This window comes from Myotis daubentonii, chromosome 5 (assembly GCF_963259705.1).
Source record: "Myotis daubentonii chromosome 5, mMyoDau2.1, whole genome shotgun sequence".
NCBI classification, from domain to species: Eukaryota; Metazoa; Chordata; class Mammalia; order Chiroptera; family Vespertilionidae; genus Myotis; species Myotis daubentonii.
The window spans coordinates 25606279-25889485 of record NC_081844.1 but is presented as its reverse complement, the minus strand read 5'-3'; the positions used below and the strand labels follow the sequence as shown (position 1 = coordinate 25889485).

At 42.6% G+C, this 283207-nt stretch overlaps 7 protein-coding genes, 1 long non-coding RNA gene and 3 pseudogenes across 13 annotated transcripts; 3 read left to right on the top strand and 8 right to left on the bottom strand.

The window, feature by feature from the left end:
* Nucleotides 1-9932: 9932 nt before the first annotated feature.
* LOC132235008 (zinc finger protein 709-like) lies at nt 9933-32539 on the bottom strand. Its single transcript, XM_059696702.1, has 4 exons — nt 32441-32539; nt 17354-17480; nt 16879-16951; nt 9933-16040 (listed from the first exon to the last, which is right to left on the bottom strand). The coding sequence occupies exons 1-4, from the start codon at nt 32441-32443 to the stop codon at nt 13835-13837; spliced, it is 2409 nt and encodes an 802-aa protein (XP_059552685.1). The 5' UTR covers nt 32444-32539; the 3' UTR covers nt 9933-13834.
* Nucleotides 32540-50520: 17981 nt separating this feature from the next.
* On the bottom strand, nt 50521-76048 carry LOC132234999 (zinc finger protein 709-like). The gene is given in 4 exon segments (XM_059696679.1): nt 50521-55140; nt 56137-56209; nt 56611-56737; nt 75938-76048. Coding segments are annotated over 4 exon segments (2451 nt in total). The 5' UTR covers nt 75941-76048; the 3' UTR covers nt 50521-52892.
* Nucleotides 76049-78901: 2853 nt separating this feature from the next.
* Nucleotides 78902-79717, top strand: LOC132234524 (guanylate kinase-like; annotated as a pseudogene).
* A 9370-nt stretch (nt 79718-89087) lies between these two features.
* LOC132235002 (zinc finger protein 791-like) lies at nt 89088-204817 on the bottom strand. 2 transcript variants are annotated; one of them, XR_009452964.1, is made up of 5 exons: nt 204689-204817; nt 181510-181636; nt 180708-180780; nt 177810-179892; nt 89088-89148 (listed from the first exon to the last, which is right to left on the bottom strand). XR_009452964.1 is itself a non-coding variant. In XM_059696688.1 (4 exons), exons 1-4 carry the CDS (start codon nt 204689-204691, stop codon nt 178254-178256), a joined length of 1842 nt encoding a protein of 613 aa, XP_059552671.1. In that variant the 5' UTR covers nt 204692-204817; the 3' UTR covers nt 177484-178253. The 2 variants fall into 2 exon arrangements, 1 of the variants encoding a protein (XP_059552671.1); XM_059696688.1 differs by lacking the exon at nt 89088-89148 and having other exon boundaries at nt 177484-179892.
* LOC132235004 (zinc finger protein 14-like) lies at nt 90499-156719 on the bottom strand. Of its 5 annotated transcripts, none has more exons than XM_059696694.1 (4): nt 156625-156688; nt 139253-139379; nt 93571-93643; nt 90500-92333 (listed from the first exon to the last, which is right to left on the bottom strand). In XM_059696694.1, exons 1-4 carry the CDS (start codon nt 156625-156627, stop codon nt 90866-90868), a joined length of 1671 nt encoding a protein of 556 aa, XP_059552677.1. In that variant the 5' UTR covers nt 156628-156688; the 3' UTR covers nt 90500-90865. The 5 variants fall into 5 exon arrangements, with proteins under 5 accessions (XP_059552678.1, XP_059552677.1, XP_059552676.1 ...); XM_059696693.1 differs by lacking the exon at nt 139253-139379 and adding an exon at nt 94063-94189 and having other exon boundaries at nt 90501-92333; nt 156625-156719; XM_059696692.1 differs by lacking the exons at nt 139253-139379; nt 156625-156688 and adding exons at nt 94063-94189; nt 117481-117538 and having other exon boundaries at nt 90501-92333.
* On the bottom strand, nt 136045-139363 carry LOC132234408 (zinc finger protein 709-like). The gene is given in 2 exon segments (XM_059695397.1): nt 136045-137926; nt 139253-139363. A coding segment is annotated over 1 exon segment (1875 nt). The 5' UTR covers nt 137920-137926; nt 139253-139363.
* On the bottom strand, nt 164953-170184 carry LOC132234523 (ubiquitin-conjugating enzyme E2 R2-like; annotated as a pseudogene).
* Nucleotides 177484-218950, bottom strand: LOC132235012 (uncharacterized). The gene is made up of 2 exons (XR_009452965.1): nt 218881-218950; nt 177484-178185 (listed from the first exon to the last, which is right to left on the bottom strand). It is a non-coding gene; the product is annotated as an uncharacterized LOC132235012 (long non-coding RNA).
* Nucleotides 199174-200328, top strand: LOC132234991 (large ribosomal subunit protein eL6-like; annotated as a pseudogene).
* A 4561-nt stretch (nt 218951-223511) lies between the features above and the next one.
* LOC132234180 (zinc finger protein 14-like) lies at nt 223512-235157 on the bottom strand. Its single transcript, XM_059695221.1, has 4 exons — nt 235019-235157; nt 226316-226442; nt 226061-226121; nt 223512-225490 (listed from the first exon to the last, which is right to left on the bottom strand). Exons 1-4 carry the CDS (start codon nt 235019-235021, stop codon nt 224704-224706), a joined length of 978 nt encoding a protein of 325 aa, XP_059551204.1. The 5' UTR covers nt 235022-235157; the 3' UTR covers nt 223512-224703.
* Nucleotides 235158-253847: 18690 nt separating this feature from the next.
* LOC132234990 (zinc finger protein 709-like) lies at nt 253848-272068 on the top strand. Its single transcript, XM_059696668.1, has 5 exons — nt 253848-253990; nt 254471-254566; nt 267415-267541; nt 267746-267806; nt 268411-272068. Exons 1-5 carry the CDS (start codon nt 253988-253990, stop codon nt 270161-270163), a joined length of 2040 nt encoding a protein of 679 aa, XP_059552651.1. The 5' UTR covers nt 253848-253987; the 3' UTR covers nt 270164-272068.
* Nucleotides 272069-283207: the final 11139 nt, after the last annotated feature.

The following is a 283207-nucleotide window of genomic DNA, read 5'->3' as shown; positions in this document are numbered from 1 at the left end:
GCACACTGGCACGGGGGGGGGGAGTTGGGGGTGATCAGGCTGGCAGGGGGGAGTTGGGGGCAAGCAGGCCGGTAGGCAGAGTGGTTAGGGGCAATCAGGCAGGCAGGCAGGTGAGTGGTTAGGAGCCAGCAGTCCCAGATTGTGAGAGGGATGTTTGACTGGCGGTTTAGGCCCAATCCCTGCCAGGGAGTGGCAGCTGAAAGTTCAGACACCCGCTTAAAGGGCCAATGCACAAAAATTCCCTGTGGAGCCATCCATCTTGTGCTCCAGAAGAGGGAGGGTGAAGTGCACTGGAGCTCTGAGAGCAGAACCAGGACTGGGGACTCAGGGGATAGAGCTCAGAAGGCAGACACCCTAAGTTTCCTGGGCTGAGTCATTTCCTCACACAGGGGAGGACATTTTTCCCACATAGACATCTGCCTTGTCTGGGGGGAAGACAGGCAACGCACCCTATTGGAAAACACCTTGCCCTGAGTCCGCTTAAGAGATTAAAAGTAACAATTAGTCTCCAGGCAGAAGCAACTGCCCCACCCTGTTGAAAAAACTCTTGCCACACCTCAGAACAATTGCAGGGCGGGGTTTAGGGGGGAGGAATTCAAGGCAGAAAGGGGGAAGGGAATAGAGAAGGTGTTTGAAGAAATAATGGTAGAAAACTTCCCTAATCTGGTAAAGGAAACAGTCACACAAGTTCAGGAGGCACAGAAAACCCTAAGCAAGAAATACCTAAACAGGTCTATACCCAGACATGTGATAATTAAAATGCCAAAAATTAAAGACAAAGAGAAAATCTTAAAGGCAGCAAGAGAAAAGCAAACTGTTACCTACAAATGAGTTCCCACAAGGCTGGCACCTGATTTCTCATCAGAAACTCTACAGGCCAGAAGGGAATGGCATGAAGTACTCAAGGTAATGGAAGCCAGGATCTGAGACCAAGACCAAGATTACTATATCCAACAAGGCTATCATTCAAAATAGACGGTCAAATAAAGAGCTTCCCAGACAAAAAAAAAAAAGCTAAAGGTGTACATCACCGCCAAGCCAGCATTACAAGAAATGCTAAAGGGACTGCTGTAAGAGATTGCTGAGAAGAGAAACCTAGGCATACAAAATTAAAATGGCTATAAGTAAGTACCTCTCAATAATAACTCTAAATGTAAATGGATTAAATGCTCTAATCAAAAGGTGTAGGGTAGCTGAATGGATACAAAAACATGACCCAACTATATGTTGTCTACAAGAGACCCAGCTCAAAACAAAAGACACACACAGGATGAAAGTGAAGGGATGGAAGAAGTTTCCATGCAAGTGGAAAAGAAAAAAGAAGCTGGGGTAGCAATACTCATATCTGACAAAATAGACTTTAAAATGAAGGCCATCACAAGAGACAACAAAGGTCACTAAATAATCCTAAAGGGATTGATCCAACAAGAGGATATAACCCTGGTAAACAGTTATGCACCCAATATAGCTGCACATAAATATATAAAAGACACTTTTAGAGGACTGTAATGGAGAGATTGACAAAAACACAGCCATAATAGCGGACTTTAATACATCTCTGATAACCCTGTACAGATCTGCAAGACAAAGTCTTAAAAAGGAAACAGAGACTCTGAAGGACACACTGGATCGGATGGACTTGATAGACATTTATGGAACATTTCATCCCAACGCAGCAGAATATACATTCTTCTCAAGTGCATATGGATCATTCACAAAAGTATGGAATTTCCTCAGAAAATTAAAAATGGAACTCCCATTTGATCTAATAATCCCACTTCTAGGAATACTAGTATATTCCAAGAAATCAGGAACACCCTATGGTCATAGCAGCACAATTTACAATAGCTAAGAGTTGGAAACAGCCTAAGTGCCCATTAGCAGGTGAGTGGATTAGAAAACTGTGGTACACCTACACAATGGAATACTATGCTGCTGTAAAAAAGAAGGAACTCTTACCATTTGCAACAGCATGGATGGACCTGAAGAGCATCATGCTAAGCGAAATAAGCCAGTCAGAGAATGATAAATACCACATGATCTCACTCATTTGTGGAATATAATGAGCAACATAAACTGATCAACAAAAATAGAGCCAGAGAAAGTAAATATTTTAGAATAGAAGTAATCCTGTTATTTGCAGATTTTTAATATTTCCTACAACTCTTGTAATATCATACCATGTTAGTACAGTTTTGGTAATATTATTATACTTAAAATCTTTTTATTCATGAAATATCAATGTTTATTGCATGTAATATTATTATATGTAAGATCATTTTTCTTAAATAATTGGTGTTTGTTGCATGTAAAAGTTTAAAAGTTTTCCTTGAGATATATGTTTATTGCATGTAACAGTATTATATTGAAAATCATTTTTCTTAAAGTGGAAAAAACTGGAAAAATAAAATAGAGGGGAAAAAACTTAACATTACAGACTGGCATGGCTCAGTAGTTAGAGATTTGTCCCATGACCCAAAGGGGCTCGGGTTTGATTTCCAGTCAAGGGAGTATACATGGGTTGCAGGTTGGATCCCTGTGCAGGAGGCAACCAATCAATGTGTCTCTCTCACTCACATTGATGTTCCTCTCTCTCCTTCCCTCTCTTCCAAACTCTAAAAAACAATGGAAAAAACTGGATTAACAAAACAAAAAAAATCAATAAACTTATTCTCAGGTGAGTATTAAAATAGCAGTAAGATATTTTTGGAAGAAAAGAAAAAAGTTTGAGGCAAATTGAAAACTTGCCTAGAAATAAGTTCCCAATGGAGAAAATGGTCCAGAGATTGGCAGTTTTGCAGTTGTTTCTTTTTATGCATTTTGAATCAAAGGGAACATAAAGATTAAATAAAATCCATTGCTGGTAGGAGGTTAAGGTGGTGGGGAGAGCAAGGTAGGGATATCTCTGATTGAATCAAATGTTAACATTTTTAGAGACTAGGGATGGTATACAAGCAACAAAATCACGTGCTCATTCTGAGGGGTCTGGAACCTCAAAGGTGAATTAAAGCGTTTTCATGCCTAGCTTATCTGGCTCGGTGAATAGAGCACCGGGCTGTGAACTGAAGGGTCCTCAGTTTGATTCTGATCAAGGGCACATGCCAGGGTGAGGGCTCAATGCCCAGTGGGGGGCTTGCAAGAGGCAGACAATCAATGATTCTACCGTATCATTGCTGTTTGTCTCTTCCTCTCTGAAATCAATGAATATCTATCTATCCATACACATATCACATATATACACATATATGTTAATGTGTTAACCTGGAGGCATAATATGGAACAGGGCATGCTTGAGGCAAAGATAAACCTTTTACTAAGGAAGATATAGGCCTGAGGTGTGACCATGCACTATGACATGCTCAGTTAGGAATTTATGATCAGATCATGTGAGCTTATATCCAGTCACTGAGCTTCTCAGATTTGCTACATAGCCCGTTTGAATTTACACGTCACCTGTTAATTTAAGTAGGGGTCCTAAAGAGAGTTTTGTCAATTACTGTATTTCCCCCAGAATATGGTTTTTACTTTCCTGTATTGTTTCATGGCTTATATTTTTGTTACAAATTGGACATTTTAGGTAATATAAAATGCAGTGGTCCTGAGTACTGGTCACCTATATCCTGGAGATTTTTATGATTTGCTTAATCATTTGTTTGGTGGCTGCCTGGATTACTTTAGTAAGTCTATTTCCTCCACACACGCCAAAACTTCAAGGGACAGTGGTATTTGCAGGGCTCTTTTCCTCTTTCCTGGACCATACCCAGTAGTTAAACTCCACTAATGGAACCGAGGACCCTTCCTGCTCCAGGCCAGCACTCTATCCACTGAGCTACACCGGCGAGGAATGAAAACACTTTTGTTGTTTTATATTGTTTTTAGTATTTATACATTCTGTTTCAAGAGTGGTTATGAGTTTCCACAAATGCAGTTACACCACCATCAAGACAGAAGACACGCCATCAACCCAAAGGAATACAATCATGGTGCCTCTTTATACTGAATCTACCTTTAAACACAGGTCTGCTCTTCTACCTTTACCTTTTCCAGAATGTCATCAAAGTGGATTACCATTTTGAATTTGTACTCCTGGTTAGAAATTGTGACACCACATTTGTAACAGTACATAATTATACAAGCCTAGCAGGTTCTTCTGAGGTTAAAGTTTTTAACATTCCACAGTAGAGGGGCAAACATTCTGCCTTTAAAATGGAGAGATTCCTTTATTATGAGTTATGTAACTTTGAGTAAGATTTCTGCTTAAGGTTCTTCATTTACATGATGAGAGCAATGACATAACATGTATAAAATCACATCAGCTCTACACACTAAGAAAATATAAATTAGCGTTGAAAAAAGCAAAGGGGCCAAGTCTGGATGTCCATGGCTCTTGAATGAAACAGAAGCCATCACTTTGCACCCCATGTTTCATCTCCTGGGAGTGCAAACACATGGAAATGATCCCTGCAAACAGCAAAAAACGAGCATGGAAGCCTTGGTGCCTTCCCCGGATACAAAAAAATTCCAGCTACTCCTCTTATCAAAGGCAGAGAGAAGGTCCCAGTTTCATGATATCAAATCTACCTGCTTTGACAGTACTGTCCGCAGTTGAACTCAATTATTTCTTAGATCATCGTCCTCTAAACGGCGATAGCTTTCTGCCATGTTAACTAGGAACCCCCCTTGCACTTGCACAGGAGTCACTCCACTCACAGAAAACCCATGATGGGCTACAACTGTGCAGATGACCAGAACTTTCTTCAACATAAAGAAACTCAAAGGATTTGTAAGGTACACAAATTGCTCACTCAGTGTGAATAGCAGCAAAACGATATGCCATTTCAAAGAAAATTTCAATTATTTTACATTGCCATTAAATAGAAAATCAGTACCAAAAAGTATTATGTCCTAAAGCAGTGAGAAGTCCCTCATGTCACATACCCATGTCCATATTCTTAATCAAAGAGCACATGCTCAGAAACTTACCACCATATCCATACCTTTCTGGAAAACCATTGGTGCCAGTCCCAGGAAGACAGAACTTTGGGTAATGTTGTCCATTGTTTGAGTCCACATTCAAGCAGATCCACAACTATTTAAGATGTTTCAGGTGGAAGAAAATGACCTAAGATGACTTCCCCATTCACTGAGGCCCGTACCGCCCATAATGAAGATATATAATCCACCCCAGTTCCCAATTATGTCACTTGTCCGTGTTTCCTTACCTTCAACGCCTTTATTTTGTTAGAAACCAAAGCTTTCTCATTGAACCACCACACTTTTCCCACCAAAACATAATCCCCAGGAGTGCAAGAACTTTTTTATTTCATGCCTATATACCACAGTCTAGAGCAGGGGTGGGCAAACTTTTTGACTCGAGGGCCACAGTGGGTTCTTAAACTGGACCGGAGGGCCGGAACAAAAGCATGGATGGAGTGTTTGTGTGAACTAATATAAATTCAAAGTAAACATCATTACGTAAAAGGGTACGGTCTTTTTTTTTTTTTAGTTTTAGTTTTATTCATTTCAAACGGGCCGGATCCAGCCCGCGGGCCGTAGTTTGCCCACGGCTGGCCTAGATTGTCTTAGATAGGGATCAAGTCTGGATTTCTTTGGATCTTCAATGAAATAAAAGACATCACCTCTTACCCCATATTTCATAACATCTCTTGTGCCAAATTGGGTATGTTTTCCATTTAAACTGCATGGCCTGAGCAGGATGTTGAAAATTAACATCAAGATCATACTATTGCCCTGGTCAGGTGGGTCAGTTGGTTAGAGTGTCATCCCCAAAAGCCAAGGTTGCAGGTTCAGTCCTGGGCCAGGGCACACACAAGAGTCAACCAATGGATGCATAAATACGTGGAATAACTCACTGGTTTTTCTCTCTTCCTCTCTCATTTTTTTATTTTGGTTTTTCGTCCCCTGAGGATATTTTTATCTCTGATTTTCAGACAAATTGGAAGGAGTGGAGGTTAAAGTGTGTGAGAGAAACATCAATATGAGGAAAATATCAATTAGTAGCCTCTTGCACTCACCCCAGCGGGGGTCAGGGATGTAACATGTAACCGAGGTATGTGCCCTTTGCCAGGAATTTACTGCAAACATTCACTCCTCAGGCCAACACTCTAACCGTTGACGCAAACCAACCAGGGCTCTCTCTCTAAATAAATGTTTTTTAAAAACATTTTTATTGATTTCAGAGAAGGGAGAGAGAGATAGAAACATCAGTGATGAGAGAGAATCATGGATGGACTGCCTCCCGCACACCCCCTACTAGGAATTGAGCCAGCAACCTGGGTATGTACCATTGACCGGAATTGAAACTGGGACCCTCCAGTCTGTAGGACAACAGTCTATCAATGAGCCAAACCAGCTAGGGCAATACATATCGTTTTAAAAGAAAAAAACAAAAACGATCATACTCTCTCAGCAGGAATAGCTTTACAAGAGAGATGCTAACTTTTTTCTTGCTACGTTTGTGTTCTTTGACAATACTCCTAAGTTTATAAACCTCGGGTGACTCATAAAGGAGATAACAAGTGTCATATATCTTGTTAAGGAGTACATGATTTTATACATAGTTCACCGAGGTACTTTTTGGAAATGCGTCTAATACACTATAGGAAATATTTCAGTATTTAGATAATAAGAAAGGCAAAAGCTGTTTCAGACACCTGGTCGCTAGCCTTGCACTCCCTGCCAGCCCTACATATATGTGGTTGAAAAGAAAAGGTCACACATGTCCATCATCACACAAAGCCATGCCATGACCACGATGAATCAAGACAAAAGCAAAGGCATTCATGTCTGTATACCTGATGAAAGAGAACAGGTTTCCAAAGAATAAAAATAACAAAAACTCCCCTTTTGTCACTAGTATGATTTGTGCTTCTTACAAGTTAGGTTCGGCAAGTCATATATTCTGTGCTCTATATAAAAATGGTAATCATTACCCAAGGTAGAATTAAGTTCATTTCCTCACAGTATACAATGCAGAAAAATGTCTTGTTTTCCTAAATGGAAATCAAATTGCCTATCACAAAGGAAATGAAAGAAATCCTTTTAAGTGTGCTGTTACTGCTACATCCCAGTCATTTATGGCTTGTGGTCATTCTTTCTTTTAAAATTCTCACAGATGTTTGATTTTATTTTTTACTAGAGGTCTGGTGCATGTTTATGCACTGAAGGGGGACCCTCAGCTCGGCCTGCACCCTCTCGCAGTCCAGGACCCTTCAGGGGATGTCTGCCTGGCCATGGGGAATGGCCCTAAGCCAATAGTTGGAAATTCGTCTCATTGTCCGGGACCCCTTGCTCCTTACCACCCACCTGCTCGCTGCTCTTTACCACTTGCCTCACTGCTCCTTAGTGTTACCATGGAGGCAGGGGAGGCTCCTGCCACCGCCCCTGCCCGCCAGCCATGAGCCATATCTTTCTGTGTAGTTGCCTGTGGGCCAACTGCTCTTTTCCTTGTCATTTAGGGCGAGCAGCATGTGAGGGCAGAGCGTGCTGTCATGGAACACAGAGGGCGGTCTGGAGCTGAGGGGAGTGGCTGTGCCCATGGGTGAGAGGTGGACACAGAGGATGCTATCACCCAGTTTTGGGGCAGGCTGACCGGCCTTCATCTGCATGACCCCACTCAGGGAGGGACCGAGCAAGGTGTCCACCTCTCCATTCTCCATCTGTGACACCTGTCACCCTTGCCAGGCCTCCCCCAAAGTGAGTTCAGCTCAATCCCTGAATGTGAAAGGGCACGCGGGGCCTGCAGTCCAGTACCCCAATTCCAAGCAACAGGACCTGGTGAACAGGACCTGATCTCAGGGCGGTGCCCACAGCTGCAGAACACAGATCTATTTCAAGAAGAGTTGGAAATGCAGATCTTCGTATGAGCCCCTACTCCAAAAGGTGGCAGTTTATTCACATTGTGGCAGACACCTTCAAGAGTAACATAAGTGGGTAAAGTCAGGGCCAAGCCGGGCCATTTCTTCATCCAATCTCTCTGAAGCGCGTGGAAAGAACCGAGTCTCAGCTCTTCTCAGGACACTTCTGTCTATTTTTTAAGCCTAAAGGAGAGTAGTCTGTCTCCATTCTTGTTCTTTCGGGTTTTTTCACCACTGGATAAAAGTATACGTACATGGGGCAATCCTCTCGAGATACAATATTCCACTTGCACCCATGTGAGGACGACAGCACCCTCAGAGGGAGGGAGCTGACAGATGGGGAGCAGGGAATTCTGAAAACCAGAGCGATGACAGAGATGCTAAGCCTTTCCTTCACACTTGTGACACTCCTCCTCAGGGGCCTGCAGGCCAGGTGTCTGCTGGGCCTTTACCACTTGATGTCCTGCCCGGTGTGCCCCGCCCCAGCCCCGGAGTGCGGCGGGTGTCCGGGCGCGCCCCTCCCCCAGCTGGAAGAGTCCCCGCTGCACTTCCACCTCCTTGGGAAACTTTGCTTTTCCAGCTCTGTCCCTGCGGGAGAGCCATAGGGGTGCCCGATTCCTTTCCTTCCTTCAAAAGTGCCCTGAGAAGCGTGCAGACAGCTATGCCAGAGAGGGGTCGCTCAAGTTCAGCAAGAGTTTGATTTGCTGAAGGCACGATGTACAGTTTTCTCTTACCCCATTTGTGGGAGTGCAATCTGATTTAAAACCAATGTACTAAACAAACAGAAGCACTTTCTGGAAAAACCAATTTGGAAATGTGGGTCAAAATTCAAGTGAATTAGCTTTAGGCCAGGAGTTCCATGTCTTACTGTGTCCTAAGTAAACAGTCAAATAAGCAATTTTGTTTACTGTAGTGGTTGATGCCAGGGGAAACCTGAAACAACCTGCCCCACAATAAAGGGTTAGTGAAGTAAACCATAGTAATGTCTAACAGTCAGGGATAACACTGTAGCCATTAAAAATTATGTCTGTACATCCAATTCGATGACATGAAAAGAAGGCCATAGCCAAATATTAAGTGGAGGGCAGGGGAAGCTCAGAGGACTGCATGTATATTTATATGTATGTATATTTTATATGTACAGGGAGCTCTGGGCCCCGGGTTTGAAGGCCAGCCATGCCCCCAATTGCGGGAGACCCAGAGTTCTGCCGCATCCCGGCCAGGGCCCAGAGCGCCTTTCCACCGCCACGGCCAGGCCAGGGCCATTGTTTGGTTGTCCGTCACTGCCCCCACTGCCGGCCTGGTCACCCCACGCAACCTCAGGTTCGGTCGTTTAGGTCATGATGGCCCCTGGCTTTTTATATATTAAGATAGGATACAATAGAACCAAGGTTCACAAACAAAATTTGTTCAGGAAGGCTGTTTGAGAAATGAATTCTGGAAAAACCGAATCATTTCCCCCCCTTTAGAAATCATGTAAATTGAATTAATTTGTTCCAGACGCCAAAATAATTCTGTTAAAACTTTTCTTATATATTGCACGTGTCTAATCTATAAACAAACACTTCTCTCCTTCAATTTACGAACCACCCCCTAGTACCTGTAAAGGAATCCCTTTTATCATTCAGGTGGGGGTGTCTTTCAGGTCACTATCTTTACTTGTTCCATTGTCTCCAAAATGGCTGTGACTGGCTAACTGCCTTCCCTTTATCCAAATGAACAAGTTTTTTGCCCCTTCAGTGGCCTGTGATTAGCACTCCTGTGCTAATCATTGATTTCACTCCCAACAAAAGCACTCTCTCTTTGTTGCCTGAAAGAAGCTTTTAGGCATGCTGAGGTGTCAGCTTGAAAAGACTGTCAGTTACAGAACTAAGGTTTGGTTCCACCATGGACACATTTTTTTTTTCTGTGTACAACTTGGTCAAGAACAGAACTGTTCGAGATGGGAGATATTTGAGAAATGAGGTTTGACTGTACATATTTTAAAATTTATTTTCATTGTTGAAAATATTACTGATGTCCCACCGCTGTTTATTGATTTCTTTCAGAGAGAAAAAACATCTATATGAGAGAGAAACATTAATGGTCATCTTTGCTATGTACCTAAACCAGGGACCAAACCGAACACCTGGGGATATGCCCTGACCCCGAATGGGAACCATGACATTTCAGTGTATGGGAGGATGCTCAACTGAACAATACTGACCAGGGTAGTTTGCAGTTATTCATACTAATTTAATACATTTTATTACATCACTTTTACAAATACAGATATGATTTGGTTGATGTTTGGCTGAAGGGAACTATGTAAATGAAAGCATGATTGAAGTTTCTAATATTATGCATAACAAAGGCGTCTAATGCCAAAGGTGATAAAGAAATTAAAAATGTAACTTGAGGAAAACATCTGAATTTGTACACATATCATTTTGATTCAGAATGTATTAAAAGAAAACAATTACAAAATGACCCGAAATTACATAATTCCAATGAATACTTAAATATAGCCTCAGGAAATAAAAACAGAATAATTCTTCACAGAAGAGTGCTTAGGAAACAGTTAATACTTCCTTAAAAATTACAGATGCAATTATTACAGAAAAATGCACATAACTTTAATCAATACAACCAAAGACAAATGAAAAGATTGATCTTACACTCAGCTCTGAGTAACAACAGCACACATCCAGAGTCTGCCTGCAATGGGGAAAGTGCCGATTCTCACATGGAAGGACTGGCTCAGAGCCCTCACTGCAGAGGGTGGTACAAGAGCCAACTGTCACGGGGCTCCGTGGCACTGCACCACTGCAGCTGTCACAGTGGGATCTGAATCACAGTCAGTAGTAATAACAACAGGACGAGATGATTACTAGTCAAATTAGACCTCATGTAAATGCAATCTAGAGAACAGAGCGCACCCTTCAGAAAACTGCCATGACAGTCCACATTTGTTGCCTGGTGGACACCTATGGGCTTGCAGGAAAAGCCAACCTATGCTGGGTCTTTACTGTTGAATTCTGCACAACTGTAAAGCCTATACCCAACATCAAAAGAAGTAAAGCAGTGGCTTGCAGTTTTGACGATCTTCTTGGCTGTCAAGGCCAAGATTGAGAAAAACAAACTAAAATATTTTCTTAATGTAAACTTTATAGCATAGTTCCCAGCTAAAAGCACCACAAAAATCAAACATGAAAATAATTCACATGGGACTCTACAGTGAACTATAAATAAATACAAATATATAACACATACTTATTAACTAAAACTACAGGCCCAGTGTACAAAAATTTGTGCACTCAGGGTGTGGGGGGGTCCCTCATCCCGGCCTGAGCCCTCTCGCAGTCTGGGACCCCTTGGGGGATGACCACCTGCTGGTTTAGATTCGCTCCCCGGGGGATTGGGCCTAAGCTGGTAATCAGACATCCCTCTGGCAGCCCAGGAGCCCTCAGGGGATGTCCACTTGCCAGCAGGGAGCAGGCCTAAGCTGCAGTCAGACATCCTTAGCACTGCTGAGGAGGCAGGAGAGGCTCCCACCACCGCCACTGTACTGGCAGCCATCAGCCTGGCTTGTGGCTGAGCAGAGCTCCCCCTGTGGGGCGCACTGACCACCAGGGGGCAGCTCCTGCATTGAGCATCTGGCCCCTGGTGGTCAGTGTGTCATAGTGACCAATCATTCCCAGTTGTTCTGCTGTTAGGGTCAGTTTGCATATTACCCTTTTATTATATAGGATAGAGAACTCGTGCATGGGTGGGGGCTGGCTGGTTTGCCCTGAAAGGTGTCCCGGATTAGAGTGGGGGTGCCCACTAGGGTGCCTGGTCAGCCTGGGTGAGGGGCTGATGGCTGTTTGTAAGCTGGTCACACCCCCTTCAGAGTGGGGATCCCCACTGGGGTGCCTGGCCAGCCTGAGTGAAGGGCTGATGGCTCTCTGCAGGCGGGTCAAGCCCCCACCCCAAGTGGGGACCCTCACCCCATGGAGGTTTGGCCAGCCTGGGTGAAGGGCTGATGGCTGTTTTCAGGCTGGCCACATCCCTTTTAGAATGGAGGGTCCCCACTGGGTTCCTTGGCCAGTCTGGGTGAGGGGGTGAGGGCCGTTTTCAGGCTGGCCAAGCCCCCTTGCGACGGAAGCTCCCAGGCTCTCCTTTTGATCTTTTTTTATTCTGGGATTTATTTAACTTCTATAATTGAAACTTTGTTGCCTTCAGTGGAGCTCAGAGCCGGCTGCAGCAGGGGGGAAGCTTGGCTTCCTCCATCACTGGAGCACGCAAGCCTCCTGCTCACTACAGCTCCGTGGCTGCCGGCCGCCATCTTGGTTGGGTAAATTTGCATATATTTGCTCTGATTGGCTGGTGGGCGTGGCTTAAGGCATAGTAAAGGTATAGTAAATTTGCATGTTTGGTATTAGATTAGATAATTGTGAATTTCAAGTGCTGTTAAAAAATTGAAAAAGAATTTAATTAAAAAATTAAAAAAGAATTCAAGTGTAGGGCTTATTCATTCAATACCTGTCAGGGCACATTACGGAGTATTAACAGGGTCGATCCCTGGAAAGGCACATGAAAAGACAACTATTTATGTTTCTTGCTCACATCAACGTTTCTCTCCACTACTCTCTCTCTTCCTCATTCCAAAAAAGAAATTTAAAAAACTAACAAAGAATGAGTACTGATAATGAGCAAATATGTCAAAAGTTTATAGAACTTTAATGCTGTGAGTGTTGTGAAGTATGTGACTTAATCTGCAACTTATATGTACCAATTAGTTACACTAATAGGATTTTTTTTTCAGTGCAGTCTTCAAACTAGTTTGCAAGTATGTGTTAAAGTTTTAAAGTTTTCATTGTCAATTATACAGTGTCCATTATCACATGGTATTGTGGGGATATGAAGCAACATGAAAGTTTCCTACATTTTTACATTCAATACAATTCTCCACTTTTTTTTCGTGACCTTTCCAAGGAAGAGGGACAGCTGAAGGCCTCCGCACCTTCTCTATATGTATACACTATTTCTCCAGGTGCATTTTCACATGACTAAAAAAGGCTCTCCCACATTCCTTATGTTCATACTTACTCTTGGGTGTGAGTCCCTTCATGATTTTGTAAAGAACTAGGGTGGCCAAAGGCTCTTCTACCATGTTCACATGACAGGGCTTCTCTTCAGTGAGTTCTTTCATCCTTTACAATAAACTGGAAGAAATGAATGCTTTCTAACCCTCTTACATTTCTAGGGTCCATCCCCAAGAAGGATAATCATACAAGATGGCACAGCTGGAGATAAATGAAGGCTCTTTGCTATTCTTTACATTAACAGTGTTTATCAATACATTTTTGTTTGTAAAAACTAGTTAGAACCTGAAGGCTTTACCACATTCCTTACATTGCTATGGTTTCTCTCCACTATGAGAATTTTTGTGAATTTCAAAGGATCTGGGATGACTATAGGCTTTCCCACATTACTTGCATTCATAGGGTTTCTCCCCAATATACATTTCATGATACCTACGAGAAAAGGGGATAACAACAAGGTTTACCTCATTCCTTATTCATGAGGCTTCTTTCCATCATGAGTTCATTTATACCTTGGAAGATGTGAAGTACAACAGAAAGTTTTCCCACATTGCTTACATTCATAAGGTTTTCCCCCATCATGTTTTTTCATGTCTTTGAAGATGTGTGAGCAAACTGAAGGTTTTATCCACATTGCTTACATTGATAGGGTTTTCCCTTATTATGAATTCTTTCTTGACTTTAGAGGGAATGTGCATAAAAGAAAGCTTTACATTGCTTACATTCATAGGGTGTTTCCCCAGTATGAGTTCTTTCATGTTAGAGAGAAAACAGATAATAGAAACCTTTATCACAATGCTTATATTCATAGCATTTTATCCCAGTATGAGCTCTTTCATGACAATGGAGGTAAGTTAGTTGAGAGAAATCTTTACCACAATGCTTACATTCTTAGGGTTTTTCCCGAGTATGCATTCTTTCATGAATTCTAAGCAAAGAAGGATAAAGGAAAGTTTTACCACATTCCTTACATTCATGAGGCTTCTTTCCGTCATGATTTCTTTTATGTGTTGCAAGAGAATTGGGAGAACTGAAGGCTTTCCCACATTGCTTACATTCATAGGGTTTCTCCTCAGTATGCATCCTTTCATGATTTCTAAGTAGAATGGGATGTTGGAAAGCTTTTCCACATTGCTTACATTCATAGGGTTTTTCCTTACTATGAGTTCTTTCATGACATTGGAGGGAAGTTAGATAAGAGAAAGCTTTGCCACAATGGTTACATTCATAGGGTTTTTCCCCAGTATGCCTTCTTTCGTGAATTCTAAGCAAAGAAGGATAAAGGAAAGTTTTACCACATTCCTTACATTCACAAGGCTTCTTTCCGTCATGATTTCTTTTATGTGTTGCAAGAGAATTGGGAGAACTGAAGGCTTTCTCACATTGCTTATATTCATAGGGTTTCTCCCCAGTATGCATTCTTTCATGATTTCTAAGAAAAGTGGAATGTCTGAAAACTTTCCCACATTGCTTACATTCATAGGATTTGTCCCTAGTATGCATTCTTTCATGATTTCTAAGAGATATGGAATATCTGAAAGCTTTCCCACACTGCTTACACTCATAGGTTTTCTCCATAATATGCGTTCTTTCATGATTGCCAAGAGATTTGGAAAAACTAAAAGTCTTACTACATTGCTTACATTCATAGGGTTTTTCCCCAGTATGAGTTCTTTCATGACGTCGTAGGGAACTTTGATGAAAGAAATCTTTACCACAATGCTTACATTCATAGGGTTTTTCCCCAGTATGCATTCTTTCATGAATTCTAAGGGAATACTGATAAAGGAAAGTTTTACCGCATTCCTTACATTCATAAGGCTTCCTTCCATCATGATTTCTTTTATGCGTTGCAAGAGAATTGGGAGAACTGAAGGCTTTCCCACATTGCTTACATTCATAGGGTTTCTCCCCAGTATGCATCCCTTCATGATTTCTAAGAAGAATGGGATGTCGGAAAGCTTTCCCACATTGCTTACATTCATAGGGTTTTTCCTTATTATGAGTTCTTTCATGACATTGGAGGGAAGTTAGATAAGAGAAAGCTTTACCACAATGGTTACATTCATAAGGTTTTTCCCCAGTATGCATTCTTTCGTGAATTCTAAGCAAAGAAGGATAAAGAAAAGTTTTATCACATTCCTTACATTCATAAGGCTTCTTTCCATGATGATTTCTTTTATGTTTTCCAAGAGAGCCGAGAGAACTGAAGGCTTTCCCACATTGCTTACACTCATAGAATTTTTCCTTATTATGAGCTCTTACATGACTTCGGAAGGAAGTTGGATGAAAGAAAGCTTTACCACAATGGTTACATTCATAGGGTTTTTCCCCAGTATGCCTCCTTTCATGAATTTTAAGTAAAAAGGGATAAAGGAAAGTTTTACCACATTCTTTACATTCATGAGGCTGCTTTCTGGCCTGACTTCTTTTATGTTCTCCAAGAGAGCTGAGCCAACTGAAGACATTCCCACATTCATAATGTTTCTCACCAGTGTGTGTTCTTTCCTGATTTCTAAGAGAAGTGGAACTGAAAGCTTTTCCAGATTTCTGACATTGATAGGGCTTTTCTGCAGTGTGTGTTCTTTCATTTTCTCCAGAGTACTTGGGAGAATTGAAAGCTTTGCCACATTGCTTACTTTGATATGGTTTCTCTCCGCTATGAGTATTTTTGTGAACTTTAAAGAAAATGAGACGACTAAAACCTTCCCCATATTGCTTACACTCATTAGGTTTCCCAGCAATATGCATTCTTTCATGATTTTTAAGGGAAGCTGAATAGTGGAAAGTTTTCCCACTGGGGCTGCCTTCATGTCTTTGAATATGTTGGTGATGCTTGAAAGCTTTCTCAGGTTCCTTACATTTATAAGGGTTTTCTTCATATTCCTGACACAGGTGTAGTTTGAGTCCAATGTGAGAGCTAAGGTGGTTATTCAAGGATAAGTAACGCATGAAGATTTGCCTACACGACCTGGATTTAGGTTGTTTTATTTCCGTAGGAGTTTCCTTCTTTTCATTATGATTTGGAATCTGACTGAAGTTTTCTCTGCATTGACTACCATCCTTCTTTGTACAGAGTCTCTCTACCATATGACTGCTGTAAAAATCAGAAGCATATTATTAATACTCTGTTAACCATTTAATATTTATTAATAGCATGACATGTTTAGTATTTTCAAAGAAAGGGTGGAGTTTCTGAACATTCTATTTTTGAAAGTGGTATCTTAAAACTTCTGATATAGGCTGGATCATAGCTATTATGAAAACACGTATATTCATTAATGGTACTTCTGTATATTGCTTCCAAGTGGCATTATCTTTTATACACTAAACATCTACGACATAGTTCAGGAAAAACATTTTGATGAGATTACTCTAAAAATCAATACATTTAAAACTGGGCTGATACAACTGGTTTATCTGTTTTTAAGATTCTTTTGTAGACTGGGCCTATATTGCTCAGTGGTTCAGAATGGTACCAGACACCAGGGGCTTACTGATTCAATTGTCTGAAAGGGAACATGGCCAGACTGCAGACTTATATCAAAGTACAGGGCATGCAGGAAAAGGTCTATTGATTTCCCTATCTCTCCCTCTCACCTCCACATACTAAAATCAATAAAAACATATTTTTGTACCACCAGCGAGGCTCAGTGCTTGAGCACGGACCTCTGAACCAGGTGGTCATCTTCAGTTTCTGGTCAGGGCATATTCCCAGGTTCTGGACATGATTCCAAATGTGGGGCATGCAGGAGGCAGTCATCAATAATTCTCTCTCATCATTGATGTTTCTTTCTCATTATCCTTCTTCCTACCTCTTTGAAATAAATTTTAAAAAATATTAAATATAGAATTAAGTAAATAAAAAATATAAAAACCTATTTTAAAAACACACAAAGATGCTCTTAATGCTTTGTCATAGCAGTGCAACTCACCTAAGAATCATCCCATGATTTTCATTCTGATCTTCATTGTCATGGTCGTCACATTCTTCTTCTAAAATACATGCTAGAAACAGCATTATAAACTATTAAAGAATTTAAAAAATGGTTAGATTATAGGTATACAATGAGCTGTGATCATTCCTGGTTTAATTACCAATGTATTCCCTTTCCATATTTCAGTTCTTGAAACGGTATTAATGAGCAAGCAACACTAGTTTTCTAATTGCCTAAGTAACAAGTTGTTGCAAGCCAGAGTTGCTCTGTGGTTGACGATCAATCTATGAACCGGTAGGTCACAGGTGAATTTCCAATAGGACTGATTTGTCGGCTAGATCCCCAGTATGAGGTGTGCAGGTGGTACCCAATCAGTGATTCTGTCTCATCATTGATTTTGCTCTCATTCTCTCCCTCCCCTTCCTCCCTAAAATTAATAAAAATATATTTTTTAAAAATTTGTGATACCTACCAACTGATGCCAGGTTCCAGAAGGTTTCCAGCATCACATCTGTGTAGAGTTTCTTCTGGGTGGGATCCAGGAAAGCCCACTCCTCTGTGGTGAACTCCACATTAACATCCACAAAGGCCACTGAGTCCTAAAACATCCCACATATGCATATAGGAATATGGGTAAGATAGACAGAACTGGGAACTTATACATTAATTCATAAGAAGTTCACATAGGACACATGGTCCCCAACATTTAGTATATGACTTGATTGTAGTAAGACTATTATTAATTTGCCAATCTCACTTCCTCAAGAACACATGGAACTTATTGGTATGATTTTACTGTGATCGCTTCAAGTCTTCATTGCTCTCAAATGTCAGGGTAAAGAGCACCTTGAACAACTTCTATGTTAACACATTAAAATACTTCTATTTTAAGCCCATCGATTCCTTGTGAGAAAACTCATCTCCATTATAACCACCTTTTGATGCAGCTGTCCATGAAACATACTGTCATATCTGCATAAAGTTTTAGTGACTGTGAATACAATAAAGGCCTGGTAGCTTGCGCTTCTATTCTCATCACCAAACAGGAGAGACCAGGCGGTGAGTGAAAATTCAAATGAGAGCAAAATTTGCCATATTGACTGGAAGTACTCCAGATTATTAGAAGTAGTCAGATACATTTGAATGAATGAAAATATTCTTGTGGAGGAGTATGAATGATGATTTGTTTTCATATTATTTGTTAGTAACTCAGTTTGACCTTCTTTTGCCTCTCTCATTTCATGGAGATAGGATGTTAGAGTTAGAGCTCGGGCATGAGCAAGATGGGGCAACTTACCCCACCACAAAATCCTCTACTCATGAGCCTGACAGTTACTTCATACTGATTTTTAAGACACATAGACACGTATATTGAAATCATAAGTTCACATTCAAGAGAAGTCTTTCTGGCAGTATTGTGACACTCTAACTGGGGTCTGGACCTTGAGGAACAATTAAGTACTTGGCATTACTTGAAGTCTGCAATATTTTCATGTTTTAATTAATATCACTTGAAACATATACAAAAGAAAACTAAATGTAAAATCAAATTGGATTGTAAAATAAAAATGGAAGCATATATGGGGTTTATGGAGAGGAAAAATTAATGTAATTAAAATGTCCATACTACCCAAAGCAATCTAGCGCTTCAATGCAATTCCTATCAATATATCCAGGATATGGAATTAGCTACAACAATCAAGATTTATCTATAAGACTGCGAACAAAGACCACTAGGGGGTGCACCAAAGAAGCATAACAAAATGCGGAGACAAAGAAACAGGACAAAATTGTCAATGGAAGAAATAGAGTTCAGAACCACACTTTTAAGGTCTCTCAAGAACTGTTTAGAAGCTGCCGATAAACTTAATGAGATCTACACGAAAACTAATAAGACCCTCGATCTTATATTGGGGAACCAACTAGAAATTAAGCACACACGGTCTGAAATAACGAATATTAAACAGATGCCCGACAGCAGACCAGAGGAGCGCAAGAATCAAGTCAATGATTTGAAATGCGAGGAAGCAAAAAACATCCAACGGGAAAAGCAAAATGAAAAAAGAATCCAAAAATGCGAGGATAGTGTAAGGAGCCTCTGGGACAGCTTCAAGAGTACCAACATCAGAATTATAGGGGTGCCAGAAGATGAGAGAGAGCAAGATATTGAAAACCTATTTGAAGAAATAATGACAGAAAACTTCCCCCACCTGGTGAAAGAAATGGACTTACAGGTCCAAGAAGCGCGGAGAACCCCAAACAAAAGGAATCCAAAGAGGACCACACCAAGACACATCATAATTAAAATGCCAAGAGCAAAAGATAAAGAGAGAATCTTAAAAACAGCAAGAGAAAGTAACTCAGTTACCTACAAGGGAATACCCATACGACTGTAAGCTGATTTCTCAACAGAAACTTTGCAGGCCAGAAGGGAGTGGCAAGAAATATTCAAAGTGATGAATACCAAGAACCTACAACCAAGATTACTTTATCCAGCAAAGCTATCATTCATAATTGAAGGTCAGATAAAGAGCTTCACAGATAAGGAAAAGCTAAAGGAGTTCATCACCACCAAACCAGGATTATATGAAATGCTGAAAGGTATCCTTTAAGAAGAGGAAGAAAAAGGTAAAGATACAAATTATGAACAACAAATATGCATCTATCAACAAGTGAATCTAAGAATCAAGTGAATAAATAATCTGATGAACAGAATGAACTGTTGATTATAATAGAATCAGGGACATAGAAAGGGAATGGACTGACTATTCTTGGGGGGGAAAGGGGTGTGGGAGATGTGGGAAGAGACTGGACAAAAATCGTGCACCTATGGATGAGGACAGTGGGTGGGGAGTGAGGGCGGAGGGTGGGGCGGGAACTGGGAGGAGGGGAGTTATGGGGGGGAAAAAAAAGGAACAAATGTAATAATCTGAACAATAAAGATTTAATTAAAAAAATATATATATCCAGGATAGATCTCACATAACTAGAACAAATATTCAAAAGTTTTTTTTTTAAATATATTTTATTGATTTTTTACAGAGAGGAAGGGAGAGAGATAGAGAGTTAGAAACATCGATGAGAGAGAAACATCCATCAGCTGCCTCCTGCACATCTCTTACTGGGGATGTGCCCGCAACCCAGGCACATGCCCCCGACCGGAATCGAACCTGGGACCCTTCAGTCCGCAGGCCGACGCTCCATCCACTGAGCCAAACCGGTTTCGGCTCAAAAGTTTTATAGAGACCACAAAACACCTATAATAGCAACAGCAATCTTGAGAAAGAAGAACAAATGTGGATGAATCACACTACCTAATATCCAACCGTACTACAAGGCTATAGTAATCAAATCAGCATGGTCCTGGCCTAAAAACAGCATATAAATCAGTGGAACGGAACAAAGAACCCAGATATAAACTCATGCCTATATGGTCATGGAATACTTGACAAAGGAGGCAAGAATACACATTAAACTAAAGATAGTATCCTGTATTATAACAGGCTAATATGGAAATTGTCCCCGGGAGTTTGACCAAGCAGGAGTTCCACAGCTTGCTATGACTTGAGCTGACCACCAGGAGTTGGCACAAAAGAAGGTGGATGTAGGCGACGTGGCAGTAGTAGCAGGCGGCAGTGGAGGCAATGCTGGCCCAATGGGCCCCAATGAGAGTGGGACTGCTACAGGATGGTGCAGTAGGTGACCGGGCAGTGCCAGGCCAAGGTGGATGCAAGTGGGAGTCCTGAAAACCCTGCAGGTCGCTCCATAGATGGGGACGGGCAGTAAAGGTAGTGGGTGGTGTCGGCGATCCAGGCCAATGCTGATGGCCCCACTGGTTGTACCACCGATGGCAACAATATATAATGGTGTTTAAAAAGTTGTGAAAAGCAAATGGTGCCTCGGTTATAAGAAAACAATTAAAGGGGCCTTTTGCAGACTATTATAACTTACTAGAGGCCCGGTGCATGAAAATTCATGCACTGGAAGGGGGTCCCTCAGCCCGGCCTGACTCTTATCACAGTCTGGGAGCCCTCAGGGGCAGGAGGCAACTTGGTGATCAGGGAAGTCAATGCCCCCATCAGACCTCTGCTGCTTCCACTTCTGGCAGCGCAAGGTTCAGCCAGCCCTGGTTACCTGAGCCTCTGGTGGCCCTGGGCTTCTGGGAAACCACCATCCCACACTTGCCTGAGCCTTGGGCCAGCCCAGGGTGGCTGGGGTGCTGAGAGGACTGGGGGACTCTGGAGGCAAGTGCGCGAAGTGGCCAGACCCGCCTGGGGGTGGTACCAGCCATTCCCTGTAACTGCCCCTCCAGGGGGTTGATGGGACTTGGCACCACCATCTTTGAGGGTGCAACAATTAATTACCATATTCTGTCCTTATTGGCTGTGGGCACTGCCATCTTCTAATGGTCAATTAGCATATTCCCTCTTTTATTAGATAGGATAACCCAGGGGTGGGCAAACTTTTGACCCGAGGGCCACAATGGGTTCTTAAACTGGACCGGAGGGCCGGAACAAAAGCATGGATGGAGTGTTTGTGTGAACTAATATAAATTCAAAGTAAACATCATTACATAAAAGGGTACGGTCTTTTTTTTCAATAGTTTTATTCATTTCAAACAGGCCGGATCCGGCCCACAGGCCGTAGTTTGCCCACAGCTGGGATAACCCTTGGATCCCTGATAATGGAACATTAGACCTCTTCCCTAGGAATAAATAGGTAGATATTTAAAGAGAAATCAGGCCCTGGGAAAACAAGTGCTTTTGTCATCTTTAATTATGTGGGTGCTTCAAGCTGCACTTTGCCCACTTCATACTGAGGGTCAAAAGCCTACAGAACACCAGGAAGATTTATTACCACCCCTCCTCCTGAAGTAGAGCCTGTAGAGCTGGTAACACTGAAGGCCCCTGATCCTCTGCCTCCAGGGTGGGAAGGCTCATTAACTAAATCCTCAGTTATGGGATCATGTGTCAGGCAAGCTATGTTAGGAGAGGTTTTGACTTGCCCATTTATGCAAGATGCAAGGTAACTGGAAACATGAACCATTCTCCTTTAATACCTTTAATGAAATAAGGAAAAGTGCCCTAACCAGTTTGGCTCAGTGGATAGAGTGTCGGCCTACGGACTGAAAGGTCCCGGGTTCAATTCTGATCAAGGGCATGTACCTGGGTTGTGGGCACATCCCCAGTAGGGAGTGTGCAGGAGGCAGCTGATCGATGTTTCTCTCTCATTGATGTTTCTAACTCTCTATCCCTCTCCCTTCCTCTCTGTAAAAGTCAATAAAATATATTTTTTTAAAAAAAGAAATAAGGAAAAGTATGAGAGAAAATGGGACGTTTACAAAAGGACTCCTTCATGCCTTGTCTGAAAATTACCATAAGATGCCTTGGGACTGGCAGATTTGGGGCAAAAGAACACTGGACTCCAGTCAATATATAATTCTGAGAGCAGAATATGATATCTGTGAACAACAGGCTGTTTGTGGGTGTTTACTGGCAACCCCGCCTGGGAGTCCTTTGGGCCACATTCCGGCTGTAAGCCCCGGGCACTGTAACACATCGAAAAGATCCAAGAAAAGGACTCTGATTCATTAAGTCTTGGCTGTGGGTTATACGCGCCTGTAAAAATTGTCCAGAGTGTCTCTGTTGACCATTGTTTTTTGTCTTTGTTGTTTGGTTTGATTTGTTTAAGGATAGGGCATATTTTACTTTGCTAGAGGCCCCAGCTACCTGTGGTAGGCTGAACATGTGGCAGGGATTACAGGAACTTCCCAGCAGCTGCCAGGAATTCTTACCTTGGGGACCCCTTTCCTGCTCTCCCTCTCAAGTCATCAGCCATTATCTAGTGAAAGTCATTATCTAGTGAAAGTTCTTGTCTGTCTGTAATGTAACTTGGTTACTGATGTTCTTTGCTTGTTTTTTTATCTTTGGGGGACTTTACTTTGCTGTTTTTTTTAACACAACCCAGGCCTGTGCCCTTGACCAGAATAATTCTGTTAAAACTTTTCTTATAGCCCTAACCAGTTTGGCTCAGTGGATAGAGCGTCGGCCTGGGGACTGAAAGGTCCCAGGTTCGATTCCGGTCAAGGGCATGTACCTTGGTTGTGGGCACATCCCCAGTAGGGAGTGTGCAGGAGGCAGCTGGTCGATGTTTCTCTCTCGTCGATGTTTCTAACTCTCTATCCCTCTCCCTTCCTCTCTGTAAAAAACCAATAAAATATATATTTAAAAAAACACACACACAAAAAAACAAAAAACTTTTCTTATATATTGCACATGTCTAATCTATAAACACTTCTTTCCTTCAATTTATCCAACCACCATGGCACAGAGAGTCCCATACAAGATGAACCTGAAAATACCCACACCAAGACACAACATAATTATGATGGCAAATGTTCAAGACAAAGAGAGAATCTTAAAGGCTGCAATAGAGAGACAGGAAGTTACGTACAAGGGATCTGTCATATTATCAAATAATTTCTCAACAGAAACACATCAGGCCAGAAAAGAATGGAAGGAAATTTACGTGATGCAAAGCAGGGGACTGAATCCAAGAATACTCTACCCCAGCAAGGCTATCATTGAAAATTGAAGAGGAAATAAGGATTTTCACAGACAAAAAAAAAGGCTAAGGGAGTTTATCACTACCAAGCCAGCAATGCAAGAAATGCTAAAGGGACTGTTGTAAAAAAATAAAAAGAAAAAAGAAATAAAAAGATAAGAAAGAACACAGGCACAAAAAATAAAAATAGCTACAAATAAGTACCTATCCTAATATATAACAACCCAGGGTCATAACAACCAAAGGCTAACCAACCCGGAAGTCCTGACTGCCCCCCTGCAGCCTGGCAACCCAGCACTGACTGCCAGAGAGAAAGGCAGGATCTGATCCACAGCCTTACTGGCAGCTGTTGATCAGTACTTGTCTCTCTCTTTCTTTCCCTTTCTTTCCGGGCTTCCCAGCAGTTGGGCCTTTCTGTTTCTCCAGGCCCCTGCTGAGGCTGCTGTTCAGCTCCATCTCTCTGATCAGACCTGGAGATAGGCCCGGAGGCACTGACTGGCATAGACACTGGCCAATCAGAACCAAATGTGGGTGAAGAACCACTGGCTGCCTAGGAGGTGGAACTTTTGACACTGACTGGCATTGAAACCAACCAATCAGAACCAATTTGGGCAGCAGAGGTAGGCAGTTGGGGCGAGATCAGGCCTTCAGGGGAGAGCGGTTGGGGGCAACTGAGCTGGGAGGAGAGAGCAGTTGGGGGTGAGATCAGGCCAGCAGGGGAGGGCCATTGCGGGTGAGATCAGGCCAGCAGGGAAGGGCAGTTGGGTGCAACCAAGCCGGCAGGGGAGGGCAGTTAGGGGTGATTAGGCAGGTCGGCAGGTGAGCAGCTAGGAGACAGCAGTCCCAGATTGTGAGAGGGATGTCCGTCTGTCCCTGTGGGATCGAGCCTAAACCAGCAGTTGGACATCCCTCAAGGGGTCCCCAATTGGAGAGGGTGCAGACTGGGCTGAGGGTAACCCCCTCTTCCACGCACGAATTTCATGCACCAGGTCTCTAGTCAATAATAACTTTAAATGTAAACGGACTAAATGCTCCAATCAAAAAACATTGAGTGGCTAGATGGACAAAAAAACATGACCCATATATATGCTGACTACAAGAGATCCACCTTAGAACAAGGGACTCAAACAGACTAAAAGTGAAGGGATGGAAAATATCTTTTGGCAAATGGAAATGTAAAAAAAGGTGGGGTAGCAATACTCATATCTGACAAAATTGACCTCAAAGTGAAGGCCATAACAATAGATAAGGAAGGCCACTTCATAATACTAAAGGGATTGATTCAACAAGAGGACATAACCCTGATAAACATATATGCACCCAATGCAGGAGCACCCAAATACATTAAAAAAAAACCCAAAACACACAACTCCTGGAAGATATCAAGGGAGAGATAGACAACAATACAATCATAGTAGGGGACTTTAATACACCACTGACATCCCTGGATAAATCCTCTAGACAAAAAAACCAGCAAAGAAACATCAATCCTAAATGACTCACTAGATCAGATGGATTAATTGAAATCTTCAGAACATTTCACCCCCAAGACACAGAATCTACATAATTCTCAAGTGCACATGGGACATTTTCAAAAATAGACCACATATTGGGTCATTAGCAAAGTCTCCCCAAATTGAAGAAGATTGAAATCATATCAAGCATCTTCTCAGATCACAATCGCATAATATTAGAAATAAACTACAATAAAAACAATCCAAAAAATTCAAACACTTGGAAGCTGAATAGCATGCTATTAAACAATGATTGGGTTACCAAAGAGATCAAAGGAGAAATTAAAAACATCCTGGTAACTAATGACAATAAAAACACAACAATCCAAAATCTATGGGACACAATGAAAGCAGTCCTGAGGGGGAAGTTTATAGCTCTACAGACCTACCTCAAAAAACAAGAAAAAATGGTAGTAAATCATCTAACTCTACAACTTAAAGAATTAGAGAGCAACAAGAAAGCCCACAGTGAGCAGAAGGAAGGAGATAATAAAAATCAGAGCAGAAATAAATGACATAGAGACCAAAAAACAATTCAGAAGATCAATGAAACTAAGCTGGTTCTTTGAAACGATAAACAAGATTGATGAACCTCTAACCAGGCTCACCAAGAAGCAAAGAGAGAATACCCAAATAAACAAAATCAGAAATGAAAGAGGTGAAATAACAACAGAGCCCACAGAAATACAAAGGATTGTTAAAAAATACTATGAACAACTCTATTCCAACAAACTAGACAACATGGAGCAAATGAACATATTCCTAGAAAAATACAACCTTCCAAAACTCAATCAGGAAGAATCTAAAATTCTCAATAAGCCGATAACTATGGAAGAAATTGAAGCAGTCATATCAAAAAGCTTCCAGCAATCAAAAGTCCAGAGCTACACAGCTTCACAAGGGAGTTCTACCAAACATTCAAGGAAGAACTAAACCCTACCCTCTTCAGAATATTCCAAAAAATTCAAGAGGAAGGAACACTTCCAAGCTCATTCTATGAAGCCAGCATCACCCTAATACCAAAACCAGATAAAGACAACACAATGAAAGAGAATTACAAGTCAATATCCTTCCTGAACATAGATGCCAAAATCCTCAACAAAATTCTAGCAAATCGGGTCCAGCAGTACATCAGAAAGATCATACACCATGACCAAGTAGGATTTATCCCAGGGATGCAAGGATGCTACAATATCTGCAAATCAATAAACATGATACATCACATAAACAAATTGATAGATAAAAATCACTCAGTCATATCAATTGATGTGGAAAAGCATTTGACAAAATCCAACACCCTTTCTTGATAAAAACTGTCAGCAAAGTGGGAATAGAAGACTCATACCTCAACATAATAAGATATGACAAACCCACAACCAACATCATACCCAATGGGCAAAAACTAAAACCATTTCCCTTAAGAACAGGAATAAGACAGGAATGCCCACTCTCACCACTCCTGTTTGACATAGTACTGGAAGTACTAGCCATTGCAATTAGACAAGAAGAAGAAATAAAAGGCATCCAAACTGGAAGAGGAGAATCAAAACTGTCCTTATTCACAGATAACATGATACTGTACATAGAAAACCCTAAAGATTCCATCAAAAAATTATTAGACTTAATAAATGAATTTGGCAATGTAGGACACAAAATTAACGCCAAGAAATCTATGGCATTTCTATACACCAACAGTGAACTTACAGAAAGAGACACTAAAAAAGCAATCTTATTTACCATCGCTCCAAAAAAAATAAGATAGCTAGAAATAAACTTAACTAAGGAGGTAAAAGACGTATATGCAGAAACCTACAGGACACTGAAAAAAGAGATAGAGGAAGACATAAACAGGTGGAAGAACATATCATGTTCATGGATTGGTAGAATCAACATCATTAAAATGCCCATAATAACCAAAGCAATCTATAGATTCAATGCACTCCCCATTAAAATACCAATGGCATATTTCACAGACCTAGAATGAACTTTCCAAAAATTCATCTGGAATAAAAAAAGACCCCGAATAGCTGCAGCAATCCTGAGAAAGAAGAACAAAGTAGGTGGGAGCTCAATACTAGATATCAAGCTGTATTACAAAGCCACTGTTCTCAAAACAGCCTGGGACTGGCACAAGAACAGACATATAGATCAATGGAATAGAATAGAGAACCCAGTAATCAACCCAAACCACTATGCTCAATTAATATTTGACAAAGGAGGAATGAACATACAATGGAGTCAAGACTGCTTCTTCAATAAATGGTGTTGGGAAAATTGGACAGATACATAAAAAAAATGAAACAAGACCACCAACTTACACCATACACAAAAATAAACTCAAAATGGATAAAGGACTTAAACATAAGATGGGAAACCATAAAATACTGGAGGAATCCACAGGCAGCAAAATCTCAGACATATGCTGAAGCAATTTCTTTACCGGTACCACTCCTAGGGCAATGGAAACTAAAGAGAAAATAAACAAATGGGACTACATTAAAATAAAAACTTCTGCACAGTAAAAGAAACCATCAACAAAACAACAAGAAAGCCCACTGCATGGGAGGACATATTTGCCAATGTTATCACTGATAAGGGTTTAATCTCAAACATTTACAGGGAACTCATACAACTTAACAAAAGGAAGATAAACAACCCAATCAACAAATGGACAAAGGACCTAAATAGACACTTTTCAAAAGAGGACATTCAGAAAGCCAAGAGACATGTGAAAACATGCTCAAAGTCACTAATCATCTGAGAGATGCAAATCAAAACAACAATGAGGTATCATCTCACACCTGTCAGAATGGCTATCATCAACAAATCAACAAAAGACAAGTGCTGGAGAGGATTCGGAGGAAAAAAACAACAATCTCTTACCATTTCAGACAATATGAAGGAACCTGGACAATATCATGCTAAGTGAAATAACTCAGTCAGAAAAAGACAAGTATCACATGATCTCTCTCATATGTGGAATCTAAGTAACAAAGAATCTCTCTATATAAAAGCCAAGCAACTGGAACACCAGAACCAGTCGCTATGACGTGCACTGTGGCTAACCAACTGGCGTGATCGGGGGGGCTTGGGGGGCCTCCCCCTGGCTGGCCTCACCCCCATCAGGGCAGGCTGGCTGGACACCATCTGTGCATGAATTCATGCACCAGGCCTCTAGTAAACTGATAAAAGGAGTGGATCCAGAGACATGAGATCCTGGAAGAGAGTGTGGAATCTCAGGGGGATGGTGAGGGGAGGATGGGAGGGAGGGAGCTAATCAAATAAAGGCCTTGCATGCATATATGCATAACCCATGGACACAGACAAAAAGATGCTGAATACCTAGGATAGGGAGCAGGACGGAGGAGACCAATTGGAGAAAAAAGGCAATGTATGTAATACTTTCAACAATAAGGAATTACTTTTTTTTTTAAAGGAAGCACACGCCTTAGCTGGTTTGGCTCAGTGGATAGAGCATCAGCATGCAGACCAAAAGGTCCCAGGTTCAATTCCAGTCAAGGGCATGTACCTTGGTTGTGTAGGACCCCCAAATGGAGACCCTTACTCTGTCCCTCGGATCGACGGCAACCCCAATCAACCGCAAGAGGCGTCACTTGATGCAAACAGCAAGAGGCTTTATTCCAGCGCGCTGGGGCTCAACTCGTAACTCACGCAGGAGCAGAGGAGTAGAGCCCCGAGCAGAAAGTCTTACAAGCACATATAGGCAAAAAACCACACATTGGGAGGGGGGTTACGGGGGAAAGGGGAAATTCCAAAGGGGTCTGGGTTGTGTCCTGGCATGGCTGGAGATTTAGTCATCAGTTCCTTCTGGTAATCTTACATCCTGTTTATCTCAACGGTCGATCATAGTATTGCTTGCTCAACCTGCTCTTTGTGTCTAGGGCTATTTCCTGGAACAGCCTTAAGGGCTTTGTTCCCATCACTGGCGGGGGAAGCCTGGGGAGTTGAGATAAAACAGGCAGCTTTTAAAACATGCAGTTTTTTGCCGAAACCGGTTTGGCTCAGTGGATAGAGCGTCAGCCTGCGGACTGAGAGGTCCCGGGTTCGATTCCGGTCAAGGGCATGTACCTGGGTTGTGGGCACATTCCCGGTGGGGGATGTGCAAGAGGCAGCTGATCGATGTTTCTCTCTCTCATCGATGTTTCTAACGCTCTCTATCTCTCTCCCTTCCTCTCTGTGAAAAATCAATAAAATATATAAAAAAAAATAAAAAATAAAATAAAATAAAACGGGCAGTTTTTAACGTTTTTTATTCTTTCATTTGCAGGCTCCTCCTCGGCCCAGCTCTGTTCAGAGCTCATGCAGGAGGCAACCAATTGATGTGTTTCTCTCTCACATCAATGTTTCTCTCTTGTCTTTCCCTCTCTCTTCCAGTCCCCGTAAGAAATCAATGGAAAAATATCCTCAAGTGAGGATTAACAAACAATAACAAAAAGGAAGTACAAATTAGTAGCTACAAAATAGTCAGGGGAATGTAAAATACAGCATAAGAAATATAGTCAATAATATTCTATTAACCATGTGTGGTATCTGATGGGTGTTAGACTTTGTAAGTTATGTCATGTCTAATCACTAAGTTGACACCTAAAACTAATATATTGTGTCAACTTATTGAAAAAAAAGTTTAAGCCCTAGTCAATATCACTCAGTGAATAGAGCATCGGCATATGTATTGAAGGGTCCCAGGTTTGATTCTGGCCAAGGGCACACCTTGGATGCAAGCACCCTTCCTGGCCTGGGACCTGGTCAGGGTGCATGCAGGAGGCAACTAGCGATGTATTTCTTTCACATCAATATTTCTGTCTTTCCCCTTCTCTTCCCCTCTCCAAAAATCAATGGAAAAATATCCTCCAGTGAGAGTTTAAAAAAATTTTTTTTAAAGAAAATGGTGCATGATTTGGAAACATCCTAAGTGCCATCACTAGATAAGTGGATTCAAAAACTCTGGTACATCTACACAATGGAATACTAATCTGCTATAAAAACGGAACTTTTACCATTCGCAACAGCATGGATGAACCTGGAGAGCATTATGCTAAGCTAAATAAGACAGTCAGAGAAAGATAAATATCACATGATCTCACTCATATGTGGGATATAATGAACATCAACTGATGAACAAAAATAGATACAGAGACTAAGAAACTCTGGACAGCCCAACCTCAGAAAGAAACCAAAGGACTTGTATGCATGCATATTAGCATAAACAATGGACATGGACACTGGGGCGATCGAAGCTTGTCCTGGGGGTAGCAGGGGAGGGGCTGTCAATAGGGAAAAAAGAGATATATGTAGTACTTGAAACAATTAAAAAAGAAAAGAAAATGGTGCACACACACACACATACACACACACACAGAGGACTATTACTGTACTATTCAGCCATTAGAAAAAGAAATCCTGCCACTTCTAACAACACATTCATGGACCTTGAGGGCAGGATGCTTTGTGAAATAAGTCAGAAAAAGAGAAATGCCATGTGTCACTTATCTGTGGAACCTTTAAAAAAGCAACTCCATAGATACAGAGCACAGACTGATGGTTGCTAGAGGTTGCAGGCGTGGTGTTCGGAGGTGAGGTGGGGGTCAAATGGATGAAAGCTGTCAAAAGGTACAAACTTACAGTTATAAGTTGCTGAGAGTAAATCATAAAAGTTCTCTTTACAAGAAAAAAATATTCTGTATGTATGATGACAGGTGCTAACTAGACTTATTGTGATGGTCACTTCACAATACATACACATATCAACTCATTAGTTTGTACACCTTAAACTAATATAATGTTGTATGTCAATTGTAACTTAAAGAAGAATAAAATCCCTTCTATAACAAAAAATTACAGTGGATTTGAAAAACTGCAGTCACCTAGTGATGTCACACCCATCACAATGTCATAGGGAAATGCATTATTCAGATGTTTATGACGCTGGTGTAAACAAGCTTCCTGTGCTGCCAGTCCTATGAAAGTCCAGCACACACAGTTACGGTCACTACATAGAATACTTGATGGTGATAAACTGGTTTATGCATTTGCTATACTATCCTCTCTATCTTTGTGAGCTTTCTACTTAGTGAAAGAAAACTTTGCTGTGAAGCAGTATGCTGTTTTATGCGGGCAGCAGCCTCACAGGTCTGGTGTTGACTGTGCCTTTTGATTGCATCATCGCCTCCTGGGCTTGATAGAATCTGTTGTTTTGTAAATTTCCTGGCCTAAGTGTACAGTGTGATACAGTCTACAGTCTTGCACAGTAACGTCCTAGACCTTCATATTCACTCACCAATCACTGACTCCTGCAGAGCAGCCTCCAGTGCTGTAGCCCATTCAGGGTCAGTGCCCCACACGGATGTACCATTTTCTACCTTGCACACCACATTTTTACTGCACCTTTTCATAAATGCTTCCTACCATTGCATTACAATTGTCTACAGTATTCAGTACAGAAGCATGTTGCACAGGTTTGTTGCCTAGAACCCACAGGCTACACCATATGGCCTCGGTGTGTAGCAGGCTACACCATGCAGGTGTGTAAGAGAACTGAAAACAACAAAACTGCCCCAGGATGTCCTCCCCAGGTTCAGGGGTGCAGGACTGTAGGTAACTGCAGTTTCACCTCTCCCAGGAGTAAAATTTTAACCCAGTCACTCTGCAATTTGCTGTTCCACACTCATCTGTCTAAAGACTCCTGCTGTTCCTTCCCCTAAGGAAGGGTGACCCTGCCTGAAGCAATCCCCTCTTTTCTTTCACTAATAACCTCTCAAAGCCACTTCCTTTCTGCCTGTTGTAAACGCCTTCCATTGTGAACAGCTGCTCTGAGATTCTATTTTCTAGATGGGATGCTGCCCATTCAGATTCGTGAATGGGAATCAAGCCAGTTAGACCTTCCACTTACGCAGCTGAAGTTTGTTTTTAACAGTTTGAAAAGCACCACAAAACAAATAGCTGATAAAGACGCTGTGACTCAGAGAAGGAAGATGGCGGTTAGGATTCCGGGGAGAGACTGGAAATGCAGGCATTTGTTGCAGAGCTAGGCCTGGGGGACAGGGGGTGGACTTGAGAGCCTGCTCCACAAGCATCTAACTCAGGAGAAAACGGGGTCCTTCTGGGGAGAAGGAGGGACGGGGGGCCCCACAGACCACAGCTCCTCCCATGCACGAACCGCGGGGACCGAGTCACCATTGTCCCCATGACCCTCCCGTGGTCCCCGCACCGACTGCGGAGCCGCGGGGATGCGGGTGCAGAGCTGCCCAGACGCGCTCCGCAGCCCAAGGCCCTGCCGCGGGGACACACTGGACGCCCGGGTCCCGGCTGGGCCCCGCCCTGCGAGCCCGAGGGGCCTGCAGTTTCAGCGGAGCCCCCGGCGCCTCGGGTCCGCAGGCTCCGGACCTGACCGTGGGGAGACGGTCCCGCCACGGCGGCTCCACCCGCCCCTCCTCCCGTCCCCGCGCCGGCCGCACACTCACCATTTCTGGTTCCTGGGCCTCCCGATTCCGCCTGCAGCTCCCACCACCTTACAGATCGCAGCTCCACGGATGAGGACAGAACAAGGGAGATGCGATCCCGTGTGCAGCTGAAGGGAGCGGAAGAACAGGGTGGAAAGAGCTTAGCCCCGCCCGCCCCCACCGCTACTCATAGGACGCACACATTGCACGACATCGCCCCCTAGCGCCTGAGGTGCACAGGCCTGAGCCCGTTGGGGCCACAACTCCTGTCCAGGGACGTTTGCACTGAGAGGCAGCGCTGAGAGTCCCCAGGGAACAGTGGTCCTTCCTTGCAAACACACACACTGAAAAGGCACCTAATGACTCTGGCTCCATTTTCATCTTTGTTGACACCGGGAGTCTGATGTGCGGATTTGCAAAAAGGCGCACAGGCTGAGGGGCCAGGGATGCCTTAGGGCAGGGGTGGGCAACCTTTTTGTGAGTGCCTGCCAAAACCAGCAAAATCTCTGACTCAAAATTCTTCTGCGTGCGAACCCTAATTTTTTGAGAACATGTTACGCCTACTTGATATCTCTTAAGGTGTGCGTATGTGAAGAACCTTGAAGAAATAAAATTCATTCTAGCGACAAAAACACAGTATATGATGATGAAAAATACATTTATTTTTTAATGTTTACATGTATGCTGATATTCTGACAGAAAACTTTATGACTCCGTTTGATATTATCAGTGGGACTTTTGCTGCTGCATCACTGATGACAGAGATTTTACATCAGGTTTATATTTCGTGAGCTTCAGAGATATGCACGAGCTACTACTTTCATCCGTCAGGCTACTCCTATTATGAGACGTAACAAAATTCATCACTGAGAACAAAGATTCACAAGCGTTTATGGATGAAAACATGGAGAGTAACACTGTTGCAAAGTTTTTTAAACAGAAAAAATTTTTCTGGAATGGCATTCCAAGTCCTCAATATTTCGTTTTTGACTCTTCTCTCTGGTACTCCTGTCTCTAATCACTTTTTTTTCCAATGTTTTCCAAGTCAACTCTAAGGTCAATAAATTTCTGCTTTGAAATTGAACTATTCTGAAATTCAATCAACTGCATTTCAAAGTCAGCCATGTCTATCCATGAAAACATTTCTAAGTTTAGTTCCTCCAGTTTCATGCTGTCTGGAAACCTCATGAATTTTGCTGTCTCTTCCAGTTCTCTGAATTTCGCAAATCTTGAGAAGAACTGCTCAATAGTTGACTCGATGATGTTTAAAAACAGCTTTTGAAGGTTTTGACAGTCTGTTCTGTGATCTTTTGGGAGGTCTTTGATGTGCCTCTTGAGGTTTGGAAAATATCTAAATCTCTCACCATCCACATCCCTCTTAAAGACTTCCAGTTTCTTTTCAAAAGCCTTTATGTAACCAAACATAACATCAAGTGTCTTGCCAGTTCCTTGTAATTTAATATTTAAGTCATTCAAATGTTCACAAAAATTGTAAATGGAAGATTATAAAAGAGGGTTTCGCGTGCCAGCAAAAGTTACTGGCGTGCCATGTTTGGCACGTGTGTCAGGGGTTGCCCACCCCTGCCTTAGGGTATTATCATTCCAGAACCACAGTCAGATTTCCAAAAAGAGCATTGAATCCAGAAACAAGCCATCATTTCCAGCGTGAAAAGTGACTTCTGTGCATTTAGAATGGTTAACTTTAGAAAATGTTTTTCACATGAAAACATGTGTTGTCACTGGTGATTCATTCACACTCCTCTGAGGCCATGAGCCACCCGTTCCTTGTGGTTATCTTGTGGGCAGTTCCACAGACCTACCCAGACCAAGGAGATGGGCCAGGCACAGAGGTCGCCAGGGTGGGAAGCCCAGGTGTCCAGCAAGGGGCAACCAATTGTAGGGTGGGGCCTGGTCCCCAGGGTGACTTTTCCTCCTCTGGCTCCAGGCCCAGATAAGCAGCAAAATGCCAGGGTTGACATCAGGACCCGCTGCATTGAATAATGACCCCTGTCCTGGTGCCGGCCAATCCATCAGTGGAGGCCACATCCCTGAATGGACACACCTGGAAAGCTACAGAATATTCCATTCAGCTCTTCCCCTGGGACCTCCCCTGAACTCTCCACCCTTAAAACCTTTAGGAAGGAGGACTCAGTGCGCTCTCCCTCCCTGGAGCACACCTGTACCTTTCCCTCCCCCAATTCTCCTCCTCCCCCAGGCAGGTTACCATTAGCTTGTGCTCCCAAGCTCCAAGGGCCCTTCCCTTACCTCCTTAACTCCTTTCCTAAGCCCATTTCTTCTAAGAATTACTTCTACCTCTGTAATTTACCCAGTAAATGTTCTCTTACTCTTTGGGTCTTGCTCTGAATTCTTTTCTAGCCAGAACCCAAGTACCTAGGTTGCTGAACCCACCTTTGTTCTGAGCCCAGTCAGATACCTGGTGTCATTCCTGCTGCCACCACAGTTACACTGTTAAATCCAGCAATAATGAGATTTAACTGAAAACTGGATCCCATCCACGTAAGAATCATTCAAACCTATACAGATTTTTATAAGTTCATGTCAGGAAGCAAAATGTCAATGAATGGAGATAATGTCCGGAATATGGCAGGTTGGTACCTTATTTTATACATTACAATCAAAAGAGAATACCCAAGTGGGTTACATGAAATTCATTGGGGATAGATTAGGGAGCTGGGAGGAAGCAAAGCAGGGAATCCTCTGGGATAAGATGAAAAGTAAAGTGAAAGACATACATACACATTTTACATAGCTGGGGACAGGGTAGTTAATAGTTAATGATTAATATGATGACAATAACAATGAGAGGAGCTATGGTCTCAGCCCTGCTGCATTGGTTATGCACTGAGTGGTCTGAAAAAGGGGAATTCGCCCTGACAATGCCAAGATACACAATCTTATATGCAAAAGACAATGGACAGGCTTAGGTAACGGAAAGATTGAGTTTTGTCAGGGGAGATTCTAGCCTGGGACATGACTATCTACCATAAACTGCTCCTAGTTAAAACGTTCTCATTTTAGACCATCCCTTGTGGTTATTTTAGCTCTTTGAATTTGCAAAGCCATCACACACAGGCCTTCCCTGAACTTGGCAGGTTAGCATGTGGACTCTTTTCATCCCCACATCTCAATAATAATCCCCCCGATTGCTGAGTCTGTGATACTAGCATAACACTCATTCTAACCATGATGGAAGCACTCCCTGACAGGCAGCCTCTCCATAGAGAATGCACAGCTTCCTGGCTCTGACCATTGCCTCTCACCAGCCCCTGAGGAAATGCTCAAACAGCCCCACCCAAACTGCAGCAATAACCCCATCAAGCCTGGGACACAGAAGAACCTGGAGGCCATCTGACACAGGCAGCCTGAGGGCAGAGCCACAGAACCACAGTGACCTCAGTGGAGAGAGGAAAGGAGGGCACACGTTTCACCCAGGACTCAGCTTACCAGGAGGCCCACACGGGGAGGAGCGGCATCAGTCACCACACACAGCAGGAAGAAAGGTCTGTGGGCATTCACCATGCAGAACTGGGATGGAGAATATATTTGCATTTCATCATCTTTATACACCTTCCTTTTCACAACTATCTCAAAAACAATAGTCTCCAATCACTATTTCTAGAAATCATTCTGATTTCCTAAAGTCTGGAATACCTCTGATTTCTTGTTTTGTTTCCTCTCTCACCTCACCCTCAAATAAATGACCTCCTACTAAAAATGCATGTTCACTGGGGAAGATGCCAATGTTTGGTCTCTTCTCTCACACCATTGAACTTCAGGAACCTGCTGCTGCAGAAATTACATCCCATCCCTGCCCTTCCACACCCTGTTGGTACTTGCTCCTGTGGGAATTGTATAGTTCCAGCTGTGGCCCCATCTGGGCAGAAACCCTCCATTTCTCACAGGTAACAAAGCTGGTTGCTTTGCTGAGGCCACTTCATGCCGCTCTCTAAGGTGCTTGAATTACTGGGTTGAGTTTAATAAGAGGAGGTGGTTCCTGTGATCTCCATCATGGCTAACGCAAGGGCCAGAATAGACTACTGTTGCTGCATCCACCTGCACCATGGAAACCATGAGGTCTCAAGACTCACCCTACAAGATGGTCTTTTCAGTCAAAGAGCCCCACTGAAAAGGCACAAGGAGTTCCTTGTACGTACAGAGAGATTTCCCCCGTAGCCTTGGCATATGGCTCTAATGGAAAGAGTTACACAAGGGTCAAGCAGCTGCTCTGTGGGAGGGTCACTGAGATAACGTGACTGCTGGTCAACCCATGAGCTGGGCAATGAGATTCCTTCCTCCCACCCCTGTCCTTGGGATATATGTTCTGCCCACGGATGGAGAACTAAGAGCCATTTCAAGGTCACAGCTTTGAGAGAACAATGTGTTGCTGACCCCACCTCAACTATGTACATGACCCAGTGAAGGCTTCTAGGTAAACTTTGAAGATTCTCCTGGGCAGTGTGGAGATCTACTCCTCTTCTGTCCACCCAAGGCCACCCTCGTATGGGAGTTCTTTGCTTTTTTTTTTTTTTAAATTAAATCTTTATTGTTAAGATTATTACAGTTGTTCCTCTTCCCCCCCCCCATAGATCTCCTTCACCCACTTCCCACCCCACTCTCTGCCCTTACCCCTCCCACTGTCCTCATCCATAGGTGTACGATTTTTGTCCAGTCTCTTCCTGCACCCCCACACCCTTTCCCCCCAAGAATTGTCAGTCCACTCCCTTTCCATGCCCCTGGTTCTATTATATTCACCAGTTTACTCTGTTCATCAGATTATTTATTCACTTGATTTTTAGATTTACTTGTTGATAGATGTGTATTTGTTGTTCATAATTTGCATCTTTACCTTTTTCTTCTTCTTCCTCTTCTTAAAGGATACCTTTCAGCATTTCATATAATACTGGTTTGGTGGTGATGAACTCCTTTAGCTTTTCCTTATCTGTGAAGCTCTTTATCTGACCTTCAATTCTGAATGATAGCTTTGCTGGATAAAATAATCTTGGTTGTAGGCTCTTGGCATTCATCACTTTGAATATTTCTTGCCACTCCCTTCTGGCCTGCAAAGTTTCTGTTGAGAAATCAGCTGACAGTCATATGGGTACTCCCTTGTAGGTAACTGACTGTCTTTCTCTTGCTGCTTTTAAGATTCTCTCTTTGTCTTTTGCTCTTGGCATTTTAATTATGATGTGTCTTGGTGTGTTTGTCTTTGGATTCCTTTTGTTTGGGGTTCTCTGCGCTTCCTGGACTTGTAAGTCTATTTCTTTCACCAGGTAGGGGAAGTTTTCTGTCACTATTTCTTCAAATAGGTTTTCAATATCTTGCCCTCTCTCTTCTTCTGGCACCCCTATAATTCGGATGTTGGTACGCTTGAAGTTGTCCCAGAGGCTCCTTACACTATCTTCATATTTTTGGATTCTTCTTTCTTTTTGCTTTTCTGGTTGGGTATTTTTTGTTTCTTCGTATTTCAAATCTTTGACTTGATTCTTGGGATCCTCTTGTCTGCTGTTGGATCTCTGTATATTATTCTTTATTTCAGTCACTGTATGCTTAATTTCTAGTTGGTCTTTTTTTCATATCCTCTAGGGTCTCACTAAATTTATTGGCGGTTTCTAGAAAATTCTTGAAAAACCTTATAACCATGGTTTTGAAGTCTATATCCAGTCGTTTGCTTTCCTCCATTTCTGTCATTTGTGACCTGTTTCTTTGTCTCCGCATTTTTTTATGCTTCCCTGTGTTGGTAGAGTGGCTTTGTGTGCTAGGTGTCCTATGGGGCCCAGTGGCTCAGCCTCCCCAATTACCTGAGGTGGACACTCTTGGTGCACCCCTTTGTGAGCTTTGTGCACAGTCTTGTTGTAGTTAAGCCTTGATTGTTGTAGGATCACTGGGAGGAATTGACCTCCAGGCCAATTGGCTGTGAGAATCAGCTGTGTTTGCAGTGGGAGAACTTCTGTGCTGAAGACACCCTTCTGGGGCAAGACTTGCTTCAATGGAGCTTTGGTGCTCACTGAGTCTGCCCCCTGAGTGTGTCCCTTATGGATCTGAGGAGTTGTAATCTGGATGGTCCCACTCTGACCACTGGGTACACTGTCTCATGGAACTAAGGAAGTGCTAATTTAGCCTCTTCCTGAGGCTACCCAGCAGGAGCTATGAAGAGATCTACAGATTCCCCTTCCTTTTCTGTGGGTTTGGAGGTGCCCAGATGAGGCCCAGCTGTGAAGCAATGCAAGCTACTGTGGGGCCTTGGGCCTTCTCTTGGAAGTTCTGGGTCTATCTGGCCCAGCTGCAGTTTGTTAGGTAATTTTCAGGTTGCAAAGGGCCAGGGCATTCATATGCAAAAGCCTCTGCCGTAGCCTGGGTGGGGTGGGGTCTCAGGGAATCAACAGAGCGGAGCAAGCAGCTATGGCTGATCCTCAGCCCTGCCCTAAGGGGCCCCACGTCTCAGTGTCCCGGTAATTGCTGCAAGCACCTCTGAGGGAAAGCTGCCCTTGAGTTCCTATTTCTGCCTGCTGCCAGACAGTCCAGTTTCTCCCCATATGAATCCTGGGTCCCCAGAGACTTCCCAGAACTGGAGTTCAGAGCAGTCGGGAGCTTGTGACTCCCTCCCGATTCAAATAGACAGCCGTGTCCTCAGGTGCCAGCATCTTTCCGCGAGTGCTCAAGCCTCTGTACCTCTGCACTTTACTTCTGCAGCTCCTCTGAGTCTCAGTGTGCTTTTGTCTTTCCTTCTAGTTGTAGAATTTCCACTCAGCCAGCCTTTCTTTAGTTCTGGATGATGTCCGTTTTGTCTTTTCATTGTATTTTTGAAGTTGTTGTGGGAGGCAGCACTTTCCGGTGTTTACCTATGCCGCCATCTTGGTTTCTGCAGTTCTTTGCTTTTTAAAACTTACACTAACACTCAGGAGTGGCCTGGCTCTGTGGTTGAGTGGCAAACCATGAATCAGACGTAAAGTATGAGTAATACAAAAATTTTTTATCATAAATTGTTTATTTGAAGATCAATTGTGAAAACCTAAAGCTGAGATGGAGAAGTGTGCCTGAGGAAATACTTCTAGCTCATCCTTGAACAAAGGGGGCTAGTTTCCCTATAGAGACCAATGTAGTTTGTTTCTTTTCAATCTTTTCAGTATTCATGCAAAAGGACACCATTAAAGTATACTGTTCTCTCTCCTCTTTGACAAGCACAGGCTATGTTTTGAAATATGCTTTTCCTCTCTTGTTCATTTAAAAATATATCCTGCTCTAATTTTCATGTCCATGGTGCAGTGCCACCAGCACACGTGATGGAGAAGAGATCCCTGTAGAGCTGCTGCGACTGACCCTAACCCGGCCATCCCCGCTCTGAAATGGGACCCAATGAACAGCAAGATTAGTCACCTCCAGGCAATCATGCCACAGGATGCCCTGGCTAATAGTTGACCCCATCTGTACATTTTTACAACTTTTAGGCCATTGCCAATGGTCTGGTTCTCTGGTACCAAGAGCAACAACTCCTAACTGAAGATCACCCTTTGGGGTAAAGTGCTCTGGAATAACCCTGCTCATTAATTACTCAAAAAGAAAAGAATGTCACACGTCTCTGCACGTTTGACAAATGACACCACGGGGCTTCATGTCAATCACAACCAGATAAATTAGTGCAAGTTTCTGAAACATATTGGCACTTCAGGTGCACTCAGAAGCAGAAAGAAAAACAGGGTGTGATGGAACCCCAGGTTTTAGTATCAAGACAGCGAGGTGTCCCTGTGCTTTATGGGAGGATGTAATAGGCTTTTTAACACTTCTGTGCACAGACATGGAAATGCCCCTGCTACCCTGTAGGCTGAGAAGACTGCAATACTATTCTGCAAAATTATGCTATATGACACCCTGTAAAATAAATTATATGTTAATCATATAATATATTCTAAGTATACAAAATATATGCTAAGATATACTACTGTACTATATATTACCGATACTATACAAATATACTACATACAATATATATATTAAATTCTACATTATATATACATACATAGGTAAACATCCTATGTAATAAAAGAGAAACATGCAAATTGGTTGTCACTCCACTACGTCCACCAGCCAATCAGGAGCAAGTATGCAAATTAACCCAATCAAGATGGTGGCGGCCATGGGTCTGGAGTAAGCAGGAGGCTTGGGTTGACCCTGGCGATGGAGGAAGCCAAGCTTCCCGCCCACCCTCGCCAGACCTAGCCTCTGCTCAAGTCTACAAAGTTTCAATTATAGAAGATAAATAAATCCCAGATACCTGCTTCCAGCCACCCTGGCCTCTGCTCAAGGAGGCGCTGGAAATAAAAAAGAAAAAAAGAAAGGGTGGGAGCTTGGGTCGCCAGGGGCCATGGCCAGCCTGCAAACAGCCATCAGCCCTCACCCAGGCTAACCAGGCACTCCAGTGGGGACCTCCACCCTGAAGGGGGTGTGGCCAGCCTGCAAACAGCCCTCAACCCCTCACCCAGGCTGGCCACACCCCCATGGGGTGAGGGTCCCCGCTGGGGGCTTGGCCAGCCTGAAAACAGCCCTCAGCCCCTCACCCAGGCTAACCAGGCACTCCAGTGGGGCCCTCCACCCTGAAGGGGCTTGGCCAGTCTGAAAGCAGCCATCAGCCCCTCACCCAGGCTGGCCACGCCCCCATGGAGTAAGAGTCCCCACTGGGGGGCTTGGCCAACCTGCAAACAGCCCTCAGCCCCTTATACAGGCTGGCCACGCCCCCCCAAGAAGGGACCCTCACCCCATGGGGACGTGGCTGGCCTGCAAACCACTACAGGCCCCTCGCCCAGGCCGCTTCATGCCCCAAGGGAACCCCCACCCTGATCCAGGACACCCTTCAGGGCAAACCAGCTGGCCCCCACCCATGCACCAGGCCTCTATCTATACTAATAAAAGGGTAATATGCTAGTTAGACTGGGAGACCTTCTGGATGTTCTTCTGGACAAAGTCATGGTGGTGGGGCCGAGGTAGAGGCGGTTAGAGGCCAAGAGGGGAGGGCAGTTGTGGGTGATCAGTCTGGTGGGGGGCGGGGTCGTTGGGGATAAGCAGACCAGCAGGGGGCCAGTTGGGTGCAAGCAGGCTGTCAGTGGGTGTCAGTTGGAGGTGATCAGGACAGTGGGGGGTTGGTTTGGAGTGAACAAGCCAGCAGGGGGGCAGTTGGGGGCAAGCAGGCCAGGGGGGAGGAAAGGTGGGGGTGAGCAGGCCAGCAGGGGGGCGCAGTTGAGGGTGAGCAGGTTGGCAGGGGAGGCAGTTGGGGGCGAGCACACTGGCACGGGGGGGGGGAGTTGGGGGTGATCAGGCTGGCAGGGGGGAGTTGGGGGCAAGCAGGCCGGTAGGCAGAGTGGTTAGGGGCAATCAGGCAGGCAGGCAGGTGAGTGGTTAGGAGCCAGCAGTCCCAGATTGTGAGAGGGATGTTTGACTGGCGGTTTAGGCCCAATCCCTGCCAGGGAGTGGCAGCTGAAAGTTCAGACACCCGCTTAAAGGGCCAATGCACAAAAATTCCCTGTGGAGCCATCCATCTTGTGCTCCAGAAGAGGGAGGGTGAAGTGCACTGGAGCTCTGAGAGCAGAACCAGGACTGGGGACTCAGGGGATAGAGCTCAGAAGGCAGACACCCTAAGTTTCCTGGGCTGAGTCATTTCCTCACACAGGGGAGGACATTTTTCCCACATAGACATCTGCCTTGTCTGGGGGGAAGACAGGCAACGCACCCTATTGGAAAACACCTTGCCCTGAGTCCGCTTAAGAGATTAAAAGTAACAATTAGTCTCCAGGCAGAAGCAACTGCCCCACCCTGTTGAAAAAACTCTTGCCACACCTCAGAACAATTGCAGGGCGGGGTTTAGGGGGGAGGAATTCAAGGCAGAAAGGGGGAAGGGAATAGAGAAGGTGTTTGAAGAAATAATGGTAGAAAACTTCCCTAATCTGGTAAAGGAAACAGTCACACAAGTTCAGGAGGCACAGAAAACCCTAAGCAAGAAATACCTAAACAGGTCTATACCCAGACATGTGATAATTAAAATGCCAAAAATTAAAGACAAAGAGAAAATCTTAAAGGCAGCAAGAGAAAAGCAAACTGTTACCTACAAATGAGTTCCCACAAGGCTGGCACCTGATTTCTCATCAGAAACTCTACAGGCCAGAAGGGAATGGCATGAAGTACTCAAGGTAATGGAAGCCAGGATCTGAGACCAAGACCAAGATTACTATATCCAACAAGGCTATCATTCAAAATAGACGGTCAAATAAAGAGCTTCCCAGACAAAAAAAAAAAAGCTAAAGGTGTACATCACCGCCAAGCCAGCATTACAAGAAATGCTAAAGGGACTGCTGTAAGAGATTGCTGAGAAGAGAAACCTAGGCATACAAAATTAAAATGGCTATAAGTAAGTACCTCTCAATAATAACTCTAAATGTAAATGGATTAAATGCTCTAATCAAAAGGTGTAGGGTAGCTGAATGGATACAAAAACATGACCCAACTATATGTTGTCTACAAGAGACCCAGCTCAAAACAAAAGACACACACAGGATGAAAGTGAAGGGATGGAAGAAGTTTCCATGCAAGTGGAAAAGAAAAAAGAAGCTGGGGTAGCAATACTCATATCTGACAAAATAGACTTTAAAATGAAGGCCATCACAAGAGACAACAAAGGTCACTAAATAATCCTAAAGGGATTGATCCAACAAGAGGATATAACCCTGGTAAACAGTTATGCACCCAATATAGCTGCACATAAATATATAAAAGACACTTTTAGAGGACTGTAATGGAGAGATTGACAAAAACACAGCCATAATAGCGGACTTTAATACATCTCTGATAACCCTGTACAGATCTGCAAGACAAAGTCTTAAAAAGGAAACAGAGACTCTGAAGGACACACTGGATCGGATGGACTTGATAGACATTTATGGAACATTTCATCCCAACGCAGCAGAATATACATTCTTCTCAAGTGCATATGGATCATTCACAAAAGTATGGAATTTCCTCAGAAAATTAAAAATGGAACTCCCATTTGATCTAATAATCCCACTTCTAGGAATACTAGTATATTCCAAGAAATCAGGAATACCCTATGGTCATAGCAGCACAATTTACAATAGCTAAGAGTTGGAAACAGCCTAAGTGCCCATTAGCAGGTGAGTGGATTAGAAAACTGTGGTACACCTACACAATGGAATACTATGCTGCTGTAAAAAAGAAGGAACTCTTACCATTTGCAACAGCATGGATGGACCTGAAGAGCATCATGCTAAGCGAAATAAGCCAGTCAGAGAATGATAAATACCACATGATCTCACTCATTTGTGGAATATAATGAGCAACATAAACTGATCAACAAAAATAGAGCCAGAGAAAGTAAATATTTTAGAATAGAAGTAATCCTGTTATTTGCAGATTTTTAATATTTCCTACAACTCTTGTAATATCATACCATGTTAGTACAGTTTTGGTAATATTATTATACTTAAAATCTTTTTATTCATGAAATATCAATGTTTATTGCATGTAATATTATTATATGTAAGATCATTTTTCTTAAATAATTGGTGTTTGTTGCATGTAAAAGTTTAAAAGTTTTCCTTGAGATATATGTTTATTGCATGTAACAGTATTATATTGAAAATCATTTTTCTTAAAGTGGAAAAAACTGGAAAAATAAAATAGAGGGGAAAAAACTTAACATTACAGACTGGCATGGCTCAGTAGTTAGAGATTTGTCCCATGACCCAAAGGGGCTCGGGTTTGATTTCCAGTCAAGGGAGTATACATGGGTTGCAGGTTGGATCCCTGTGCAGGAGGCAACCAATCAATGTGTCTCTCTCACTCACATTGATGTTCCTCTCTCTCCTTCCCTCTCTTCCAAACTCTAAAAAACAATGGAAAAAACTGGATTAACAAAACAAAAAAAATCAATAAACTTATTCTCAGGTGAGTATTAAAATAGCAGTAAGATATTTTTGGAAGAAAAGAAAAAAGTTTGAGGCAAATTGAAAACTTGCCTAGAAATAAGTTCCCAATGGAGAAAATGGTCCAGAGATTGGCAGTTTTGCAGTTGTTTCTTTTTATGCATTTTGAATCAAAGGGAACATAAAGATTAAATAAAATCCATTGCTGGTAGGAGGTTAAGGTGGTGGGGAGAGCAAGGTAGGGATATCTCTGATTGAATCAAATGTTAACATTTTTAGAGACTAGGGATGGTATACAAGCAACAAAATCACGTGCTCATTCTGAGGGGTCTGGAACCTCAAAGGTGAATTAAAGCGTTTTCATGCCTAGCTTATCTGGCTCGGTGAATAGAGCACCGGGCTGTGAACTGAAGGGTCCTCAGTTTGATTCTGATCAAGGGCACATGCCAGGGTGAGGGCTCAATGCCCAGTGGGGGGCTTGCAAGAGGCAGACAATCAATGATTCTACCTTATCATTGCTGTTTGTCTCTTCCTCTCTGAAATCAATGAATATCTATCTATCCATACACATATCACATATATACACATATATGTTAATGTGTTAACCTGGAGGCATAATATGGAACAGGGCATGCTTGAGGCAAAGATAAACCTTTTACTAAGGAAGATATAGGCCTGAGGTGTGACCATGCACTATGACATGCTCAGTTAGGAATTTATGATCAGATCATGTGAGCTTATATCCAGTCACTGAGCTTCTCAGATTTGCTACATAGCCCGTTTGAATTTACACGTCACCTGTTAATTTAAGTAGGGGTCCTAAAGAGAGTTTTGTCAATTACTGTATTTCCCCCAGAATATGGTTTTTACTTTCCTGTATTGTTTCATGGCTTATATTTTTGTTACAAATTGGACATTTTAGGTAATATAAAATGCAGTGGTCCTGAGTACTGGTCACCTATATCCTGGAGATTTTTATGATTTGCTTAATCATTTGTTTGGTGGCTGCCTGGATTACTTTAGTAAGTCTATTTCCTCCACACACGCCAAAACTTCAAGGGACAGTGGTATTTGCAGGGCTCTTTTCCTCTTTCCTGGACCATACCCAGTAGTTAAACTCCACTAATGGAACCGAGGACCCTTCCTGCTCCAGGCCAGCACTCTATCCACTGAGCTACACCGGCGAGGAATGAAAACACTTTTGTTGTTTTATATTGTTTTTAGTATTTATACATTCTGTTTCAAGAGTGGTTATGAGTTTCCACAAATGCAGTTACACCACCATCAAGACAGAAGACACGCCATCAACCCAAAGGAATACAATCATGGTGCCTCTTTATACTGAATCTACCTTTAAACACAGGTCTGCTCTTCTACCTTTACCTTTTCCAGAATGTCATCAAAGTGGATTACCATTTTGAATTTGTACTCCTGGTTAGAAATTGTGACACCACATTTGTAACAGTACATAATTATACAAGCCTAGCAGGTTCTTCTGAGGTTAAAGTTTTTAACATTCCACAGTAGAGGGGCAAACATTCTGCCTTTAAAATGGAGAGATTCCTTTATTATGAGTTATGTAACTTTGAGTAAGATTTCTGCTTAAGGTTCTTCATTTACATGATGAGAGCAATGACATAACATGTATAAAATCACATCAGCTCTACACACTAAGAAAATATAAAGTAGCGTTGAAAAAAGCAAAGGGGCCAAGTCTGGATGTCCATGGCTCTTGAATGAAACAGAAGCCATCACTTTGCACCCCATGTTTCATCTCCTGGGAGTGCAAACACATGGAAATGATCCCTGCAAACAGCAAAAAACGAGCATGGAAGCCTTGGTGCCTTCCCCGGATACAAAAAAATTCCAGCTACTCCTCTTATCAAAGGCAGAGAGAAGGTCCCAGTTTCATGATATCAAATCTACCTGCTTTGACAGTACTGTCCGCAGTTGAACTCAATTATTTCTTAGATCATCGTCCTCTAAACGGCGATAGCTTTCTGCCATGTTAACTAGGAACCCCCCTTGCACTTGCACAGGAGTCACTCCACTCACAGAAAACCCATGATGGGCTACAACTGTGCAGATGACCAGAACTTTCTTCAACATAAAGAAACTCAAAGGATTTGTAAGGTACACAAATTGCTCACTCAGTTTGAATAGCAGCAAAACGATATGCCATTTCAAAGAAAATTTCAATTATTTTACATTGCCATTAAATAGAAAATCAGTACCAAAAAGTATTATGTCCTAAAGCAGTGAGAAGTCCCTCATGTCACATACCCATGTCCATATTCTTAATCAAAGAGCACATGCTCAGAAACTTACAACCATATCCATACCTTTCTGGAAAACCATTGGTGCCAGTCCCAGGAAGACAGAACTTTGGGTAATGTTGTCCATTGTTTGAGTCCACATTCAAGCAGATCCACAACTATTTAAGATGTTTCAGGTGGAAGAAAATGACCTAAGATGACTTCCCCATTCACTGAGGCCCGTACCGCCCATAATGAAGATATATAATCCACCCCAGTTCCCAATTATGTCACTTGTCCGTGTTTCCTTACCTTCAACGCCTTTATTTTGTTAGAAACCAAAGCTTTCTCATTGAACCACCACACTTTTCCCACCAAAACATAATCCCCAGGAGTGCAAGAACTTTTTTATTTCATGCCTATATACCACAGCCTAGAGCAGGGGTGGGCAAACTTTTTGACTCGAGGGCCACAGTGGGTTCTTAAACTGGACCGGAGGGCCGGAACAAAAGCATGGATGGAGTGTTTGTGTGAACTAATATAAATTCAAAGTAAACATCATTACATAAAAGGGTACGGTCTTTTTTTTTTTTAGTTTTAGTTTTATTCATTTCAAACGGGCCGGATCCAGCCCGCGGGCCGTAGTTTGCCCACGGCTGGCCTAGATTGTCTTAGATAGGGATAAAGTCTGGATTTCTTTGGATCTTCAATGAAATAAAAGACATCACCTCTTACCCCATATTTCATAACATCTCTTGTGCCAAATTGGGTATGTTTTCCATTTAAACTGCATGGCCTGAGCAGGATGTTGAAAATTAACATCAAGATCATACTATTGCCCTGGTCAGGTGGGTCAGTTGGTTAGAGTGTCATCCCCAAAAGCCAAGGTTGCAGGTTCAGTCCTGGGCCAGGGCACACACAAGAGTCAACCAATGGATGCATAAATACGTGGAATAACTCACTGGTTTTTCTCTCTTCCTCTCTCATTTTTTTATTTTGGTTTTTCGTCACCTGAGGATATTTTTATCTCTGATTTTCAGACAAATTGGAAGGAGTGGAGGTTAAAGTGTGTGAGAGAAACATCAATGTGAGGAAAATATCAATTAGTAGCCTCTTGCACTCGCCCCAGCGGGGGTCAGGGATGTAACATGTAACTGAGGTATGTGCCCTTTGCCAGGAATTTACTGCAAACATTCACTCCTCAGGCCAACACTCTAACCATTGACGCAAACCAACCAGGGCTCTCTCTCTAAATAAATGTTTTTTAAAAACATTTTTATTGATTTCAGAGAAGGGAGAGAGAGATAGAAACATCAGTGATGAGAGAGAATCATGGATGGACTGCCTCCCGCACACCCCCTACTAGGAATTGAGCCAGCAACCTGGGTATGTACCATTGACCGGAATTGAAACTGGGACCCTCCAGTCTGTAGGACAACAGTCTATCAATGAGCCAAACCAGCTAGGGCAATACATATTGTTTTAAAAGAAAAAAACAAAAACGATCATACTCTCTCAGCAGGAATAGCTTTACAAGAGAGATGCTAACTTTTTTCTTGCTAGGTTTGTGTTCTTTGACAATACTCCTAAATTTATAAACCTCGGGTGACTCATAAAGGAGATAACAAGTGTCATATATCTTGTTAAGGAGTACATGATTTTATACATAGTTCACCGAGGTACTTTTTGGAAATGCGTCTAATACACTATAGGAAATATTTCAGTATTTAGATAATAAGAAAGGCAAAAGCTGTTTCAGACACCTGGTCACTAGCCTTGCACTCCCTGCCAGCCCTACATATATGTGGTTGAAAAGAAAAGGTCACACATGTCCATCATCACACAAAGTCACGCCATGACCACGATGAATCAAGACAAAAAGCAAAGGCATTCATGTCTGTATACCTGATGAAAGAGAACAGGTTTCCAAAGAATAAAAATAACAAAAACTCCCCTTTTGTCACTAGTATGATTTGTGCTTCTTACAAGTTAGGTTCGGCAAGTCATATATTCTGTGCTCTATATAAAAATGGTAGCCCTAGCTGGTTTGGCTCAGTGGATAGAGCGTCGGCCTGCGGACTCAAGGGTCCCGGGTTCGATTCCGGTCAAGGGCACGTACCTGGGTTTCGGGCACATCCCCAGTGGGAAGCGTGCAAGAGGCAGCTGAATTGATGTTTCTCTCTCATTGATGTTTCTAACTCGCTATCCCTCTCCTTCTCCCTTCCTCTCTGTAAAAAAATCAATAAAATATATATTTTTTAAAAAAATGGTAATCATGCCGAACCGGTTTGGTTCAGTGGATAGAGCGTCGGCCTGTGGACTGAAGGATCCCAGGTTCGATTCCGGTCAGGGGCATGTGCCTTGGTTGCGGGCACGTCCCCACTGGGGGGCGTGCAGGAGGCAGCCGATCGATCTCTTTCATCGATGTTTCTAACTCTCTGTCCCTCTCCCTTCTTCTCTGTAAAAAATCAATAAAATATATTAAAAAAATAAAATAAAATAAAATTAACTGGTTAATTTCACTGTTAGCCAGAATTAAGTGCACCACATAATTCTAAAAAAAAAAAAATGGTAATTGTTACCCGAGGTAGAATTAAGTTCATTTCCTCACAGTATACAATGCAGAAAAATGTCTTGTTTTCCTAAATGGAAATCAAATTGCCTATCACAAAGGAAATGAAAGAAATCCTTTTAAATGTGCTGTTACTGCTACATCCCAGTCATTTATGGTTTGTGGTCATTCTTTCTTTTAAAATTCTCACAGAGGATGTTTGATTTTATTTTTTACTAGAGGTCTGGTGCATGAAAATTTATGCATTCAAGGGGGACCCTCAGCCTGGCCTGTGCCCTGGCAGTCCAGGACCCCTCAGGAGATGTCCACCTGCTGGGTTAGGCCTGCTCCCTGGGGGATCATGCCTAAGCTGGCTGTCAGACATCCCTCAGGCAGGCCGCGAGCCTGGGGAGTGAGCCTAAGATGTCAGTCAGATATCCTTAACGCTGCCAAGGCAGGAGGCTCTAGCAGCTGCCACTGCACTTAGTGCCATCAGCCTGGCTTGCGGCTGAGCAGAGATCTCCCTACGGAAGCACACTAACCACCAGGGGGCAGCTCCTGCATTGAGCATCTGCCCCCTGGTGGTGAGTGCACATCATAGTAACCAGTCATTCCCGGTGTTAGTTAGGGGCAATTTGCATATTACCTTTTATAGTGGGGCCTTGACTTACAAGTTTAATTCGTTCCATGACGGAGCTCGTAACTCAAATTACTCGTATGTCAAATCAATTGTGAACGAGTGAGACACGTGATGCTGGGCTGATGTTGTGGCATTCACTGTGACGTTCGCTGCGCCAACTAGTGGTGGGGTATCTGAAGCTGGCTCATAATCCGAATTTTAGCTCGAAACTCAAAGCAAAAAATCGTCCGAGAGACGGCTCATATCTCGAAAAACTCGTTAGTCGGGACACTCGTAAGTCAAGGCCCCACTGTATTATACTAGAGGCCCGGTGCACAAAATTTGTACACTGAAGCAGGGAGGGCCCCTCAGCCCAGCCTGCACCCTCTTACAGTCCAGGACCCCTCAGGGGATGTCTGCCTGGCCACGGGGAACGGCCCTAAGCCAATAGTTGGAAATCCATCTCATTGTCCAGCACCACTTGCTCCTTACCACCCACCTGATCGCTGCTCCTTACCACTTGGCTTGCTGCTCCTTAGTGCTGCCACAGAGGCAGGAGAGGCTCCTGCCACCACCACTGTGCTTGCCAGCCGTGAGCCCTATCTTTCTGTATAGAAAGATACAGAAATATTATGTACCTGGGGATATGGCCTGACCCCGAATGGAAACCATGACATTTCAGTGTATGGGAGGATGCTCAACTGAACAATATTGACCAGGGTAGTTTGCAGTTATTGATATTAATTGAATACATTTTATTACATCACTTTTACAAATACAGATGTGATTTGGTTGAAGGGAACTTTGTAAAAAAAGAAAGCATAATTGAAATTTTTAATATTATGCATAACAAAGAAGTCTAATGCTAAAAGTGATAAATATAAAGAAATTAAAAATGTAACTTGAGGAAAACATCTGAATTTGTACACATATCATTTTGATTCAGAATGTATTAAAAGAAAACAATTACAAAATGAGCTGAAATTACATAATTCCAACGAATACTTAAATATAACCTCAGGAAATAAAAACAAAATAGTTCTTCACAGAAGAATGCTTATGAAACAGTTAATACTTCCTTAAAAATTACAGATGCAATTATTACAGAAAAATGCACATAACGTTATTCAATACAACCAAAGACAAATGAAAACATTGAGCTAACACTCATCTCTGAGTGACAGCACACATCCAGAGTCCGCCTGCAATGAGGAAAGTGCCGATTCTCACATGGAAGGACTGGCTCAGAGCCCTCACTGCAGAGGGTGGTACAAGAACAAACTGTCACGGGGCTCCGTGGCACTGCACCACTGCAGCTGTCACAGTGGGATCTGAATCACAGTCAGTAGTAGAACCAACAGGACGAGATGATTTCTAGTCAAAGTAGACCTCATGCACATGCAATCTAGAGAACAGTGCGTACCTTTCAGAAAACAGCCTCAACCATGACAGTCTGCATTTGTTACCTGGTGGACACCTATAGGCTTGCAGGAAAAGCCAACCTATGCTGGATCTTTACTGTTGAATTCTGAACAACTGTAAAGCTTCCACCCGACATCAAGGGAATTAAAGCAGTGGCTTGCAGTTTTGACAATCTTCTTGGCTGTCAAGGCCATGATTGAGAAAAATAAACTAAAATATTTTCTTAATGTAAACTTTATAGCACAGTTCCCAGCTAAAAAGCAACACAAAAACCAAATATGAAAATAATTCACATGGGACTCTACAGTGAACTGTCAGTAAATACAAATATATAACAAATATTTATTAACTAAAATAATTGTGAATTTCAAGTGCTGTTACAAAAGTAAAAAAGAATTCATATGTGTGCAAGGCCTATTCATTCAATACCTGGCAGGGCACATTACTGGGTATAACGGGGTCGATCCCTGGAAAGGCACACAGGAAGACGACTATCTATGTTTCTGGCTCACATTGATGTTTCTCTCCACTACTCTCTCTCTCTTCCTCATTCCAAAAAAGCAATTTAAAAAACTAACAAAGAATGAGTACTGATAATGAGAAAATATGTCAAAAGTTTATAGAACTTTAATGCTGTGAGTTTCCTGAAGTATATGACTTAATTTGCAACTTATATGTACCAATTACTTACACTAATAGGATTTTTCTTCAGTGTAGTCTTCAAACTAGTTTGGAAGTATGTGTTAAAATTTTAAAGTTTTCATTGTACACATTATACAGTGTACATTATCACATGGTATTGTAGGGATATAAGGCAACATGAAGGTTTTCCTACATTTTTACATTCAAGACAATTCTTCACTTTGAGTTTATTTCATGACCTTTCCAAGAAAGAGGGACAGCTGAAGGCTTCCCCGCCTTCTCTATATGTATACACTATTTCTCCAGGTGCATTTTCACATGTCTAAAAAAGGCTCTCCCACATTCCTTACGTTCATACTTATTCTTGGGTGGGAGTCCCTTCATGATTTTGTAAAGAAATAGGATGGCCAAAGGCTCTTCTACAATCTTTACATGACAGCCTTCTCTTCAGTGAGTTCATTCATCCTTTACAATAAACTGGAAGAAATGAATGCTTTCTAACCCTCTTACATTTCTAGGGTCCATCCCCAATCTGGATAATCATACATGGCACAGCTGAGAGGATAAATAAAGGCTCTTTACTATTCTCTATATTAACAGTTTATCAATAGGATCTGTTTTCACATGTCTATTAAAACTAGTTCAGAAGCTTAAGGTTTTACTACATGCTTTGCATTGATATGGTTTCTCTCCACTATGAGAGCTTTTGTGAATTTGAAAGGATCTGGGATGACTATAGGCTTCCTTGCATTCGTAGGGTTTCTCCCCAGTATACATTTCATGATATCTACGAGAAAAGGGGATAACAACAAGGTTTACCTCATTCCTTATTCATGAGGCTTCTTTCCATGATGAGTTCTTTTATATCTTTGAAGATGTGAAGTTCAACGGAAAGTTTTCCCACATTGCTTACATTCATAAGGTTTTCCCCCATCATGAGTTTTTTCATGTCTTTGAAGATGTGTGAGCAGACTGAAGGTTTTATCCACATTGCTTACATTTATAAGGGTTTTTCCTTATTATGAACTCTTTCTTGACTTTAGAGGGAATGTGTATAAGAGAAAGCTTTACATTTCTTACATTCATAGGGTTTTTCCCCAGTATGAGTTCTTTCATGTTAGAGAGAGAACAGATAATAGAAACCTTTATCACAATGCTTATATTCATAGCATTTTATGCCAGTATGAGTTCTTTCATGACGACGAAGGTAAGTGCGTTGAGAGAAATCTTTACCACAATGCTTACATTCATAGGGTTTTTCCCCAGTATGCATTCTTTCATGACTTCTAAGCAAAGAAGGATAAAGGAAAGTTTTACCACAATCCTTACATTCATGAGGCTTCTTTCCGTCATGATTTCTTTTATGCGTTGCAAGAGAATTGGGAGAACTGAAGGCTTTCCCACATTGCTTACATTCATAGGGTTTCTCCCCAGTATGCATCCTTTCATGATTTCTAAGAAGAATGGGATGTCGGAAAGCTTTTCCACATTCCTTACATTCATAGGGTTTTTCCTTATTATGAGTTCTTTCATGACATTGGAGGGAAGTTAGATAAGAGAAAGCTTTACCACAATGGTTACATTCATAGGGCTTTTCCCCAGTATGCATTCTTTCATGAATTCTAAGCAAAGAGGGATAAAGGAAAGTTTTACCGCATTCCTTACATTCATGAGGCTTCTTTCTGTCATGATTACTTTTATGTGCTGCCAGAGAACTGGGAGAACTGAAGGCTTTCTCACATTGCTTATATTCATAGGGTTTCTCCCCAGTATGCATTCTTTCATGATTACTAAGAAAAGTGGAATGTCTGAAAACTTTCCCACATTGCTTACATTCATAGGATTTGTCCCTAGTATGCATTCTTTCATGATTTCTAAGATATGTAGAATATCTGAAAGTTTTCCCACACTGCTTACATTCATACGGTTTCTCCACAGTATGAATTTTTTCATGATTCCTAAGAGATATGGAATATCTGAAAGCTTTCCCACATTGCTTACACTCATAAGTTTTCTCCACAATATGCATTCTTTCATGATTGCTAAGAGATTTGGAAAAGCTAAAAGTCTTGCCACATTGCTTACATTCATAGGGTTTTTCTTTATTATGAGTTCTTTCATGACTTTGGAGGGAACCTGTATAAAAAAAAGCTTTCCCACACTGCTTACATTCATAGGGTTTTTCCCCAGTATGAGTTCTTTCATGACGACGGAGGGAAGTTCGATGAAAGAAATCTTTATTACAATGTTTACATTCATAGGGTTTTTCTCCAGTATGAGTTTTTTCATGAATTCTAAGGGAATACTGATAAAGGAAAGTTTTACCGCATTCCTTACATTCATAAGGCTTCTTTCCATCATGATTTCTTTTATGTTTTCCAAGAGCGCCAACAGAACTGAAGGCTTTCCCACATTGCTTACATTCATAGAATTTTTCCTTATTATGAGCTCTTACATGACTTCGGAAGGAAGTTGGATGAAAGAAAGCTTTACCACAATGGTTACATTCATAGGGTTTTTCCCCAGTATGCCTCCTTTCATGAATTTTAAGTAGAAAGGGATAAAGGAAAGTTTTACCACATTCCTTACATTCATGAGGCTGCTTTCTGGCCTGACTTCTTTTATGTTCTCCAAGAGAGCTGAGCCAACTGAAGACATTCCCACATTCATAATGTTTCTCACCAGTGTGTGTTCTTTCCTGATTTCTAAGAGAAGTGGAACTGAAAGCTTTTCCAGATTTTTGACATTGATAGGGCTTTTCTGCAGTGTGTGTTCTTTCATTTTTTCCTGAGTACTTGGGAGAATTGAAAGCTTTGCCACATTGCTTACTTTGATATGGTTTCTCTCCACTATGAGAATTTTTGTGGAGTTTAAAGAAAATGAGACGACTAAAACTTTTCCCACATTGCTTACACTGATACGGTTTCCCAGCGATATGCATTCTTTCATGATTTTTAAGGGAAGCTGAATAGTGGAAAGCTTTCCCACTGGGACTGCTTTCATGTCTTTGAATATGTTGGTGATGCTTGAAAGCTTTCTCAGGTTCCTTACATTTATAAGAATTTTCTTCATATTCCTGACACAGGTATAGTTTGGGTCCAATGTGAGAGCTCAGGTGGTTATTCAAAGATAAATAACGCATGAAGATTTGCCTACACAACCTGGATTTAGGTTGTTTTATTTCAGTAGGAGTTTCCTTCTTTTCATTATGATTTGGAATCTGGCTGAAGTTTTCTCTGCATTGACTACCATCCTTCTTTGTACAGAGTCTCTCTACCATATGACTGCTGTAAAAATCAGAAGCATATTATTAATATTCTGTTAACCATTTAATATTTATAATAGCATGACAATGACATTTTTAACATTTTCAAAGAAAGGGTGGAGTTTCTGAACATTCCATTTTTTAAAGTGGGTATCTTATAACTTCTGATATAGGCTGGATCAGAACTGCGGCCCCTTGAGTGTGGCTCTTCCACAAAATACCATGTGTGGGCGTGCACATGCAGTGCAATTGAAACTTCGTGTCCACACTCAATGGGCCAAAGAGCCGCATGTGGCTCGCGAGCCGCAGTTTACTGACCACTGGGCTGGATCATAGCTATTATGAAAACACTTATATTCATTAATGGTACTTCTGTATATTGTTTCCAAGTGGGATTATTTTTTAAACACTAAAAATCTAGGTCATATTTCAGAAAAAAAACGTTTTGATGAGATTACTCTAAAAATCAATAAGTTTAAAACTGAGCTGATACAATTGGATTATCTGCTTTTTAAGATTCTTTTGTGGACTGGGCCCATATCGCTCAGTGGTTCAGGATGGACCCAGACACCAGGGGCTTACTGATTCAATTGTCTGAAAGGGAACATGCCCAGACTTCAGACTTATATCAAAGTACAGGGCATGCAGGAAAAGGTCTATTGATTTCTCTATCTCTCCCTCTCACCTCCACATACTAAAATCAATAAAAACATATTTTTGTACCACTAGCGAGGCTCAGTGCTTGAGCACGGACCTCTGAACCAGGTGGTCATAGTTCAATTTCTGGTCAGGGCATATTCCCAGGTTCTAGACATGATTCCGAATGTGGAGCATGAAGGCGGCTGTCATCAATAATTCTCTCTCATCATTGATGTTTCTTTCTTTCTCCTTCTTCCTACCTCTTTGAAATAAATTTTAAAAAATATTAAATATATAAATAAGTAAATAAGAAATATAAAAACCTATTTTAAAAAACAGAAAGATGCTCTTAATGCTTTGTCATGGGAATGCGACTCACCTAAGATTCATCCCATGATTTTCATACTGCTCTTCATTATCATGGTCGTCACATTCTTCTTCTAAAATACATGCTAGAAAAATCATTATAAACTATTAAAGAATTTAAAAATGGTTAGATTATAGGTATACAATGAGCAGTGATCATTCCTGGTTTAATTACCAATCTACTCCCTTTCCATATTTCAGTTCTTGAAATGGCATTAATGAGCAAGCAACACTAGTTTTCTAATTGCCTAAGTAACAAGTTGTTGCAAGCCAGAGTTGCTCTGTGGTTGACGATCAATCTATGAACCGGTAGGTCACAGGCGAATTTCCAATAGGACTGATTTGTCGGCTAGATCCCCAGTGTGAAGTGTGCAGGTGGTACCCAATCAGTGATTCTGTCTCATCATTGATTTTGCTCTCATTCTCTCCCTCCCCTTCCTCCCTAAAATTAATAAAAATATATTTTTTAAAAATTTGTGATACCTACCAACTGATGCCAGGTTCCAGAAGGTTTCCAGCATCACATCTGTGAAGAGTTTCTTCTGGGTGGGATCCAGGAAAGCCCACTCCTCTGTGGTGAACTCCACATTAACATCCACAAAGGCCACTGAGTCCTAAAACATCCCACATGTGCATATAGGAATATGGGTAAGATAGACAGAACTGGGAACTTATACATAATTCATAAGAAGTTCACATAGGACACATGGTCCCCAACATTTAGCATATGACTTGATTGTAGTAAGACTATTATTAATTTGCCAATCTCACTTCCTTAAGAACACATGGAACTTATTGGTATGATTTTACTGTGATCGCTTCAAGTCTTCATTGCTCTCAAATGTCAGGGTAAAGAGCACCTTGAACAACTTCTATGTTAACACATTAAAATACTTCTATTTTAAGCCCATCGATTCCTTGTGAGAAAACTCATCTCCATTATAACCACCTTTTGATGCAGCTGTCCATGAAACATACTGCCATATCTGCATAAAATTTTAGTGACTGTGAATACAATAAAGGCCTGGTAGCTTGCACTTCTATTCTCATCACCAAACAGGAGAGACCAGGTGGTGAGTGAAAATTCAAATGAGAGCAAAATTTGCCATATTGACTGGAAGTACTCCAGATTATTAGAAGTAGTCAGATACATCTGAATGAATGAAAATATTCTTGTGGAGGAGTATGAATGATGATTTGTTTTCATATTATTTGTTAGTAACTCAGTTTGACCTTCTTTTGCCTCTCTCATTTCATGGAGATAGGATGTTAGAGTTAGAGCTCGGGCATGAGCAAGATAGGGCAACTTACCCCACCACAAAAGTCCTCTAGTCATGAGCCTGACAGTTGCTTCATACTGATTTTTAGGACACATAGACACGTATATTGAAATCATAAGTTCACATTCAAGAGAAGTCTTTCTGGCAGAATTGTGACACTCTAACTGGGGCCTAGACCTTGAGGAACAATTTAATACTTGGCATTACAAGGGCCTTAATTGAAATCTGCAATATTTTCATGTTGAAATTAATTTCACCTGAAACTTATACAAAAGAAAATTAAATGTAAAATCAAATTGGATTGTAAAATAAAAATGGAAGCATATATGGGGTTTATGGAGAGGAAAAATTAATATAATTAAAATGCCCATACTACCCAAAGCAATCTAGCGCTTCAATGCAATTCCTATCAATATACCCAGGATAGATCTCACATAACTAGAACAAATATTCAAAAGTTTTATAGAGACCACAAAACACCTATAATAGCAACAGCAATCTTGAGAAAGAAGAACAAATGTGGATGAATCACACTACCTAATATCCAACCGTACTACAAGGCTATAGTACTCAAAACAGCATGGTCCTGGCCTACAACAGGATATAAATCAGTGGAATGGAACAGAGAACCCAGATATAAACCCATGCCATTACGGTCACGGAATACTTGACAAAGGAGGCAAGAATACACATTAAACTAAAGATAGTATCCTGTATAATAAAAGGCTAATATGGATATTGTCCCCGGGAGTTTGACCAAGCAGGAGTTCCACAGCTTGCTATGACTTGAGCTGATCACCAGGGGTTGGCACAAAAGAAGGCGGGTGTAGGCGACGTGGCAGTAGCAGCAGGCGGCAGTGGAGGCAATGCTGGCCCGATGGGCCCCGATGAGAGCCGGACTGCTACAGGATGGTGCAGTAGGTGATCGGGCAGCACCAGGCCAAGGTGGATGCAAGTGGGAGTCCTGAAAACCCTGCAGGTCGCCCCATAGATGGGGACGGGCAGTAAAGATGGGGGATAGTGTCGGCGACCAGATGGCGCCAGGCCAATGCAGGTGGAAGCAGGACCCCTGATGGCCCCGCTGGTTGTACCACAGATGGCAACAATATATAACGGTGCCTGGGGGCAGGACCGGCCATTCCGCGTGACTGCCCCTCTGGCGGAGCTGAGGGGACTTGGTGCCACATCTTGTGGCTGTGGGTTCTGCCATCTTTGAGGGTGTGACAGTCAATTAGCATATTCCATCCTTATTGGCTGTGGTGCTGCTATCTTGTGATGGTCAATTAACTTATTCTCTCTTTATTAGTTAGGATAAGCCTTGGTTCCATGATGCTGGAACATTAGACCTTTTCTCTAGGAATAAGTAGGTAGAAATTTAAAGAGAAACTGGGCCCAGGGTAAACAAGCGCATTTGTCATCTTTAATTATGTGGGTGCTTCTTCAGGCTGCACTGTGCCCACTTCATATTGAGGATCAAAAGCCTACAGAACACCAGGAGGATTTTATCACCATCCCCTCCTCCTGCAGTAGAGCCTGTAAAGCCTGAAATACTGAAGGCCCCTGATCCTCCGCCTCCAGTGTGGGAAGGCTCATCAACTAAATCCTCAGTAATGGCATCATGTGTTCGGCAAGCTATGTTAGGAGAGCTTTTTTATTTTGTTTTTATAAATATATTTTTATTGATTTCAGAGAAGAAGGTAGAGGAAGAGAGAGATAGAAACATCAATGATGAGAGGGAATCATTGATCAGCTTCCTCCTGTACGTTGGACCGAGTCCACAACCCAGGCATGTGCCCTTGACCGGAATCGAACCTGGGACCTTTCAGTTCACAGTCCGATGCTCTATCCGCTGAGCCAAACCGGCTAGGGCAGGAGAGCTTTTGGCTTGCCCATTATGCAAGATGCAAGGTATCTGGATACATGAACCATTCTCCTTTAATGCCTTTAATGAAATAAGGAAAAGTATGAGAGTAAATGGGCCATTTACATAAAGACTCCTTCATGCCTTGTCTGAAAATTGCCATAAGATGCCTTGGGACCGGCAGATTTGGGGCAAAAGAACACTGGACTCCAGCCAATATATAATTCTGAGAGCAGAATATGATGAGATCTGTGAACAACAGGCTGTTTGTAGGTGTTTACTGGCAATCCTACCTGGGAGTCCTCTGGGCTGCATTCCGGCTACAAGCCCTGGGCACTGTAACACATAGGAAAGATCCCAGAAAAGGATCCTGATTCATTAAGTCTTGCCTGTGGGTTATATGCACCTGTAAAAATTGTCCATAGAGTGTCTCTGTTGATTATTGTTTTTTGTCTTTGTTGTTTGGTTTGATTTGTTTAAGGATAGGGCATATTTTACTTTGCTAGAGGCCCCAGCTACCTGTGGTAGGCTGAACATGTGGCAGGGATTACAGGAACTTCCCAGCAGCTGCCAAGAATTCTTACCTTGGGGACTCTTCCTGCTCTCCTTCTCAAGTCATCGGCCATTATCTAGTGAATGTCATTATCTAGTGAAAGTTCTTGTCTGTCTCTAATGTAACTTGGTTATTGATGTTCTTTGCTTGCTTTCTTATCTTTGGGGGACTTGATTTTGCTGTTTTATGAACACCAGGAATCCTCTGTCTCTACTGTTTGGCCTTTGTGCCACTCAGAACCCATTTGCTGTGATGGTTGAGTGTGAGATAAGATTCTAACGCTAATCTGCCAGTCCACACTTTTATGAGTACCCATTTATTTACTGTAGGATTTTTTCTGTTTCTGTTTTTAACATCACTTCTATTTTTTTGTTGTTGTTAATACCTTTTTGTTTATTTCAGAGAAGAAAGGAGAGGAAGAGAGATAGAAACATCAATGACAAGAGGGAATCATTCATTGGCTGCCTCCTGCACATTCACCGAGCCCGCAACCCAGGCCTGTGCCCTTGACCGGAATCAAACCTGGGACTCTTCGGTCCATAGGCTGACACTCCATCCACTAAGCCAAACTGGCTAGGGCAATATCTCTTCTTATAGGTAAGATTTCATGTTGTAAGACTACTCAGAAAGAAAAAATATGGGAAATAATTATTTAAACCCCTCAAGTCTTTTTCCTAGGAGGATTAGACCTGCCCAAGTGCCTTCAGCAGGGTACAGAAATAGCAGTAGGGGGCCACTCCCATTTTTGTAAAAAGAAAAACAAAACATTAAAGCTACTAAAGGCCAGTGAGTTGTCCCTATTACAAAATTTGCCAAGAAAATGCCTTGGGTAATAATAATTGGCTTTAAAATCTCACTACATTGTTAAGGCAAAATAAATAAAATGAAGGGTATATGATAAAGCTTTATCAGGGGTAATTATATATGCCTGAACAGTTTTCCAAAGTCTTTGGTAACTTGAAACTTCGGAGTTTGCTAGATTAAATAGTAAAAATTATTAAATATCTAGGTATTTTGAAATAACAGGATACTGAAATATTAATCTCAATTTGCCTCATATGGAGAATCTAGAGGATAAATTTGAATCTGTTAATGAAAAGTCTTGTATTTTATTTGAAGCAGCTCTTAAAATGTGAATGTATTGCTCATCTGCAGAATGTTAATTATTTATATGTACAGTAAAAACACCAAAAAACATTCAAACACATGGAGGCTAAAGAGCATAATATTAAACAATGAATGGGTTACCAACAAGATCAAGAAAGAAATCAAAAACTTCCTGAAATAAATGAAAATGAACACACAACATCGCTTCTCGGCCTTTTGGCTAAGATCAAGTGAAAATGAACACACAACAACCCCAAATCTCTGGGACACAGCAAAAGAATTCCTAAGAGAGAAGTTGATAGAACTACAGGCATACCTCAAATAACAAGAAAAATAAACAATAAACTATTGAACCCTACTGGTTATAGAACTAGAAAGAGTTAAATAAGAAAAGTCCAGAGTAAGTAGAAGGAAGGAAATAATAAAGATTGCAGCAGAAACAAACTACATAGAGATCAAACAGACAAACCAACAAAAACAATACAAAAAAAATCTAATAAAACCAAGAGATTGTTCTTTGAAAGGGTAAACAAAATTGATAAACTGTTAGCCAGACTTATCAAGAAACAAAGAGAGAGGACCTAAATAACTAAAACCAGAAACGAAAGTGGAGAAGTAACCAACTACACCACAGAAATACAAAGGATTGTAAGAAAATAATATGAACAACTATATGCCAACAAGCTGGAAAATGTGGATGAAATGGACAAATTCCTAAAAAAATACAGTCTCCTAAAACTGAGTCAGAAGGAATCAGAAAACCTGAATAGGCCAATAACAACTGATAAAATAGAAGCAGTAATTAAAAACTCCCAGCTAACAAAAGCCTAGGTCCAGACGGCTTCACAGGGGAGTTCTTATTTATTCAAAGAGGAACTAACACCTTTACTCTTCAAACTATTTCAGAAAATCCAAGAGGAAGGAACACTTCCAAACTCTCTTTATGAGGCCAGTATTATCCTAATTCTAAAACCAGATAAAGACACTACAAAGAAAGAGAATTACAGCCCAATATCCCTCATGAACATATATGATAAATCCTCAACAAAATATCAGCAAATTGCACCCAGCAATATTTTTAAAAGATCATAAACCATGACCAAGTGGGATTTATTCCAGACTGGTACAATATTTGCAAATCAATAAACGTGATACAACACATAAACAAACTGAAGAACAAAACTCACATGATCATATCAATAGATGCAGAAAAAGCATTGGCAAAATCCAACACCCAGTTTTGATAAAAACTCTCAGCAAAGTGGGAATATAGAGAGCATATCTCAATATGATAAAGGCCATATAGGACAAACATACAGGCAACATCATATTCAATGGGCAAAAATAAATTGTTTTACAATTAAAGCATGGCTCCAATTGACCTGGAACAAGACAGGGATGTCCGCTTCCACTACTCTTATTCAATATTAGTGGCCCAGTGCACAAAATTCATGCACATTAAAAGGGAATTAGAGGAAAAGCTTTTAATGTTGCTATTTGCCCTTTCTCTATAATAGAAGTGTCAGAGATGAAAGAAAATTAGTAAAATGTATATGAAAATCTTCCTCCTGTCAGAGTCTGGGGCGCATCCAGGACCCAGAGCCAAGTCCCCACCTACACGTGTGCACTTCAAAATCACATAAGACCCAGACCCGGCCGGCTCCACCTCCATTGGGCAAGATCCAGACCTGGCCGGCCCCACCCCCGTCAAGCACTTCTAGGCCTCAGGTCCCCCGTCCCAGTGCCAGGCAGGGGGCACAGCCTCAGGTCCCCCATCAAGCCCCACTGGGTTGGGGGGGGCACAGCCTCAGGTCCACTGTCCAGCCCCACCAGGTGGGAGGTACAACCTCAGGTCCCCCGGCACAAGCCAGGCAGGGGGTACAGCCTCAGGAACCCTGGCACATGACGATGGGCAGGGGGCACGTCCTCATGTGCCCTGGCCCGGGGCGAAGGGCGCGGCCTGAGGTACCCTGTCAAGCCCCGCCAGATGGGGGGGTGCATCTTGAGGCCCCCCATCAAGCCATGCCAGGCGGGGGGTGCAGCCTGAGGTCTCCAGGCCTGGCGCCGGGGTGGGGGACATGGTCTCAGATCCCCTGCCCTAGCGCCAGGGCAGGGGGCATGGCCTGAGGTCCCCTGTCAAGCTCCACCAGGCGGGGGGTGCAGCTTCAGGTCCGCTGCCCTGGCCCAAAGCCATGCGGTCTCAGGTACCTGCTTTATTGCTCGCTAAGGCTCGTTACAGGAACTCGGCCTCCGCTATGGGTGCGGCCATCTTGTGTTACGTGATCTCCGCCTCTGCTGTGGGCATAGCCATCTTGTGTTACAGAATCTCTGTCTCTGCTGTGGGGCAGCCATCTTGTTATGGCATGATGGTCAATTTGCATATTCCCTCTTTATTAAATAGGATAGTAGTGGAAATCCTAGTCACAGTGTTCAGACAAGAAGAAATAAAAAGCATCCATATTGGAAACACAGAAGTAAAACTCTCATTATTCACAGAAGACATAATATTATACACAGAAAACCCTAAAGACTCCACCAAAACACTACTAGATTTAATCAATGAATTTAGCAATGTAGCAGGATACAAAACTAATACCCCCAAATCAATGGTTTATACACCAACAATGAATTCTCAGAAAGAGAAACTAAACAAACAATCCCATTTACGTTGGGAACAAAACAAATTAAGATACTTAGGAATAAACTTAACCAAGCAGGAAAAAGACCTATACTCGGAAAACTACAGGACATGGAATAAAAAGGTAGAAGAAAATATAACCAACTGGAAGAATATACTCTGTTCATGGACTGGTAAAATCAACATCATTAAAATGTCCATACTATCCAAGGCAATCTACAGAGTCAATGAAATCCCATTAAAATACCAATGTCATCTTTCACAGAGATAGAACAAATACTCCAAAAATGTATATGGAATCAAAAAAGACCCCAAATAGCTGCAGCAATTTTGAGAAAGAAAAACAAAGTCGGAGGAATCACAACACGGAATTTGAAGTTATACTACAAAGCTACCAAAATGAAAACAGCCTGGTACTGGCACAAGAACGGGCATATAGATCAATGGAACAGAACAGAGAATCCAGAAATTGAACCAATCCATTATGCTCCATTAATATTTGACAAAGGAGGCAAGAGCATACAATGGAGTCAAGGGAGTCTCTTCAATAAATGTTGTTGGGAAGATTGGACAGACACATGCAAAAGAAATGAAACTAGACCACCAACTTACACCATACGCAAGAATAAACTCAAAATGGATAAAAGACTTAAATTCAATGTAAGTCGTGAAACCATAAAAATCCTAGAAGAAACCATAGGCAGCAAAATCTGAGACATCTCTTGTAGCAGTATGTGTATAGACACATCTCCTAAAACAAAGGAAACTAAGGAAAAAAATAACAAATGGGACTTCCTCAAAATATAAATCTTCTGCACAGCAAAAGAAACCATCAATAAAACAAAAAGGGAGAGCACTGTATGGGAGAACATATTTAGCAATAATAGATCTAATAAAGGGTTAGTATCCAAAATATATAAGGAACCCACACAACTTAACAGAAGGAGGACAAACAATCCTATAAAGAGGTAATATGCAAATTGACCATCACTCTAACACACAAGATGGCTCCCCATGTGGTCAAAGATGTCCACTACAAGATGGCCAGTAGGGGAGGGCAGTTGTGAAGTATCAGGCCAGCAAGGGAGGGCAGTTGGGAGGGACCAGGCCTGCAGGGGAGGACATTTAGGGGAGACCAGGCTGGCAAGGGAGGCAGTTGGGAACAATCAGGCCTGCAGGGGAGGGCAGTTAAGGGGTGACTGGGCCAGGAGGGGAGGGCAGTTAGGGGTGACCAGGCTGGCAGGTGAGGGCAGTTAGGGGCAATCGGGCCAGCAGGGAAGGGCAGTTAGGGGTGACCAAGCCAGCAGGGGAGGGCAGTTGGGGCAACCAGGCCTGCGGGGGAGGACAGTTACGGGCAACCAGGCCATTAGGGGAGGGCAGTTAGGGGCAACTGGGCCGGCAGGGGAGGGCAGTTAAAGGCAACCAGGGTGGCAGAGGAGGGCAGTTAGGGGCAACTAGGCCTGCAGGGGAGGGCAGTTGGGGGGGAACGAGGCCAGCAAGAGAGGGCAGTTGGGAGGAACAAGACCTGCAGGGGAGTGCAGTTGGGGACTAAGTCTGCAGGGTAGGGCAGTTGGGAGGGACCAGGCCTGCAGGGGAGGGCAGTTGGGGGCAACCAGGCCGGCAGGGGAGGGCAATTAGGGGTGACCAGGCTGACAAGGGAGCACAGTTAGGGGCAATCGGGCCGGCAGGGGAGCAGTTAGGCATTGACCAGGCTGGCAGGGAAGTGGTTAGTGGGTGATTCAGCTGGCTGGCAGAAGCAGTTAGTGGCAATCACACAGGTAAGCAGGAGAGTTTGGGACCAGCAGCCTTGGATTATGAGAGCAATAAGACATCCATCCTAGGAGCAGCAGCCATGCATGCAGCCCAACCCCGTCCGAGGAGCAGCAGCCACGGGAGCAGCCAACCCCTGTCCGAGCAGCAGCAGCCACCCAAGCAGCCCACCCCAGACCTAGGAGGAGCAGCCACACGAGCAGACCATCCAAGTCCGAGGAGAGGCAGCTCTGTGCAGCCCACACCAGCCCGAGGAGCACCAGCTACACACAGCCCACTCTGATGAGCAGGAGCCAAGTGAGTGGCCCGCCTCCATCCAAGAAATAGCAGCTGCACATGCAGCTCACTTCTGTCTGTGGAGCAGCAGCTGCGCAAGCAGCCTGTCCCCCGTCCAAGGAGCAGCAGCGATATGAGTAGCCTATCCCCATCCGAGGAGCACCAGCTGCGCGAGTAGCCTGCCACGGTATGAGGAGCAGCAGACCTGCCAGCAACCTGCCCATGCCCAAGGAGCAGCAACCTCATGAGCAGCCTGCCCCATCCAAGAAGCAGCAGCCGTGTACAGCCAAACCCCAACCAAGGAGCAGCAGCCACACGAGCAGCCTGCCCCCTTCTGAGGAGCAGCAGCTGCATGCAGCCCGCCCCCATTGAAGAAGCAGCAGCCTCGTGAGCAGTCCATCCCCATCCAAGGAGCAGCAGCTGTGCAAGCAGCCTCCCCCACCAGACAGAGGAGCCACCACTGCTGCTAACAGCACCCACCAGAGGAGCCACTGTCTACTAAGAAGCAGCTGCTGCTGAAACTGCCCAAGGAGCAACCGCAGCCCGAGGAGCCAGTGCCACCCAAGGAGCACCCTCTGAATGACTCGACATCTAGATCCATCGGTGAGATCAAAAATGGGTAGACAAAAAAAAAACTCCAGAGGAAAGAAAAGGTTTGTCAGAAAAGCAGCTAATTGAAACAGAGGCATGCAATATGTCAGAAAAAGAATTCAGAATAAGGGTCATACAATTCATAAACCAGATGGATGAAAAAAATCAACAACTTATGTAAGAATCAAGAATAAATGAAGAGTGATATGGCTGAAATAAAAAACACCATGGAAAGTTTCAACAGTAGACTAGGAGAAGTGGAGGACTGAATAGGTGAATTAGAAGACAGGGAAGCAAAACACACAAAATGAACTGCAAAAAACTTAAAAGACAGAAGGAGAGCCTAAGGGAGCTATGGGACAACATGAAACGAAGCAACATATGAATAATAGGGGTTCCAGAACAACAGGAATAGGAACAAGGGTTAGAAAACCTATTTGAAGAAATAATGTCAGAAAACTTCCCTGACATGAGGAAGAGAAAGGTCACATAAACACAGAGAGTCCCAAAAAGGATGAACCCAAAAAGACCCACACCAAAACACAACATAATTATGATGGCAAATGTTTAGGACAAAGAGAGAATTTTAAAGGCTGCAGGAGAGAGACAGAAAGTTATGTACAAGGGATTTCCCATTAAATTATCAAGTGATTTCTCAATAGAAACACATTGGGCCAGAAAAGAATGGAAGGAAATTTACAAAGTGATGTAAAGCAAGGGACTGAATCCAAGAATACTCTACCCAGCAAAGTTATCATTCAAAATTGAAGAGGAAATAAGGAGTTTCACAGACAAAATAAAAGGCTAGGGGAGTTTATCACTACCAAGCCAGCAATGCAAGAAATGCTAAAAGGACTGGTATAAAAAAAAAAAAGAAATAAAAAGGTAAGAAAGAACATAGGCACAAAAAATAAAAATAGCTACAAACAAGTACCTATTAATAATTACTTTAAATGTAAATAGACTAAATGCTCCAATCAAAAGACATCGAGTGGCTGAATGGATAAAAAAACATGACCCATAATTTGCTGTCTACAAGAGATCCACCTTAGAACAAGGGACTCACACAGGCTAAAAGTGAAGGGATGGAAAAATATCTTTCAGGCAAATGGAAATGTAAAAAAAGCTGGGGTAGCAATACTTATATCTGACAAAATTGACCTCAAAGTGAAGGCCATAACAGGAGATAAGGAAGGCCACTTCATAATACTAAAGGGATTGATTCAACAAGAGTATATAACCCTGATAAACATATATGCATCCAATGCAGGAGCACCCAAATACATTAAAAAAACAACAACAAAAAACTCCGGGAAGATATCAAGGGAGAGACAGACAACAATGCAATCATAGTAGGAGACTTTAATACACCACTAACATCCCTGGATAAATCCTCTAGACAAAAAATCAGCAAAGAAATATCAATCCTATATGACTCACTAGATCAGATGAACTTAATTGAAATCTTCAGAACATTTCACCCCCAAGACACAGAATATACGTTCTTCTCAAGTGCACATGGGACATTTTCAAAAACAGACCACAGCCGAAACCGGTTTGGCTCAGTGGATAGAGCGTCGGCTTGCGGACTGAAGGGTCCCAGGTTCGATTCCGGTCAAGGGCATGTACCTGGGTTGCGGACACATCCCCAGTAGGAGATGTGCAGGAGGCAGCTGATCGATGTTTCTCTCTCATCGATGTTTCTAACTCTCTATCTCTCTCCCTTCCTCTCTGTAAAAAATCAATAAAATATATTTAAAAAAAAACAAAAAAAAAACAGACCACATATTGGGTCATTAGCAAAGTCTCTCCAAATCCAAGAAAATTGAAATCATATCAAGCATCTTCTCAGATCACAATGGCATATTAGATATAAACTACAATAAAAACAATCCAAAAAATTCAAACACTTGGAAGCTGAATAGCATGCTATTAAACAATGATTGGGTTACCAAAGAGATCAAAGGAGAAATTAAAAACATCCAGGAAACTAATGACAATAAAAACACAACAATCCAAAATCTATGGGACACAATGAAAGCAGTCCTGAGGGGGAAGTTTATAGCTCTACAGACCTACCTCAAAAAAAAAAAAAAAGAAAGAAAAAATGGTTGTAAATCATCTAACTCTACAACTTAAAGAATTAGAAAGAGAGTAACAAGAAAGCCCAGAGCGAGCAGAAGGAAGGAGATAATAAAAATCAGAGCAGAAATAAATGACATAGAGACCAAAAAACAATTCAGAAGATCAATGAAACCAAGAGCTGGTTCTTTGAAAGGATAAACAAGATTGATGAACCACTAGCCAGGCTCACCAAGAAGCAAAGAGAGAGGACCCAAATAAACAAAATCAGAAATGAAAGAGTTGAAATAACAATAGAGCCCACAGAAATACAAAGGATTGTTAAAAATTACTAAGAACAACTCTAAACCAACAAACTAGACAACATGGAGCAAATGAACATATTCTTAGAAAAATACAACCTTCCAAAACTCAATCAGGAAGAATCTAAAATTCTCAATAAGCTGATAACTATGGAAGAAATTGAAGCAGTCATATCAAAAAGCTTCCAGCAATCAAAAGCCTGGAGCTAGACAGCTTCACAAGGGAGTTCTACCAAACATTCAAGGAAGAACTAAAACCTATCCTCTTCAGACTATTCCAAAAAATTCAAGAGGAAGGAACACTTCCAAGCTCATTCTATGAAGCCAGCATCACCCTAATACCAAAACCAGATAAAGGCAACACAATGAAAGAGAATTACAAGTCAATATCCCTCCTGAACATAGATGCCAAAATCCTCAACAAAATTCTAGCAAATCGGGTCCAGCAGTACATCAGAAAGATCATACGCCATGACCAAGTAGGATTTATCCCGGGGATGCAAGGATGCTACAAATCTGCAAATCAATAAACATGATACATCACATAAACAAATGAGAGATAAAAATCACTCAGTCATATCAATTGATGCGGAAAAGCATTTGACAAAATACAACACCCTTTCTTGATAAAAACTCTCAGCAAGGCGGGAACAGAAGGATCATACCTCAACATAATAAGATATGACAAACCCACAGCCAACATCATACCCAATGGGCAAAAACTAAAACCATTTCCCCTAAGAATAGGAAGAAGACAGGGATGCCCACTCTCATCACTCCTGTTGGACACAGTATTGGAAGTACTAGCCATTGTGATTAGACAAGAAGAAATAAAAGGCATCCAAATTGGAAAAGAAGAATCAAAACTGTCCTTATTTGCAGATAACATGATACTGTACATAGAAAACCCTAAAGACTCCATCAAAAAATTATTAGACTTGCCAAAACCAGTTTGGCTCAGTGGATAGAGCATCGGCTTGCGGACTGAAAGGTCCCAGGTTCGATTCCGGTCAAGGGCATGTACCTGGGTTGCGGGCACATCCCCAGTGGGAGATGTGCAGGAGGCAGCTGATCGATGTTTCTCTCTCATTGATGTTTCTAACTCTCTATCTCTCACCCTTCCTCTCTGTAAAAAATCAATAAAATATATTTTTAAAAAAATTATTAGACTTAATAAATGAATTTGGCAATGTAGGACACAAAATTAATGCTAAGAAATCTATGGCATTTCTATACACCAATAGTGAACTTACAGAAAGAGAGACTAAAAAAACAATCCCATTTACCATCGCACCAAAAAAATTAAGCTACCTAGGAATAAACTTAACTAAGGAGGTAAAAGACCTATATGAAGAAAACTACAGGACACTGAAAAAAAGAGAGAGTAAGACATAAACAGATGGAAGAACATACCATGTTCATGGATTCGGAGAATCAACATCATTAAAATGTCCATACTGTCCAAAGCAATCTATAGATTCAATGCACTCACCATTAAAAAACCAACGGCACATTTCACAGACCTAGAATAAACTTTCCAAAAATTCATCTGGAATAAAAAAAGACCCTGAGCCCTAACTGGTTTGGCTCAGTGGATGGAGCGTCGGCCTGTGGACTGAAGGGTCTTGGGTTCGATTCTGGTCAAGGGCATGTACCTTGGTTGCGGGCACATCCCCAGTGGGGTGTGCAGGAGGCAGCTGATTGATGTTTCTCTCTCATCAATGTTTCTAACTCTCTATCCCTCTCCCTTCCTCTCTGTAAAAAAATCAATAAAATATATTTAAAAAAAAAAAAGACCCCGAATAGCTTCAGTGATCCTGAAAAAGAAGAATAAAGTAGGTGGGATCTCAATACTAGATATCAAGTTGTTATTACAAACCTACTGTTCTCAAATCAGCCTGGTACTGGCACAAGACCAGACATATAGATCAATAGAATAGAATAGAATAGAATAGAATAGAATAGAATAGAATAGAATAGAATAGAAAACCCAGAAATCGACCCAAACCACTATGCTCAATTAATATTTGACAAAGGAGGCATGAACATACAATGGAGTTAAGACCGCCTCTTCAATAAATGGTGTTGGGAAAATTGGACAGATACATGCAAAAAAATGAAACTAGACCACCAACTTACATCATATATGAAAATAAACTCAAAATGGATAAAGGACTTAAATATAAGATGGGAAACCATAAAAATACTAGAGGAATTCACAGGCAGCAAATTCTCAGACATATGCTGAAGCAATTTCTTCACTGATACCACTCTTAGGGCAATGGAAACTAAAGAGAAAATAAACAAATGGGACTAAATCAAAATAAAAACCTTTGCACATCAAAAGAAACCATCAACAAAAGAACAACAAAGCTCACTGCATGGGAGAACATATTTGCCAATGTTATCACTGATAAGGGTTTAATCTCAAACATTTACAAGGAACTCATACAACTTAACAAAAGGAAGATAAACAATCCAATCAAAAAATGGACAAAGGACCTAAATAGACTCTTTTCAAAAGAGGACATTCCGAAAGCCAAGAGACATGTGAAAACATGTTCAAAGTCACTAATCATCTGAGAGATGCAAATCAAAACAACAATGAGGTATCATCTCACACCTGTCAGAATGGCTATCATCAACAAATCAACAAAAGACAAGTGCTGGAGAGGATTTGGAGAAAAAAAAACCCTCCTTCACTGCTGGTGGGAATGGCGACTGGTGCAGCCACTATGGACAAAAGTACGGAGTATCCTCAAAGAACTAAAAATGGAACTCCCATTTGACCCTGTGATCCCACTTCTAGGAATATATCCCAAGAAACTAGAAACACCAATCAGAAAGGATATATGCACCCCTATGTTCATAGCGACACAATTCACCATAACTAAGATTTGGAAATAGCCTAAATGCCCATCAGTAGATGAATGGATTAAAAAACTGTGGTACATATACACAACGATAAAAAAGAAGGAATCTACTGTGGTAAAAAAGAAGGAATTCTTTTTAAAAAATTGTTTTTTAATTTCTTTATTGATGATCCCACTTCTGGGAATATATAAGAAAACCTGAAACACCAATTAGAAACAATGTATGTACCCCTATGTTCACAGCAGCATAATTTACAATAGCTAAGATCTGCAAACAGCCCAAGTGCCCATAAGTAGATGAGTGGATAAAAAAAGCTGTGGTACATTTATACCTCAGAATTCTAAGCAACGGTAAAAAAAAAAAAAAATCTCTTACCATTTGAGACAATATGAAGGAACCTGGACAATATCATGCTAAGTGAAATAACTCAGTCAGAAAAAGACAAGTATCACATGATCTCTCTCATATGTGGAATCTAAGTAACAAAAAATCTCTATATTTAAAAAGCAACTGGAACACCAGAACCAGTCGCTATGACGTGCACTGTGGCTAGCCAACTGGCGTGATCAGGGGCGAGGGCCCCCCCCCCCCCTGGCTGGCCTCACCCCCATCGGGGCAGGCTGGCTAGACACCATCTGTGCATGAATTCGTGCACCAGGCCTCTAGTAAACTGATAAAAAGAGTGGATCCAGAGACATGAGATCCTGGAAGAGAGTGTGGAATCTCAGGCGGTTGGTGGGGGGAGGATGGATGAGTGGGAGCTAATCAACTAACAGTCTTACATGCATATATGCATAACCCATGGACACAGACAAAAAGGTGTTAAATACCTAGGATAGGGGGCAAGACGGGCGGGGTGGGGGGGAGACCAATTGAAGAAAAAAGGCGATGTATGTAATACTTTCAACAATTAGGAATTACTTTTTTTTTTTTTTTAAAGGAAGAACACACCCTAGCTCATTTGGCTCAGTGGACAGAGCATCAGCATGCAGACCAAAAGGTCCCAGGTTCACTTCCAGTCAAGGGCATGTACCCTGATTGCAGGCTCCTCCTCGGCCCAGCTCTGTTCAGAGCTCATGCAGGAGGCAACCAATTGATGTGTTGCTCTCTTACATCAATGTTTTTCTCTATCTTTCCCTCTCTCTTCCATTCTCCCTAAAAAATCAATGGAAAAAATATCCTCAAGTGAGGACTAACAAACAAAAACAAGAACAACAAAAAGGAAGTACAAATTGGTAGTTACAAAATAGTCAGGGGGATATAAAGTAGAGCATAAGAAATATAGTCAATATTCTATTAACTATGTGTGGTATCTGATGGCTGTAAGACTTTGTAAGTTATGTCATGTCTAATCACTATGTTGACACCTAAAGCTAATATATTGTGTCAACTTATTGAAAAAAAAGTTTAAGCCCTAGGCAATATCACTCAGTGAATAGAGCATCCGCCTGTGTACTGAAGGGTCCCGGTTTGATTCTGGCCAAGGGCACACCTTGGATGCAAGCACCCTTCCCAGCCTGGGCCCTGGTTGGGGTGCATGCAGGAGGCAACTAGCGATGCATTTCTTTCACATCAATATTTCTCTCTGTCTCTCCCTTCCTCTTCCCCTCTCTCCAAAAATCAATGGAAAAATATCCTCCAGTGAGAGTTTTAAAAAAATATTTTTTAAAGAAAATGGTGCATGATTTGGAAACATCCTAAGTGCCCATCAGTAGATGAGTGGATTCAAAAACTCATTGTGTGCAAAAACCGGTTTGGCTCAGTGGATAGAGCGTCGGCCTGCGGACCGAAGGGTCCCAGGTTCGATTCCGGTCAGGGGCATGTACCTTGCTTGCGGGCATATCCCCAGTGGGAGATGTGCAGGAGGCAGCTGATCGATGTTTCTCTCTCATCGATGTTTCTGGCTCTCTATCTCTCTCCCTTCCTCTCTGTAAAAAATCAATAAAATATATTTTTTAAAAAAATTCATTGTGTCGTGGTACATCTACACAATGGAATACAAAGCTGCTATAAAAAAGGAACTTTTACCATTTGCAACAGCATGGATGGACCTGGAGAGCATAATGTTAAGTGAAATAAGCCTTTCTGAGAAAGATAAACATCACATGATCACACTCATATGTGGGATATAATGAACATAAACTGATGAACAAAAATAGATCCAGAGACTAAGAAACTCTGAACAGACAGTCCAACCTCAGAAAGAAACCAAAGGACTTGTAGGCATGCATATTAGCATAACCAATGGACATGGACACTGGGGCAATGGGGGCTTGTCCTGGGGGTAGCAGGGGGAGGTGTCAATAGGGAAGAAAGAGATATATGTAGTAATTTAAACAATATAAAAAAAAGAAAATGTCGCACGCACACACACACAGAGGACTATTACGGTATTATTCAGCCATTAGAAATAGAAATTCTGCCACTTGTAACAACACATTCATGGACCTTGAGGACAGGATGCTTTGTGAAATAAGTCAGAAAAAGAGAAATACCACGTGTTCGCACTTATCTGTGGAACCTTTAAAAAAGCAACTCCATAGATACAGAGCACAGACTGATGGTTGCTAGAGGTTGCAGGCGTGGTGTTCGGAGGTGAGGTGGGGGTCAAATGGATGAAAGCTGTCAAAAGGTACAAACTTACAGTTATAAGTTGCTAAGAGTAAATCATAAAAGTTCTCTTTTCAAGAAAAAAATATTCTGTAATTATGTATGATGACAGATGCTAACTAGACTTATTGTGATGGTCATTTCACAATACATACACATATCAAGTTATTATGCTGTACACCTTAAACTAATATAATCTTGTATGTCAATTGTAACTTAATGAAGAATAAAATCCCTTCTATAAAAAAAATTACAGTGGATTTGAAAAACTGCAGTCACCTAGTGATGTCATACCCATTACGATGTCACAGGGAAATGCATTACTCAGATGTTTATAATGATGCTGGTGTAAACAAGCTCCCTGTGCTGCCAGTCCTATGAAAGTCCAGCACACACAGTTACGGTCACTACATAGAATACTTGATGAGAAACTGGTTTATGCATTTGCTATACTATCCTCTTTACCTGTGTGTGCTTACTACTTAATGAAAGAAAACTTTGCTGTGAAGCAGTATGCTGTTTATGCAGGCAGCAGCCTCACAGGTCTGGTGTTGACTGTGCCTTTTGATTGCATCATTGCCTCCTGGGCTTGAGGAATCTGTTGTTTTGTAAATTTCCTGGCCTAAGTGTACAGTGTGATACAGTCTACAGTCTTGCACAGGAATGTCCTAGACCTTCATATTCACTCACCAATCACTGACTCCTGCAGAGCAGCCTCCAGTCCTGAAGCCCATTCAGGGTCAGTGCCCCACACGGATGTACCATTTTCTACCTTGCACACCACATTTTTACTGCACCTTTTCATAAATGCTTCCTACCATTGCATTACAATTGTCTACAGTATTCAGTACAGAAGCATGTTGTACAGGTTTGTTGTCTAGAACCCACAGGCTACACCATATGGCCTAGGTGTGTAGCAGGCTACACCATGCAGGTTTGTAAGAGAACTGAAAACAACAAAACTGCCTCAGGATGTCCTCCCCAGGTTCAGGGGTGCAGGACTGTAGGTAACTGCAGTTTCACCTCTCCCAGGAGTAAAGTTTTAGCCCAGTCACTCTGCAACTTGCTGTTCCACACTCATCTGTCTAAAGACTCCTGCTGTTCCTTCCCCTAAGGAAGGGTGACCCTGCCTGAAGCAATCCCCTCTTTTCTCTCACTAATAACCTCTCAAAGCCACTTCCATTCTGCCTATTGTAAACGCCTTCCATTGTGAACAGCTGCTCTGAGATTCTATTTCCTAGATGGGATGCAGCCCTATTCCGGAATGGGAATCAAGCCAATTAGACCTTCCACTTACGCAGGTGAAGTTTGTAACAGTTTGAAAAGCACCGCAAAACAAATAGCTGATAAAGACGCTGTTACTCTGAGAAGGGAAGATGGCGGTTAGGATTCGGGGGAGAGACTGGAAGTGCAGGCACTTGTTGCAGAGCTAGGCCTGGGGGACAGGGGGTGGACTTGAGAGCCTGCTCCACAAACATCAAAACTCAGGAAAAAACGGGGTCCTTCTGGGGAGAAAGGAGGGACGGGGGGCCCCACTGACCACAGCTCCTCCCATGCACGAACCGCGGGGACCGAGTCACCATTGTCCCCAATGGCCCTCCCCGTGGTCCCCGCACCGACTGCGGAGCCGCGGGGATGAGGGTGCAGAGCTGCCCAGACGCGCTCCGCAGCCCAAGGCCCTGCCGCGGGGACACACTGGACGCCCGGGTCCCGGCTGGGCCCCGCCCTGCGAGCCCGAGGGGCCTGCAGTTTCAGCGGAGCCCCCGGCGCCTCGGGTCCGCAGGCTCCGGACCTGACCGTGGGGAGACGGTCCCGCCACGGCGGCTCCACCCGCCCCTCCCCCCGTCCCCGCGCCCGGCCGCACACTCACCATTTCTGGTTCCTGGGCCCCCCGAGTCCGCCTGCAGCTCCCACCACCTTACTGATCGCAGATGGACAAATGACGGAAGAACAAGGGATATTAGATCTGAGTGAACTTCCGGGTGGTGGCAGAGCGTAGCCCCACCCACCTGCCCCCCAATAGCCCCAACCACCCGCCCCCGCTGCAGCTCCACCCACCCGGCTCCCAGCTCTGTTGACACACACTATGCACCACCTGCCCCTAGCGCCTGAGGTGCACAGGCCTGAGCCCAAAGCGGCCAGATCTCCTTTCCAGGGACGTTTGCACTGAGAGGCAGCGCTGAGAGGCCCCAGGGAACAGTGGTCCTTCCTTGCAAACACTGAAAAGGCACCTAATGACTCTGGCTCCATTTTCATCTTTGTTGACAGCTGGAGTCTGACGTGTGCATTTGCCAAAAAGGTGCACAGGCTCAGGGACCAGGGATGCCTTAGGGTGGTATCCTTCCAGAACTACAGCCAGATTCCCAAAAAGAGCATTGAAACCAGTAACAAGCCATCATTTCCAGCGTGAAAAGTATCTTCTGTGTATTTTCAATGGTTAACTTTAGAAAATGTGTTTCACATGAAAACATGTGTTCCCACAGGTGATTCAACCATGCTCCTCTGAGGACATAAGCCACCCCTTACTTGTGGTTGTCTTGTGGGCAGTTCCACAGACCTACCCAGAGCAAGGAGACGGGCCAGGCACAGAGGTCACCAGGGTGGGAAGCCCAGGTGTCCAGCAATGGGCAACCAATTGTAGGGTGGGGCCTTGTCCCCAGGGTGATGTTTCCTCCTCTAGCTCCAGGCCCAGATAAGCAACAAAATGCCAGGGCTGACATCAGGACCCGCTGCATTGAATAATGACCCCTGTCCTGGTGCCGGCCAATCCATCAGTGGAGGCCACATCCCTGAATGGACACACCTGGAAAGCTACAGAATATTCCATTCAGCTCTTCCCCTGGGACTTCCCCTGAAATCTCCACCCTTAAAACCTTTAGGAAGCAGGACCCAGTGCGCTCTCTCTCCCTGGAGCACACCTGTATCTTCCCCTTCCCCTCCTTCTCCTCCTGCCCCAGGCAGGTTACCATTAGCTTCTGCTCCCAAGACCCAAGGGCGCCTCTGTCACCTCCTTAACTCCTTTTCTAAGCCCATTTCCTCTAAGACTTACTTCTCACACCTCTGTAATTTAACCAGTAAATGTTCTCTTACTCTTTGGGTCTTGCTCTGAATTATTTTCTAGCCAGAACCCAAGTACCCAGGTTACTGAACCCACATTTAGTCTGAGCCCAGTCAGACACCTGGTGCCATTCCTGTTGCCACCACAGTTACAGTTTAATCCAGCAATAATGAGATTTATCTGAAACTGGGTTCCATCAATGTAAGAATCATTCCAACCTCACGAGAATTTTTATGAGTTTATTGTCAGGAAGCAAAATGTCAATGGATTGAGATATTGTTCTGGGAGAATGGCAGTTTTGTACCTTATCTACTTATATAAAAACCCTGGGTGTAACATCACAGCCAGAAGTGCAACCAACCTGAAGGAAGTCAGTCCTGCAGGGGTTGTCTTGGAAATGGCTGCACCCTCCCCCAGCTGTTTCCTGGAGGGCAAGGTTTCAGGCAGGAACCTGCCCTTGGAGCAAAGCGTGGAAGTGAAATGATCTGTAATGGATCTATTATTGAAGCTACCTTTGGAAATACTATATCTATAGATCAGTGGTTCTCAACCTTGGTTGCACATTAGAATCACGTGGGAATCTTTTTAAAATCCTGATTTAAAATCCTGATTTAGTGCAGTGGTTGTGCTCTAGTCTCTGGAAGCAAAAGACCTGTCTGAATTCCAGCTCTTCCCCTTGCTAGGTGATGAGGTGGCTCTGAGAATGCACCTCACAAACCTGCACAACAAGGAGCTTAATTGACCAAGGAGCCCAACTGCTGTGTTCTGAAGTGCAGCCCTGCATCTGTGCCAAGGCCTTGCTGCTTTCACAGATCAGCGACCAAATATGACAGATGCTAAGGTAGGCCTGTTTCTGGGAAACACAATGTTAGGGTTGCCGAAGGAGGAACACACGAGGCCAAGCTGGTACGGGATTATAACTTTATAAGGTCATCTGGAGACCAGATGGGCTGAGCCCCCAAATGGCACTAGCACCCAAAGATGGGGAGGCAGAGGTTTTTAAAGGACTCTAGGTGGGCTTTTTCTGGGTGGAGAATTCTCTGTGCAGGTGTGGATTCTAGGAAACTCTGGAGGGGAGAGATAATGGTCTTAGCAAGTGGAATGTGGCCTACGTAAGTGGAATGTCCATTGTGAAGTGGCCTAAAGTTCAGTAACCAGGGGAGAGGGTATGGATTCAATTGTTTGATCAGACCTAACATTCCAGCCTTTTTGTTTTATGGAATAGGGAGGAAGGTCCTATCTTCTGTACGGACTTCCTGCTGAGGAGGGACGTCGAGCGCACAGGGGAATGGACTTTGATAGTGGTGGGCTGGACGAGGGATAGAGCAGCGTGGTTTCCCTGAGAGACTGGTTGGTGAAGGCTCTAAAAAGAAGGACATCTCATCGCATGGTACTCGAAGTCCCCTGTTGAGTGGCTTGGGAGGTAAATGCTGGTCCTGAGGTTGCCGCAGCGTCACTTGTCTGGTTTGGCTGCTTTTCTGGGCCTGGAGCTGAAATACACCTGAGGCCTAAAGGTTATCTTTATGGAGGGAAAGCTCAGGGTCTAAGTTGCCTGACTAGTGATATGAAAGGGGAGGATAGGTTACTCTGGTGGGGAGGTTTTTGTTTTCCCAGTTTTGCCCCTTGCTATGCATCCACAGCTTTCTGGTAGGTCCTGAGACAGGATTTCAAAATAGGCAGAGCAGTGGTTAAGCTCCCTATGGCAGTTCCAGCCCCTGCTGTGATGCCGAGGGTTAGGAGGAGAGGGGTTATCTGGGCTGCCCTCTTGTGTCGGATATGATGGGCTACCGGGACAGGTAAAGACTGATTGTTGGGGGCCCCATCTACACTGGGGGAGAGATAGATGAGGGAACAGGTTCCTGTCCAATTGGATCAGGAGGCAGATGTATGTGTGTGTTTTCCCCACAGAGGAAGAAAAATCCCTGATCATGGATTCAGCGTGTCCCACACCACGAGGGACCCGAGGCCTGGAGAGGAGAATGGCAAAGATTACTACTTTGTGACCAGGGAGGTGATGCAGCGGGACATTGCTGCCGGGGACTTCATCGAGCACGCTGAGTTCTCGGGGAACCTGTATGGGACTAGCAAAGCGGCTGTACGAGTGGTGCAGGCCATGAACCGGATCTGCGTGCTGGATGTGGACCTCCAGGGTGTGCGGAACTTAAAGAAGACTGACCTAAGGCCCATCTACATCTTTGTGCAGCCACCCACGCTGGAAGTCCTGGAACAGAGGTTGCGGCAGCAGAACACGGAGACAGGGGAGAGCCTGGCCAAACGGTTGGCCGCTGCGCAGGCAGACATGGAAAGAAGCAAGGAACCCGGTCTGTTTGACCTGATCATTGTCAACGACAACCTGGACAAGGCCTACTGGAGCCTGAAGGAGGCACTTTTCGGAGGAAATCAAGAAGGCCCAAGGGACTGGCTGCTCCTGAGGATGCCAACGGCTGTGTCCTCCCTGGACAGGACCCTGCACCCACCCTCGTGGCCAGGGTGCCCCTTACAAGGTTGGCTCTGCCAGCCTCTTTCTGGGTGCCCCTGATCAGTTCCACTCTCCTGTGGGATCTGGGCCCACATCCTAATAAAGAGCTGCTGTGATGAGGGGTTTTAGGAGTTGTAAATGTATCCTATATGTAGGGAGTTGTGAATAGCCCGTAAGATACCATAGGCCTGTTACTGGGGAAGGATATATTTTCCCTGAAATTTTAACCCTGAATCTTCCTAAGAAGCCCAAGATGTAGTAGGGATTGAATTTGCTCTGGAGGGTATTAGGGTGTTAGATGGGTGGTCTGCTTTGTTATTTCCCTGTATTATGGGATCATTCCCGACTTGGTGTCCTTTGCAGTGTATGACTTTTAAGAAGGCTAGAAAAGGGGAGAGAAGTGCCTGAATACCAGCAGGAAGACCTGTGGAGCTTTCAATGACAGTGTCAAGGACTGTGAAGAGCAGTGGAAATAAAGAAAGTCTAGGCTCAGATATAAGGACTTCCCCAACAGGAGAGAGCCTGGGTGGGGCTGCTTTAGTTTCCTAGGAGAGCAGGGGCCCCTTTGGACATCAGGGGTGATCAAGTCCTGGCTCACTGGACACCATAAAACTTCTACCCATTCACAAATAACCAGCTGTAGCCAAAAAGTAAACAACCAGCATTTACATTTATGAACACACTTTAAACACACTCATACTGTCAAGAAAATATATATTCAGCAAAATACGAGACCTTCTGTAATAAAAACTAAGAGCAGGTGAATTAAAGCTTGTCTAGCAATCAATGTTTCAGTATTTTATGCTATTTCAAAATATTTAGATCATTTAGCCCAGCAATGCTCCCAAGTCTTTAAGTTACCAAAGACTTTGGAAAATTATGTATAGGCATATGAGGCTGGAGAAAAGGTGTGTGTGGGGAGGTGGGGAGGGGGGACAGAGCAGGCTCAGAAGCCTGTTTCCAGGCCTCTAGCTGCTTGCATTTAAAACTGCCACATTTTTCCTGAGAGATAACATGCTCAGGTTTGGGTGATAATGAGTTCAGCTTCTGATAGGAGCAGGACTGTTAAGTGCAGTTTTGTAGTAAAGAAAGTTACTCTTTGGGAAGGGGGTGGTGTTGTGAGAAGGTGCTGAGGTGAGAGTAGCTTTCAGAGCATTTAAGGGGGTGAGAATGCCAGGCTCAGGATCTAAAGGCTCAGTGAGGAATCCCTTTGCTACATCATAGAGGGGCATTGTGAGACGACTAAAGCTGGGAACCAGAGGCGAGAGTACCCAGCCAGCCCAAGAAAGGAGAATATTTCTTGTCTGGAGGAGGGGACAGTCATGGAGGAGATAAGGCATTGAGGGTCCACGGAAATGACTCGGCTTTGTGGGGTGAGAGTGAAACTGAGGTAGGTGACTGTTGTTAGGGACACTGGGCTTTATGGGGGGATTCCTGGTAGCCCCAGTTGGGCACTGAGCTACAAGGAGAAAAGAGTCAATAAAGGGGTTCTCTACTAAGATGCAATAGAGTAAGGAGGTTAATGGTTGTGAGACTAGTCTATCAACCCCGATAATATAGACTGAGGCAGGGATCAGTTACCCCAGTGTCAATTAAAAGGTGATTGGCTTTCCTGCTACCACAATCGTTCCTGAGGCTCTGTACTGGTGCTGTAAGTCTGTGGGGCCTGGTCAGGGCCTGGGCAGCTTCAGTGTTGGGCGGCCAGTCCCGGAAGGTATGGGATCGCCATACTGGATCCAGATGGAGGCTTTGCTGAGGTCCAACCTGGAGGGGCCAGACTACAGTCTCATTTCCAGTGGCCTTTTTGCACACTGGGGTGTAGGGTTTTAGAAGGACTTGGTCCAGTGTCCTCCCTTGTTGCATTTGAAGCATGGGCCCGGAGGAATTTTAGGCCCCGACTTACCATGGGTTGGAGAACCGGCATTTTGTTTGGGGTTCATGAGAGTGGTGGCTAGGAGCTGGAAGGCCTCCTTCTGGGCCTCAGCCTTGGCTTGATATCACCTGTTTTTGGATTTGGTTCTCCTCGTCTCTATTATAAAGCCCTTAATGGTCAGGTGAAGGAGGTCTTTTGGAGGGATTTATGGACCTGTGTCTATTTTTCAAAGTTTGTGGCGTATGTTGGGGGCTGATTGGCATATAAAATGGGTGTTCAGAAGATGGGCTCCGTCTGGGGAGGTGGAGTCTAAGGTGATAAATTTCTGTAAGGCCTCCGTGAGGCAGGAGAGGAAGAGAGCTGGGGTTTTGTCAGGGCCCTGAGTGATTTTAAGTTTGTCAAATTCTTTAGTAAAGGTGGTCTGGTCAGTGGGAAAAGACCTGAGACACCTCTCAACATGTGTGATGTCGGACATGGACAATGGGACGTGTACCCAGACAATACCCTCAGTTCCTGCTAGTCCCTCAGGGGTAGAATGGACATGGGAATAGAAGAGGCTGTGAGGAGGGTGGTCTTTGGATGGCCTGAGAGGCTGTTAGGTGGGAAAAGGCTGTTTTTGTTCTTGTATTTGGCCTCTCAGGGGCCACCGGAAAGGTGGTTGTTGGTTAGGAGGGTCTGGGTTTTTGGGAATCTGCTGGGGCTGACTAGCAGATATAGAGTGACAGAGGTATGATTACTGTGACACAGGATTGCTGTGAAAGGGAGGACTAAGGGACTGCCTGGCTAAAGGAACCAGACAGCCTGGATTGCCTACCTCTTCAGGCTTTAATTGTAACAGCAGTTTGAGATAAAGTTTATCTTTTAGATTCAGTCAGTAGGGTAAGTAATCTTGGGAGGACACATGTGTCTGCAGTGTCCTTTAAGCAAGGGCACCTAAAGATTAAGCATAAAGATTCCAATAAAACACCCAGGGGATCAGACTTGTTTGGAAAAGTCAAGGCAGGGTCTGCCCCCTTTGGCAAGGTCCATTCGACCTTTCAGAGATTCCTCCTTACAGACTTGCCAACCAAGTCCCATGATTCCCCACAGGAATCTGCTGCAGGTGAGGGAGGGGATGTGTAAGGGGGTGAAGGTTGGTGGTCTGCTGGGTCAAAAGTAGATTCAGAATCAGAAGTATTCGGGGTATGATGTTTTATGTGAAGAAGAATCTGATGGGTAAACAGGACTGACAGAGAGAGGATGGAGACTGGAGGGTGAAAAGGCGTGGACGTAAGGAATCTCTGAATATTTTCCACTGTGGTGTCAGCAATTACCTAAATTATGCAATGTGTTAAAATTGCAAGTGCTGTCTCACTGTTTTGATTTCTGTTTCCTTGGTGACTAATGCTATCTATCAGTTTTTCATGCTCTTGACCATTTGCATAACTTCTTTGGCAAAATGTGTATGCAGATACTTTACCATATTCAGATTTATTTATTTCATTTTTAAGAATTAGGTTGTGCCCTAAGTGGTTTGGTTCAGTGGATAGAGTGTGTCAGCCTGTGATCTGTTTATGTCCCAGCCTTCTATTCTAGTTCTAGTCTGAGACCTGTTCATCAGTTTGTAATTTTTAAGTAATTACTATCTTGTTTTTCATACCATGACAAAATATCATATCCCCAGGAGTAGCACACCGGGTTCCAAAGAGTGTTGATGGTGTCCTTTCAACCATAACTCATTAATTACCTGTTTCCATTCACTAAATGTTCCTTTAAAAGGGGGCAGCCTAGAGGCCTTGAACCACAGACAGGTGACCTTAGCAACTCAAGAAAACAGTGGAAGCTGTTGCAAGACCATGGGAGGAGGTGTGGTTCATTTCTGACTGTTCCTTCAAGTACAGGGGGGCGTGGCTCCAACAAGGGGACAGGGCACTTCCTCCTGCACCTGTGCACTTCAGGGAAGGGGGAAATCATAGCATTTTGAGCCTCTTAGTGAGGTGTGGTGCTGCACTGCATTCTGGGACACAAGTGAGGTGAGAGTGACCCTGGGGGTGCTATGTCCTTTGCCACAGGCCATGGAGTTGAAATTCTGGAGCGTTATTCCACAGGAGAAGCCACCAGCTTTGGTGGGGGGCGCTGCACACTGTGGAGGTAGATCTGAGGTGAGGAGGCCGTGGGTAGTCAGCACATGCACTTCTGAAAATACAGGGGAATGTGTGCAGGACTCAGGGAAGGCTCTTTAGGGACCAGTAAGCTCCTGGGAGTCTCCTAGAGGCTAGGAAAAGGCAGGGCATCCCCTTTGACATTGTTGGTGTATTGGACTGTTGTGAAATGTGCTTCCTGGCAAAGAGGGGCGTGTTCTTCATGACATGGGCTCTGAGTTCTGTCCAGAGTCACCTGAGGCTACATTTTGCCAACTCTGATTGTCTTTCCACTTAGGAAAAAGTAAGTATGAATATTAAACTAAAGGGACCACTTGTGTTTATTTTGACATTAGATTTGGCTATTTCCACCTAACTGATCTCATAGCAGAAAATTAACAAAGTGATATAGATGTTGCAGTTAAACATGTTTCCCAGAGAGCAGGCACAGATTTGGCTTGAGATGGGAAATATAAGGACTGGAAAAGGCCTCAAGACCTGCCCTGGGAAGACATGAGGCTGATGCCCAAGGATTACATTAGGACATTCCCAAGCTGACCTCACTTGTGCAGACCAGTTAGATTCCCCATTTCAGATCATAGCATTTCCTGAATAGGACTCCAGAACCCTGGTGTCACCTCAAAGGTGGGGGCCAGGGGCCCTACCACTGTCTCAGCACTTGTGTGAATGAGGGCAGCGGTTGCCCGAGAGGCTATTTCCTAAAGTCAAATTCAGTATCAAGAACGTCCTGTTGTGGCTTGTGTTCTTCTCCAGACTGTGTTCTCAGTTCTTTATCAGAAGGACGCCAAGGTGGTGGAAGGAAGTGTTGCACATGCAGAACAAGTTTACCATGTTTGTTGTTTCATATTGTTTTTAATATGTGCACATACTGTTTAAAGAGCAGTTATCATTATCAAGAATGCAGTTACACCACCATGAAGACGGAGAACACTCCATCAACCCAAAGGAACACAGTCGTGTTGGCAATTTATACTGTATCCCCTCTGAACAGGGATTTGTTACAGGTTCCTCCAAACCTGGACCTTTTCCGGAATGGCACGCAGTGGGTCACCATGTGGTCTTTTAAGTCCTGCTTAGAAACTCTGACACTGCATTTGCAATGGTACAGAAATATACAAGGCTGGAAGCCTGAGTGAAAGTTTTTGACATTGGACAATGCGGCACACATTAGGACTTCAAAATGGAGATTCTACTATTATGAGTTATGTAAATTGGGACAAGATTTCTGCTTGCCTTTCTTCATTTGCATGGTGGGAGGAATGATGGGGGCGGGGGTCATAGGAGATACCAATGATCATAAAATCATAAAATATCTACACCGCTAAGAAAACAAATTAGCACTGAAAGGAGAAGAGGGACCATATCTGTATATCCGTTACTCTTCAAAGAAATAAAAGCAACATCTTTTCCATGTTTCATAACATCTCCTGGAAGTGTAAACATGGAAATGACCCCTGGAAACAGCAAAAATGGACATGGACAGCTTGGTGCCTTATGCTGAAACAAAAAACTTTCAGCTACTCCTCTTATTAGAGGCATAGAAAATGTCCCACTTCCACGATATCAAATCTACCTGCTTTGCTGATACTCTCAATTTTTCATTAGATCATTGTCCTCTAAACATCAATGGCTTCCTGGTGTTTTAACCAGAAAACCACCTTGGACTTGTAAGTAGAGAGGAATCACTCTACTTACAGAAAACCCATATGGGTACAACTGTGCAGATGACCAGAATTTTCGTCAACTGGGAGGAACTCAAATGTTTCAAAAGGTACACAAATTGTGTCACTCTGTTTGAATAGCAGGAAAATGATATGCCATTTCAAAAATGAATTTTTAAATTATTTCCATTGGTTTTAAATAGAAACACCATGGCCTAAAGCGGTGGGAAGTCCCTCATGTCACAAACCCATGTCCATATTCTTAATAAAGTAGCACATGCTCTGAAACTTACAACCATGTCTAGAGCTTTCGGGAAAACCATTGCTGAGACCCAGGAAGGCAGAACTTTGGTGATGCTTGTCCATTGTTTAAATCCACACTCTAGCAGATCCACAAGTCTTTAAGAAGTATTACATGGGAGGAAAGATGATGATTACACCCCATTTACTGAGGCCCCTACCCTCCAAAATGAAGATGTATAATCCACCCCCGTTCCCAATTATCTCCCCTGTCAGTGTTTGGGCTTACTTTCAATGTTTTTCCTTTTCTTTTTAAAATATATATTTTTTGTTTTTAGAGAGGCAGAGTGAGATAGAAACATCAGTGAGAATGAACATACATCAGCTTCCTCCAGCACACACCTCCCTAGGGATCGAGCCCCCAACCTGGGCATGTGCCCTGACCATCAATCAAACCATGACCTCCTGGTTCATGGGCTGATGCTCAACTACCAAGCCACACTCACCTGGCAACAACTTCCTTTTCTAAGGAACCAAAGCTTTTTTATTTAACCAGTATCTCCTTTCCTACAAAAACTTAAGCACCAGCAATGCAAGACATTTTTCCTTTTGTGCCTGTATATCATGACTTGGGCAGGTGTACTAAATTAGGCATGTTTTCCATGTAAATTGCCTGGCATGTGCAGGACATTGACATAATGATCACGATCATACTTCCACCTTGGCCAGGCAACTCAGTTGATTAGAGCGTTGTCCCAATATGCCAAGCTTGTAGGTTCATTCACAGGTCACACGCAAGAATCAACCAATGATTGCATCAGCATAAATAACTGGAACAACAGATTGATGTTTCCCTTTCTGGCTCTCAAATCAACTTTTTTTCAAAGGTGAGGGAAAAAGTCAAATTCTGTCAGCAAGAACAGCTTCTGGGAAGAGAGATCATAACTTTGTTTTCTTGCTAGGTTTGTGTTCTTTGATGATATTCCTAAATTTATAAACCTCAGTTAACCGATCAAGGAGTTAACCAGTTACATATCTTGTTAGGAAGTACGTGATTTTAAATTAATATATATGTAATATAGATACTTAACTGAGGTACTTTTTGGAAATGTGCCCAATACAGCAAAGTAAATATTTCAGTATTTAGGTAACAAGAAAGGCAAACGCTGTTCGACAACTGGTTCCTGGCCTTATACTCCCTGTGGGAAAGAAAATGTCACACGTCCATCATCACACAGAGCTACTCGATGACCACCATGAATCAAGACAAAAGCAAAGGCATTCATGTCTGCACATGTGATCAAGGAGAACAGGTTTTAAAGAAATCAAAATAACCAATATTGCTTTTCTCACTAATACGATTTGTGCTTCTTACACTTTTGGTTTAGCATTAATTTTTCTGCCTTCTAAAGAAAAATGATTTTCATGATGCAAGATAGAATGAAGTTCATTTCCTTCCAGAATTCAATGCAGAAAAATGTATTGCTTCCTTAATGGAAATCAAATTGTCTATCACAAGGCAAAATATAACAAAAAATTCTTTGAAGGCTGCTGTTACTGTTACATCCCAGGCATTTATGGTTTCTGGTCATGCTTATTATTTCAATTCATTCCACCTTATTTCACTTTTACTACAGATGTGATTGTGTTGGTCTTTGGCTGAAGGGGACTAAAAAATACATGACTGAAGTTTTTAATACTTTGAATGAATAAGAAACTAGTTTGTGCCAGATATTATAAGTATGCAGATAAGAAAAAATATAATTTCCCTGAGGAAACCATGTATGAATATGTACACACATGATACTTCTGACTCAGAATGTATGATTAAATGGAAAAAATTACAAATTGATCTGAAAATACATAATTACTATGGGATAAATAAATACATCCTCGGGAAATAACAAAACACCATAACATGTCTTAGCATAAGAGTGGTTGGGAAACAGTTAATATTCCATTAAAAATTACTGAAGCACTGCCCTAGATGGTTTTTCTCAGTGGATAAAGCAAGAGCCTGCAAACTGAAGGATTGGGGGTTGATTCTGGTCAAGGGTACATGCCTGGGTTCCAGGCTTGATCCCCAGTAGAGGGTGTGCAGGAGGCAGCTGATCAATGAGTCTCAACATTGATGTTTCCATCTCTCTCTCCCTCTCCCTTGCTCTCTGAAATCAATAAAAAAAATTTTTTTAAAAATTACAGATGCATTTATTAGGAAAAAAGGCACATAACTTTAATCACATACAACCAAAGATAACTGAAAACATTGAGAGATTAGGCTCAGCTCTGAGTGACAGCACACATCTAGAGTCTGCCTGAAATGAGGAAAGTGCCGATTCTCACGTGTCTCAGAGCCCTCACTGCAATCACAAACTGTCACATGGCTCCTTGGCACTGCACCATTGCAGCTGCCACAGTGGCATCTGAATCACAGTCAGTAGTAGAACCAACAGGACAAGATGATTACTAGACAAATTAGACCTCATGCAAATGCAATCTAGAGAACAGTGCATACCTTTCAGAAAACAGCCTCAACCATGACAGTCTACATTTACCTGTTGGACATCTATGGGCTTGCAGGAAAAGCCAACCTACGCTGGGTCGTTAATGTTGAATTCTGAACCACTGTAAGCTTACTTAGAACTGACATCAAGGGAAATGAAGCAGTGGCTGGCTGATTTGAGGAAAGTCTTGGCTGGCAGGGTAAAGACTGAGAAAAACAAACTGAAATATTCTCTTCTTTTTTTTTAATTTTTATTGATTTTTTACAGAGAGGAATGGAGAGAGATAGAGAGCTAGAAACATTGATGAGAGAGAAACATCGATCAGCTGCCTTCTGCACATCTCCTACTGGGAGGTACATGCCCTTGACCGAAATCGAACCTGGGACCCTTCAGTCCGCAGGCCGACGCTCTATCCACTGAGCCAAACCGGTTTTGGTGAAATATTCTCTTCTTAATGTGAACTCCGTAGCACAATTCCCAGCGAAAAGCCACACACACACACACACACACACACACACACACACACACACACGAAAAGAATACACAGGGGTACTCTACAGTGAACAGTTAATATGCATGAATATATGGCAATACTTCTTGACTAAAATAGTGAATTTCAAGTGCTATTGAAAAATTAAAAAAGAATATATATGTGTGTGGGGCCTATTCATTCAATTCCTGTCAGGGCACATGGCAAGACAACACATCGATGTTTCCCTCTACTTCTCTCTGCCTTCATTACTCTAAAGCATCAATTTAAAGAAACTAACAAAAATAAGAATGAGTACTGATAATGGACCAAATATGAGAAAAATTTATAGAACTTCTTTAATGCTGTGAGTTTTGGGGAGTATATGACTTAATTTTCAACAGACTTACATGTACCAGTTAGATACACTAACAGGATTTCCTACTAGTGCAGTTTTCTAGCTACTCTAAAAGTATTTGTGAAAACTTTAAAGTTTTTTGTTGTTGTCAATCATACAGTATACATTCTCACATGGTATTGTAGGGATATGAGGCAACATGAAGGTTTTCCTACATTTTTACATTCAATACAACTCTCCACTTTGAGTTTTTTTCATGATCTTTCCAAGGAAAAGAGACAGCTGAAGGCTTTACCACCTTCACTCTATGTATACACTATTTCTCCAGGTGCATTCTCACATGTCCAAGAGAGGCTCTCCCAAATTCCTATGTTCATACAGTTATTCTTGGGTGTGAGTCCCTTCATGATTTTGTAAAGAACTAGGATGGCCAAAGGCTCTTCTATCATGTTCACATGACAGGGCTTCTCTTCAGTGAGTCCTTTCATCCTTTACAATAAACTGGAAGAAATGAATGCTTTCTAACCCTCTTACATTTCTAGGGTCCATCCCCAATATGGATAATCATGCATGATAGCACAGCTGAGAGATAAATGAAGGCTCTTTGTTATTCTTTTTTTAAAAATATATTTTATTGATTTTTTTACAGAGAGGAAGGGAAAGGGATAGTTAGAAACACCAATGAGTGAGAAACATCTATCAGCTGCCTCCTGCACACCCCCTACTGGGAATGTGCCTGCAGCCAAGGTACATGCCCTTGACCGGAATCGAACCCGGGACCCTTCAGCCTGCAGCCCGACGCTCTTCCACTGAGCCAAACTGGTCAGGGCTCTTTGTTATTCTTTACATTAACAGTGTTTATCAATAGATTTTGCTTCCACGTGTCTATAAAAACTAGTTGGGAAGCTGAAGGGTTTACCACATTCCTTAAATTGATTTGGTTTTTCTCCATTATGAGAATTTTTGTTAATTTGAAAGGATCTGGGATGACTATAGGCTATCCCACATCGCTTGCATTCATAGGGTTTCTTCCCAGTATACATTTCATGACATCTCAGAGAAAAGGGATGGCAAAAGGTTTACCTCATTCCTTATTCATGAGGCTTTTTTTCATCATGACTTCTTTTATGTCTACCAAGATGTGTGACGCAACTGAAGATTTTCCCACATTGCTTAAATTCGTAAGGTTTTTCCCTAGTATGTGTTCTTCCATGCTTTCTAAGAGACTTGTAGAAACTGAAAGTTTTACCAAATTCCTTACATTCTTAAAGCTATTCTCCACTGTGCGTGTTTTCATGTCTGGGAGTGTGCAGGAGGTAAACATCAATAATGCTGTCTTTCTCTCTGACTTCCACTCTCTCAATGGAAAAGTATCCTCAGGTGATGCTAAAAAAAAAAAAGAAAAAAAAGAAAAAAAAAGAATTAGCCCTGACCAGTTTGGCTCAGTGGATAGAGCATCGGCCTGTGGACTGAGGGTCCCAGGTTCGATTCCAGTCAAGGGCACGTACCTTGGTTGTGGGCACATCCCCAGTGGGGGGTGTGCAGGAGGCAGCTAATCGATGTTTCTTTTGTTAAAAAAATATATATATATTATTGATTTTTTACAGAAAGGAAGGGAGAGGGATAGAGAGTTAGAAACATCGATGAGAGAGAAACATCGATCAGCCGCCTCCTGCACATTCCCCACTGGGTATGTGCCCACAACCAAGGTACATGCCCTTGACTGGAATCAAACCAGGGACCCCTGAGTCAACAGGCCGACGCTCTAGCCACTAAGCCAAAACAGTTAGGGCTAATCGATGTTTCTAACATTTTATCCATCTCCCTTCCTCTCTGTAAAAAATCAATAAAATATATTTTTTTAAAAAAGAATTAGGATGGTCAAAGCTTTTGTACTATCTTTACACAATAGGGCTTCTTTACAGTGTGAGTTCTTTCATTCATTAAGATTTCTCTCCACAATGCAAGTTTTTGTGGATTTGAAGGGAATTGGAATGAATAAAGGCTTTCTTCCATTACTTATATTGATAGGGATTTTCCTTATTATGAGTTCTTTCATGACGTTGAAGGGAAGTTGGATAAGAGAAAGCTTTACCACAATGACTACATTCATAAGGTTTTTCCCCAGTGTGAATACTTTCATGAAGTCGGAGGTGATATTGATCAGGGAATGTTTTACCACATTCCTTACATTCATGAGGCTTCTTTCCCTCATGACTTCTTTTATGTTTTCCAAGAGAGCTGAGCCAACTGAAGACTTTCCCACATTGCTTACATTCATAGGGTTTCGTCCCAGTATGAGTACTTTCATGATTTCTAAGGGAATAGTGATGATGGAATGTTTTACCACATTCCTTACATTCATGAAGCTTCTTTTCTTCATGACTTATTTTATGATTTGCAAGAGAACTGCTGGAACTGAAGGCTTTTCCACATTGCTTACATTCATAGGGTTTTTCCCCAGTATGAGTTCTTTTATGATATTGGAGGGAAGTTGAATAAGAGAAAACTTTACCACATAGCTTACATTCATAGGGTTTTTCCCCAGTATGAGTTCTTTCATGATCTCGGAGAGAAGATTGATAATAGAAACCTTTACCACAATGCTTACAGTCATAGCATTTTACCCCGGTATGAGTTATTTCATGACGTTGGAGGGCAACTAGAGAATAGAAACCTTTGCCACAATGCTTACATTCAAAAGGTTTTTCCCCAGTATGGGTCCTTTCATGATCTCTAAGAGAATAGCGACGAAGAAATGTTTTACCACATTCCTTACATTCATGAGGCTTCTTTTCGGCATGACTTCTTTTATGTTTTCTAAGAGAGCTGAGCCAACTGAAGACTTTTCCACATTGCTTACATTCATGTTTCTTGCCAGTATGTGTTCTTTCAGGATTTCTAAGAGAAGTGGAACTGGAAGCTTTACCAGATTTCTGATATTGATAGGGTTTTTCTGCAGTGTGTGTTCTTTCATTTTCTCCAGAGTACTTGGGAGAATGGAAAGCTTTGTCACGTTGCCTAGTTTGATATGGTTTCTCTCCACTATGAGTGTTTTTGTGAAGTTTAAAGTAACTGAGACGACTAAAGACTTTCCCACATTGCTTACACTCATACAATTTCCCAGCAATATGCATTCTTTCATGATTTCTAAGGGAAGCTGAATAGTGGAAAGCTTTCCCACTGGGGCTCCCTTCATGGCTTCGAATATGTTGATGATGCTTGAAAGCTTTCTCAGGTTCCTTACATTTATAAGGGCTTTCTTCATATTCTTGACACAGGTATAGTTTGGGTCCAATGTGAGAACTCAAGTGGCTATTCAAGGATAAATAATGCATGAAGATTTGCCTACACAACCTGGATTTAGGTTGTTTTATTTCAGTAGGAGTTTCCTTCTTTTCATTATGATTTGGAATCTGGCTGAAGTTTTCTCTGCATTGACTACCATCCTTCCTTGTACAGAGTCTCTCTACCATATGACTGCTGTATAAATCAGAAGCATATTATTAATACTCTGTTAACCATTTAATATTTATTAATAGCATGAAAATGACATTTTTACCATTTTCAGAGCAAGGGTGGAGTTTCTGTACATTCCAATTTTTGAAAGTGTATATCCTAAAACCTCTGAAATAGACTGGATCATAGATATTACAAAAATACTTACAGTCATTAATGGTACTTCTGTATATTGTTTTCAAGTGTAAATATTTTTTATACACTAAACATATTGCTCATATTTAAGAAAAAACATTTGATGAGATTATTCAAAGAATCAACAAATTTGAAACTGGGCCGATATAATTGGATTACCTGTTTTTAAGATTCTGTTTCAGACCAGGCCCATATGGCTCAATGGTTCAGCATGGACCCATGCACCAGGGGGTTGCTGGTTCAATTCCCCAAAAGGCAACATGGCAAGACTTCAGACTTATTAACCCCAGTATAGGCATGCAGGAGGCAGCCAATCAATTTTTCTATTTCTCCCTCTCACCTCTACACACCAAAATCAATAAAAACATGTTTCCACACCAACAGAGAGGCTCACTGATTGAGAGCTGACCTCTGAACTAGGAGGTCACAGTTCAATTCCTGTTCAGAGCATATGCCCAGGTTCTGGACTGGATTCCAAGTGTGGGGCATGCAGGAGGAGCCATCAATAAATCTTTCTCATCATTGATATTTTGCTCTCTTTTTCCCTATCCATAGCTCTCTGAAAAAAAAAAAAAGTCCTATATAATAAAAGCCTAATATGGTAAGTGTCCAGTCATCCGGTCTGCCATTCAACCAGTCAAAGCATAATATGCTAATGATATACTAAGGCCACTCGGCCGCTCGCTATGATATGCAGTGACCACCAGGGGGCAGACGCTCAACGCAGGAGCTGTCCCCAGGTGGTAAGTGCGCTCCCACAGCAGGAGTACTGCTCAGGCTGAAGCCGGGTTCATGACTTATGAGCACAGTAGCTGTGGCTAGGGTCTCTCCCGCTTCCGTGGCAGCACTAAGGAGCAGTGAGGCAAGTGGTAAGGAGTGAGCAGGCAGGCGGTTAGGGGCAAGGGATCCAGATTGCAGGATAGTTCAGGTAGGGGTGAGGGGCTCCCCATCCTGCCCCAACTCATGCACGAATTTCATGCATCAGGCCTCTATAAATATATAAAAACAAATTTTGGAGAAAAAAAAAAAGATGCTCTTAATGCTTTCTCATGTCAATGTGACTCACCTAAGATTCATCCCATAATTTTCATACTGATCTTCACTGTGATGGTCTTCACATTTTTCTTCTAAAATACATGCTAGAAAAAGCATTACAAACTATTAAACTATTAAAGAATATAAAAAATGGTTAGGTTTTAAGTACACAATGAGCTGTGATCATTCCTAGTTTAATTACCAATGTATTCCCTTTCCATATTTCAGTTTCTGAAACAGCATTAATGAGCAAGCAACACTAGTTTTCTAATTGACTAAATAAGTAACAAGTTGTTGCCGGCCAGAATCACACTGTGGTTGACTGTCAACCTATGAACCAGGAGGACACAGGTCAATTCCCAGTAGGACCGGTTTCCAGGCTAGATCCCTAGTGTGAAGCACACAGGAGGTACCCAATCAGTGATTCTCTCTCATCATTGATTTTTCTCTCGTTCTCTCCCAACTCCTTCCTCTCTAAAATAATTTAAAAGGTATTTTTAAAACAAGAATTTGTCATAACTACCTGCTGATGCCAACTTCCAGAAGGTTTCCAGCATCACATCTGTGTAGAGTTTCTTCTGGGTCAGATCCAGGAAAGCCCACTCCTCCATGGTGAACTCCACATTAACATCCTCAAAGGCCACTGAGTCCTAAAACATCCCATATATGCATATAGGAGAATGCGTGAGACATTCAGCACTGGGGATTTATATACAAGAAGTTCACATAGGCCACGTGGTCCCCAACATTCAGTGTATGATTTTATTGTAAGACTATTGTTAATTTGCTGCACTCACTTCCTCAAGAACACATGGAATTTATTGATATGATTTTACTGTGATCACTTCAAGTCTTCATTGCTCTGAAATGTCAGGGTAAAGAGCACTTCAAACAACTTTTATATTAATAAATTAAAATACTTCTATTTTATGAGAAAAGTCATCTCTATTATAACCACCAGCAGTCCATGAAACATACTGTCATATCTACATAAAATTTCAATGACTATGAATACAATAAAGGCCTGGTAGCCTTTCTATTCTCATCACCAAACAGGAAAGGCCAAGTGGTGAGTGGAAATTCAAGTTGGAACAAAATGTATTTGGCCATATTGTCCTGAAGTACTCCAGAATATTACAAGTAGTTAGATATACCTGAATGAATGAAAATATTCTTATGGAGGAGTATGAATGATCAGTTGTTTTTATAATATTTATTAGTAACTCAGTTTGACCTTTTGCCTCTCTCATTTCATGGAGATAGGACATTAGAGTTAGAGCTCAGTCATGAACAAGACAGGACAACTTAGTACTCTACAGAAGTCCTCTACTCATGATCCTGAGGGTTACTTCATACTGATTTTTAGGACACATAGAAACGTACATTGAAATCATTGAATCACACTCAAAAGAAGTCTTTCTGGCAGAATTGTGACTCTATAACCGGGGCCTGAACCTTGAGGAACAATTTAAGATTTAGCATGTGCAGGGCCCTTTATTGAAATCATCGATATTTTCTTTTCTTTTCTTTTTTAGATTGTGTAATTATTTATTACAAATAAACGGTGGTTTCACATCTGTCAAAAATGGGTCCTGTTTTTACATGTGTGTGCAGGTTCTGAATGTATAAGAAAGGGTCATGTGCTTAGTTTGTCCTTGCAAAGCTCACACGTACATCACTAAATACTTTAAAAATAGAACTATCTCCTTTTGAACCAATCTGTTTAGATTCACGATAATAAAATAGTATGGAACTAATGAAATACAGTGATAGGAATTAGGAAATGTGACACTGATGGTTCTGGGCATGTGAAGGGTGAGGGACAGAAGGGTACACACGGTCTTCCCTTCAGTTCTGCTGGAGAGATGAGCTCCGAGGGCCGAGCTGCTCCATGCCCAGAGGAGGTGGGTGTGGTCAGTGGCTCTGTTACAGAGCTTCTTGCCAAGCAGAGACCTTACCCGACCCACAGGAACCCTTTTACTCCAGAAAACAGAAACAGCCAGTTCCCAATGGGCATGGGAAAACCAGTGTCCCCTCCTGTGCACGGTGTCCTGATGGGGTGACGGGGAGGTGGGCGAGGGGAGCAGTGCAGAGTTGTTAGGCAGCGGGAGTGGGAGTGGAAAGGCCATGAAATGTCCACAGTCCTGGCTGTGCCCACGGCCTGGGCGGCTCCTCCAGGCCCTGGCTGAGGGATTAGGGCTGATTCTCTCGGGAAGGGAATATCCCATGGGTGGAAGATTTACAGGCTGAGGGTGGGCCGTGTGTTAGTTTGGGGCAAATCCCTCAGCATTCCTGCTGCCAAGCCCTCAAAGGAATGAGGCAGAGGCACCTCTCACCCCCAAGACCCCTTCGTGGACATTTTAGCAGCTACGTGATTTTTAATCCCTTCAAGGAGACTTTCTATCCTGCAGTCCCATCCCACCCCACTGTTGCTGTTTGTCTGCCAGCTGTGTCAAGCATCAAGGGGAAGGGGGGGTTTTATACTCACTGAAAGACTACTGATCTTACCGGGAAACCAACCTGGTTACTGTACTGTTGTAAATATCATACCCTTTATATCCTGTATATTGGCTTCTTTTAAATAAAGTGAAATGTCTTAGGAAAAAAAAAGGCAAGGCAGGGTGGGACCCAGAAGCCCAGAAGCCACCTGATATGGTAGTAACTCTATCAGTAAGCACTCTGAAAGTCAGTGACATAAATGCAATTAAAGGACAGATTATGAGGGTGAATTAAAAACATAACCCACTTTAAATATAAAGACACATATAGATTAAAAGTAAATGAATTAAGCTGCAGCCTGTTTTGCTCAGTGGATAGAGCATTAGCCCGTGGACTGAAGGGTCCCAGGTTCGATTCCAGCAAGGGCATGTACCTCAGTTGCTGGCTTGATCCCCAGTCCCTATCTGAGCATGTGCAGGAGGCAACCAATCAATGTGTCTCTCCCTTTCCCTTCACTCTCTCTCGAAATCATTAATATTTTCATGTTGACGTGGCACATGATTCCAATATACATAAGGGGTCTTGTGAGTACTGAAAATATAAGGCGGAAAACTCTGTAAAACTTGAATAAACACTATGTTCCACACCTGAAACTAAAATAAAATGTAAATGTAATTGGAATGTAAACTATAAATGGAACCATATATAGTGTTTATGGATAGGAAAAATTAATATCATTAAAATGTCCATACTACCTAAAGCAATCTATAGATAAATTCAATGCAATTTCTATCAAGATACCAATGGTGTATTTCACATAACAAGAACAAATACACAAAAATTTTATATGGGACCAAAAAACAGCCTGAATAGCAACAGCAATCTTGAGGAAGAAAAACAAATGTGGATGAATCACACTACCTAATATCCAACTATACTACAAGGCTATAGTAATCAAAACAGCATGGTCCTGGCATAAAAAAACAGCATATAAATCAGTGGAACGAAGCACAGAGCCCAGAAATAAACCCATGCCTTTATGGTCACGGAATACTTGACAAAGGAGGCAAGAATACACAATAAAGTAAAGATAATATATTTAATCAATGATGCTGGGAAAATGCCAAAAAAACAAAAACAAAAACAAACAACAACAACAACAAAAAACCAGAACAGCTTCTTACACCATACACAAGAATAAACTAAAAATGTATAAAAGACTTAAATGTAAGACTCAAACCCATAAAAATCCTAGCTGAAAAAACTGGCAATAAATTTGTGGACATTTCTCCTAGCAATACTTTTTCTGATATGTCTCCCCGGGAAAGAGAAACAAAAGAAAAAATAAACAAATGGGACTACATCAAACTAAAAGGAAACCATCAACAAAATAAAAAAGCAAACAACCCAAATACAGAACATATTCACCAATGAAACATCTGGTAAGGGTTTTCCCCCAAAATTTATAAAGAATTTATACAACCCAACACCAAAAAAAAGAAAAAAAAAAGTCATGAGTTCAGTTCCTGATCAAGGCACATGCCCCAGGGAAGTGTTTGATTCCCAATTGGGGTGTGAATGAGAGTCAGACAATAGATGTTTTTCCCTACCTCTCTCTGCCCCCTTGCTATCTTCTAAAGTCAATAAAAAACATACCTGCCGGTGAGGATTTAAAAACATGAAATAAAAACAGCAAAGGAAACAGCTTATATAAAAAGAAAAATGGGCAAAGGACCTGAATAGATACTTCCCCAGAGGACATACAGATGGCCAATACTCATGTGAAAAATGAAATTAAAACCACACTGAATAATCACCTCAAACCTGCCAGAATGGCTATCGTCAATAAAGGCACAAAGGACAAGTGTCAGTATGGAGTTTCCTCTAAATTTAAAAATACAACTGATTCATGGCCTGTTGGGGACCACACGAGACTTGGTTGGAAAGTTTGTAAGGAGGACATCCCAACAAAAGGAAAGTGTGTGGACGGCTGGCTACCCTGTTTATTGGAATTCCAACTTAGGGGAGTGCTGAAGGCTGTGCCCCTATTTATTCCTTGATCTTTCCAAATAAGTCTGTGCACATGCAGATCCCCTGGCTGTTTACTGGAATCTTTATACTTAATCTGTGGGTGTCCTTACTTAAAGGACATTCCAAATACATGTGTCCTCCCAAAATTACTGACCCTACTGATTGTATCTGAAAGATAAATTTTATCTCAAACTGCTGCTACAATAAGGCAAGCAATACCAGGCGGGCAATCGAGGCTGCCTGGTTCCATTAGCCAGGTCGTCCCTGAGCCCTCTCTTTCACTGCGAATGTTGTGTTGCACAGATCCATTCATCCATCATTCAGGGTCTGCAGCTCAGCCCTGGCAATGACCCAGCAATATCACTTCTGGGAATATATCTGAAAAACTCAAAATACTAATGCAAAAGAAAATATGCACCCTTGCCTGCATTGTAGCATCATTTACAACAGCCCCGATTTGGAGGAAGCTCAAGTGCCCATCAGTAGGTGAGTAGATAAAAAAAAAAAAGCCATGGTACAACCCAATTGAATATTACTCGGCCATAAAAATGAAGGAAATCTTACCCGCTGTGCCAGAACAGATGGACCCAGAGAGCATTACGCTGAGTGAATAAACCAGCAAGAAAAACACAAATGTCACATGATTTCATTTGTATATGGAATGTAAAGAAGAGAAACTAACAAAGTGTACAGAGACTCATAGAGACAGAGAATTGACTGACAGCTGTCAGAGGGGCAGGGGGTTGGGAGACTGGATGAAAAAAGTGGGAGGGCCGAAACCGGTTTGGCTCGGTGGATAGAGTGTCGGCCTGCGGACTGAAGGGTCCTGGGTTCGATTCCGGACAAGGGCATGTGCCTGGGCTGCGGGCACATCCCAGTAGGAGATCAAAACAGCATGGTCCTGGCAGGAGGCAGCAAATCGATGTTTCTCTCTCATCGATATTTCTAACTCTCTATCTCTCTCTCCCTTCCTCTCTGTAAAAAATCAATAAAATATATTTTAAAAAAAAAAGTGGGAGGGATTAAACAACACACACTCTTAGGCCAGTGAAGGCCAACCTATGACACGCGTGTCAGAGGTGACACGCAAACTCATTTTTTTTATTTATATTTTATTGATTTTTCACAGAGAGGAAGGGAGAGAGATAGAGAGTTAGAAACATCGATGAGAGAGAAACATCAATCAGCTGCCTCCTGCACATCTCCCACTGGGGATGTGCCTGCAACCCAGGTACATGCCCTTGACCGGAATCGAACCTGGGACCTTTCAGTCCACAGGCCGACGCTCTATCCACTGAGTCAAACCGGTTTTGGCGCAAACTCATTTTTTTTTTTAAATATATTTTATTGATTTTTTACAGAGAGGACGGGAGAGGGATAGAGAGTTTGAAACATCGATGAGAGAGAAACATCGATCAGCTGCCTCCTGCACACCTCCTATTGGGGATGTGCCTGCAACCAAGGTACATGTCCTTGACCGGAATCGAACCCGGGACCCCTCAGTCCGCAGGCCGACGCTGTATCCACTGAGCCAAACCGATCAGGTCGAAACTCATTTTTTTGGTTGATTTTTCTTTGTTAAATGGCATTTAAATATATAAAATAAATATCAAAAATATAAGTCTTTGTTTTACTATGGTTGCAAAGATCAAAAAATTTCTATATGTGACACAGCACCAGAGTTATGTTAGGGTTCTTCAAAATGCTGACACGCTGAGCTCAAAAGGTTTGTCATCACTGCCCTAGTCCCAGTCTGGACTCCCAGCAGCACGCCCCTCCTGGGGGCCCCACCATGCTGAGGTGTGAGCAGAATCCAGGACAGACTGAGTTGGGTGCTCAAGGCTGAATGCCACTCCACCCACCTTCCCCCAAGCCTGACGGGCACCTCCCCCTCCAGGGAGACCCCGAGCCCCACCTGCCTCACACTTAGTGGGCCTGCCCTGCAGAGATCAGGTTCCTGGAGAATCTGGCACAGACTTAGTTGTGTGGCTCTAGGTCTGGGGCCATTTTTCCTTCCCAGGCACCACCTGTACAGAGTCCTTCCTTCACATAGTCAAATTTTGGTCTGTTTGCGCCTGATAAACTTCTGGCCGCATCCTAAGGACTTCCTGAGGCCCTGCCCACCACAGCGGTGTGGAGCATCCAGCGATAGTGGCTAGACCAGGGGTGGGCAAACTTTTTGACTGGAGGGCCACAATGGGTTCTTAAACTGGACCGGAGGGCCGGAACAAAAGCATGGATGGAGTGTTTGTGTGGACTAATATAAATTCAAAGTAAACATCATTACATAAAAGGGTATGGTCTTTTTTTTTTAGTTTTATTCATTTCAAACGGGCCGGATCCGGCCCGCGGGCCGTAGTTTGCCCACGGCTGGGCTAGACTTTGGTATACGCTGGGACATTTGCTAAGAAATGATGAACACCGTATTTGGGAGTAACAAGAGAAACAGTGTTGGAGGGAACAGCATATGTGGGCAGTGAGTCTTAAGTGGCACTTTTCTATTTCACAGATGTACTGCAAATAAATGCAGAAATTTATATACTCTATTTTTAAGCATTATAGAATTTAATTCCTTTAAATAATAAGTTTAACACTGATTATGTATTGACTTTTCAGAAATTTACATACTGTTCTACTAGTTAACATACAGTTCAACTACAATAAAAATTCAATGATGTAACCATTTTTAAGGTTCTCTAGAGCAAGCATGTCAAACTCAAAGGCTAACACGAGCCAAATAAACAAGGTTTAGGTTTATGTGGGCTACAAAAGAACAAAAGCTTCGATTTTCATAGAAATTTAGATTTATTTTGATAGAGACATGCTGAATACAAAGGGCTGAAATAAATGAGTAATTGTTAATATAAAATAAAAGAATATTTTAATAAAATATTTTTTCTTGAACATTAACTTAGCAGACACTGAATAACTGCACAAATTAATAAACATAACGCAAATGAACCTATTTTTGTTGATCTCCAAAAGCTAAATATTTCCTGTTGCACATGCCAAACAAGTCAGTCCAAGACTACTGATGAGGCAATTGGCTGCTAAAATATTTTTAGCGGAGAGAAATGGTACACCTGAGCTTAAGGGAAATGAATGCAACACGATTTAAGTAATCAGTCATTAGCGAATGTTGTAGTTCGTTATTAATAACTAGAGACCCAGTGCACGAAATTGGTGAATGGGTAGGGTCCCTAGGCCTGGCAGGCGATCAGGGCTGGCCGGACCTTCCTTCGTTCCACGCCGACCCCTCGTGGTCAGCGCATTCATAGCGAGTGGTTGAACTGGTCGGTCAAACTCCCCAGGGGACTATCTACATATTAGCCTTTTATTATATAGGACTAGAGGCCCGGTGCCTGAAATTTGTGCTCAAGGGGGGTCCTTCAGCCCAGCCTGCACTCTCTCCAATCCAGGACCCCTCGGGGGATGTCTGACTGCCTCTCACAATCTAGGACCTCTGGCTTCTAACCATTCGCCTGCCTGCCTGCCAGCCTGATCACCCTGAACCACATCTGCCTGCCTGCCTGATCACCCCTAACTGGTCCCCTACCAGCCTGATTGCCCCTAACTGCCTCTGCCTCGCCCTGCACCTGGGACCCAGAATTCACTCCTCTGGCTGGTCATAGGCACCTGGGACCCGGGCTTCCCTATCTCTGGCCAGCCACAGGCAGCCAGGACCCGAGCCAGTTTCACCTGAGCTAGCTGCAGCCGCAGGGAACCATGGGTGGGTGGCTTCGCCTGGGCCACAGCCACAGGTGCTCGGGATCATGGGGCAGGTGGCTTGTCCCTCTCCAGGGTTCAGGCGCATCCACTGGCACCCAGAACCGCAGGGCGGGTAACTTGTCCCTCTCCCAGGCCGCAGCCCTAGCAGCTGGAGCTGGGTGGCTTGTCCCTCTCCAGGGCCTCAGGCACAGGCACAGGCACAGGCACAGGGGCCCAGGATCATGGGGTGTGCGGCTTGTCCCTCACCTGGGCTGCAGCCTGGCTGGTCCCCATTCCTCTCTGAGGAGCTCATTTGTGCCTTGATGGTCTCCATTCCTCTCTCCCTAGTGTTGAGTGTCTGAGCAGTTCCAGTGGGAGGGTGCGAGGGCGTGACGACCATTTGCATATTAGCTCTTTATTATGTAGGGTTATATATAACAGAATAGCATCAAAATTAAGTTACAAAACATTTATTAGAACGTGTCTTACATACCATTATATTGGTTGGGCCACAAAAATATTCATTGTGGGCCATATACAGCCAGCAGGCTGCGAGTTTCATGTGCTTGCTCTGGAGACATGACACATAAACAGTGATCTAAAAATAAAAAGTGTGCCCGGTAGGTGTGGTTCAGTGGTGAAGTGTTGACCCATAAACCAGGAGATCATTGTTAGATTCTCAGTCAGGGACAAACCTGCGTTTTGGGCTGGATTCTCAGTAGGGGGCATGCAGGAGGCAGCCAATCCATGATTCTCTCTCATCATTGATGTTTCTGCCTCTCCCTCTCTTTCCTCTCTGAAATCAATAAAAATATGTTTAAAAACTAAAAACAAAAATGTGCCTGAAAACTTAAATATTCATTTCACATTTGGAGTTTCTCTTGCATAAAAGGGAAAAGAAAAATCTGTTTGCTTTCACAAATTTGCTTGCTTTTTTCATCCTGTATCTCTCTCTCTCTCTTTTTTTAATGCTCACCTGAGTATATTTTTCCACTGATTTTTAGTGAGAGAGGAAGAGAGAGGGTAAGACAGGGATAAATATCAAAGTGAGAGAAACACTTCAATTAGTTGCCTCCTGCACATGGCCGACCAGGGCCAGGGAGGAGCCTGCAACCAAGTATGTGCCCTTGTTCAGAATCGGACCTGGGACACATCAATTCATAGGTAGACACTCTATCCACTGAGGAAAACCAGCTAGGGCTGTATCTCTCTCTCTCTCTCTCTCTCTCTCTCTCTCTCATTCTTACATATATATATATATATATATATATATATATATATATATATATATATATATATATATATATATATATTATATATATTTCAGAGAGGAAAGTAGAGATAGAGAGAAACATCAGTGATGAGAGAATCATTGATTGGTTGCCTCCTGCATACCCCCTACTGGGGATCAAGCCTGCAACTAGGGCACGTACCCTGACCTAAATGGAACACTTACCTCCTGGTTCAAAGGTTGACGCTCACCCACTGTGCTACCCTGCCGGGTTGTATTAATCTTTCTCTTTTTTTTTCTACCTGGTATATTCAATCAATTGACATTTTCATTCTCAGGGAAACTAGAGTGAAAGGGCTTCCCAAGGTGATGCATAAAGGATCTGAAGGAAAGAAACACATACACTAGATTCAGTTCAGATGAGCAGCTTGCTTCCCACAAGACAGAAGGAAAGCCACTTTCAGAATGTTCCACATTCTAGATTCTCCTGGCTATGACAGAACCCCTAGAGTGTTACAGTCCCTAAGTGAGCAGAGGAGGGACACCTGAGCAGCCACCCCAGGAATTTTCACAGGACTAGAACAAGTAATCCAACATTTCGTATGAATCTACAAAAGATCCCAAATAGCCATAGCTATCTTGACGAAGAAGAACAAAGTCAGAGATACCACATTACCTGATATCAAATAATACTACAAAGCTATAGTAATCAAACCAGCATGGTACCAGCATAAAAAGACATATAGACCAATGGAAGAGAACAGAGAGCCCACCAATAAATCCACACTTATATGGTAAATTAATATATGACAAAGAAAACAGTATATACAATGGAGTAAGGAAAGTCTATTCAATAAATGGTGTTGGGAAAATTGGAAAATGCATGCAAAATAATGAAACCTAGACCACATTATTACACCATAGTCTAGTACAAGAATTAACTCAAATGGATTAAAGATTTAAATGTAAAACTTCTACAGTAAAATCTCTTAACATTTCTCTTAATATTTTTCTGACATGTCTCCTTGAGCAAGGCAAACAAAAGAAAAAAAATAAACAAATGAGACCACCTCAACTAAAAAGATTTTGCTGGGCAAAGGAAACCATCAACAAAATGAAAGACATTCTACACAATGGGAAAACATATTCAGCAATGATACATCTTATAAGGGGTTAATATCCAAAATTTATAAAGAATTCAAATAAGTCAGCACCAAAAAAAAAACCACAACAATCCAATTTAAAAAGTGCAAAGGACCTGAAGAGCTACATCTCCAAAGAGGATATACATTACAGGTGGCCAACAGACATATGAAATGATGTTCAGTGTCACTATTCATCAGAAAAATACAAATTAAAACTACAATTGTTTCCATTGGTTGGAGCATCATTCCCAAAAGGGTGCAGGTTCAATTACGGCCAGAGCACATACCTTGGTTGTGGGCTCGATCCCCAGTTGACGGTACAGGAGGCACCTGATCAGTTTCTTTCTTTCTTTCTCTCAAGTCAATAAACAAATCGTCAGTTGATTACAAGGAATAAACAAAATAAGCTATCAACTCACACCTGTCAAAATGCCATCATCAATAAATCAACAAACAAGTGCCGAAGAGGATGTGGAGAAAAGGGAGCCTTCATGCACTATTGGTGAGAATGAAGATTCATGCAGCTACTATGGAAAAACAGTATAGAGGTTCCTTCAAAAATTAAAAATGGAACTGCCTTATGACACAGCAATTCCACTTATGGGTAAATATCTGAAGAACTCCAAAACACTAATTCAAAAGAATATATGTTCATTTCAGCATTATTTACAATAATCAATATATGGAAGCAACCAAAGTACCTATTAATAGACAAGTGGATAAAGAAGAAGTGGTACATATATACAATGGAATATTACTTGGCCGTAATAAAGAATGAAACTTTTCCTTTTAAAACAGCATTGATGGACTTAGAGGTTAAACTTAGTGAAATAAGTCAGACAGAAAGTTAAATACCCTATAATTCCACTTATATGTAAAATCTAAAGAAAAAAATCAATGTACAAACAAAATAAAAAGACTCATAGAGATCAGACAGATGGTTGCCAGAGGGGAGGAGGTTTGGGGGATGGGTGAAATGGTGAAGGGTTTAAGAAATACAAATTGGTAAGATTAAAAATGGGTGCAGAGTAAGTTGATGTTGTACAGACATGCTCTTTGGAACAAACTGGACGTAAAACGAATATACAGAAAAACTTCCTGAATAATCAACGGAAGATTCGCTGGAGAGGACCCTGATGCCTGAGGACCAAAAGTGGAGAGCCCATAGAGACTGGTAGGAGGGGAGGAGGTGCGAAAGAGCTGGCCAGGTGTCCAAAGACAGCAACTGAAGTTCTGGAGAGATATCTCAGCTGTGGGGGATTGCCACAAAAGAACTCTGGAATACAATCCCCAAGCTGGGCCCCCATGAGAGAACACAACTAAGAAGGGTACCCACATAACATTTGGCTGTGAAAAGTAACAGAGTTGCTGTCTGCCAAGGACTGACAGCTGAAAATTAAGCCACCCTCTTAAAGGTCCAATGCACAAAACTCTCTGTGCAGCCACCCACCTTGTGCTCCAGCATAGGGAGGGTGGAATGAACTGGAGCTGTGTGAGCAGAAGCCAGGATTGGAGACTCGGTGGGTAGAACTCAGAAGGCAGACATCCCCAGTTTCCTGGGCTGAGTCATTCCCTCACACAGCAGAGGACATCTATCCCACGTAGACATTTGCCTTGCCTGGGGAGAAGGCAGTTGACACACCCTATTGGAAAACACCCTGCCCTGAGGCCACTTAGGAGACTAAAAATAACAATTAGCCTCCAGGCAGAAGCAACTGCCCCTTCCAGTTGAAAAACACTCTCGCCATAACTCAGGACCATTGCCTGGGGGGGACAATTCTAGTCAGAATCCTGTCAGTGTGTACATAGAGGCGGGCTTCTCAGACTTTGAGTCTTTGCCTGATCTAATTAGTCAGAAACAGCATTTGACACTGTCCTGCACTAGAGTTTGAGAGGCATAGAGGATCCACGTAGTACACAGTCACAAACCCAAACTGAGGAGACAAAGAAACAAACCCCAAATGAAAGAACAAGAGAATTCTCCAGAAAAAGAGATAAGTGAAGCAGAGATAAGAAATTTATCTGTTAGAGTTCAGAATATGATGTTAAAGATGATCAACAGCATGAAAAGAGTTATATTAGCTATGAAAAAAGAACAGTTTGAAATAAAGAATGACAAAACACTAATAAAGAACACATTGGAAGGAATACACTGCAGATTAGGGAAAACTGAGGAAGAAATCAGTGAATTAGAAGACAGAATTGAAAATATCACTCAATCAGAGAACCGAAATGAAAGATCAATTAAAAAACATGAAAATAGCTAAACAGAACTGTGAAACAACGTGAAAATTAAAAATATTAGAATAGCAAGTGTGCCAGAAAAGGCAGAAAGGGAGAAATGGATAGGGAACTTGTTGGAAGAAATGGCAGAAAACTTCCCTAACCTGGTAAAGGAAAAAGTCACACAAGTTCAGGAGGCACAGACAACCCTAAGCAAGAAGAACCCAAACAGACCCAGGCCTAGACACATCATAATTAAAATGCCAAAAATTAGAGACAAAGAAAGAATCTTAAAGGCACCCAGAGAATAGCAAACTGTTACCTACAAAGGAGTCCCCATAAAGCTGACACATGATTTCTCATCAGAAACTCTACAGGCCAGAAGGGAATAGCATGAAGTACTCAAGGTAATGGAAAGCAAGGATCTGAAACCAAGATTACTATATCCAGCAAGGCTATCATTCAAAATCAACGGGAAAATAAAGAGTTTCCCAGACAAAAAAAGGCTAAAGGTGTACATCACCACCAAGCCAGCATTACAAGAAATGCTAAAGGGGGCAAAGGACCTAAATAGACACTTTTCCAGAGTGGACATACAGAAGGCCAAGAGACATAGGAAAACATGCTCAAAGTTACTAATCATCTGAGATATGCAAATCAAAACGAGATACCATCTCACACCTGTCAGAATGGCTATCATCAACAAATCAACAAATGACAAGTGCTGGCGAGGATGTGGAGAAAAAGGAACCTGGTGCACTGCTGGCGGGAATGCATACTGGTGTAGCCACTGTTGGAAATAGTATGGAGTTTCCTCAAAAAATTAAAAATGGAACTCCTATTTGACCTAGTAATCCCACTTCTAGGAATATATCCCAAGAAATCAGAAACACCAATCAAAAAAGATATATACACCTTTATGTTCATAGCAGCACAATTTACAATAGCTAAGAGTTGGAAACAGTTTAAGTATCCATCAGCAGATGAGTGTATTAAAAACATGTGGTACATTTATACAATGGAATACTATGCTGCTATAAAAAGGAAAGAATTCTTACCATTTGCATCAGCATGGATGGACCTGGAGAGCATGATGCTAAGCAAAATAAGCCAGTTGGAGAAAGAGAAATATCATATGATCTCACTCATTGTGGAATATAATAAACAACATAAACTGATCAATAAAAATAGATCCATAGACATAGAAGCATCAAACAGATTGTCAAACCTCAGAGGGAAGGCAGGGGAGGAGGGCAGGATAAAAGGTCAACCAAAGGACTTGTATCAATGTATATAAGCATAACCAATGGACACAAACAGGAGCATGTGAGGGCATGTGCTGGGGGTGGGAGTAGCAGGGGAGAGCTGAATGGGGGAAAAAGGAGATATATGTAATACTTTAAACAATAAAGAATTTAAATTAAAAAAGGAATAAATGCTAAAGGGACTGCTATAATGAAAAGAAACAGAGAGAGAAACATAGGCATACAGAATTAAAATGGCAATAAATAGCCCTGACTAGTTTGGTTCAGTGGATAGAGCGTCAGCCTGTGGACTGAAGGGTCCCAGGTTCGATTCCGGTCAAGGGCATGTGTACCTTGGTTGCGGGCACATCCCCAGTAGGAGGTGTGCAGGAGGCAGCTGATCGATGTTTCTCATCTATGTTTCTAACTCTCTATCTTTCTCCCTTCCTCTCTGTAAAAAATCAATAAAATATACTTTTTAAAAAATGGCAATAAATAACTATCAACCAATAATAACCCTAAATGTAATTGGATTAAATGCAGCAATCTAAAAGCACTGGGTAGCTGAATGGATACAATAATATGACCCAACTATATGCTGTCTACAAGAGACCCACCTCAAAACAAAAGGCACACACAGGAAGAGAGTGACAGGATGAAATCAATTTTTCCATGCAAATGGGGGGGAAAAACCAACTGGAGTCTCAATACTCATATCCAACAAAATAGAGTTTAAAATGAAGGCCATCACTAGAGACAACAAAGGGATCGATCTAACAAGGGGACATAACCCTGCTAAACATATATGCACCCAATATATGAGCACCTAAATACATTATAACTTCTAGAGAACTTTAATGGAGAAATAGACAACAATACAATCATAGTCCAAGACTTCAACACCCCACTGACTTCACTGGATAGATCTTTCAGACAAAAACTTAACAAGGAGACAGTGACTCTAAAGGACACACTGGATCAGATGGATTTAAAGGAATTTAAAGAACATTTCAGCCCAAAGCAGCAGAACATACATTCTTCTCAAGTGCACATGGCTCATTCACAAAGATAGACAACATTAGGACACAAAACAAGTCTCTAGAATGTCAGGATGATTGAAATGATATCAAGCATCTTCTCAGATCACAGTGGAATGAAATTAGAAATCAACTACAATAAAAACACCCAAAATATTCAAACACATGGAGGCTAAAGAGCATATTATTAAACAATGAATGGGTTAACAATGAGATCAAGAAAGAAATCAAAAAATTCCTGGAAACAAATGAAAATTTGTTGTGTGGAAACACACAACAACGCCAAATCTCTGGGGCACAGCAAAAGCAGAACTGAGAGGAAGATTCATAGCACTACAGGCATACCTCAAATACAAGGAAAATAGACAATAAATTATTTAACCCTACAACTTAAAGAACTAGAAAGAGAACAACAAGAAGAGTCCAGAGCAGCCGTGGGCAAACTACAGCCCGCGGGCCGGATCCGGCCTGTTCAGCTGTTCTATCCGGCCCGCGGAGCTGAAAGAGCGGAGGGTTCTCTTGCTCTCCCCTCCGCTCCTTCACCAGCAGCAGTGTTAACATGTATTAGTTCACACAAACACTCCATCCATGCTTTTGTTCTGGCCCTCCAGTCCAGTTTAAGAGCCCATTGTGGCCCTCGAGTCTAAAAGTTTGCCCACCCCTGGTCCAGAGTAATAAAGATGAGAACTGAAACAAATAACATAGAGACAAAAAAAACCCACACACACACAAATGAAACCAAGAGCTGATTCTTTGAAAGGATTAAAAAAAAATTGATAAACTGCTAGCCAGACTTATCAAGAAACAAAGAGAGAGGATCCAAATAAGTAAAACCAGAAACGAAAGTGGAGAAGTAACTACCAACACCACAGAAATACAAAGGATTATAAGAAAACACTATGAACAACTATAGGCCAACAAGCTTGAAAATGTGGATGAAATGGACAAATTCCTAGAAAAATATCACCTTCTAAAACTGAATCAGGAGGAATCAGAAAACCTGAATGAGCCAATAATTACTGATGAAATAGAAGCAGTAATTTAAAAACTCCCAGTAAACAAAAGTCTATGTCTGGATAGCGTCACAGGGGAGTTCTTCATTCAAAGAAGAACTAACATCTTTACTACTCAAACTATTTCAGAAAATCCAAGAGGAAGGAACACTTCCAAACTCTTTTTATGAGGCCAGCATTATTCTAATTTCAAAACCAAATAAAGACACTACAAAGAAAGAGAATTACAGGCCAATATCCCTGATGAACATAGATGCTAAAATCCTCCACAAAATATCAGCAAATTGCATCCAGCAATATATTAAAACTAGAGGCCTAATGCACGAAACTCGTGCATGGGGGTCCCCTCAGCCCAGCCTGCACCCTCTCTAATCTGGGATCCCTCGGGGGATGTTTGACTGCCGATCCCTGGGATTGGGCCTAAACCGGCAGTCGGACATCCCTCTCACAATCCTAAACCGCTAGCTCCTAATCGCTCAGCTGCCTGCCTGCCTGATCGCCCCTAACTGCCCCCCCTGCTGGCCTGGTTGCCCCTAACTGCCCCCCACTGCCGGCCTGGTCGCTCCTAACTGCACCCCCCCGTGCTGGCTACTCGCCCCTCAATGCCCCACCCAGTCAGCCTAATCACCCCCAACTGTCCCCCTCTGCTGGCCTGGTCACCGCCAACTGCCCCCTCTCCCCCTGCAGCCTAGTCGTTGCCCCTCACGGCACACCTGCCAGCCTAGTCGTCCCATGCAGCCTGCTGTTCAGTTGTTTGGTCGTCCCTCACTAACCCCCCTGCCTGCCTGGTCGTCCCACGCAGCCTGCTTGTTCAGTCATTTGGTCGTCCCTCACTAACCCCCCTACAGGCCTGGTTGCCCCATGCAGCCTGCTTGTTCAGTTGCTTGGTCATCCCTCACTAACTAAAAGAGAGCCCACTGTATGGGAGAACATATTTAGCAATAGTACATCTGATAAAGGGTTAATATCCAAAATGTATAAGGAACTCATACAACTTAACAGAAGGAAGACAAAAATTCCAATGAAAAAATGGGCAAAGGACCTAAATAGACACTTCTCCAAGGAGGACATACAGATGGCCAAGAGACATATGAACAAATGCTCAAAGGCGCTAATCATCCGAGAGATGCAAATCAACACGACAAGCAGGTACCATCGCACACCTTGTCAGGATGGCTGCCATGAACAAATGACAAGAGCTGGAGAAGATGTGGAGAAAGGGAATCCGAGAACACTGGAGGTGGGAATGCAGACTGGTGCAGCCACTGTGGAAAACAGTATGGAGTTTCCTAAAAAATTAAATATGGATCTGCCATTTGACCAGGAATCCCACTTCTAGGAATACCACCTTAGAAACTCTGAAACACCAATCAGAAACAATATAGGCACCCCTATGTTCACAGCAGCACAATTTACAATAGCTAAGATCTGAAAACAGCCCAAGTGCCCATCAGTAGATGAGTGGATAAAAAAGCTGTGGTACATTTATACCATGGAATACTATGCAGCAGTAAAAAGAAGAATCTCTTACCCTTTGAGACAGCATGGAGGGACCTGGAGAGCATTATACTAAGTGAAATAAGTCAGTCAGAGAAAGACAAGTATCACATGAACTCACTGTTATGTGGAATCTAAGTAACAAAAAATAAACTGATAAAAGGAAGTACAAATTGGTAGTTACAAAATAGAGGGATGTAAGATACAGCACAGGAAATATCCTATCCTATATATCCTATATAATAAAACCCTAACATGAGTACAAATTGGTAGTTACAAAATAGAGGGATGTAAGATACAGCACAGGAAATATCCTATCCTATATATCCTATATAATAAAACCCTAATATGCAAATCAACCAAATGGTAGACCGACTGGTTGCTATGACGCCCACAGAATACCAGTTGGTACAGGTTCGTAGGACCTGCCCTCTGGTGGTCAGTGGGATCCCACAGGGGGAGCGGCACTCAACCAGAAGCAGGGCTCACAGCTGGCAAGTGCAGGGGCAGTGTTGGGAGCCTCTCCTGCCTCTGTGTCAGAGCTAAGGACCCCTCAGGGATGTTGAGTGGGCCTAAGCCGGCAGGCGGACAACCCCGAAGGGGTCCCGGACTGTGAGAGGGGGCAGACTGAGCTGAGGGAACCCCGCCAACCCCCCAGTGCATGAATGTCATGCACTGGGCCTCTAGTAGTCTATAATATTCTATTAACTATGTGTGGTATCTGATGGGTATTAGACTTTGTAAGTTATGTGCATGTCTATTCATTATGGTGACACCAGAAACTAATATATAGTGTCAACTTATTGGGAAAAAAACAACTTTAAAACCTAGCCAGTTTGGCTCAATGAACAGAGTGTCAGCCTTTGGACTAAAGGGTCCCAGGTTTGATTCTGGTCAAGGGCACACACCTTAGATGCAACTACCCCTCACTGGCCTGAGCCCTGGAGGCCACCAGTGATGTGTTTCTCTCACATCAATATTACTCTCTGTCTTTCCCTTTCTCTTCCACTCTCTCAAAAAATCAATGAAAAATAATTTTTTTAAAGAAAATGGTGCAAACACACACACACACAGACACACACACACACACACACACACACACAGAGAGAGAGGAATATTATTGCATTATTCGGCCATTAGAAAAAGAAATTCTGCCCTAGCCAGTTTGCCTCAGTCGATAGAGCATCGGCCTGCAGACTGAGCGGTCCCGGGTTTGATTCTAGTCAAGGGCATGTGCCTTGGTTGCGGGCACATCCCCCGTAGGGAGTGTGCAAGAGGCAGCTGGTCGATGTTTCTCTCTCATTGATGTTTCTACCTATCCTTCTCCATTCTTCTCTGTAAAAAAAAATCAATAAAAAATATTTTAAAAAGAAAAAGAAATTATGCTACTTGGAACAACACATTCATGGACCTGAGGGCAGGATGCTTTGTGAAATAAGTCAGAAAAAGAGAAATACCACGTGTTCGCACTTATCTGTAGAACCTTTAAAAAGGAAACTCCATGGATACAGAGCACAGACTGATGGTTGTTAGAGGTTGCAGGAGTGGTGTATGGGGGTGAGGTGGGGTTAAATGGATGAATGTTATCAAAAAGTACAAACTTCCAGTTAAAAAATAAGTCTTGGAAATGCCGTTTACGGCACGGCACAGTGACTGCAGTTAGTAATACTATATTTCAGATTGGAAAGTTGCTAACAGTAACTCTTAAAAGTTCTCTTTACAAGAAAAAAATATCCTGTAAGTATGTATGATGACAGATGCTAACTAGACTTACTGCGATGATCACTTCACCATACATACAAATATCAAATCATTATGATGTACACCTTAAACTAATATAATGTTGTATGTCAGCTGTAACTTAATGAAAAATAAAATCCCTTCTATAAAAAAGATTACAGTGGATTTGAAAAACTGCAATCCCTAGTGATGTCATACCCATCACAATGTCACAAGGAAATGCATTATTCAGATGTTTATAATGACGCTGGTGTAGCAAGGCTATCATTCAAACTTGAAGGGGAAATAAGAAGCTTCACAGACAAAAAAAGGCTAAGGGAGTTTGTCACCACCAAGCCAGCATTGCAAGGAATGCTAAAGGGACTGATATAAAAATAAGAAATAAAAAGTTCAGAAAGAAAACAGCCACACAAAAAAAGAAATGGCTACAAACAAGTACCTTTCAATAATAACTTTAAACGTAAACGGACTAAATGCTCCAACCAAAAGACATCGAGTGGCTGAATGGATAAAAAAACATGACCCATACATCTGCTGTCTACAAGAAACCCACCTCATTAGAAGGGACTCACACAGACTGAAAGTGAAAGGATGGAAAAATATCTTTCAGGCAAATGGAAAGGAAAAGAAAGCTGGGGTAGCAATACTTATATCGGACAAAATAGACCTCAAAGTGAAGGCCTTAACAAGAGATAAGGAAGGCCACTTCATAATACTAAAGGGATCAATACAACAAGAAGATATAACCCTGGTAAACATATATGCACCCAATGTAGGAGCACCCAAATTCATAAAAAAACTCCTGGAAAATATCAAAGGAGAGATCGACAACAATACAATCATAGTAGGGGACTTTAATACACCATTGACAGCACTGGATAAGTCCTATAGACAAACAACCAGCAAAGATATAGCAATCCTAAATGATTCACTAGATCAGATGGACTTAATAGACATCTTCAGAACACTTCACCCCAAAGCCAGAGAATATACGTTCTTCTCAGGTGCTCATGGGACATCTTCAAAAATAGACCACATACTGGGTCACAAGCAAAGTATCCCCAAATTCAAGAAGATTGAAATCATAAAAAGCGTCTTCGCAGACCACGATGGCATAATATTAGAAATAAACTACAATAAAAACAACCCAAAATACTCAAACACCTGGAAGCTGAATAGCATGCTATTAAATATTGATTGGGTTACCAATGAGATCAAAGAAGAAATTAAAAACATCCTGGAAACTAATGACAATGAAAACACAACAATCCAAAACCTATGGGACACATTGAAAGCAGTCCTGAGAGGGAAGTTTATAGCTCTACAGGCCTATCTCAAAAAACAAGAAAAAATGGTAGTAAATCATCTAACTCTACAACTCAAAGAATTAGAAAGAGAGCAACAAGAAAACCCCAGAGTGAGCAGAAGGAAGGAGATAATAAAGATTAGAGCAGAAATAAATGACATAGAGACCAAAAAAAACAATACAGAAAATCAATGAAACCAAGAGCTGGTTCTTTGAAAGGATAAACAAGATTGATAAACCTCTAGCCAGACTCACCAAGAAGCAGAGAGAGAGGACCCAAATAAATAAAATCAGAAACGATAGAGGCGAAATAACAACAGACCCCACAGAAATACAAATGATTGTTAAAAAATACTATGGACAGCTTTACTCCAACAAACTAGACAACCTGGAGGAAATGGACAAATTCCTAGAAAAATACAACATTCCAAAACTCAATCAGGAAGAATCTAAAAATCTCAACAGGCCAATAACTATGGAAGAAATTGAAGCAGTCATCAAAAAGCTTCCATCAAACAAAAGCCCAGGACCAGATGGCTTCACAGGGGAGTTTTACCAAACATTCAAGGAAGAACTAAAACCTATCCTCCTCAGACTACTACAAAAAATTCAAGAGGAAGGAACACTTCCAAGCTCATTCTATGAAGCCAGCATCACCCTAATACCAAAACCAGGTAAAGACAACACAATGAAAGAGAATTACAGGCCAATATCCCTCATGAACATAGATGCCAAAATCCTCAACAAAATCTTAGCAAATCGGATCCAGCAGTACATCAGAAAGATCATACACCATGACCAAGTAGGATTTATCCCAGGGATGCAAGGATGGTACAATATCCGCAAATCAATAAACGTGATACATCACATAAACAAATTGAAAGAAAAAAACCACATGGTCATATCAATTGATGCAGAAAAAGCATTTGACAAAATTCAACACCCATTTTTGATAAAAACTCTCAGCAAGGTGGGAGTAGAAGGATCATACCTCAACATAATAAAAGCCATATATGACAGGCCCACAGCCAACATCATACTCAACGGACAAAAACTAACACCATTTCCCCTAAGAACAGGAACAAGACAGGGATGCCCCCTCTCACCACTCCTGTTCAACATAGTACTGGAAGTGTTAGCCATTGCAATTCGGCAAGAAGAAGAAATAAAAGGCATCCAAATTGGAAAAGAGGAAGTAAAACTGTCCTTATTTGCAGACGACATGATATTATACATACAAAACCCTAGAGATTCCATCAAAAAGCTACTAGACTTAATACATGAATTTGGCAATGTAGCAGGATACAAAATTAACCCCAAGAAATCTGAGGCATTTCTATATACCAATAGTGAACTTTCAGAAAGAGAGATTATAAAAACAATCCCGTTTACCATTGCACCAAAAAAATTAAGCTACCTAGGAATAAACTTAACTAAAGAGGTAAAAGACCTCTACTCAGAAAACTACAGGACGTTGAAAAAAGACATAGAGGAAGACATAAACAGATGGAAGAACATACCGTGTTCATGGATTGGTAGAATCAACATCATTAAAATGTCCATACTACCCAAAGCAATCTATAAATTCAACGCACTTCCCATTAAAATACCAACAGCATACTTCAGAGATCTAGAACGAACTTTCCAAAAATTCATCTGGAATAAAAGAAGACCCCGAATAGCTGCAGCAATCCTGAAAAAGAACAAAGTAGGTGGGATCTCAATACCAGATATCAAGTTGTATTACAAAGCCACTGTTCTCAAAACTGCCTGGTACTGGCACAAGAATAGGCATAATGACGCTGGTGTAAACGAGCTTCCTGGGCTGCCAGTCCTATGAAAGTCCAGCACACACAGTTACGGTCACTACATAGAATACTTGATGATGATAAACTGGTTTATGCATTTACTATACTATCCTCTTTATCTTTGTGTGCTTTCTACTTAGTGAAAGAAAACTTTGCTGTGAAGCAGTATGCTGTTTTATGCGGGCAGCAGCCTCAGAGGTCTGGTGTTGGCTGTGCCTTCTGATTTCATCATTGCCTCCTGGGCTTGAGGAATCTGTTTTTTGTGAATTTCCTGGCCTAAGTGTACAGTGTGATACAGTCTACAGTCCTGCACAGTAGCATCCTAGGCCTTCATATTCACTCACCAATCACTGACTCCTGCAGAGCAGCCTCCAGTCCTGTAGCCCATTCAGGGTCAGTGCCCACACGGATGTACCATTTTCTACCTTGCACACCTATTTGTACTGCACCTTTTCATAAATGCTTCCTACCATTCCATTACAATTGTCTACAGTATTCAGTACAGTAGCATGTTGCACAGGTTTGTTGCCTAGAACCCACAGGCTACACCATATGGCCTAGGTGTGTAGCAGGCTACACCATGCAGGTTTGTAAGAGAACTGAAAACAACAAAACTGCCCCAGGATGTCCTCCCCAGGTTCAGGGGTGCAGGACTGTAGGTAACTGCAGTTTCACCTCTCCCAGGAGTAAAATTTTAGCCCAGTCACTCTGCAACTTGCTGTTCCACACTAATCTGCCTAAAGACTCCTGCTGTTCCTTCCCCTAAGGAAGGGTAACCCTGCCTGAAGCAATCCCCTCTTTTCTCTCACTAATAACCTCTCAAAGCCACTTCCTTTCTGCCTGTTGTAAACGCCTTCCATTGTGAACAGCTGCTCTGAGATTCTATTTCCTAGATGGGATGCAGCCCGATTCGTGAACGGAATCAAGCCAATTAGACCTTCCACTTACGCAGCTGAAGTTTGTTTTAAACGGTTTGAAAAGGACCGCAAAACAAGTAGCTGATAAAGACGCTGTGACTCAGAGAAGGAAGATGGCGGTTAGGATTGGGGGAGACTGGAAATGCAGGCATTTGCTGCAGAGCTAGGCCTGGGGGACAGGGGGTGGACTTGAGAGCCTGCTCCACAAACATCAAAACTCCGGAGAAAACGGGGTCCTTCTGGGGAGAAAGGAGGGACAGGGGCCCCACAGACCACAGCTCCTCCCGTGCACGAACCGCGGGGACCGAGTCACCATTGTCCCCATGACCCTCCCCGTGGTCCCCGCACCGACTGCGGAGCCGCGGGGATGAGGGTGCAGAGCTGCCCAGACGCGCTCCGCAGCCCAAGGCCCTGCCGCGGGGACACACTGGCCGCCCGGGTCCCGGCTGGGCCCCGCCCTGCGAGCCCGAGGGGCCTGCAGTTTCAGCGCAGCCCCCGGCGCCTCGGGTCCGCAGGCTCCGGACCTGACCGTGGGGAGACGGTCCCGCCACGGCGGCTCCACCCGCCCCTCCTCCCGTCCCCGCGCCCGGCCGCACACTCACCATTTCTGGTTCCTGGGCCTCCCGAGTCCGCCTGCAGCTCCCACCTTACAGATCGCAGATGGGGACAGATGGGGACAGAACAAGGGAGATGCGACCCCAGTGCAGCTGAAGTAAAGGGAACAAAAGGGTGGAAACAGAGCTTAACCGCGCCCGCCGCCACCGCTACTCCTAAGTCGCACACTTCTCACGACATCGCCCCCTAGCGCCTGAGGTGCACAGACCTGAGCCCAAAGCAGCCAGATCTCCTGTCCAGGGACGTTTGCACTGAGAGGCAGCGCTGAGAGTCCCCAGGGAACAGTGGTCCTTCCTTGCAAACACACACACTGAAAAGGCACCTAATGACTCTGGCTCCATTTTCATCTTTGTTGACAACTGGAGTCTGACGTGTGGATTTACAAAAAGGTGCACAGGCTCAGGTACCAGGGATGCCTTAGGGTGATATCCTTCCAGAACTACTGCCAGATTCCCAAAAAGAGCATTGAATCCAGGAACAAGCCATCATTTCCAGCGTGAAAGTGACTTCTGCGTATTTAGAATGGTTAACTTTAGAAAATGTTTTTCACATGAAAATCTGTTCCCACAGGTGATTCAACCATGCTGCTCTGAGGCCATGAGCCACCCCTTACTTGTGGTTGTCTTGTGGGCAGTTCCACAGGCCTACCCAGAGCAAGGAGACGGGCCAGGCACAGAGGTCACCAGGGTGGGAAGCCCAGGTGTCCAGCAATGGGCAACCAATTGTAGGGTGGGGCCTTGTCCCCAGGGTGACTTTCCCTCCTCTACCTCCAGGCCCAGATAAGCAGCAAAATGCCAGGGCTGACATCAGGACCCGCTGCATTGAATAATGACCCCTGGCCTGGTGCCGGCCAATCCATCAGTGGAGACCACATCCCTGAATGGACACACCTGGAAAGCTACAGAATATTCCATTCAGCTCTTCCCCTGGGACCTCCCCTGAAATCTCCACCCTTAAAACCTTTAGGAAGGAGGACCCATGTGCTCTCCCTCCCTGGAGCACACCTGTACCTTTCCCTTCCCCTCCTTCTCCTCCTCCCCCAGGCAGGTTACCATTAGCTTGTGCTCCCAAGCTCCAAGGGCCCTTCCCTTACCTCCTTAATGCCTTTCCTAAGCCCATTTCTTCTAAGAATTACTTCTCCTACCTCTGTAATTTACCCAGTAAATGTTCTCTTACACTTTGGGTCTTACACTGAATTCTTTCCTAGTCAGAACCCAAGTACCCAGGCTGCTGAACCCACGTTTGTTCTGAGCCCAGTCAGACACCTGATGTCATTCCTGCTGCCACCACAGTTACACTGTTAAATCCAGCAATAATGAGATTTATCAGAAAACTGGATCCCATCAACGTAAGAATCATTCAAACCTATATAGAATTTTTATGAGTTCCTGTCAGGAAGCAAAATGTCAATGAATGGAGATAATGTCCGGAGTATGGCAGGTTGGTACCTTATTTTATACATTACAATCAAAAGAGAATACCCAAGTGGGTTACCTGAAATCCATTGCGGATAGATTAGGGAGCTGGGAGGAAGCAAAGCAGGAAAACCCCTGGGATAGGATGAAAAGTAAAATGATAGGCATACATATATATTTTACATAGCTGGGTACAGGGTAGTTAATACTTAATGATTAACATGATAACAATAACAATGGGAGAAGTTATGGTCTCAGCCCTGCTGCATTGGTTGTGCACTGAGGGCTCTGAAATAAAAGGATTCGCCCTGACAATGCCAAGATACACAATCTTATATGCAAAAGACAATGGACAGGTGTAGGTAACGGAAAGATTGAGTTTTGTCAGGGGAGATTCTAGCCTGGGACATGACTATCTACCATAAACTGCTCCTAGTTAAAACGTTCTCATGTTAGACCATCCCTTGTGGTTATTTTAGCTCTTTGAATTTGCAAGGCCATCACACACAGGCCTTCCCTGAACTTGGCAGGTGAGCATGTGGACTCTTTTCATCCCCACATCTCAATAATAATCCCCCTGATTGGTGAGTCTCTGATACTAGCATAACATTCATTCTAACCATGATGGAAGCACTCCCTGACAGGCAGCCTCTCCATAGAGAATGCACAGCTCCCTGGTTCTGACCATTGCCTCTCTCCAGTCCCTGAGGAAATGCTCAAACAGCCCCACCCAAACTGCAGCAATAACCCCATCGAGCCTGGGACACAGAAGAACCTGGAGGCCACCTGACACAGGCAGCCTGAGGGCAGAGCCACAGAACCACAGGTGACCTCAGTGGAGAGAGGAAAGGAGGGCACACGTTTCACCCAGGACTCAGCTTACCAGGAGGCCCACACGGGGAGGAGCGGCACCAGTCACCACACACAGCAGGAAGAAAGGTCTGTGGGCATTCACCATGCAGAACTGGGATGGAGAATATATTTGCATTTCATCACCTTTTTTTCACCTTCCTTTTCACAGCTATCTCAAAAACAATAGTCTCCAATTACTATTTCTAGAAATCATTCTGATTTCCTAAAGTCTGGAATAGCTCTGATTTCTTGTTTTGTTTCCTCTCTCATCTCACCCTCAGATAAATGACCTCCTACTAAAAATGCATGTTCACTGGGGAAGATGCCCATGTTTGGTCTCTTCTCTCACACCATTGAACTTCAGGAACCTGCTGCTGCAGAAATTACATCCCATCCCTGCCCTTCCACACCCTGCTGGTACTTGCTCCTGTGGGAATTGTATAGTTCCAGCTGTGGCCCCATCTGGGCAGAAACCCTCCATTTCTCACAGGTAACAAAGCTGGTCGCTTTGCTGAGGCCACTTCATGCTGCTCTCTAAGGTGCTGGAATTACTGGGTTGTGTTTAGTAAGAGGAGGTGGTTCCTGTGATCTCCACCATGGCAAACGCAAAGGCCAGAATAGCCTTAGTGCTGCTGCATCCACCTGCACCATGGAAACCATGAGGTCTCAAGACTCACCCTACAAGATGGTCTTTTCAGTCAAAGAGCCCCACTGAAAAGGCACAAGGACTTCCTTGTATGTATAGAGAGATTTTCCCCGTAGCCTTGGCACATGGCTCTAATGGAAAGAGTCACACAAGGTTCAAGCAGCTGCTCTGTGGGAGGGTCACTGAGATAACATGACTCCTGGTCAACCAATGAGCTGGGCAATGAAATTCCTTCCTCCCACCCCTGTCCTTGGGATATATGTTCTGCCCACAGATGGAGAGCTAAGAGCCATTTCAAGGACACAGCTTTGAGAGAACAATGTGTTGCTGACTCCACCTGTGCCGTGTACAAGACCCAGTGAAAGCTTCCAGGAAAACTTTGAAGATTCTGGTGGGCAGGGTGGAGGTCTACTCCTCTTCTGTCCACCCAAGGCCACCCTGGTATGGGAGTTCCTTTGATTTTTAAAACTGACACTTAAAACACAGGAGTGGCTTGGCTCTGTGGTTGAGTGTCAACTCATGAATCAGAAGTAAAGTATGGGTAATACAAACATTTTTATCATAAATTGTTTATTTGAAGATTAAGTGTCAAAACCTAAAGCTGAGATGGAGAAGTGTGCCTGAGGAAACACTTGTAGCTCATCCTTGAACAAAGGGGGCTAGTTTCCCTATAGAGAGCAATGTAGTTTGTTTCTTTCCAACCTTTTCAGTGTTCATGCAAAAGGACACCATTAAAGTATACTGTTCTCTCTCCTCTTTGACAAGCACAGGAGATGTTTTGAAAGATGCTTTTCCTCTCTTGTTCATTTAAAAATAAATCCTGCTCTAATTTTCATGTCCATGGTGCTGTGCCACCAGCACACGTGATGGAGAAGAGATCCCTGGAGAGCTGCTGCGACTGACCCTAACCCGGCCATCCCCGCTCTGAAATGGGACCCAATGAACAGCAAGATTAGCCACCTCCAGGCAATCATGCCACAGGATGCCCTGGCTAATAGTTGACCCCATCTGTACATTTTTACAACTTTTAGGCCATTGCCAATGGTCTGGCTGTCTGGCACCAAGAGCAACAACTCCTAATTGAAGATCACCCTTTGAGATAAACCGCTCTGGAATAACCCTGCTTATAATTACTCAAAAAAAAAAAAAAAAAGAGAATGTCACACGTCTCTGAACATGGGACAAATGAAACCACAGGGCTTCATTTCAATCACAGCCGCATAAATTAGTGCAAGTTTCTGAAACATACTGACACTTCAGGTACACTCAGAAGCAGAGAGAAAACAGGGGGGTGAGGGAACTCGACATTGTAGTATCAAGACAGCAAGGTGTCCCTGCGCTTCCTGGGAGGATGTAATAGGCTTTTTAATACTTCTGTGCACAGACATGGAAATGACACCCACTACCCTGTAGGCTGAGAAGACTGCAATACTATTCTGTAAAATTATGCTATACGACACCCTGTAAAATAAATTATATGTTAATTATATAATATATTCTAAGTATCCAAAATATATGCTAAGATATCCTACTGTACTATATATTACCAATACTATACAAATATACTACATACACTAAATTCTACATTATATATACATACACAGATAAACATATATAAACAATATATGTAATAATTTTGTACTATATAATACATTATAATACATTACGCAGATGACCACTTTAAAAAATATTTTTAATTGATTTTAGAGAGGAAGGGAGAGGGAGAGAAAGATAGAAACATCAATGATAAGAGAGAATGGAGCCCACTTTGGGCATGTGCCCTTAACCAGAATCAAACTGGGGACTCCTCAGTCTCAGGACGATGTTCTGGCCACTGAGGCAAACCAGCTAGGACCACTTTGTTATTTTACTAGTATATTGTTTTTAATATTTGCACATACTGTTTCTAGAGCCATTATGAGTTTTCACGAATGCCATTACACCACCAAGAAGACAGAAAACCCTCCATCAATTCAAAGGAACACAATCATGGTGGCGGTTTATACTGGATTTGTTAGAGCTTCCTCTAAACCTTTACCTTTTTTATTTTCATATTTAAATATTCTTTTTATTGATTTCAGAGCGGAAGGGAAAGGGAGAAATAGAAACATCAGTGATGAGAATCATTGATTGGCTGCCTCCTGCTCGCCCCCTACTGAGGATCAAGTCTGTAAGCCAGGCGTGTGTCCTGACCAGAAGCCCAACCATGACCTCCTGGTTCATAAGTCGACACTCAACCACTGAGACACACCACCCAGACCAAACCTTTACCTTTTCCAGAATGTGATGTAGTGGATCACCGTGTTGTCTTTCACCCTGGCCAGGTAGCTCAGTTGGTTAGAGCATCATCCCAAAGTGCCAAGGTAGCAGGTCAAATCCCAGGTCACACACAAAAATCGACCAATGAATGTAGAAATAAGTAGGACAGGGTGCTGTTTCTCTCTCCTTTCTCTCTCTCTCTCTCTCTCTCTCTCTCTCTCTCTCTCTCTCTCTCTCTCTCCCCCTCTCTTTTCAATTATAAAAAAAAAAAAAAGTAAAAGAAAGCCATAGCTGGTTTGGCTCAGTGTATAGCGCGTAGGCCTGTGCATTGAAGGATCCCAGGTGCGATACTGGTTAAGGGGACGTGCCCAGATTGCAGGCTTGATCCCCATTAGGGAGTGTGCAGGAGGCAGCCAATCAATGATTCTCTCATCATTGATGTTTCTAACTCTCTGTCCCTCTCCCTTCCTCTCTGAAATCAATAAAAATATACTTAAAAATAAAAAGTAAAAGAAAATAATACTCTATCACTAAGAACAGCTTCTTTGGAAGAGAGACTCTAACTTTGTTTACCTGCTTGGTTCGTATTATTTGACAATATTCCTAAATTTATGACCTTCAGTTGATTCATAAAGGAGATAACTTTTAAAGGTGTAAATGAATAGAAATTATATATATATACATATATATACATACATATATATATGTATATATATATGTATATATATATGTATATATATATATATAACTTTTTGAAAATGCATCGAATACCCTCTAGGAAATATTTCTGTATTTCTGTATTTATTTATTGATTTATTTTTAAAGCTTAGCTCTTTTTTTTTTTTGATCACCTTTATTTATTTATTTTTTGATTGTTTGTTTTTTGTTAATCCTCACCCAAGGATATTTTTCCATTGATTTTTAGAGAGAATGGAAGTGAGAAGGAGAAAAAGAGAGAAACATCGATGTGAGAGAAACACATCATTTGGTTAGCTCCTGCAGGAGCCCTGACCAGAGCCCCAGACTAGGGAGGAGCTTACGACCAAGGTACCGGCCCTTGACTGGAACAGAACCTTTGGTTCACAGGTTGATGCTCTATCCACTGAGCCAAACTCGCTAGGGCTATTTCAGTATTTAGATAACAACAAAGGAAAAAGCTGTTCGAGACATTTGGTTAAAGGCCTTGCACTCCCTGCCAGCCCTAGATATATCTTGTTGAAAAGAAAAGGTCACATATGTCCATCATCACACAAAGCTACTCCATGACCACGATGAATCAAGACCAAAAAAAAAAAAAGGCATTCATGTCTGTATAACGGATGAAAGAGAACAGACTTCCAAAGAATAAAAATAACAAAAACTCCCTTTTCTCACTAATATGATTTGTTTCCTACAATTCAGGGTTAGCAGGACTTTATTTTTTCCTGCCTTCTAAATAAAAATTAGTATCACCACCCAATGTAGAATTAAATTCATTTCCTCACAGAATCCAATGCAGGAAAATGTCTGGCTTCCCTGAATGTCAAATAAATGATCTGTCACCAGGCAAAATACAAAAAGAAAGCCTTTTCAGTGCACTATTACTGTCACACCCCCCAGCCATTTATGGTTTGTGGTCATTGTTATTATTCAAATTCATTCCATTCCATGTCTTTTTTACCACAGATGTGAGTTTGCTGGTATTTGGCTGGAAGGGACAGAAAAAAACATAATTGAAGTTTTTAATATTTTGAACGAATAAGAAAGCAGTCTGTGCCAAATATAAAAAATAAAATTTCTCTGAGAAAATATGTCTGAGTTTATACATACATGATAATTGTGACTCAGATTGTATGATTAAGTGGAAAAGGGAAAAGATTACATGTTGATCTGAAAATACATAATTACAATGGGATATTTAAACATATCTCAGGGAAAATAAAACGCAGTAGCTATTAGCATAAGAGTGCTTGGCAAACAGTTCATATTTCTTTAAAAAGTACAGAAGCATTGATTACAGGGGAAAATGCACGTAATTTTAATCACATACAAAAAAAGATAACTGAAAACACTGAGAGATTAGGCTCAGCTCTGAGTGACAGCACCATGAAGAGTCTGTCTGAAAAGAAGAAAGTGCCGATTCTCACATGGGAGGACTGGCTCAGAGCCCTCACTGCAGAGGGTGGTACAAGAACAAACTGTCACGGGGCTCCGTGGCACTGCACCATTGCAGCAGTCACAGTGGCATCTGAATCACAGTCAGTAGTAGAAACAACAGGACAAGATGATTACTAGTCAAAGTAGACCTCATGCACATGCAATCTAGAGAACAGTGCGTACCCTTCAGAAAACAGCCTCAACCATGACAGTCTACATTTGTTACCTGGTGGACACCTATGGGCTTGCAGGAAAAGCCAACCTATGCTGGTTCTTTAATGGTGAATTGTGAACATCTGTAAAGCTTCCACCTGACATCAGGGGAAGTGAAGCAGTCGCTGGCGGTTTTGAGGATATTCTTGGCTGGCTGGGCAAAGATTGAGGAAACAAACTCAAAGCAAATGTACATAAAAGCTCTATGCTTCTGGCCATCTCCTTTATACAAGAGGATTCAAAACCAATCTAATCCTATTTCACCTCTGCATTCAAGTTACATGGAAGTGAGGCCTCGGTGATTTCTAACACGGAACCATAAAGGCACCAGATTGTGCAAAATGTAGCTCACAACATTCCTCACATTGACCTAACAGTCAGGAAGGGTCATCTCTGACTCTAGATCTTATTGTCCTATCATAGGTATTCTCCTCTTAATGCAATCATCATAGTTCAAACCCAGCCAAAAGCAGTAACAAGCAAAGGACACAGATGAAAATAACTCACATGGGACTCTATAGTGCACTTTGCAAATTTACAAATAGATGGCAAATATTTATTGACTAAAATAATACTGAATGTCAACTGCAATTGAAATATTACAAAAACATTTATTGACAAGAAAATGGAGTAAATCTCTTCTGGTCACTGAAAAGACACTTTTCCATTAAGGTAGAATATATATATATATCACATTCATTCAATGCTTGCCATGGGAGGCCAATAAGACAACATGAAGAAATACCAAAATAACCTTTTTCTTATTTTTCCATTGATTTCTTAGAGAAAAGAAGAGAGAGGGAAAGAGAACATTGTTGTGAGAGAAAGATACCAATTGGTTGCCTCCTCAGGAGCCCTGACCATGGCCCAGCCAGGGAAGAGCCTGCAACCAAGGTACCTGCCCTTGACTGGAATCAAGTCCAGGACCCTTTGGCCTGTAGGCCGACACTCTAATCCTTGAGCCAAACCGGCTAGGGCTGTCTTATATCTTTTCAATTTATTTTTGTAGATTTCAAATAGGAAGGGTGAGGGAGAGAGATATAGAAACATCAATGATAAGAGAGAATGATTGATCGGCTGCCTCCTGGGGATCGAGACCCCAAGCAGAGCATATGCCCTGAGGAGGAGTCTAACCATGACCTCCTGGTATGTAGGTCAACATTCAATCACTGAGCCATACTGACTGGGCTTTATATGCCAACTTTTTAAAAACAGTGCCTGGAACTTGGAAAGAACAAATTCATGATAGCTATTAAACCTCAGGTGAGGATCATTTCCTTCATCTATAATATGGTAGAGAAGCTAGATACAATGACTCTATAACAGTGGTTCTCAGCCTTGGCTGAACATTAGAATCACCTGGGAATCTTTTTAAAATCCTGATTTCTGGGCCTCATCCTCCGGAAATTCTTTGTTACTAATGTTGTGGCCCCACCCCATAACAAAGAAACAGAATTTCTGGAGGATGAGGCCCAGAAATCAGGATTTTTAAAAAAAAAGATTCCCAGGTGATTCTAATGTGTAGCCAACGTTGAGAACCACTGCTCTATAATAAAACACAGAAACCTGATTACTTTTCCTGTGACATCATCTTCCAAAAAACAATCATTACCACATTAAAAATATTTCCTGGACCAAGCGAAGTAAAGTATTTACTGGACCAAGAAGTATTTCTTTGTCTCCTCCCTTCTGAAGGAGCCATTTGTCTCTTACTTCTCTACCAATGCTCTCAAATAATTTCCAAATATTATTCAAGATTTTGGTTTTTAACACTGGAATAGTTTTGTTTGTTTGTTTGTTTGTTTGTTTGTTTTTTAGGCCAATAACTATGGAGGAAATTGAAGCAGTAATCAAAAAGCTTCCAGCAAACAAAAGACCAGGGCCAGACGGCTTCACAGGGGAGCCTTACCAAACATTCAAGGAAGACCTAAAACCTATCCTCCTCAGACTATGCCAAAAAATTCAAGAGGAAGGAACACTTCCCAGCTCATTCTATGAAGCCAGCATCACCCTAATACCAAAACCAGATAAAGACAACACAATGAAAGAGAATTACAGGCCAACATCCCCCATGAACATAGATGCCTCAACAAAATCTCAGCAAATCGGATCCAGCAGTACATCAGAAAGATCATACACCATGACCAAGTAGGATTTATCCCAGGGATGCAAGGATGGTACAATATCTGCAAATCAATAAACGTAATACATCACATAAACAAATTGAGAGAAAAAAACCACATAGTCATATCAATTGATGTGGAAAAAGCATTTGACAAAATCCAACACCCTTTCTTGATAAAAACTCTCAGCAAGATAGGAATAGAGGGATCATACCTCAACACAATAAAAGCCATATATGACAAACCGACAGCCAACATCATAATCAACGGGCAAAAATCAAAACCATTCCCCCTAAAAACACTCCTGTTCAACATAGTACTGGAAGTACTAGCCGTTGCGATCAGACAAGAAGAAGAAATAAAAGGCATCCAAATTGGAAAAGAAGTAAAACTGTCCTTATTTGAAGATGACATGATACTGTACATAGAGAACCCTAAAGACTCTATCCTCCCATTCTTGGTGTCCATGTCGACTTGCACTGGGGCCTTCATGATGGAAGAAGCCTCCCCCTGTTCCCCCCCCCCCCCCGTCCCATTTCCACTACTAGCAGTACCACCTGTCTAATCTTTTTCATGAAGTCACCACAAGGTCGCAGTGCTTTGCTCACCTTGTCCTATTTGTACTTATTTACTGGAATATCAAGGGTTTTGGGGGGAGAGGCAGGGAGATGGACACACATCTCAGTTGGCCGTCGTAAGCCATTCATTGTAATGATTTCAAACCCTCCAGATTTATGTTAGCAATGCCAGGTTGTTGGCTGTTTAATTTTGTTTATTTTTATTATTCTCCTCTTAGACCATGAGCAACATCTTTAGGTAAGAAAACTTTTAAACCTCCAATCGTTATTTTGGGGGGACTGATTGCCGGACGTGGACTAAGGTTAAATGTTACGGTAAAGAGAACAGCTCACATCCCACTGTACCATTTACTGGCTGGTGGTTTTGAGCAAGTCGCTCAGCATCTCTGAGCCTTATTTCCCTCATTTATTCGTTGGGGACAATGATATTCTTATTTCCTAGGATTGAGTGCAGGGATTAACATCAGTAATGAAAGTAATGGGTATTTCATGGTTTTCTCCCTTAAATATGCTTTCAATTAATGACACCCACCATTGTTATTATCCACGATTTAATCCTTACCGCAGGGAGAGATTATTTACTCTATTTTATGGATGAGGGAAAGCAGACGTAGGAATTTGTCACTTTCTCGAGCCATTGCTTTTGTCCTCCTGCCCAGCTGCTTGCATGTGAAGGAGAGAAAGGGGATCCAGACCAATTCAGAGTGAGTCCTTTCCTTAGGTAATGGGAGTTCCAGACCCAAGTTATTCTTGTGAATGTTTTGTGAGATGTGTAGAAAGTCCCCCAAACCCGCTGGTACCCAGCTGTTGGGGTCCAGCCCCAGCAGGTCCAGGGGTTCCCAAAGGTGTGGATGTAGTCTGCAAAGAAGGAATGACACGGAGGCAGCGTTCAGTTGATTAGCATAGCCAGGTTCTGGATTAGTTTTTTATTTATATGTTTTTATTGATTTCAGAAAAGGGAGAGATAGAAACATCAATGATGAGAGAATCATTGATCAGCTGCCTCCTGCAATGCCCCCTAATGGGGATCATCCCCGCAACCGGGCATGTGCCCTTGACCAGAATCTAACCTGGGACCCTTCAGTCCCCTGGCTGACCCTCTATCCACTCAGCAAGACTGGCTAGGGCTTAGTATGTCTTTTTATTACAGGAATTTCTCAGCTCAGAACCTAGGAGGGTAGAGGAACAATTGTACTTCCTTATACAATATACTGTAGAGGAGTAAGGTTGAAAAAGCAAACTAAATTTGGTAAATGTGAATTTGGAGCCATTATAAATACTGTCTCAAGACCAGGGCTTTCTTAAACTTCTATATCCTCATAAAACAAAAAATTATGTGATATTATTATTCTTAAATACCTGACTCTAAGAGTTTGGGATTGTATGGGAGGAACAAATTTCCCATATACCATTCTAGGCTGGTCTAAGAAATAAATTGACATTAAACACATTTGTTTGCAGGTGATGGGAACAGCAACAGATGTCTGACCAATAGGGTCAGACCAAACCTGGGTTCAGCAACCTCGGTACTTGGGGTCTGGCTAGGAAAGAACTAGGAGCCAAGACCCCAAACTGTAAGAGAACATTTATTTGGTAAATCACAGATAGAAGAAGTAATTCCTAGAACAGATGGGCTTAGGAAACAAATTATAGAGATAAAGGAAGGTCCCTGGGAGCTTGGGAATGAGCAAGCTAATAGTAACATGCCTGGGGCAGGGGAGGGGCAAGGAAGGGTGAAGGAAAAAGGGATGGGGGTGCTCTCAGGAGGTTTCTCAGACCTAAGGGTTTTAAGGGTAGAGATTTTAAAAAATATATATTTTTACTGATTTCAGAGAGGAAGGGAGAGGTTGTGAGAGATAGAAACACCAATGATGAGAGAAACATTGACCAGCTGCCTCCCGCACAGCCTACTGGGAGTTGAGCCCACAACCCAGGCATGTGCCCTTGACCAGAATCAAACCCGGGACCCTTCAGTCCACAGGCCAACGCTCTATCCACTGAGCCAAACTGGTTAGGGTGAGGGTGGAGATTTTAGAGGAGGTCCCAGGGGATGAGCTCAACAGAATATTCTGCAGTTTTCCAAGTGTGTCCTTTCAGGGTTGAGGTCGCCACTGATTGATTGGCAGGCACCAGGGCAAGGGCTCATTATTCAATGCAGCTGGTCCTGAGGCTGATTTTATTGCTTTTCTGGGCCTGGAGCTGAAATAATACTGAGGAATAGAGGTTGTCTACAGGGAGGAAAGGTCAGGGGGCCCAAACTGTGTGGATATGCAGGGTGAGGAAGTCACCCTGGGAGAAGGGTCCCACCCTACAATGGATTGTTCCTTGCTTGGCACCTCGGGCTTTTCCACCCTGGTGACCTTCAGTACTGGCCCTGCTTCCTTGCTCCGCTCATGCCTGTTTAACTGCCTAACATGGGTTAACAAGAAACAAAAACTTTTTAATTAGGATTTTTTACATGCAGGAATTTCACAAAGATTTGAGACTCAACTGGTGGTCAGAGAAGTGAGACTTCGATGCCATCTGGAGGTGAGGAAAGGATAGGAATCTGGAGCTTCTGGGGTTGTGGGAGGCAATTCACTGGAAGGTGAGAGGAAGAAATGTTTGGTAAGCAAAGGTGGTCCAGTTAATAGGGAAGTCTCAGGTGAAAAAGGTTGCCAAATATGCAAATTGTCCCCTATGAAGGAGTTCAACTGGGAGTCTGACCATTCACTATGACACGCGCTGACCACCAGGGGGCGGCACAGAACGAGGGGTGTAGGCGATGTGGCACTGGCAGTGGGTGGCAGTGGAGGCACTGCTGGCCCCAATGGGCACTGAAGAGAGTGGGACCACGGTGGCATGGTGGAGCAGGTGAATGGGCAGCACCATGCCAAAGCGGGTGCAAGCAGGTGCCAGATTGCCCCATAGGTGGAGACCAGCGGTGACAGCGGTGGGGGGTGAGGCTGGCACCCAGATACCAGGCAATGAGGGAGTTAGGAGGGGCTGCGGTGCAAGCTGCGGGGAGGGGGGGGGGTGAGCATGGGGGCCAATCACTGCAGGCCACCCGGAGGGAGCCACTGGTGCACAAATTCGTGCACTAGGCCTCTAGTCTCTGACAATAGTTCTCTTCCAGGTACAAAGGACCCTTTTCTAATGTAAATTTCCTTTATAATTGCTGATTATCTCACAAATGGGGAATGTTATAATTTAGGGGGGGGGGAGGCAGTGCAGAAAGAGATAAGGGCTTTTCCTGAGTCTATTGGGTTTTGATTGCTTTCAACTCAAAATGAGCCACATCCAAAATGGTGAAAGGAGCTTTTGGGGGCAAAGTAGGCAGGTTTAGGAAATTTTTAAAAATTAAGGGGTCCAGCCCTGGCTGGTGTGGCTCAGTGGATGGAGCGTCAGCCTGCGGACTGAGGGGTCCCGGGTTCGATTCTGGTTAAGGGCGTGTGCCTTAGTTGCGAGCACGTCCCCAGTTGGGGAGTGTGCAGGAGGCAGCTGAATCTATGTTTCTCTCTCATCGATGTTTCTAGCTCTCTATCCCTCTCCCTTCCTCTCTGTGGGAAATCAATGGAATATATTTTTTTAAAAAAAATTAAGGGGTCCATAGGGAAAGGACAGGGCTGCAAAAAGTATACATTCACAGAATAAGGGAACTGGCAGAAGGTACACATTTCCATAGAATAAGTGAGCCGAGAGCTGCAGAAGGTCTCTTCCTCCTCTAGCCTGAATGAGCTTTCTGGAGTGCCCCACAAATACACTCTTTTATCTTTTCAGAACCCAACTCATCTTTCAAGATCCCAGCCGAACAAAACTTATTCTCTGTAAAACTTGTCCAGACAAGTATTTTCTTTCTACTTGAAAACTCCTATGAAACATACTACTCTTAATATTTGGTTGCAATATTTCTCATGCTGCCTTGTATAATTTTGCAAGACTACATTGAAGGGGTTGGGCCTACAATACAGTGTCTTCTCTCTGCCTCTCACTTGATGTTCAATAAGTACATAATGTCTATATCAAAGACACTGTCCAATGGATTGCACAGGAAATATAATAAATCCATACAAATAGCACCCATCATTCTCTAATTCACATCTCCAAGTGAAAGGGGAAGGCAAGATGCCTCCTGAAGCCAAATAATTTTGTCATTTCCCCCATTAATAACTACATTCCTACCTGTAGAACATATCTCTTGTTTTTGCCCACACCATACCTCTTCCCTCTTCTTTTGTGACAACTCTATTTTCGTGGGGGACCTACCATCTACCTCTGCATTAAGTCTCAATGGGAACATCTTTCAATATTCTTTCTTCCCCCTCCTGTGGCCTAGGGGTGGTCATGGAACTAAAGGGATCTGGGCAATTCAACTCTGTGAGCAGTAAAACCAAGGGGGACCCTGGTTAACGCAGATCCATTCAAGGGCAGACCCTGACAGGACTTGAGCTGCCCTTGTTGGGTCCTTTCAGAGGCCTGTGTTCATCTGCCCCATTTCAGAGAAATGTCTGCATTCCTTAAATTAACCAGAGTTCCTTTCACTGCTAGCAAACATTAACCTCCACTAAAAAGCCTTCACCTTTTTGAAGTCATTAAAGTGTCTGAGCCTATGACATAGCAGATCATTTTTAACTTTTTACTGAATGGTAGCATTGATGTCCACAAAATACCAAAACAGGAAACTTGCTCAAATAGACAGTGATTTAGCTATGTAATTGTTGTTGAGACAGATTTCTAGAATTGTACTCATTGTAAAGCTAAAAGCTACAGAACCAAGAACTCAGGGGTAGCTAAGCATCAACCAAACAGCATTTACAAAAAACAAACAACAAAAAACACTCACTGCATACATTTTTCTCTTTTTATCTATTCATTTTATTTCCATACATTGTCAGTTCATGAACCCCCCCTTAAAAATTTAGAATCAAATTGTCCTTCAAGTTTATTTCATTCTCTATAAGATATATATTTTTAAAACTATATTTTTATTGATTTCAGAGAGGGAGATGGAGAGATAGAAACATCAATGGTGAGAGATTATCAATGATCAGCTGCTTCCTGCTCACCCCCTACCAGGCATCGAGCTAGCAATCCGGGCATGTGACCTTGACTGGAATTGAACCAGGGATACTTCAGTCCCCAGTCTAACACTCTATGCACTGAGCCAAACTGGCCAGGGCCAAATTGTCTTTAAATATGAGTCTCAAATCTACTTCCAGGTAAAAAAGGAGGAATTTTTAGTCTTATTAAAAACTGTTTGGTTATTTTTTACTAGATTAATTAAATGACAGTAACTACTTACCATCTAAGCTCTCATAGGACTGGAACTGTGTTTCATGTCTTGCTTGATGGACCTCATTCAGTGATAAGATCATAATAATATTTCTATTAATTTATTAATCCAAATTAGTGCTTTAATGTCTCTCAACTTTGTATTTTTCAAAAGTCACTCATCTTATTTTGTGCCAGTAGTAAAACTGAGTTGATTCTAGGTACAAATATGTTTCCCCTAGAAATGTTGCTATACACTTAAGAAAAGATTGTTGCAATTATGCTATCACTCCGTACACTGTAAAATAGGGCCCTGTATTCTAGTAATCTGCTTTGGATCCATGTAAGAAAGGAGACTCAAAAATCCTTCCATTCGTACCATGCCTGGCTAAATTCAAAACATCCATTGTTTTTCTCCAAAGTCGGTTTCCTGATGATGACAGCCACAGGTCTGCCTGCGGGACGCTCTCGTGGCTGGCCTGCGTATAGCAGCCGCTTCAGGTCCCATAGTCCTTCAGAGCCAAGTCAGGGGAACTGCAAGGAGAGATTTGCCCCAGCGGGATAGAGTGGAGCCCAGCAGCCGGGTGCCCAAGCCACACTGGGAGCCTTGACTGTGGGGCCAGGTGCAGCGCTCAGTTCCTGGAGCAGATGCGCACGGTACGTGGGTGGGCACCTTCCTGAGACCCAGCCCCTGCGCAGCAGCCAGCCCCCACCCCCCCCAAACAGCCCCCACTGGCAGGGAACTAGGAAAATAAGGCCGAAGCCGATGTGTCAGGGACCTCACCCCACCCTGGTGCCCCCTCCTGCAAATATGCACTCCAGGCCAGTCCTGCTCATTAGGCTTTATTTCCATCATGTCTTCCCAGATGTGAGACACAACAGGTTTTCCCACATTGCTTACACTCATAAGGTTTTCCCCCAGTATGTTCTTCCATGCTTTCTAAGAGACTTGGAGAAAGTGAACATTTTACCACATTTCTTACACTCATACAGCATTTCTCCACTGTGTGTGCTTAAATGGCTGGGCATGTGCAGGAGGCAACCAACTGATTTCTCATATCAATATTGCTCTCTGTCTTTCTCACTTCCACTCTCTCAATGGAAAAATATCCTCACGTGAGGATAAAAAAATAAAATAAAAAAGAACTAGGATGGTCAAAAGCTTTTCTAAAATCTTTATACAACAGGGCTTATTTTCAGTGTGAGTTTTCATTCATTACAATTTCTCTTCACTATTAGTGTTTTTGTGATTTTGAAGGGAACTGGATGAATAAAGGGTTTCCCCCGTGACTTACATTCATAGGATTTTTCTTCATTTTAAGTTCTTTCATGATATAAGGAGGGAACTTAGATAAGAGAAAGTTTTGCCACATTGCTTATATTCATAGGGTTTTCCCTCACTATGAGTTCTTTCATGATGTCGGAAGGAACTTGGACAAGAGAAAGTTTTTTAAAAATATACATTTTATTTCTTTTTTTACAGAGAGGGAGAGAGATAGAGTTAAAAACATCTATGAGAAACAAACATCAATCAGCTGCTTCCTGCACACCCCCTACTGGGGATGGGCCCACAAGCAAGGTAGATGCCCTTGGCCAAAATTGTACCTGGGACCTTTCAGTCCACAGGCCAAAGCTCTATCCACTGAGCCAAACGATTAGGGCAAGAGAAAGCTTTACCCCACTGGTTACATTCATAGAGTTTTTCCCAAGTATGAATTGTTTTATGATTTCTAAGCCAAGAGGGATGAAGGAAAGTTTTACCACATTCCTTACATTCTGAGGCATCTTGCCATGATGAGTTATTGTATGTTCACTAAGACATTTGGTAGAAAAGAAGGCTTTCTCACATTCCTTAGTCATAGTTTCTCCCCAGTATGCATTCTTTCATGATTTCGAAGAGAAGCGAAATATATGAAAGTTTTCCTACATTGCTTACATTCATACGGTTTCCCCCAGTATGCATTTTTTCATGATTCCTAAGAGATGCAGAAAGACTAAAAGCCTTACATTACTGACATACATGGGGCTTTTTTTCCAGTGTGTGTTCTTTCATATCGGGGAGAAGCTAGAGAAGATACACCTTTACCAAACTTCTTACATTCTTAGGGTTTTGATCCAGTATGAGTTTTTTCATGTCTTCTAAGTACAGAGGGTTAAGGAAAGATTTTACTACATTCCTTACATTCATGAGACTTCTTTGTGTCATGTCTTTTTTCTTTGTAAATGTTATTGATTTTAGAGAGGGAAGAAGCGGGGGAGAGAGAAACATCAATGAGGAGACAGAATCATTGATTGGCTGCTTCCTGCACACCCCCCACTGGGTATCGAGCCAGCAACTCAGGCATGTGCCCTTGGCCAGAATAAAACCTGGGACTCCTCAGTCCACAGACCAACGATCTATCCATTGAGACAAACCAGCTAGGGCCGTCATGTCTTCTTTTATGATTTCCAAGAGAGCTGCACAAACTGAATACTTTCCCACATTGCTCACATATACAGGGTTTTTCCTTATGATGAGTCCTTTCATGACTTTGGAGGGAAGATGGATAAGAGAAAGCTTTATCACAATAATTACATTCATAACATTTTGCCCCAGTGTGAGTACTTTCATAAAGTCGGAGGTAATTTTGATCATAAAACATTTTACCACACTGCGTACATTCAGGAGGCTTCTCTCCAGCATGACTTTTTTTAATGATTTCCAAGAGAGCTGGGGAAAATGAAGGCTTTCCCTCATTCCTTACATTGATACAGTTTTTCCCCAGTATGCATTTTTTTGTGATATTGAATGGAAGTTGAAGAGAAAACTTTACCATAAACCTTACATTTATAGGGTTTTCCCCCAGTATGGGTTCTTTCATGATATTGGAGAGAAGATTGATAATAGAAACCTTTACCACAATGCTTACATCCATAGCGTTTTACCCGAGTATGTGTTCTTTCATGACCTCTAAGGGAATAGGGATGATGGAATGTTTTACCACATTCCTTACATTCATAAGGCTTTTTTCGGTCATAATTTCCTTTATGTTTTCAAAGAGAATTGCTATAATGAAAAGCTTACCCATATTACTTACATTCATAGGGTTTTCCCCCCAGTATGCAGTCTTTCATGAGTTCTAAGGAAAGAGGGATAAAGGAAAGTTTTACCACATTACTTACATTCATGAGGCTTTTTCCCCTCATGATTTATTTCATGTTTTTGAAGAGAGCTGCTAGAATGGAAGGCTTTCCCACATTGTTGACATTCATAGGGTTTCTCCCCAGTATGCATTCTTTCATGATTTCAAAGAGAAGTGGAACGTATGAAAGCATTCTCACATTGCTTACATTCATAGGGCTTTTCTCCACATTGTGTCTGTTGATGCTTTCGATTACTCTTTGGACAATTAAAGGCTTACCCACATTGCTTACATTCATAGGGTTTTTGCCCAGTATGCAGTCTTTCATGAGTTCTAAGGAAAGAGGGATAAAGGAATCTTTTACCACATTCTTTACATTCATGAGGCTTTTTTCCATCGTGATTTCCTTTATGTTTTTTAAGAGAGCCACTAGAATGGAAGGCTTTCCCACATTGTTTACATTCATAGGGTTTCTCCCCAGTATGCATTCTTTCATGATTTCTAAGAGAAATGGAACGTATGAAAGCTTTCCCACATTGTTTACATTCAAAGGGTTTCTCTCCAGTATGCATTCTTTCATGATTTTTAAGATTATTGTTATGTGTGAAAGCTTTCCCACATTGCTTACATTCATATGGTTTTTCCCCAGTATGCAGTCTTTCATGAATTCTAAGGAAAGAGGGATAAAGGAATGTTTTACCACATTCCTTACATTCATGAGGCTTGTTTTCGTCATGATTTCTTTTATGTTTTCCAAAAGACCTGCTATAAGAGAAGGCTTTCCCACATTGCTTACATTTATAGGGCTTCTCCCCAGTATGCATTTTTTCATGATTTTGAAGAGAAGTAGAAAATATAAAAGCTTTCCCACGTTGCTTACATTCATAGGGCTTTTCTCCACATTGTGTCTGTTGATGCTCTCGATAAGACTTTGGACAACTGAAGGTTTTCCCACATTGCTTACATCCATAGGGTGTTTCCCTGTTATGAGTTCTTTTATGATTTTGGAGGGAAGTTGAATAAGAGAAAACTGTACCACAAAGCTTACATTCATACGGTTTTTCCCCTGTATGCATTCTTTGATGAATTATAAGGGAATAGCGATGACAGAATATTTCACCACATTCCTTACATTCATGAGGCTTCTTTTCGTCATGACTTCTTTTATGTTTTCTAAGAGAGCTGAGCCAACTGAAGACTTTCCCACATTCCTTATATTCATCAGGTTTCTCACCAGGATGTGTTCTTTCAGGATTTCTTAGACAAGTGGAACTGAAAGCTTTATCAGATTTCTCACATTGAGAGGGCTTTTCTGCAGTGTGTGTTCTTTCATTTTCTCCAGAGTACTTGGGAGAACTGAAAGCTTTGCCAAATTGCTTACTCTGATATGGTTTCTCTCCACTATGAGTGTTTTTGTGAAGTTTAAAGTAACTGAGATGACTAAAGCCTTTCCCACATTGCTTACACTCATACAGTTTCCCAGGAATATGCATTCTTTCATGATTTCTAAGGGAAGCTGAATAGTGGAAAGCTCTCCCACTGGGGCTGCCTTCAAGTCTTTGAATATGTTGGTGAGGCTTGAAAGCTTTCTCAGGTTCCTTACATTTATAAGGGTTTTCTTCATATTCCTGACACAGGTATAGTTTGAGTGCAATGTGAAAGCTCAGGTGGTTATTCAAGGACAAATAATGCATGAAGATTTGCCTACACAACCTGGATTTAGGTTGTTTTATTTCAGTAGGAGTTTCCTTCTTCTCATTATGATTTGGAATCTGGCTGAAGTTTTCTCTGCATTGACAACCATCCTTCCTTATACAGAGTCTCTCTACCATATGGCTGCTGTAAAAATCAGAAGAATATTATTAATACTCTGTTAACAATTTAGTATTTATTAATAGCATGAAATGACATTTTTAACATTTTCAAAGAAAGGGTGGAGCTTCTGAACATTCCATCTTTTAAAGTGGATATCCTAAAACTTCTGATATAGGCAGGATCATAGATATTATGAAAACACTGATATTCATTAATGGTACTGTATATTATTTCCCAGTATAATTATTTTTGTACACTAAACATATAGGTCATATTTCAGAAAAAACATTTTGATGAGATTATTCTAAAAATCAATACATTTAAAACTAGGCTGATACAATTGGATTATCTGTTTAAGATTCTTTTTTGGATCGGTCCTATATGGCTCTGTGGTTCAGGAAGGACCCATGCACCAGGGGCGTACCAGTTTAATTCTCTGAAAGGGAAAATGGCCAGACTGCAGATTTATTAAACCCAGTACAGGGCATGCAGGAAACAGTCTATTGATTTTTCTATCTCTCCCTCTCACCTCCACAGACTAAAATCAATAAAAACATATTTTTGTACCACCAGTGAGGCTCAGTGCTTGAGCACGGACCTCTGAACCAGGTGGTCATCTTCAATATCTGGTCAGGGCATATTCCCAGGTTCTGGACATGATTCCGAATGTGGGGCATGCAGGAGGCAGTCATCAATAATTCTCTGTCATCATTGATGTTTCTTTATCTTTCTCCCTCTTTCTACCTCATTGAAATAAATTTTAAAAATATTAAATATATAAATAAAATATATAAGAACCTATTTTTAAAAAACATAAAGATGCTCTTAATGCTTTATCATGTCAATGAGACTCACCTAAGATTCATCCCATGATTTTCATACTGATCTTCATTGTCATGGTCGTCACATTGTTCTTCTAAAATACATGCTAGAAAATGCATTATAAACTATTGAATATAAAAAATGGTTAGATTTTAAGTACACAATGAGCTGTGATCATTCCTGGTTTAATTACCAATGTACTCCCTTTTCATATTTCAGTTCTTGACACATCATTAATGAGCAAGCAATACTAGTTATCTAATTGCCTAAATAACTAACAAGTGGTTACAGGCCAGAGGTGCTCTGTGGTTGACCGTCAACCTATGAACTGGTATGAACCTGGAGGTCACAGGTGAATTTCCAGTAGGACTGATTTTCAGGCTAGATTCCCAGTGTGAGGTATGATGAGGTACCCAATCAGTGACTCTGTCTCATCATTATTTTTGCTCTCATTCTTTTTACCTCTCCTTCCTCTTTGAAATCAATAAAAATATAGTTAAAAAAAAAAAAAGAATTTGTTATACCTACCTACTGATGCCAGGTTCCAGAAGGTTTCCAGCATCACATCTGTGTAGAGTTTCTTCTGGGTGGGATCCAGGAAAGCCCACTCCTCCATGGTGAACTCCACATTAACATCCTTAAAGGCCACGGAGTCCTAAAACATCCCACATATACATATAGGAGAATGAGTGAGATAGACAGATATACATAATTCATAAGAAGTTCACATAGGACTCGTGGTCCCCAACATTCAGTCTATGACTTGATTGTAGTAAGACTATTATTAATTTGCCAAACTCACTTCCTCAAGAACACATGGAACTTATTGATATGATTTTACTGTGATCACTTCAAGTCTTCATTGCTCTAGTTTCAGAGTACAGAGCACCTTGAACAACTTCTATATTAATACATGAAAATACTTCTATTTTAAGCCTATCAATTCCTTGTGAGAAAACTCATCTCCATTATAACCACCATTTTATGCAGCCGTGCATGAAACATACTGTCATATGTGCATAAAGTTTTAGTGACTGTGAATACAATAAATAACTGTATTATACTTCCATCTATAGCTCTGTTATTCAGGAATATTATGTTTTGCAGAAAGGACAATATTCCATGTCATTTGCAAGTATTGCTGATTCTTAAACTTTTTGTTTTTTTAGATATAAGGAAGCATTTTTTCTTTAATATATGTATTTATTGAATTTTTGCAGAGAGGAAGGGAGAGGGATAGAGAGTTAGAAACATCAATCAGCTGCCTCCTAAACATCAAAATCAGCTGCCTCCTGCACACCCCCTACTGGGGATGTGCTCGCAACCAAGGTACATGCCCTTGACTGGAATCAAACCTGGGACCCTTCAGTCCCCAGGCCAACGCTCTATCCACTGAGCCAAACCGGTCAGAGCAAGTAAGCATTTTTTCTTAATTGTTTTATTGCTTAAAGTATTACAAAGAGTATTACATATGTCTCCTTTTTTCCGTGCCCTTGACAGTCCCCTGGCCTCCCCTACCCCCCAGTGTCTTATGTCCATTGGTTATGCTTATATGCATGCATACAAGTCCTTCGGTTGATCTCTTACCCCCCCACCCGGCCCCTCAACCCTCCCCAGCTTTCCTGCTGTAGTTTGACAGTCTGCTCGAGGCAGCTCTGCCTCTGTATCTATTTTTGTTCATAAGTTTATAATGGTCTTTATTATCCATGAGTGAGTGAGATTACGTGGTGTTTTTCCTTCATTGACTGGCTTATTTCCCTTAGCATAATGCTCTCCAGTTCCATCCATGCCGTTGCAAATGGTAAGAGTTCCTTCTTTTTTACAGCAGCATAGTATTCCATCCGGTAGATGTCCCACAGTTTTCTAATCCATTCATCTACTGATGGGCACTTAGGCTGTTTCCAGATCTTAGCTATGGTGAATTGTGCTGCTATGAACATAGGGGTGCATATATCCTTTCTGATTAGTGTTTCTGGTTTCTTGGGATATATTCCAAGAAGTGAAATCACAGGGTCAAATGGGAGTTCCATTTTTAGTTTTTTGAGGGAACTCCATACTGTCTTCCATAGTGGCTGCACCAGTCTGCATTCCCACCAGCAGTGCACAAGTGTTCCATTTTCTCCACATCCTCTCCAGCACTTGTTTGTGGATTTGTTGATGATAGCCATTCTGACAGGTGTGAGATAGTACCTCAGTGTTGTTTTGATTTGCATCTCTCGAATGATTAGTGACTTTGAGCAAGTTTTCATATGTCTCTTGGCTTTCTGAATGTCCTCTTTTGAAAGGTGTCTATTTAGATCCTTTGCCCATTTTTTGATTGGATTGTTTATCTTCCTTTTGTATGAGTTTCCTATAAATTTTGGAGATTAGGCCCTTATCAGATATAACCTTGGCAAATATGTTTTCCCATGCAGTGGGCTTTCTTGTTGTTGTTTGTTTTTTTAAAAAATATATATTTTATTGATTTTTTACAGAGAGGAAGAGAGAGGGATAGAGAGTTAGAAACATCGATCAGCTGCCTCTTGCACATCTCCTCCTGGGGATGTGCCTGCAACCAAGGTACATGCCCTTGGCCGGAATCAAACCCAGGACCTTTCAGTCCGCAGGCCGACGCTCTATACACTGAGCCAAACCGGTTAGGGCCTTTCTTGTTGTTTTGCAAGGAAGCATTTTTAAAGCAATTTGGTAAATTATATATTTCTCTCCCTATGTGTCCCTCTAGTAATTGGCAATTTTTAGTAAGTAGCAATAAAGTTCTTTGCATGAATTCAATAAGACCTGTTCCAATTTTAGCTATATAAACCAAGAAAAACTGATAATGGGCCTGCTTATAGCAGCCTTGGCTTTCCTCCCTTTTGCAGACCTTAGTCCATCCAGCATTCCATGGGAATGCCTTACAATCCACAAGGGCAGGCCACCATTGAATGTGTGCATGGTACCCTGAAGGGTATGCTAGTAAACAAAAAAGGGGGTGTATGGGACCGAAGGACCCTGCTACACTACTATCTAAAGCAGTCTTTATCCTTAATTTTTTGAATCTGAATGATCATTTTCAATCCTCTGTAGAATGGCACTTGACCTCAATAACCTCATCTCAGAAATCGCAAGTCTTCTGGCAAGATGTGGACACTAATCACTGGATAGGACCCAATGAATTATTAACATGGGGAAGAGGATATGCTTGTGTTTCTACCCCCACAGGGCTGCTGTGGATTCCAGCTCGCCAGATTAAACCCTGCCATGGCATGGCACAGGACCTATCCTCTTCCAGAAGTGAGTAATTTGGGCCTGGGGGCTCCATAGCCCTGAATGATGTGCCGTCCCCAGATCCAGATGGCCCGCAGAATAACCTAGGGAATGATGATGAAGGTGACAGCCAATGATGAGCAATTATTGGAGTGTACTCACACTCTACACATTCCAGATAACTAACCATTCCTCTTTTTGTTTTTCTCATAGCCTGTAAAATCAGAACTGGAACAGTAAATGCATTTCACAGACTCCGATATTCCAAAGAAGAAAGTCTGTCGCCTCTCTCTGTCTTCTACCAATACATTTAGCTAAACAAAAAGGGGAAGATGTTGGGGAGCACCTGAGACTTGAAAGTTTGTAACGAGGACATTCAGAAAAAAGTGAAGTGTGCGGATGGCTGCCTGCCCTGTTTGTCGAAATTCCAACCTAGGGGTGTACCAAAGGCGGTGCCCCTAATTATTCCTTGACCTTTCCAAACAATTCTGTGCACGTGCAGACACCAGGTGTTTACTGAATCCTTATATTTAATCTTTGGGGGTCCTTGCTTAAAGGATATTACAAACACAAGTGTCCTCCCAAAATTACTTCTCTTACTGAATGTACCTGAAAGATAAACTTTATCTTAAACTGCTGTTACAATAAAAGCCTAACAAGGCAGGCCATCAAGGCTGCCTGGGTTCCTTTAGCTGAGCAGTCCCTTAGGCCTCTCTTTCACAGCAAACTTTGTGTCAGAGTAATCCATTCATCCATAGCTCAGGGTCTGCAGGTCAGCCTGGCAATGACCCAGCTATTTCACTTCTGGTAATATATCCAAAAAAAACTCAAAACACTAATGCAAAAGAAAATGTGCACCCCTGCATTCATTGTAGCATTATTTACAATAACCCAGATTTGAAAGAAGCACAAGTGCCCATCAGGAGGTGAATGGATAAAAAAGCCGTGGTACAACGCAACTGAATATTACTCAGCGGTAAAAATGAAGGAAATCTTACCCTCCGTGACAGCATGAATGCACCTGGAGTGCATTATGATAAGTCAAGAAAACCAGTAAAAAAACAAACAAAAAAACACTAATACCACATGTATTCATTTAAATTTGGAATATAAAGAAGAGAAACTAAAGTATATAGAGACTCATGGATACAGAGAACAGACTGACAACTGTCAAATGGGAGGGGATGAAAACAGGGGGAGGGATTAAGCAACACAAACAAACTCTTAGACCCAGACAACAGCATTGGGTACCGGAGGGAAAGGGGAGTGTGAGAAGCTAGAAGAGGGTAAAGGGGAGGATTAAATGGTGATGGAAGGACACTTTGGGTGGGGAACACACAACACAATGTACACATGATTTTATGGAATTCTACACATAAAACATATAATTTTATTAGCCAATGTCATCCCAATAGTTTTAAAGAAAATGCTTCAATTTGAAGACATAAAACTTACAAAAGTGATTTTCTCCAAAAACTTGATACTCTAGAGCAGGGGTCCTCAAACTATGACCCGCTGTCCACATGTGGTCCGCCGGGTGTCTTTGCCGCCGCTGTGTGCATAGGAATTTGTCCATAGTTTTTTTTAAAACTATAGTATGGCCCTCCAACGGTCTGAGGGACAGTGAACTGGCCCCCTGTTTAAAAAGTTTGAGGACCCCTGCTCTAGAGGCTCTTCTCCCAACTGGTCTCATTTCTGAGCTCTCCTGTGAGTTCCAGCAGCAGGACAGTCTAACCCAGGCATAGGACCTGCCCAACAACATAATTCCCCTCATGCTGCTCCCAGAGAGACAGCATACCCAGTGATGTCTATGTGCAGGGAACAGAGAAAAGGTTCCCACTCACCACTTCTGATGCCAGAAAAAACAATGATCTATTCAGTAGAGCAATGACAAAATAGGAAAACCTCTCTTGTGTTAGGTCCAGGGAGAGGAAGGAGTAAGCTCCCGGTTGAACCCTAATTGTTTTTTCTACAGAGCAGGGGTTGGGAACCTTATTTCTCCTGTGGGCCATCTGGATAATTATAACATCACTCATGGGCCATACAATACCATCAACTTACAAATTAGCCTGCTATGTTTGGTCACACATTTATTTAACTGGCAGAGCCAGAGCAAATGATTCCAGAACCACTTTCAAGACAGCCAATACCATACTCTGCCTGCCAGTTGCCTAGAAATGTATGAAAGCTACTGCTCTGGTACAGAGAAGAGAGGCGCAACAGGCTCAGCAATGCCACATGGGGCAGCACAGCTCCCAGCACCATCCGCCCGGCACCCAGCAGCCACAGGTGAGCAAGTCTGAGAAACAGAAGACAGACCCACATGGCTGGTAATGTTGGGATGTGCTGTTCCTGGCAGCAAGTTCAAGTGTCATGTTCACCTGCAGAGGTGTGGATGAGAGTGCTGCTGGTGTGTCACACCCCTTATACCCACACCAGGAGAGCAGGACAAGCCTTAGGACTCACATAGAGGTCTCAAAGGAGGCCAGGCTGGCCTCCCAAGCAGCTGAGACCTGGCTTCAGAGCCAGAAATGGAGCCTGGTGTGGTCATGTGGGCCTCGAAGATGTGTCCTGGGCAAGAGTTCTGCACAGGCAGGGATTCTGTGGTTTGAATCACCTGCCTGCTCTGTAGGAGACACCACCCAGGCTTTCTTATCAGCTTGTTCAAGTGCGAGGCAATAGGGACAAGAGCGGCTGAGGCTCAAGCTGTCAGCAGGCAAACACCAAAAAATGCAGTTTGCCCGAACTACATGACTCAGTGCTTGAGCAGCCACCTATGAACCAGGAGGTCACAGCCCTGTTCAGGACAGGTGTCCAGGTGCAGGTTCGATCCCCAGAGGGGAGTGGGGCAGCAGGATGAAGACTATGGATTATTCTCTTTCATCACAGATATTTCTTTCTCTCTCTCTCCCTCTCCCTTCCTCTCTGAAATCAATAAAGATATATATTTTAAAATGAATAAGAGTGCTAATTACAAGGTAAGAAAAACCCTCAGATATTGTGCTCTGCTCAGGAGGCAGCTGCCTGGGCCTGACTGTGGGCAGACTCTAAAGTGTCACTGATTGACCTGTGTGCCTCTGGGACAAGGGTCATTCCCCCAATGTTTCCTGGGAACCTGACTGGTGCCTCCCCCTGAAAAGAGATGCCCTAGTCCCACTCTGGACTCCCAGCAGCACGCCCCTCCTGGGGGCTCCACCATGCTGAGGCGTGGGCAGAATCCAGGACAGCCCGAGTTGGGTGCTCAAGGCTGAGTGCCACTCCACCCACCTTCCCTCGAGCCTGACGGGCACCTCCCCCTCAAGGGAGACCTCGAGCCCCACCTGCCTCACACTTAGTGGGCCTGCCCTGCAGAGATCAGGTTCCTGGAGAATCTGGCACAGACTTAGTTGTGTGGCTCTAGGTCTGGTGCCATTTTTCCTTCCCAGGCACCACCTGTACAGAGTCCTCCCTTCTGTTTGTATCTGATAAACTCTGCTGGCCTCATCCTGAGGACTTCCTGAGGCCCTCCCCACCACAAAGGTGTGGAGCATCCAGTGGTAGTGGCTAGACTTGGTATACGTTGGGACACTTACTAAGAAATGATCAAAACTGTATTTGGGCCCTAACCAGTTTGGCTCAGTGGATAGAGCATCGGCCTGCATACTCAAGGGTCCCAGGTTCGATTCTGGTCAAGGGCATGTACCTTGGTTGTGGGCACATCCCCACTGGGGAGTGTGCAGGAGGAAGCTGATCAATGTTTCTCTCTCATCAATGTTTCTAACTCTCTATCCCTCTCCCTTCCTGTCTGTAAAAAATCAATAAAATATATTAAAAAAAAAAAAAAAAAAAACACTGTATTTGGGGGGGATTGGAGTAACAAGTGCTGGAGGGACCAGCATATGTGGGCAGTGAGTCTTTTTTTTTTTTTAATATCTTTTATTGATTTTTTACAGAGAGGAAGGGAGAGGGATAGGGAGTTAGAAACATCGATGAGAGAGAAACATCGATCAGCTGCCTCCTGCACGCCCCCTACTGGGGATGTGCCTGCAACCAAGGTACATGCCCTTGACCTAAATCAAACCTGGGACCCTTCAGTCCACAGGCCGACGCTCTATCTACTGAGCCAAACCAGTTAGGGTGGCAGTGAGTCTTAAGTTGCATTTTTCTATTTTCCAGGTGTGCTGCAAATAAATGCAAAAATTTACATACTCTATTTTTAACCATTCTAGAATTTAATTTCTTTAAATAATAAGTTTAACTCCTAAAATGTATTGAATTTTAAGAAATTTACATACTGTTCTCATTGTTGTCAGATCAACTACAATAAAAATTCAACGATGTAATCATTTTTAAGGTTCTCTAGAACAGCAGTTAGCAACGGGTGCTCCGCGAACCATTAGGTTTGAAAGGTTGGTGACCTATGCTCCAGTCTAGAACAAGCACGTCAAACTCAAAGGCTAACACAGGCAAATAAACAAGGTTTAAGTTTATATGGGCCACAAAAAAAAACAAAATCTTTAATTTTCATAGAAACATACGTTTATTTTGGTAGAGAAATGCTAAATACAAAGGGCTGAAATAAATGAGTAATTGTTAACATAAAAGATTATTTTAATAAAATATTTTTTCTTGAACATTAACTTACCAGACACTGAATAACTGCACAAATTAATAAGCACATCTCAAATAAACCTATTTTTCTTGTTCTCCGAATGTGAAATATTTCCTGTTGTCCACACCAAATAAGTCAGTCCGAGACTAATGACGTGGCAATCGGTTGCTAAAATATTCCCTGCTAGTATTAGTGGAGAGAAATGGTGCATCTGCATGTAAGGTGTGTAACGGAAATGAATGCAACATTATACTAATCAGTCATTTGCAAACGTTGCAGTTCGTTATTAATAATTATATAAAACAGGATATTGTAAAAATTAAGTTATGAAATTTTTATTAGAACTGTTCTTACATATTATTATTTTGGCTGGGCCGCAAAAATATTCATTGTGGGCTGTATGTGGCCAGGGGGCCTCGAGTTTGAGGTGCTTGCTCAAGAAGCATGCCATACAAACAGTGATCTGAAAATAAAAAAATGTGCCCTGTAGGTGTGGCTCAGTGGTGGAGTGTTGACCCATGAACCAGGAGATCATGGTTAGATTCCCACTCAGGGACAAGCCTGAGTTTTGGGCAGGCTTGATTCCCAGTAGGGGGCATGCAGGAGGAAGCCAATCAATGATTCTCTCTCACCATTGATGTTTCTGTCTCTCCCTCTCTTTCCTCTCTGAAATCAATAAAAATATATTTAGAAAAATAAAAATGTGCCTGAAAACTTAAATACATTCATTTCACATTTGGAGTTTCTCTTGCATAAAAGGGAAAAGAAAAACCTGTTTGCTTTCACAAATTGCCTTGCTTTTTTCATCTTCTCTCACTCTCTCTTTCTTTAATACTCATCCATAGTTTTCCACTGATTTTTAGAGAGAATGGAAGAGAGAGGGAAACACAGAGATAAATATCAATGTAGGAGAAACACATCGATTGGCTGCCTCCTGCACATGGCCAGACCAGGGCCTGGGCCAGGGAGGAGAAACAAACCCGGGACATGTCGATTCACAAGTCAACGCTCTATCCACTCAGGTAAACTAGCCAGGGCACGTGCACACTCTCTCTCTCTCTCTCTCTCTCTCTCTCTCTCTCTCTCTCTCTCTCTCTCTGTATGTATTTTTAATATATTTGAGAGAAGAAAGGAGAGGGCGATAGAGAGAAACATCTTTGATGAGAGAATTATTGATCGGCTGCCTCCTGAGTGCCTGCTACTGGGGATCAAGCCTGCAACTCTGGCATGTGCCCTGACCTGAATGGAACAGTGACCTCCTGCTTCGTAGGTTGACACTCACCCACTAAGCAACTCTGCCGGGAAGTATCAATATTTCTCTCTCTTGTTTTCTACCTGGTACATTCAACCAATGGACATTTTCATTCTCAGGGAAACGAGAGTGAAAGGGCTTCCCCGGGTGATGCATAAAGGCTCTGAAGGAAAGAAACACATCCATTGGATTCAGCTCAGATGAGCAGCCTGCTTCCCACAGGACAGAGGAAAGCCACTTTCAGAAGGTTCCACATTCTTCACTTTCCCGGCTGAGACAGAACCCTGGAGTGTTACAGTCCCTGGGGAAGCAGAGGAGGGACACCTGGGCAGCCACCCCAGGAATGAAGTCTGGGAGCTCCAATGCCTCCTCTCCCTGGGGAATAATGGAAATGTGCTGGGCAGTTAGACAGACATGAGCAGAGCAAGGGGAATGGGCCAGGGGCAGAAGGTCATGCCCAGCAACAGACAACTGAAGGCTGGGACCTCATCCCCAGGGAGACCTTTCATCCCGTAGCTGTTAACAGTGGTCGGCAAATTGTGGCTCATGAGCCACATGTGGCTCTTTGGCCCCTTGAGTGTGGCTCTTCCACAAAATACCACGTGCGGGCGCGCATGTACAGTGTGATTGAAACTTCGTGGCCCATGCGCAGAAGTCGGTATTTTGTGGAAGAGCCACACTCAAGGGGCCAAAGAGCCGCATGTGGCTCGCGGCAGTTTGCGGAGCACTGCCGGCATATCGTTGGCCATGCAGTTTAGACCCCGGACCTTTCCCCCCTAGAAATAACCCCTAGGACACACTTCTGCAGGCCCAGAAAAGCAGCAAAACCAGAAAAGCGATGCCAGGGCTGACCTCAGGACCAGCTGCATTGAATGATGACCTGTGCCCTGGCCACAATCATTCAATCAGTGGAGACCCCGACCTGAAGGGACACATCTGGAAAGCTGCTGAATATTCTGAGATTTTCCCCGGGACCTCCCTTAAAATCTCCACCCTAAAGCCTTAGGACAGAGAACCCAGCTCGCTCTCCTTCCTGGGAGCATGTCCCAACCTCTCCTCGCCCACCCATCCCCCCAGGCATGTAACAGCTACCTTTCTCACTTCTAAGAGCCAAGGGCCCTTCCATTACTTCTATAAGTTGTTCCTTCTATGAATTTCCATTCCTTTAAGAATTTCTTCTTCTATCTCTGTTATATCACAAATAAATGTTTTCTTATAGTTTGAGTCTTGGCTCTGAATTCATTCCCAGCCAGGATTCAAGCACCTATGTTGCTGAACCCAGATCCAGTCCAACCCCACGGGTCTAACAGGAGGTGCTGTTCCCGCCATGCCTCCGCCAACAGACGTGCTCCCTTTCTCAGGCTTCAGCTCACAGTGAGGGGTGCTCAGCTGGATTCAGTGTAAGGTTCTGACCCAAATGCACTCCCAATGTCACAGTCCGTAACCCAGGACACACACTCCTGACTTTCCCAGATTTTCTCAATCTGCACCCACACCCTGGATGGAAAACTTCAACCGATGCCTAGAATCAGGCCCAGGGGGACCACAACTAAAACCTCAGAAGGGGCATCGCCCCCTCCCGCAGGTGCACTTGCTTCCCCAGCTCTCCAGGGTGGTAGCTTCTCTCACAGTAAAGGTTCCCTCCATGATGGGTGTGAGCAGGTAGGACACCTGCAGGGAGAGGCTCCCCAGGAAGATCAGTGGGCCTTCAAGTACTTCCCTTGGCAGGCTCAAGGGCTTGGGCAGCTTCCTTACCTTAAAGCACCTGGCCTCTGACCTCTGCTCCCACCTGACATTGCTCTGGGCCACCACTGGTGTTTCAAGCGACACAAAGCTAGTGTTGGAACACTCAGCAAACTTATGTACACCCAAAGTTCATATGTAAAGAAGGGATTTAAATGGTTAAGGCACTTTGCTAGCTCAACAAGAAAATCCACAAGTATCTATTAATTGCATTTCAAAAAAGGATGCTATTTTATTCTTGTTCCCATGGCAAAAATTTGTTCTAAAATTGGACAGATACATGTAAAAGAAATGAAACTAGACCACCAACTTACACCATACACAAGAATAAACTCAAAATGGATAAAAGACTTAAGTTAAATATAAGTCATGAAACCATAAATATCCTAGAAGAAACCACAGGCAGCAAAATCTGAGAAATCTCTCCTACCAATGTTTATAGACACATCTCCTAAGCAAAGGAAAAAATTAACAAATGGGACTACATCAAAATATAAATCTTCTGCACAGCCAAAGAAACCATCAATAAAACAAAAAGGGAGCCCACTATATGGGAGAACATATTTAGCAATAATACATCTGATAAAGGGTTAATATCCAAAATATATAAGGAACTCATACAACTTAACAAAAGGAAGACAAACAATCCAATATAAAAAGATGGCCAAGAGACACATAAAAAAATGCTCAAAGTCACAAATCATCCAAAACACCAATGAGAAACAATGTATGCACCCCTATGTTCATAGCAGCACAATTTACAATAGCTAAGATCTGCAAACAGCCCAAGTGCCCATCAGTAGATAAGTGGATAAGAAAGCTGTGGTACATTTATACCATGGAATACTATGCAGTAGTAAAAAAGAACAATATCTCTTCGAAACCGGTTTGGCTCAGTGGATAGAGCGTCGGCCTGCGGACTGAAAGGTCCCAGGTTCGATTCCGGTCAAGGGCATGTACCTGGGTTGCGGGCACATCCCCAGTAGATGTGCAGGAGGCGGCTGATCAATGTTTCTCTCTCATCGATGTTTCTAACTCTCTATCTCTCTCCCTTCCTCTCTGTAAAAAATCAATAAAAAATATATTTAAAAAAAAATAAAAATAAAAAAAAATAAAAAAAGAACAATCTCTTAAATTTTGAAACAACATGAAGGGACCTGGATAATATTATGATAAGTGAAATAAATCAGTCAGAAAAAGACAAGTATCACATGATCTCTCTCATACGTGGAATCTAAGTAACAAAAAAGCCTATATAATAAGAGATAAACATGTAAATTGACCATCCTTCCACTACACTCATCAGCAAATCAGGAGTGGGTATGCAAATTAACCCAACAAAGCTGGCAGGTTAAGTTGCATACACAGGTGCTGGGCGGAGAGCAGAGCAAGAGAGCCAGCAAATTGGAGGAATATGGCTCCCTCAGTCACTCCCCCAAGCCGCCCAGCAGAGAGCAGAGCAGGAGAGCCAGATGCTTGGGGGGACGTGGCTCCCTTGGTCGCTCCCAGCCCTCCAAGCCGCCAGGCAGAGAGCAGAGCCGGAGAGCCCGCAGAGAGTGGAGCGGCTTGGGGAACTTGGCTCCCCCAACAGGCAGACGGACAGCAGAGAGGGAGAGCTGGCAGCTTGGAGGACTTGGAAAAGTGGGAGGCTGTGGGATGGAGACAGAGCAGGAAGGGAAAACCAAGAGCGCGAAGAGCACCAGGAATGCTGGGAATCGTAATTTTGGTGGCAGACGGATCTCCTAAACACTACAGCAGTGTTTCTCAACCTTCCTAATGCCAAGACCGTTTAATACAGTTCCTCATGTTGTGGTGACCCCCAACCATAAAATTATTTTCGTTGCTACTTCATAACTGTAATTTTGCTACGGTAATGAATTGTAATCTAAGTATCTGATATGCAGGATGTATTTTCATTGTTATAAATTGAACATAATTAAAGCATAGTGATTAATCACAAAAACAATATGTAATTATATATGTGTTTTCTGATGGTCTTAGGCGACCCCTGTGAAAGGGTCGTTCGACCCCCAAAGGGGTCGGGACCCACAGGTTGAGAACCACTGCACTAGAGCAAAGTGAGCCTGGAGCAAGTTACTGTTGTGGTGGGGGATGGAGGAAGAGCAAAGGTGAGAGACATAAGTAAAATCAGAGTGTCTAGGAAAAATTAAAGGGAAGATATCCTAAAACTTCCAGGAAATCTCCACCAATGAAGCAAAGAAAAAAAAAATGCCTTTATTATTCTGTAAGAAACAAACCAGCCCTGGCCGGTTTGGCTCAGTGGATAGAGCATCGGCCTGCAGACTCAAGGGTCCCAGGTTCAATTCCGGTCAAGGGCACGTACCTTGGTTGCGGGCACATGCCCAGTGGGGAGTGTGCAGGAGGTGGCTGATCGATGTTTCTCTCTCATCGATGTTTCTAACTCTCTATCCCTCTCCCTTCCTCTCTGTAAAAAATCAATAAAATATATTAAAGCCAAAGCCGGTTTGGCTCAGCGGATAGAGCGTCGGCCTGCAGACTGAAGGGTCCCGGGTTCGATTCCGGTCAGGGGCATGTACCTGGGTTGCAGGCACTTCCCCAGTGGGGGATGTGCGGGAGGCAGCTGATCGATGTTTCTCTCTCATCAATGTTTCTAATTCTCTATCTCTCTCCCCTCCTCTCTGTAAAAAATCAATAAAATATATTTAAAAAAAAATAAAATAAATAAAATATATTAAAAAAAGAAAAAGAAAAAGAAAAGAAACAAACAAACCAAACTGTGTTGAGGGTCTCAGACAATTCGCTCATATGATTGCAAAGACAGACAGAAACTCCCCGATTGGAGAGGGCTCCCCTGAGGGCCCCCAGATCGGAGAGGGTGCAGGTCGGGCTGAGGGACCCACCTGCTGAGCACAAATCTTCCTGCACCAGGCCCCTAGAAAACTGATAAGAGGAGTGGATCCAGAGACATGAAAGCCTGGAAGAGAGTGCAGAATCTCAGAGGGAAGGTGGGGGAGGATGGGTGGATGGGAAGTAATCAACTAAAGGCCTTGCATGCATATATGCATAACCCAGGGACACAACAAAAAGGTGCTGAACACCTAGGGTACGGAGTAGGACGGGTAGGGGGTATGAGAGGGATGGGGGTGGGGGCAATTGGAGAGAGAAAAAAAGATACATGTAATACTTTCAACAATAAGGAATTATTTTTTTTATTTTTTTAAAGGAAGCACACACCCTAGCTGGTTTGGCTCAGTGGATAGAGCATCAGCATGCAGACCAAAAGGTCCCAGGTTCACTTCCAGTCAAGGGCATGTACCTTGGATGCAGGCTTCTCCCTGGCCCAGCTCTGGTCAGGGCTCCCCAGCTCTGGTCAGGTCTCGTGCAGGAGGCAACCAATTGATGTGTTACTCTCTCACATCAATGTTTCTCTCTGTCTTTCCCTCTCCCAGTCTCCCTAAAAATATCCTCGGGTGAGGATTAACAAAAACAACAATAACAACAGAAAGGAAGCACAAAGTGGTAGTTACAAAATAGTCAGGGGGATGTAAAGTGCAGCACAGGAAATATAGTCAATAATATTCTATTAACCATGTGTGATATCCCATGGGTATATTCGACTTTGTAACTTATGTACGTGTCTAGTCACCATGTTGACACTGGAAACTAATATATTGTGTTGACTTACTGAAAAAGAAAGTTTAAACCCTAGCCAGTATCACTCAGTGAATAGAGCATCAGCCCATGAACTGAAGGGTCCCGGGTTTGATTCTGGTCATGGGCACACAACTTGGATGCAAGCACCCTTCCCGGCCTGGGCCCTGGGCTAGCAAGTGCAGGAGGCAACTAGTCGATGCGTTTATTTCATATTAATATTTCTGTCTTTCCCTTTCTCTTCCCCTCTCTCCAAAAATCAATGGAAAAATATCCTCTGGTGAGAGTTTTAAAAAAATTTCTAAAAGAAAATGGTGCATGATTTGGAAACAGCCTAAGTGTCCATCAGTAGATAAGTGGATTAAAAACTGTGGTACATCTACACAATGGAATACTAAGCTGCTATAAAAAAGAAGGAACTTTTACCATTTGCAACGGCATGGATGGAACTGGAGACCATTATGCTAAGGGAAATAAGCCAGCCGGAGAAAGATAAATATCACATAATCGCACTCATATGTGGGATATAATGAACATAAACTGACAGAAAAAAAAAGATCCAAAGACTAAGAAACACTCTACAGTCCAACCTCAGAAAAAAGGGAGGGGAGGGGAGGAGAGGGGAGAGGGGTAAGAGGTCAACCAAAGGACTTGTAGGCATGCATATTAGCATAACCAATGGACATGGACACTGGGGTAATGGGGGCTTGTCCCGGGGGTGGGGGGAGGGGGGTGTCAATAGGAGAAAAAGGAGATCTATGTAGTACTTTAAACAATAAAAAAAAAAAAGAAAATGGTGCACATACACACAGAGGACTATTACGGTCTTATTCAGCCATTAGAAAAAGAAATTCTACCACTTGTAACAACACATTCATGGACCTTGAGGGCAGGATGCTTTGTGAAATAAGTTAGAAAAACAGAAATACCATGTGTTCTCACTTATCTGTGGAACCTCTTAAGAGCAAGTCCATAGACACAGAGCACAGACTGATGGTTGCTAGAGGTTGCGGGAGTGGTGTATGGGGTGCACTGGGGTGTCAAAAGGTACAAACAACCAGTTATAAATAAGTCATGGCCCTGACTGGTTTGGCTCAGTGGATAGAGCATTGGCCTGCGGACTGAAGGGTCCCAGGTTCGATTCCAGTCAAGGGCATGTACCTTGGTTGCAGGCACATTCCCAGTAGGGGGTGTGCAGGAGGCAGCTGATCGATGTTTCTCTCTCATCGATGTTTCTAGCTCTCTATCCCTCTCCCTTCCTCTCTGTAAAAAAATCAATAAAATATATTTAAGATAAAATAAAAATAAATAAGTCATGGAAATGCATCTTATGGCAGTTAGTAAAACTATTTTTCAGATTTGAAAGTTGCTAAGAGTAGATCTTAAAAGTTCTCTTTACAAGAAAAAAATATTCTGTAACTATATATGATGACAGAAGCTAACTAGATTTATTGTGATGGTCACTTCACAATACATACACATATCAAATCATTATGCTGTACACCTTAAACTCATATAAAGTTGAATGTCAATTGTAACTTAATGAGAAATAAAATCCCTTCTATAAATATATAAAAAAAACGATTACAGCGAATTTGAAAAACTGCAGTCACATAATGATGTCTTACCCATCACAATGTCATATGGAAATGCATTACTCAAATGTTTATGACGATGCTGGTATAAGCAAGCTTTCTATGCCACCAGTCCTATGAAAGTCCAGCACATACAGTTAAGTTCACTACATAGAATACTTGATGATGAGAAACTGGTTTATGCATTTGCTATACTACCCTCTTTATCTTTGTGAGCCTTGTACTTAGTGAAGGAAAACTTTGCTGTGAAGCAGTATGCTGTTTTATGCGGGCAGCAGCCTCAGAGATCTTGTGTTGACTGTGCCTTCTGATTGCATCATTGCCTCCTGGGCTTGATTGAATCTGTTTTTTGTAAATTTCCTGGCCTAAGTGTACAGTGTGATACAGTCTACAGTCGTGCACAGTAACGTCCTAGTCAGTCACTGACTCCTGCAGAGCAGCCTCCAGTCCTGGAGCCCATCCAGGGTCAGTGCCCCACACGGATGAACCATTTTCTATCTTGCACACCCATTTTTACTGCACCTTTTCATAAATGCTTCCTACCATTGCATTACAATTGCCTACAGCAGTAGTCAGCACACTCATTAGTCAACAGAACCAAATATCAACAGTACAACTATTGACATTTCTTTTGATCCAAATTTTTTAAACTTAACTGTAACTTAATTAGGGTACTCTTAAACTGGCCTTTGCTAAAAACGTCCTCAATCTGATTGAGGTACCTTCGCTGAGGTCGACCCCTTCCAACTCTCCCATCCACACTCGTCTTGTATGTTGTTTCAGACAGACGAGTGTGGATGGGAGAGTTGGAAGGGGTCGACCTCAGCGAAGGTACCTCAAAACAACGTACCTGCGCCGCCTGGGTCTCCCCACGCCCAACCTACCCGACGCCCGACCTACCGACACCCCCCACTTCTTCAAAATAGACTCTCCCAGGCCGGAAACCGACTTGTGCGCATGCGCCACGAAATTTCAGTCGCACTGTACCTGCGCGCCCGCACGTGGGACTTTGTGGAAGAGCCACACTCAAGGGGCCAAAGAGCCGCATGTGAGTCGCGAGCCACGGTTTGCCGACCACAGCCCTAAGGAAAGGTGCCCCGCCTGAAGCAATCCCCTCTTTTCTTTCACTAATAACCTCTCAAAGCCACTTCCTTTCTGCCTGTTGTAAACGCCTTCCATTGTGAACAGCTGCTCTGAGATTCTATTTCCTAGATGGGATGCAGCCCGATTCGGGAATGAGAATCAAGCCAGTTAGACCTTCCACTTACTCAGCTGAAGTTTGTTTTTAACGGTTTGAAAAGCACCACAAAACAAATAGCCGATAACATGCTGTGACTCAGAGAAGGAAGATGGCGGCTAGGATTGGGGGAGAAACTGGAAGTGCAGGCATTTGCTGCAGAGCTAGGCCTGGGGGGCTGGGGGTGGACTTGAGAGCCTGCTCCACAAACATCAAAACTCCGGAGAAAACGGGGTCCTTCTGGGGAGAAGGAGGGACCGGGGGCCCCACAGGCCACAGCTCCTCCCGTGCACGAACCGCGGGGACCGAGTCACCATTGTCCCCATGACCCTCCACGTGGTCACCGCACCGACTGCGGAGCCGCGGGGATGCGGGTGCAGAGCTGCCCAGACGCGCTCCGCAGCCCAAGGCCCTGCCGCGGGGACACACTGGACGCCCGGGTCCCGGCTGGGCCCCGCCCTGCGAGCCCGAGGGGCCTGCAGTTTCAGCGGAGCCCCCGGCGCCTCGGGTCCGCAGGCTCCGGACCTGACCGTGGGGAGACGGTCCCGCCACGGCGGCTCCACCCGCCCCTCCTCCCGTCCCCGCGCCCGGCCGCACACTCACCATTTCTGGTTCCTGGGCCTCCCGAGTCCGCCTGCAGCTCCCACCACCTTACAGATCGCAAATGGACGAATGGCGGAAGTGCAAGGAAGATGCGAGGTAAGTGAACTTCCACGTGGTAGCAGAGCGTAGCCCCACCCACCGCCCCCACCGCAGCCCCACCCACCTGGCACTCAGCTCCAGTGACCGATACTTCGCATCACACGCCCCCTAGCGCCTGAGGTGCACAGGCCTGAGCCCAAAGCAGCCAGATCTGTCCAGGGACGTTTGCATTGAGAGGCAGCGCTGAGAGTCCCCAGGGAACAGTGGTCCTTCCTTGCAAACACACACACTGAAAAGGCACCTAAGGAATCTGGCTCCATTTTCATCTTTGTCAACAACTGGAGTCTGACCTGTGCATTTGCCAAAAAGGTGCACAGGCTCAGGCACCAAGGATGCCTTAGGGTGGTATCCTTCCAGAACTACTCCCAGATTCCCAAAAAGAGCATTGAAACCAGAAACAAGCCATCATTTACAGTGAAAAAAAAAAAAAAAAGACTTCTGCGTATTTAGAATGGTTAACTTTAGAAAATGTTTTTCACATGAAAAAATGTGTTCCCACAGGTGATTCAGTCACGCTCCTCTGAGGCCATGAGCCACCCCTTACTTGTGGTTGTCTTGTGGGCAGTTCCACAGACCTACCCAGAGCAAGGAGATGGGCCAGGGACAGAGGTCATCAGGGTGGAGAGCCCAGGTACCTAGCAATGGGCAACCAATTGTAGGGTGGGGCCTTGTCCCCAGGGTGACTTTTCCTCCTCTAGCAGATCTCTGGTCCTGGATTTGGACCCCCTGATCTTCCTCCCTAGAGATAACATCTATGGCTCAGTTGTATTTTAGCACCAAGGCCAGATAAGCAACAAAATGCCAGGGTTGACACAGGACCAGCTGCATTGAATAATGACCCCTGTCTTGGTGCCGACCAATCCATCAGTGGAGGCCACATCCCTGAATGGACACACCTGGAAAGCTACAGAATATTCCATTCAGCTCTTCCCCTGGGACCTCCCTGAAATCTCCACCCTTAAAACCTTTAGGAAGGAGGACCCAGTGCGCTCTCCCTCCCTGGAGCACACCTGTACCTTTCCCTTCCCCTCCTTCTCCTCCTCCCCCAGGCAGGTTACCATTAGCTTGTGCTCCCACGCTCCAAGGGCACTTTCCTTTACCTCCTTAACTCCTTTCCTAAGCCGATTTCTTCTAAGAATTACTTCTCCTACCTCTGTAAAATACCCAGTAAGTGTTCTCTTACTCTTTGGGTCTTGTTCTGAATTCTTTTCTAGCCAGAACCCAAGTACCCAGGCTGCTGAACCCACATTTGGTCTGAGCCCAGTCAGACACTTATGCCATTCCTGTTGCCACCACAGTTACACTGTTTAATCCAGCAATAATGAGATTTATCAGAAAACTGGGTTCCATCTGTCAATGTAAGAATCATTCAAACTGTACTGGGGTGCATATCTGGCACTTCAGCCGGACGGGTCATGCTGTGCTGTCTGTTCCTAAAACACATAGATAGGAAGGTACTGACATCAGGCCAGGCCTTGAGATATGGTCTCATGGCCCCTTCCCAGCACGTAGGCCTTCTTTCTCAGAAGGCCCGATAGTCTCATTCCAAATTTGGGAGACAAAGGACTGGAGAAAGTATAAATAAAGAGAGTTTCCTCCATATTGGGGGGCCCAGAATTTGAAAGACACATTTTCTCTGGGCCTCCACAAAATTTAATAATAAAATGTAACTCCTGTAGTCATGGCTGCAGTTCAGCCTCTGCTTCGACAGGGTGCTATAACTGTAGTCAGCTGGCCAGCTTAGTAAAGGCTCTTAAATTTAAATTCTGAGTCGGTAGTCTATCTCGCTGAGTGAACCCATAACAAAACCTCATGAGAATTTTTGTGAGTTTATTTTCTGGAAGCAAAATGTCAATGGATTCAGATATTATTCCGGAGAATGTTAGTCTTGTACCTTACCTATAATAATAAATATGTAATATGCCAATTAGACCAAATGTCCTTTCGGACGAATCTGGGGCTGCAAGGGAAGCCCAGGTCCCAGGTTCCAGCGGGAAGCTGGTGCCAGCAGCAAGGGGAAGGAAGGCCTACTCTTGCACGTTGTTGGTGCATTGGGCCTCTAATTTTATATATTACAATCAGAAGAGAAGATACAAGTGGGTTACATGAAATCCATTGGTGATATATTAGGGCAGTGGTTCTCAACCTTCCTAATGCCACCTCCCAAACTCCATTTATGAGGCCAGCATTACCCTGATTGCAAAATAGACAGGTCAATATCTCTGATGAACATAGATGAAAAAATCCTATTAGCAAACCAATCCAACAATAAGTTAACAAGATCACATGCCATGGTCAAGTGGGATTTATTCCCCAGATGCAAGGTAGCTTCAACATTCTCAAATAAATCACCTGATACACCACATGAACAACAACAAGTCATATAATCATATCAATGAATACAAAAAAAGCATTTGACCAAATTCAGCATTCATTTATGAATGAAATTAACAGCGAGGTGGGGTTAGAGGGAATGTACCGGAATCTAATAAGAGCCATATATAAGAAACCCTCACACACAAAAATTAATTAATTAATTAAATTTTAAAAAATTTTAAAGAGCCAGTTTCAGGCTGGGCCATCCCCTTCTGGGATGCGGTGGGGGTTGGGGGGTTGGCAGTTGAGGCCACACAGGTGCGACAGTCCCCGGGAGTGGATCTGGGACCTCTACGTGCCTCTACCTTTGCCCCCAAGGCCGGAAACAGCCCCACCCTGGCTGGAGTCAGTGGTGGAGGGCCCTGGTGGGGGAGGTCTGGGCCCCAGAAAACTCCAACCAAAGAGCGGCGGCAAGAATAGTGTTGGTCCCCACAGACCGCCCAAAGTCAAGCAGTTCTTTTCTTATTTTTAAAAAAATATATTTTATTGATTCCTTACAGAAAGGAGGGGAGAGGAATAGGGAGCTAGAAACATCCATGAGAGTGAAACATTGATTAGCTGCCTCCTGCACACATGCTCTCTGCATACCTACTGGGAATGTGCCTGCAACCAAGGTACATGCCCTTGGCCGGAATCAAACCTGGGACCCTTCAGTCCACAGGCCGACACTGAGCCAAACCAGTTAGGGTAGTTTTCTTATTTTTGTTTGAAATCTTGGATGATGGTTTCAAAGCTACTTGGACCTCCTAGCCTATACCTGTCGTAGCCAGAACAGCAGACTCACTCCCTGGAGTGTGTTTACTGAAAACTACTTGCTGGACAAGGAAGAGCCAGCTCCTTAGAGGAGCCTGATGGCCCTTACCAGTCTGGCCAACCTCCATATAAATCTCCCACATGATAGAGGAGCACTTGTTGCAGACCCTTGTAGCCCTGAGAGATGCCTTCTTAGTGCAGTGGTTGTGCTCTAGTCTCTGGAACCAAAAGACCTGTCTGAATTCCAGCTCTGCCCCTTGCTAGGTGATGAGGTGACCCTGAGAATGCACCTCACAGACCCACACAACAAGGAGCTTAATTGACTAAGGAGCCCAGCTGCTATGCTCTGAAATGCAGCTCTGCACCTGTGCCAAGGCCTTGCTGCTTTCACAGCTCAGTGGATAGAGATGCTAAGGTAGGCCTGTTTCTGGGAGACACAATGTTAGGGTTTCCAAAGGAGGAACACGGGAGGCCAAAGTGGTAAGGGATTATAACTTTATAAGGTCATCTGGAGACCAGATGGGCTGAGCCCCCAAATGGCACCTGTCCCCAAAGACGGGGAGTCAGAGGTTTTTAAAGGACTCTACGTGGGCTTTTCCAGGTGAATTCTCTGTGCAGGTGGGGATTCTGGGAAACTCCGGAGGGGAGAGATAATGGTCTTAGCAAGTGGAATGTGGCCTAAGTAAGTGGAATGTCCATTGTGAAGTGGCCTAAAGGTTAGTAACCAGGGGAGAGGGAATCGATTTACTTATTTGATCAGACCTAACATTCTAGCCTTTTTGTTTTATGGAATAGGGAAGAAGGTCCTATCTTCTGTACTGGCTTCCTGCTGAGGCGGGGGCGTTGAGATCACAGGGAATGGACTTTGATAGTGGTGGGCTGGAAGAGGGATAGCAACAGCATGATTTCCCTGAGAGACTGGTTGGTGAAGGCTCAGAAACGGTCCTGTTGAGTGGCTTGGGAGGTAAATGCTGTCCTGAGGTTGCCACAGTGTCACTTCTCTGGTTTGGCTGCATTTCTGGGCCCGGAACTGAAATACAACTGAGGCTTAAACTTTATCTTTAGGGAGGGAAAGCTCAGGGGTCTAAGTTGTCTGACTGGTGATATGAAAGGGAGAATAGGTTACCCTGGGGGCCAGGTTCTTGCTTTCCCAGTTTTGCCCCTTGCTGTGCACCCACAGCTTTCTGGTAGGTCCGGAAACAGGATTTCAAAATAGGCAGAGCAGTGGTTAAGGTCCCTGTGGCAGTTCCAGCCCCTGCTGTGATGCCGAGGGTTAGGAGGAGAGGGGTTATCTGGGCTGCCCTCTTGTGTTGGATATGATGGGCTATCGGGACAGGTAAAGACTGATTATTGGGGGCCACATCTACACTGGGTGAGAGATAGATGAGGGAACAGGTTCCTGACCAGTTGGATCAGGAGGCAGATGTATGTGTGTGTTTTCCCCACAGAGGAGGAAAAATCCCTGATCATGGAGACGAGCTGAAAGGTATAGAGCAGCCGTGGGCAAACTACGGCCCACGGGCCGGATCCGGCCCGTTTGAAATGAATAAAACTAAAAAAAAAAAAAAAAAAGACCGTACCCTTTCATGTAATGATGTTTACTTTGAATTTATATTAGTTCACACAAACACTCCATCCATGCTTTTGTTCCGGCCCTCCGGTCCAGTTTAAGAACCCATTGTGCTGCGGAAACCGGTTTGGCTCAGTGGATAGAGCGTCAGCCTGCGGACTGAGAGGTCCCAGGTTTGATTCCGGTCAAGGGCATGTACCTGGGTTGCGGGCACATCCCCAGTAGGAGATGTGCAGGAGGCAGCTGATCGATGTTTCTCTCTCATCGATGTTTCTAACTCTCTATCTCTCTCCCTTCCTCTCTGTAAAAAAATCAATAAAATATATTTAAAAAAAAAAAACCCATGTGGCCCTCGAGTCAAAAAGTTCGCCCACCCCTGGTATAGAGAGAAGAGGTGGACTAAAGGGCATGAGGTTTCTTTCCTTTTCCCGGTTCCGAGCTCCAAGCCGAGAGGGTAGTCGCCAGGGCATTACCAATAAGGAGTGACAGATGAGTGGTTGAGAGCCTATTGCAGTGAAAGTAGCAGGAATGCGAGAATGGGCTGTTATCCACGGGAAAAGCAAAAGGGAAGCAAAGAAGCTGTTGAAGCCTGAGGCCTGCATGGTTGGATAAGCAGTAAAATAGTCCAACTATAGGAAATAACCATTGGCTTCCGGGGAAACCTGGTGGTCAACCTATTGGGACCAATGGCCATTTGGTAGTTCTAGGTTAACTGTGGTGTTGCAAGCTGATGATGGGAGATGGCCTATTCTTATACTGCCCTGTGACCTTGTAAAGCATATGGGGGCTTGGGCGATTAGTGGGGTGGGTAGAGTGATAGGACCTGTGACTGGAAGGGAGGAAGGAGCTACCTTAGTAAGAGATAGAATATAAGCACAGAAAAGAAGGGAGGCCTAATTTGCCTGGGCTGTAGGATAATTACCTAGAACATTGGTCGGCAAACCGCGGCTCGGGAGCCACACGTGGCTCTTTGGCCCCTTGAGTGTGGCTCTTCCACAAAACCCCACGTGCGGGCACGCACGTACAATGCGATTGAAACTTCATGGCCCATGTGCAGAAGTCGGTTTTTGGCCTGGGCGAGTCTATTTTGAAGAAGTGGAGATAGAAGAAGTGGGGGGTGTCAGTCTGTCCAGCGAAGGGAGCCGCGGCCTGCCTGCACTGTGGGATACGCAGTGCAGGGGAGGTACATTGTTTTGAGGTACATTCGCTGAGGTCGACCCCTTCCAACTCTCCCACCCACACTCGTCTGTCTGAAACAAGTATACAAGACGAGTGTGGATGGGAGAGTTGGAAGGGGTTGACCTCAGCGAACATACCTCAATCAGATTGAGGACATTTTAAGCAAAGGCCAGCTTAGGAGTACCCTAATTAAGTTAATAACAATGTACCTACCTATATAGTTTAAGTTTAAAAAATTTGGCTCTCAAAAAAAATGTCAATAGTTGTACTGTTGATATTTGGCTCTGTTGACTAATGAGTTTACCGACCACTGACCTAGAAGGATGTCTCCCTTTTTGAGAAATATAGTTCCCTTTTCTTCTTATAAGCTAGAGTGATTTTTTTGTGATTTCATCTCTGGATTGGGATAGGGATGGTGGTATATGCTGAAGAGGAGGGAAAGGCAGAGGCAGCAAACCCTGGCCAATTTGGATTGGTCTGGTTTAGGAGGGAATCGTTTGAGATGAGTAAAGGTGAGATAGTTCCTTATGGGAGGAGAAGAGGGTTAGAATAGGATGAGAAGGAGAGCTAATCCCCACTTCCAGGGCCAGGATTGTCCCAAGGAGAGGAAAGAGTATGTTCAGGACCTAGAAAGAGGGAAATCTCATCCCATAGTAATCCAAGTCCCCTTGTAGAGGTGTGTCCCATAGAAGGGTGAGAATCCTGATGCAAAGGGAGAGGGGCAGTAGCTAGGACCTGTAGGATTTGTATTGGGAGAGGAGGTGGGCTTCCCAGGAAGTCAGGGTTAGTAGGGTCAGTACACAGGGGGCACTTGCAGGGGTGCTCACTCATTTGTCCTCTTCCACTGGGATGTGGATAAGACAGAGTCTGGTGGGCCCAATTGGGTGTCTGTAATACTTAGGGGAAGGAGGTGTTCCAGGGAAGGAGGAACCAAGGGGTATGCCCTGATAGTTCAGCTGCAACTGGGGCAGTTAGGAGTACCTGATAAGGGCCTTTCCATCAGGGCTGTAAATTATTGATGGATGGACGGATTTCCTTTTGGAGGACCTGGTGCCCTGGCTGTAGAGGAGCAGGGGGACTGTCTCCTGTAAAAGGCAGAGGGAGGACCTGATCAGCACGTTCTCTCAGTAATTCTCAGATGAGATTTAAAATGGGGACACAGTCTCCTAGAGGGGTCCCTGTGGAAGGGAAGTTTCCTAATGAGGAGGGTCTTCCATACATGAGTTCAAAGGGACTAAGAAAGGAGGGTGCATGGGGGGATTGCCCTGATGTGCATAAAGGCTAGAGGTAGGAGAGTAGTTTAAGGTTTGGAGAGTTAATTTAGTTAGTTGACACTAAATTAAGGAATTTGCCTTTTGTACCTTGCCTGAAGATTGGGGCTGGTGTTGGGGGGGGGGGGGGGGCGGGTAGTTCCACCAGATGTTCGGAGTGGAGGAGACCTGTTGAGTTATTTAAGAATTAAAAGCAGGCCCATTATCTGATTGTAATGGGGTGGGTAGGCCGAATCTGGGAATGATATGCTGAATGAGAGTTTGAGTGGTCTTGGGGGACTTTTCAGACCTAGTGGGGAATGCTTCTACCCAGCCTGAGAGGTATCTACTAAGGTTAAGAGATATTTGTGTGTGTGTGTGTGTGTTTTTAAAAATATATTTTATTGATTTTTTACAGAGAGGAAGGGAGAGAGATAGAGAGTTAGAAACATCGATGAGAGAGAAACATCGATCAGCTGCCTCTTGCACATCCCCTACTGGGGATGTGCCCGCAACCCAGGTACATGCCCTTGACCGGAATCGAACCTGGGACCCTTCAGTCCGCAGGCCGACGCTCTATCCACTGAGCCAAACTGGTTTCAGCTGTGTGTTTTTTAATAGGGGGCCTGTGAGTGAAGTCAATCTGTCAGTCTGGTCCAGGGACTTGGCCCCTTGACTAATCAGTGGGGAAAGAAGGAGGTCTAATCTAACCTGTCCTTGGGGAGATACTGAGTAACAAGTAGAACAGGTTTTGGTGATACCTTGCAGTAGGAAGGGCATGTGATGAGGGGTTTTAGGAGTTGTAAATGTATCCTATATGTAGGGAGTTGTGAATAGCCCACAAAATATCATGGGCCTGTCCCTGGGGAAGGATATATTTTCCCTGAAATTTTAACCCTGAATCTTCCTAAGGAGCCCAAGATCTAATAGTAGTAGGGACTGAAGTTGCTCTGAAGGGTATTAGGGTGTTAGATGGGGTGTAGCTAAGAGTTGGGGAGATAGAGGCATCCTCTGAGCCGCTGCCTTGGCCTCCTGGTCTGCTTTGTTATTTCCCTGTATTACGGGATCATTCCTGACTTGGTGTCCTTTGCAGTGTATGACTTTTTTTTTCTATGTAAAGTATGAATATTTATTTCAGGCTTTAGATCCCAATCAGTTTCAAAAACCAAAATCTGATTTCTTTCCTCAGAACAGCTGAGACCTCTGTGTTAGGATGATTTCCTGGAGGCTGAAGGGGCTCTCTGCCCTAGGAACACATTTCATCAGTCTTAGCACAGAGTCCCTGATGCCCACTGTACCCAGACTTAAGAACGGAAAGAAACAAAATTCACCAACATGGGGCTGAACAGATGCACACACACTAATGTAAATGGAGCAGCTAATCCTTGGCAACAATTTTTAAAAGTTTGTCTTATGGGATTTTTGTGGGGGTTGTTTCCATTTTCTTTTGCTACCCAGTATATGCAGCACTTGTGAACTCCCAATGGGTTCCCAGCTTTAAACACATTAAACATCTTGATGAAAGACTATTTAATTCTTCAAGAATCTAAAAACTGACCAAACGTGTTTTGCTGTGAACACTTTGTAGAGACGAAGTGAGGAAAGGGTTTGGGTTTAAAGGGGGGGAAAAAATCAATACAGTGAAGGAAGGGTAAAGAATGCAAGAATTCGGACATTCTGTGGAGGATTACCTTCTCTCCATTAAGAAGTCCATAAAAAGGAGCAAACTGAGATCCACAAGGGGAGTCAGCAGGAGCTGTTTGTTTTCCCCACCTCCTGTGATAGGTTTTTGCTGAGGGGCCACTGATAGGTCCCCACTTGCTCCCCTCCCTTTGGCCTGAGATGGCCAGGGCAGTACAGGGGCTTTGAAGGAGCAGGTCACAACTCCTCATTCCCAGAATCATCATCATCATCATCATCATCATCATCATCATCATCATCATCATAATAGTCGGCATCCTCCTCCTCATCATCATCTTCATCATCGATGTCATCATCATACAAGGCATCATAAAGCAAATCTGAGCTGTTGTCATTGGAAGGCACTTTAGTTTTGATGCAATATTCCACCAGGGTCGTGGGGACTTTCACGCCATCCTTTTCTGCTTTGGCTTTCGTGGCTGACACCTGTTTTCTAATGATTTCAGCATATTCTTTGTCTTTTCCTTTACTGTCCCTCCATTTCCTGAACATAACTGGAGCATCCACATTGGCTGGGGAGAAGGTGTTGGACTCATTAAGCAACGAGACTACACTTAATGGGATAGTCCTGACATTCTGAGCAGGACTCCACCTTTCTGAGGGCAGTTCATGGCTCCGTGGGTCATCTACGGTGGATGAAGAATTGAAATGCGTACATCTCCATTCTTATAAATGTTGGGGTGCCACGTTTTGGTCAAGAACCTGAAGGTAGGTGGTGAATGTGGGTGGTCATAGGAAATTTAATATGCACCTTGAAGTAGCCTCCTTCATAGAGTGCTGGGGTCCAACCCCAGCAGGTCCAGGGGTCCCCAAAGGTGTGGACGGAGTCGGCGAAGAAGGAATGACACGGAGACAGCGTTTAGTTGATCAGCAGCCTACCCAGGATCTCTAGCCAGGATCTCCAGCCAAGTTCTGTTCAGGATCTCCAGCAAAGTTCTGTTCAGGATCTCCAGCGAAGTTCTGGTTAGGATCTCCAACCAGGTTCTGTGTCCATGTTCTCTTGTTAGGTTCTCCAGCCAGGTTCTCCAGGTTCTGTCCAGGTTCTCCAGCCAGGTTCTGTAGCCATGTTCCCTCGCTAGGTTCTCCAGCCAGGTTCAGTCACTAGGTTCTAGTCAGGTTCTCTTGCCATGTTCTATCCAGGTTCTGTAGCCAGGTTCTGTCTCTAGGTTCTTCAGCCAGGTTCTGTCTCTAGGTTCTGTCTCTAGGTTCTGTGGCCAGGTTCTGTCCAGGATCTTTTGCCATGTTCTCTCCAGCGAAGTTCTTCTGTCTCTAGGTTCTGTGTCTAGGTTCTGTGTCTTGTTGTCTTGTTACATCTGTATTTATACCAGTTGATTCCAATCCTATCAATCTCTATTCCAAAGGTTAGGGCGTTTCTTATCTCCATTCCAGGGAGTAAAGATTATGTAGCTTAAGCATGATTGTTCGTAGTTAAAGTGATTAATTACCCGCCTGGCACTTAGTTAAGGGGTTTTATTCCCTCCCTAACTTCAGGGGAAAATCCCTACCTGGGGAAACAACCTTTCTCAGAGAGGTGACCTTGGTTAAAACACATAGTGCCAAGAAGGTGAGCAAACATATTAAGAACAGTATGCCATATATGCCAGGTCCCTTGAAACAGCAAGGATGGACCGGCTCCCGGCAGTAGACGGTGTTGGGGAGTCTGAAGATGGCAACCTCCCCGTCTTAGAGGTTGGACTCATCCACCAGGGTGATCCGGGAGCCCTCCACTGGTTCCTCCTGCAGGCACTTCAATTCTAGCATCAGGGCCTTCTGCGAGTGGTCATCTGCTGCTGGGCCATCCCGGCGGTGCGGGCTGGGGCCCCAGTCCTCAGGCACCGGGTGCTCCTCACACACTATGTGGGCCGGGCGGGCCCTTCTCAAGGCGGGGGCGGGGGGGGGGGGCAGGTGCGAGGAGAGGGTGAAGGAGTTAGGGGAATTCACTCCTGTCCGGTCCGGTCCTGGTCCAAACCCCGCCCCCCCCCCCCACACACACAGGGGGCCTCAGCTTGGAGGGGAGAGGAGAAAAGCTGGAAGCGGAGAAAGGCGGTAGAGGGCCAGCGATGGTGAGGAGGGGGGCCAGGCCGGCTGGGAGCGCCGCACTCGCTCGCCCTCTCGTTCTCCTCTGGGGCCGAAGGGCGAGCCGGGCTGCAGTGTATGACTTTCCAGAAGGCTAGAGAAAGGGAGAGAAGTGCCTGAATACCAGCAGGAAGCCCTGTGGAGCTTTCAATGACAGTGTCAAGGACTGTGAATGAGTGGTGGAAATAAAGAAAGTCTAGGCTCAGATATAAGAACTTACCCAACAGGAGAGAGCCTGGGTGGGGCTGCTTTAGCTTCCTAGGAGAGAAGGGGTCCCTTCGGACATCAGGGGTGATCAAGTCCTGGCTCACTGGACAACGCAACACTTCTACCCATTCACAAATACGCAGCTGTAGCCAAAAAGTAAGCCACCAGCATTTACATTTAAGAACTCACTTTAGAGAAACCAAGAAGAGGAAGAAGAAGAAAAAGGTAAAGATACAAATTATGAACAACAAATACACATCCATCAACAAGTGAATCTAAAAATTAAGTGAATAAATAATCTGATGATCAGAATGAACTGGTGATTATAATAGAATCAGGGGCATAGAAAGGGAGTGGACTGACTATTCTTGGGGGGGAAAGGGGTGTGGGGATGTGGGAAGAGATTGGACAAAAATCGTGCACCTATGAATGAGGACAGTGGGGGGGGGGGGTAAGGGCGGAGGGTGGGAGGGGAACCGGGTGGAGAGGAGCTATGGGGGGGGAAAAAAGAGGAACAACTGTAATAATCTGAACAATAAAGATTTAATTAAAAAAAAGAACTCACTTTAAACACCCTCTTACTATCAAACAAAATATACATTCAGCAAAGTACAAAGGACCTTCTGTAAGAAAAACTAAGAGCAGGTGAATTGAAGCTTGTCTAGCAATCAATGTTTTAGCATTTTATGCTATTTTAAAATATTCAGATGTTTGTCATTTAATCCAGCAATGCTTCAACGTATTTAAGTTACCAAAGACTTTGGAAAATTATGTATAGGCATATGAGGTTGAGCGAAAGGTATGGGGGTGGGGGATGGGGGGGGAGCAGTCCCAGCAGCCTGTTTCCAGGCCTCTAGCCACTTGGATTTAAAGCTGCCACATTTTTCCTTAGAGATAACATGCTAGGGTTTGGGTGATGATGAGTTCAGCTTCTGATACAGCAGGACTGTGAAGTGCAGTTTTGCAGCAAAGCAAGGTGCTCTTTGGGAAGGGGGTGGTGTTGTGAGAAGGTGCTGAGGCGAGAGCAGTTTTCAGAGCATTTAAGGGGGCGAGAATGCTGGCCTTGGGATCTAAAGGCTCAGTGAGGGATCCCTTCACTGCGTCACAGAGGGGCTTTGTGAGAAGACTAAAGTCGGGAACCAGAGGCGAGAGTTCCCAGCCAGCCCAAGAAAGGAGACTATTTCCTGTCTAGAGGAGGAGACAGTCATGGAGGAGATAAGGCATTGAGAGCCCACGGTAATGGCTCAGCTTTGTGGTGTGAGAGTGAAACTGAGGTAGGTGACTGCTGTTAGGGACACTGGGCTTTATGGGAGGATGCCCAGTAGCCCTGGTTGGGCACTGAGCTACAAGAAAAGAGTCAATAAAGGGGATCTCTAGTAAGACGCAGTGTAGAGTGAGGTGGCTAATGGCTGTGAGACTAGTCTGTCAATTCTGATAATAGAGACTGAAGCGGGGACAAGGGTTCAAGTGAATTCAGAGAGGGCAGACTGAGGCAGGCACAAATGACCCCAGTGTCTATTAAGAGGAGATCGGCTTACCTGCTACCACAATCGTTCCCGAGGCTCTGTCCTGGTGATGTAAGTCTGTGGGGCCTTCTCAGGGCCTGGGCAGCTTCAGTGTTTGGTGGCCAGTCCCAGGAGGTCTGGGAGCTGAGGTCCAACCTGGAGGGGCCAAACTACAGTCTCATTTCCAGGGGCCTTCCCTGTGTATGTTCCCCCACATCCCGCGTGGTTCAGGGTTCAGGATCTGGAGGAGGAGCTGCACACAAATGAAAGAGACGAGACAAGAGATAATTTGGGGATATTGGGGCGACAGGCGGGCAAGTCCAACTCAAGAGGAAGGACTTCCACTGTGCTCAGGCCTCGCCAGCCTTTTATTCAACTTCGGTTACACATACAGCCCTTAGTCAGGCAGCCAATTGTGGTAGCAGACAGACATCTTAAGGTCGGTAAATACTAGAAGGATTTACAATGAGACTATTTGATTAGGAAATAGCTTGAGCCCCCATTGTCAGGACTAGACAATCAGTGCATAAGTCAGGCCCTTACCATGGGTTCAAGGTTCACCAGCGTTCCACGATCCTTGTTTGCACTTCTCTGCTAGTGAAGATAATGGGCGGCTTCCTGCACTTCCCTTTTGCACATTGGGGTCTACGGTTTGAGCAGGACTTGACCCAGTGTCCTCCCTTGTTCCATTTGAAGCATGGGCCTGGAGGAATTTTAGGCCCTGACTTACCCTCGGTTGGAGAACCGGCACTTTGTTTGGGGTTCATGAGAGTGGTGGCTAGGAGCTGGAAGGCCTCCTCCTTGGCCTGATCTTACCTTTGTTTTTGGCTTTGTGTCTCTTCATCTCTATTATTAAAGCCCTTAATGATCAGGCTAACAGGGTCTTTTTGAGGGATTTATGAACCTGTGTCTATTATTCAAAGTTTGTGGCGTATGTTGGGGGCTCATTGGCATATAAAATGGGTGTTCAGAAGATGGGTTCCCTGTGGGGAGGTGGAGTCTAAGGTTGTAAATTTCTGTAAGGCCTCCATGAGGCAGGAGAGGAAGAGAGCTGGGTTTTCGTCAGGGCCCTGAGTGATTTTATTAAGTTTGTCAAATCCCTTAGTAAAGGTGGTCCGGTCAGTAGAAAAATACCTGAGATGCCTCCTAATCTGTGTGATGTCAGACATGGACAATGGGATGTGTACCCAGACAATACCCTCAGTTCCTGCTAGTCCCTCAGGGGTAGAATGGACATGGGAATAGAAGAGGCTATGAGGAGGGTGGTCTTTGGGTGCCCGGAGAGCCCATGTTAGTTGGGGAAAGGCTGTTTTTGTTCTTGGGATTTGGGATCTCAGGGGCCGGAGAGAAGGTGGTTACTGGTTAGGGGGGGGTCTGGGTTTTTGGGAATCTGCTGGGGCTGACTAGCAGATATAGAGTGACAGAGGTATGATTAATGTGACACAGGATTGCTGTGAAAGGGAGGACTAAGGGACTGCCTGGCTAAAGGAACTAGACAGTCTGGATTGCCTGCCTCTTCCGGCTTTTATTGTACCAGCAGTTTGAGATAAAGTTTATCTTTTAGATTCAGTCAGTAGGGTAAGTAATCTTGGGAGGACACATGTGTCTGCAGTGTCCTTTAAGCAAGGGCACCTAAAGATTAAGCATAAAGATTCCAATAAAACACCCAGGGATCAGACTTGTTTGGAAAAGTTAAGGCAGGATCTGCCGCCTTTGGCAAGGTCCATTCGACCTTTCGGAGATTCCTCCTTACAGACTTGCCAACCAAGTCCCATGATTCCCCACAGGAATCTACTGCAGGTGAGGGAGGGGATGTGTAAGAGGGTTAAGGTTGGTGGTCTGCTGGGTCAAAAGTATATTCAGAATCAGAAGTGTTAGAGGTATGATGTTTTGTGTGAAGAAGAATCTGATGGGTAGAGCAGGAGTGACAGAGAGAGGGTGGAGACTGGAGGGTGAAAAGGCCTGGACGTAGGGAATCTCTGACCATTTTCCACCGTGGTGACAGCAATTACCTAATTTGTGCAATGTGTTAAAATTCCAAGTACTGTCTCACTGTTTTGATTTCCATTTCCTTGGTGACTAATGATGTCCAGCATTTTTTTATATGCTCTTGACCATTTGCATATCTTCTTTGGCAAAATGTGTATAGATACTTTACCACATTTAGATTGATTTATTTCACTTTTAAGAATTAGGTTGTGCCCTTGCTGGTTTGGCTCAGTGGATAGAGCATCAGCTTGAGATCTGTTTATGTCCCAGCCTTCTATTCTAGTTCTAGTCTGAGTAGAACTGCTCATCAGTTTGTAATTTTTAAGTAATTACTACCTTGTTTTTCATACCATGACAAAGTATCATATCCCCAGGAGTAGCACACTGAGTTCCAAAGAGTGTTGATGGTGTCCTTTCAACCATAAGTCGTAATTTGATGAATTTGGTTATCTGTTTCCCTCTCACTAAATGTTCCTTAAAAAGGAGGCAGCCTATTGACCTTGAACCACAGACAGGTGAAGGTGACCTTGGAGACCCAAGAAAACATGGAAGCTGTTGTAAGACCAAGGGGGGAGGTGTGGCTCATTTCTGACTGTCCCTTCAAGTGCTGTTGTGAAATGTGCTTCTTGGCACAGAGCAGGTGTTCATGGACAGTGGGGGTTAGTTTCAGAGGTGTGTTCTTCATGACATGGGCTCTGGGCTCTGTCCCTGCTTCACCTCAGAGTCACCTGGGGCTACATTTTGCCAACTCTGATTGTCTTTCCACTTAGGAAAAAGAAAGTATGAATATTAAACTAAAGGGACCACTTGTGTTTATTTTGACATTAGATTTGGCTATTTCCACCTAACTGATCCCACAGCAGAAAATTGACAAAGTGATATAGGTGTTGCATTTAAACATGTTTCCCAGAGAGCAGGCAAAGATCCAGCCTGAGATGGGAAATTTAAGGATTGGAAAAGGCCTCAAGACCTGCCCTGGGAAGACATGAAGCTGATGCCCAAGGATTAGATTAGGACATTCCCAGGCTGTCCTAACCTGTGCACACCAGTTAGAGTCCCTATTTCTTTCTTTTTTTTTTTTTTTTAAATATTTCTTTATTGATTTCATAGAAGGGAGAGAGAAACATCAATGATGAGAGAGAATCATCGATCCGCTGCCTCCTGCATGCCCCCCACTGGGGATCAAGCCCACAACCCGGGCATGTGCCCCTGGCGGGAACCGTACTGGGGATCCTTCAGTCCACAGGACGATGCTCTACCCACTGAGCCAAACCAGCCATGGCTAGAGTCCCTATTCTGATCATAGCATTTCCTGAATAGGACTCCAGAACCCTGGTGTCACCTCAAAGGTGGGGGTCAGGGGCCCTACCACTGTCTCAGCACTTGTGTGAATGAGGGCAGAGCTTGCCCGAGAGGCTGTTTCCTAAAGTCAAATTCAGTATCAAGAACGTCCTGTTGTGGCCTGTGTTCTTCTCCAGACTGTGTTCTCAGTTCTTTATCAGAAGGACGCCAAGGTGGTGGAAGGAAGTGTTGCACATGCAGAACAAGTTTACCATTTTTGTTGTTTCATATTGTTTTTAATATGTGCACTTACTGTTTCAAGAGTAGTTATGAGTTTTCTCGAATGCAGTTACACCACCATGAAGACGGAGAACACTCCATCAACCCAAAGGAACACAGTCATGGTGGCGATTTATACTGTATCCACCTCTGAACACGGATTTGTTAGAGGTTCCTCCAGCCCTGGACCTTTTCCGGAATGGCACGCAGTGGGTCACCATGTGGTCTTTTAAGTCCTGCTTAGAAACTCTGACACTGCATTTGCAAGGGCACAGAATTATACAAGGCTGGCAGCGCTCTTCTGAGTGAAAGTTTTTGACTTTGGACAATGCAGCACACATTAGGTCTTCAAAATGGAGATTCTACTATTATGAGTTATGTAAATCCGGACAAGATTTCTGCTTGCATGTCTTCATTTGCATGGGGGGGGGGAAGGAATGATGGGGGCGGGGGTCATAGGAGATACCAATGACCATGAAATCATAAAATATCTACACCGCTAAGAAAATATAAACTAGCACCGAAAGAAAGAAGAGGGACCAAGTCTGGACGTCCTTTGCTCTTCAAAGAAATAAAAGCAGCACCTTTTCCCCCATGTTTCATAACATCTCCTGGAAGTGTAAACATGGAAATGACCCCTGAAAACAGCAAAAATGAGCACGGACGGCTTGGTGCCTTCTCCTGAAACAAAAAACCCCCAGCTACTCTTCTCATCAGAGGCTTTGCTGATACTCTGTCTGCAGTTCACCTTAATTTTTCCTTAGATCATTATCTTCTGAACAGCAATAGCTTCCTGGTGTTTAAACCAGAAAACCACCCTAGGCAGGCCCAGGAATCACTCTACTCACAGAAAACCCATGACGGGTACAAACTGTGCAAATGACCAGGACTTTCAGCTGGGAGGAACTCAAAAGTTTCAAAAGGTACACAAATTGTGTCACTGTTTGAATAGAGGCAAAATGATAGGCCATTTAAAAAATGAATTTCAAATTATTTTCATTGGTTTTAAATCGAAATACCATGGCCTAAAGCAGTGAGAAGTCCCTCATGTCACACACCCATGCCCATATTCTTAATCAAGTAGCACATGCCCTGAAACTTACAACCATGTCTAGAGCTTTCTGGAAAGCCATTCCTGTGAATCCCAGGAAGGCAGAACTTTGGGGATGTTTGTCCATTGTTTAAATCCACACTCTAGCAGATCCACAAGTCTTTAAGAAGTATTACATGGGAGGAAAGATGACCAAAGATGACACCCCCATTTACTGAGGCCCCTACTCTCCATAATGAAGACGTATAATCCACCCCCATTCCCAATTATCTTACCTGTCAGTATTTGTGCTTACATTTTTTTCTTTTCTTTTGAAAATAATATTGTTGTTGTTGTTTTAAGACAGAGAGTGAGATAGAAACATCAATGAGAATAAACATACATCAATCAGCTGCCTCCAGCACACACCCTACTGGGGATCGAGCCTCCAACCTGGGCATGTACCCTGACCATCAATCAAACCATGATCTCCTGGTTCATGGGCTGATGCTCAACTACATAGCCACACTCACCTGGCAACAACTTCATTTTCTAAGACACCAAAGTGTTTTTTATTTAACCATTATCTCCTTTCCCACAAAAACATAAGCACCAGCAATGCAAGACATTTTTTCTTTCATGCCTGTATATCATGACTTGGACAGGTGTGTTAAATTGGGCATGTTTTCCATGTAAATTGCCTGGCACGTGCAGGATGTTGACATAATCATCATGATCATACTTTCTCCTTGGCCAGGCAACTCAGTTGACTAGAGCGTTGTCCCAATATGCCAAGCTTGTGGGTTCATTCACAGGTCACACAAGAATCAACCAGTAATTGCATAAACAACTGGAACAACAAATCGATGCTTCTCTTTTTCTGTCTCTCAAATCAACTTTTTTTAAAAGGTGAGGGAAAAAGAGTAAAATTCTGTCAGCAAGAGCAGCTTCTTGGAAGAGAGATCCTAACTTTGTTTTCTTGCTAGGTTTGGGTTCTTTGACAATATTCCTAAACTTATAAACCTCAATTGAGTCACAAAAAAAGTTAAATATTTTGTTAAGTACATGACTTTGTATTAATATATATACTTAACTGAGGTACTTTTTGGAAAGGTGCCCAATACAGCATAGTAAATATTTCAGTATTTAGGTAACAACTGGCGGCCAATTGAAAAGAAATATATCTTGTTGAAAAGAAAATGTCCCATATCCATAATCACACAGAGCTACTCCATGACCACAATGAATCAAGACAAAAGCAAAGGCATTCATGTTTGCACATGTGATCAAGGAGAACAGGTAACAAAGGAATAAAAATAATGAATATTGCTTTTCTCACTAATATGATTTGTGCTTCTTACAATTTTATTTAGCATGATTATTTTTCTGCCTTCTAAAGAAAAATGATTTTCATTATGTAAGATAGAATGAAGTTCATTTCCTCCCAGAACTCAATGCAGAAAAATGTATTGCTTCCTTGAATGGAAATCAAATTGTCTATCACAAGGCAAAATATAAAAAGAAATCCTTTTAAAGGCTGCTGTTACTGTTACATCCCAGGTGTTTATGGTTTCTGATCATGCTTATTAGTTCAATTCACTCCACCTCATTTCTCTTTTACTACAGATGTGATTTTGTTGGTCTCTGGCTAGAGGGGACTAAAAAATACATGACTGAAGTTTTTAATACTTTGAATGAATAAGAGATGAGTCTGTGCCAAACATTATAAATATAAAGTAATAAAAAATATAATTTCCCTGAGAAAACCATGTCTGAATTTGTACACATATGATACTTGTGACTCAGAATTTATAATGATTAAATGGAAAAAATGTCAAATTGATTTGAAAATACATAATTACTATGGGATAATTAAATACATCCTCAGGAAATAACAAAACACCAAAACATTTCTTTTTTAAAAAATATATTTTATTGATTTTTTTATAGACAGGAAGGGAGAGGGATAGAGAGTTTGAAACATCAATGAGAGAGAAACATCAATCAGCTGCCTCCTGCACACCTACTACTGGGGATGTGCCCGCAACCAAGGTACATGCCCTTGACCGGAATCGAACCTGGAAGCTTTCAGTCCGCAGGCCGACGCTCCATCCACTGAGCCAAACCGGTCAGGGCCAAAACATTTCTTAGTATAAGAGTGGTTGGGAAACAGTTCCTATTTCATTAAAAATTACAGAAGCATTGCCCTAGATCAGTGGTCGGCAAATTCATTAGTCAACAGAGCCAAATATCAACAGTACAACGACTAAAATTTCTTTTGAGAGCCAAATTTTTTAAACTTAAACTATATAGGTAGGTACACTGTTATTAACTTAATTAGAGTACTTCTAAGGCTAAGGAAGAGGCCACATTCAAGGGGCCAAAAAGCCGCATGTGGCTTGCGAGCCACAGTTTGCAGACCATGGCCCTGATGGTTTTGCTCAGAGGGATATAGAGCACCAGCCTGCAAAATGAAGGATCCCAGTTTGATTCAGTTCAAGGGCATATGCCCGGGTTCCAGGCTCAATCACCAGCAGGGGGCGTGCAGGAGGCAACTGATCAATGGTTATCATTGATGTTTCTATCTTTCTCTCTCTCCCTTGCTCTCGGAAATCAATTTAAAAATATTTTTAAAAATTACAGAAGCATTTATTAGGAAAAAATGGACATAATTCTAATCACATACAACCCAAGATAACTGAAAATATTGAGAGATTAGGATCAGCTCTGAGTGACAGCACACATCAGTCTGCCTGAAATGAGGAAAGTGCCGATTCTCACATGGAAGGACTGGCTCAGAGCCCTCACTGCAGAGGGTGGTACAAAAACAAACTGTCACGGGGCTCCTTGGCACTGCACCACTGCAGCTGTCACAGTGGGATCTGAATTACAGCCAGTAGTACCAACAGAACAAGATGATTACTAGACAAACTAGATCTAATGCAAATGCAATCAAGAGAACAGTGCATACCCTTCCGAGAACAGTCTCAACCATGACAGTCTCATTTGTTGCCTGGTGGACACCTACGGGCTTGAAGGAAAAGCCAACCTATCGTGGAACTTTAATGTTGAATTCTGAACAACTGTAAAGCTTACACCGACATCAATGGAATTAAAGATGTGGCTGGCAGGATATTCTTGGCTGGCAGGGCAAAGATTTAGAAAAACAAACTAAAATATTCTCTTCTTAATGTGAACCCCATAGCACAATTCCCAGCCAAAAGCAACACACACAAAAATACGTGAAAATAAGACACAGGGGGACTCTACAGTGAACAGTAAGTATGTACAAATATGTGGCAAATACTTATTGACTAAAAGAATAGTAAATTTCAAGTGCAATTGAAAATTTAAAAAGAATATATATGTGTGTAGGGCCTATTCATTCAATACCCATCAGGGCACATTACTGGTCAGGGCACAGGAAAGACAACCCATTGGTGTTTCTCTCTCACATAGATGTTTCCCTCTATTTCTCTCTCTGCCTTCCTCACTCTAAAGCATCAATTTAAAGAAACCAACAAAAAAAGAATGAGTACTGATAATGACCAAATTTGTCAAAAGTTCATAGAACTTCTTTAATGCTGTGAGTTTTGGGGTATATATGACTTCATTTGCAACAGGTTTACATATACCAGTTAGTTACACTAATAGGATTTCCTTCCAGTGCAGTTTTCAAGCTACTCTGAAAGTATTTGTTAAAATTTAAACTTTTTTTAAATAGGCAATTATACAGTATCTATCCAGTGTACATTTTCACATTGTATTATTGTAGGGACATAAGGCAACATGAAGGTTTTCCTATATTTTTACATTAAAAACAATTCTCAAATTTGAGTTTTTTTTTAATGATCTTTCCAAGGAAAAGAGACAACTGAAGGCTTTCCCACCTTCTCTACGTATACACTATTTCACCAGGTGCATTCTCACATGTCCAAGAAAGGCTCTCCCACATTCCTTATGTTCATACACATATTGTTGGGTGTGAGTCCCTTCATGATTTTGTAAAGAACTAGGATGGCCAAAGGTTCTTCTACAATCCTTACATGACAGGGATCTCTTCAGTGAGTTCATTCATCCTTTACAATAAACTGGAAAAAATGAACGCTTTCTAACCCTCTTACATTACTAGGGTCCATCCCCAATAAGGATTATCATACATGATGGCACAGCTGAGAGATAAATGAAGGCTCTTGGCGATTCTTTACATTAACGGTGTTTATCAATACATTTTGTTTTCACATGTCTGTAAAAACTAGTTGGAACCTAAAGGCATTGATGTGGTTTCTCTCCACTATGAGAAAAAGAATGGCAAAAATGGTTTACCTCATTTCTTATTCATGAGTCTTCTTTCCATTGTGAGTTCTTTTATGTCTTCGAAGATGTGAGGTACAACTGAAGTCTTTTCCACACTGCTGACATTCATAGGGTTTTTCCCCAGTATGAGTTCTTTCATGATGTCGGAGTACAGCACCTAGAGCAACAAAAGCTTTCCCACATTGCTTACATTCATAGGATTTCCCCTCAGAATGCATTTTTTTATGACTTCTAAGAGACTGGGAAAGACAAAAAGCCTTTCCACATTGCTGACATTCATAAGGTTTTTCCCCAGTATGAGTCCTTTCATGACATCGGAGGTAAGTTAAAGAAGAGAAAGCTTTACCACAATACTTACATTTATAGGGTTCTTCCCCAGTATGAATTCTTTCATGACATCGGAGGGAAGTTACATTAGCGAAAGCTCTGCCACAATCCTTACATTTATAGGGTTTTTCCCCAGTATGAGTTCTTTCATGATGTCGGAGGTTACCTAGAGTAACGAAAGCTTTCCCACATTGCTTACATTCATAGGGTTTTGCCCCAGTATGAATTCTTTCATGACATTGGACAGAAGATCCATTAGCGAAAGTTTTGCCACAATGCTTACATTTATAAGGTTTTTCCCCAGTATGAATTCTTTCATGACGTTGGAGGGCACCTAGAGCAAAGAAAGCTTTCCCACACTGCTTACATTCATAGGGTTTTGTCCCAGTATGAGCTCTTTCATGACATCGGAGGGAAGATGCATAAGAGAAAGCTTTACTACAATGGTTACATTTATAAGGTTTTTCCCCCGTATGAATTCTTTCATGACATTGGAGGTAAGTGGGATGAGAGAAAGCTTTGTCACAATGCTTACATTTATAGGGTTTTTCCCCACTATGAATTCTTTCGTGGCGTTGGAGGGTACTTGGAACCATGAAAGCTTTCCCACATTGCTTACATTCATAGGGTTTTACCCCAGTATGCATTCTTTCATGATATCGGAGGGTACGTACATTAAAGAAGGCTTTTCCACATTGCTTACAATCATACGGTTTTTCTCCGGTATGAGTTCTTTTATGATTTTGGAGGGAAGTTGAATAAGAGAAAAGTTTACCACAAAGCTTACATTCATATGGTTTTACCCCAGTATGAATTCTTTCATGATATCGGAGGGTACGTAGAGTAAAGAAGGCTTTTCCACATTGCTTACAGTCATACGGTCTTTCCCCAGTATGAGTTCTTTTATGATTTTGGAGGGAAGTTGAATAAGAGAAAACTTTACCACAAAGCTTGCATTCATAGGGTCTTTCTCCAGTATGAGTTCTTTCATGATTTCTAAGGGAGGCTGAATAGTGGAAAGCTTTCCCACTGGGGCTGCCTTCATGGCTTCGAATATTTTGGTGATGCTTGAAAGCTTTCTCAGGTTCCTTACATTTATAAGGGTTTTCTTCATATTCTTGAAACAGGTATAGTTTGGGTCCAGTGAGAGAGCTCAGGTGATTATTCAAGGATAAGTAACGCATGAATATTTGCCTACACAACGTGGCTTTAGGTTGTTTTATTTCAGAAGGAGTTTCCCTCTTTTCATTGTGATTTGGAATCTGGCTGAAGTTTTCTCTGCATTGACTACCATCCTTCCTTGTACAGACTCTCTCTACCGTATGACTGCTGTAAAAATCAGAAGCATATTATTAATACTCTGTTAACAATTTAATATTTATTAATAGTATGACGATGACATTTTTACCGTTTTCAAGGAAAGTGCGAGATTTATGTACATTCTGATTTTTGAAATTGCATATCCTAAAACCTCTGAAATAGGCTGGATCATAGATGTTATGAAAACACTTATATTCATTAATGGAACTTCTGTATATTGTTTCCAAGTGTAATTACTTTTTATACACTAAACTTTAGATCACATTTCAGAAAAAACATTTTGATGAGATTATTCTAAGAGTCAATACATTTAAAACTGGGCTGATACAATTGGATTACCTGTTTTTAAGATTGTTTTGTGGCTCAGTGATTCAACATAGACCCACCCACCAAGGGTTTGCCAGTTCAATTCCCCAAAAGGGAACATGGCCAGGCTGCAGACTTATTAACCCCAGTACAGGGCATGCAGGAGGCACCCAATCAATGCTTCTACCTCTCCATCACACCTCCACACTCTTAATTCAATAAAAATATATTTTCTCACCACTAGCATGGCTAAGTGGTTGAGCGCAGACCTCTGAACCAGGTCACAGATCGATTCCTGGTCAGGGCAAATGCCAAGGTTCTGGGCTTAATACCAAGTGTGGGGTATTCAGGAGGCAGCCATCATAATTCTCACTCATCATTGATGTTTCTCTCTCTTTCTCCCTCTCCCTAACTCTCTGAAAAAAATAAAATAAATATATAAATAAAATACATAAAAATCTATTTAAAAATCAAAAACGAAGATGCTCATAATGCTCTCTCATGTCAATGTGACTCACCTAAGATTCATCCCATGATATTCATATTTATCTTCAGTGTCATGGTCTTCACCTTTTTCTTCTAAAATACATGCTAGAAAAAGCATTATAAACTATTAACACGTTAAGCGCCCAGTCACCAGTAACTGACACTATACTTTCCGTCCAGAAGACAAAACAGGCTGGGCACTTAACAAGTTAAAGAATATAAAAAATGGTTAGATTTTAAGTACACAATGAGCTGTGATCATTCCTAGTTTAATTACCAATGTATTCCCTTTCCATATTTCAGTTCTTGAAACAGCATTAATGAGCAAGCAATAATAGTTTTCTAATTGACTAAATAAGTAACAAGTTGGTGTAAGCCAGAGTCGCTCTGTGGTTGACCAACAACCTATGAACTGGAATGAACAGGGAGGTCACAGGTCAATTCCCAGTAGGACCGGTTTGCAAGCTAGATCCTCAGTGTGAGGTGCACAGAAGATAGCCAACCAGTGATTCCCTCTCATCATTGATTATTCTATCATTCTCTCTCAACTCCTTCCTCTCTAAAATCAATAAAAACATATTTTTTTAAAAAGGCCCTAATTGTTTTGGCTCAGTGGATAGAGCGTTGGCCTGAAGACCGAAGGGTCCCATGTTCGATTCTGGTCAAGGGCATGTACCTTGGTTGCGGGTACATCCCCAGTGGGGGGTATGCAGGAGGCAGCTAATCGATGTTTCTCTCTCATCGATGTTTCTAACTCTCTATCCCTCTCCTTTCCTTTCTGTAAAAAATCAATAAAATATATATTATTTTTATAAAAGAATTTGTGATACCTACCTATTGATGCCAGGTTCCAAAAGGTTTCCAGCATTACATCTGTGTAGAGTTTCTTCTGGGTGGGATCCAGGAAAGCCCACTCCTCCATGGTGAACTCCACATTAACATCCTCAAAGGCCATTGAGTCCTAAAACATCAAACACATATATACAGGAGGAGAATGGGTGAGAGAGACAGAACTGGGGACCTATACATAAGTCAGAGGAAGTTCACATAGGATATGTGGCCCCCAACATTCAGTCTATGACTTGATTGTAAGACTATTATTAATTTGCCGCACTCACTTTCTCAAGAACACATGGAATTTAATGATATAATTTTACTGTGATCACTTCTAGTCTTCATTGCTCTCTAATGTCAGGGTAAAGAGCACCTTGAACAACTTCTTTATTAATAAATTAAAATACTTCTATTTTAAGCCCATCGATTCCCTGTGAGAAAATTCATCTCCACTATAACCACCATTTGATGCATCAATCCATGAAGCATACTGTCATATTAACATGAAGCTTTAGTGACTACAATAAAGGCCTGATAGCTTTCTCTTCTATTCATATCAAACAGGAGAGGCCAAGTGGTGCGTGGAAATTCAACTTAGAACAAAATGTACTTGGCCATATTGTCCTGAAGTACTCCAGATTGTTAGAAGTAGCAAGATACACGCGAATGAATGAAAATATTCTTGTGGAGGAGTATGAATGATCATTTGTTTTTATAATATTTGTTAGTAACTCAGTCTGACCTTTTTTTGCCTCTCTCATTTCATGGAGATAAGAAGTTAGAGTTAGAGCTCAGGCATGATCAAGCCAGGACAACTTAGCCCTCTACAAAAGCCCTCTACTCATGAGCCTGAGGGTTACTTGATACTGATTTTTAGGACACATAGACACGTATATTGAAATCATAAGATCACACTTAAACTTCCGGCAGAATTGTAACACTGTAACTGGCGCCTGGACCTTGAAGAACAACTTAAGACTTGGCATGTAGAAGGGCCTTTATTGAAGTCTGGACTATTTTCATGCTGAAATGGCACATAATTACAAAGTACATAAGAGGTCAAGGGGGTAATGAAAATATCAGGCAGAAAACTCTGTAAAATTTGTCTCAACATATGTTCTACTCCTGAAACGAATACAAAATAAAATTAAATGTAAACTGTAATTGGAATGTAAACTATAAATGGAAGCATATGGGGTGTTTATGGATAGGAAAAAATAATATCATTAAAATGTCCACACATCCCAAAGCAATCTATACCTTCAGTGCAATTCCTATCAAGATACCAATGCTGGCCCTAGCTGGCTTGGCTCAGTGGATAGAGCACGGCCTGTGGACTGAAAGGTCCCAGGTTCAATTCCGGTCAAGGGCATATTCCTGGGTTGTGGGCTCAATCCCCAGTAGGGGGCATGCAGGAGGCAGCTGATCAATGATTCTCTCTCATTATTGATGTTTCTATCTCTCCCTCTCCCTTCCTCTCTGAAATCAATAAAAATATATTTTTAAAAAAAGATACCAATGCTGAATCTCACATAACTAGAGCAAATATTCAAAAATATTACATGGGACCACAAAACACCCTGAATAACAACAGCAATCTTGAGACAGAAGCACAAACGTGGATGAATCGCACTACCTAATATCCAACTGTACTACAAGGCTATAGTAATCAAAACAGTATGGTCCTGGCATAAAACAGCATATAAATCAGTGGGATGGAACAGAGCCGAGAAATAAACCCATGCCTTTATGGTCACAGAATACTTGACAAAGGAAACAAGAATACACAATAAAGTAAAGATAGTACATTCAATCAATGATGCTGGGAAAATGTTAAAAAAAAGGAAACTAGAACAGTTTCTTACAACATACACAAGAATAAACTAAAAATGCATAAAAAGTCCTAACTGGTTTGGCTCAGTGCATGGAGCATGGGCCTGTGGACTGACAGGTCCCAGGTTCGATTCTGGTTAAGGGCATGTACCTTAGTTGCAGGCACATCCCCAGTAGGAGGTGTGCAGGAGGCAGCTGATTAATGTTTCTCCCTCATCGATGTTTCTAACTCTCTATTCCTCTCCTTTCCTCTCTGTAAAAAAAAAAAAAAAAAAAAAAAAAAAAAATATATATATATATATATATATATATATATATATATATATATGTTTTAAAAAATGCATAAAAGACTTAAATGAAAGACTCAAAACTATATAATCCTAGCCAAAAAAAACTGGCAATAAAATTGTGGACAGTTCTCCTAGCAATACTTGTTCTGATATGTCTCCTGCGAAAGAGAAACAAAAGAAAAAATAAACAAATGGGACTGCATCAATCTAAAAGGAAACCATCAACAAAATAAAAAGGCAAACAACCCAATGGGAGAACATATTCACCAATGAAACCTCTGGTAAGGGGTTATTACTCAAAATTTATAAAGAATTTATAGAAGCCAACACCAAAAAATAATTTTAAAAAAAGGTCATGGGTTCAGTTCCTGATCAGGGCACATGCCCCAGTTTTCTGTTTGATTCCCAATTGGGGTGTGAATGGGAGTGAACCAATAGATGTTTTTCTCTACTTCTCTCTCTCTCTCCCCTAGCTATCTCTCTAACATCAATAAAAACATACCTCACAGTGCGAATTTAAAAACATGAAATAAAAAACAGCAAAGAAACCGAAACCGGTTTGGCTCAGTGGATAGAGCGTCGGCCTGCGGACTGAAGGGTCCCAGGTTCGATTCCGGTCAAGGGCATGTACCTGGGTTGCGGGCACATCCCCAGTAGGAGATGTGCGGGAGTCAGCTGATCGATGTTTCTCTCTCATTGATGTTTCTAACTCTCTACCTCTCTCCCTTCCTCTTTGTAAAAAATCAATAAAATATATATATTTAAAAAAACAACAGCAAAGAAAACAGCTTATATCAAAAGAAAAATGGGCAAAGGACCTGAATAGGTACTTCCCCAAAGAGGACACACAGATGGCCAATACAAATATGAAAAATGAAAATTAAAACCACACTGAAAAATCACCTCACACCTGTCAGAATGGCTATCCTATCTAACAAAGAGGGAATATGCTAATTGACTGTCAGGCCCTCACAAAGATGGTAGTGCCCACAGCTGATAAGGAGGGAATATGCTAATTAACTGCTATGCCTTCAAAGTTGGCGGCACCCACAGTCACAAGATGGCAGTGCCCAGTCTCCTTAGCCCCACCAAGGCAGCAGGCCTGGCCGGGCTGCACCTGCCTCCAGAGTCCCCCAGTCCCCTCCAACCCCCAGCCACCCAAGGCCAGCCAGAGGCGCAGGCAAGCCTCGGATGTCAGCTGCCCAGCCGCCCAGGGACAGCCCAAGGTGCAGGCAAGCCTCGGATGGCGGCTGCCCAGCCGATGCCCAAGGCACAGGGAAGCCTTGGATGGCAGCTGCCCAGCCACCCAGGGCTGCCCGAGGCTCAGGTAACCAGGGCAGGCCAAGGCTTTTGCTGCTGACAGTGGCAGCAGCAGAAGTGTGATGGGGGTGTCGCCTTCCCCTGATCGCCAGATCACCTGATGCCCCTGAGGGCTCCAGGACTGTGAGAGCAGGCAGGCCGGGCTGAGGGATGCCCCCCTCCAGTGCATGAATTTTCATGCACCAGGACTATAGTCATCAATAAAGGCACAAAGTGCAAGTGTCAATATGGAGTTTCCTCTAAACTTAAAAATACAACTGACTCATAACCTGTTGGGGAGCACATGAGACTCGGTTAGAAAGTTTGTAAGGAATTATTAACATGGGGGAGAGGATATGCATGTGTTTCTACCCCCACAGGGCACTGTGGATTCCAGCTCAACAGATTAAACCCTGCCAAGGCACGGCACGAGACCAACCCTCTTCCAAAAATGAAGAATTCGGGCCTGAGGACTCCACAGCCCCAAATGATGCACCTTCCCAGGACCCAAATGGCCCAGGGAATAACTTGGGGGATGATGATGAAGTTGATGACAGAGGCTGAGCAATTATTGGAGTGTATTCACACTCTACACATTCCAGATAATTAACCATTCCTCTTTTTTTGTCTTTCTCATAGCTTGTAAAATCAGAACTGGAGTAGTAAATGCAATTCCCAAAATCTGATATTCCAAAGCAGAAAGTTCATTGCCTCTCTTCTACCAATACATTCAGCAAAACAAAAAAGGGGAAGATGACAGGGAGCACTCGAGACTTGGTTGGAAAGTTTGTAAGGACATTCTGAGAAAAAAGCAATGTGTGGAAGGCTGCCTGCCTTTTATGTAAATTCCAACTTAGGGGAGGGCTGAAGGCAGTGCCCGTAATTATTCCTTGACCTTTCCAAACAATTCTATGCACGTGCAGACCAGGTGTTTACTGGAATCCTTATACTTAATCTTTGGGGGTCCTTGCTTAAAGGATATTACAAACACAAGTGTCCTCCCAAAATTACTTACCTTACCGATCATATCTGAAAGATAAACTTTATCTTAAACTGCTGTTACAATAAAAGCCTAACAAGGCAGGCAATCGAGGCTGCCTGGGTTCCTTTAGCCAGGCAGTACCTTAGGCCTCTTTTTCACAGCAAACTTTGTGTCACAGTAATCCATTCATCTGTCACTCAGGATCTGCAGGTCAGCCCAGCAATGACCCAGACATTCACTTCTGGGAATATATCCAAAAAAACTCAAAACACTAATGCAAAAAAAAAAAAAAAATGCAACCCCTGCCTTCATTGCAGCATTATTTATAATAGCCCAGATTTGGAAGAAGCACAAGTGCCCATCAGAAAGTGAGTAGATAAGGAAGCCGTGGTAGAAGTCAATTGAATATTACTCAGCAGTAAAAATGAAGGAAATCTTACCCTCTGTGACAGCATGAATGGACCTGGAGTGCATTATGGTAAGTCAAGAAAACAAGTAAGAAAAGCACAAATATCACATGTATTCATTGATATTTCGAATGTAAAGAAGAGAAACTAACGAAGTATACAGAGACTCATAGATACAGAGAACAGACTGACAGCTGTCAGAGGGGAGGGAATGAAAACAGAGGGAGGGATTAAGCAACACAAACAAACTCTTAGACTCAGACAACAGCATTGGGTACCAGAGGGAACAGGGAGTGTAAGGAGCTAGAAGAGGGTAAAGGGGAGGATTAAATGGTGATGGAAGGAGACTTTGGGTGGGGAACACACAATACAATGTACACACGATGTTATGGAATTGTACACTTAAAATTTATGTAATTTTATTACCTAATGTCATCCCAATAGTTTTTTAAAAATTCTTCAATTTGTAGACATAAAACTTACAAAAGTGATTTTCTCCAAAAACTTGATGCTACTCTAGGGACTCTTCTCCCAACTGGTCTCATTTCTGAGCTCTCCTGTGAGTTCCAGCAGCAGCAGGACAGTCTATCCCAGGCATAGGACATGCCCAACAGCATAATTCCCTTAATGCTGCTCCCACAGAGACATCATACCCACTGATGTCTAAGTGCAGGGAACAGAGGAAAGGTTCCCACTCACCACTTCTGATGCCAGAAAAAACAATGATCTTTTCAGTAGAGCAATGACAAAATAGGAAAACCTCTCGTCTTAGGTCCAGGGAGAGGAAGGAGTAAGATAAGTTCCCGGTTGAACCTTAATTGTTTTTTCTACAGAGCAGGGGTTGGGAACCTTTTTTCTGCCAAGGGCCATTTGGATAGTAATAACAAAAATCATGGGCCACACAATATCATGAATTACAAATTAGCCTGCTCTATTTGGTCACACATTTATTTAACTGGCAGAGCCAGAGCAAATGATTCCAGAACCACTTTAAAGAGGGCCCAATTCCATACTCTGCCTGCCAATTGCCTAGAAATGCATGAAAGCTCTCACTCTGGTAAGAGAAGTGAGGCACAACAGGCTCAGCAATGCCACATGGGGCAGCACAGCTCCCAGAACCATCTGCTCAGCACCCAGCAGCCACAGGTCAGTGTGGATGAGAGTGCTGCTGGTGTGTCACACCCCTCACACCCACACCAGGAGAGCAGGAAAAGCCTTAGGACTCACATAGAGGTCTCAAAGGAGGGCGGGGCGGGCCTCTCAAGCAGCTGAGACCTGGCTTCAGCGTCAGAAATGGAGCCTGGTGTGGTCACGTTGGGCCTTCAAAGATGGGTCCTGGGCAAGAGTTCTGCACAGGCAGGGATTCTGTGGTTTGAATCACCTGCCTGCACTATAGGAGACACCACCCAGGCTTTCTTATCAGCTTGTTCAAGTGGGAGGCAATAGGGCAGTGATGGCGAACCTTTTGAGCTCGGCATGTCAGCATTTTGAAGAACCCTAACTTAACTCTGTTGCCGTGTCAAAAACCATAGTATAAAAAAAGATTTGCAACCATAGTATAAAAAAAGATTTATATTTTTGATATTTATTTTATATATTTAAACGCCATTTAACAAAGAAAAATCAAACAAAAAAATGAGTTCACGTGTCATAGGTTCGCCATCACTGCAATAGGGACAAGAGCGGACTGAGGCTCAAGCTGTCAGCAGGCAACCACCAAAAAATGCATAGTTTGTCCGAATCACATGGTTCAGTGATTGAGCATCCACGTAAGAACCAGGAAGTCACAGTTCCATCCCTGTTCAGGGCAGATGATCAGTCAGTTTCAATCCTCAGTGGGGAGGGAGCGGGACAGGAGGCAGTTTATGGATTATTCTCTTTCATGATTGATATTTCTCTCTCTCCCTCTCCCTTCCTCTCTAAAACCAATAAAGATACATATTTTTTTAATTGAATAGTCCAAGTGCTAATTACAAGGTAAGAAAAACCCTCGGCTCTTGTAAGCTCTGCTGGGGAGTCAGCTGCCTGGGCCTGTGTGTGGGCAGACTCTAAGGTGTCAGTGACTGAGTTGTGCCTCTGGGGAAGGGGTCATTCCCCCAAAGTTTTCTATGAACCTGACTGGTGCATCCCCCTCAAGAGAGATGCCCGAGTCCAGTGCTCGAAAATCTCATTAGTCAACAGAGCCAAATATCAACAGTACAATGATTGAAATTTCTTTTGAGAGCCAAATTTTTTAAACCTAAATTATATAGGGAGGTACATTGTTATTAACTTAATTAGGGTCCTCCTAAGCTGGCCTTTGCTAAAAACGTCCTCCATCTGATTGAGGTACGTTCGCTGAGGTAGACCCCTTCCAACTCTCCCATCCACACTCGTCTTGTATACTTGTTTCGTCTATCTCCTTCCGTTCATCCTCTTTATATGTCCAAACCATCTCAACATACCTTTCTCAATCCTCGACGCTACATCTTCTTTCACTCACCTCCACAACGTTCCCTAAAATTAACTAACTACTGCACAATGAGACTGCTGACTGACTGGCTCACTCAACTCGTGCAGGAATCGCTCACGCCTCCCCCGCGCTGCATATCCCGTGGCCCACCTGCACCGTGTCTCCTGGTGCCTGACCGACCGACCGACCGACATCCCCCACTTCTTCTAACGCCACTTCTTCAAAACAGACTTGCCCAGGCAGAAAACCGACTTCTGCCATGAAGTTTCAATAGCACTGTACATGCGCACCCACATGTGGTATTTTGTGGAACAGCCACACTCAAGGGGCCAAAGAGCCGCAAGTGGCTCGCGAGCTGCGGTTTGCCGACCACTGCCCTAGTCCCACCTCTGGACTCCCAGCAGCATGCCCTTCCTGGGGGCCCCACCATGCTGAGATGTGGGCAGAATCCAGGACAGCCTGAGTTGGGTGCTCAAGGCTGAGTGCCACTCCACCCACCTTCCCCCAAGCCTGATGGGCACCTCCCGCTCCAGGGAGACCCCAAGCCCCACCTGCCTCACACTTAGTGGGCCTGCCCTACAGAGATCAAGTTCCTGGAGACTCTGGCACAGACTGAGTTATGTGGCTCTAGGTCTGGGGCCTGTACACAGTACTCCCTTCACATGGTCTAATTTTGGTCTGTTTGCATCTGATAAACTCTGCTGGCCTCATCCTGAGGACTTCCTGAGGCCCTGCCCCACCACAGCGGTGTGAAGCATCAGCGGTAGCAGGTAGACTTGGTATACGTTGGGATATTTGCTAAGAAATGATCAAAACTCTATTTAGGGGTAACTTGAGAAACAGTGCTGGAGGGACCAGCATATGTGGGCAGTGAGCCTTAAGTTGCACTTTTCTTTGTGGTTTTTTTTTAAATATATTTTATTGGTTTTTTACAGAGAGGAAGGTAGAGGGATAGAGAGTTAGAAATATTGATTAGGAGAAACATTGATCAGCTGCCTCCTGCACACCTCCTACTGGGGATGTGCCCACAACCAAGGTACATGCCCTTGACTGGAATCGAACCTGGAACTCTCTTTTTTTTTTTTTTTATTGCTTAAAGTATTACAAAGGGTATTACATATGTATCCATTTTATCCCCCCGCCCTAGACAGTCCCCTAGCCTCCCCTATCACCCAGTGTCTTATGTCCATTGGTTATGCTTATATGCATGCATACAAGTCCTTTAGTTGATCTCTTACCCCCCTATCTCCTGCCCCCCAACCCTCCCCGGCCTTCCCGCTGCAGTTTGACAATCTGTTTGAGGCAGCTCTGCCTCTGTATCTATTATTGTTCAAAAGTTTATAATGGTCTCTATTGTCCATGAATGAGTGAGATCATGTGAACCTGGGACTCTTCAGTCCACAGGCCATCACTCTAGTCCAGGGGTGGGCAAACTTTTTGACTCAAGGGCCACAATGGGTTCTTAAACTGGACCGGAGGGCCGGAACAAAAGCATGGATAGAGTGCTTGTGTGAACTAATATAAATTCAAAGTAAAAATCATTACATAAAAGGGTGCGGTCTTTTTTTTTTTTTTTTAGTTTTATTCATTTCAAACGGGCAGGATCCGGCCCGTGGGCCATAGTTTGCCCACAGCTGCGTCACTGAGCCAAATCGGTTAGGGCTGCACTTTTATATTTTACAGGTGTTTTGCAAAAAAAATGCAGAAATTTACACACTCTATTTTTAACCATTCTAGAATTTAATTCCTTTAAATGATAACAGTTTAACTCCTAAAATGTATTGAATTTTCAGACATTTACATAATGTTCTCATAGTTGTCACATCAACTATAATAAAAATTCAATGATGTAACCATTTTTAAGATTCTCTAGAGCAGTGGTTCTCAACCTGTGGGTCGAGACCCCTCTGGGGGTCGAACCACTCTATCACAGGGGTCACCTAAGACCATCAGAAAACACATATATAATTACATATTGTTTTTGTGATTAATCACTATGCTTTCATTATGTTCAATTTGTAACAATGAAAATAGAGAGAGAACCAAGATGGCGGCATAGGTTAACGCCGGAGTTTGCTGCTTTGAACAACTACTTCAAAAGTGTAACCAAAAAACGGAAGGGACATCACCCAGAACCACAGGAACGCTGGCTGAGTGGAAGTCCTACAACTAAGAGGAAAGAGAAACGCACACGGACACTCAGAGGAGGCGCAGTGCTGAAGTCAAATTCTGAGGTGCGGAGTGCGCGGAGCGGGCTGGTGGCGGAGGGCGCGGTTGGCGTTTTCAATCGGGAGGGAGTCGCAGACTCTGAGCACCAGATCCAGGCGAGTCTTTAGGGACCCAGACTCAAACGGCAGAAGCGGGTCTGTCTGGCTTCGGTCAGAGCGAGTGCAGCTTTCTCTCCGAGCTTTGCAGCGGGTGCTGGGACTCAGAGAGGCAGAGCCCCTGGGGACAGGACTGAGAGCCGCCATAACTGCTCTCTCTGGCCCACCCTGTTGATCCTGTGCGACCCGCCCCGCCCAAGCCCTGCACAGAGGCCTTTGCCAGATAGCCTCAGGCAAAGGCTAGATTAGCACCTCCCTAGAGGACAGAAGTTCTCTCTCTGCAGACACAGCTGATCCTCATAGCCACTTGGCCTGGAGGTCAAACCCTCCCTGGTTTTTTGCTACAACAATCAAGATTTAACTATAAGACTGCGAACAAAGACCACTAGGGGGTGCACCAAGGAAGCATAACAAAATGCGGAGACAAAGAAACAGGACAAAATTGTCAAAGGAAGATATAGAGTTCAGAACCACACTTTTAAGGTCTCTCAAGAACTGTTTAGAAGCTGCTGATAAACTTAATGAGATCTACACGAAAACTAATAAGACCCTCGATCTTATATTGGGGAACCAACTAGAAATTAAGCATACACGGACTGAAATAACGAATATTATACAGACACCTGACAGCAGACCAGAGGAGCGCAAGAATCAAGTCAATGATTTGAAATGCGAGGAAGCAAAAAACATCCAACCGGAAAAGCAAAATGAAAAAAGAATCCAAAAATGCGAGGATAGTGTAAGGAGCCTCTGGGACAGCTTCAAGCGTACCAACATCAGAATTATAGGGGTGCCAGAAGATGAGAGAGAGCAAGATATTGAAAACCTATTTGAAGAAATAATGACAGAAAACTTCCCCCACCTGGTGAAAGAAATGGACTTACAGGTCCAAGAAGCGAGGAGAACCCCAAACAAAAGGAATCCAAAGAGGACCACACCAAGACACATCATAATTAAAATGCCAAGAGCAAAAGACAAAGAGAGAATCTTAAAAACAGCAAGAGAAAGTAACTCAGTTACCTACAAGGGAATACCCATACGACTGTCAGCTGATTTCTCAACAGAAACTTTGCAGGCCAGAAGGGAGTGGCAAGAAATATTCAAAGTGATGAATACCAAGAACCTACAACCAAGATTACTTTATCCAGCAAAGCTATCATTCAGAATTGAAGGTCAGATAAAGAGCTTCACAGATAAGGAAAAGCTAAAGGAGTTCATCACCACCAAACCAGGATTATATGAAATGCTGAAAGGTATCCTTTAAGAAGAGGAAGAGGAAGAAAAAGGTAAAGATACAAATTATGAACAACAAATATGCATCTATCAACAAGCGAATCTAAGAATCAAGTGAATAAATAATCTGATGAACAGAATGAAGTGTTGATTATAATAGAATCAGGGACATAGAAAGGGAATGGACTGACTATTCTTGGGGGGGAAAGGGGGGTGGGAGATGTGGAAAGAGACTGGACAAAAATCGTGCACCTATGGATGAGGACAGTGGGTGGGGAGTGAGGGCGGAGGGTGGGGCGGGAACTGGGAGGAGGGGAGTTATGGGGGGGGGGGAAAAAGAGGAACAAATGTAATAATCTGAACAATAAAGATTTAATTAAAAAAAAAAAAAAAAAAGAAATGCGAGGAAGCAAAAAACATCCAACCAGAAAAGCAAAATGAAAAAAGAATCCAAAAATGCGAGGATAGTGTAAGGAGCCTCTGGGACAGCTTCAAGCGTACCAACATCAGAATTATAGGGGTGCCAGAAGATGAGAGAGAGCAAGATATTGAAAACCTATTTGAAGAAATAATGACAGAAAACTTCCCCCACCTGGTGAAAGAAATGGACTTACAGGTCCAAGAAGCGTGGAGAACCCCAAACAAAAGGAATCCAAAGAGGACCACACCAAGACACATCATAATTAAAATGCCAAGAGCAAAAGATAAAGAGAGAATCTTAAAAACAGCAAGAGAAAGAAACTCAGTTACCTACAAGGGAATACCCATACGACTGTCAGCTGATTTCTCAACAGAAACTTTGCAGGCCAGAAGGGAGTGGCAAGAAATATTCAAAGTGATGAATACCAAGAACCTACAACCAAGATTACTTTATCCAGCAAAGCTATCATTCAGAATTGAAGGTCAGATAAAGAGCTTCACAGATAAGGAAAAGCTAAAGGAGTTCATCACCACCAAACCAGGATTATATGAAATGCTGAAAGGTATCCTTTAAGAAGAGGAAGAGGAAGAAAAAGGTAAAGATACAAATTATGAACAACAAATATGCATCTATCAACAAGTGAATCTAAGAATCAAGTGAATAAATAATCTGATGAACAGAATGAAGTGTTGATTATAATAGAATCAGGGACATAGAAAGGGAATGGACTGACTATTCTTGGGGGGGAAAGGGGGGTGGGAGATGTGGGAAGAGACTGGACAAAAATCGTGCACCTATGGATGAGGACAGTGGGTGGGGAGTGAGGGCGGAGGGTGGGGCGGGAACTGGGAGGAGGGGAGTTATGGGGGGGGGGGGGGAAAGAGGAACAAATGTAATAATCTGAACAATAAAGATTTAATTAAAAAAAAAAAAAAAGAAAAGAAATGCGAGGAAGCAAAAAACATCCAACCAGAAAAGCAAAATGAAAAAAGAATCCAAAAATGCGAGGATAGTGTAAGGAGCCTCTGGGACAGCTTCAAGCGTACCAACATCAGAATTATAGGGGTGCCAGAAGATGAGAGAGAGCAAGATATTGAAAACCTATTTGAAGAAATAATGACAGAAAACTTCCCCCACCTGGTGAAAGAAATGGACTTACAGGTCCAAGAAGCGCGGAGAACCCCAAACAAAAGGAATCCAAAGAGGACCACACCAAGACACATCATAATTAAAATGCCAAGAGCAAAAGATAAAGAGAGAATCTTAAAAACAGCAAGAGAAAGAAACTCAGTTACCTACAAGGGAATACCCATACGACTGTCAGCTGATTTCTCAACAGAAACTTTGCAGGCCAGAAGGGAGTGGCAAGAAATATTCAAAGTGATGAATACCAAGAACCTACAACCAAGGTTACTTTATCCAGCAAAGCTATCATTCAGAATTGAAGGTCAGATAAAGAGCTTCACAGATAAGGAAAAGCTAAAGGAGTTCATCACCACCAAACCAGGATTATATGAAATGCTGAAAGGTATCCTTTAAGAAGAGGAAGAGGAAGAAAAAGGTAAAGATACAAATTATGAACAACAAATATGCATCTATCAGTAAGTGAATCTAAGAATCAAGTGAATAAATAATCTGATGAACAGAATGAAGTGTTGATTATAATAGAATCAGGGACATAGAAAGGGAATGGACTGACTATTCTTGGGGGGGAAAGGGGTGTGGGAGATGTGGGAAGAGACTGGACAAAAATCGTGCACCTATGGATGAGGACAGTGGGTGGGGAGTGAGGGCGGAGGGTGGGGCGGGAACTGGGAGGAGGGGAGTTATGGGGGGAAAAAAAAGGAACAAATGTAATAATCTGAACAATAAAGATTTAATTAAAAAAAAAAAAAGAAAATACATCCTGCATATCAGGTAATTTACATTATGATTCATAACAGTAGCAAAATTACAGTTATGAAGTAGCAACGAAAATAATTTTATGGTTGGGGGTCACCACCACATGAGGAACTGTATTAAAGGGTCACGGCATTAGGAAGGTTGAGAACCACTGCTCTAGAGACATGCCATACAAACAGTGATCTAAAAATTAAAAAAATGTGCCCTGTAGGTGTGGCTCAGTGGTGGAGTGTTGACCCATGAACCAGGAGATCATGATTAGATTCCCACTCAGGCACAAGCCTGAGTTTTGGGCAGGCTTGATTCCCAGTAGGGGGCACGCAGGAGGAAGCCAATCAATGATTCTCTCTCACCATTGATGTTTCTGTCTCTCCCTCTCTGAAATCAATAAAAATATATTTAGAAAAATAAAAATGTGCCTGAAAACTTAAATACATTCATTTCACATCTGGAGTTTCTCTTGCATAAAAGGGAAAAGAAAAACCTGTTTGCTTTCACAAATTGCCTTGCTTTTTTCATCTTAACTCTCTGTCTCTCTCTCTCTTTTGTTAATTCTCACCCAAGGATATTTTTCCACTGATTTTTAGAAAGAGTAGAAGAGAGAGGGAAAGACAGAGATAAATATCTATGTAGGAGAAACACATCGATTGGCTGCCTCCTGCACATGGCCAGACCAGGGCCTGGGCCAGGGAGGAGCCAGCCACCAAGTATGTGCCTTTGTTCAGAAACAAACATGGGACATGTCGATTCACTGAGGTAAACCAGCTAGAGCCGTCTCTCTTGCTCTCGTTCTCTCTCTCTCTCTCTCTCTCTCTCATATATATATATGTGTGTGTGTGTGTGTGTGTGTGTGTGTATTTTTAATATATTTGAGAGAGGAAAGAAGAGTGAGATAGAGAGAAACATCAGTGATGAGAGAATCATTGACTGGCTGCCTCCTGCGTGCCTCCTACTAGGGATCAAGCCTGCACCTCTGGCATGTGCCCTGACCAGAATGGATCAGTGACCTCCTGCTTCGTAGGTTGACGCTCACCACTGAACTACTCTGTCGGGAAGTATCAATATTGCTCTTTTTTTTCTACCTGGTACATTCAATCAATGGACATTTTTATTCTCAAGGATACTAGAGTGAAAGGGCTTCCCAAGTCAGTGGATAAAGAATGTGAAAGAAACACATTGGATTCAGCTCAAATGAGCAACCTGCTTCCCACAGGACAGAAGGAAAGCCAGTTTCAGAAGGTTCCATATTCTAGACCAGTGGCCCCACCCCATAAAAAAGAAACAGAATTTCTGGAGGATGAGGCCCAGAAATCAGGATTTTAAAAAGATTCCCAGGTGATTCTAATGTGCAGCCAAGGTTGACAACCACTGTTCTAGATTCTCCTGACTGAGACAGAACCCCTGGAGTGTTACAGTCCCTGGGGAAGCAGAGGAGGGACACCTGGGCAGCCACCCCAGGAATGAAGTCTGGGAGCTCCAATGCCTCCTCTCCCTGGGGAATAATGGAAATGTGCTGGGCAGTTAGACAGACATGAGCAGAGCAAGGAGAATGGGCCAGGGCAGAGGGTCATGCCCAGCAACAGACAACTGTAGGCTGGGACCTCATCCCCAGGAGACCTTTCATCCCGTAGCATATCGCTGGCCATGCAGTTTGGACCCTGGACCTGTTCCCCCTAAAAATAACCCCTAGGCCACACTTCCATTTTAGCTGCAGGCCCAGAAAAGCAGCAAAACCAGAAAAGCGATGCCAGGGCTGACCTGAGGACCAGCTGCATTGAATGATGACCTGGGCTCTGGCCACAAACAATCAATCGGTAGAGACCCAGACCGTGAAGGGAAACACCTGGAAAGCTGCTGAATATTCTACTGAGATTTTCCCCAAGACCTCCCTTAAAATCTCCAGCCTTAAAACCTTAGGACATATATATTGTTAAATAAAAAAAATAAAAATAAAAAAAAACCTTAGGACAGAGAACCCAGCTCGCTCTCCTTCCTGGGAGCACGCCCCAACCTCTCCTCACCCACCCATCCCCCCAGGCATGTAACAGCTACCTTTCTCACTTCTAAGAGCCAAGGGCCCGTCCATTACCTCTGTAACTTGTTTCCTAAACCCATGCCTTCTAAGAATTTCTTCTTCTACCTCTGTGATTTCCCAAATAAATGTTCTCTTATAGTCTTAGTCTTGGCTCTGAATTCATTCCCAGCCAGAATTCAAGCACCTATGTTGCTGAACGCAGATCCAGTCCAATCCCATGGGTCTAACATGACGTGCTGTTCCCGCCATGCCTCTGCCAACAGACATGCTCCCTCTCTCAGGCTTCAGCTCACAGTGAGGGGTGCTCAGCTGGATACAGTGTAAGGTTCTGACCCAAATGAACTCCCAATTTCACAGTCCCTAACCCAGGACACCCACTCCTGACTTTCCCAGATTTTCTCAATGCGCACCCACACCCTGGATGCAAAACTTCAACCGATGCCTAGAATCAGGCCCAGGGGGACCACAACTAAAACCTCAGAAGGGGCATCACCCCCTCCTGTAGGTGCACTTCCTTCCCCAGCTCTCCAGGGCGGTAGCTTCTCTCGCTGTAAAGGCTCTCTCCATGGAGGTTGTGAGCAGGTAGGACACCTGCAGGGAGAGGCTCCCCAGGAGGGTCAGTGGGCCTTCAAGTACTTCCCTTGGCAGGCTCAAGGGCGTGGGGGGCTTCCTTAGCTTAAGGCACCTGGCCTTGGACCTCTGCTCCCCCCTGACGTTGCCCTGGGCCACCACTGATGTTTCAAGGGACAAAAACCCAGAGGTGGGGAAAAGGGAACCCTACTACACTGCAGGTGGGAATGGAGATTGGTGCAAACTTCATGGAAAACAGTATGGAGTTTCCTAAAAAATTAAATATGGATTTGCCATTTGACTCAGTCATCCCACTTCTAGGTATATATCCTAACACATTGCGTACCGCTCAGGAGTTTTCTCGTGTCTCGCACGCCATTTGTTAAGGACCACTCACGAGTATTCTCGTTTTTCACGCTCCATCTGTTATGGACCTTAGATGTCAAAACACTGTCTTGTCCACTGTGGGGCGCGGTTACAGTGTTTTGGCCAGATTCAAGCCTCGGAGTAATGAAAGGACAGGGTCCTCTCACTGCCAATTCATTTAGAGTGTACAACATCCTCAATCCATGAGCAAAAATGAAGTATAAACAGTTTCTGCTATTGGTGGCGAGAGACTGGATAACAGATGACAATATTGAAGGCTCTCCGGAACCAGAGACAAATCTGTCCAGCCCTTCCCCTGGGGGTGCAAGGAGGGCACCTCGTAAAGATCCACCCAAAGGTTGTCAGGTGATATGAAGCAGCATGAACCTACGTGTATTCCAGCGAGTGGAAAGAAAAAATGTCCTACGAGAGCCTGCAGAGTTTGTGCCGCCCATGGAAAAAGGAGCGAATCTAGATACTTATGTAAATTTTGTTTGGTCCCTCTTCATAGAGGAAAATGTTTTACGCAGTACCAAACGTTAAAAAAGTACTAGGAACTTTAATTGTTTTTGTAAATAAAAATGTTATAATTATTGAAAAACAACACCTAAAGTGCATTATGATCTGTAGTTATGATGATTTAAATAACGTGCAGTTTGCCCAAAAACGTGCGGTCCCTGGCGTATGTCTTAGAGATTTCTATGCGGTACGAAATGTGCTAAGAAACCCAGAAACATCTATTAGAAACAATGTAGGCACCCCTATGTTCAGAGCAGCACAATTTACAATAGCTAAGATCTGGAAACAGTCAAAGTGCCCATCAGTAGATGAGTGGATAAAAGAAGCTGTGGTACATTTAGACCATGGACTACTATGCAGCAGCGAAAAAAAATCTCTTAAGTTTTGAGACAGCATGGAGGGATCTGGAGAGTATTATTCTAAGTGAAATAAGTCACTCAGAGAAAGACAAGTATCATGTGATCTCACTTATGTGTGGAATCTAAGTAAAAAAAATAAACTGATAGAAGGAGTGGATCTAGGGACATGGAAGCATGGAAGAGAGTGCAGAATCTCAGAGGGAAGCGGGGGAGGGTAGGTGGGATGTAATCAACCAAAGGCCTTGCATGCATGTATGCATAACCCATAACACAGACTGTAAGTTGCTAAACACCTGGGGTGGGGGACGAGATGGGGGGGGGGGGTGAAAGGAGAGGGTCAATGGGGAAAAAAGATGATATATGTAATAATTTCAACAATAAGAAATTCTTTTTTTAAACGGAAGTTGCCCTGGCCAGTTTGGCTCAGTGGATAGAGCATCGGCCTGCGGACTGAAGGGTCCCAGGTTTGATTCCGGTTGAGGGCATGTACCTTGGTTGCAGGCACATTCCCAGTAGGGAATGTGCAATAGGCAGCTGATCAATGTTTCTCTCTCATCGATGTTTCTAGCTCTCTATCCCTCTCCCTTCCTCTCTGTAAGAAAATCAATAAAATATATTTAAAAAAAAAAAAACACAAAAAAACGGAAGTAGCTTTCTTTCCCATCTTGCAAGATGGCAGGTGAAAAGAAAACCGAGAAGCCAGATACTAAGGAGAAGAAACCTGAAGCCAAGAAGGCGGATGCCGGTGGAAGGTTAAGGCGACTAAGAAGAGGAAGCCCCACTGCAGCCGAAACCCAGTCCTCGTCAGAGGAATTGGCAGATACCCCTGGGCGGCTATGTATTCGAGAAAGGCCATGTACAAGAAGTATTCGGCCCCTAAATCCAGGATTGAAAAGAAAAAGAAGGAGAAAGTTCTTGCTACTGTCACAAAACCAGTTGGTGGCGACAAGAATGGTGGTACCCGTCCTAACCGGTTTGGCTCAGTGGATAGAGCGTCAGCCTATGGACTGAAGGGTCCCAGGTTCGATTCCAGTCAAGGGCATGTACCTTGGTTTCAGTCACATCCCCAGTAGGGGGTGTGCAGGAGGAAGCTGATCGATGTTTCTCTCTCATTGATGTTTCTAACTCTCTATCCCTCTCCCTTCCTCTCTGTAAAAAAAAAAAATCAGTAATATATATATTTTAAATCCAATACCCTTAAAAAAAAATGAATGGTGTTACCTGAGTGGTTAAACTCCGCAAAATGCCTAGATATTATCCTACTGAAGATGTGCCTTCGAAAGCCGTTGAGCCATGGCAAGAAACCCTTCAGTCAGCATGTGAGGAGACTGTGGACCAGCATCACTCCTGGGACCATTCTGATCATCCTCACTGGGCGCCACAGAGGCAAGAGGGTGGCTTTCCTGAAGCAGCTGGACAGTGGCTTGCTACTTGTGACTGGACCTCTGTCCCTCAGTCGAGTTCCTCTTTGTGGAACACACCAGAAATCTGTCATCGCCACCTCCACCAAAATTGGTATCAGTGTTGTGAAAATCCCCAAACATCTCAGTGATGCTTACTTCAAGAAGCAGCAGCTGCGCAAGCCCAGACACCAGGAGGGTGAGATCTTCGACACAGAGAAAGAAATACGAGATTACAGAACAGCGCAAGGTTGACCAGAAAGCTGTGGACTCACAAATTCTGCCAAAAATCAAAGCTGTTCCTCAGCTCCAGGGCTACCTCCGCTCTCTGTTCGCTCTCACCAGTGGGCTTTATCCTCACAAACCGGTGTTCTGAATTTCTTATGAGAACCCGATTAAACAACTGATATGTTTAAAAAAAAAAAAATGGAAGTACAAGCCCTAGCCAGTTTGGCTAAGTGGATAGAGCATCTGCATGCAGAGCAAAGGGTCCCAGGTTTGATTCCGGTCAAGAGACTGTAACTTGGTTGCAGGCCCCTCCCCGGCCCAGCTCTGGTAGGAACTCCTGCAGGAGGCAACCAATTGATGTGTTTCTCTCTCACATCAATGTTTCTCTCTGTCTTTCCTTCTCTCTTCCACTCTCCCTAAAAAATCAATGGAAAAATATCCTCGGGCCCTAACCGCTTTGGCTCAGTGGATAGAGCATTGGCCTTCGGACTGAAAGGTCCCAGGTTCGATTCCGGTCAAGGGCATGTACCTTGGTTGTGGGCACATCCCCAGCAGGGAGTGTGCAGGAGGCAGCTAAATTGATGTTTCTCTCTCATCAATGTTTCTAACTCTCTATCCCTCTCCCTTCCTCTCTGTAAAAAATCAATAAAATATATTTTTTTAAAAAAGAAAAAATATCCTCGGGTGAGGATTAACAAACAAAAACAACAACAACAGAAAGGGAGCACAAATTGGTAGTTACAAAATAGTCAGGGGGATGTAAAGTGCAGCACAGGAAATATAGTCAATAATATTCTATTAACCATGTGTGATATCTCATGAGTATTCAACTTTGTAACTTATGTACATGTCTAATCACCATGTTGACACTGGAAACTAACATATTGTGTTGACTTATTGAAAAAGAAATTTAAGCCCTAGCCAGTATGGCTCAGTGAATAGAGCGTCGGCTTGTGGACTGAAGGGTCCCGAGTTCGATTCTGATCAAGGGCACATACCTTGGATGCAAGAGGCCCTCCCCCGCCTTGCCCTGGTCGGGGCACGTGCAGGAGGCAACTAGTTGATGTGTTTCTCTCACATCAATATTTCTGTCTTTCCCTTTCTCTTCCACTCTCTCTAAAAATCAATGGAAAAATATCCTCGGGTGAGAATTTAAAAAAAATTTTTTTAAAGAAAATGGTGCATGATTTGGAAACAGCCTAAGTGCCTTTAAGTGCATGAGTGGATTCAAGAACTGTGGTACATCTACAATCTACACAATGGACTACTACACTGCTATAAAAAAGGAACTTTTACTATTTGCAACAGCATGGATGGACCTGGAGCGCATTATATTAAGCGAAATAAGCCAGTTGGAGAAAGATAAATATCACATGATCTCACTCATATGCAGGAAATAATGAACAAGAACTGATGAACAGACATTAATCCAGAGACTGAACAGACAGTCCAACCTCAGAGAGAAGGCAAGGGAGGGGAGAGGGTTAAGAGATCCACCACAGGACTTGTATGCATGCATATTAGCATAACCAATGGACATGGACACTGGGGCTTGCCCTGGGGGGAGAGAGTGACAGGGGGCAGGGTCAATCTGGAAAAAAGGAGACAACATGTAATACTTTAAAAAAAAGAAAAAGAAAATGGTGCACATACACACACAGAGGACTATTACTGTATTACTCAGCCATTAGAAAAAGAAATTCTGCCACTTGTAACAACACATTCATGGACCTTGAGGGCAGGATGCTTTGTGAAATAAGTTAGAAAAAGAGAAATGTCATGTGTTCTCACTTATCTGTGGAATCTTTAAAAAAACAACTCCAGTCCTAGCCGGTTTGGCTCGGTGGATAGAGCATCGGCCTACGGACTGAAAGGTCCCAGGTTCGATTCCGGTCAAGGGCATGTACCTTGGTTGCTGGCACATCCCCAGTAGGGGGTGTGCAGGAGGCAGCTGATCGATGTTTCTCTCTCATCGATGTTTCTAACTCTCTATCTCTCTCCCTTCCTCTCTGTAAAAAATCAATAAAATATATTTTTAAAAAAAACAACAACTCCATAGATACAGAGCACAGACTGATGGTTGCTAGAGGTTGCAGTAATGGCGTACGGGGGTGCGCTGGGGGTCAAATGAATGAAGGGTGTCAAAAGGCACAAACTTCCAGTTATAAAATAAGTCATGGAAATACAGCTTACAGAGTGGTGACTGCAGTTAGTAATACTGTATTTCAGATTTGCAAGTTGCTAAGAGTAAATCTTAAGTTCTCTTTACAAGAAAAAAATATTCTGTAACTATGTATGATCACAGATGCTAACTAGACTTATTGTGATGATCACTTCGCATTACATACAAATATCAAATCATTATGCTGTACACCTTAAACTAATATAATGTTGAATGCCAATTGTAACTTAATGAAAAATAAAATCCCGTGGGGATAAGGACACATATGTAATATCTTAGTCAATAAAAAATATATTAAAAAAAAAAGAAGAAGAAGAAAAAAAAGAAAATCCTTTCTGTGCCCAGTCAGCTCAGCCAAGGGTTCGAAAGCCTGAGTGAGGGCAGTGAAGGATGAAGAAATGACAGACAAAGAGAATAAGCTGGGTAGGTGCATCTTCCTGTGCCTGGCTGAGGCCACAGAGAGATCCAGCCGGAGGCTGAGCCTTTATTTTATAGCCAGAGGTAAACAAGGTAGTGGTCACCACAGTTACAGTGTTCTTATGAGTTTCACTTGTTTTGGCAGCACTAGCTGCACCTCCCACAGCCCATTAGCTACCCAGAAAGGATCCAGGGAGCATCATCAGGTCAAGCCCAACTATGCTAACAGGACTGTGCCCTCTAAGCTGAAACTTGTTTGTGGCTTTGCCAACAGGTCAGTCAGAGGATTAACCCTATAGCTGTGCCTTACACCTTTCTATATAAAAAAAAAAAAAAGATCACAGTGGATTTGAAAAACTGCAGTCACCTAGTGATGTCACACCCATCACAATGTCATAGGGAAATGCATTACTCAGATGTTTATGATGACACTGGTGTAAACAAGCTCCCTGTGCAGCCAGTCCTATGAAAGTCCAGCACACACAGTTACGGTCACTACATAGAATATTTGATGATGAGAAACTGGTTTATGCATTTGCTATACTATCCTCTTTATCTTTGTGTGCTTTCTACTTAAAGAAAACTTTGCTGTGAAGCAGTATGCTGTTTTATGCGGGCAGCAGCCTCACAGGTCTTGTGTTGACTGTGCCTTTTGATTGCATCATTGCCTCCTGGGCTTGATTGAATCTGATTTTTTGTAAATTTCCTGGCCTAAGTGTACAGTGTGATAAAGTCTAGAGTCGTGCACAGTAACATCCTAGGCCTTCATATTCACTCACCAATCACTGACTCCTGCAGAGCAGCCTCCAGTCCTACAGCCCATTCAGGGTCAGTGCACCACACGGATGTACCATTTCCTACCTTGCACACCACATTTTTACTGCACCTTTTCATAAATGCTTCCTACCATTGCATTACAATTGCCTACAGTATTCAGTACAGAAGCATGTTGTACAGGTTTGTTGCCTAGAACCCACAGGCTACACCATATGGCCTAGGTGTGTAGCAGGCTACACCATGCAGGTTTGTAAGAGAACTGAAAACAACAAAACTGCCTCCAGATGTCCTCCCCAGGTTCAGGGGTGCAGGACTGTAGGTAACTGCAGTTTCACCTCTCCCAGGAGTAAAGTTTTAACCCAGTCACTCTGCAACTTGCTGTTCCACACTCATCTGTCTAAAGACTCCTGCTGTTCCTTCCCCTAAGGAAGGGTGACCCTGCCTGAAGCAATCCCCTCTTTTCTTTCACTAATAACCTCTCAAAGCCACTTCCTTTCTGCCTGTTGTAAACGCCTTCCATTGTGAACTGCTGCTCCGAGATTCTATTTCCTAGATGGGATTCGGCCCTTTTCGTGAACGGGAATCAAGCCAATTAAACCTTCCAATTCACTCAGCTGAATTTGTTTTTAACAGTTTGAAAAGCACCGCAAAACAAATAGCTGATAAAGAAGCTGTGACTCAGAGAAGGGAAGATGGCGGTTAGGATTCGGGGGAGAGACTGGAAATGCAGGCACTTGTTGCAGAGCTAGGCCTGGGGGACAGAGGGTGGACTTGAGAGCCTGCTCCACAAACATCAAAACTCAGGAGAAAACGGGGTCCTTCTGGGGAGAAGGAGGGACAGGAGACCCCACAGACCACAGCTCCTCCCGTGCACGAACCGCGGGGACCGAGTCACCATTGTCCCCATGACCCTCCCCGTGGTCCCCGCACCGACTGCGGAGCCGCGGGGATGCGGGTGCAGAGCTGCCCAGACGCGCTCCGCAGCCCAAGGCCCTGCCGCGGGGACACCCTGGAAGCCCGGGTCCCGGCTGGGCCCCAACCTGCGAGCCCAAGGAGCCTGCAGTTTCAGCGGAGCCCCCGGCGCCTCGGGTCCGCAGGCTCCGGACCTGACCGTGGGGAGACGGCCCCGCCACGGCGGCTCCACCCGCCCCTCCCCCCGTCCCCGCGCCGGCCGCACACTCACCATTTCTGGTTCCTGGGCCTCCCGAGTCCGCCTGCAGCTCCCACCACCTTACAGATCGCAGATGAGGACAGAACAAGGGAGATGAGATCTGACTGAACTTCCGCGTAGGAGCAGAGGATAGCCCCACCCACCTGGCACCCAGCTCCGGTGACCCACACTACGCATCACACGCCCCCTAGCGCCTGAGGTGGACAGATCTGAGCCCAAAGCAGCCAGATCTCCTGTCCAGGGACATTTGCACTGAGAGGCAGCGCTGAGAGTCCCAGGGAACAGTGGTCCTTCCTTGCAAACACACACACTGAAAAGGCACCTAAGGAATCTGGCTCCATTTTCATCTTTGTTGACAACTGGAGTCTGACGTGGGCATTTGGCAAAAAGGTGCACAGGATCAGGGATCAGGGATGCCTTAGGGTGGTATCCTTCCAGAACTACTGCCAGATTCCCAAAGAGCATTGAAACCAGAAATAAGCCATCATTTCCAGCATGAAAAGTGACTTCTGTGCATTTACAATGGTTAACTTTATTTTTTTCCCCATGAAATCGCTTCCTTTATTTTCTTTTATTAATTAAATCTTTATTGTTTAGATTATTACATTTGTTCCTCTTTTTTCCCCCCATAACTCCCCTCCACTGAGTTCCCACCCCACTCTCCTCCCTCACTCCCCACCCACTGTCCTCATCCATAGGTGCACGATTTTTGTCCAGTCTCTTCCCGCATCCCCCACACCCCTTTCCCCCCCAAGAATAGTCCACTCCCTTTCTATGCCCCTGATTCTATTATAATCACCAGTTCATTCTGTTCATCAGATTATTCACTTGATTTTCAGATTCACTTGTTGATAGATGTGTATTTGTTGTTCATAATTTGTATCTTTACCTTTTTCTTCTTCTTCCTCTTCTTAAAGGATACCTTTCAGCATTTCATATAATACTGGTTTGGTGGTGATGAACTCCTTGAGCTTTTCCTTATCTGTGAAGCTCTTTATCTGACCTTCAATTCTGAATGATAGCTTTGCTGGATAAAGTAATCTTGGTTGTAGGTTCTTGGCATTCATCACTTTGAACATTTCTTGCCACTCCCTTCTGGCCTGCAAAGTTTCTGTTGAGAAATCAGCTGACAGTCGTATGGGTACTCCCTTGTAGGTAACTGTCTTTCTCTTGCTGCTTTTAAGATTCTCTCTTTGTCTTTTGCTCTTGGCATTTTAATTATGATGTGTCTTGGTGTGGTCCTCTTTGGATTCCTTTTGTTTGGGGTTCTTTGCGCTTCCGGGACTTGTAAGTCTATTTCTTTCACCAGGTAGGGGAAGTTTTCTGTCATTATTTCTTCAAATAGGTTTTCAATATCTTGCTCTCTCTCCTTCTGGCACCTCTATAATTCAGATGTTGGTACACTTGAAGCTGTCCCAGAGGCTCCTTACACTATCTTCGTATTTTTGGATTCTTTTTTCATTTTGCTTTTCCAGTTTGGTGTTTTTTGCTTCTTCGTATTTCAAATCGTTGACTTGATTCTTGTGCTCCTCTGGTCTGCTGTTGGGAGTCTGTATAATATTCTTTATTTCAGTCAGTGTATGCTTAATTTCTAGTTGGTCCTTTATCACAACCTTGAAGGTCTCATTAGATTTCTTGTAGATCTCATTAAGTTTATCGGCAGTTTCTAGAAAATTCTTGAAAAACCTTAAAAGTGTGGTTTTGAACTCTATATCCAGTAGTTTGCTTTCCTCCATTTCTGTCATTTGTGTCCTTTTTCTTTGTCTCCGCATTTTTTATGCTTCCCTATATTGATAAAGTGGTTTTCTGTGCTGAGTGTCCTCTAGGGCCCAGTGGTTCAGCCTCCCCAATTACCTGAGGAGGACACTCTTGGTGCACCCCCTTGTGGGCTTTGTGCACAGTCTTGTTGTAGTTAAGCCTTGATTGTTGTAGGTATCACTGGGAGGAATTGACCTCCAGGCCAGTTGGCTGTGAGAATCAGCTGTGTCTGCAGTGGGAGAACTTCTGTGCTGGAGACACCCCTCTGGGGCAAGACTTGCTTCAATGGGGCTTTGGTGCTCACTGAGTCTGCCCCCTGAGTGTGTCCTTTATGGTTCCACGGAGCTGCAAACTGGATGGTCCCACTCTGACCTCTGGGATTCCTGGCTCCTGGATCTCTAGGGAGGTGCTAATCTAGCCTTTGCCTGAGGCTATCCAGCAAAAGTCTCCTTGCAGGGCTTGGGCGGGACGGGTCCCATGGGATCAACAGGGCGGAGCTAGCAGTTATGGCTGCTCTCAGTCCAGCCCTCAGAGGCTCTGCTTCTCACTGTCCCGGTAATTGCTGCAAGCCCCTAGGAGAGAAAGCTGCCCTCGAGTTCTGATCGATGGCAGACAGTCCTGCTTTTCCCGTATGAGTCTGGGTCCCTAGAGACTCACCCGGAACTGGAGCTCAGAGCCTGAGACTCCCTCCTGATTGAAAACGACAATCGCGCCCTCAGCCACCAGCCCTCTCTGCATGCACCTCCGCACCTTAGCATTTTACTTCCGCGCTGCGCCTCCTCTGAGTCTCGGTATGCTTTTCTCTTTCCTTCTAGTTGTAGAATTTCCACTCAGCCAGCCTTCCTGTGGTTCTGGATGATGTCTGTTCCATCTTTTAGTTGTATTTTTGAAGTGGTTGTTTGAGGCAGCAAACTCCGGTGTTTACCTATGCCGCCATCTTGGTTTCTCCCCTAGAATGGTTAACTTTAGAAATCTTTTTTCACATGAAAAAATGTGTTCCCACAGGTGATTCAGTCATGCTCCTCTGAGGCCATGAGCCACCACTTACTTGTGGTTGTCTTGTGGGCAGTTCCACAGACCTACCCAGATCAAGGAGATGGGTCAGGCACAGAGGTCACCAGGGAGGAGAGCCCAGGTGTCCAGCAATGGGCAACCAATTGTAGGGTGGGGCCTTGTCCCCAGGGTGACTTTTCCTCCTCTAGCAGATCTCTGGTCCTGCGGTTTGGACCCCCTGATCTTCCTCCCTAGAGATAACATCTATGGCTCAGTTGTATTTTAGCACCAGGCCCAGATAAGCAACAAAATGCCAGGGTTGACATCAGGACCAGCTGCATTGAATAATGACCCCTGTCTTGGTGCCGACCAATCCATCAGTGGAGGCCACATCCCTGAATGGACACACCTGGAAAGCTACAGAATATTCCATTCAGCTCTTCCCCTGGGACCTCCCCTGAAATCTCCACCCTTAAAACCTTTAGGAATCAGGACCCAGTACGCTCTCCCTCCCTGGAGCACACCTGTACCTTTCCCTTCCCCTCCTTCTCCTCCTCCCCCAGGCAGGTTACCATTAGCTTGTGCTCCAAGGGCACTTTCTTTACCTCCTTAATGCCTTTCCTAAGCCCATTTCTTCTAAGACTTACTTCTCCTCCCTCTGTAATTTACCCAGTAAATGTTCTCTTACTCTTTGGGTCTTACACTGAATTCTTTTCTAGCCAGAACCCAAGTACCCAGGCTGCTGAACCCACATTTGTTCTAAGCCCAGTCAGACACCTGGTGCCATTCCTGTTGCCAGCACAGTTACACAGCTTAATCCAGCAATAATGAGATTTATCTGAAAACTGGGTTCCATCAATGTAAGAATCATTCAAACCTCACAAGAATTTTTGTTAGTTTATTGTCAGGAAGCAAAATGTCAATGGATTGAGATATTGTTCTGGAGAATGGCAGTTTTGTACCTTATCTATAATAATAAAAGCATGATATGCTAATTAGACCAGATGTCCTTTCAGACAAAGTCGGGGCTGTGAGGGAAGCCCGGGTCCCAGTTGCCAGAGGGAAGCTGGTGCCAGCAGCCGGGGAAAGGAAGGCCTACTCTTGCACGAATGTCATCTATCAGTCCTCTAGTTTTATATGTTACAATCAGAAGAGAAGATTCAATTGTGTTTCATGAAATCCATTGGTGATACATTAAGGGGTAAGAGGAGATGGTTCCTGTAGTCTCCATCATGACAAACACTAGGGGCAGAATAGACTTAGTGTCGCTGCATCCACCTGCACCATGGAAACCATGAGGTCTCAAGACTCACCCTACAAGATGATCTTTACAGCCAAAGAGTTCCACTTTTAACCTTAGAAGAAAAATATCTAACCTTACACCTAAAGAAACTAGAAAAACAACAACAAATAAAGGAAATAATAAAGAAATGAGTAGCCCAGCCACTGTGACTCAATTTTTGAGCATCGATCCATGTACCAAGAGATCCTTGGTCAATTCCCAATCTGGGAACAAGCCAGGATGTCCAGGTTGCTAGGGCTTGAAACCCAGCAGGGGGCATGCAGGAGGCAGCAGATCTATGTTTCTCTCTCTCTCTCTCTCTCTCTCTCTCTCTCCCCCTGTTTCTTTCTCTCTCTCTCTCTCTCTCTCTCTCTCTCTCTCTCTCTCTCTCTTCCCCATCTCTTTCTCACTCTCTAAAATCAATAAAACCTTATTTTAAAAAATTAATAAGCAACAATAAAATAGGATCTAAAAATTTATAAAAGATCAATGGAACCAAAAGCTAATTCTTTGGAAAAAAAATACACAAAATTAATAAAACTTTAACTAGAGTCATAAGAAAAAGGGATAGGACCCAAATACATAAAATTAGAAATGAAAGAAGATAAGTGACAATGACACCAGAGAAATCCAAAAACTTAGAAGACAATAATACGAACAACGAAATGCCAACAAATTTGAAAAATTAGAAAAAAGGATAAATTCCAAGAAACATACAATCTTCCAAGACTGAATAAGAACAAACAGAAAATCTGAATAGACATACGATTGCTAATAAAATTGAATCTGTAATCAAAAAGTCCCAACAAACGAAAGCCCTGGACTGAATGGCTTCACAGGAAAATCTCACCAAGTTTAAAAAAAGAATTAACACCTATCCTTCTCAAACTATTCCAAAAAATTAAGAGAAGGAATGGTTCCCAAACTCCATTTATGAGGCCAGCATTATCCTGATTGCAAAATAGACAGGCCAATATCTCTGATGAACACAGAATGCAAAAATCCTCAACAAAATATTAGCAAACCAATCCAGCAATAAGTTAACAAGATCACATACCATGGTCAAGAGGGATTTATTCCCCAGATGCGAGGTAGCTTCAACATTCTCAAATCAATCACCTGATACACCACATGAACAATAACAACAAGTCATATAATCACACTAATGAATACAAAAAAACCATTTGACAAAATTCAGCATTCATTCATGAATAAAATTAACAGTGAAATGGGGTTAGAGAGAATGTACCAGAACCTAATAAGAGCCATATATATTAGTAACAAACCCACAAACACAAAAATAAATTAAGTAATTAAATAATTTTTTTTAAAGGGCCCATTTCCGGCTGTGCCTTCGCCTCCTGGGGCCTGGAACCTGGGCTTCCAGGGCACGGCTATGGACACAGGAAGGGGGAGTTTGGGGGGAGAGGGTTGGCAGGTGAGGGTCCACAGGTGGGACAGCCCCTGGGAGTGGGTCTGGGATCTCTAAGTGCCTCTACCTTTGCCCCCAAGGCCAGGAACTGCCCCATCCCTGCTGGAGCCAGTGGTGCAGGGCCCTGGTGGGGGAGGTCTAGGGCCCCTGGAAACACAGATCAAAAAGGGGTGGCAAGAAAGGCGTTGGTCCCCACAAACCACCCAAAGTCAAGCAGTTGTTTTCTTCTTTGAAAAGTTGGATGATGGTTTCAAAGCTACTTGGACGTAGCCTGTACCTGTCGTAGCCAGAACAGCAGACTCACTCCCTGGAGTGTGTTTACTGAAAACTACTTGCTGGACAAGGAAGAGCCAGCTCCTTAGAGGAGCCTGATGGCCCTTACCAGTCTGGCCAACCTCCATATAAATCTTCCACATGATAGAGGAGCACTTGTTGCAGACCTCTGTAGCCCTGAGAGATGCCTTCTTAGTGCAGTGGCTGTGCTCTAGTCTCTGGAACCAAAAGACCTGTCTGAATTCCAGCTCTGCCCCTTGCTAGGTGATGAGGTGGCTCTGAGAATGCACCTCACAGACCCGCACAACAAGGAGCTTAATTGACCAAGGAGCCCAGCTGCTGTGCTCTGAAATGCAGCTCTGCATCTGCGCCAAGGCCTTGCTACTTTCACAGCTCAGTGGCCAAACATGACAGAGATGCTAAGGTAGGCCTGTTTCTGGGAGACACAATGTTAGGGTTGTCAAAGGAGAAACACGCAAGGCCAAAGTGGCAAGGGATTATAACTTTATAAGGTCATCTAGAGACCAGATGGGCTGAGCCCCCAAATGGCGCCTGTCCCCAAAGACGGGGAGTCAGAGGTTTTTAAAGGACTCTAGGCGGGCTTTTCTGGGTGGAGAATTCTCTGTGCAGGTCCGGATTCTGGGAAACTCCGGAGGGGAGTGATAATGGTCTTAGCAAGTGGAATGTGGTCTAAGTAAGTGGAATGTCCATTGTGAAGTGGCCTAAAGGTTAGTAACCAGGAGAGAGGGTATCAATTCACTTATTTGATCAGACCTAACGTTCCAGCCTTTTTGTTTTATGGAATAGGGAGGAAGGTCCCTATCTTCTGTACTGACTTCCTGCTGAGGCGGGGGCGTTGAGATCACAGGGAATGGACTTCGATAGTGGTGGGCTGGAAGAGGGATAGCAACAGCATGATCTCCCTGAGAGACTGGTTGGTGAAGGCTCAGAAATGGTCCTGTTGAGTGGCTTGGGAGGTAAATGCTGTCCTGAGGTTACCACAGCGTCACTTGTCTGGTTTGGCTGCTTTTCTGGGCCTGGAGCTGAAATACACCTGAGGCCTAAACTTTATCTTTAGGGAGGGAAAGCTCAGGGGTCTAAGTTGTCTGACTCGTGATATGAAAGGGAGAATAGGTTACCCTGGGGGCCAGGTTCTTGCTTTCCCAGTTTTGCCCCTTGCTGTGCACCCACAGCTTTCTGGTAGGTCCGGAAACAGGATTTCAAAATAGGCAGAGCAGTGGTTAAGGTCCCTATGGCAGTTCCAGCCCCTGCTGTGATGCCGAGGGTTAGGAGGAGAGGGGTTATCTGGGCTGCCCTCTTGTGTTGTATATGATGGGCTACTGGGACAGGTAAAGACTGATTATTGGGGGCCACATCTACACTGGGTGAGAGATAGATGAGGGAACAGGTTCCTGTCCAGTTGGATCAGGAGGCAGATGTATGTGTGTGTTTTCCCCACAGAGGAAGAAAAATCCCTGATCATGGAGACGAGCTGAAAGGTATAGAGAAAAGTGGTGGACAAAAGAGTATGAGGTTCCTTTTCTGGGTTCCGAGCTCCAAGCCAAAAGGGTAGTCGCCAGGGCATTACCAATAATGGGTGACAGATGAGTGGTTGAGAGTCTATTGCAGTGAAAGTGGCAGGAATGCAAGAATGGGCTGTTATCCAAGAGAAAAGTGAATGGGAAGGAACGGAGCTGTTGAAGCCTGGGGCGTGGATGGTTGGATAAGAAGTAAAACAGTCCGGCTGTAGGAAATAACCATTGGCTTCCGGGGAAACCTGGTAGTCAACCAATGGCCCTTTGGTAGTTCTAGGTTGACTGTGCTGTTGCAAGCTGATGATGGGAGATGGCCTATTGTTATACTGCCCTGTGACCTTGTAAAGCATATGGGGGCTTGGGTGATTAGTGGGGTGGGTAGAGTGATAGGACCTGTGACTGGGAGGGAGGAAGGGGCTACCTTAGTAAGAGATAGAATATAAGCACAGAAAAGAAGGGAGGCCTGATTTGCCTGGGCTGTAGGATAATTACCTAGAAGGGTGTCTGACTTTTTGAGAAATATAGTTCCTTTTTCCTTTTTATAAGCCTGATTCCATCTCTTTTTTTAAAAAAATATATTTTATTGACTTTCTACAGAGAGGAAGGGAGAGAGATAGAGAGTTAGAAACATCGATGAGAGAGACACATCGATCAGCTGCCTCCTGCACATCTCCCACTGGGAATGTGCCCGCAACCAAGGTACATGCCCTTGACCGGAATCGAACCTGGGACCCTTCAGTCCCCAGGCCGACGCTCTATCCACTGAGCCAAACCGGTTTCGGCCTGATTCCATCTCTTGATTGGTATAGGGATGGTGGTATATGCTGAAGAGGAAAGGGAAAGGCAGAGGCAGCAAACCTTGGCAAAGGTTGGATTGATCTGATTTAGGAGGGAATGGGTAAGGTTAAGTGTTCGTTCGAGATGAGTGGAGGTGAGAAACTTCCTTACGGGAGTAGGAGAGGAGGGTTCGAATAGGATGAGGAGAGCTAATCCCCACTTCCAGGGCCAGGATTGTCCCAAGGAGGGGAAAGGTATGTTCAGGACCTAGAAAGAAGGAAATCTCGTCCCATAGTAATCCAAGTCCCCTTGTAGAGGTGTGTCCCATAGAAGGGTGAGAATCCTGATGCAAAGGGAGAGGGGCAGTAGCTAGGACCTGTAGGATTTGTATTGGGAGAGGAGGTGGGCTTCCCGGGAAGTCAGGGTTGGTAGGGTCAGTACATAGGGGGCACTTGCCGGGGTGCTCACTCATTTGTCCTCTTCCACTGGGATGTGGATAAGACAGAGTCTGGTGGGCCCAATCTGGTGTCTGTAATACTTAGGGGAAAGAGGTGTTCCGGGGAAGGAGGAACCATGGGGTACGCCCTGATAGTTCAGCTGCAACTGGGGCAGTTAGGAGTACCTGATAAGGGCCTTGCCATCAGGGCTGTAAATTATTGATGGATGGACGGATTTCCTTTTGGAGGACCTGGTGCCCTGGCTGTAGAGGAGCAGGGGGACTGTCTCCTGTAAAAGGCAGAGGGAGGACCTGATCAGCACGTTCTCTCAGTAATTGTCAGATGAGATTTAAAATGGGGACACAGTCTCCTAGAGGTCCCTGTGGAAGGGAAGTTTCCTAATGAGGAGGGTCTTCCATACATGAGTTCAAAGGGACTAAGAAAGGAGGGTGCATGGGGAGATTGCCCTGATGTGCATAAAGGCTAGAGGTAGGAGAGTAGTTTAAGGTTCTTTATTTTGGAGAGTTAATTTAGTTAGTTGACACTTAATTAAGGAATTTTCCTGTTATACCTTGCCTGAGGATTGGGGCTGGTGCTGAGGAGGAGAGGGGGGATGAGGGGGCAGGTAAGTTCCATTGGATGTTTAGAGTGGAGGAGACCTGTTGAGTTATTTGATAATTGAAAGCAGGCCCAGCCTGAGAAGGTATCTACTAAGGTTAAGAGATACTGGGGTGTTTTTTAATAGGGGGCCTGTGAGTGAAGTCAACCTGTCAGTCTGGTCCAGGGATTTGGCCCCTTGACTAACGGGTGGGGAAAGAAGGAGGTCTAATCTAACCTGTCCTTGGGGAGATACTGAGTAACAAGTAGAACAGGTTTTGGTGATACCTTGCAGTAGGAAGGCTAGGCTAGGGCATGTGATGAGGGGTTTTAGGTTGTAAATGTATCCTATATGTAGAGAGTTGTGAATAGCCCGTAAGATACCACAGGCCTGTTACTGGGGAAGGATATATTTTTCCCTGAAATTTTAACCCTGAATCTTCCTAAGGAGCCCAAGATCTAATAGTAGTAGGGACTGAAGTTGCTCTGGAGGGTATTAGGGTGTTAGATGGGTGGAGGGTATTAGGGTGTTAGATGGGGTGTAGCTAAGAGTTGGGGAGATGGAGGCTTCCTCTGAGCTGTTGCCTTGGCCTCCTGGTCTGCTTTGTTATTTCCCTGTATTACGGGATCATTCCCGACTTGGTGTCTTTTGCAGTGTATGACTTTTAAGAAGGCTAGAAAAGGGGAGAGAAGTGCCTGAATACCAGCAGGAAGACCTGTGGAGCTTTCAATGACAGTGTCAAGGACTGTGAATGAGCGGTGGAAATAAAGAAAGTCTAGGCTCAGATATAAGGACTTCCCCAACAGGAGAGAGCCTGGGTGGGGCTGCTTTAGCTTCCTAGGAGAGAAGGGGTCCCTTCGGACATCAGGGGTGATCAAGTCCTGGCTCACTGGACACCACAAAACTTCTACCCATTCACAAATACGCGGCTGTAGCCAAAAAGTAAGCCACCAGCATTTACATTTAAGAACTCACTTTAAACACCCTCTTTCTATCAACAAAATATACATTCAGCAAAGTACAAGGGACCTTCTGTAAGAAAAACTAAGTGCAGGTGAATTGAAGCTTGTCTAGCAATCAATGTTTCAGCATTTTATGCTATTTTAAAATATTCAGATGTTTGTCATTTAACCCAGCAATGCTTCAACGTATTTAAGTTACCAAAGACTTTGGAAAATTATGTATAGGCATACGAGTTTGAGAGAAAGGTATGGGGGGTGGAGGGTGGGGGGAGGGAGCAGTCTCAGCAGCCTGTTTCCAGGCCTCTAGCCACTCGGATTTAAAACTGCCACATTTTTCCTTAGAGATAACATGCTCAGGTTTGGGTGATGATGAGTTCAGCTTCTGATACAGCAGGACTGTGAAGTGCAGTTTTGCAGCAAAGCAAGGTGCTCTTTGGGAAGGGGGTAGTGTTGTGAGAAGGTGCTGAGGCGAGAGCAGTTTTCAGAGCATTTAAGGGGGTGAGAATGCTGGTCTTGGGATCTAAAGGCTCAGTGAGGGATCCCTTCACTGCGTCATAGAGGGGCTTTGCATGACGACTAAAGTTGGAAACCAGAGGCGAGAGTACCCAGCCAGCCCAAGAAAGGAGACTATTTCCTGTCTAGAGGAGGGGACAGTCATGGAGGAGATAAGGCATTGAGGGTCCACAGTAATGGCTCAGCTTTGTGGAATGAGAGTGAAACTGAGGTAGGTGACTGCTGTTAGGGACACTGGGCTTTATGGGGGATGCCGGTAGCCCCGGATGGGCACTGAGCTACAAGGAGAAAAGAGTCAATAAAGGGGGTCTCTACTCAGATGCAGTGTAGAGTGAGGTGGCTAATGGCTGGGAGACTAGTCTGTCAACCCCCATAATAGAGACTGAGGCGGGGACAAGGGTCCCCAGTGAATTTGGAGAGGGCAGAATAAGTGCCCCCAGGGTCAATTAAAAGGAGATCGGCTTACCTGCTACCATAATCGTTCCGAGTCTCTGTCCTGGTGATGTTAAGTCTGCTGGGGCCTGGGCAGCTTCAGTGTTGGGTGGCCAGTCCCAGGTCTGGGAGCTCCATACCAGATCCAGAGGGCTGGCTGAGGTCTGACCTGGAGGGGCCAGACTACTGTCTGATTTCTAGTGACCTTCCCTTCTGCACCTTGGGCGGGACATTCATGTTTGCTCATATGATCAAGAACAGGTTTCCAAGGCATAAAAATATCAATTGCTGTTCTTATGAATATGATTTGTGCTTCTCACAATTTAGGTTTGGCATTAAGTTATTTTTTTCTGCCTCCTAAAGAAAAACGATTATCATCACCCAAGATAGAATTAACTTCATTATACCTCACAGAATTCAATGCAGAAAAATTTCTTGCTTGCCTGAATGGCAATTAAATTGCCTATTGCTGGAGGCTAATTCCCGCAGGTCATAAATGCAAGAAGTTCATCAAAAAGTTGGTGGACCTTGAGGCTTCAGAAGGGCTGAAGATACATATTATTGCCTGCTGGAATAGCTGAAAGCATTTCCCCTAACCTCAAAATCTACATGTTATTGCCTGTTGCTGGAGAGCCAAAGGCTGGTCCCCCAACCTGACAATGCCTACTGTATACCAAACCTTACCTTTGATATGTATATCTGCTTTGCTTTAGGGCAATTTGTGTTAATAAAAAACTAGGGGTCCAGGGATTCAGAGAACTTGGTTACTGAAGCTAGGTCTCCTCTGGTTCCCTAAAATGCCTTCCAAATTTATATTTCATGTCTAGTCTCTTTATTAATTTACTCGCAGCCCTTCTGCAGATTCCTGAACGCTTCTAGATGCTGAGAAACACTCTGGCAGTCTATCACCAGGCATAATGCAATAAGAAATCCTTTTAAGGCTGCTGTTGCTGTTACATCCCAGGCATTTATGGTTTCTGATCATTCTTATTATTTGAAGTCATTCCATCTCATTTCTGTTTTACTACAGATGTGATTTTCTTGGTCCTTAGCTGGAGGAGACTAAAAAATACATGACTGAAGTTTTTAATACTTTGAACAAATTAGAAATGAGTCTGTGCCAAGTATTATAAAAATAATAAAAATATAATTTTCCTGGAAAAAAATGTCTGAATTTGTATACACAGGATAATTTTGACTTAGACTGTATGATTAAATGGAAAAGATTACAAGTTGATCTGAAAATACATAATTACAATGAGATAATTAAATACATCCTTGGGAAATAATAAAACACCATAATAGTTGTTAGCGTAAGAGTGGTTGGGAAACAGTTAATATTTCTTTAAAAAGTACAGAAGCATTGACTAGAAAGAAAAATTCACATAATTTTAATCACATACAAAGATAACTGAAAATATTGAGATTAGGCTCAGTTTTGAGTGACAGCCCACATCAGAATCCGCCTGCAATGAGGAAAGGGCCGATTCTCACATGGAAGGACTGGCTCAGAGCCCTCACTGCAGAGGGTGGTACAAGAGCAAACTGGCACATGGCTCCTTGGCACTGCACCATTGCAGCTGTCACAGTGGCATCTGAATCATAGTCAATAGTACCAACAGGACAAGATGATTACTAGTCAAATTAGACCTTATGCAAATGCAATCTAGGGAACAGTGTGTACCATTCAGAAAACAGCCTCAACCATGACAGTCTACGTTTGTTGCCTGGTGGACACCTATGAGCTTGCAGGAAAAGCCAACCTATGCTGCATCTTTAATGGTGAATTCTGAACAACTATAAAGCTTACACCCGACATCAAGGGAAGTGAAGCAGTCCTGGAGGTTTTGAGGATATTTTTGGACTGGGAGGGCAAAGATTGAGAAAAATAAACTAAAATATTCTCTTCTTTTTTTAAAAAATATATTTTATAGATTTTTTTATAGAGAGGAAGGGAGAGGGATAGAGAGTTAGAAACATCAATCAGCTGCCTCCTGCACACTCCCCACTGGGGATGTGCCTGCAACCACGATACATGCCCTTGGCCGGAATCGAACCTGGGACCTTTGAGTCTGTAGGCCGACGCTCTATCCGCTGAGCCAAACCGGTTAGGGCTAAATATTCTCTTAATGTGAACTCCATAGCACAATTCCCAGCCAAAAGCAACACACACAAAAATACATGAAAATAATACACAGGGGTACTCTACAGTGAACAGTAAGTATGTACAAATATATGGCAAATCCTTATTGACTAAAAGAATAGTGAATTTCAAGTGCAATTGTACAATTAAAAAAGAATATATGTATGTAGGGCCTATTCATTCAATACCTGTTAGGGTACATTACTGGGTTGCAGGTTCGCTCCCTGGTCGGAACGCATGGGAAAGCAATGTTTCTATCTCACATTGATGTTTCTCTCTACTACTCTCTCCCTTCCTCATTCTAAAAAAACAGTTTTGTTTTTTTTAAAAAATGTATGAGTACTGATAATGACCAAATATGTCTAAAGTTCATAGCACTTTAATGCTGTGAGTTTTGGGGAGTATATGACTTACTTTGCTACAGGCTTACATGTACCAGTTAGTTACACTAATAGGATTTCTTTCCTTCCAGTGCAGTTTCCCAGCTACTCTGCAAGTATCTGTTAAAATTCAAAAGCTCGTTTTAACAGACAATTATACGGTATCTATCCAGTGTACATTCACATGGTATTATTGTGGGGATATGAGGCAACATGAAGGTTTTCCTACATTGTTTACATTCAATACATTTCTCTACTTTTGAGTTTTCATGGCCTTTCCAAGGAAAAGGGACAGCTGAAGGCTTTTGCATATTCTCTGTATTTATATGTTCTCTCTCTGTGTACGTCCTTACATGTCCAAGAAAGGCTCTCCCACACTCCTTATGTTCATACACTTACTCCTGGGTGGGAGTCCCTTCATGATTTTGTAAAGAACTAGGATGGCCAAAGGCTCTTGTATAATCTTCACATGACAGGGCTTCTCTTCAGTGAGTCCTTTCATCCTTTACAATAAACTGGAAGAAATGAATGCTTTCTAACCCTCTTACATTTCTAGGGCCCATCCCCAATCTGGATTACCATACATGACGGCACATCTGAGATAAATGAAGGCTGTTCCATATTCTTTACATTAATGGTGTTTCTCTCTAGAGTGTGTTTTCACATGTCTGTAAGAACTAGTTGGGAACCTGAAGGCTTTACCACATGCCTTACATTGCTATGGCTTCTTTTCACTATGAGAGCTTTTGTGATGTTGAAGGGATCTGGGATGACTATGTGTTCTCACTTTGCTTCCATTCATAGGGTCCCCCCCCCCCCCCCCCCCCCGCATTGAGTTTTTTCACGATGTCGAAGGTAAATTAGAGAAAGCTTTATCACAATGCTTACATTCATAGGGTTTCCCCCCAGGGCTCACTGCCTTGGGGAATGGTGCCCTTTCCAGGACTGTGCCCTGGCCTCTAAAGGCAGGGGAAACCTCCTACCTTACCTAGTTTGTCATTTCCTATTCTTGAAAATCACGACCATGTATGCAAGGGTTTGCTTCTGGGTTCTAGATTCTGTTCCATCCGTCTGTACACCAGACCATAGTTTTAATTACTATAGCTTTATACTAAGATTTTAGATTACAAAGTGTGATGCCTTCAAGTTATGTCTTTTTATTGAAGACAGCAAGTAACAGAATTTTGAGAAGGGCCTATATAAGACATGTAGAAATGTCTAATGTCCTGAAGACCACACACAGTGTGCGGTGCCAGCACAGCCAAGTGTTCAGTGGGGGGGGGGGGGGGGGGGCGGTTTGGAAGGATTAAAGAAAAGACAAAGAGACTATACCTGGGGCTCAGTGGATCTCCTGTGCCTGGATGAGGCCACAAAGGATCCAGCCAGCAAGCTGAGGCTTTATTTTAGTCAGAGGTAAACAAGGTAGTGGTCACCATAGTTAGTGTTCTTGTGAGTTTCACTTGTTTTGGCAGCACTTGCTGCACCTCCCACAGGCCATTAGCTACCTAGGAAAGATCTAGGGCAGCCATGGGCAAACTACGGCCCGCTTGAAATGAATAAAACTAAAAAAAAAAAAAAAAAAAAAAGACCATACCCTTTTATGTAATGATGTTTACTTTGAATTTATATTAGTTCACACAAACACTCCATCCATGCTTTTGTTCCAGCCCTCCGGTCCAGTTTAAGAACCCATTGTGGCCCTCCAGTCAAAGTTTGCCCTCCCCTGATCTAGGGCATGGCCAAAGTCAAGCTTAATTATGCTAAGAGGGCTCTGCCCTCTAAGCTAGGATTTCTTTGTGGCCCTGCCACAGGTCAATCCCAGGTTTAACTCTAGAGCCACTCCCTACAACATAGAAGCATTACTTTCCCAGTATCATAACAATCATGTCCAGAGCACCACTCATTTGCAATTTTAAACGTACTGCTAGCTCTGTTATTCATTACAATACATGAAAGTAAGTAGTGAGTCTGTGAGTGCTGATGCAAAGCCTGCTGAAATAGTTATAATCTCTGGATAATGTGGAAGGGAATCACTTTAGAGCAAATATTCAATATATACAAAACTTCCCAATTATTGAAATGGATGCCTAAAAGGACTTTCATCCATAGGGAAGCAATGTCAGTCTTTTTTTAAAAAATGATCCTTTATTGTTGAAAGTACTACATATGTCCTCTTTTATCTCTCATCAATGCCCTCCAGTCCATCCCCAACCCCAGGCCTTCAGCACCCTATTGTCTGTGTTCATATATGCACACAATGTGTTTCAGGTAAGCTAAGTGTTATTACAAGAGTCAAAAGTTAACAAAACAAAAAAAGTTATAAAGTGAAAAAGTTATAGTAATCTAAGTTTAACTTACTACAAATACTTTTTGCCAAACCAGCATGGCTCAGTTGTTTTGACCTTTGAACCAGGCCAAGGTTTGATTCCCTGGTCAGGGCACATGCTCAGGATGCGGGTTCAATCCCCAATGGGTAGAAGGCAGCCAATTAATGATTCTCTCTCATCATTGAAGCTTCTATCTCTCTCCCTCCCAGAAATGAATAAAAATATTTTAAAAATATACATTTAATAAATTTAGTTTAGCCTAAGTGCACAGTGTTTATATAGTCTATAGTACTGCCATTTAGATCTTCATTCACTCACCTCTCACCTACAGCACCTTCCAGTCTGTAAGCTCCATTCACGGTTAAGTGACCTTTAAAGGTATACCATTTTTTATCTTTTATACCATATTTTTACTGAGCCTTTACCATGTTCAGATGTTAAAATATAGAGGTTCCACTGTGCTACAATTTCTTTCAGTACTCAGCACAGTAACATGCTACATAGATTTGTAGTCTAAGAAAAGACTATACCCTATAGTGTAGGTATGCAGCAGGCTATGCCATCTAGGTTTGTGTAAGCCCACTGTTTACACAATTACAAAACTGCCTGATAAAGAGACACATACTTTTATTCACATATCATGAAAAGTAATTAAGAACCTTGAAAGAATACATTCAGCTACAAGTAAGAGGAAACCCCATCTTCCAGTAGGAAAAATGTGCTTAGGCTCACATTTCACATATGAAAGGACCAGGTCAAAGCCGCCAGTGTACAATGCAGTGGAGAAACTAACTCCCATATCCTTCTTAGTGACTACACAATTGTAGATGTCACAAAGTGAATTGGGAACACACTAATTAGCTCTGTTGACAGTATAAGGTGTCTCCTGTACAAATGAGATCTTATATAATCTAAAGAGGGGAATTAGACATTATTCCAATATTAAAGTCTGAATCAGTTTCCTGGCTTACAGAAAAATGCTAGCCCTGATGAATTATTGATGTGGGTCTTCTGAAAATTTCATTGAAAATCTACTTCTCTTGAGAACCAAGATGGCGGCATAGGTTAACGCCGGAGTTTGCTGCTTTGAACAACTACTTCAAAAGTGTAACCAAAAAACGGAAGGGACACCACCCAGAACCACAGGAACGCTGGCTGAGTGGAAGTCCTACAACTAGGAGGAAAGAGAAACGCACACGGACACTCAGAGGAGGCGCAGTGCTGAAGTCAAATTCTGAGGTGCGGAGTGCGCGGAGCGGGCTGGCTGCGGAGGGCGCGGTTGTCGTTTTCAATCGGGAGGGAGTCGCAGACTCTGAGCACCAGATCCAGGCGAGTCTTTAGGGACCCAGACTCAAACGGGAGAAGCGGGACTGTCTGGCTTCGGTCAGAGCGAGTGCAGCTTCCTCTCCGAGCTTTGCAGCGGGTGCTGGGACTCAGAGAGGCAGAGCCCCTGGGGACAGGACTGAGAGCCGCCATAACTGCTCTCTCCAGCCCACCCTGTTGATCCTGTTCGACCCGCCCCGCCCAAGCCCTGCACAGAGGCATTTGCCGGATAGCCTCAGGCAAAGGCTAGATTAGCACCTCCCTAGAGGACAGAAGTTCTCTCACTACTGACACAGCTGATTCTCATAGCCACTTGGCCTGGAGGTCAAACCCTCCCTGGAATTAGCTACAACAATCAAGATTTAACTATAAGACTTCGAACAAAGACCACTAGGGGGTGCACCAAGGAAGCATAACAAAATGCGGAGACAAAGAAACAGGACAAAATTGTCAATGGAAGAAATAGAGTTCAGAACCACACTTTTAAGGTCTCTCAAGAACTGTTTAGAAGCTGCCGATAAACTTAATGAGCTCTACACGAAAACTAATAAGACCCTCGATCTTATATTGGGGAACCAACGAGAAATTAAGCATACACGGACTGAAATAACGAATATTATACAGACGCCCGACAGCAGACCAGAGGAGCGCAAGAATCAAGTCAATGATTTGAAATGCGAGGAAGCAAAAAACATCAAACCGGAAAAGCAAAATGAAAAAAGAATCCAAAAATGCGAGGATAGTGTAAGGAGCCTATGGGACAGCTTCAAGCGTACCAACATCAGAATTATAGGGGTGCCAGAAGATGAGAGAGAGCAAGATATTGAAAACCTATTTGAAGAAATAATGACAGAAAACTTCCCCCACCTGGTGAAAGAAATGGACTTACAGGTCCAAGAAGCGCGGAGAACCCCAAACAAAAGGAATCCAAAGAGGACCACACCAAGACACATCATCATTAAAATGCCAAGAGCAAAAGATAAAGAGAGAATCTTAAAAACAGCAAGAGAAAGAAACTCAGTTACCTACAAGGGAATACCCATACGACTGTCAGCTGATTTCTCAACAGAAACTTTGCAGGCCAGAAGGGAGTGGCAAGAAATATTCAAAGTGATGAATACCAAGAACCTACAACCAAGATTACTTTATCCAGCAAAGCTATCATTCAGAATTGAAGGTCAGATAAAGAGCTTCACAGATAAGGAAAAGCTGAAGGAGTTCATCACCACCAAACCAGGATTATATGAAATGCTGAAAGGTATCCTTTAAGAAGAGGAAGAGGAAGAAAAAGGTAAAGATACAAATTATGAACAACAAATATGCATCTATCAACAAGTGAATCTAAGAATCAAGTGAATAAATAATCTGATGAACAGAATGAACTGTTGATTATAATAGAATCAGGGACATAGAAAGGGAATGGACTGACTATTCTTGGGGGGGGAAAGGGGTGTGGGAGATGTGGGAAGAGACTGGACAAAAATCGTGCACCTATGGATGAGGACAGTGGGTGGGGAGTGAGGGCGGAGGGTGGGGCGGGAACTGGGAGGAGGGGAGTTATGGGGGGAAAAAAAAGGAACAAATGTAATAATCTGAACAATAAAGATTTAATTAAAAAAAAAAAAGAAAAAAAAAAAGAAAATCTACTTCTCTTAAAAAAAATAAAAAAAAAAAGAATATGAAAGAGTTGGTGGAAGTTCTGAGGATACCCTTGATTGTAAGTGGAAAATCCAGAAAATGATATAAAACATTATCCACAGGGGAACATCCCAGCTCTAGATTTTTGTCCTTATTACAGGTATTTCTTCTCACAACAAAGTCTATTAAGCAAATAAAGAAGAACAAAAAGTAAAACTCCAAATATTAAGAGAATCCACATAAAACTATATTATTGCATAAACTTGCTTTATTCTACTATTCCAACTGTGTTATGTGTATAAAGTTCTTATACTTGTCACCCAAAAGGAGAACTTTTGGTAGTCACTAAGGTAGAGTATATATAATGAACTAGGGATTTACAGGTACTGCTACAAGACCAGTAGAAAAATCCCAATAAATACCACAGTCAAATTTCAATGGCCTCTTAGCACAAGCTAAATAAAATATTTTAACAAATTAATCCTAATTGCATATTAGAAGTAAACTTTGCCCAACCAGTGTGGCTGGGTGGTTGAGTGTAGACCTATAAATCAGGTCATGGTTCAATTCCTGGTCAGGCCCCATGCCCGGGTTTTGGACTTGATCCCCATTAGGGGGTATGCAGGAGGTAGCCAATTAATGATTATCATCATTGATGTTACTCTCTCTCTCCCTTCCTCTCTGAAATCACTAAAAATATATATTTAAAAAAAAAAATGTCTTTAACTCACTCACCAATCCCAATAGGCTTCAACATGATAGTGGAACAGATAGGGAGAAACAGCAATTGGTTGCCTCCTGCATGCATCTGACCAGGGCAGGGGAAATTGCAACCGAGGTATTGACTCTGACCAGAATCGAACCCAGGTCTCTTCAGTGTTCAGGCTGACCCTCTATCCACTGAGCCAACCTGGCTAGGGCTACACATTTATTAATGACTTGTGCTGTTGCCTGGAACACTATACTACACATGAATTTCCATTAAGCTTTCCTTATGAATTCTCTTGTGTTTCCAAGCAACTGTAAGGTCTGTAGGCTTTACCAAACTACTTACATTCATAGGATTTTTTCTCATTTCTTCAATGACTTCTAAAGGAAGAAGAATAGCTAAAGGCTTTACCACATTGCTCATATTCATATGATTTCTCTGCTGTGCAGTTTAGTGTGTACTTTTAAGGTTTGGTAATATGAGAAGGCCTTTTCACATTCCTTACATTTAATGTTTCAAGTATGACTTCTTTCATGTTTCTCAAACCAAACAAAATATCTGAAGGCTTTACCACATTGTTTACATTCATAGAGTTCCTTCCTAGTGTGCAGTCTCATGTGCCGTTTTAAGGTTCCATAACGACGAAAGCCTCTACCACATTCCTTGCATGTATAGTGTTTCTCTCCAGTATGAATTCTCTCATGTAACAGAAAGGAAGAGTGATAACTGAAGGCTTTCCCACATTCCTTACATTCATAAGGTTTCTCCCCAGTATGAGTTTTTTCATGACTTTGGTAAGAACTGGAACAATTGAAAGCTTTACCACATTGCTTACATTCATACGGTTTCTCTCCTGTGTGAGTTTTTTTATGTTTTTGGAAGCCTTGAAAATATCTAAAGATTTTTCCACATTGTTTACATTGATACCATTTCTCTCCAGTATGAATCTGTTCATGTTTGTGAGCAAACTGGGGATGCCTAAAGGATTCCCCACATTCCTTACATTTGTAAGATTTCTCTACACGTTTATAAAAAAAATGGTGATAACTGGTTTTACCACATGTCCTAAATGTATAAGGCTTCTCTCTGTATTTGTCATATTCATATGGTTTGTGTCCAGTGTGACATTTGATGTGCCTATCAAGGGGTGAATGATGCATAAAGACTTTTCCACATGTACTGCATTCATGTGGTTTCACTGCAGTGGTCTTCTTGTTCAAAGTCATTTCTGAAATAAGATTGGAGTTGTCTTCACATTGACTACCCTCTTTAGTTTCACAGAGTCTCTCCGCCATATGATTTCTGTAAAAAACAAGAAGTACGGTATTAATGATTTATTTATTAGCAATTTTGTTTATTAGGGTATTTGAACTGCATTTTTATGGTTTGTATCAAAGGGGTAGGGTTTTTGCCCTGGCCAGAGTGGTTCAGTTGGTTGGAGTGTGTGCAGGAGGCAACTGATTGATGTTTCTCTCTCTCTAAAACCAATAATAGTAAGTTAGAAAGGGGTAGGTTTTCTGCTTTGTTTGATTTGTTTAAAGTTCAATATAAAAAATGTTCTCAATGGGGTTAGAAGGGAGACATATGTAATACTTTCAACAATAAAGAATTGAAAAATGAAACAATGCTCTGCAAGAGGATTTCACCCTTCCTATTACTAAAACAGCAATAATCATATATAAAATTTAACAATACTGTTTTGAAGTAAGCTACTTCACAAACACTGAACATCCATGTCTAATAAAAAGGTAATTTTGGTGAAAATGTTCTGTAAGTAAAAATTGAAGCAGGGAGTATTTCCTTTTTAAAAAATTTCATGACATAATCAAATCTTCAAATCAACCACTACTTTCTATTATAAATAGGACTCACCTTAGTTTTCTCCCCTGGTTTTTATACAATTCTTCAATGTCACGATCATCCCATTTCTTCCCTGAAATGCAAACAAAACAAATCCAAAATATTTATATTAGAGAAATATTAGATTATTGGTCCATTTTTTTAAGCTGTGACCATGCCTAGTTTATTTACCAATGTCCTATCTTTTCACAATCCAAATCTTGGGGGGAAAAAGCAATGACCAAGAAACACATACCTATAATTGATGAAATGAAAATACATCCTTACCTATTGAGGCCAGGTTCTTGAAAGTTTGTCGCATTACATCTCTGTAAAGTTTCTTCTGTGAAGAATCCAGTAAGGCCCACTCTTCTAGGGTGAAGGTTACAACCACATCCTCAATGGCCACCGAGTCCTAAAACATCCCAAATACGTATTAGGATGTGGGAGACTGACAGCCCTGGATACCCAGACTCCATTTATAGGAAGGTTACATATAATTCTGTTGTCTCCAAATATTTATTCTATGACTGATCATCCTAAATTTACTCCCTTGTCCACTTACTTCATGGAAATTATTTGTGCACTCTTACTGTTATAACATTACATGTTACTGCTCTGCAACGGCAGAGTTCACAGCATGTTGAGAAATAACAGAATGCTTTAAACACACACACACACACACACATACACACGCATATTTTTAGTTTTTATAATTGTGATTTGCATTTTTTAAAATATATTTTTATCACTTTCAGAGAGGAAGAGAGAGTGATAAAAACATCAATGATGCCAAAACCGGTTTGGCTCGGTGGATAGAGCGTCAGCCTGCGGACTGAGGGGTCCCAGGTTCGATTCCGGTCGGGGGCTTGTACCTGGGTTGCGGGCACATCCCCAGTGGGAGATGTGCAGGAGGCGGCTGATTGATGTTTCTCTCTCATCGATGTTTCTACCTCTCCACCTCTCTCCCTTCCTCTCTGTAAAAAAATCAATAAAATATATTTAAAAAAAAAACAGTAAGAAATTCATTTAAAAAAAATCAATGATGAGAATCACCAATCAGCTACCACCTAAACCCTCCCCCCCCCCACCCCCCACCCCCACACACACAGCCCATTGGGGATCAAGGCCACAAACCAGGCATGTGCTCATGTGCCTTGACTGGGGATGGAACTGTGACCTCCTGGTTCATAGGTTGACACTTAACCACTGAGCCACACCAGCCATACCAAATACTATCATTTTAAGACCATCAATACTTGTGAGAAAAGCTTTCATTCCCTTATACAGTTCTCCACTGTATAAGGCAGAATTTAATCAATAAAAACAAAATGAAGAACTAGACTCTTTTTCTTCCATTCCCATCACCACACATGAGAGTCCACGAAAGCTGTGGAAATAGAACTTTTAATGAAGTCCAGCTGGCTATATTGTCCCTAAAGTACTCCAGGGCTTTAGTAGTCAATGCAGCTGGCAGAATGAAAACATTCTTGTTGGGAAGTATTGGTTGTAACTTGTTAAATATTCATCACAGATCTCTCTGTACACTTTGATCACCTTTTCTATGAACCTAGAACTGCTTTTTAAAAAAGCACATTAGGGGGAAAAAAAGGACAGATTTGTTACAATTCACCTGATGACTGACTTGGATGAAACACACCATGTATCATTCAACTGATTTAAACTTATTTCAACAACCTAGCATGATGCTCTATGAGCCTGAGACCAGTAAGAGAGGTAAAATTCCCATGGAACACCTTGTTGGAGAACCTAGGACTGTACATTCTGAGAAATGCCATGGTTACTATCAGTGTCTGGAACTCCAACATGGATCAGCAGTTTCCTGGTGAGTCCTGATAGTGCAGACTTAGTAATGTAAAGACAAGTGTTGCCTGGCTTTATATTTTGGGTATCTGACATTCCCAGAGTTCTTTTCCCACAAAGGGGCAACTCTTAGACAAGTCCAAGAGTCTGTGAACATATGCAGATGGGGCCGATGTGAACTAGTAGTAAGGCGACTGCCTGATGCTTGGTTAGAGGTGGTGACTCTTGGGGTTTGGTCTGCTATCAGAAATGAACCAATTGAACAACAACTCTCCACTAAGATCCATCATTTATTTATGTGTATTCTCATCCTGAAAGCGTGCGCAAGTCCCCAGTGCTGTCCACTCAGTGAATCCCAATACCACAGTCTCCTTCAATGGACTGTATATAGAAGGGGCAGCCATCCTGCAGGTGGCATAAGCCATAGAAGCAAGGTATCAGTAGGTGTCCATACCTGGTGTGGTACTGTTTCTGAGCCTAAAGCACAATGGCCAGCTCAGTTTAGGATCACATGCTCAGTCTTTATGAGCACCTCTATTGCCAGAGGTCCTAATACATGATGATTATAGTTCTAATGGCATATAGTGGGTGGCCTAGGGCAGGTTCTTGCATCAGAAGCTAACGGATAACTTAAGACCTTCATAATTAACTCCAGGAGGCATGAAAGATCATCACTAAAGCCTCTACAGTAAAGGAGATCCAAGGTCACTAGTAGGAGTGCCAACTGTATGGTAATTTAAGTAGTCTAGAACCTTCTGTGCCAGCAACATAAATAGGCTAAAGTGAATCGGTAAATAAGGAAATTGTGGCCTCCCCAAATCAAGCAGATATTGTGGTTGCTGAGAGGGACTGTGGCTATTTCTTAGTGTCAGGTAGGCATGAAGTACTCAAGGTAATAAAAAGCAAGGTTCTGCCCTAACCGGTTTGGCTTAGCGGATAGAGAGTCGGCCTGCGGACTGAAGGGTCCCAGGTTCGATTCCCGTCAAGGGCATGTACCTGGGTTGCGGGCACATCCCCAGTAGGGGGCGTGCAAGAGGCAGCTGAATCGATGTTTCTCTCTCATCAATGTTTCTAATTCTAATTCTGTATCCCTCGCCCTTCCTCTCTGTAAAAAATCAATAAAATATATTTAAAAAAAAAAAAGCAAGGTTCTGAACCAAGATTTCTATATCCAGCAAGGCTATCATTTAAAATAGATGGTGAATAAAGAGCTTCTCAGGCAGCCCTAGCCGGTTTGGCTCAGTGGACTGAGTATTGGCCTGTGGACTGAAAGGTCCCGAGTTCAATTTCGGTCAGGGGCATATGCCTGGGTTGCAGGCTCGATCCCCAGTAGGAGGACTTTAAGGAAGAGATCAACAACTATAGAGTCATTGTAGGGGACTTTAACAACCTGCTGACTTCACTGGATAATCTTCCAGACAAAAAATTAACAAGGAAACAATGACTCTAAAGGACACACTGGGTCATGTGGACTTAATTGACATTTATAGAACATTTCACCCCAAAGCTGCAGAATATACATTCCTCAAAAGTGCACAAAAATAGATCACGTGTTAGGACACAAAACAAGTCTCTAAAAGTTCAAGAAGATTGAAATTATATCAAGCATCTTCTCAGATCATACTGGAATGAAATTAGAAATCAACTACAGTAAAAACACTCAAACACATGGAGGTTAAATAGCATGTTATTAAACAATTAATGAATGGGTTACCAATGAGATCAAGAAAGAAATAAAAAACTTCCTGGAAACAAATGAAAGTGAACACTCAACAACCCAAAATCTCTGGCACACAAGCAAAAGCAGTCCTCAGAAGGACATTCATGGCACTACCTCAGAAAACAAGAAAAATTAATAATAAACTATTCAACCCCACAACTTAAAGAACTAGAAAGAGAACAAGAAAATCCAGAGTAAGTAGAAGGAAGAAAATAATAAAGATTAGAGCAAAAATAAGTGACATAGAGACTAAAAAAAAAATATATATATATATAAAAAATCAATGAAACCAAGAGCTGGTTCTTTGAAAGGATAAATAAGATTGATGGACCATTAGCCAGATTGATCAAGAAACAAAGAGAGAGGACTCATCTATAAAATCAGAAATGAAAGTGGAGAAGTAACCAGTGACACCGCAGAAATACAAAAGGTTGTAAGAAAATACTCTGAACAACTACATGCCAACACGGTGGACAATGAGGATGAAATGGACAAATTCCTGGAAAAATACAATCTTCCAAAACCAAATCAGGAAGAAGCCGAAAACCAGAATGGGCCAATAACAACTGATGTAATAGAAGCAGTAATCAAAAAATTCCCAGCAAACTAAAGCCTGAGTCCAGATGGCTTCACAGGGGAGTTTTACCAGACATTCAAAGTAACACCTATACTCAAACTATTTCAGAAAATCCAAGAGGAAAGAACATTCCTAAGCTCTTTTTATGAGGCCAGCATTATCTTAATTCCAAAACCAGATAAAGACACTACAAAGAAAGAGACTAACAGGCCAATATCCCCAAATGAACATAGATGCTAAAATCCTCAATAAAATATTAGTAAATTGGATCCAGCAATATATTAAAAATATTATACCCCATGACCAAGTGGGATTTATTCCAGGGATATAAGGCTGGTACAATATTTGCAAATCAATAAACGTAACACATCAGATAAACAAATGGAAAGACAAAAATCACATGATCATATCAACCCTTTGTACGCCATAAGCATCTATAGATAAAAGTAGTGGACCTTCCTCACACACCACGCGTCTATAGCCGCAAAACTCATATGTCAACTCTGGTCACCCAATTTTAAAATCAGACTTGTTAGTGACATCTCTGAGTTTGTAAAGAAATTTATGGTAACTTAAATTCATAAATACAGTGGGGCCTTGACTTACGAGTTTAATTCGTTCCGTGATGGAGCTCATAACTCAAATTACTCATATGTCAAATCAAAAAGTGAACAAGTGAGACACGTGATGCTGGGCTGATGTTGTGGCGTTCACTGTGACGTTCGCTGCGCCAACTAGTGGTGGGGTATCTGAAGCTGGCTCATAACCCGAATTTTAGCTCGCAACTCAAAGCAAAAAATCGGCCGAGAGAGATGGCTCGTATCTCGAAAAACTCGTTAGTTGGGACACTCGTAAGTCAAGGCCCCACTGTATTCCAGCGCATATGGAAGAAATAGGGATGGTTTCTGTTTGGACCAGTTAACTGGTCAATAGACACAGAAAAAGCAATCGACAAAAATCCAACACCCTTACAGCAAGGGGGAAGAGAGAGAGCACATTTCAACATGATAAAGGCCATATATGACAAATGTACAGTGAACATTATACTCAATGGGCAAAAACTAAAAGCATTTCCCCTAAGAACAGGAACAAGACAGGGATGTCCCCTTTCACCACTCTTATTCAATACAGTACTGGAAGTCCTAGACACAGCAATCAGACAAGAAGAAATATAAGGCATCCAAGAAGAAATAAAAGGAGGAAGTAAAACTCTCATTATTCACAGATGACATGATATTGTACATAGAAAACCCTAAAGATTCCATCAAAAAACTACTAGATTTAATAAATGAATTTGGCCGAGACCGGTTTGGCTCAGTGGATACAGCGTCGGCTTGCGGACTGAAGGGTCCCAGGTTTGATTCCGGTCAAGGGCATGTACCTGGGTTGCGGGCACATCCCCAGTGGGAGATGTGCAGGAGGCAGCTGATCGATGTTTCTCTCTCATCGATGTTTCTAACTCTCTATCTCTCTCCCTTCCTCTCTGTAAAAAATCAATAAAATATATTTTAAAAAATAAAAAAAAATAAATGAATTTGGCAAAATAGCAGGATACAAAATCAACAACCACAAATCGATGGCTTTTTGATATACCAATAATGAATTCTCAGAAAAATAATAAAACATACACACAGCCGAAACTGGTTTGGCTCAGTGGATAGAGCGTCGGCCTTCGGACTGAAAGGTCCCAGGTTCTATTCCGGTCAAGGGCATGTACCTTGGTTGCGGGCACATCCCCAGCGGGGAGTGTGCAGGAGGCGGCTGATCGATGTTTCTCTCTCATCGATGTCTCTCTCTCTCTCTCTCTCTCTCTCTCTCTCTCTCTCTCTCTCTCCCTCTTTCTCTCTCCCTTCCTCTCTGTAAAAAATTAATAAAATATATTAAAAAAAACACACAAAAAAAACATACACACACACAGACACCCATTTACCACTGCAACCAAAAAATTAATACTTAGGAATAAACTTCAACCAAGGACCTAAAAGACTTGTACTTGGAAATCTACAGGACCTTGAAAAAATATAGAGGAAGATATAAACAAGTGGAAGAATACACTGTGTTCATGGAGTGGAGTGGTAGAATCAACATCATTAAAATGTCCATACTACTCAAGGCAATCTACAGATTCAGTGCAATCCTTATTAAAATACCAACAGCATATTTCACAGAACTAGAACAAATACTCCAACAATCTTGAGAAAGAAGAACAAAGTTGGAGGAATCACAATACCAGATATCAAATTATATACTACAAAGCCACCGTACTGAAAAGAACCTGCTTCTGGCACAAGAACAGGCATACAGATGAACAGAATAGAACAGAAAACCCAGAAATTGACTCAAGCCTTTATGCTCAATTAATATTTGACAAAGGACGCAAGAGCATACAATGGAGTCAATACAGTCTCTTCAATAAATGGTGTTGGGAAAATTGGACAGATACATGCAAAACAACGAAACTAGACCACCAACTTCCACCATACACAAGAATAAACTCAAAATGGGTAAGACTTAAATTTAAGCCCGGAAACCATAAAAATCCTAGAAGAAACCATAGGCAGCAAAACCTAAGCTATCTCGCGTAGCCATGTTTGCAGATACATCTCCTAAGGCAAATAAAACTAAGTAGAAAATAAACAAATGGGACTACATCCAAATAAAAACCTTCTGTACAGCAAAAGAAACCGTCAACAAAACGGAAAGGAAGCCCACTGTATGGGAGAACATATTTGACAATGATACATCTGATAAGGGGTTAATATCCAAAATATATAAGGAACTCATACAACCTAACAGAAGGAAGACAAACAATCCAGTTAAAAAATGGGTAAAGGACCTAAATAGACACTTCTCTAAAAAGGACATGTCAATGGTCAAGAGACATATGAAAAAATGCTCAGAGTCACTGATTATCAGAGAGATGCAAATTAAAATGACAATGAGGTACCACCTCACAGCTGTTAGAATGGCTACCATCAACAAATTCAAGTGCTGGCGAGGATGTGGAGAAAAGGGAACCCTAGTATACTGCAGGTGGGAATGCAGACTGGCACAGCCATGATGGAAAACAGTATGGAGTCTCCTAAAAAAATTAAAAAATGAAAAGATAACATCTAGGTCTTAATTACATTTCAGCTCCAGACCCAGAAAAGTAGCAAAACCAGACAAGTGTCCCTCAGGACTAGCTACATTGACTAATGACCCCCCTGCCCAGGCACGGACCAACCAGTGGAGACCCTGACCCAGAAAGAGCACACCTGGAAAGCTGAAGAATCTTCTATCAAGACCTCCCCTGACAACTCCCCTAAGATTTCCACCAGCAAGAAAGAGAGAAATAAGCTCAGGACAAAGGCCCCAGGGCATGCTCTCCCTCCAGAGACCACACCCATCACTGGTGGTATTCCCTTCCCCCACAGGCACGTTTCCTTCGCCTTCTACCCGGACCCCTGGAGTCTTGCAACCCCGAGAACAACAAAGGGCAGCAGCAGCTCATCTGAACCCGTCGCCAAGACCCCCCCGTACCAACTCAGACTTCTCAGGGAGCCAAAGCAGCCCAACCTAGGCTCCCCTCTTGCTTCTACGCTCTGCCCTGTTCACTGTCCTCAGTATATTTTTGCTGCCATCATGGACTCAACACCCTTTGGCTCCGTGCTGTGTACCCCTTCCCTTTGTATATCCCGATCCCCCAACCCCTTAAATAAATTCAATTTTTCTCTATACCCCATCTGAGATGGCTATTTATTTAGCCTGACCACGCACCACCGACTTTAACCTTTCAGAAATATTTTAAACTGTCTTTAAAAACTCTACTAAGTAAATACATGTTACCCTTACTGAAAAACGGGGGCTTACAGAAGTGAATAAAGCTTTTAAGGGTAACTAATCCAGGAGGACCCCCCCACCCAAAAGACTTTTTTTAAAATTTTTAAATTGATTTTCAGAGGGAGAGATAGAAACATTAATGATGAGAAAGAATCATTGATCGGCTGCCTCCTGCACGCCCCCCACTGGGGATGGAGCCCACAACCCATGCATGTGCCCTTGACCGGAATGGAACCCGGGACCCCTCAGTCGCTGGCGGACGCTCTACCCACTGAGCAAACCGGTTTCGGCCCGAAAGACTTCTTATAGCATGTCTGTGCCCAAGGAAGATCCTGGGCGGGTAGGCACAAAGATTTCATGGAAAGCAGTTCCACCTGGTTAATTTTCTGTTTCCTCTCATGTAAAATATCCACAGAACAGACATCATCTTTAAAAATGAGCCATTCATGCCTCCGGGGAAAATTATAAAGGTGAAATACACAGGCGAGAAAAAGCAGCTGATGGTGATGCGAGTAGCAGAGGAGAAGGTGGCGTTTGGGAATGGGGCGGAATCTTAATTTTAGGGACTTACTGCCAGCCCCAGTTAGAGTTAGGCGGCGGCTGGGGGGTCGGGGGTGGTCAAGGGTCGTGAGTTTCAGACTCTGCTTCGCAAACATTTGGAAGACGGCGGAGAAAACAGGTGCTCCGAGGTGAAAGTTGGGACCGGGGACCTCACGGACCACAGCTCCGCCCACGTCGGAATTCCGGGAGGCCGAGTACTGCTGCCCCCACGACCCTCCACGTGGTCGCCCCACAGCCTGGAAGGATGCTGGGCCGTGTGCGCAGAGCTGACCCGAGCGGGTCCAAGTGCCCGCGCGGGGCGGGACAGGACGCCCGGTGGGGCTGCCGGCTCAGCCCCCGCGCCGCGAGCTGGAGGGGACGGAGGTCCTAGCGGCGCGCCCCGGGGACGCGGGTCCGAAGACTCCGCACTTGACCGAGGGGAGGCCGTGCCGCCCATGGTTCCACCAGCCCCTCGGCCGGTCTCCTGATCCGGCCCCCGCACACTCACCATTTCGGGGTGTCCGGGGTCTCCCTGAGTCCTTTCTACGAACCCCACGACCGGTGCAGATGGCACAAGGGGTGCGGCCGAGCCACCGGGGACTGTTTAGGACGGGAGGATTCGCCAACCCCCGCAAGGCTTGGAGCCGGAAAGCACGGAGACCCCCATCGGCGCCTCACCCCACCCACGGGCCCAGCGGCATCCTTGATTGGGTACTTCCCCCAGACCCCGCCCCCTCGCGTCTGAGTGACAACAGGCGGGAGGATCAGCCAGACTACCCTGAACTCAGCCAAACCTTACCGCGCCGCGTCTATTTGCATTCGAATAGATCCTTTTCCTGGGTGTGGGCTGGCTGTGCTCCGCTCTTAGCGAACACAGGGCCCAGGAAATTTCGGATTGAATTTCCAAGAACCTGAAGGTGACTCAGCAGGCCTGGCCATGCTGGAATGAGAGGGTCTTATGCCTCGAGGGGGTCACCTAAGAGTTGGAGTCCACTTAGGAAACTGTTGACCCTTGTTTAGAAACACAGACAATGGAATGTGACCGGGCCATCTTTAATAGAGTCTGGCTCCATTGCAATCTCTGCTGAGTCCCCAGCCTTGACACTTTCCAACCATCCCTTCCTCGCCCCCCGCCATTCTGTCCTTAAGAATCCCAGAGCACTGGGTTCTGGCGGGAAGTCCTAGCCTGGTCGAAAGGACTCTCCTCAGTCTAATTACTATGAGATGTGTTCATGAATTAGGGACATATTTTAATCTAGAAGGAAATTATTTTAGTTCGTTTTTGCCTGTATCACCCTCTCCTTCCCTTCGCCCCTCCCCCTCCCCCCTCCCCCCTGCTTTAGGTGGAGTGGATGGAAAGGGGTCATAGGCTACCCTGACAAACTCAGGGAAGGCCTGCTGCCTGCACGCTCCCTTGCACACTCAAGAGACCGAAAGTAACCACAAAAGATGGTCTAAAACGAAAACTTTTAAATTATAGTTTATGCCAGGTAGTCATGTCCTCGGCTAGAATCTTCCCTGACAAAGTCCACCTTTACCTTAACTAAGCCTGTCTGTTGTCTTTTGCATCTATGATAACAGACCTTTGGAATGTCAGGGTAACGCCCCTTTTCCAGGTCCCTCAGGGCACAACTAATGCCCTTGGGTGGAGACCATACTTCCTCTCATCATTAATGTTGTCATGTTAATTGCTGACTGTTAACTATCCTGTACCCACCTAGGTAAAAGTGTGTGTATCTACCATTTTACTTTTCATCCACTTTGCTTTCTCCCATCTCCCTAATATATCACCAATGGCTTTCAGGTAACTCACGTCTTTTCTTTTGAGTGTAATGTCTAAAAATAAGGTGCAAAACTTCCATTATCTGAAGCATTATCTCATTCAAACCTATAGGGAATTTTTGTGAGTTTATTTGAGCCAAACTGTCAATGCTGGGAAGCAAAATCTCGAAGGATTGAATGTACTTCCTCAATATAGTTTGTTATGTTTGATTGTATATGCTTAAAAGTACATGCATTGCCCTAACCGGTTTGGCTCAGTGGATAGAGCATCGGCCTGCAGACTGAGGGGTCCCGGGTTCGATTCCGGTCAGGGGCATGTGCCTTGGTTGCGGGCACATCTTCAGTGGGAGGTGTGCAGGAAGCAGCTGATCAATGTTTCTCTCTCCTCGATGTTTCTAACTCTCTATCCCTCTCCCTCTCTGTAAAAAATCAATAATATATATATATTTTTTAAAAAGTACATGCATTTTTTGTGTCAAATGAATACTTCTATAGTAGTTTCATAGAACTTTTTTTATTAATGTTTTTGAAGATGTTGAATGCTAATAAATAGCCTATTTTATTGAGCGAATATATTAAATTATTTCAATATAATTAGATTGTCAGATAAACTTGACAATTTTCTTCATCCATTATACTTTGAGTCAATTATATCATGTATCAAATACATATTCAGGTATTTTTTCTTAATTTTCGTTCTTTTATAGTTAGAACTTTTGTCATGAAACTCATTTCTTATTCATTCTTTTTTTTTAAAAAAATCTTTAATGTTGAAAGTATTCAGATGCCTCCTACTTTCCCCCCATTGAGCTCCTCTCCCACCCCTTTGCCCCCAGGCCTTCATCCCACTATTGGCTATCAATGTGTTGTAGGCAGGGAAGGCACCAGGTGTCTGACCTGTGGGGTCAGACCAAACCTGGGTTTAGCAACCTCAGTACTTAGGTTCTGGCTAGGAAAGAATTCAGAGCAAGATCCAAACTGTAAGAGAACAATTATTGGGTAAATTATGGAGGTAGGAGAAGTAGTTTCTAGAAGAAATGGGCTTAGGAAACAAGTTCTAGAGGTAAAGGAAGGGCCCTTGGAGCTTGGAGTGAGGAAGCTCATGGTCACATGCCTGGGGCTAGGAGGGGAGGGGGAGTAGGAAGGGAAGGGAAAGGCAAGAGCGTGCTCTGGGGAGGGAAATCGCTCTGGGTCCTCCTTCCTACGGGTTTAAGGGTGGAGATTTAAGGGAGGTACCAGGAAAAGATCTCAGTAGAATATTCAGCAGTTTTCCAGATGTGTCCTTTCAGGGTTGTGGTCTCCAATGATTGATTGGCTTATACCAGAGAGGGGAGTCGTTGTACCTGGGTTGCAGGCACGACCCCAGTGGGGGGTGTGCAGGAGGCAGCTGATTGATGTTTCTAACTCTCTATCCCTCTCCCTTCCTCTTTGTAAAAAATCAATAAAATATAAATAAAAAAAAGAAAAAGAAATACAACTTGAGGCCTAGATGTTATCTCTAGGGAGGAAAGGTCAGGATCCAAACCACAGGCCCAGCCATATGCTAGAGGAGGAAAAGTCGCCCTGGGTCCAGATCCCATCCTGCAATTGATTGTCACTAGGCACAGTGGAGGCTGGCTGGAAGCAGGTACCTGGGATTTGTCTTCTTTTTTTAAAAAAGGATATTTTATTGATTTTTTACAGAGAGGAAGGGAGAGGGATAGAGAGTTAGAAACATCCATGAGAGAGAAACATCGATCAGCTGCCTCCTGCATACTGGGGATGTGCCCGCAACCAAGGTACATGCCCTCGACTGGAATCGAACCTGGGACTCTTCAGTCCAGAGGCTGACGCTCTAGCCACTGAGCCAAACTGGTGAGGGCATTATTTGTCTTCTATAATTGAAACTTTGTTCCCACGACCAAAGGCCACAACTGGCTCAGTGCAGGCAGGAAGCTTGGCTTCCTCCATCACCCAGGCAACCAAGCCTCCTGCTTGCTCCAGCTCCATGGCTGCTGGCCGCCATCTTGGTTAGGTTACTTTGCATATAGTCGCTCTGATTGGCTGGTGGGCATGGCTTAGGGTGTAGCCAAGGTACAGTCAATTAGCATCTTTGTCTTTTATTAGTGTAGATTTTTATTGATTTCAGAGAGGAAGGGAGAGGGAGAGAGAGACGGAAACATCAATGATGAGAGAGAATCACTGATCGGCTGCCTCCTGCACGCCCCACACTGGGGATTGAGCCAACAACCCGGGCATGTGCCTTGGCCAGAATCGAACCCAGGACCCTTCAGTCCACAGGCCAATGACAAATCGGCTAGGGCACAATCAGGTCTTTCTTGCTCAGAGACTATACTCCGATGGTAATGGGTCAAGATCCCTCATTGCCATGCCCTTTAGAGTCATCATACCCAATTTAGCACAAAAGCTCTGTAGGATTTGAAAATCTTGGTATGAAACAAACAAGTTATTGAAGCCCTGGTGCTTATGTTTTTGTGGAAAAAGAAATGACTAACAAATGGTAAATCTTTGGTTTATAACATGGCTTTAATGGAATGTAAAAAAAAAAGATAATAGTGAGTCTGGGTTGCATATATATTTTTCTATGAGGTTAGCAGCCACAGTGAGTAACAATGTCATATTGATCTCTTGAATTTCTACTGTGCAATATATCTTCAACAGTGTTTCAGGAACTGTGTGGGTGTGGAAGTCAACAGAGGGAGCAATATTGAAATTCCTGCATTCCTGTGATTAACAGTAAAGATTCCCCATAAAGATAAAAGATACAGGCATGGTTATTCATTCTAGCAATGGTTAAACATTTTGTGTAAAAAAATTCATAGTCACCCTAGCTGGTTTGGCTCAGTGGATAGAGCATTGGCCTGTGGACCAAAAAGTCCAGGGTTCAATTCTAGTCAAGGGCATGTACCTCAGTTTCAGGCTCCTCCCCAACCCGGGCCCTGGTCAGGGTTCATGCAGGAGGCAACCAATCGATGTGTTTCTCTCACATCTATATTTCTCTCTGCCTTTCTCTCTCTCTTCCACTCTCTCTAAAAATCGATTTTAAAAATATCCCCAAATTGAAGATTTAAAAACAAACAAACACATAATCATGAGTTTCGGCATTGTCATCTGGAACTTCCTATTGATTAGGGCCACAAATATTGATTGTGTCTTTTTGTGTTTAATGTTATTGAGAGAATTTGAATTTACCTTCAAATGTTTAAAATATTATATAGTATTTGACATTTTCATTTGCTGCTGTACACACTGACACAATATATCCACCATTAAACCATGGAGTTCCTCCCATTTAGGGAACACCTACACCCATCTGCCCCATTCTACCCTATCCTGAGTTTATTCTATGTGCAGGGTGATATCTATGCAACCCTGCTGTGAATCTCCAGTGGAAAACCAGAAAGAGGTATGCATGCTTAGAGGCAGTCATCTATGTTATAACTGAGGTGAGCTGTAGAGTGGTGGTATCATTTTGAGAAATATCCTAATCCTATATAATAAAAGCCTAATAGGCTAAGTGTCCAGTTGTCTGGCTGGCCATTCAACCAATCAAAGAGTAATATGCTAATGACATGCTAAGGCCACTCAACTGCTTGCTATGACGTGCACTGATCACCAGGGGGCAGAGAGTCAACTGGTCAACCAGTTGCTCTGACATGCACGGACCACCAGGGGCAGATGCTCCGACTGGTAGGTTAGCTTGCTGCTGGGGTCCAGCAGATCAGGACTGAACGAGATGGGCTGGACACGCCCTGGAGCCCTCCTGTGGTCCCTCCCTGGTTGGACAACCTCTCGCATCCCTCCCCGGCCCCAATCGTGCATCCTTGGGGTCCCTCTCACAATCTGGGACCCCTCGGGGGATGTTGGAAAGCCAGTTTCAGCCTGATCCCACAGGCCAGGCTACAGGACCCCACTGGTGCACGAATTCGTGCGCCAGGCCTCTAGTTGACTAATAAAAAGATGTATGAGAAGTTTTCAATATCTTTTTATCATAAAAATGGCTACAAGTCCTTTTGTGTCAACATTCCACAAACCCCATAGTTGATTTTCCTGCTCAAAGGTCTTATTCCCATACGTTTAGATGTGCAGCACATGTGGAAGAGTGGGAAACAAAAGGAATAGCAGCAGGTAACAGTCTTCCTGACAGGAGGAAGGTGCTTATTCTCACAAGGCAGCCACTGCACATGTATCGGAGAAGCAACATCCAGTGTCCTTTTCTTTTTCTTACCATTGTTTCTATCTCTATTTCTCTCTCCCTTTCTCTCTGAAATAAATAAAAACATATATTTTTTAAAGAGAAAGAAAAAAAAAGAAACATCCATGATGAGAGAGAATCATTGATCGGCTGCCTCCTGCACTCCCCCACCCTCTACTGGGGATTAAGCCCACAACCTGGGTATGTATATGGTGTGAAAAAGTGGTCTAGTTTCATTATTTTTTGCATGTATCTGTCCAGTTTTCCCAACACCATTTATTGAATTGGCTATCCTTGCCTTCTTTGTCATAGATTAATCGACCATGGATTTAATTTCTGGGCTCTCTATTCTATTCCATTGATCTATGTCATTGTTTTTATGCCAGTACCATGCTGTTTTGATTACTATAGCCTTGTAGAATACTTTGATACCAGATCACATAATCTGTCCGTTTTGTTCTTCTTTCTCAAGATTGTTGTGGCTATTTGGGGTCTTTTGTAGTTCCAAATAAATTTTATGATTACTTATTCCAGTTCTCTGGGGGGAAAAAGCCATTGGTATTTTATTGAGATTGCATTAAATCTATAGGTTACTTTGGGTAGTATGGATATTTTAATTCTTCCTATCCATGAGCATGGTATATGCTTCCATTTATTTGTATATTATTCAGTTTCTGTCTAATGTCTTACAATTTTCTGAGTGCAGGTTTTTTACCTCCTTCCTGTCACTTTCCTTTTTGGTTTCTATAATTCCCATGTTGGTTTTAGTTCTCTAGTACTTCTTTTTAGCTTTCTTTTGCATTAAAGTGAAGATTTTTGAACGCAGCATTTTAATTTTTAAATTACTTTTTCACCATACCTTTAAACTTACTTTTTTTTAGAGGTGGCTCTGTTCAACATGCACTTCTTAATTTATTAAAATGAGCCTCAGACCCAAACAAGCTTAATTCCAATGATATATGGAAATGGTACTCTTGTCTATTCCCTTTAGCAAGTTTTGTGGTATTATTGTTATGCAGATTATATCTATTTATGATATAGCCAAATAAAATTTTTCTTACACTTACCATTTGTAGCCATTTTATTAGCTCAATACAGTTCTGCTTCCTCCATTTCCTTTGTGCTTTTATTTTTATTTTTTTAAATATATATTTTATTGATTTTTTAAAAAATATATTTTATTGATTTCTTACAGAGAGGAAGGGAGAGGGATAGAGAGCCAGAAACATTGATGAGAGAGAAACATCGATCAGCTGCCCCCTGCACGCCCCCCACCGGGGATGTGCCTGCAACCAAGGCACATGCCCTTGACCGGAATCGAACCCGGGACCCTTGAGTCCGAAGGCCGAAGCTCTATCCACTGAGCCAAACCGGTTCTGGCTTATTGAGTTTTTTACAGAGAGAAAGGGAGAAGGAGAGTGAGAGGGAGTTAGAAACATTGATCAGCTGCCCCCCTCACATGCCCCACTGGGTACGTGCCCACAACCAAGGCACATGCCCCTGACCGGAATCGAACCGGGAACCCCTGCATCCACAGGCCAACGCTCCATCCACTGAGCCAAACCGGTCAGGGCTCCTTTGTGCTTTTAATGGCAAACATAGTTCACACATATTGTATATCCATATATTATGGTACTGGCAACAGCACATTACATACATATTATTTTATACATTTCCTTTAGCATCAGTTAGAAGAAAAAAGGAGGAAATGTGTACGGATTCTTTCATAATTATATAATCACTGATATAGGTATGTTTGTTTGTTTTAAATTCTCACCAGAGAATATTTTTCCATTGATTTTTCAGAAAGTATAATGGAGGAGGAAAGACAGAGACAAACATAGTTGCCCTAGCCAGTTTGGCTCAGTGGATAGAGTATTGGCTTGCGGACTGAAGGGTCCTGGGTTTGATTCTGGTCAAGGCCACATGCCCGGGTTGTGGGCTCAACCCTCAGTGTAGGGCAGTGCAGGAGGCAGTCAATCAATGATTCACTCTCTCCCTCTCCCTTCCTCTCTAAAATAAATAAATAAATAAATAAATAAATAAATAAATAAATAAATATTTAATAAATGTTAAAGTGTATTATTAAGCAGAAACATTAAAGGCTTTTCTTTAAGCAGGAAATGAAAAGCCATGACCAGAAATAAGAAAATATGAGAAAGAAAAAGAATGTCACAGGCTACAAAACAAGCCTCAATAAATTCAAGATTGAAATCATGTCAATAATATTTTCTGTAGTTTATTTGAAACTAGAAATAAACTACAGAAAGAAAACTAGAAAAAACACACAAATACCTGGTATGTGGAGATTAAACAACATGCTAATAAACAACCAATAGATCAAAGAGAAAATCACAAACTACCTTGAGACAAATGCAAAGGAAAACACAACTTTTTCAAAACACGGGGGTTTAGCTATAGAGGCTTAGCCAAAGAAACAATGAAAATTACAAATAAAACAATTTAATTTTACACCTAAAGAAACCAGGAAAAAAGAACAAACAGATCCCTAAGTAAACAGAAGGAAGGAAACAATTAAGATCTGAGCAGAAATGAACAAAATAGAAAATTTAAAAACAATAGAAAAGATCAATAAAACTAAGAGCTGGTTCTTGAAAAAAGATCTTAAAAATTGGACAAAACCTTAGGCAAATTCATACAAAAGAGAGAGACCCCATATAAGTAAAATCATAAATGAAAGAGGACAAGTTATAAGTAATACCAAAGAAATAAAAATAATTATTAAAGAATACTGTGAATAATTATATGCCAACAAACTTGACAATCTAAGAGAAATGGATAATTCCTGAAAGCATGTAATCTTTCAAGATTGAACCAGGAAGAAATAAAAAATACAAAAAGCCCGATTATTAGCAATGAAATTTGAAGCAATGATTTTAAAAATATCTCAACAAATTAAAGTCTAGGACTAGATGACTTCACAAGTGAATTCTGCCAAACATTAAGAATTAATACCTGTCCTCCTTAAAATATTTCAAAAAATTAAAGAGGAAGGAATGCTGCCAAACTCATTTCATGAAGCCAGCATTACCAATACCAACACCAGATAGATATTATACATAAAGAAAATCACAGGCCAGTATCCTTGATAAACATAGATACAAAAATTCTCAGTAAAATATTAGCAAACTGTATTCAACAATACATTAAAAGGATTATACACCGTGACCAAGTGGGATTTATTTCATGGATGTAAAAATGTTTTAACCTCTATAACTGAATCAATGTGATGTCTCACATGAACAAAATGAAGGATAAAAATCATATGATAGCCGAAACCGGTTTGGCTCAGTGGATAGAGCATCGGCCTGCGGAATGAAAGGTCCCAGGTTCGATTCCGGTCAAGGGCATGTACCTGGGTTGCGGGCATATCCCCAGTGGGAGATGTGCAGGAGGGAGCTGATCGATGTTTCTCTCTCATCGATGTTTCTAACTCTCTATCTCTCTCCCTTCCTCTCTGTAAAAAATCAATAAAATATATTTTAAAAAAATCATATGATAGTCCTGGCCAGTGTGGCTCAGTTGGTTGGAGCATCATCCTGTGCACCAGAAAGTCACCAATTTGATTCCTGATCAGGGCACATCCCTACGTTGTGGGTTCAAGCCTCAATGGGGGTGCATATGGGAGGCAACCAATCAGTGTATCTCTCTCACATTGATGTTTCTCTCTTTCCTTTCCTTCTTCTCTAAAATCATTTTTTTAAAAAATGTGTAATAACTATGTGGTACATATGAAGCGAATATAGTGTTATATAATAACTGTAATTGGAAAATAAAAATAATTTAAAATTATATGATAACCTCAATAGTTTAAAACGTGATTTGACAAAATTCAACATCATTTTATAATAAAAACTCTCAACAGAGTGGGTATGGAACGAATATACCTCAACATAATAAGCTCTGCATATGACAAATCCATAGCTAATATCATACTCAGGGGTGAGCAACTGAAAGCTTGACCTCTAAGGTCAGGAACATGACAGGGATGCCCACGTATCACCACTTCCATGCAACACTGGAATGGCAGTCCTAGTCACAGCAACCAGACAAGAAAGAATAATGAAAGGCATCTAAATTAGAAAGGAAGAAGTGAAACTGTCACTATTTGCAGATGACATGATACTACATATAGAAAACCCTAAAGACATTACCGAAAAACTATTAGACCTAATCAGTGAATTCAGTAATGTTGCAGAATGCAAAATCAATATACAGACATCTGTTGTGTTTCTATATATCTATAGTAAGTTATCAGAAGAAAAAAATACGAAAACACTCTTATTTACAATTACATCAATAAACATAAAATACCTAGGAATAAATATAACCAAAGGGGTGAAAGACCTCTCTAAAAAACATGACACTGAAGAAGAAAATTGAAGAGGATACAAATAAATGGAAGGTATACTGTGCTCATGGACTGGAAGGATTAATATCATTAAAATATTTTTATTACCTAAAGCAATATATTGATTCAATGCAATCCCTATTAAATTATCAATAGCATTCTTCTCAGAAGTAAAACAACTAAACCTAAAATTTAAATGGAACCAGAAAAGACCCTGAATAGCCAAAGAAACCTGGAGAAAGAGCAAAGTGGGAGGTATCATGCTTCCTGATTTTAAACCATACTACAAAGATAGAATAATCAAAACAGTATGGTACTGGCATGAAACCAGATATATAGATCAATGCAACAGAATAGAGAACCCAGAAATAAATTCTCACTTATATGGTCAACTAATCTATGACAAAGGAGGCAAGACAGTCTCTTCAATAAGTTGTGTTGGGACAGATACAGGCAAATAAATAAATAAATGATTACTTTGTTACACCATGTGCAGAAATAAACTTAAAGTGGATTAAAAACTTAAATAAATGTAACACCTAAAACCATAAAAATTCTACAAGAAAACATAGAGAGTCAACTCTTTGATATTAGTCTCAGCAATATTTTTTTTTTTTGAATGTGTCCCTTTGGGCAAACAAAATGCAACAAAAGCAAAAATAAACATATGGAACTACAACAACTTAAAAAGGTAGGGTAGAGCAAGGGAAGCAATCAACAAAATGGAAAGATAACCTACTGAAAGGGAGGAGATATCTGCAAACAATACATCTGATTAGGCGTTAATATCCAAAATATGTAAGTCACTTAGATAACTTGACAACAATAAACAATCCAATTTAAAAATGGGCAGAGAGCCCTAGCCAGTTTGGCTCAGTGGATAGAGCGTCGGCCTGCGGACTGAAAGGTCCCAGGTTTGATTCTGGTCAAGGGCATGTACCTTGGTTGCAGTCTCATCCCCAGTACGGGGTGTGCAGGAGGCGGCTGATTGATGTTTCTCTCTCATCGATGTTTCTAACTCTCTATCCCTCTCCCTTCTCTCTGTAAAAAATCAATAAAATGTATTTTTTAAAAAATAAAAATGGACAGAGGACCTGAATAGACATTTCTCCAAAGAGCACATACAAATGGCAAACAGACATATGAAAAGATGCTCAACATCACTAACCACCAGGGAAATGCAAATCAAAACCACACCTGTCAGAATAACTAGCTTTAAAAAATTAACAAAAAACAAATGCTGGTGAGGATGTGGAGAAAAGAGAACTCTTGTACATTGTTGGCAGGATTGTAATTTGGTGCAGCCACTACGTAATCTATGGAGATTTCTCAAAAAGTTAAAAACAGAGTTGCCATATGACCCAGCAATTCCACTGTTGGGTATTTATCTGAAGAAAAGAAAACACGAATCTGAAAATATATATGTACCCCTGTTATCATTGCAGCATTATTTACAATGGCCAAGATATGGAAGCAACTTAGGCATCCATCAATAGATAAATGAATAAAGAAGAAGTGCTCCATATACTAGTATACAATGAAATATTACTCTGCTGTAAAAAAGAATAAAATTTTGCTATTTGGGACAACATGGATGGACCCAGAGTGTATTTTGCTACGTGAAATAACTAAAACAGAGAAAGACAAATACCATGTGATTTTACTTATGTTGGCATCCAAAAAGTACAAAACAAATAAAAGAAAACCAGAACCATACACAGAGAACAAGCGGATGGTTGCTAAAGGAGTAGGGGGTGTGCTGGGGAATGAATGAAATAATAAAATTTTAAAATGTGAGTTAATAAAAGGGAGACCTATCTGCTTGGCTCAAAATTATGTTGGATGGGATTGTGAAGCCCGAGGGTAGGATGGAAAATAAGGCTCCAGCAACCGTTCCCACTCAGAAAGAAAGGAAGAGAACTGTTATAGCAGGTGTTTGGCTCCCCGTTTTATTACCTTTTTCCTCCTTATTCACGAGATAAAAGGGGACTGTTCGAAATATATGCAAAAAAATGAAAAAGAAGAAAAAAGAAAAGGGAGGAAGCCCAGTAACTAGAATTGTACTTGCAATGTATTTTACAAAGAAAGAGTTCTCAGGATACATTGCAGAATCACCAAGTAATAAAGTGAACCTGTTTAGTAAGGTGATTAACATAAGAAAAGCAATGAGGAGTAGTAATATTTCAAAAATATTGTGTAAGGTAGCCATCTAAATTTTAATGCAATCTAAATTTCAATACACAGTGCAAAAACAGTTTTTTTGAGACATATGAGTTTTCAGGTTAATTAACAGCTCCATCAATTTTGGGATGTGTGTGTGTGTGTGTGTGTAACGAGAATGCTTAAGATCTACTCTCGCAGAGACTGGTTTGGCTCAGTGGATAGAGCGTCAGCCTGCGGACTAAAAGGTCCCAGGTTTGATTCCGGTCAAGGGCATGTACCTGGGTTGTGGGCACATCCCCACTGGGGGATGTGCAGGAGGCGGCTGATCGATGTTTCTGACTCTCTATCTCTCTCCCTTCCTCTCTGTAAAAAATCAATACAATATATATTTTTAAAAAAAAAAGATCTACTCTCATCAAATTTTAATTATACAGTGCAGTATATATGTATATAGTGAGATATTTCAAATCATCATGTTGCAATCTTTTTTTTTTTTAAATATATTTTATTGATTTTTTACAGAGAGGAAGGGAGAGAGATAGAGAGTTAGAAACATCGATGAGAGAGAAACATCGATCAGCTGCCTCCTGCACATCTCCCACTGGGGATATGCCCGCAACCCAGGTACATGCCCCCGACCGGAATCGAACCTGGGACCCTTCAGTCCACAGGCGGACGCTCTATCCACTGAGCCAAACCGGTTTCGGCATGTTGCAATCTTTAAATACAAGTTTATTAGGCAATTATACCCCAAGAAAGCTGGGGTGATGAAAGTTTCCAGTTACATCGAAAATTTGCATACTAATTTATTGTTTTTCTTATATTATTAAAAATAGGGGTTCAAATACCTTAAAATATCTTAGCAGTTTACATTTCAAAGTTCTCTGGGGACACAGGCAAAACTAGGCTAGGTTAAATTTCCTTTTAGTGTAAAATGTACGGCTGAGAATGTAATGAACACGGCTCGCACCCTGTGGTTAAGCTGAGAAGAGTCCTTGCACGCAGGCCAGGGCTTCAGGGTTCCAACTTCCCACCAGAGCCCAGTGCTCTGGGATTCTTTTTTGTGTTTTCTAAAAATTATATTTGTATTGATTTCAAAGAGGAAGGGAGAGGGAGAGAGAGATAGAAACATAAATGATGAGAGATAATCACCAATTGACTGCCTCCTGCACTCGAGCCCGCAACCTGGGCATGTGCCCTTGACAGGAATCGAACCCGGGACCTTTTAGTCCACAGGCCAATGCTCTATCCACTGAGCCAAACCGGCCAGGGCTGGGATTCTTACTAAAAGAACAAAATGAGAGGAGATGGGGATGGGATGGGTAGAAGGCTCAGGGCTGTCAAGGATCAAAAATTGAAAAGAAGCCAGACACTGGATTACAGATGATGTCACATTTAAGTGTCTGTGTTTCTAAACAAGACTCACATGAGTGACTGCAGCTCTAGGCCAAACTCTTGACCCCTCAAGGGCATAAGGCTCTTTTGTCCTGTCCACTAAGGAGGCTTTGGCTAGAAATAAATAATAAAGATTTATTCAAGGATCTTTTTTGTGTGTGTGATGATAGATATTTATTAATTTTTTAAACACTAATGCCACTACAGTAAGTCATTTAATCCTCACACAATCCTATGAGATAGGTACTATTTTTATGTCCTGATTCAAGGACCTTATAGTTTGCAAACTGGAAACACAGCTAGGCAAACTCCCAGAAGTGTTCCAAAGAAGACATCAAAGTTAAGAGCTGACAGAGTAAAGTCACATGGTGGAGAGAACTCTGTGCAGCATTCTCAGCTCTAGGACTGGTCCAAGAAGCTTATCAGGCAGATGTCAGGAGGTCTGGATGATGGAAGCCAGGTGGGCTGGAGGATGGGCGCCAGGAGGTCTAGTGACCTCGGACACCTTCTGGGGATAGTCAGTAAATAAATGTCCGGGTATCGACACAGGTCTGGACAGTTCAAAAGTTTAAGTTCCCTGGCAAGTTAAAACAAGAAAGAAGATCATTTCTTCATGCCTCAGCCTTCATAATGCTAATAATTTAGCAGCTTGGTTAAAGTGATTTCAGTATGTATTCTCCCTATCTTCACTCTTTTCCTCTGTTTCCATCAGTCCTAGCCTGGGCCACCCTCTTGTCTGTACTTGCTGCATCTGAAAACTAAAGGCAGCCGATCCATGATTCTCTTTTATCATGGATGTTTCTATCTCTCTCTCTCTCTTCCTTCCTCTCTGAAATCAATAACAATATATTTAAAAAAATAAAAGGCTATACTATTCCTAAGGAAAATGAGTTCCTATTTTAATGCATGTGAGGAAAAAGTCATTGATTTTCTAGTTTCATTGATATGAGGAAATGCCTCAAAGCTCGTGTAAATCTTTCAAATTCCTAGTCCATTTCAGGGCTAAATTTTAAACCCTAATGCATTATTATATGCTACTCAATTCTGAAAATATCCACAGTGAGAAATATGGTGGACAAACTATAAAAATGCATGTCAACCTTTTATTTATTTATTTTTCTTTAAAAATTTGTTTTCTTTATTGAATAAGATATTACAAATGTGTCCTTATCCCCCCCAATGTCCCCTCATCCCCCCAATCCTACCCTACCCCTGCCCCCTGTTGTCCACATCCATCGCTTATGCTTATATGCATGCCTACAAGTCCTTTGGTTGATCTTTCCCCCTCACTCCACCCTCCCCTGCCTTCCCTCTGAGTTTTGAACATCTGATCAATGCTTCTCTGTCTCTACCTCTGTTTTTGTTCATCGGTTTATGTTGTTCACTATAATCCACAAATGAGTGTGAGCATGTGATATTTATCTTTCTCTGACTGGCATGTCGTCCTTTTAGTTGGAAAGGGATTTGTAAATGTTTGATGGACTACAGTTTTATATCTGTTAGTGTTTTGGATTGTCTATATAGGAAAAATTAATTTTTAAAAGCAAAAGTAAAAAAAATAAAAGCAAAAGTAAAGAAAATGATTAAGCATAGGAAAATATGGCATAAATAAATTTCTCTCTTTATTTTACATAAATGCTAAATGGGAAGGTTTAAAAAAATTCCTAAGAAGACTCCCTGCTTAGAGACTGTGCTCCACTTCTGTGCTATTCCTCCAGTCATCCTCAAATAACCAGCTTTGATCATTTGTTTTTTTGGAAAAAAGAAAAGAAATGGATACAGGACTTAAATGTAAGATGGGAAACCATAAAAATACTAGAGGAATCCAACGGCAACAAAATCTCAGACATATGCCGAAGCAATTTCTTCACCAATACAGCTTCTAGGGCTTTGGAAACTAAAGAGAAAATAAACAAATGGGACTACATCAAAATAAAAAGCTTCTGCACAGCAAAAGAAACCATCAACAAAACAACAAGAAAGCCCACTGTGTGGGATAACATATTTGCCAATGTTATCACCGATAAGGGTTTAATCGCCAACATTTATAGGGAACTCATACAACTTAACAAAAGGAAGATAAACAATCCAATCAAAAAATGGGCAAAGGACCTAAATAGACACTTTTCAAAAGAGAACATCAGAAAGCCAAGAGACATATGAAAACATGCTCAAAGTTACTAGTCATCTGAGAGATGCAAATTAAAACAACAATGAGGTACCATCTCACACCTGTCAGAATGGCTATCATCAACAAATCAACAAACGACAAGTGCTGGAGAGGATGTGGAGAAAAAGGAACCCTCGTGCACTGCTGGTGGGAATGGAGACTGGCGCAGCCACTATGGAAGACAGTATGGAGTTTCCTCAGAAAGTTAAAAATGGAACTCCCATTTGACCCAGTAATCCCACTTCTAGGAATATATCCCAAGAAACCAGAAACACCATCAGAAAGGATATATGCACCCATATGTTCATAGTAGCACAATTCACCATAGCTAAGATCTAGAAACAGCCTAAGTGCCCATCAACAGATGAATGGATTAGAAAACGGTGGTACATCTACACGATGGAATACTATGCTGCTGTAAAAAAGAAGGAATTCTTACCATTTGCATGGATAGAACTGGAGAGCATTATGCTAAGTGAAATAAACCAGTCAATGAAAGAAAAATACCACATGATCTCACTCATTTATGGATAATTAAGACCATTATAAACTGATGAGCAAAAATAGATACAGAGGCAGAGCAACATCGAACAGACTGTCAAACTACAGCGGGAAGGCCGGGGAGGGTTGGGGCGGGGAGGGTTGGTAAGAGATCAACCGAAGGACTTGCATGCATGCATATAAGCATAACCAATGGACACAAGACACTGGGGGGTATGGGAGGCTAGGGGAAGGTCAAGGGGAGAAAAAAAAAAGGAGACATATATAACACTCTTTGTAATACTTTAAGCAATAAAACAATTTTTTTTAAAAAAAGAAAATACTCTAGGGCAGTGGTTCTCAACCTTCTGGCCCTTTAAACACAGTTCCTCATGTTGTGACCCAACCAAAAATATTATTTTTGTTGCTACTTCATAACTGTAATGTTGCTACTGTTATGAATCGTAATGTAAATATCTGATATGCAGGATGGTCTTAGGCGACCCTGTGGAAGGGTTGTTCGACCGCCAAAGGGGTCACGACCCACAGGCTGAGAACCGCTGCTCTAGGGTCTGTTCTTTCTCCTTTGTGTGGGACTAGGGTGCTTTAAAATAGAATTCGAAGGCTTACATTTGAATACCAGTAGTGTTCAGGCATGATGAATCTATATATATAAAAGCCTAGGCGACTGGAACAACCAGTCGACTAGTCACTATGACACACACTGACCACCAGGGGGCAGACAGTCAACCGGCTGACCAGCCCCTATAACAGGCACTGACCACCAGGGGGCAGATGCTCTGACCCGTAGGTTAGCTTGCTGCTGGGCTCTGGCCGATTGGGACTGAGCAAGATGGGCCAGACATGCTCTGGACAGCCCTGCAGTCCCTCCCTGGCTGGCCAACCTCTTGTGTCCCTCCCCGGCCCAACAGTGCACCGGTGGGGATCTCTTGGCCTGGCCTGCACCCTCTTGCAATCCAGGACCCCTCAGGGGATGTCAGAGAGCTGGTTTCAGCCCGATCCCGTAGGCCAGGCCGAGGTGCATAGGTTTGTGCACCGGGCCTCTAGTTTTAAATAACAATTTATGAAAAGGTCGGCAAATATCTGTTAGATAAGGTTTAAAGTAGACTTACCACAGGAGTATCCTGGATCCCTTCAGTGCTCTTGCTTCAGCCACCCTTAATAACTAGTGTTGGATTTCTTGAGCATTCTATTATAGTTTTTTATATAAAAAGCAACAGTTGAAACTGCATATTTTTCTTACCCATCACTCTCCTTGCAATGAGCAGTTATTAATAGTAACCAAAAAGTAAAAACAAATGTCTCTTAACAGATGAACAGATAAAGTGTTTTGCCTATACACTGGAATATTATTTGGCCATAAAAACAAATGAAGTCTTGGTACATGCTACAACATGGTTGTCCCTTGAAAATAATTATGCTGAGTGAAGGAAGTCAATCATAAGATCATGTAGTATATAATTCTATTCATTTGAGTACCCAAATAAGTATTAATAATACTCAGAGACAGAAAGTAGATTAGGGGTTTCTAAAGCCTGGGATTGGAGGAGGAAGATGGGGATGTTGGGAGTAAAGTGTAGAGGAGTTTGTTTTGGAGAGGCCAAATGTTTAAAAACTAACTGTGGGGATGATGGCACACACCTGGGAATATACTAAAACCTGTTGAATTGTACATTTTACATGGGTTGCACTGTATAGTATGTGCATTATATATCATAAAGCTGTTCATATAAATAAGTGCATTAACAGTTTTGCAATCCAATCACTCAGGCATATAAGTGCTTCCAGATTAATTAAAATATCCTTTGTTTCAGAGTTACTTTGTGTATATGTGTGTGATGAGAAAGCATAATCCACTCAGCAAATTTCAAGTATACAGTCAAGTATACATATATCAAATCGTCATGTTGTGATCTTGAAATATAGACAATTTGATTTGTCAGTTATACCTCAATAAAGCTAGAAGAGAGGAGAAAGTTTCCAGATGCATCCCAAGTTTACATAACCATTTATTGTTTCTCTTACATCAGTGAAAATGGAAATTAATTATCTTAGGGATATTTAGTCGGTTACATTTCAGAGTTCTCTAGAGACACAGGCAAAAAAGTAAATTAAATTTCCTACCAGTGTAAAATGTACAGCTAAAAATATAATTAACACATCTCACACCCTGTGGTTAGACTAAGAGTTCTTGCACCCCGGCTAGGGCATCAGGCTTCCAACTCCCCACCTGAGCCAAGTGCTCTTAGATTCTTTCTCTTAAGGGCAGAATGACTGGGGGTGAGGAAGGGGTTGCTGGGAAGCATCAAAGATCGAAATGGAGCCAGACTCCTTATTACCGACTGATGAGGTCGCCTTAGGTGTCTGTTTCTAAGGAGTCTCAGTGCCAGGAGTGGCCTGACGTCCTTGCACCAAGCCCTTGACCTGGAGAGAACATAAACCCTCTTGTTCCAGTGTGACCTGGCCGGGGACACCCTCGTGTTCTGTACTTATTGCACCATCTGGAAACTGAATCAGGAACTCCCTGTGCACACCTGCGCCCGCGTGTTCACAAAGCGCTGGGCAAACGCAGTGCAGTCAGCCCCAGCCAGGCCAGGAGTAAGTTCAGTTTCAAGTCTGAGTCGAGGGTCCTGCGGAGGGCTGTCATTCAGGCAGAGGGCTGTCATTCAGGCAGAGGGGGGTGCGTCATCAGCAACTGTCCAATCAGGGGTGCTGCCGGGGCAGGTGGGTGGGGCGAGGCACCACAGGGCGTGGACTTCTCGCCGTCCGCCCGGCTCGGGGATGCTGGTCGCCTGTGCTTAATGGTCCCTGGCGCCTCTGTTGCAGGCTCTGCGGCGCGGTGATCCGCACGCGGAGAGCAAGTTTAGGCGGGACTCGGGGAGACCTAGGAAACCTGGAAATGGTGAGTGTCGGGCGCCCCGGGGAGCGGGGGCTGGTTGGAACTGGCTGGAGCCGGCTGTGATCGGACGGCCACCCCTCGGTCAAGTCGGAGTCTGCAGACCGAGTCCGCTTTCCGCTTGGGCTCCGCTGCCCCCGCGTCCCGCCCGGCGCACGGCGCGGGGCCGGGTCCGGAGCCAGGACCCGAGTTCCGTCCCGTCCGGTCCCTGCGCGGGGACTCCAGCCGCGGGCTCTGCGGGCCGCCCGCGTCTCCCCAGATGGTGCGGGGACCACGGGGAGCGTCATCAGGGACAATTGTGACTCGGCCTGCGGGGCTGGTGCAGGGGCGGGGCTGTGGTCTGTGGGGTCGTCGCTCCTCTCTCCTCAGGGGAACCGCCTTTTTATGAGTTTTCTTAAATGTTTGGGAAGCAGGGTCTCAAATCCTGGCCCCTGGTCCCCCAAATTGGCCTTTACTGAAACTGGCGGTAAATCTCTGCATTTCCAGGTCCGTCCTCGGATTCCCAAAGCCAGCTTTCCTCCGGAGTCACAGCATCATGACCGACTAGCCTCCGGGGTGCGTTTCAAACAGACTCAATATTTTGTCTATTTTATTTAAAAAAGATTTTTAATTGTCTAAAGTATTACACATGTCTCCTTTCCCCCCACTGATCTCCCCCCGCCCCCCCCCCCCCATTTAAAATTTTTTACGGAATAATGGCAGAATGCTCTTCCTTAGAGATTGACATTTGTCTGGATATTTTGCGTGAGAGGGAAGCCGAGAGTAACACCTAGAAGACGTATGAAGTCCGCCTTCCTCTCGCTTCCTCTCGCCCAGGACTTTCCCTGCCACAGACACAGGGGAAGTCCTCTCGGGGGCGGGCGGGGGGGGGGGGGGGGGTTCCCTCTTTGGAAACTTTCCTGGGCGTTGTGCCCCGTCAGCACGGCCTCTTCCCTGGGCTGATCGCTTTGAAAACACTTACTGACTTATTTAAATCTCAGTTTTTTGTTTTTTAAATATACATATATATTTAATATATTTTAATTGATTTCAGAGAGGAAGGGGGAGGGAGAGAGATAGAAACATCAGTGATGAGAGAGAATCATTGATGGGCTGCCTCCTGCCCCACACTGGGGATCTGGCATGTGCCCTGACCAGGAGTCAACCCTGTCCTCCTGGCTCATAGGTGGACGCTCAACCACTGAGCCACGCCGGCCTGGCTAATTCTCAGCTTTGTTTTTTTGTTTTAAATATATTTTATTGATTTTTTACAGAGAGGAAGGGAGAAGGATAGAGAGTCAGAAACATCAATGAGAGAAAAACATTGATCAGCTGCCTCCTGCACCCCCCCCCCCCCCACTTGGGATGTGCCCAAAACCAAGGTACATGCCCTTGACTAGAATCGAACCTGGGACCTTTCAGTCCGCAGGCCGACGCTCTATCCACTGAGCTAAACAGGTTAGGACTGTTTTTGTGTTTTTTTAAAAAATATTTTTATTGATTTCAGAGAGGAAGGGAGAGGGGGAGAGAGACAGAAACATCAATGATGAGAGAGACTCATTGATTCGTTGCCTCCTTCACACCCCCATAGCCCACAACCCAGGCATGTGCACTGACTGAATCGAACCCAGGACCTCTTGGTCCGGGGGATTATGCTCAAGCCACTGAGCCACCACAGCGGGGCAAGTCTCAGTTTTTAATAGGAGTAAAATGTCTGTAATCACTAGAACGTGAAAGACAATATAGAAGAGTTCCAGCCCTAACCGGTTTGGCTCAGTGGATAGAGCGTCGGCCTGCAGACTCAGGAGTCCCAGGTTCGATTCCGGTCAAGGGCATGTACCTTGGTTGCGGGCACATCTCCAGTAGGGGGTGTGCAGGAGGCAGCTGATCGATGTTTCTTTCTCATCGATGTTTCTAACTCTCTATCCCTCTCCCTTCCTCTCTGTAAAAAATCAATAAAATATATATTTAAAAGAGTTCCAAATAAGCAAAAAGTATAATTAGGAAAAAAAATTTTTTTTTTTTAGTATTACTTTCCATTTCTAGAATTTTTCTTTCACTCTTCCTGAGCATATGTAGTAAGTTTCTGAGGTTGTTTTATTTTGGGGAGTTTTAAAAAACAATCCCAGGGCTTAGCCATGCAGAGCAGAATTGCTGAAGTAGATTCCTAAGAAAAGCTCCTGAGCCGGGAAGTGGGGATGCAATCCAGGGCCTCGGGTGGAGGCGGGTGCGGATGCTCTGTCTGTGGTTGTGGTTGTGGTTGTGGATCCTTAGTCCCAGCCATTTCTAGATTTTATGTTGAGGTTTGCATTCAGAGTGTAATTTATAGACATTGAGAAGGTCTATGCCGATCAGGTACTTTGTTGTCTCGTGGACAAAAGGTTTATGGATTTGGGGGTTCATTTGGATCAGAACTTAAAGCTGAATCAGGCTGTGAGTTGCCTCACCTGTGAGAATGGAAGCCTCAGGGAGCATTTCCATGCTTACAGGCGAGGGGAGGGTGTGGAGCTCCCAGAGAGCTCACTCCTGGGGCTGCTCAGGTGTCACCCATGTCCTTCCCCAGGGACTGACCCACTGCAGGGGCTTAATCTCAGCAGGGGGTATCTAGACCCTTAGTGGAAACGGTCCATTTTCTGGGTGTGGGTTTCCTTCTGAACTGTAGGGGAGCAGCTGTGTACCTTTCTTGATTCCAGTATTGCTGTTTACTTTCATTGGATTCCTTTCTCCATTGAATATTGCAGCTCTTTGAATCTAGATTTCATTAACACTTGTGCTTTTAATATGTAAGTTGATAGAAAGATACCGTGTATATATAAGGCAAGATAATTGTGGAACCGAATATTGTTATGCCCAGATTTCAAGATCCCCCAAGACAGACCACCAGGGAGCCGAGTCCGTGCAAAAGCAAAGAGTCCTTTTATTCAAGCCCGGGCTTGGTCCCCCTCCGCCTCCATTACTGGATGCAAGAGAGAGCCCCGAGTCCCAAGAGAACAAAGAATTTATAGGGCTTGGGGAGAGGGGTGGAGGCACTTGGTTGATTCCGGTTGGTTGAGTGAGGGCCGGGGGCTAGTTTCCCTGGCTTTCCCATTGGCTGAGATAAGGGCAGGCTGAGTAACTGATACATTCTGTGGCTTTCCGGGCAGGAGGAGTTAGGGACACAGCTATCAGTTCCGTTCTGTTCTTTTACTATCAGTTCCGTTCTGTCCCTTCAAATATAATTTTGGTTTTATTATGGAAGAGAGCCTGAAGAGGGGAGAAGGGTGTTTTTAAGTTACCAGGTGATTTTTCCATTTTTAGGTCAGTTTTTATATGTCCATGACTCTAAAGAAATTTGACATTTAAAAGAATTTCTATTTGAATGGATGTGAGGAAAAAGCAGTTGAATTTCCTCTAAATATATTTTATTGATTTCAGAGAGGAAAGGAGAGGGGGAGAGAGAAACATCAATGATGAGAGAAAATCATCAATCGGCTGCCTCCTGCACGCCCCCCACTGGGAATCGAGCCCGCAACCCAGGCATGTGCCCTTGGCTGTAATCGAACCCGGGACCCCCCAGTCCGCAGGCCGACGCTCTATCCACTGAGCCAAACCAGCTAAGACCATTTTTATTTTCATTGATGTAGTAAGAAAAACAACTAAAAATTAAGGATATATTTTAATTTTCTAGTTCATTTCAGGGCTTTATTGCAAACCCTAATGCATTTTAATATACTACTCAATCTCAAAAATATCCTAAGTGTAAAATACAGTGGACAAACTATTATAATGTCCCTTGGCTTTTTACCAGAAAGGAATTTGGGAATTTTTGATCGTTTGGAGTTTTATATTTTTTAGTGTTTAAAGGATTACATCTTAGAGTAGTATTCTGTAGAGAAAAGTTAAAATTGGATTAATTTTAAAAAGTAAAAATTAATTTAAAATAATGATTACACAGGAAATAATGGTATATATGTATTTTTATATATTATATATTTATATAATTTCTCCTTATTTTAAATAAGTAGTGCATTGGAAGGAAGGCTGATTAAATTTCTAATATAGAAATCAACAAGACTTCCTGACCACATATCCTGGTCCATCGCAGCGCTGTAGGCTAGCCATCCACAGCGCAATATTTCAGTCACTTCTGTATTACCCCCTATTTATATAAAAACAGGCCAGAGCTAATGCCTGTTTTTCTTACTTGGGTTTGTTCTTGTCATAAGTGGTCAGGCTCCGCGTGTTTGATATTTGTTTACTGAAAACTTAAGCCTCGCCCCTCCCTCTTCCCCTGTCCTTACCTGTCAGGCTGATAAGAGCCAGGAGGCTCCTGCTCTGGGCCTGCCGCTTGCTGGGGAGCCCCTCCCCCGAGCTGTGCCGCCCTGTGTTGCATTGTCGACCTCACAGAGCCTGGGTTCTGTGCTCAGAGGACTCTGGGTTGGCAGTTTCCGTCATTCCCTGTTGTTTGGGAGCAGGAGTTTGAGAATGGAGCTCTCCTTACAGTGGTTTTGGTTGGAGTCCCTGTGTTTAGAGTGAAGGTGTGACTCAGGCTGGGTTCTCCTTAACATTAGGGTGAGTCTTGGTGGGGCAGGGGGGTGTCCTAGGGTGATTGGTTATACTCCATGAGTGAGGTGAGCCCATCAGATGGTCACTCCTCAAAGAGCAAGTCTTTTCTTTCTCAGTTAAAAAAAAGTTTAATTATTTAAAAGTATAGTTGACATAAAATATTATATTAGTTTCAGGTGTAAAACAGTGATTTCTACATTTATGTATTTTACAATGTGTTAACCAAAACAGGTATAGTAACCAACTGTCATCATATAAACTTATTGTAATATTCGAGACTATTTTCCCTATGCCGTAAGTTACATCCCAATGACTTATTATGTAACTAAAAGTCTGGATCTCTTATTTATTTCTCTTTATCTTTTTCACCTATTCAGCCAAAACTCTTCTTTGGGGGAGGCTATCCATTCTCTGTTCTTTGAGTTTGTTTCTGTTTTGTTTTGGTTGGTTGGTTTGTTTTTTTAGATTACACATATATGTGTAATTATATGGTATTTGTCTTTCTTGGTACGACTTTTTCACCTAGCATAAAATCTCTATCTTCACTCATGTTGATGCAACTGGCAAGATTTTATTATTTTTATACCGGAGTAATATTCCATTTGTCTCTGTGTGTGTATGTATATATCAACTCTATTGTACATAATACTGTAATTAACATAGGGGTACAAATATCTTTTTTAATTAGTATTTTTGTTTTGGTTGGATTAATACCCAAACGTAGAATTGCTGATTTGAATGGTAGTTCTAATTTTAATATTTTTGAGGAAACTTCATACAGTTTGCTATAGTGGCTGCACCAAATTACCTTCTCACCAGCAGTGCACAAGGTTTCCCTTTTCTCTACGTTCTTGCCAACACTTGTTATTTGTTGACTTTTTGATCATAGCTATTCTGACAGGTGTGAGGTGCTACACAGAGAGAACAGACTGATGGCTGCCAGAGGAGAGAGGGATTGGGGACGGGCAGAAAAGTTGAAGGGGGTTAAGAAGTACAAACTTCTAATTATAAAATAAGTCAAGGGGGTGTAATATACAGCACAGGAGATAGAGTCAATAACTTTGTAATAACTATGTATGGTGACAGATGGTTACTAAAATTATTGTGGTGATCGCTTTATAAGATGTGTAAATGTTGAATCACTATGTTGAACACCTGAAACTAATATAACATTGTTCCTGATGTTAGGGGAAAAGCTCTTAGCTTTTCACCATTGAGTGTGTAAGCTCTGGGTTTGTCATATGTGGTTTTTATTATATTGAGACTAGAGGCCTGGTGCACGAATTCGTGCATAGGTGGGGTCCCTCTGGGTGGCCTGCAGGGATTGGGCCCGAAACTGCAGTCCAATGCTCTCTGCAGCTCCTATCTGCCACTCCCACTCATCCCAGCCCTACTGTGCCTGCTGTGGGCTTGTGCCCAGTCAATTGCCAGCCATGAGCCCTGTGTCTGGTGCCCTCCCAAAGGGAGTGGTCTGTGGGATCCGGCTGATACTGGATCTCTGACATCCCCCGAGGGATCCTGGATTGCAAGAGGGCACAGGCCAGGCTGAGGGACCCCACTGGTGCACAATTGGGCTGGGGAGGGACTGTGGTAGGGCTCCTGGGTGTGTCTGGCCCATCTTGCTCAGTTCTGATTGGCTGGACCCCAGCACCAAGCTAACCTACCAGTCGGAGCATCTGCCCCCTAGTGGTCAGTGCATGTCATAGCAATTGGTCGACCAGTTGACTGTCTGCCCTCTGGTGGTAAGTGCATGTCATAGCAAGCGGTTGAGCATCCTTAGCATATCATTAGCATATTACACTTTGATTGGTTGTTCAGTTCTGCCTTTCAGTCTCTTTGCATATTATCCTTTTATTATAGAGGATATGTTCTGTTTAGTTCCACTTTGTTGAAAGTTTTATGGATGTTATATTTTGTCAAATGATTATTTGCATCTATTGAGATGGTTATAAGGTTTTTATTTTTGTTTTGTTATTGTGTTGTACTATGATTCTTGTTTTGTGGATATTGGACCATTTTTGCAATCCTGGAATAAATTTTACTGGATCATGGTATATGATCCTTTTAATGTATTGTTGAATTTGGTGTGCTAATATTTTTTGAGGATTTTTACCTCTATGCACATAGATGGGATATATATATATAGTCTATTAATTTTTAGAAAGAGAGGAAGGGAGAAGAAACATTGATGTGAGAGCATAGCATCAAATGTCTGCTTCCTGCACACCCCCTACCATGGATTGAACCTGAAACCTGGGCTTGTGCCCTAACTAGGAATGGGGAATTGAGCCAGCAACCTTTCGATGCCTGGGATGGCGTCCAATCAACTGAGCTATAGCAGCCAGGGCTGGTAATTTCTTTTTGTAGTGTCTTTGTGTGGTTTTGGTGTCAAGGTTGTGCTGGCCTTGTAGAATCAGTTTTAGAGTGTTCCTTTCCAATTTTTTTGAATACTTTGAGAAGTATAGGTAATAATTCTTTAAGTTTTTGGGTAGAATTCAGCAAACTATTAGGTCCTAGATTTTTGTTTGTTGGGATTTCTTTCATTACTGATTTCAATTTTGTTACTAGTTATCTGTTTACTCAGATTTTCTATTTTTTTTTCCTGATTTAGGCTGGAAATATTGTGTTTCTAGAAATTTATACATTTCATATTGGTTGTCAGGCGAGGACTACGCCCTCCACCTTGCCCCAGGGTAAGGGCTATGCCCTCCATCTTACCTTGGCCATGTGCTCAGCAAGGCTTCTTCCCGGAAGCCAAGCCGCTGCTGGCCACGCCCAGGATTTCTCTGGACTGGCCAATGATAGTCAAGGGAAGTGCACGCCATCACTATGACCACATTCTGTGTGATGAGACACCGACTCGCGCCTGGCCAATCGGCAGCGCCCACAGTCCTTTCTCCTCCCCTTACCCCAAACCCCTATAAAACCTCTCTCCACACAGAGTTTTCTCTCTCTCGGCCACTGGGCTACCGTTGCATCGGTGAGTGTGGTCGGGGAGCCGAACTAGTTCGAAATGAGGGACTCTTTGCTTTTGCATCGGACTCGCTGGCTCCCTGTGGGTTCTTGGGAATCTTGAAATCTGGGCACAACACTAGGCATCTTTCTAAACGTTCAAACTATAAATTTGGTTTTAAGTATTTTACTGTTTTTTTTTAGCTTATTGATTTTGCTGCCCACCCCCATATTGGAGGTTGTTTTTAAGCTATCTAGTACTAACTGAATTATTCTCCCATATAAAATTACTATACATTAAAAAAAACAAACATATTGGTTGTCCAGCTTGTTGGTGTATTCACTTATGATTTATTTGTATTTATGTGTTGTTGGTTTTAACTTCTCTTTCATTTATGTTTTTATTTATTTCGATTATTATTTTCTTTCTTGATGAGTCTGGCGAAGGGTTTATTCATTTTATTTTTTCAGTGATCTTACTTTCATTGATCTTTTCTATTTTTTTTCTCTGTTTCATGTATTTTCACTTTGATCTTTATTATTCCCTTCTACTAACTTTTTTTTTATAGTTCTTTTAGGTGTGGGATTAGGTTGTTAATTTGAAATTTTTGTTTCTTGAGGTAGTTCTGAATCACTGTAAATTTCCCTTTTATTTTTTTTTATTTTTTATTTTTTTCTGTTCCTCAGATTATCTATTCACTTGATTCTTAGATTCACTTGTTGGTAGATGTGTATTTGTTGTTCATAATTTGTATCTTTACCTTTTTCTTCTTCTTCCTCTTCTTAAAGGATACCTTTCAGCATTTCATAATACTGGTTTGGTGGTGATGAACTCCTTGAGCTTTTCCTTATCTGTGAAGCTCTTAATCTGACCTTCAGTGCTGAATGATAGCTTTGCTGGATAAAGTAATCTTGGTTGTAGGTTCTTGCTATTCATCACTTTGAATATTTCTTGCCACTCCCTTCTGGCCTGCATAGTTTCTGTTGAGAAATCAGCTGACAGTCGTATGGGTACTCCCTTGTAGGTAACTGACTTCCTTTCTCTTGCTGCTTTTAAGATTCTCTCTTTGTCTTTTGCTCTTGGCATTTTCATTATGATGTGTCTTGGTGTGGTCCTCATTGGATTCCTTTTGTTTGGGGTTCTCTGCGCTTCCTGGACTCGTAAGTCCATTTCTTTCACCAGGTGGGGGAAGTTTTCTGTCATTATTTCTTCAAATAGGTTTTCAATATCTTGCTCTCTCTCATCTTCTGGCACCCCCATAATTCGGATGTTGGTACGCTTGAAGTTGTCCCAGAGGCTCCTTACATTATCATCGTATTTTTGGATTCTTTTTTCTTTTTGTTTTTCCGGTTGGGTGTTTTTTGCTTCTTCGCATTTCAAATCTTTGACTTGGTTCTTGCGATCCTCTAGTCTGCTGTGGGAACTCTGTATAATATTCTTTATTTCAGTCAGTGTATGCTTACTTTCTAGTTGGTCCTTTTTCATATCCACAAGGGTCTCACTAGATTTATTGAGGGTCTCACTAAATTTATCACTGGTTTCTAGAAAATTCTTGAAAAACCTTAAAAGTGTGGTTTTGAACTCTATATCCAGTAGTTCGCTTTCCTCCATTTCTGTCATTTGTGACTTGTTTCTTTGTCTCTGCATTTTTTATGCTTCCTTGTGTTGATAGAGTGGCTTTCTGTGCTAGGTGACCTATAAGACCCAGTGGCTCAGCCTCCTCAATTACCTGAGGTGGACACTCTGGTGCACCCCTTTGTGGGCTGTGTGCACAGTCTTGTTATAGTTAAGCCTTAATTGTACTTGGTATCACTGGGAGGAATTGACCTCCAGGCCAATTGGCTGTGAGAATCAGCTGTGTCTGCAGTGGGAGAACTTCTGTGCTGGAGACACCCTTCTGGGACAAGACTTGCTTCAGTGGGGCTTTAATGCTCACTGAGTCTGCCCCCTGAGTGTGTCCCTTATGGATCTGAGGAGTTGTAATCTGGATGTCCCACTCTGACCACTGGGTACACTGGCTCTTGGATCTCTAAGGAGGTGCTAATTTAGCTTCTGCCTGAGGCTACCCAGCAGGAGCTATGAAGAGATCTGCAGATTCCCCTTCCTTTTTTGGGGGTTTGGAGGTGCCCAGATGAGGCCCAGCTGTGAAGCAATGCAAGGTGCTGTGGGCCCTTGGGCCTTCTTTTGGAAGTTCTGGGTCTGTCTGGCCCAGCTGCAGTTAGTTAGGTAATTTTCAGATTGCAAAGGGCCCGGCCTTTCATATGCAAAAGCCTCTGCACACAGCTTGGGTGGGGCAGGGTCTCGGGATCAACAGGGTGGAGCAAGCAGCTATGGCTGCTCCTCAGTCCTACCCTAAGAGGCCCCTTGTTTCAGTGTCTCGGTAATCGCTACAAGCACCTCTGAGAGAACGCTGCCCTCGAGTTCCGCTCGAGGCTAGACAGTCCAGTTTCTCCCTGTATGAGCCTGGGTCCCCAGAGACTCTCCCGGAACTGGAGTTCACAGCAGTGGGGAGCTTGAGACTTCCTCCCAATTGAAAAGGACAACCATGTCCTCAGTTGCCAGCCCTTTCGACGTGCGCCTCTGTACCTCTGCACTTTACTTCCGCACCTCCTCTGAGTCTCAGTGTGCTTTTCTCTTTCCTTCTAGTTGTAGAATTTCTACTCAGCCAGCCTTATGATGTCCATTTTGTCTTTTAGTTGTATTTTTGAAGTTGTTGTGCGAGGCAGCAATTTCAGGTGTTTACCTATGCCGCCATCTTTGTTTCAGGACCCTCTTGATTATTTAGGAGCATGTTATTTAGCTTCCACATATTTGTGTTTTTTTCCAGTTTTTTCCTTATAATCAATTTCCTGTTTTATACTGTTGTCATCAGAAAAGATATTTCAATACAAAAAAATTCTTGATATTTATTTCAAAAATTCTTAAATATACTAAGACTTGTTTTGTGGTCTAATGTGTGCTCTGTCCAGGAAAATATTCCATGTGCACTTGAAAAGAATGTGTATTCTGTTTTATTTGGATGGAATGTTTCTGTAAATATCTATTAATTCCCTCTGATCTAATGTGTCTTTTAAAGCCAGTGTTTTCATGTTGGTCTTGTGGACGATGTATCCATTGATGTAACTGGGTTGTTAAAGTCTCCTACTATTATTGTCATACTGTCAATCTCTCCCTTTATAGTGAGTAATTTTTGCTTTATGTACTTAGGCATTTCTATGTTAGATGCATAAATGTTATTATGTAATGCCTTTCTTTGGCTTTTATTAGAGACTGTTTTAGTCTATTTTGTGTGTATTTTGTTAGTATTCCTACACCAGCTTTCTTTTCATTGCTATTTGCATGAAATATATTTTTTCCCTTCAATTTCAGTCTATGTGTGTCTTTATAGCTGAAGTAATTTTTATAAGCAAATATGTATGGCTCTTGTTTTTATTATTCATTCAGCCATTCTGTGTCTTTTGATTGGAGACTTTAGGTCACTTACATTTAAAGTAATTATTGATGGGTATGTACTTATTGCTTCTTTATTAATTGTTTCCTGGTTGTTTTTGTAGTTCTTCTCTGTTTCTTTCTTCTTCTGTTGTTCTTTTCCTTTGTGCATTGATGACTTTGTGTAGTGTTATGTTGGGATGCCTTTCTCTTTATTTTGTGTACCTGTTACAGGTTTTTGATTTATGGCTACCATGAATTTCACATATAACACCCGATGTTAATAGTAGTTTAAGTTCAAGGGCGGGGAAAAAAAGGAGACATATGTAATACTCTTTATAATACTTTAAGCAATAAAACAATTTAAAAATAGTAGTTTAAGTTAATAGTTGCTTAAATTCAACTTATTTTAAAAGCACCATTTTTTTACTCATCCCCCCATATATTGTTTTTAACATTATATTTCACATCTTTGTGCATGTGTATGTCTCTTAATTAATTTATTCCAGATACACGTTATTTTAAACTGCTTTTCTCTTGCTACGTTTAAAATTATCTTTGTCTTTAACTTTTAGCATTTTAATTACGTGTTTTGTGGGTTTCTTTAAGTTCATCTTGTTTGGGACCTATGTGCTTTCTGACTTGGATATCTGTTTTCTTCAACCGGTTAGGGCAGTTTTCAGCTATTATTTCTTCAGATAGGTTTTCTGTCTCTCTCTCTCTCTCTCTCTCTCTCACTCTCTTTCTCTCTCTCTCTCTCTCTCACTCTCTTTCTCTCTCTCTCTCTCTCTCTCTCTCTCTCTCTCTCTCCCTATGGTGAGAATGGTAGCACACTTGATGTTGTCCCAGAGGTCCCTTAAACTATTTTCACTTTCTGAAATTCTTTTTTCTTTTTTCTGTTTCAGTTAGAGTTTTCCACTACCTTGCTTTTCAGTTCACTGATTCACTCTTCTGCATCATCTAATCTGCTGTTAATTCCCTCTAGTGTATTTTTTTCTTTTCAATTGTTATATTCTTTAGTTATGATTGGTTCTTTTTTTATATTTTCTATCTCTTTGTTGGGGCTTTCCCTGAGTTTATTTATTCTCCAGTTTTATTGACCATCTTTGTAGCCATTGCTTTCAACTTTTTATGTGGTAGATTGCTTGTCTTCATTTCATTTAGTTCTTTTTCTGGGGTTTTGACTTTTTATTTTGCTTGTAGCATAATCCTCTTTCTCCTCATTTTGTCTATCTCATCATGTTTGTTTCTATGTAGTAGGTAGACCAGCTACATCACCAAATTTTGAAAGAGTGGCCTTATGTAGGTGTGCTGGGGGTATCTTGTGGTGCAGTCTTCCCTACACAGGGGAGCTTGGAAATGACAGAAGGGAGGGCATTATCTAGATATATGAATAATAGCCTTGTGTTACAATTGCCCGTAGTATTCAGTACGGTAACAAGCTGTCCAGGTTTGTAGTTTAGGAGCAATCTGCTATGCTAGGTATTTGGTAGGCAATGCCATTTAGATTTGTGAAAGTACATTCTACATGTACCCACAATGATGAAATTGCCTAACAATACATATCTCAGAATATATACCCATAGATAGGTGGTACCAGACTAATTTTCTAGGCCATCATATTGGCCAGAGAAAGAAAGGAAAAAATAAGTCTGTAATAAATATTACACAAGAAAAAAGCAGTGTTGGTCTGTATGAATGTTATTCAGCCAGCTACATCTGATGACTTTTAATGAACTGGAGAACTTTAAGATGATATGACTACCTGGACCTTGCTAAAGCTAGCATTGTCATAGGCCTTCTGGACTCATGTTTAATGATGGCAATAGAACAAAAAGCAAATATGTTTATTTAGTATGTATTTATTCCTAGAAATCTTATGCACATTTAACCCGATGCCTCATGGAGTACTGTAAGTGGTGAGTAATAAGGAAAAAAGATTAAAAGTTTTTTTTTTTCTGCACGGTATGGCTCAGTGGTGGAGGGTTGACCTATGAACCAGGAGGTCATGGTTCAATTCCCAGTCAGGGCACATGCCTGGGTTGTGGGCTTGATCCCTAGTAGGGGGCATGCAGGAGGCAGCCAACCAATGATTCTCTCCCATCATTGATGTTTCTATCTCAATCTCCCTCTCCTTTTCCTTTCTGAAATCAGTGAAAATATATTTTAAAAATTTTTTTTCTCAAGGAAAAAAATTTATCATCTTAAAATGATAATACAATATTCGTTTCATTTCTGTAGCATTTCTTTCTATTCCCAGCATGCTCTGAACCCTGCCATTAGAGGAAATACATAAAATATAATGGATTATGGTAACAATGTGTAAATAATTTCCAGGTGTTCGTGATGGTATTAAATTTATGAGAAAGTAATCGTGGACAGAGTATAAGTTTCTGATGACAAAGTTTTAGCATAAATGTTTGGAGATGACAGAATCATATGTAACTTCCCTGTAAATGGAGTCTAGGTGTTCAGTGCAGTCTGTCTCATAAATTTTACTGTACACACATTTGTGATGTTTTAGGACTCTGTGACATTTGAGGATGTGGCTGTGAACTTTAGTCTGGAGGAGTGGGCCTTACTGGATTCTTTACAAAAGAAACTCTACAAAGATGTGATGAGGGAAACCTTCAGGAACCTGGCCTCCATAGGTAAGGTTAACAAATTACCCTTCACTTTCTCATCTGAAGGATAAGTGTTTCTTATCCGTCAACATTGTGCTAACATGTAATGTAGGAATAGAGGACATTGATAAATAAACTAGGCATAGTCACAGCTCATTATAGAACTAGAATCTAATAATTTTTCTACAATTTCTAATACTTTGGAATCCTATTTCTTGGTCTGAATTTTAGGGGGAAAATGGGAAGATCACGAAATTGAAGATCAGTACAAAAACCAGGGGAGTAAACACAGGTGAGTAACATTCACAATAGAAAGCAGTGTCTCAGATGAGAAAACAATTATGCTATAAAAATTTTAGAAGAATTTTCCCAGCCCAGCTCAGTGGTTGAACATCAACCTATGAACCAGGAGGTCACAGTTCTATTCCCAGTCAGGGCACATGCCCAAGTTGTGGGCTCATTCCCCAGTAGGGGGTGTGCAGGAGGCAGCTGATCAATGATTCTCTTTCATCATTGATGTTTCTATCTCTCTCTCCCGCTACTTTCCTCATTGAAATAAAACAAATGAAAAAAATCAATCTAAACTACCCCTGCTTCAAATTACTTCTCAGAAATTTTTTACTAAAGTACTTTTTATATGTGACATAGATGTGTAGTGTTTGCAAAAATAGTTTACATGCAAAGAGCATTCATGAAGCTAAATATGAAGGTTATTTTTTTTATAATAGCAAGGCTGAAGTTGTCTTGCAGAAATTTTGGTGTATTCAATGTCCAACAATTTGTACAAGACAGTAAACCTATACTTAGCAGTAAATCATAAAAATGTCATCCAAATATTCTTCCAATAAGTATAAAATTATTAACAAAGAAATTAATGTGCTTCTTATTTTTTGCAGAAGTCAAATGGTAGAGAGGAGCTGCAAAAGGAAGGAGGATAGTCAATGTGGAGAAAACTTAACCCTTATTCCAAATCTCAGTCTGACGAAATCTCTTCCTGGAGCAAAACCATGGGAATACAGTGCATGTGGTGAAGTCTTCATGCATCATTCATCCCATAATAGGGACATTAAATGTCAAACTAGACACAAGACCTCTGAGAATCAGAAATATGGAGAGAAACCATATAAATGTAGTAGATGTGGGAGACCCTTCACTTATATTCAGTTGTTTGAAAAACATGAAAGAAATCACAATGGAGAGGAATCTTATAAATGTGAGGAATGTTGGAAAGCCTTCAGGTGGCTCAAAAGCCCTCAAAGACACATGATCAAACATACTGCAGATGCTCCTTATAAATGTAAGGAGAGTTTGAAAACCTTTAGTTCTTCAGTTTTTCTTCAAGCATGTGAGAGAAGCCACATTGTAGAGAAGCCCTATCAATGTAAACTCTGTGGAAAAGCCTTCCGATATTACAAAAGTTTTCAAAGACATGAAAGGAATCACCCTGGAGAGAAACCCTATGAATGTAAAAAATGCAATAAAGCATTCAGGTATCCCAGTCATCTTCAAATACATGAAAGAATTCACACTGAAGAGAAACCCTATGAATGTAAGCAATGTGGAAAGACCTTCAGATCTTACAGTTCCTTACAGCCACATGAAATGACTCACACAGGAGAGAAACCCTATGAATGTAAGGAATGTGGAAAAGCATTCAGATATTACAGTTCCTTACAAATACATGAAAGGTCTCACACTGGAGAGAAACCCTATGACTGTAAAAAATGTAGCAAAGCATTCAGTGCTCCCAGTTGTCTTCGCAAACATGAAAGAATTCACAGTGCAGAGAAACCCTATGGATGTAAAGAATGTGGAAAAGCCTTTAGATTTTATAGTTCCTTACAAACCCATGAGAGGACGCACACAGGAGAGAAACCCTATGAATGTAAGCAATGTGGAAAGGCCTTGAGATATTTCAGTTCCTTGCAAATACATGAAAGGATACACACAGGAGAGAAACCCTATGAATGTAAGGAATGTGGAAATGCATTCAGATGTAACAGTTTCTTAAAAATACACAAAAAATCTCACACTGGAGAGAAACCCTATGAATGTGAAAAGTGTAGTAAAGTGTTCAGTACTCCTAGTAATCTTCGAATACATGAAAGAACTCACACTGCAGAGAAACCCTATAAATGTAAGGAGTGTGGAAAAGCCTTCAGATACTATCGTTCCTTACAAACACATGAAAGGACTCACACAGGAGAGAAACCCTATGAATGTAAACATTGTGGGAAAGCCTTCATTTGTCGCACTACCATTCAAAGACACATGAAAATGCACACTGGTAAAACACCGTATCAATGTAAAGAATGTGGGAAAGCATTCACTTGCCTTAGTTTATATCAAAGACACGAAAGAACTCACACTGGAGAGAAACCCTATGAATGTAAACAATGTGGAAAAGCCTACAGAGATCACAGTTCCTTACAAAGACATGAAAGGACTCACACTGGAGAGAAACCCTATGAATGTAAGGAATGTGGGAAAGCCTTTATTTGTAACAAAATTTTTCGAATACACATGATGAGAGTGCACACTACAGAAAAACCATATAAATGTGAAGAATGTGGGAAAGCCTTTAGTCATCCCTATTCCTTTCGAAGGCATGAAAGGACTCACTGGATAAAACCTCTTGAATGTAAATAGTGTGGGAAAGACTTCAGTTGGCCTACATCCTTACATGTGAAAACTCCCACTGAAAAGAAATAAAAATGCAAATAACATGAGAAGGATTGACACAAATTAATCCTATCTAATGAAGATGGAATATGCAAATTGACCATCACTTCACAACAAAGATGGTGGCACCCGCAGCCAATAAGGAGGGAATATGCAAATTGACGCAACAAAGATGGTGGCGGCTGGGCCAGAGCAAAGGCAAGAGGCAGTGGCCGGAGCGAAGGCCCAGGTCCCAGGTGCCAGAGGGAAGCCGGTAACAGCAGCCAGGGGATGGAAGGCCTATTCTTGCACGAATCTTTGTGCATCGGGCCTCTAGTTTAGTTATAATGGTCTAGAAAACTCAATATTTAAAATAGTAAGTAAATTATGTTTACCAGTTTTTTAAGTGCATAGTTGGACATGGGATTTATGCTACAGTTGATCCTTGGAAACCTCAGGAGTTAAGGGAACCTGTTTTCCATGCAGTTGAAAACTTTTGTGTAACCTAAGCTAGCCCTCTTCATAAATGAATACCAAACCAAAGATTGAAAATACAGTTGATCCTTGAACAACCCAAGTTTGAAACTGCACAGGTCCACGTTTTAAATCCTGCAGAAAAATGGACCTGCACATTTCAAACTCATGTTGTTTAAGCGTCAGTTACTTTTAGAAATATTGAGGTGAAATAATTTTAGAATTTGTCTTTAAATAATTATATAACATTAATAGGTAATAAATAATTAATGAATTCTAATATTGAGCACAAAGCATCAAGGACTGTGAGGTATATCAGAGTGTTCATAAGGATTTTGACTTGTGTTAGATGATTTCATTGCTAATCGAGGAAGACCTTTTTCTGTATTATCATCAGTTAATAACATTGTTTCTACATTTTGAAGCTTGTTAGATCCATGGGTGAATTCAAGTTTACTTCTAATATGCAATTAGGTTTAACTTTTAATAATGTTTTGTTTCATGTTAAGGGGCCATTGGAAAAAAGACAGTTTGGTATTTGTTGGGATTTTCCCACTGGTTTTATGATAGTTCCTGGATATTTCTATTCCATGATACATATATTCTCTCTTCTATACTGACAAAACTCCTTGTGTGGGGTGATGGGTATTAGATACTGTTTCCATTTTTCATTCTAATTAAACAGGTAGAATAAATTTTTAAGTATGTCAAGTTTATGAAAGATTTTAGTTTCGTGTGAATTATTTTCATATTTCAGCCTTTGCTGTTTTATTTGACTTGCATTTGGTGAATAGATTTTTATTTAAGAAGAGAGATCTGTAATAAATAGAAAAAGAAAATAGAATTGGAAATATCACCCCTGTGGGTAGTGTTAGTAACTAGATTTTTAGAATCTATGCCCTTTGTAGTTCCATTAGATGTTACTAGTAGCCCCATAGTGTGAGATTTCGAAAGCAGAAGCGAAGAAGACATTAATTAGTCATATTGTAGAGCTACCACACAGGGAGAAAGAGGTACCTACATACCATCTTACACTTCATTTTTAAAAATTCTTTGCCCTTTCAGTCAAGATTATACTTGAAACCACCACCAACTGGGTAATTTCCATTTTTTAGGTATAGGTTTCCACTGATGTCTTCACAAATTGCACATCAAAGATCCATCAGAGTTTGGATTTTCCTGTAAGCTATCTTGTGTCCACCATGAAACTGATTCAGACTTTTATGTTTATATCTGATTCCCTTCTTCTCTAGATTACATCTGCATAAGATCTAAATTATATAGGAAACACCTTATGCTGTTAATAGTGCTAGTATATGTCCTTGGTTGACCATGACATCACATGCTGCTACGGAAAAGAACATGGAGTTTGTTTCTCTGCTGCATGTTTTGGGGTTGTGTTGACCCGGTCCTTCGGTGTGAGAATAAGCACCTTCCTCTGCCGGGAAGACTGGGTGTTTCCTGTTACTTGTAGCTGAGCCCAGTCCCTCAATATATACATATATAATTTTAATCCTCACTCAGGGATATGTTTTTATTGATTTTAGAGAAAGGAAGGGAGAGAGAGAGAGAAACATTGATCTGTTGCCTCCTGTATGCTCCCCAAATGGTGATCGAACCTGCAGCCTTTTGGTGTATGGAATGGTGCTCCAACCAACTGAGCCACTCAGCCAGGGCCTCAGTAAGTTTTTAATTATGCTTGATTGTTGTGATTAAAACTATGTGCTTACTTTTTTCAAACGAACACTTATGCAGTTGTTTTATAGAAATATTGTAGTAACTGTTTTTAAGATATAAAATGCTGATATTTTGTTTTCCACTTCCTGAAAAGAATATATTAAAATGTCTCATTATAATATGCATTTTCAGATACACTTTGCAATTTTTTACATTTAATGATTACGTATTATTGTTAGTCAATATTATCATGTACATACAAGTTCAGGTTTTTTTCTCAAACAAATTTTATTTTATTTATTTTAAAATATATTTTTACTGATTTCAGAGAGGAAGGGAGAAGGAAAGAGAGAAACATCAATGATGAGAGAGAATCATTGATCGGCTGCCTCCTACATGCCCCCTATTGGGGATTGAGCCCACAACTCAGGCATGTGGCCTTGATCGGAATCGAACTCGGGACCCTTCAGTCCGCAGGCCGAAGGTCTATCCACTGAGCCAAACTAGGTAGGGCCTCAAACAGATTTTACATTTTAATCTTTCATAGATACAATCTTATCATAAAACTGATTTATGCCCTAGCTGGTTTGGCTCAGTGGATAGAGCATTGGCCTGTGGACCAAAGGGTCTTAGGTTCGATTCCTGTCAAGGGAATGTACCTTGGTTGCAGGCTCCTCCCTGGCCTAGACCCTGGTTGGGGCTCATGCAGGAAGCAACCAATCAATGTGTTTCTCTCACATTGATGTTTCTCTGTCTTTCCCTCTCTCTTCCACTTTCCCTAAAAATCAGTAGAAAAATATGCTCAGGTGAGGATTAACAACAACAAAAAATCGTATTTCAGGACACAGAACATCGTAAAGCACATTTCAGAAAAATTAGTTTAAAAAAAAACCCCACAAAAAAATACATTTCTTTTTTATTCTTAATGGCAGAACTATAAGTCATATTTTTCTCAGTTCTCATTTGCCAGTGACCTGCAGGATAACACCTCTAGTCAGAAAGAGAGGAGTAATTGATTCTAATAAGAATGAAGATAAACCGGCAGGGACTGTGAGCTACAATCTCAGCATGTTCAAAAGGATTTTGACTTGTGTTCGATGATTTAATTGCTATTAAGGAAGCAAGACCTTTTTCTGTATGGAATGCTGTGAGGAGGTAAACTTTATTTGATCATCAGTAATCAGTCATTTTCTAGAAGGCAAAAACAGTGTAGTGGAGCTAAAAATAATTTGTGAGAAGCCCGTCAGTGACATTAGTAAGAAGAGGGGAATATTGGTCATTGTTAAGATTTGGAGCTCTATCTTTACTTTTAGAGCTGTGGTTACAAAATCCCCTTATAAATGCCTTGGTGCGTCGTGGTCACTTTGATAAAGGGGTGTGGCATTTCTCTGCTCAGCAGGATAAGACTGGCCTTAACAAGGAAAGCCAGGCCAGCTCCCTCTGCACCAGGGTTTGCCTTTCCTGGTTATTAAATATAGATGTATTTTCCACAGTGAATTAGACACCATTTACCATAAAGTACCTCAGTTAAAGTATATAAATTTACTTTCTGGTATACCGTGTAATATACTTAATATCACCTTTCTGACTCAGCTGAGGTCTCTGAGTTTGAGTTAATTGTGAGTGAACACAAACCTAGCAAAGGGGAACGTATATTTTGTTCAATTAAGCCTTTCTTGTTTAGAGACTATACTTCATTTTTGATTTGTAAGAAAGTATGTTTTTATTGATTTTAGAGAGGAAGGGAGAGGGATAGAGAAATAGAAACATCGATGAGAGAGAAACATCAATTGGCTGCCTCCTGCAGGCGCCCCCTACTGGGGATCGAGCCAGCAACCCAGGTATCTGCCCTGACTGGGAATCGAACCAGTGACTTCTTGTTTCATGGGCCGATGCTCAACCACTGAGAAACACTGGCCGGGCTGATTTTTTTTTAAAGAGATAAATGGTTCCTTTGGTAACAGAGTAAAAGAGGAATTCTTAATTCCTTTTCTCTCTTCTGGTGACTGAACTGCACAGTGAAATCGATAACAACATAAAGAATTCCCCTGCGGTCCTTGATCTTTTGCAGAAGTGCAAAGATGTCTGAGTTCTGTGACTTGCAGTTATTCTCTAGGCAGAAGTGCCAGCTGTTGTGCTTTCCAGTGTATCAGCAGTTGCTACATTTTCCTTCTTGACTTCAGGTTTCATGGCAGGAAACAGGAGTACTTCCTTGATGTTATTGGAATCTGTGAGAAACGTGGTAACTTGGTTGGTTACCCAGCCAGCTGTGCCCCGTATTCCAGGGCAGTGCAGAATTTTTCATCTTTGGACATGGCCTCATTATCACCAGCCTTGGCCTGTTCTGTGAAAAGCTGCCAGAGCCGCCTCGAGTCATTCGGCTCAGCGTAGGCATTGCATATTTCTTCCCTTCCTTTGTGGCAAGAAGCTCTAAGCTCTCAGTCAGAACCTCTTAAGAGCTGTGGCATTTTGCCAAAGGGCTCATTGTCTGCAGGTGATCACAGATGAACTAGGATCGATGCATGTCACTTTCAGAAACTCCCCAACCAGCAGATCAAGGAGCCTGGCTGTGGTCCGAGGTGGAGGGCATTCAACAGCTTTTGCCACACACAGATATCAAGAATTTCGTGAGTGTCACGGAGCTCCAGTGGCACAATCGGTTAGCTGGTACTTACAAGAATTTTGTGAGTTTCAGAGAGGTTTGTTTCTGGCAGCTTCACCCCCCGGGCTCCCACAGACTCTTCTGCCATGCTGATTCTCCCAGAAGGAGAGACTGTACTCTCGATGCTAATCTTTAAACATCCCTCATTGCCATGCACTTGAGAGTCATTGTTCCCAACTTAGCAGAAATAATCAAGACCCTGTAGAATTTGGACAGAGAAGCATAAAGCAAGTTTTTGCAGTCCTGATGTTTATATTTTTTGGGGAAAAGATGGACAACAATTGGAAAGGCTTTGGTTTATAAGATGAAAAAAAGCTATGGTCGAATGTAATAAAAACAATGAGATAATACTGAGGCTGGGGTATGTATATATCTGCTATGAAGGTAGGAGCCTCAGTAAATGATGAAGTCATTATTGATCAGTTGAATTTCTATGTAATACATCTTACTGTTTTAGGAGCTGCTTGAGTGTGGAAATAAAGCTGAGCAATATAGAAAGTCCTACATTCCTGTGATTAACAGAAAAGATGCCCCATAAATACAAAGATCTAGACATCATTTATCTTCATTTTTGAAATTGTTAAATATTTTATGTATAGAATATGTACTTACATTGCTGCCGGAAGCCAATTCCAGCATGAAGGCAGGGCTGCTGGATCATCTGGAAGTGGCTGAGGGCATTTCCCCAAACCTGAAAAGGATGCATAAATGATTGCTTGCTGCCAGACAGCTGAGGGCATCTCCATCCACAGTGTTATTGCATCCTACTGGCCAAACACCTGAACAGCCTTAGGCAGTTCTTCCAATCTGACAATGGATTCTGTAAACTAAATCCTGGCCTTTGATGTGTTTATCTACCTTGCCTTAGGACAGTTTGTGTTAATAAGTAGCAAGGGGTCCTAAGACAAGGAGAGCTTAGTTCCTTTAGCTAAGTCTTCTCTGACTCCCCATAATGCCTTCCAGAATTATGTTTCGTCTCTGGACTCTTGATTAATTTATACACAGCGCTTCTCCAGATTCCTGAGCCCTTCTAGATGCTGGATTAAGACCACCAGCATTACATTGCTATCTGGAACTTGAAACTTACTAATGATTTGGGCCACAGATATGTTATGCCCTTTTTGTGTTTAAAGTCATTTGAGAGGATTTTCACTTACCTTTAAATTTTAAATGTAACAGTATTTTGCATTTACATTTTGCTGCTGTGTATACACTTAGTGACAATGTATACCCCGTTATACCATGGAGTTCTTCTCTTTAGGGAAACAAGTTCATCTGCATTGTTCTAGTCCATCCTGAGTTTATTCTTTGAGTAGGATGATACCTCTGCAAGTCTGCTGCGATTCCCCAGTGGGAACACCACAAAGAGCTGTGGGTGTTTAGAGCAATCATCCAACGAATAATTAAAGTGAGCAATAAAACAGGAAATTATTTTCAACAATTTAGTATAAAATTAGTAATTTAGTGAAAAAGGATATGTGCTAAAATTTCAATGCCTTTTTATCACAAGGGTGGCTGGAAGTCTTTTTGACCATCACTAACAGGCCCTATAGCCCATTTTGCTATTCACGGGTTTTATTTTTTTATGTGCTTACTAGAGGACCGGTGTATGAAAATTTGTGCACTCGTGGGGGTCCTTCAGCCCAGCCTGCACCCTCTTGCAGTCCGGGACCCCTCAGGGGATGTCCACCTGCCAGCTTAGGCCCACTCCCCAGGGGATCAGGCCTAGGCTGGCAGTTAGACATCCCTCTGGCAGCCCAGGAGCTCCTTGGGGAATGTCCAACTGACGGCTTAGCTCTGCCAAGGAGGCAGGAGAGGCGCCCGCCACCACCGCTGTGCTAGCAGCCATCAGCCCGACTTGTGGCTGAGCAGAGCTCTCCTTGTGGGAGCACACTGACCATCAGGGGGCAGCTCCTGCATTGAGCTATGCCCCTGGTGGTCAGTGTGTGTCATAGCAACCAGTCATTCTGCCATTAGGGTCAATTTGCATATTATCCTTTTATTATATAGGATTTCTAACACATGTGAAAAAGTGAGAAACGGGTAATAGCTACAAGTTTTTGTAAAGAGCACAGGAATGTAATCTTTTCTGTTTTGTTTTTGTTTGTTTTTGTAGTGGTAACGTATTGGAAGGGTTTCATTTTAGTGGGCACCAAAGGAAGTGGTCTTTTGGGGTGATAAAATATTTTCCATCTGTTTTTTCTTTTCAGGCTCCAGATATTCTGCAGGTTTATTTCTTAAACTCAACTGGGAAACAAAACCTTGGTGCTTGGAAAGGCCATGCAAAACAATGCAGGGTCAAACAAAGCAATACTGGCCCTATTGCTTTCTTTCTTTTTTTTTTTTTTTTTTAATTTTAGGGTTTTTTTTGTTTTTTTAAAAATATATTTTATTGATTTTTTTTTTTTTACAGAGAGGAAGGAAGAGGGATAGAGAGTTAGAAACATCGATGAGAGAGAAACATCGGTCAGCTGCCTCCTGCACACCCCCTACTGGGGATGTGCCTGCAACCAAGGTACATGCCCTTGACTGGAATCAAACCTGGGACCCTTTGTTGGGGGCCAGATGTAAGCTGGCAAGGTCCTTGCACCTGAAGGGGCTAGCAAGGCTGGGACCCTTACCCACACAGTTTTCCCAGACTTGTTTGGATGGCGATTATCAGTAGAATGGGAGTAACATTTGTAGAATGAGAACAGCTTTTCATAGCTTGCCAAGAAGTCTGTAACTATTTTACTGAGATATGCTGTACTGAGAACTTGTCCTTCTGCTGTATCTCTCCCTTAGAGATTAAGAGGAACAAAGAATACATTCCTCTTGACCGACCTCCGATTCAGTGTGTTGTGTATAAATAGGATTGCATAGCTAATAAACTCGCTCCAGTTCATCAAGAGAACTGGGGTCCTCCCGACCCCGCTTTCCTGTCTTTCTTTCTTTTCTCAATTCCCACCTCCCTGCCTCAGCCCGGCTCAACCCTGTCAGGCTGGCCCTGACAGATCTGGCGCCCGAGCTAAGGGACTGAGGAACTGGGAAAAAGACGGTGAGGAACTCCGTCGGGCTTGGAGAGACGACGGTGATGAACTCCTCCGGATAAAGAGTGCACTCGTTAAGGTAAGGGAGGAGCAATTTTTTGATAATCGGGAGTAAAGCATGGGGCAATTAGAATCTAGAGAAAATGCCCTTTATGGGCAAATGTTAAAGTTTATGTTCAATAGTAGAAGAACTAAGGTTAATGACAAGCAAGTAGAAAAATTTTTAAAATTCATTCAGGAGGTCTGCATTTCCTTATCGAATTTAATACGGGATTATTTAGATCCCAGGCATGACCATAATCAACCGTCTCTTAAGCCAGAAAAAAAGGAGAAGCAGCGTGATAGCACAAAACAGGGGTCTAAAAAAGACAGTATATTAAAAAGAAATAATGTAACTTTTAAAGACAATTTAACTCTTCAAGATGAGGAGGATTTTGAGGAAGCTGCTGCTCTTTGTCATGATGATAATACAGGTGTTGTTCAGGCAAAAGAGGAGGAAGAATGTTTTTCTGCTGGAACTGAAGAGGGCAGTGATATAGAGGATGTGTTGGAATCCTTTTTAGAAACATTAAAGCTTCTTGGCAAGAAAAAGAGAAGCCGCGGGGGCCGTTCCCGCTGCTCTCCGCTGCCTTGTGCAGCACCAGTTCCACTTTCCCCTCTCCAGATGGCCTTGCAGGAGGCACGAAAGTGTGGTGAGGAATTGGGCATTCACGCCTTCCCTGTTATGGAACAGGTGAACCCTCACACGGGACAGCGTGAGCGTGCTTATGACCCGCTTCCTTTTAAAACTTTAAAAGAGTTAAAAACAGCCTGTGCTCAGTATGGGCCCACTTCCCCTTATACTTTAACTATCTTGGAAACTATGGCCTCAGAGGCTCTCCCACCTAATGATTGGAGAGCTATTGCCAAGGCTTGTTTATCAGGAGGGGATTATCTCTTGTGGAAGTCAGAATATGATGAAAAGGCTAAGGAACAAGCTTCTCGTAATCGAGCTGCCCAGATTAATATTTCTTATGAAATGCTGGTAGGTGAAGGAGTCTATGCTGATACCCACAATCAAATTCAATACCCCCAGGAAGCTTATGGACAGATTAATGGAGCTGGGATCAGAGCCTGGAAAAAGTTACCCACCTCTGGTCAGAAAACAGAGGAGCTCTCAAAAATTATTCAAGGGCCAGATGAAAAGTATCAGGATTTTGTCTCTCGGCTATTACAGGCTGTTGGCCGAGTAGTGGTGGATGGAGAGGCTGGCATGTTGATAGTTAAACAGTTGGCATATGAAAACGCCAACACTGCCTGCCAAGCTGCACTGCGGCCCTATCAAAGACAGGGGACTCTCTCAGATTATATCCGCATTTGCGCAGATATTGGTCCCTCATATATACAAGGAGTTGCCATTGCGGCTGCATTAAAGGGAACCACCATTGAAGGAATTCTTCAGCAACAATTTAGCACAGGGAAAAGTCAAACATACAAGTGTTACACTTGTGGAGGAACAGGACACATGGCAAAACAGTGTCCTTCTAATAAAGGGGTTAATAAAGGAAATGGCAGAGGTCCCAAACAACCTGGACTATGCCCTAAATGTAAAAAAGGAAAACATTGGGCAAATGAGTGTAAATCTAAGACAGATATCCAGGGAAATTCTTTGCCTCAACATCAGTCGGGAAACTACCAAAAGGGGCCGGCCCAGCCACGGCAAATAACAGGAGCATTGTCTATTTACCCTCCTGTCCCTGTGCTGTCTCAAGGCCAGCAGGCTGCACAGCACTCAGCCCGCCCCAGAGAGCAAAATAGATACAAGAGCTATTCCGAGCAACCCCCAGGAGTGCCGGGCTGGACCTTGGATCCATAGGAATAAGACATTCTGTCTGCCCTGGGTGCTGCCCTTGCCTACTGAAATAAACAAAATATCATTAGATTTAAAACCTCCCACATAGAGAAGAAATGATGATTTCCTTGCATTTCTGATACAGCTACAGCAAATGCCACCGGATCTGAAATTTAAAAATGCGTCTGGGATTTCTGTACACGTGTAAAGAGAAAGCTGGCTTGGAACTAAGGCGCGCATTGTCCAATTTTGGACATTTAGATAGAGTTTCAAGCTAAAATCTCTTTACAAATATACAAAATAAAACCCAAGACTGGTTATTTCCTAAGAAAGATGGCAAAATTTAACCCAAAGGAAAAAAGATGCTGGCTAGATTCTAGCAGCAGGATTGTCATTTCCATAATAAAGAACAGTTTTTAAATACTAATAAAAAATATTAAAAAATTATTTTCAAGGCTGAAGAGGAAATTCAGTAAAATTGTCTCTGTTAGAAAAATTTGCTAAAGAATATGCCTTAAAATAATAAATTGAATTTAAATCTCAAGAGTTATTAAAATATATTAATTATAAAAATATAAGTAGCCCAGGTAAAAGATGGCTACGCCCTCTATTTAAGGCTGGCTTCCCAAAGCAATTTCTAATAGAGGAAGGGCTAGCCCTCCTTCCCCCAACAGAGCAAGTAGGCAAAAAATTTCCTGCCAGTGACAACTTTTAAAGAGAAGCTTGCTTCCCAGTTTCCCATCCTTGGTAGAAAGAATGTAACTAATTTGCATTTTAATGGTTACCTGTTTTCAGTCAATGGCACCCCAAGGTTTAGGAGTTTACTAAATTAAATTAGATATTCTGAAATAACAAAATGTTAAAATATTAATCTAAATTTCCCTCACAAAAAATCTAGAGGACAGAATTAAATCTATTAATTATGTCTTGTATTTTTAAAGTATGTTTTTTAAAAAAAGTTACTGATTTAAAAATACTAAATATTTATCTTGCAGCTAAGAGTTTAAAGTTCTGGTTAAATAAATTGGGAAAAATCATATAATTATAATAAAATTTCAACATTTATCTAATTGAAAAAAGAGGATAAATTCTATAATCCCAACCAAAATTTTTTAATACAAAGATCAGTTTTAATTTAATTGATATCTCTTAATAATTATAAAAGGTATATAATCTTTAAATTATATATACACATATATATTTAATAGTTTTTTAAGTTAGATTTCAAAAATATAATCAAGGAATGACTTTAGGACATTTCATGGGCCCTGAAATGTTTTCAAAAGTTTATTCTCTTAAAGGATTTTTTAATAAAGCCAATTTAATATACTTGAAATCACATAGAAAGCTTTATCAAATAAATATTAATAAATATATATTTTAAGTTTTTGCCTCTAAGAAAGGGCAAAACAAGTTATCTTATTTAATATTTCTTAAAATACAGCAGTAGAATTTTAAGATATAATTTAAAATAACAAAAGCTCATTAATAATTTTTAATATTTTATAACAGCATATTAACATTTACTCCAAACAAGCTTACAAACTAATTGTTTGGCAGCAATTTAATAAGAACATGAAAGGATTTTATCCCTTCCACTGTGTGGAGGGCCCCCTAGGAAGGCACTTGAGCATTCTATATTGACCTCTCTTGACCTTTTTACCAAGGGGGTCCCTCTTCCAATTGCCCACAGCTGTTACCTAAGCTCTCTGTTCATGCTGAGGTTGAAGCCTCATGGTGGCTGGTACCATGGATCTGTCTCTTGCCCAATGGCGTAAGCTGGGCCCTCTCTAGAGAAGAAATCTGGGTTCCCCATGATCAATGCCGGGGCCCCGCCAGCTGGCGAGGGGATCACAAGGCAGTTACTGGGCATGGAGGCCACAGGGGCATACGCTACCAAGGAGACAAAAGTAAACCTCACATCACCCTGCTTGGCCCTGGAGGATGGCTGGTTAGTCAACGACGGGTAAGACCCCTCTGGGAGGGGCAACCTAAGACAGGCACAGTCGCAGGGGGCCTCAGGGAAGAACTTGGGGGTCAACAGAGGTGGGGCAGAGATCCTCACCCCCCCAATTGTGCAGGGGCTTGAACACTCGCCCCTTCTGAGGGAGGTCTCCTGCCCCCATGGCTGCTGTGCTTCCCATGCCCAGCTCAGATAGGGACCCAGATAACAGAAAGAGACTTAGGCCAGCCGAAATCGATAGCCAGATAACAGAGACTTGGCTAATAGCAACTACCCTATATCTAAATCCAGCTTAACACCAGGAATGCTCAGGGCCTCCTCAAGGATACAAAATAATCCTTTCCATTAATATTTGCAGTGTAAACTAAGATTGTTATTAGATTATTAAATTTAACAGTAAAATAGTAGTCAAGTTTTCAGATTAATTAAATTTTACTAATTAATATAAGTAATTATTCAAAAAGTATTAACAAAAATTCTCATTTCATGGATAAATTGCTTAACATACTATAAACCTAAAGCAGTCAAATTTTTATACAAAAAATTAAAATTAAAAGTTATCAAGACTACACTAAAAAATTTCCTAAAACCTCCTAATATTAAAAAATAAAAAAGGGGGGGTAGTGGAATAACAACCTGTTAAGTAAATGATAACCTGTTAAGTAAATGCCTTAATTGCTTTAATATTTTTACTTGAAAATTAATTTTTTCATTTATAATGCTAATAGCAAGACACCCATGAAAAACATATGTGGTGTCAAAATAAGCCAAAGAAAAATCGTTTGGACAAAAATTAAAAGAATCCCAAGTCTAAATTATAGATATGATTCCTTTATTAACCTTTGGTCGAGAATACATTTGTATATTTTCAGAAAACAACTCCAAGACCATGTGGATTCCTGCAACAGAGAGGAATTATCAGGACTGCTCCAGCCACAGAATAACAGTGGCCCCATGAAACAACGAGAAGAGAAGCAGTCCAGAAATAAAGATGGTGAAGACGCCTTATCATGCTAGCAGTCAGCAGCTGTGCATCGCTGCAGGTTGCCCAGGACCAAACCAGAGAGGGTCGGACCTGCATTGCCACCATTTGTGCACCATCCAGAACTGAAATATTACTGCTTACATGTACACATAAAAAACTGTCGGACACTGAAACATGAACTTTGCCTAAAAAACAAAGAAGGGGGATCTGTTGGGGGCCAGATGTAAGCTGGCAAGGTCCTTGCACCTGAAGGGGCTAGCAAGGCTGGGACCCTTACCCACACAGTTTTCCCAGACTTGTTTGGATGGCGATTATCAGTAGAATGGGAGTAACATTTGTAGAATGAGAACAGCTTTTCATAGCTTGCCAAGAAGTCTGTAACTATTTTACTGAGATATGCTGTACTGAGAA

Coding starts and splice junctions, on each gene's coding strand:
- LOC132235008 (XM_059696702.1), bottom strand. Junction 16,952..17,353: donor CTGGAACCTGGCATCAGTTG/GTAGGTATCACA, acceptor TGCTGTTTCTAG/CATGTATTTTAGAAGAAGAA. Junction 16,041..16,878: donor AATCATGGGATGATTCTTAG/GTGAGTTGCACT, acceptor TGATTTTTACAG/CAGTCATATGGTAGAGAGAC.
- LOC132235004 (XM_059696693.1), bottom strand. Junction 93,644..94,062: donor CTGGAAGTTGGCATCAGCAG/GTAGTTATGACA, acceptor TGCTTTTTCTAG/CATGTATTTTAGAAGAAAAA. Junction 92,334..93,570: donor AATTATGGGATGAATCTTAG/GTGAGTCACATT, acceptor TGATTTATACAG/CAGTCATATGGTAGAGAGAC.
- LOC132235002 (XM_059696688.1), bottom strand. Junction 180,781..181,509: donor TTGGAACCTGGCATCAATAG/GTAGGTATCACA, acceptor TGCTTTTTCTAG/CATGTATTTTAGAAGAAAAA. Junction 179,893..180,707: donor TATCATGGGATGAATCTTAG/GTGAGTCACATT, acceptor TGATTTTTACAG/CAGTCATACGGTAGAGAGAG.
- LOC132234180 (XM_059695221.1), bottom strand. Junction 226,122..226,315: donor CAAGAACCTGGCCTCAATAG/GTAAGGATGTAT, acceptor TTTGCATTTCAG/GGAAGAAATGGGATGATCGT. Junction 225,491..226,060: donor AACCAGGGGAGAAAACTAAG/GTGAGTCCTATT, acceptor TGTTTTTTACAG/AAATCATATGGCGGAGAGAC.
- LOC132234990 (XM_059696668.1), top strand. Junction 254,567..267,414: donor TCAAACAGACTCAATATTTT/GTCTATTTTATT, acceptor GTGATGTTTTAG/GACTCTGTGACATTTGAGGA. Junction 267,542..267,745: donor CAGGAACCTGGCCTCCATAG/GTAAGGTTAACA, acceptor TCTGAATTTTAG/GGGGAAAATGGGAAGATCAC.